This window comes from Ictidomys tridecemlineatus, chromosome 7 (genome assembly GCF_052094955.1).
Source record: "Ictidomys tridecemlineatus isolate mIctTri1 chromosome 7, mIctTri1.hap1, whole genome shotgun sequence".
NCBI lineage: Eukaryota > Metazoa > Chordata > Mammalia > Rodentia > Sciuridae > Ictidomys > Ictidomys tridecemlineatus.
Genome location: NC_135483.1, coordinates 88089307 through 88377664, shown reverse-complemented (window position 1 = coordinate 88377664; position 288358 = coordinate 88089307). Strand labels below are relative to the sequence as shown.

General features: G+C 37.3%; 1 pseudogene across 1 annotated transcript; it reads right to left on the bottom strand.

Annotated features, from left to right (window-relative positions):
• Positions 1-103910: 103910 nt before the first annotated feature.
• Positions 103911-273538, bottom strand: LOC144365714 (3',5'-cyclic-AMP phosphodiesterase 4D-like; annotated as a pseudogene). Its single transcript, XR_013424507.1, has 13 exons — positions 273411-273538; positions 271753-271944; positions 254733-254769; positions 246820-246893; positions 241540-241589; positions 151154-151266; positions 117886-117979; positions 116196-116368; positions 114990-115089; positions 107006-107159; positions 106037-106159; positions 105356-105538; positions 103911-104802 (listed from the first exon to the last, which is right to left on the bottom strand). The product of XR_013424507.1 is annotated as a 3',5'-cyclic-AMP phosphodiesterase 4D-like (transcript).
• Positions 273539-288358: the final 14820 nt, after the last annotated feature.

Here is a 288358-nt window from a genome sequence, read left to right as displayed (position 1 = left end):
TTCCTTTCTACACCTACAAGTCATAGTAAAGGGTCTCAAAGGACTCATTATGGTACAAGTCACTTTTTCTCTGCAAGACTTGAGACAAATTAAGAGTGACTTAGAAAGGTTCCCAGATGACCCTGATCAATATACAGAGATATTTCAGGGCCTTAACCAAATTTTGACCTAACCTGGAAAGACATAATGATGTTAATGAACCAAATTCTCTCTAGCACTGAATACTAGGATGCTTTTCAGGCAGCTGAAACCTCTGGGGATACAAGATATGTAGTGCAAGGCCCAGGAGACCTACTCCTTCCAACTGAAGTGGACTCAGAAGAAACAGCGAACAGAGAACAGGCAGTTCTCCAGGAGAACCAAAAATGGGATGCAGATGATCACATGGGGCACTGGAAGGGAAATTACTTTCAGAACTGTGTGGTACAGGGCTTTAGGAAAACCCATATTAAATCTCTAAATTATTCCAAACTCTCTGGTAACACAGGAGAATGAAGAAACTTCCACAACCATTTTATAAAGACTCAGGGAAGCACTAATTAAATATACCTCAATGTCCCCATGTTCCCCAGCATAAAAACCTAAAAAAAAACAAATTCATAATTCAGTTACTGACATTAGGAAAAAAATTACAAACAATAATTGCAAAAGGAGACAACAATTTAGATAGTCTCTAAAAAATGCCTCTTGGGTGTTTTATAATCAAAACCAAGAAGAGGAGGAGGAAGATGAGGAGAGAGAGAGAGAGAGAGAGAGAGAGAGAGAGAGAGAGAGAGAGAGAGAACACAAAAGTAAGGCAACTGCCCTTGTGACAGCTCTACAGATGAATAAATCTAGTAGACAATACCCCAGAGTGGTATTGCTCCCATCATAGCCTGCTAGAACCATGACCAAGAGGGACATTACAAGAAAAACTGCCCATGAAAGAAATGGATGCCATCAACACTCTAACCAGTCACTTAAGAGGATCACAGGTGGTTATACTACACTCACAGGCAAGGCCCAGTGGACAAATCCCTCACTTCAAACAGTCCAACAATAGGACTGATGGGTCCTGGGGAATCCATCTTAGGTTCCCAACTATTCAGACTCTTATTTCTGTACAGGAGCCCAGGATGATCTTAACTGTCAAGGGAAGGAAAATTTATTTCTTTCCTGACACTGGTGCCATTTTTTCTGTGCTTCTTTCAAACCTAGGCCTCCTCTCCTCTCACAGTTCAACCATAAGGGGAGTGTCAGGAAAGCCTGTGACTGGATATTGCTCCCAACCTCTTAGCTTCTCTTGGGATGATCTCTTCTCACATATCCTTTTGATAATGCCGGAAAGTCCCACTCACCCATGGAAAGAGATATTTTGACCCACCTATGCATCAGACTTCTCATATGACAACAGGACTAGTACTTTGTCTGCCCCTAGTAGAAACTGACATTAACCTATAAGTCTGGGCTACACAGTGAGAAAAAGGTCAGGAGCAATAGGACCTGCTCCTGTCCAGATTCATCTCAAAGATTCTGTACCCTTTTCCTATCAAAAACTGTATCCCCTAAAACCAGAGACTAAACAATGGTTACAAATTATAATAGGTAACTTCAAGGGACAGAGTCTCTTGAGACACTGTGACAGTCCATGTTATACACCCATAGAAGTCCAATAGTGAATGGAGACTAGTACAGGACCTCAGATCAACAAATGAGGTAGTGATTCCCATACATCCTTGGTCTCTGATTCTTACACCTTGTTATCCCAGATTCCATTTTAGACATAAAAGATGCATTTTTCTGTATACCTATGCATTAAGATCCTTAATATCTGCTTGTTTTGAGGGTCCCTCTAACAAGACCATCTAATTGACCTTGACTGTTCTACTCAAGCCTCAGGAAGATCTGAGGCTGGCAGGCCAGCACCAAGGTGAACTGAGGCAAGCCAATCTGTTATCCTGTAGCATCCAAGACTGCCCACAGTGGGGATGCCCACTGCAGAACTTTTCCAAAACCCAGGTAGCATAAACTTAGACCCATATTATTAGTGCTCCTTCCAATTAATAAAGACAATAAATATTTTTTATTTAGGAAAAAATGAAGTTGAACCAATGGAATTCCCAGATGCAAGACAATTTCTGACTGGTAACCCTGCAATTTTTAGAATATTTATTTTTTAGTTATAGGTGGACACAATATATTTTATTTTCATGTGGTACTGAGGATCAAATCCAGTGCCTCATGCATGCATACATGCCTCTGAGACAAGACCCCAACCCATAACCCTGCATTTCCATGAATACTAAAGAAAATGTGCAGTGTGAAAAAAAATGTTGCCAAGTGGTGCATTTCACATGGTGTATAAGGAAGTGACACATTAAAATATCATAAAACAGTGCATAAATACTTTTCTCTCTTTGCTGAATTCAAGAGGTTTAAAGTATGATGTTTTGAAGTGTTTTGGTGATGTCTTTTCATGATAGATAGTTGCTGGCTCAGGGTGCCAGGAACACAGTGGTAAGTGCTGCTAATGCTACAATCTGAGAGCTACTGGCAATACAACTTCAGAACTGCTAATACTAAGGGAGCTAGTTGTACTCTGCCTATTCGTGATTGCATCTAAATTAACACCCAAAAGCCTAAGATATATAAGTATCTCTTCTCTTTTGATGCTAATTCTGAATTACTTTCCTGCCCCATATATATCAGGACATGTAAGTTTTAATGCTTAGTGGGTGAGCAACATGCAGAAAGCTCACTAAGAGAACAACTTCCTCTGTAAGCAGCCCAAGTGTTCACATAGGTTTACTCATTTGAGAGTTTTTCAGTTCTTCCAAATAATGTTCCCTCTGCACATCAAAATATGAGCCTACATCTACCTGGAACAGGCCACACTTTCTTGCAGCTGTGCACTTTGTGCTTACTTCTGAATCTAGGCCTCAGGTCCCTCTTCTGCATATTGACAATTCTTCCTTATTCATTTTCCCTTGTCTCTTGAAAACAAAACTCTATTACATTGTGTGGTTCTCATTTACACTTTCAGAATTATCCGTACTTCACATATGCAACTATACATAAATATAAACATATATATGTATAGATTCATATATCTACTTATACACATAAATATGCTTTAATTCAAATTACAATAATGAATATTGTATACTGATTATATCATGAATGATATGCTCAATAGAATAGTGGCCTTCTGGGGTGGAGCTTATTTCTAGTTACCATGGGCATGCCATGGAAACAGGGAAAGTGATTAAGAAATAACTGTAGGAATTAAGAAAATTATTTGTGAGAAGATGTTTATTAAAGTAGCCCCCAGTCTTTGAGACTTAAAATAACCCTTGTATTCCCAACTATCTAGAAGCACGACTCTGGATGAGAAACATAATTACTCTAAGGAAGATAAGGGCATATTTTTCAATACCTACTTAAGAAAAGGCCAAGGAGCTGGGGTTGGAGCTCAGTGCCACAGTGTTGCCTAGCATGTGTGAGGACCTAGGTTTGAGCCTTAACAACACATCAAACAAACAAACAAACGAACAAACAAACAAATTCTGCCCAACTAAAACTGAAAAAAATTTTTAAAAAGACAAAGCCAAGATGACAACAGAAGGCTTTCTCAGAGAAAAGACCCAAGAACCCCACAAAAAGATAGAGATAAACCATAATGTGAAAGAACTATTGTCAAATTGAGTAATAAGCTCTACTCCTTAAAAGACAGCATTAAAATATCTGCCCTGCAACATCTAAGGAGTGTTGCAGAGCAGGTATTTTAATCGTTCGTTAATCTGCCTCACTACATTAGTCAGTTTTCTGTGTCTCTGAAAGAATATGTAAGGTAAACAAATTATAAGGAGGAAAACTTTGACTAAACATTTCAAATATTTCATTCTATGTATAATTGGTAACCTCCATGGTCTGCAGACTCCAGCAAGTCAGAACATCATGGCAGAGACCACATTCTGGAGTAATTCTGCTCATCTCATGGCAGCTGGAAAGTAGACAGTATAAAGCCCCAATATCCCCCTCAAGAGGATGTCTTATCGTGTCATGTCATGTCCACATCCATGCCACCTCCTTCCAGTAGGCCCCATTACCCACAGGTTTATCACCTCTCAATATTGCCACAGGCTGGTGAGGAAATATTTGCATTATAGACCTTTTGTGGATATTTAAGATCTAATCACAACACATACCTCATTCTATACTTCCTACATCAGACTACATATGCCTAACACTGTACACTTGTATTGTTAGAAAACTGGTATTTGGAATTCACAACTATGACTTACTTAAGCAAGGTCAAACTGGGTCTCACATGTGGACTGGTGTGAATCATACAGCGATATGGGATTCTGACTACATTCTGGCAGTGAATTAATGCTTTGGCTGTATCTCTTGGGGTTGGGTAAGCACATTTCATGAGAGGGTGGAAGAGAGAGGCAACTACAAGTGGTAGTAATTCAGCTTATCAGTTGGTTCTCTGCTTCTCAGGCACATATCATAACTGCCTTTCCTGAACTTCTCTGAAAATTGTTTCAGCCATACTTAATTTTCTACTTGTCCACCCTTGGACACACTGGATTCTATAAATAAGATTATTCAATGTTACTGTAATAGTTAATTTCATGTACTGATGGCTAGGCACAAGTACCCAGCAGTTTTGGTCAAACACCAGTTATATGTTACTGTGAAAGTTTTTGTTTTGGTGGGGGGGGGAGGGTGGAAATTCCTATTTCCAGGCAGTGGACTTTGATTAAAATAGATTACCCTCAACTGTGGGAGGGTCTCACCCAATCAGTTCAAAAGCTTAAGAGAACAGACTGACATCTCATGGGAAAGAATCTGCCAGAAAGAATCAAATTCAAATTTTATCTGCAACTCAATTCTTCCCTTGGTCTTCTGTTTTCATTTATTCCATACTCTACAATAAACAGTTCAAGTGCATCAATATCCTTGTTTTACTGGTCATACTAGAGCCCATTCTAAACTTCTGGGTCCTTTAACATCAGACAATGCTAACATGGATAAATTTTTTTTTGGTCCATGAACAAATGACTCCATATGACCATGCTCAAGCTTCTCATTCTTCACATCATCAGAGTGCTTCCAATCTGCACACACAAAAAAATATTATGCAACAGCAAGATCAGCAAATTGTTCACTCTTGCCTGCAGTGTGTGATTCACATTCCAACTTCACCCACTTGGGTAAATCCCCACAGTTTATACCCAAATCAACTATGGCAGATGGATGTAACTCATACCTCTCAACATTGGCAAACCATATTATATTCATGTTATTACTGATACTTGTTCTTGTTTCATTTTTGCCATTGCTCATATAAAGAAAATAATCATGTTATTTCTCATTGCTTATCTTCTTTGATAGTGTTCAGATTCTCTACAATTTAAGGCTAACGATGTTCCAACGTATAGCACCTATTCAACAATCTTACAAAAGCAAAAAGGGGAAGATAGTACCCCACAAATTTATTTTTCATGTTCTTCTTGTTTAAATATTACAATTTTCAAAAGCTTTAAAAGTCTTACTGCTGCCAGCCAGTTGTGGTTGTGCCCACCTGTAATTTCAGCAGCTCAGGGGGCTGAGGAAGGAGGAATGTGAGTTCAAACTAGCCTCAGCAACTCAGTGAGACCCTGTCTCTAAGTAAAGTACAAAACAGGGCTGGGGATGTGGCTCAGTGGTTGAATGTCCCTTAAATCAATCCCCAGGACCCCCCCAAAAAATTTTTTCACTGCTGCTGAGCAACACAGGGCTCCTACAACACTTTTTAGGTTTAGTTTTGTGGAAAGACATACAAACAGGTCAATGGATGAGACCATATTCAGTAATGATAGAGGGTACACCCTTTTTTCCAGAAAGCTCAGCATGTCATCATAGAGACAACAAAAAAGTTGATGTATAAGGCCAAGCAGATAATTGAACAACAGGGAGGCACTAAGTCTCCAAACACAATGTTTGTGGTTATGATGAATCCATTAAGCTTCCAGGTAAGTGGAGTTCATCGGGAAACTTTTAGGACCTATTTCTCAGATCCACCTTCAGTACACCCACCTGTGTGAATTGAAGAACTCATCCCAGAATGTACTAATGATACTCATATTATAGAAGGTTTTACAGACAAACATGTTACACTAATTCATTTCACTGGTTTAAATATACTAGCTATGGTGGAAATTTACTATATGTTGGTCCCATGATAAACATGCTGGCTGTTGAAAAGTAATCTTTGAGGAAAAGATGGCATATGAAGTTAATGATTAACCTAGACAGGTTAATAATCATAGCACTTACAGCAATAATCATTCTGCAATGGAACTTGGCAGCTTTCCTAAATGGAGGGAATGTGCAAATGTCTTCCCAGTGCAACATAAAGTCTCCAGAAATGGTGGATATACTGGTAAGAGACAGCTATGTAAAGATTCTATGATTCTTGGAGGATTTGGTGGTAATATCCTGACTTCCGGTGATGATGGCATACAAAAAGATCTGTGACATTTAATGGCTGACTTGGACTCTCTCCATTATATAAACAGCCCTATGCCTGACTTTATAGACAGTAACTACAAGAGGGCTCCAACTGTGGCTGTGGGCCAGTGCTCAATCTCCTTATGCTATAACTTCTGGAAATATAAGAGCAAGAAGAAAGACAGAAAAATATTATATAACATCCTGTATAGTTTCAACTGTGACACCTTCTTTATCCTTATCTCAAAACATTCTAAATGCTTATTTTCTTCATAATGTGGCTCAAAATACTTCAAATTCCCTAAGAATCAAATAAATATTGATGAAAAGATTGAGACTTAATTAAATTCTTTGAAAGCTACTGTTGTAATTAACTTTACACTCTCAAATTTAAGCAAAGACTTAGATGCCATGCTGGTCATAAGTATGTCTGTGTTACTGCAGCCAAATATAATTCTTCCCAATGGGATTGGATAAAGGTCAAAAATCATATGCTTGGCATTTTTCATAGCAATAACAACAGTTTGGACCTCATGGGGTTATATCATCACATCCAGAATATTCAGAAAAGCAGGATCAATCTCATGGATCCTGTATCTCTAGCTGAACAAATACTTCATGACTTAAATGGCTTTAATCCTGGGAATATGTAAAAACATTCTGCATGCTATAATTTTGTAATGATCTGTTTGCTACTACTTTTCTTCTGTATCATAACAATAGATTGCCATAATCTCAGAAAAATGATACAAGGACCTCATGTAACCACACACCACTTATATTTTAAAAATTGTGTAGGGGGAGATGCTGGAGGCTATAAATGAATTATGGGTTTGTTTGAGCCAAGTCAAGGGGGTTGCGTTTCTGGAAACAGTGAAATTCCATCAATTCAAGACTGCTCAGATTATGCTGACACCCTGCCCATTGGCTCAGGCAGTCCTAGGTTCAAACACAGGAGGTGGTCTTAACCTGCTAAGCCCCAACCAAGTTGTCTTTACCATTTTCTTCCTGTTTTCCCCAGGAAGTCCTTCACTCTGAATACCACTGGCATTCTCACTTGAATAAAGTGCATGGGCTCCATCAGAGCTGGATCATCCCACTGTGCCCCACTTTTCACTTATTCCTATGTCTTGTCCTTATTTCTGACATTACTCATATGTTCAGTATTTCTGACTCTCTGCCCTATTTCAAGGATATTGAGCAAATATCATAAGACTGACTACACAAATAGTTTAAATTAACTATATAAATCATGCTTAAAGAGCTAATGAGAACTTTTTAATGTTTTTTAAGTTGTCAATGGACCTTTATTTTATTTAGTAATATGTGGTACTCATAATTGAACTTAGTGCCTCACACATGCTAGGCAAGCACTCTGCCACTGAGCCCCAGCCCCACTAATGAAAACTTTGAACACAGTATAAGAGGAAACCCAGAGAATAGCTGTTCACCAAAGGAAGACTACTAATACAAAGATAGAAATTAGAAGAGAAACCAAATGTGAGTCTGGGCACTCAAAACCTTAGTACTGAAGTGAAGAAGACACTAAAATGATGAACAGTGGATCAGAACATGCAAAACAGTTTGCAAACTTAAGAAGAACAGACCAAGATTATCTGGACTGACATGCAGGTAAAGAGAGCATGGAAAAAATTAAGAGCAGAGTCACATTTTTGATATGAGCTGTCCTCCAAATAGTCATGTGTTATACATTTCAGAGGTAAAATGATGAGATTATGAGAGCTGAAAATCAATTAGTGGATTACTCCATTTGATAGACTGATAATTTGAATACATTCATGGGTGGTAACTTGAGGAAGATATGATATTGCTAGAGGAAGTGGGTGTCACCAGGGGCATAACCTTAGGAATTATAGTATCCCTGATGACTTGCACTCAAACTCTCTTTTCTTCCTGTTGGAAATATTTGGACTTGTTTTCCAACACAATGCCCTTCAGGCATGATGTATTTACTGCCACACCTTGGGCAGACAAAGTGAGCTCAACTCATCATGGACTGAACCTCTGAAACCAAGAAACAAAATATATTTTTCCTTCTCAAAGTTTTACTTGTCAGGTCTTCTGAAAAAAGTGATGAAAAGATGACTAACACAACCAACTATAAAATTTCTAGGAAACCATGAAGCATGCCAAAAAGTACTCAAGTGTAAACACCAGAGGGGGGAGAAAAAGGGTAAAGAGAATCAAAACATATATGAAAAATAGTGCATAAAACATACCAAATATGATGCTACACATGAACCCATATTTCCAGAAAACACACCCAGTAAGACCCACATCAAGACTCTATAGTCAAACTGTCCAAAACTGAAAAATAAAAGTGATTCTGAGAAGAGGGTACAAAGCAGATTAATTACACAGAAAAACTGTATATCACAAAATGAGCTTCCAAAAACTAGTAGGAGGGTGATGGCAGACTAGGATGCCCCAGGCCCTTGCTCTTCCATTAGAACACCAAATGACAACAACAGACTAGGGAATAAACTTTTGGCAAGTGTAGAAATCAATCCAAGTTCTGCAGCTGTCAAATGAATGATTACCCAATTTAGGGGAAAAAAACCCAAACAGAAAATTTCATGATATATTTGCTCAACTAGCCCCACTTGATGTGACATGGAATAGCAAACCTGAAAGCAACATACACACTGCTGCTAACTTGCTCTGACAAAAGAAACAAACACAAGTAATTTTCAACATTCTGGCATCTCAGAAGGTATGTCTGGGAAATTGGTCTCACTTGACTCAGTATTCAGTTCAGAAAGTAAGGGTAGCACATTTTAGTTCTAGGGCATATGGAAGCTTAAAGCCCTGTTGGATATGAGGTTCTGATCTGCATGAGGCCTGCACAACTAATGGCAACTGGGATCAAGGAACAAGAGCAGTAAGTGTAATAGAACATCGAAGGTCCCAGAGAATGGGTATGAGGACTGTCTGAGAAATAGACACTTAAAAAGGAAGGAATATAAGCATATTGGGAAATTGGTTGGAAACCACATATAAAGGTCCAGGAAAGATTGAGCCACAATGGAAGTGAGAAGACCTTGTAATTCCTGGATGATAACTGAATGGTTTCCCCTGTATGGACCTAGCGTATAAATTCTATAGGCATAGTGACTATCCTTCAAATGACCAGGAAAGAAAGAGAGAGAGAGAGAGAGAGAGAAGAAAAAAATGAAGGAAGGAAGGAAAGAAAGAGAGAGAGAGAGAGAGAAAGAAAATTTGACCTACTCAAAAGACCAAAATAAATCTTCCTAAAGCAACAGTGGAAATTAAAAAAAAAAAGGCTTAAGACATATTACAAAAAGACACCTGTCAGACTTAAACATGCTCAAGGGCTAATGGACAACACGGATAGAGAACTAAGGAAAACAGGAAAGAGGTGTCAACAATAAGATTATAAATAAAAGAACAAACTGTAAAGAAGAACCAAATTTTGCAATAATAGTAAAACTTTGAGTTTTTAAAAAATAGAAATATTCAACTGCAACTCAAATAGGAAGAAGAGTAAGTTCCAAGACAGATAATTTGAAATTATCAACTCTTAAGACAATAAAATTAATGAAGAAACACAAATAACTACTAAAGCACACAGCAACAAAGCAGACTTAAAAGTGAATTATGGCAATATTCAAATGAAAAGTCAGAGAGAAAGACATATTGGAAAAAAAATAATGGCTGAAAAAAATCTAGACTGATAGCTGGGGATTGTGTTCACACCATTATACCCAGCAAATTGGGAGCCTGAGGTAGGAGGATCACAAGTTAAGAGCCGGCCCCAGCAACTTAGCCAGGTCCTAAGACACTTATCCAAACTCTGTCTCAGCTGTGCACACTGGCACATGGGTAATTCCAGTGGCTAAGGAGCCTGAGGAAGGAGGATTATAAATTCAAAGCGAGTCTTAGCAAAAGTGAGGCACAAAGCAACCGAGAGAGACCCTGTCTCTAAAAAAAATAAAGAAAAGGGCTGGGGATGTGGCTCAGTGGTCAAGTGCCCCTGAGTTCAATTCTTGGTATGCCTCCTCCCTCCAAGGAAACCCTCTCCCAAATATTAAAAATAAAAATAAAAAGGGCTGGATACTTGGTGTATTCATCTCACTGCTTATGTGCCCCTAAATTTAATTCCTGGAGAAGGAAGGAAGGAAGGAAGGAAGGAAGGAAGGAGAGAGGGAGGGAGGGAGGGAAGGAGGGAGGGAGGGAGGAAGGGAGGGAGAGGGAGGGAGGAAGGGAGGGAGGGAAAGAGAGAGAGAGAGAGAGAGAGAGAGAGAGAGAGAGAGAGAGAGAGAAGGAAAGAAAGAAAAAAAGAGTGAAAGAAAGAGAAAGAAGGAAAGAAATAGAGAAAGAAAGAAAGAAGGAAAGAGAAATAAAGAAGGAAAGAAAGAAAGAAGGAAGGAAAGAAAGAAAGAAAGAAAAAAGAAATCTTAGTGTTAAAAGAGAAAAAATTGAAAGCAGCTTGATAAAAACAAAAAAAACCCACTAATACACTAGGAATTCTACTCAAGAATATCAGATTTCTCAGCAGAAACCTGGATCATCAATAGCATCTGGGATGATATATATAAGGGCTTAAAGAAAATAAACTGACAAACAAGAATACCAGGGCTAGCAAACTGTCCTTCACAATGAGAAAGGAATTAAGACATTTCTTGACCCTCCCCCCCCCCAAAAAAAAACTACATTGCCAGTACAGATGCTGTTTAAGAAATTTTAAAGGTAGTCCTTCTAATTGAAATTAACAAACCTTCAACAGGAATGCAAGATCTTAATATAAAGTTCTCTGATGTATGTAAATGTATGTGTATGGATGGAAAAATATAAAAGATTATTTTTTAAATTGGGACTTTTAACTTTTTATTTTCTTGAAGCAATCAAATAAAAAAACATGCAAATTGTACATCAATAATAATGAGTAGCCAACAGACGAATTTTTGTGACAATAAGACAAAAGGGAAGAGAAAAAGCTGCAAAGGAATCTTGGATGTGATTAAAGATATTGGCTTAAAATGTAGTGTGATAACTTTAGAATGTTACTTGCAATTCCCTTGGCATCTAAAGGAATTTGATGGTCTTTTCACCATCAAGGGTCGCTTTATTTGTAAATGGGGTTAAACTCCGAAATCAAAAGCCATATGTTGGTAAAATGGATTTAAAAACAGGATCTGAGAAGATTGAAAGTGGTGGATTTAAAAAGGAAGGTTGCTTTTGCAATTGCTCCATTTCCTTGGATTCCAGGGCTTGGGGGTACTGATTCTCAGCAATGTGAGTGAATTAAGAAATTCACTGAAATTCATTATCAGACAGGCAGAGACTCTTAGAGACCCAAAAATTCAAACCTACAGAACAAAGGAAAAGAGAATTTTGGAGCCAAGCCAGTGGCATCTGGGGCAGAGGCACTGGTTCACCACAAAGGGGAGGAATAACACAAACAGAAAGAAACACAAAGGACAAAGATGACATGAAAAAACCTGGAGAACAGAAAAGCAGTCTAAACTTGGCTGTATAGTCACCTGGTGTTTGAAAAGAACTCTGTGCTACTCAATATGCAAGCCAAAGACCTGAGATGATCCCCTCCAAAGAGGCTAAACAATAGCCTGTTAATGCACAAGCCCAGGAGATCACAGGAAATATTACTGTGATGTCCTGTCAAGCACCTTTCTAGGATATACCTGGAAATAGGTGATTTAAACAGGCACAGAGAAAATTGCACCCAGAGGGACTCAAGTCAGAAACATGCATGGGAGTACCACTCATTTTCCTGCTGTTATAAAAGACCTTGCCTCACAAAGGGATTGGGTGGGGAACTGAGACTGTTAAAGTTAGGGCAAAAGCTGTAATTCCTGAGTCACCTATAAAAGCCTAGGAAAAGTCAGAAAAGAAGACAATATGTCTCACCTTCTTCCGGCATATGCACTGAGGCTCTAGGAAGGAGTCATACAATAGAAGTTTTCAGGCAGGTATAGAGTGAAACTCTGCACACAGGCTTCCCTAATAAATCTGATTAGCAATGGGCAGAGGTGAAAACAATCCATGTGGAGTGTCTAAAATTCCAGAAAAATAGCCTCTAATTCCAAAGCCTCAGCAAGAAAACAAGCATACATACCAATTCTCAAAAATTTTCAGGGAGTAACCAGACAATAAGTCTTTAATCCTCTGCAGCCCAGGTTAAATCAGTAAGAGAAAAGCTGAGAGGGAGCCCTAAATCCTTTCACGGAAATATTCATTTCTTTAATAACTAGTAACTCAGCCTATTCATGAACATCACTCCCACTTTTCACTTTGATCAGGACCTTCTTGCCTGCAGTCATGCAGAGCCAGAGGAACAACGGAACAACTGCACTGCCGCCCCCCCCCCCATATACCAACACAGGGCTCCCTCATCCTAGGATACTGCAGACATCAATATAACCCTCCCCATGTAGTAGCCTCCACCTTGGGACAATAAAAAGGGCTTTAAGGCAGTTGCCCACCATAGCAATGCATAGAACAGTGCTACAATTCCAACAGACTGCCCATGCCAACACAAGGCCAACCCTTTCAACTCTATTCCTGAGAGCCTTCACCTCCATCTTAGAACCTCTTAACCACCATCTTAGGATACTTCTGCTGCCACCACCCCCATCTTTCATTGAATCAGCTTCCATCTTGGGACACTAGCTGGGGTCAGGAAACCCAACTACAGGATTGGTTACAACAGAGTTATCCCTGGTAGGTGTGCTAATAGCCACCATCTTGTTGCACAAGCCAGAGAGAGCCTTGCATGGGGTTGCCTCTTTTTCTCTTTTCTCCTGCTAACAGCCAACTTGTTTGGATTCCTCTTTCATTTTTCCTAAGATCTAATGTCTCTAAATTCTCATCCCCCACCTCATAAATATCACACCCTACACCCCTCACCTTCTCTCTTTGCCCACCATTAGTAAAGAAAAATCCAAACAGGAAATTTCCTTACAAGCTTGTTCATTCTGCCCTACTTGCTTGTAGCATGGAACAGTGCAACAGCAGTGATGAGCTCACTTCCACAGTGGATAATCACAGGTGTATGGAGGTGCATGTAACCCATTGGAGACAGCAGAAAATTTTTGCCCACTCTCTGCAAGCCACATACTGCCATTTACTCCCTTGTTACTGAATAAATAAAACACAATTAATTTTCAACATTCTGATATCACAGAAGGGACACCTAGGAGGTAGTTTTCAGTCTCACTGGACTCAGAACTCAGTTCAGAAAGGAAGTGTAGCATATTTTAGAGCTCTGGCATAAGAAAGTTTGAAGCCCTGTTGGATATGATGTGCTGATCTGCATGAGCACAACTAAAGGAAACTAGGGTCAAGTGGGGAGTAAATATAATAGAACATCAAAGATCCCAGAATATGGGTGAGACTTTCAGTGAAATAAAGATGCTTAAAAGGAAATGAATAAAAATATACTGGGAAATTGGTGGAAAAACACATCCAAAGACCAGGGAAGACTGAACCACAACAAAGATGTACTTGGCTGATAACTGAACATCTTCCCCTGTGTGGATGTAGTCTGCAAGTGCTAGGCCTAGTAGCTGTTCTTCAAATGATCAGTTTTCAAAAAAAATACAATGAATAAAAAATAAAAAACTGACCTACTCAAAAGAGCAGAATGAATTGCCAAAGCCAATGCTGAGAAAAAAAAAAGGCTGAATACATATTACACAAGGACACATGCCAGACTTAAATATGCCAAAAGGCTAATGGACAATATGGTTACAGAACTAAGAAAAACTGGAAAGAGATGTAAACAAAAAAAGATTATCAAGAGATACAAATTGTAAAGAAGAGGATTTGTAGCAAGAGAATAGACAGGAAGTAATTTAGAGTAGGTTAGTACATGGGAAAACAGTAGAGAACATAAAACAAACACACAATTGTATTTAGAAAAATACAGATGTTTAAAAAGTACAATTTGGAAGAGGAAAGAAAAATAAAAGGCGAAAAAGGAAACAAAAAATGGGGGGCATATACAACAACTCTATGTTATATAATTCAGATGACTCAGTCTTCAAAATCCTATTTCATGCAAAGTTCTTGGTTTTACATATGTTGGGGATGTGATGGCTGTCTGCTGGATATCCAATCTGGGAGTTACCTCCACCTAACATGGCGAAAAGGTTGTGCCAAGAGAGAGGCGGTCTGCTTTTGGTGCCAGGTATCTGCTGAGGTGGAATAGCAGGGCGATGGTGTTGTTCTGTAGGTGGGTATCAACTGAGTGACCTGCATGAGCGAAGTCAAGTCTTGGGAATCTGAAGATGTTTTGATAGGTGATTCTGCTAATGTGCTCTCCAAGCCTCACGTGGGCTAGAACTTCAGGCTTTGAGTCCTGATCCAACAGTGGGCATCCTACTCAAACACTATGGCCCAGAGCCCTGCACAAGTTCACAGTATTGGTGATTTCTGGAAAGATCAGCTGTATAGGGGTCTTCGAACACTTTTAGATATACAGTATTCTGAGTAGGTGACATCTGGATCACAGAGGGACACAGAATGCTGCCTCCCTCTGGCCCTCCATCTTTCTAACCTGTTTCATTACTAAACATCTTAATAACAACAAATTGTTCATAGGAGGAATATGAATGACATTGGATCTGCTAACATTGTTCTTCCCAACAAAGGAGAGGTCTTGGAATCCTAGAAGAGCACTACAAACCTATAGGATAAAAACAATAACACTCCAGACCCACAGAGCTGGGAAGGAAGACCATGAGCAACATAAAAAGACAAGGAAAGAAAAGGCCGAAAACAAATCAAGACACCAAGTCCTTAGAATCATTGGCAGCCACAGCAGAAGAAATGACAGAGAAAATGTTCAGGATGTATGTGGATAAAATGTTCGGTGAACTCAAGGAAGACATAAGAGAGCAAATACAGGCAGTGAAAGATCATTTTGACAAGGAGCTACATAAACAAATACAGGAAGAAAAGATCACCTCAACAGGAAGAGAGAAGTTCTAAAACACAAACAAACAAAACAAAACAAATAAAAAATAGAAATTTGAAATGAAAGAAACAAAAAACCAAATTAAAAGCTCAAATGAAAGCATCACCAACAGAGTAGATGACTAGGAAGATAGAACATCAGACAATGAAGATAAAATAAAAAGGTCTTGAAAAGAACAAAGATCACAAAGTGATAATGGTAAGAAGCCATGAGAAGAACATTCAAGAAATATAAGATAGCATAAAAAGACCAAATTTAAGAGTTATTGAGATAGAGGAAGACATAGAGGTCCAAATCAAAGGAATAAACAGACTATTCAATGTAATAGTATCAGAAAACTTTCCAAACTTGAAGAATAAATTGGAAATTCAAATTCAAAAAGCCTACAGGATGAGGAATATACAAAATCTCAACAGATCCACACCAAGGCACATTATAATGAAAAAGCCCAAAATACTAAATAAGGAAAGAATTTTAAAAACCACAAAAGAAAGAAATCAGATTACATGTAGGGGAAAAACAACTAAGAAAATAGCAGATTTTTCAACACAGACCCTGGAAGCTAAAAGATTCTGGAACAACATATATCAAGCTCTGAAAGAAAATGGGTGCCAATCAAGAATCTTGTATCCAGCAAAATTAAGCTTTAGGTTTGAAGATGAAATAAAAACCTTCCACAATAAACAAAAGTTAAAAGAATTTATAACTAGAAACCTGGTACTACAAGATATCCTTGGCAAAATATTCCATGAAGAGGAAACAACAACAACAACAACCAGAAAAAAATCAGCAGAGAGATGTAGTACCCTAAAGAAAAAAACTAATCAAAGAAGAAAATCAATAACAAAAATAAACAATTACGGTTAGAAATACAAACCATGCCTCAATAGTAACCCTGAATGTTAATTTAATGGCTTAAACTCACCAATCAAAAGATACAGACTAGCAGATTGGATAAAAAAAAAAAGATAAAATAATATGCTGCCTCCAGGAGACTCATCTGATAGGAAAAGACATGTACAGAGACTGAAGGTAAAAGGTTGGGAAAAATCATACCACTCAAATTAACTGTGGGAGCAAGCAGGGTTTCCCATCCTTGTATCAAATAAAGTAGACTTCAAGCCAAAGTTAATCAAAAGGGATAAAGATGGACATTAAATACTGCTCAAAGGAACCATACACCAACATGACATAGTAATCATACATATATATGCCCCAAACAATGGTGCAGCTATGTTCATCAAGCAAACTCTTCTGAAGTTCCAGAGTCAAATTCACTACAACTGAGTAATCTTGTGTGACTTTAACACACATCTCTCTCCACTGAATAGATCTTCCAAACAAAAGCTAAACAAAAAAACAATACAGCTAAATAATAAAATCAATAACTTACAGTTAATTGACATATATAGAATATTTCAACCTACATCAAGCAAATACACTTTCTTCTCAGCAGCACATAGATCCATCTCTAAAATAGACCATATCCTATGGCACAAAACAACTCTTAGCAAATACAAACAGTAGAGATACTACCATGCATTTTATCAGATCATAATGGAATGACATTGGAAATCAATGACAAAAAGTAAAAATTACTCCAACACGTGGAGATGAAACAATATGGTACTGAATAAACAATGGGTTGTAAAAGACATCAAGGAGGAGATTAAAAAAATTTGAGGTAAATGAGAACATAGACACAACATATCAAAATCCCTGGGACACTACAAAAGCAGTTCTAAGAGAAAAGTTCATTGCATGGAGTTCATTTCTTAAAAGAAGAAAAAGGCAACAAATAAATGACCTCACACTATATCTCAAAGCCCTAGAAAAAGAACAAATTAACAGCAAAAGCAATAGAAGGCAAGAAATAATTAAAATTAGAGCTGAAATCAATGAAATTGAAACAAAAATAAAACAATTGAAAAAATTGACAAAACAAAAAGTTGGTTCTTTAAAAAATTAAATAAAACAGACCCCTAGATACCCTAAAAAAAGAAGGAAAGAGAAAACTCAAATTACCAGCATATGTGATGAAAAAGATACTATCACAACAGACACTATAGAAATACAAAGGATAATTAGAAATTATTTTGAAAACTTATACTCCAATAAAATAGAAGATATTGAAAGCATCCTCAAATTTCTTACATCGTATGATTTTCCCAGATTAAATCAGGAAGATATACACAACTTAAATAGATCAATATCAAGTGATGAAATAGAAGACACCATCAGAAGACTACCAACCAAGAACAGACAAGGACAGGATGGATACACAACTGAGTTCTACAAGACCTTTAAAGAAGAAATAACACCAATACTCTTCAATTTATTTCAGAAAATAGAAAAAGAAGCAGCACTTCCAAACTCATACTGAGGCCAATATCACCCTGATTCCAAAATCAGGCAATGATACAGCAAAGAAAGAAAACTTCAGACCAATATCTCTAATGAATGTAGATGCAAAAATTCTCAATAAAATTCTGGCAAATCGAATACAAAAACATATCAAAAAGATCATGCACCACAAATACGTGGGATTTATCCCAGAGATGCAAGGTTGGTTCAACAGACAGAAATCAATAAATGTAATTCAACAGATCAATAGACTCTAAGATAAAAATCATATGATCATCTCAATAGATGCAGAAAAAGCATTTGACAAAATACAGCACCCTTTCATGTTCAAAACACTAGAAAAACTAGGGATAACAGGAACATATCTCAATATTGTAAAGGCTATCTACACTAAGCCTCAGTCCAACAACATTCTAAATGAAAAAAAAAATTAAAGGTGTTCCCTCCAGAAACAAGAACAAGACTGAGATGCCCTCTTTCACCACTTCTAAGCAACATAGTTCTTGAAACACAGGCTAAAGCGATTAGAGAGATGAAAGAAATTAAAGGGATATGTACAGGAAAAGAAAAACTTAAATTAGCAGTATTTGCTGATGACATGATTCTATACCTAGAAGACCCATAAAGCTCCACCACAAAACTTCTAGAACAAGTAAATGAATTCAGCAAAGTAGCAGGATATAAAATCAACACTCATAAATCAAAGGCATTTCTTTATATCAGTGACAAATCCTCAGAAAGAGAAATGAGGAAAACTACCCCATTTAAAATAGCCTCAAAAAATAAATAAACAAATGAAATACTTGTGTATCAACTTAATGAAGAGGTGAAAGATCTATACAATGAAAACTAAACAATGAAACCCTAAACAAAAAAAAATCAAAGAAAACCTAAAAATATGGAAAGGTCTATTTTGCTCTTATATAGGCAGAATTAATATTATCAAAATGACTATACTACCAAAAGCACTATAGAGATTTAATGCAATTCTAATCAAAATCCCAATGACATTCCTCATAGAAATAGAAAAAGCAATCATTAATCTTTTCTGAAAAACATAAGAGACCCAATATAGCTAAAGCAAGCCTTAGCAGGAAGAATGAAGCAGTTGGCATTGCAATACCAGATCTTAAACTATACTAAAGAGTAATAGTAACAAAAACAGCATGGTAATGGCACCAAAACAGACTGGTAGAACAATGGTACAGAATAGAGGACACAGAGACTATCCCACAAAATTAAAATTATATTAGATAAAGGTGCCAAAAACATGCATTGGAGAAAAGATACCATCTTCACCAAATTGTGCTAGGAAAACTGGAAATCCATATGCAAAAAAATGAAATTAAACCCCTGTCACTCACCATGCACAAAACTCAACTCAAAGTGGATCAAGAACCTAGGAATTAAACAAGAGACTCTGTGTCTAATAGAAGAAAAAGTAGGCCCTAAACTTTATCATGTGGGATTAGGCCTCAATTTCCTTAGTAAGACTACTATGGCACAATAATTAAAACCAATAAATAAATGGGATGAAATCAAACTAAAAAAGTTTCTTCTCAGAAAAAAAAAAACAATTTGTGAGATGAACAAAGAGTCTTCAACCTGGGAGCAAATTTTTACCCCTCACAGCAGAGAGAGCACTAATCTCTAGGGTATATAAAGAACTCAAAAAGCTAAACACACACACACACACACACACACACACACACTAAATAAATAAATAAATAAATAAATAAGAAATACAAATAACCCAATCAATAAATGGGCCAAGGACCTGAACAGACATTTCCCAGAAGAGGATATATAATAGACCAACAAATATATGAAAAAAATGTTCATCATCTCTAGCAACAGAGAAATGCAAAAGGTAGTATCATAACAGACAGTACAGAAATAGAAAGAATAATTAAAAATTATTTTGAAAATTTATACTACTCTAAGATATCATATCACTCCAGTCAGAATGGCAGCTATTATGAAGAAAAACAACAATAAGTGTTGGTGAAAATGTGGGGGGAAAGGCACACTCACAGATTGATGGTAGATCTGCAAATTGGTTCAGCCAATATGGAAAGCAGTATGGAGATTCCTTGGAAATCTGGGAACGGAACCACCATTTGAACCAGCCATCCTCTCCTCAGTCTATACTCAAAAGACTTAAAAACAGCATTCTACAGGGACATAGCCACATCAATGTTTATAGCAGCAAAATTCACAATATCTTAACTGTGGAGCCAACCTAGATGCCCTTCAGTGAATGAATGGATAAAAATGTGGAAAATATACACAATAGAATTTTACTCAGAAATAAAAGAGAATAAAATCATGGCATTTGCTGGTAAATGGATGGATCTGGAGAAGATAATGTTAATTAAAGTTAGTGAATCCCCCCCCCAAAAAAATGCGCAGTGTTTTTTCTGATATAAGGAGGTTGACTCACAGTGAAGTAGGGAGGGGGAGCATGGGAGGAATAGATGAATTCTAGATAGGGCAGAGGGGTGGGAGAGAAAAGGAGGGGGCAGCAGATTACCAAGTGCAGTGGAATGTGATAGACATCATTATCCAAAGTCCATGTATGAAGACACAAATTGGTGTCAATATACTTTATATACAACCAGAGATATGAACAGTTGTGCTGCATACGTGTAATAATAATTGTAATGCATTCCATTGTCATTTATTTTTTTAAAAAATCAAGAAAAAAAAGAATGGCAACCAAGAAAACAAATAATGTAAGCTAAGATTGTGTCTCAGCAGTAGTGCTTGCCTACCTCCTGGAAGGCACTGGGTTCAATCCTGAGCACCCATAAAATTACATAAATAAAATACAGGTATTGGGAGCAACTACAACAAAAAAAGAAGAAGAAGAAGACAAATAATGTTGCCAAGCATGGTGGCAAATGCCTGTTATCCCAGTGGCTCAGGAGGCTGATGCAGGAGGATCACAAGTAAAAAGCCAGCTTGAGCAAAAGCAAGGCACTCAACAATGCAGTGAGAACCTATCTCTAAAAAACACAAGATAGGGATGGGGATGTAGTCAAGTTAAATCCCCATTAGACCCCCTCCCACCCTAATGCAAATAAAATAATGTCTTAATAGGAACCTATGTGGGTGAAGAACCAAGAATACTCCTCTAGCCCTTTGTTATGTGAAAACAACAAATAGATTTTCCTGTGGCATTACAATGACAGGCAATAGATGCATACATGATTCCTTCCACTGGGGGAGACACGCTACAATGGGATTGTTCCGTCAGATGTTTATGGACTTTGGGACATCAAATGCCACCCACCAGCTCTCCTGCAACCACTCTCTCTACACCTCCATAACTCCAGAAAAGTGCTACCACCACCTATCTTAAAACCTGATCAACACTGGGGATTATACTCAGGGGGAGACTGGACACACTATTTTAACCATATTCCCTAGTACACAGGATACAATATCATAATAATCCTCATATATACATTTACAGGGTGGCTACAGACTTTTCTTTTAGTGAGAAAAGAAATAGGAGGTGGCAAAGGTATTCCTAAAGGAAATCATCCCCAGTTTGTCTTCCAAAGATCTCTACAAAGTGACAATGGTCAAGATTTCAGGGCACAATTTACCCAGCTAGTAGCAAAAGCACTGGAGATATAGTATTCTCTACATTCCAATAAGTACCATTTTCTTCCAGCAATATAAAAAGGGCCAATCATTCCCTTAAGAGGACTTCAGATAAGTTGTCAGGCAACATCCACAACTGAATAAATTTATAAACCATTGGCCTTAAGAGAGTTAGAAATACTCTGAAAGTTAATCTGATGTTACATCCATATGAGCTATCAGCAAATATAATCATAAACCCAAAAGTGAATCAGATTCTGCACTACCTGATTGATCTGGGATGAGTTCAGGCCACAGTCCAAGAATGAGGAAATGCCTGTTGGTCATGCTCAGTAAATCCCATAGAGATCCACAAGAAAGGAAAGTCAGGAGACCAAGTTGAGACCTGGAAGGATGTGAAGCCATCAAAACAGCTACAACCTAGATGGAAGGTACCTTACACCATATCTATGGCCATAAAGGTACTCAGCTTAACAAGTTGATCAATATCTCCTGGGAAAAAACCCTCCCTCAGGATCCTAAAGATATTCAAAGCTCACACACAGCTTCACAAAATTCATCCTATGCCCTGTGAACTTCCTGAAGACCTCTACTCATTGTTCTGGCATTATAACTCCTCAAAATTATGTAATTCATAATTATTAAGTGAAGTTTGCTTGCTCTCTTTGCTACTTCACTTCTGCCTTATTACAACTTCTCCAAGTATGAGCAGTGACTAAAGCCTTTGATCTCTCCTCTTCTTGGCTGTGCCCTTCTGAAACCAGACCAAAAGTAGTTTTTACTGAGTCTCTGAAAACAATGAGTTGAGAAACAACTCTTCAACTTCCTCTGAAGTTATTAAAGTTCCCAAATGAAGCTACAGAAAAAAAATTATATCAACATCCCTTGCTCTTATGGAGCAATATTCCATATCCCATCACTAACTTTAGCATCCCAGATATGGTGTGTGTGTGTGTGTGTGTGTGTGTGTGTTTCTCACAGTCATTTTCCCAGTCCCTTCCTTGCAATTATACATGAAGTGGAGATTCTTGGCTGCAAAACTTTTAAAATCCATCCTGAAATTAATGTGAAATACAAAATCTACCAACTACCAAAACAATTCTGAACAAGAACAACATTGGAGGTCTGACACTTCATAATTTATATATTCCCTGCTGAAAAGCTACAGTCATAACAAATGGGTAAAAATGAAAGAGAGAAATGTAGGTTTATAAAAAGGAATAGAAAATCCAGAAACAAACAAAACAACCCTCAGGTCTGGGGCTTTAGCTCAGTGGCAAAGCACTTGCCTAGGATATGTGAAGCACTGGGTTTTATCCTTAGCACCACATAAAAATAAACAATAAAATAAAGGCATGTTGTCCATCTACAACTATAAAAAATGTTTTTTTAAAAAAAAAACAACATAAGTTCTCAAGTGATATCTCACAACACCATTCCATGGAAATGAACAGTCTTCTCAACAAATGCTGTTAAGAAAACTGGATAGACCGCCACACACTAAACAAGGAAGTTGGACCCTTATCTGACACCATAGAAAAAAATTAACTCAACATAGATAGAAGACCTAAATGTAAGACCTTCAATTATAAAACGTATAAAACACAACAGAGACAATGGATTTTACAGTGATTTTTTGGACAGAACACCAAAAGCACAGGCAGTAAAAGAAAAGAACAAACTATATCAAGCCTGAAAACATGATTCATCAAGGGACACAAACATCAGTGAAAAGGCAATACCCTGAATGGAAGAAAACACTTGAAAATCACATTTCTGATAAGTTAAGATCTATGATATAAAAAGCCCTTATAGCTCAACAATAAGGAACAACAACCCAGTATTAAAACAGGCAAAGGTCTTCCACAGATGTTTCTCCAAAGAAGATATGCAAATAGATAAGGAGCATATGGGAAAATGTTCAACATCAATAATCTGTGGAGAAATCAAAATTAAAATGAGATCCAGCTTCACACACATCATGAGAGCTACCATCAAAGAAACAGAAAACACCAGTGCTCCTGAGAATGTGAAGGAACCAGAACTCTCATGCACTATGGGTTAGAATGCAAGTGGTGCAGACTCTATGGAAAACTGATTGGTAGTTCCTCAATTTATCAAAAGTAGATTTACATGATCCTTCAATTCTACTTCTCAGCAAACACTTGTAAAACATTACAAGAATGAGCTCCAATCACAATCACTCCAGTTTTGTTTATTATACTCAGGGTCCATTGAGGAAGAATTTTTAAAATTTTTTTAGCTGTGCATTATAGTTATACATATGCATGGAATATAGTTTGTTCCAATTCAGTCTCTAGAACTTGCCAATTCCCTCCCCTGATGCCTAGCTCTGTTTCCTTTCTTCTTGTTTTCTGGTCTTCCTTCCATGCATATATAGTTTTCTTAACTAGTGATTTACAAACATACATAAAGATAACATTCACTATGGTCTCTTCATATAAGTGCATTGGATAGTTTGGTCAAATTCATTCCACTACTTCAGCCCTTTCTTAACCCAAGGAAGAATATTTTACATGTAGCATATGATGGAATATTATTTGGTCTAAAAAACAAAGGGAATTATGGCCTATGCTAGAATAGAGATGAAATTTGAGAATGCTAACGAAAGGAATATATACTGTATGATACTACTTATATGAGGTACAGCACACAGAGAGATTGAAATAAAACAGAGAGGAGAATGGTTTTGTAGGGCATGAGGAAAATTGACAATTATAGTCTAATAAATAAGCTTCAGTTTGGCAAGATGAAAAAATTTATATGGCTGCATGCTGGTACCAGAAGAATAGCAAAATAAGTGAAATGAACACTACTGATGTGCCTTCTCAAGTAGTTAACTTGGTAAAAATTTTGCTGTATTTGATCACATATAAAAAATTAAATTCCTTTTATTTATTTCAACATAAATAAAAATCAAAGAAGTTCTCCACTAGTAGAACTGATCAGTAAGAAATGTGAAATAATTATTCAGGTTGAAAGGATGAATCACTGACTCAGTCCTGCCAAGAAATAATCAATAACAATGATGGTAGCTCCTCAGGAAAATTTAAAGCCAGTATCATTGTACATTTAGTTTTTTTCTTCTATTTTTTAATTTGTTTTAATTAGTTACAAATGACAGTACAATGATCTTGACATATTATACATTTGAATTCAGATGAGATATAATTTCTCATTTTTCTGAGTGTACAAGGTTGCAGAATTGCATTGGTATACCCACAGCAATAATAATGTCTATTTTATTCTGCTGTTCTTCCATTCCTCCCTTCCCCTCTCATTACTTCTCTCTACCCAATCTAATGTGACCCATTTTTTTCCCTCACGTTGTCATACCTGTATTCTATATAACAAAGGGGGTCTCCTTCCCTCTTCCATGCAATTCCCCTTCTCCCTCCCTTTCCCTCCCACCTCTCTTCCCTTTTAGAGGTAATTTTTTCTCATGCTCTTCATCCCTACCCCATTTTGAGTCACCTCCCTTATATCAGAGAAGACATTTGGCATTTTGTGTGTGTGTGTGTGTGTGTGTGTGTGTGTGTGTGTGTGTGCAGGGGGGGGAACTGGCTAACTTCACTTAGCATAATCTGCTCTAATGCCATCCATTTCCCTGCAAATGTCATGATCTTGTTATTTTTTAGTGCTGAGTAATATTCTATTGTTTATAAATGCCACTTTTTTTATCCATTCATCCATTAAAGGGCATCTAGATTGGCTCCACAGACTAGCTATTGTGAATTGTGCTGCTTTACATTGATGTGGCTATGTTCCTGTAGTATGCCATTTTTAGGTCTTTTACGTATAGTCCAATAAGAGGAATAGCTGGGTCAAATGGTGGTTCCATTCCCAGTTTTCCAAGGAACCTCCATACTGCTTTCCAAATTGGCTGCACCAATTTGCAGTCCCACCAGCAATGTATGAGTGTACCTTTTCCCCCGCATCCTCACTAGCACTTGTTGACTTCATAATGGCTGCCATTCTTACTGGAGTTAGATGGTATCTTAAGAGTAGTTTTAGTTTGCATTTCTCTGATTGCTAGTGATAGTGAGCATTTTTTCTTGTATTTGTTGATCGATTGTATATTCTTCTGAGAAGTGTCCGTTCAGGTCCTTGGCCCATTTGTTGATTGGGTTATTTGTTTTTTGTTGTTTAACTTTTTGAGTTCTTTGTATACCCTAGAGATTAGAGTTCTATCTGATGTGTGAGGGGTAAAAATTTGTTCCCAGGATGTAGGATCCCTATTAACTTCACATATTATTTCTCTTTCTGAGAAAAAACTTTTTAGTTTGAATTCATCCCATTTGTTGATTCTTGGTTTTAATTCTTGTGCTATAGGTGTCTTATTAAGGAACTTGGGCTTAATCTCACATGATGAAGATTATGGCCTATTTTTTCTTCTATTAAATGCAGAGTCTCTGGTTTTATTCCTAGATCCTTGATCCATTTTGAGTTAACTTTTGTGCATGGTGAGAGATAGGGATTTAATTTCATTTTGTTACATATGGATTTCCAGTTCTCCCAGCACCATTTGTTGAAGATGCTATCATTTCTCCATTGCATGTTTTAGCACCTTTGTCTAATATAAGGTAGTTGTAATTTTGTGGGTTAGTTTCTGTGTCCTCTATTCTGTACCATTGGTCTACCAGCCTGTTTTGGTGCAAGTAACATGCTGTTTTTGTTACTATTGCTCTGTAGTATAGTTTAAAATCTGGTATAGTGATATCACCTGTTTTACTCTTTCTGCTTAGAATTGCTTTAGCTACTCTGGGTCTCTTATTTTTCCAGATTAATTTCATAACTGCTTGTTCTATTTCTGTGAGGAATGCCATTAGGATTTTGATCAGAATCACATTGAATCTGTAGAGTACATTTAGTTTTTAACTCCTCTCCTAATGTGACTGAGGTGCAACTGTGTAATAATTATAGAGCTCATGGGTTTGCCAGTGAATGTACATCAAGAGCTCAGGCATGTGCACACATGGACCACCAACAGACCCATGCTGGGAGGGGACTGTGGAGACTTATACTTAGGGTCTTGGCCTTTGTCTTGGCAGAAGGAAAAACCCATGAGAGGAAACAACAGGTGGATACACATAAACAACTCTCTCAGCAATAGTCCCTGGATTTATAAATTTCCCAGTAACTTTCTTCCTGAGTCAGTACCTTTGAATCATCTGTAAGAGGAATGGCCATACCACACATCTTAGAGGAAAAGCTACCCCAACCACTCCAGAGGGATCATCCCTAATTGGCTTCCATCCACCAGCCCAGGATCCTGGAGGCTAGCACCACTCAAGCACAAGAGGCACATCCACCCACCAACAACTAATGTAGACAGATATCAGATAAGGATGAGAAAACAAAAATCACTTTTGGAGCTCCAGATCAACAGGAACAAGAGTCAGTGCACATGGAAAAGGTTTGCCATCATCATTAATGTGCTCCTGCCACCCCTTATAGCCACAGACACACACATGCCACTTAGCCACAGAGATCACCCAGGTACTGATGATCATGCAGCTACAATCTATATTTTTCCAAATGCAGGCTTATACATTCCCATATACTCTACACTCCCTAAAATATGTGCACAAGATATCACCAAACACTGAGTTTGCACACACAGACAGACACAAACACACACACACACACACACACACACACAAAAGAAAAACAAAAACCTACCTGTTAACAAAAGTCACACAAACAAAGTACTAAATTTTCTGGAAAAATCACACAGACTTGATTCTCAACAGAAATACACATTCAATAAACATAAGTAATATTGCTTCATCCCCAACATACACAAAAATCCCTTAAAACCTTCCCAAGATTGAATACAACCAGGTACAACTTAATTATAAAATGTAACATCCATAACCCTAAAGGACATAGGCACAACCACCAACATACACACATAAACATGACTCTACATCCCCAAAATCAGTTGATCTGCAAACACTTATTCCCAAACACAAATAAAGTTTCCTAGGCCTTCTCCAAGTGTACACATCAATGATGTCAACTACAATCTAGCTATAAGCATTTCCCAAATATAAATGTAACACATGTGTGGCCCGAATACATATATTTTACCACTGCACTCTCTAATCTCACATCTTCCCAATCAAACAAACAAACAAATAAAATACATATATTCACAAAAACACTCCATTCAAACACTCCTCTTAATAACTAACCACAAGTCCCACCATGCAATAATTACCATATATACTGTCAGTACCCAAGCCTCCTTACTCGTGGGAATATAGGAAACACCAGCTACCTCCAGCTCAAGAATAAATACATAGCCAACACATATCCTAAATGCATTCACAGCCCTAGATTACCCGAGCTTGAGAACACAGATGTCTGTCTGAATCTACATATCCACAGTACTATCACAGACCCAAAAGCACATGTAGCCACTCAGTCACTATGAACAGGTATGTACAGGACTGCTCATATCTCCTAATGTACACAGTCACAAGCACACAACACTGTGAACTCTGAAAATCTTCAATTGCATAAACTTCCTATCTGCCAGAATGCTTGACTGTATACCCAGAGTTTCTCATGCCCAAATCTAAAACAAATACACACCAAAACCCAATTACATCATGATCAATGATCTTTCTTACAAAGTCTCATAATTCCAGTCACCTCCAAGAAACACTTAAAATAGATATGAAGTAGGACAGAAGAGGGTGGACACCAGAGGAATTTTCAGGAAGCAGGTTTATTGGCTGCAGTCAACTTATCCAGAGTATGGTTCATGCCTAAAACATTCTCTGGAAAGATATTTTGGAAATATTTTTAACTTTATATCCCATGGAAGGTGGGGGCTTGAAGGTTCACTTGACAAGTGCTTTTCATTCTATCCACTAGTTCAGACACAGGTTTCACAAGTTTTTACCAAGAAAACAGAGACAGTATATTTTGTACAACAAGTTTACCGATTTTAAATTTACCACACCTTTTGTGTGTAAATCTGGCATTTACAAGAAGGAGGATGCTACCAAGCACAATAACCTCTTCAGACATGCTGTTGATCTGACAAGAGAGGCTTAATTATGGCAAGAGTCTTTTGGATGAGGGTATTTGGTATGTTTCAGATACACATAACCTCATACCCTAGAAAAGCACATACCAGTCACTATTACCCAAAATGCAATCACACAAACTCTCCCTCAATAACTGAGTAGACTCGAACCAAACAAATGTACTTATTAACATATGACATCAATTTCTATTCTCAAAGGAAAACATATACAATCACCTGTAGGTTGAAAATATGCACATACACAGAATGCCTCAGAATATGAAGTTCAACAAAAATCCCAGATATACACAGACACTGCTAACTCCTCCTACATACTCACAAAGGATACCCTTTCATTCCCAAGAATAACACGATCATATCAAAGCCCTACATAAGACATACACAGCAGTCCCTCTTAAGGCATTATCAACAGAAACTGTACACATCCAAGGGCCATGTACACATAACTCCTAACATCCCAACATCCTTAATCCCATTGTCTCCAAATCTCTGTACACCCAAGAGTATGTCTCAAAATTCTCACCTAGGCACCACGAACATACATATACACTCTAAGATCTGAAAATGCACAGATCCAACACTGAGTGGTAAAATAACATCCTAGCTCTTCTCAAATGCACACATGTTCACAATAGGCCACAATGCCAAAAACACCTACAGAACCAGCAATAACACCCAAACACACATTCTGCTGGAAAGGTACTGACCCAAGAAATCACTCAGACACAATCTTTACACATGACAATCAAACACTCACACATAAGATAATTCATGATGTCCTGTTTCATGTTCTTTCATACCTTACACATGAAACACATGAGAACACAAATTCCTAGTGCTAGAAGACCAAGTTCACAAACACATACACAAAGACACAAACACACAGGTTAGTTTACCCCATACACAGTCTGAACACAGACACATCCAATTAGCAATTTGTTCAATGCTATTGATTTTCTAACATTGCAGATAAAAGTGGAGGGATGAAAATGCATATTCCAGGCACATACCTTGGTGTTGAAAATATAAGAGAAGAGAAAAGTGCAAAGCAGAGAGCACATTCCCTCCTATAAAACAAAGTGTTCTTAACATTCACTCAATGAGTGCTCAATATGAAGAAAACATTTCAAGTAGAAAGAGAGCCTTCTCAGGTAAATATTATTCAGAGGAAGCTACTCTGGCATACTGAAGGGGTACCTAAAGGAGAGGATCATCCCAAATAGACCCTTTTGAGTACACACTGTCAGCCTAGACAGATGTCTCCTAGCTGGGAGGCCACACCATTGTGTGATGTGTGTTCCCATGCCAGGCCAGGCTTGTTCACCTGGGCTCCCTTAAAACACATCTGCTCCTATTTCTGAATGAGTTCTACAGTGCTCTCACACAAGAGGTCATGGGCATCCATATATGACTTAATTATAAACTGGGTACATTACTATCATGTTTGTTCCTCAAAAGTTGAGTGAAAGAAGTATCAGCTGTTTCCTGGTACTTAGAAACATTGGAGATGGGTTTGATTAGAGGATGTGGACAGAAGCTGTCCTAATCACTTTCCTACACTGTGAGAATTTACCTGAGCTCAACACCTTCAAAGAACCAGAGATTTATTTTGGCTCATGATTTCAGAGGTTACATTCTATGATTGCTTGGGCCTCTTAACTCTGGACCTGTGGCAAGGCAGAACATCTGGAAGAGACTACTTTCTGTTCACCTCATGAGAGCTGGGAAGCAAAGAGAAACAGAATAGAAAACAGAATAGAGACAAATGCACAGAGATCCCAGTACCCCTTTAGGCGCACATCCCCAGTGAATTAATTTCATCAACTGAGCCCCACTTTCTAAAAGCTTCCCACACCTCCCAATAGTGCCATCAGGTGGGAAACACAGGTATAATGGTGAATCTTTTGGGAAAACTAAAGATCAATACCAGAATATCTACCCCTTGTCCCCAAAAGCTCATATCTGTCTCACAGAAAAAAAAAAACATTCAGTCCATCTAAAAGAGTCCACCAATATCAACAGTGCCTGCCTTTCTCAATAGTCCTCATCCCAAGTCTTCTCTGAGACTCAAGGGAACACAGTGATGCTGAACCCTAAATTAAAAGGTGTTTTTCCCTTCACTCTCTTCTTTTGTATTTACAAACATAGTGTTCTTTCTCCCCACACCCTCACTCTATCATATTGACTAACCATAGAGTTAGTTAAAAGTACTAACCCTTGACCTGGGTACTTCTCCTTGATAGGTCATAGGAAATGTCCAAATAAAACGATATGGGCAGAAGTGTAGAGCAGATTCTGACTATAAGTGAAACCAGATACTCACATTTTCAGAATGCAAGCATCTAAACAATCATGTTATCTTAGATTCACAGATACAGATGACTCAATGTCCACTGGACCCAGATAAGACCCATACAACCCCAGATCCTCTAAAGAACACTCTGTCAACACTAGTGAACTGCCCTTGTGCACACATTCCCAAGACTGAGAGAACAATACTGAGAGAACAAATGTATAATACACTGTATACATTTCACTAAACAGCACTAAGCAAGATGAAACCAGGAGCTAGGTATTAATTTCTGACAAAAAGGATTCTTGAAAAATGAAGCCTTTCTTATCTTACCTCTCTGCCTCTTCATTACTGGCTGTCTCAGGCAGAGAAAAGCAGCACAAACATTTTATAGTTGTTCTGATGTGTCCTGATGCCTCACTCACAATGCATGTGCAATCTGTAAGATATGAACACATTGTTGCCTGAATATATTTACTTCACACAGATGCCTGTTCATAAAAAAAATGGTACACACACACATACACACACACACACACACACATACACACACAATAGAAGTATTCTGGTAAATAATCTAGAGGTAGGTAAGAAAGCCTTGACTTTTAGTGTACAAAATATATCTATCTCAAGACTAACTTCAACCTAACAACCCGATGCTTCTGAACACCAAACTGAAAGGGATGAGCAGCATCAGCTACCATAGCTGGTTATTGGCAACTCCAGCACACAAAGAATATGTGCTCAAAATGTACCTGCCTCAGGGTACTAACTTGAATTCCAATCCCAAATACACAAACAAAACTTCATTAACACCTCTAGACAAAAATACACCTCATGGCTTCTGAGAAGATGAACATCTGATATCTCCATCCCAAACGCACAGAAACACCACCTGTTACTACATGAATTTTTGGAGAAAAATACCCTATTCAAACTAAATGTTCAAGCACATTCCTACAAGTATCCATACAGGTACAACATCAGTTGGACACATACCTGTACAACAAATACACTGCTCATATATATCCAATGAATATCTTACAGGCAAAGACTCTGGAAAACCAAAAATATACAACCAGTCATCTCTTGAACTACACAACAGACCCACATGAAATCCCACAGTTCTAAAATACACACATTCCATAACATCCAAATATATTTCCAAGCACACAATGAACCTCTCACATCTGCCAGAGTACATATCACAAGAGCCCAATGAATTCAAAACACACTCAGCCACCAACAATTTATACTTCTCAAATGCATGAGACTAAAAATAATTATATATCAGGACCACACACTCTACGAACATCATCAAAATCATGAAGAATTATATGCCACAATAAACACAAAACACAATTCCTGAGAATACTGTATACAAAGATTCTAAATACACACATCCACAAATCCATGAACATACACCTAATCACTTGGGTGCCTACATTCACACAAAACACAAAAATGCTAGTCTTGCATGCAATCAGAGAGTTCAATACCACAAAACATAAAAAACATGCATACATTAATCTCTATCTATGGATTATATATATATATATATATATATATATATATATATATATAATTTCTGAACAGGAAAGGAAAGAGAGACACATAAATATATCCAAATCATGAATATAGAGTGTCTTTAAAACATTACACAGTATTCCACATCTCCAGAATGCAACCTGCCAACCTGACCAGCCAAACATTCCTATCCACACCTAGAAATGGCACAGTATTCTCCAAAGAAATACACTTTGAATACTCCTAGCAACCTCATTCCCAATGAAGAAATTTATAGAATTCAACCATCCATCTACAAATCCACAAACTAATTTGCATGCCTGAGACACAAAAAATATCTCAAGAATATCATCTAAAATACACATAAGCTCACTTACAAAATCCAAATTATCACGGGTGAGTAAAACAAATTTTGTTTTTACTCAAATGCCAACAAATAGCTGTATCATGTATCCCTAAAATATATAAACAAAATGCTCATAACCCCCATATATATGCACAATGTCACCTCTTCATCACATACCAGTTACAAATAACTTTCTGCTTGAGGAAGTTACAAATAACTCCCTCACCTCTCAGTTATAAATAACTTCCTAATTCATACATATATGGCCCCAGAAAGCAGACATCAACTGCCATGTCCCTTAAGCACACATATTAATTAACACCTAAATATTCTCCTTCTCACAACTATTACTGATACATGCAACACAAATACACCCACACACACCTGAGCTGTGGTAGTTAATACAAACTGAAGACACAAATAACTCTCCATAGGCATCTAATTTCCACACAGTTACCCATTACATAAAAATATGCAAATATACTAAATTATACACAAAACATTATACTATCTTCATATACAAGTTCACACACTCCCAAATATGAATAACTCCTTGTCTATAAAAATGCAGAACCCTAAGAACTCCACACCACACTTGAACATATTTATCCTACTACTTCACAAAATTAGTAACTGACCAGCCTTCAAGCATGCAAGTACACATATATAAATAAAGAAAATTTTTTTTATAAAACCCCACATAACCAAGTATATCCCATATCTCAAGTATACAAATACCACTCCTCCATTTTCCAACAATATCAATCACATGACAAACCCATAGATATATACCCAAACACATTCATTAACATAGCCCATACGCAAACACACATATTACACCCAAACATCCCAAGGTGCATTCATGAGCCTAAACAAATAAACAACAGCCCTCTAAATACTCTAAACCCTGCACAGTCTCACAAAACACATTATGACTTTCCCTTGTTCTCAAACAGCCATGCAGACACGCAGACACCATCACACACACTGGTGAATATATATATATATATATATATATATATATATATATATATATATATATATATCAGATTCTCATGGGTAATTTGAAAACAAAACAAACCCTAAACTTTGAATGCATATCAATATTTTAGAGAAACCAGCACCCCACAAAAAAAGAGTAAAAAACACTGACGCCCTCTGAATTCTTACTATCCTTCCAGGAAAAGCACAGCAATTCATTTTCTCATACAAATAACCATGATTTTCATGCCCATCAAAATGAAAGAAAACCTTCCTAGCATCCAGAAATACATACATATTTGTGGACAGCCCACCAATACCACATAAGAGCATATCACCAATTTAACTGCACAATATATGAGAACCACAAAAATTGATAAGAAAATATGTATCTTTTTATTGCAAAATGCCTTTTGGTCAAATGGCTCTCTTATAGTAATTATAATCAAAGAAACATCCTGAAAGAACATATAAGCTCTTCACTCAATGAAAATCCAATTCTCTTAGCTTATACCAGCCCTGTCTGTCACAGATTATCTGCACACTATAAACCCAGCTAGAAATGCACAAGACCCTCCCTTTTTGGAAACTCCTAGTCCGAAGTTATGGGAGAAGGTCAGACCTGAAAAGATGCTTGCCAGAAATTTTGACCATGACAGGCATGGTGGTGCACATCTGTAATCCCAGCACCTTCGGAGGGAGGCTGAGGCAGGAGGATCCAGAGTTCAAAGCCAGCCTCAGCAACAGCGAGGAACTAAGCAACTCAGGTTCCACAAAAGACCTCCCAAATCAAGAGAATCCCCTTCATATTCAACCCCTGCTTATAAATATTACTTCCCCTGAACATTATAAGCCACCAACCATCTGACTGGGAGGCTACTCGGCCTCTAAGTATGCCCACACTCAGCCTTTCAAGTGTGTACTTTTGCTTTGCAAACAAGCTCTTTCACTTTCCCTAAATCTGGGCCTTAAATTCTCTGCCAAGAAACCTGAAGGTTTGAGTAGAACATCCTACATTTTTGAAAACATTCTCAAACCCTTCACTGGTGACACACGTACCATCAACACATAGACAAATTACCAGTTTCTACCTAAAATAGAAAACCCTAGTTAGTACCCTGAATGTTCACGTCATTCCTATAACTATGCACACACATACTCATGCGCTAGATACAAACATACAACAAACATACTGTCCATATGCACACTGTGAAACTATGGACACAGACTTCAGAAAACCACTTAGCATACACAAGTTGTCTCACACACCACCCCAAGCCATGACTGAAGCAAAAGCCTAAAGCCCTAAAATTCCTACAATCTTCTATTCCCAAATGCACAGCCAGTCTACATGGCTTCTCTATTTCTAAACACACACAACGAACCTCCCAAAACCCCAGAATACTCACCAAAAATCCATGAATTAAAATACTCACATGACCATCAATAGCCTATAGATTTCAAACACATAAGACCAAACACAAACATTAGAACCACTCTTTTAAGCAACATCACCAATCTCTCTAAATGTTACATTCCAGAATAAACAGAAAGAGGATCCTTGAGCCCAAACATACCCAAACACTCTTATGCCTACATACAAAAACACTAATTACACAAGTGTGAGGCCCTGGGCTCAAATCACAGTACCCAAACAATACAGACAGAAGAGCAAACACATGTACAAAGGTACAATGACTAATACACATATAACTCCCACACACTAACACATATACACAAACATTACCAATACCTGAATATACAGACCTCTCTCAAACACTGCCACATTCCACATCTTCAGAACATAACATAAACCTTATCCCCAAATATTTCCACACATATGTAGACACCCCAGCATTCTCCAAACAAATACACTTTGATATAACAACCACATTTCTGAAAATAAACTTATATGATTCATCCACCCCATAGCTCAATATACATAAAATAGTACACATGCCAAAGACCCACAATATTCTCTAGGATGCCACTTAAAAATATACATCAAACCACTTATAAATTTTAAAAACTTTTAATTTTTAAAAATGGAAACCAGCTCCTACATCCCCCAAATACTAAGAAATACTTGTAGCGTATTACATACCTTTAATACGTACAAACATAATTCCCACTTTTTGGCATAAATGCACAAGCCCAGCATTCCATCAGATACAGACAGCCTTACTTCCCAGTTACATACTAGTAAGTCCTCACTTAAAATACATTTCCCCAAAAGATATTCACCAAAGCTGCCAGACCCCTGGAATACTTGTACCCATGTCCCCTACACAATCTTACTTCACACAACTCTGTTCCTAAAACACCCCACAGACACCCAAGGAATGCTAGTAACTACAAATTCAATACACATATAAATCTCCACAAGCATCAAATAGCTACATATAAATATGCAAATATCCTATTATCTCACACTACCTGCATATGCAAAGTCACACCTTTCCAGATATTCATAAAGATATAAATTATCCATCTCCCAAAATGGAGAATAACATACACTTCACAATCACACATATTCATTCTGCCACTCAAGATTAGTCATAGACCTGACCTCACACAAAGAAATACAAAAATCCATAAAACAACAACAAGCAAACCCACGATTATACATGATATCCTGAATAGCCAAACATTCCCACTGCATTTCCCAAAATTGACTGTATGCCCACCGAAAATACACCTAATGACGTTACTTAACATTGCTCATATGCACATGCACATACACATATCTCTTCCAAATAACCCAGGATACAAACAAAAATTGCAGCATTGCGGGGGCGGGGCGGGGGGGGGACTGCAGAGAACCACAGGTGAAATATTCTAAAGCCAAAATACAAACACCTATACCAAACTCCCTGAGTTTATATGTATTATTTCCCACACCCTCCAAATGTAACCAGTCCTACTCTCTCATTAGAGATAAAACTTTCTTTCAATAATCCATCCAGAAACATACAAATCTCATATTCTCACCAGCCAACTTGAAACATAACTAACCCAAAACTATAAATGCAAATAAAACATTAAGAACACCATCTTCAAAATGGACATGCAACCAAAAATTCATGGCCTCTATATTTCCACAATTCCCTAGAAGGAAAAAAGTCTGCAACATAGTCAGATGCAACCATGCACCCCACAATTCTTACACAGCAGGCAAAGGCAAAATCAAAACGTATTAGCATCCCCCAAACCAAACTCTGACACCCCAGTGGCCAATGAACATTTACAAAAAAGAACACATAACTTTACTCATGTAAAAGATGAGTACCACAAAATTTAATAATAATAAAACATGACTCTCTTTATTGCACACAACTTGTGGTCACAAGGTTCTCCTATCATCATTCAGGTTCTCTGTCCAGAGGCTCCCACCAACAGCCAACCTAAAACAGCACGTCAGTCACAGTGTGACCACATCTCACTCAGCAAACTCAGCTCAGTATGAGCTTGTGCAAAGTCGCTAAGATCAAGGGAAAAAGCGTCCTTCAGCTAACAACCCGGATGCCAGCTGACAATGTCCCCAACATTCACAGATTTCACAGAAAACAAGAAGATGACCATCACCACTTCGCCTGACATGGACAGGAGCCAAGTCGAGGACTTGCTGACTGGGACCCTGCTTCTCAAGCACTGCACAGGTGCCCAGGACCCCAGGTGCCACACGCAGCAAAGGACATGAGGTTGCATTGGACAACAAACCCCTCACTTCCGGGTCTGGTGCGGATCGCCCGCGTCCCAGGGGAGGCAAGGCAGGCGCCTGGGCTGCCCTGGGAGCACAGGATCAGGCAGGGACACACTGGGGACAGGAGAGATTCGCAGGGCCAGTACCTCGGGGCCTATGGGACTGAGTCTGGACGCCGCATGGGAGCCTGGCCGGCCATTGAGAACAAGCCATCAGCGCTCGCGCCTGCGCCTTGCCATGCTGGAGCCCCAACGGACGCCAGAGCCTCAACTGACACTGGAGCCCTTGGGTGGCGGATCGCGAGTGCCAAAGCACCTCTAGCCAAGGACATGCGCATGCGCGAAGGGTGCAGGGTGGACTGGAAGCCCGGAGCTGCCTGCAAGGAGGAGACCAAGAGAGTCTGAAGGCTTCTGGGTATCTTAGGTAAGGCGGATCTGGGCTGGCCCTCCATTCTGCAAGTGCATCTACAAACCTGCCATTTCTGCACTAGAGACCACCCTGCTGCAGTACTTGGATTCTCTCTACCCTGAAACACAGGCTCATCTTGGGCCCGGTGATTTTACCCCTTTTGCACTCAGTCCTTTTGATTCTTGTTCACTCATCCAAACATAAGCGTGTGCTTTCCTCCCAGTCCATCTGTAGGTTCCAGTAAGAAACAGTTCTGGCAGACAATTAAGGTCTGGGCAACCTCTGAAAACCCCATTCCTTGAATTTGCCTATAGTAAATTTCTTGATTTACTGTCCTCGGCATATTACTGCATAAGGAGAGCTCTCCCAATAGATACGGATGCTCAAATGTTCTCTCTAAAAGTTTTTCTTCTTCTACGTTTAATGAAGACTTGGCAATGTTGACCAATTTCAGCAGACAACAAATTGATCCTCTTCTTTTTCTCCTACATGGCATTCTTTTAGCTGAAAATTTTTCGAATGTGCACCATGATTCACATGACCCTGGAACATATTGAAAAAGAAAATCCACTCTCTTGATGCTCTCTCTGGGGATTTGGGTAATTAGTATCACTCTAAATATAATATAATGGCAAAGATATGTCACAGGTGACACTGCCAAACGCACAGATCTAAGGGCTCTACAGGAGGCAGACAGAGCCTTTAGCCATTGGGCCAATGTTCCTAATTAAGTAGACATCTCTGTTAAGAAATCTTTTTCTTTCATGGTAGGGCATAGGGACAATTCATGTCTTCATCTCATGGCCTCGTTTCACTAATTGGATTTGATCTAGTTGGATTATATGCATCTGGGGTCTAGCATTTTAAAACAGTTCAAAACTGATTGCATGGGGTATGGGGTGAATCTCAGTAGCAAAGCACTGATTAGAGAGTTTGCAAGGGCCATGAAATTTATCTCAGTCTACCAAATCAAACTTGCTTCAAAAATATACTCTACATCATTAGTTACAGTATACCATTACTTAAAAAAAGAAAAAAAAACAACCCTGTGGAATGAGGAGAAGACTTTTTTCCCATACTGCACTATTATTTCACTAATTAAAAAAAATTGCCTGCTATAATATCAATGACATGAATGTGGGCAATAATCAGAAGACTTGACAAGTGAAATAAGAATGAAAGAAGCTTGTTTTCAGTTCCTGAGTATCAAGGATTGCCCCTCTGTTCCTTTGAAAAGGCTTATAACAAGATGTTGAATATTTCATGAACACCAAAGTGTGCATTTTACAGACATGATGGGATTAAAAAACATTATATCCATAGAATGCAAGCCACAACCTAAAGCTTAGAGTATTGGCTGTTTATACCCATGATCTTGTGGCTGATGAGAGCCCTGCTCACTGGCCCTGCCCAGCAGGGGGAGAAAACAAAGGTTATAGGTGAGGCATTGGAATAGAGGGGCACCTGTCACACCAGTCTCCTGTGCATTTGAGAAACTATTTCAAAATGGCCCAGAGGCACACACCTCTTGTGTCACTAATGAACTACTTGATGTGAACTTGAAGTTCTTCCATACCTGCCAGAGGTCTTCATGGAATGTCTGCCCAACCCCCTACCCAGGCCTGCTGCCCTCAGCCCCCCCCCCTTTCAGAATGTCTGGATCCAACATTCCACTGGGGTTGACATCCAAATTTTGCCCAGCTTTGCTCAGTTGGACCCTGAGCATCTGCTATAGCCAGGTCACTCTCTGGGTCCTGTGTTGATGTTTCCCACTCTGGAGACTGCGAGACTCTGGGTCCAGTGTCCTAGCCTTTAGAAGGAGATGAGCCTGGAGGGACAAGGGTTTGTTTTTTGACTGCTGGTCACTCCTTAAATCCTTGGAAATTTGAATGGAGTGTTTCCTCCATGTGAGTAGAAGTAGAGGAAGGAAAGATCATAAGAGGACACACTTGACATGGCTGGGGAAACCCAGGGAAGACTGACGCTGCCCATGGGGTTGGGGGAGGGCTTCTAAGACATAGAACCAGACAACTCACGGGAAGTACATGGGGCCAGCAGAAAAGAGAGGGGCCAAGGGAATGTGTCCTTGTAGAATGGACACAGATCACTGCATGGATTTTAGGCAGTCAGAGACAGTATCATAGTGTTGGGCAGTTTGAGTTCCCTGAGCATTGGAGAGACTGAGACCTGTGTCCATTCTTCAGATACATGGAAGCTGCTTGGGATATCATTTTGAGGGGTTCAACTGAAGGGTCTCAGATCATAAGTGGGCAGTGATGACAAATGTTTTTAACTAGAAAACTGGCACAGTTGAGTTCTCAATGATCACAAATGCAGTGTGATATACTCTCTGTGGGTGAGGCTGCAGGGCACTCCAACTGCCACAGCCCAGGGTACCTTGCCAATTCCTGCCCGACTGTAGAAAAGTAAATCAGGTTTCAGGGCCCAGACCTGAGTGCTGGAGGATCATGGTTTGCACAGCAGGGTCTGGTAGGGCCTGTCAACTACCTATGCGTTGGTTATGAGGCATCGAGATCTCCAGATAGTGGCTCCTCTAGCTGGAGGCCTGGACATTCTCTCTACAACAATCCCAGAAACTATAGCCTCTATAGTCCTGATCCCAACTCTGCCTTGAGGATCAGGGTCAGAATGGGGAGGAGTAACCAGCTCAGGAAGAGGATCTCCTTCTGCTTTGTTGGCTCTGCAGAGGCAAAAAAGTTGTACTAGCCTCACACAGGCCACCTGCCTGGTAACTGGTACCTCTTTCCAGAGTGTGGTTAACTATAACTCATGAAAGTGGCCACTACTTCAATCTGATGTTCCAGAACAGGGTGAAAGTGGGGTGAAAATGGTCAGGGGCATCCAGCACCTCAGATGTCCCAAGAACAATTCTCTGGATTTTACTGGCCTTTCTCTTTATAATCCCTGCCATTCTGACAAGGGAAGAGAAGGAAAAGAAGCAGCCCTCATTGGAAGCAACCCAATGTTCTGCTTAGTTTCCATTTTCACATGACCTCTCCTGTCCTTTGGTCTCTCAGGTGATCTTTCCAGGGTTCATGATCCCAGCCTCAGTATGCCTGAATTGGATAAGGACCCCTTGTGTTCCCTGACATAAATCACATCTCTACCAGCTTCTGGCATTTACCTGGTCTGTGATTCCTGGCAAAAATAGGAGAGAGCCGGAATAAAGGTCACCTGGGGCCCTACCTGGGTCCCTCAATCTTGTCCCATCATCACATGGAAGTGGTGTACATGAGACCAGGCCTGAGCCAGCCCCAAGGTCACATGTTGCAGTGTCCTAAATGCCCATTGTCCCCCAGCACCTCTGCTTTCTCTCCTCACCTGCACTTATGGCCTCAGGGGATTCCCACAATTAGAGGAAGAGACTCAGGCCTGGTTTGCAGATGGCTCTGCACAATGTTTGGGCCCCATGGAGAGCAGTAGATCTGCAGCCCGCTGAACATCTCTGGGGGAGTGGGAAGGGAACCCTCCTGGGCGGGGCACATAAACAACCCCAAGCCAAGCTTCTGCTTGGCCACCCACATTATTTTCTTTGGGCTGGAGGCCTTTGTCCCAGAGGCAGGGCATCCCCAGGAGTCACAGCCATGGCTCCTCAAAGGGTGGTAGGACCGTGTCACTCTGGGCCCCTCATGCCCTGAGTCAACAGGCTAAGAAGAGCCATCATGAGGTCCAGCTGACTGTTGCAGATCACCAGGAAGAAGAATGGCCTCCCTCCCAGGTGGAGTCGAAGACATGTGCCTGGAAGATGAGGTACCTCAGGTCGTCTCTGGTGTCCTTTGCCCATGTGGAAGTGGAGGAAAAATGCCAATAGTGCTCCCTGCTCTCCTGGCCCATGTTCCCTCTAGTCCTGCTCCCTCAGGCCCTGCTCCCCTGGGCCCAGGTCCCACCTGGGCTCAGTTCTCCGTGGGCCCTGCTCCCCCTGGTCCTGCTTCCCTGGGTCCCGCTCCCTCTGGTCCTGCTCCCCCTGGCCCTGTTTCTCCTGGCCCTGCTCCCCTGGGCCCTGATACCTCTGGTCCTGCTTTCCTGGGTGCTGCTCCCCCCTGGGCATTGCTCCCCATGGGCCCTGCTTCCCCTGGACCTAATCCCCTGATCCTGCTCTCCTTGGGCCCTACTACATCTGGTCCTGCTTCCCATAATCCAGGTTCCCCATGGGCCCAGCTCCCCTGGGATCTGCTCCCTCTGGTCCTGTTTTCCTGGGCACTGCTCCCCCTGGCTCTGCACCCCTGGGCACTGCTACCCCTGTGTCCTGCTCACCCTGTCCCTGCTCCCCTGGAGCAAACTTCCCCCTGGCCCTACTCCCCTGGGATGTGCTTCCTCTTGTCCTGCTCCCCCTGGGCCCTGCTCCTCCTGGCTCTGCTCCCCCTGGCCCTGCTCCCCTGGGCCATGCTCCCCTGGGCCATGCTCCCCTGGGCCATGCTTCCGCTTCAACCTGCTCCCCTTGGCCATGCTCCCTCTGGTTCTGCTCCCCCTGGGCCCTGCTCCTCCTGGCCTGCTCCCTCTGGTCCTGTTCCTAGGCCCCACTCCCTCTGTCCCTGCTCACCCTGGTGCTATTTTCTGTGGCCCTGCTACCTTGGGCCCTGTTCCCCTGGGCCCTGCTCCCTCTGGTCCTGCTTTACTCAGCCCTGCCCCCCCTGGCCCTGCTCATATGGGCCCTGCTCTTCCTGGCCCTAATCCCCTGACCATGCTCCCCCTGGCCCTGCTCCCCTGGACCTAGCTCTCTTGGGCCCTTCTTCCCCAGGCCCTGCTCCCCTGGGCCCTGCTACTCCTGGGCCCTGCTCTTCTGTGCCCTGCTTCCCCTGGGCCCTTCTCCCCCTGGGCCCTGCTCCCCCGGTCTTGCTCCACAGGGGCCCTGATCTCCAAGGCATTTTCCCCTGTTCCCTGCTTCTCCGGGGCCCTGATCCCCCCCCCCCCCGGTACTGCTGTCCCTCAGCCCTTCTCCCTCTGGCCCTGCTCCCCCTGGCCCTTTTATGCCTGGCTCTGCTCCCCCTGGCTCTGCTCCTCTGGGACCTGCTCCCCCTGGTCCCTTCTCTCCCTGGGCCCTGCTCACGCAGGCCCTTAACCCCTTAGTCTGCTTCTCCAGGGCCCTGTTCCCCCTGGCCCTGCTCCCCCTTTCCCTGCTTCTCCTGGGCCTGCTTCCCCAGGCCCTGCTCCCCTTGGTACTGCTCTCCCTGGGCCCTTCTCTTCTGACCCTGCTCCCCCTGGCCCTTGTATCCCTGGCTCTACTCCCTCTGGTTCTGCTCCCCTGGACCCTGTTCTTCTGTGACCTGTTCTTCCTGTCCCTGTTACCCTGGGCCCTGCTCCCCCAGAGTATTTCTCCCCCTGGCCCTGCACCCCTCTGCCCAGCAACCCCTGTGTCCTGCTTCCCCTGGCCCTGCTCCCCATAGGCCCTCCTCTTCCTGGCCCTAATTCCCTGGCCCTGCTCTCCCTGGCCCTGCTCACCTGGGCCCTGCACTTCTGGGCCCTGATTCCCATGTTTCTGCTCCCCTGGGCCATGCTCCTCCTGGGCCCTGCTTCCCTGTACCCTACTCCCCCTCGACCCTTCTTCCCTTGGGCCCTGCTCCCCTGGTCTTGCTCCTTATGGGCCCTGCTCACCAGGCCCTGTTCCCCCTGGCTCTGTTCCCCCTGGCCCTGCTCCCCTGGGCCATGCTCCCTCTTGTCTTTCTTTCCTGGGCCCTGCTTCCCCTGGCCCTGCTCCCTGTGGGCCCTGCTCTTCCTGGCACTAATCCTCTGGCCATTCTCTTCTGGGCTTGCTCCCCTGGGCCCTAGGCTACTGATCCCTGCTTCCCCTGGGCCTGCTCTGCTAGGCCCTGATCCCCATCACCTCTGCTCTTCTGCACCATGCTCCCCCTGGGCCCTTATCCCCCTGGGCCCTGCTCCTGCTTGTCTTGCTCCCCATGGGCCCTGCTCCCGTAGGCCCTTCTCTCCATGTCCCCTGTTTCTCCTTCCCCTGCTCTCCCTTTCTCTGTTCCCCCTTGCCCTGAATCTCTGAGCCTGCTCCTCCAGACCTGCTCCCCCTGGACTGCTCCCCCTGGCCTTTTCCTCCCTGGCTCTGCTTCCCTGGGCACTGCTCCTCTGGGACTTGCTTTCCTTGGCCCTACTCCCTGTGGGCTATTCTACGCCTAGCCCACCTATCCTGGGCCCTGCTCTCCCTGGTTTTCCTTTCCCTGGGCCCTGCTCCACCCAGTCCTTCTCCTCCCCAACCATGCTCCCCCTGTCCCTGCTCCCCTGGGCCCTACTTCCCCCAGTCCTGCTCACCTGGGCCCTGCACGCCTGGCCCTGCTCTCCTGTGCTCTGCTCTCCTGGGCCCTGCTCTCCTGGGCCCTGCTCTCCTGGGCCCTGCTCCCCTGGCCCTTCTCCCCTGGGCTCTGGTCCCCCTGGCCGTGCTCCCCCTGGCCCTATTCTCCTGGCACTGCTACCCCTGGCTCTGCTGCCTTGGGCCCTGCTCCCCTGGGACCTGCTCCCATTGTGTCCTGCTCCCCCTGGCCCTGCTACCCTGGGTTGTTCTCCTTCTGGTCCTGCTCCCCATGAGCACTGCTCCTCCTGGCCCTGCTCCCCTTGGGTCCTGCTTCCACTGATCTTGCTCCCCATGGGCCCTGCTCCCCTGGCTCAGCTCCCTTTGGTCCTAATCCTATGAGCTCTGCTCCCCTTAGCCCTGCTTCCCTGGGCCCTGCTCCCACTGGTCCTCCCTTCCATGGGCCCTACCCTACCTGGTCCTGCTTCTCCTGGGCCCTGCTCCCCCTGGCCTTAGTCTTCTGGGCCCTACTCCCCCAAGTCCTGCTCCACTAAGCCCTGCTCCCCCTGTCTCTGCTCCCCTGGGCCGTGCTCTCCTGGGCCCTCTTTCCCCTGGCTCTGCTCCTCTTGGTCTGCTCCCTCTGTTCTTGCTCTCCTGGCATTTTTCTTCTGGCACTGCTCCCCCTGGCTCTGCTCCTCTGGGTCCTGCTTCCTGTGTATTGCTCCCCCTTGCCCTGCTCCCCTGGGCCCTGCTGTCCTGGTCACTGCTCTAGTCCTCCTCTCTCTCTGGGCCCTGCTCACCTTTCCTGCTCCTCCCAGGCCCTGCTACCCCTGGCCCTGCTCCCCTGGGCCCTTCTCCCCCAGTCCAGCTCCCCTGGGCCCTGCTCCCCCTGGCCCTGCTCCCCTGGGCCCTTCTCCCCAAGTCCAGCTCCCCTGGGCCCTGCTCCCCCTGGGCCTGCTCCCCTGGGCCCTGATCTCCTGGGCCCTGCTTCCCCTGGCCCATTTTTACTTAGGATTGTATTTTTCAAGCATTTTTTGGTCAACTCATGATAAATAAATATTTTATATTGTGTGAAATATAATATAAAATAAGTTTTGTAAGGAAAAGATTTTTAAGTGTTAAAGCACTTCTGATTTTCCATTATTAAATTTTTCTATTCTATTTCATAAAATTCTAGTTGAGGTTGGCTGGGTTACTAAATTAAATCATAATCATTAGTGGAATGAGACACAGACATTGGAAAATATACCACTTCAAGGAAAATACTTTCTACTATGGTTTCTGACCATACTCACTAGTTATCTATTGCTGCACAAAACTAACTATTCAGAAACTAAGTGGTTAAAACAACACCCATTTACAATCTCACAGTATCTTCAGACCAGGAATCCAGGTATTGGTTAGCTGACTGCATCTTCCTCAGGGTCTCTCACATGCTAAAAACAAATGGTTGGACAGAGCTGAGGTCTCCTCTGAAGGCCAGATTTGGGGAACAGGAGAAATCACTTCCAAGCTTATTTATAAACTTGTTGGACTCATATGGCAGGATTCAGTTCCTTCTGAATGTAATGACATATGGGCTAAGCCTTCTTCAGTTCTTTGCTTTCTGTGGTCTACAGTTCTCCCTCAGTTAATTTCCACGTTGACTTCTTCAAGGACAGCCACCAACATGACAGCTATCTTCCTCAGAGTAAGAGAGGGCAAGAGAAAATGAACAAGATGCACTCATAATTGTTGTTGTTGTTTCTTTATTTATTTATTTATTTATTTATTTATTTATTTATTTTTATTGGTTGTTCACAACATTACAAAGCTCTTGACATATCATATTTCATACATTAGATTGAAGTGGGTTATGAACTCCCAATTTTACCCCAAATGCAGATTGCAGAATCACATCGGTTATACATCCACATTTTTACATAATGCCCAATTAGTAATTGTTGTATTCTGCTACCTTTCCTATCCCGTACTATCCCCCCTCCCCTCCCCTCCCTTCTTCTCTCTCTACCCCATCTACTGTAATTCATTACTCTCCTTGTTTATTTTCCCATTCCCCTCACAACCTCTTATATGTAATTTTGTATAGCAATGAGGGTCTTATTTTATCCAATCACTTCATCTGCATTGTGATCCTTAGAAGAGAGCCATTATGTCCATTATAACCTTTCTGGGTTCTGACTTTCTTGTGACTCCACTATTCCAAGTTTCTGCTTTTCTTTGTGTTCTCCACACCCTTCCATACACTACTGATTCTCTACAGATTTTTATCCAAAAGGAGGGAAGATTATGCAATGTTAATGAAGAGCAGGGGTTAAAGATCACTGTGGACCATCTTCAAGGTCAACAGGGAAAAGTTAGTGGTTGGGCAGATTGAGTATAACCTGAGATCTAGCTTGCTCCTTTTGGCCATCCATCTTGTCAAGTATTGTTCAATACAGAAGGCCACTACTTTAAGGTAAACAAAGATGTGAGGCTGCTACCTTAATACGACATTTCAGGAAATGAGGTATGGTAATTGATTTGTTCTTGCTTGTATTGAAAGTAAGTGAGCATGCTATAGTTACATCCCTATTCTCCTGGACAGAGAGATTAGTAATGTGGCCAGGGTTTCCAGTTCTTCTGAGTTGATAATTTATAAACTTAACCATGGTCACAGAGGTGTGTGTTAACACAATACCATGCCATGTCTCATACCAAGAGAAAAGGAAGAGTAGAAAGAACTGGTTATCTACTTTGAATAAAATTAGCTGATTTAGGAATTTTTGCTTTCTCTTAGGCAAAGGGAGAGTATAACTCATAGAGAAACAAACCAGATCAGTTTTCAAAGGCTCTGTGCTCTTCTACTGAATCACAGTTCACTGTTTATTGCTCACAAGAAACTCTAATAGGCTTTAGAATTTTAATAATGTAAATAAGATTATTGATGTATCTGGAAAGCAGGATGCTATGTCACACATAATCTACGGTCTTGTTATTTTTTATTTATTTATGTTAGTGACTGAAAGATTGACATTAGGAAAAAATAATTTAAAATTCTTGGATTCCCCATGTTCCCTAAGGCTCTGATTTAGTCATATGTAGTGTTTTAGGAATACTATAAAAGTAGCTAAAGACTCACATATATGTTTTTTTTTCTATAGCTCTTCCCAGTGTGCAGAAGGTCATCTAAATATTAGAAGGAAGAAGGTAGCTTTCAACAGTAAGTTATGAGAGGCCTAACCGGATGCTGAAGATGATGTCTGAGAATTCAAGGCCTCTTCCCTAGCATCATTCCCAGGGAACAACAATGTCATGGTGATCACTAAGCTCACTGTGGCCAGAGACAATTGTGCTGAGACTCATTGAGGAAGCTTTCTCTCTGACAACCTGCTTGAGGGATTTCAAGTGATGGTGCTCATCAGTGATGTGAGCCACATTCTAAAGGATGGCATTGAGACTTCAAGCAGCAGGGCAAGCCATCATGAGAGGACTGAAATGAGAAGGAAATTTTGTAAAGGTTTATTTTTCTTCTTTTAACTAATAATGACCAAGGGGTCATTATTGCAATCATAACTTTAAGGAACAGAAAATAAATTGTTCAGAGTTCTCAGTTTGGGGATTGATTGTGTAGGAAGAAGGGTTGGGGCATAAAACAAATGAATATTTCTTTTTCTGTTTTTCAGAACATTCACAAGCTGTAAAAAATAGTGTCCTTTATTTATTGGTGGATCATAATTTTACATAATGATAGGATTTCATTTTTACATATCTTGACTTGGTCACAGGATAACAATATAATTTGGTCAGATTTTTTTCCTAGTACCTCCTCTTCCCATCCCCTTAATAGTATCTTTTATCTGAAAGACCCTTTGTGTTATGTGGGGGACAAGACATGGCAAAATAGAATAAAATCAAAACTGTGAGTTTAATAAAGAAGACTGAAATCTGAAGAAAAATTTCACATTATAATTAATAATAAAATTTACTAAAATAAAAGTTGACATTTTGAAATATTTTTTAAAAAATATGCTTACCTTTTTATTCTTTGTCTATAATTACTCCAGATCATTTTTAGTGAGAACCTCAAATTCACAGGTCTTGCCTGACAGAGATGTTGGTACAACATCTATCTACTCATGAATAAGTCTTGAAACTAGTAGAATTTTTCTTTTAGAATCTATATTCCTGTCTGTATTTCCTTTCCTCTATCTCTCCAGTCTTTTCTTCCATTCTTTCTATGTTTGTGTTTGTTAAGCATTTGGTTACTTTCATTAATATGGATTGAGGACAGTAAACTCAAGAATTGTCAGTGGAAATCTCAGCCTTTAGCTGGGTCTTTTTATTAAATTTATATATAATAGTGGAATGCATTACAATTCTTATTACATATATAGAGCACAACTTTTCGTGTCTTCATAAATGTACTTTGGAATAATAATGATCATTACATTCTTATGAAACCTCATGAAGAGTTGAATCAACAGCCTCCACCAAGAGGCAGGAGCTGGGTCTTGCAAAGCCTAGGAGTTAGTAAGGGTCCTTGGAATCTCACAGTACCTCCAAGAACCCCAGCAGAGAGACTTAACCTCTTTGGGTTCTGCCTTTCTTGTGGCTTCACTACTCCAAGTTTCTGCTTTTCTTTGTGTTCCCCACACCTTTCCATACACTACTGATTCTCCACAAATTTTTATCCAAACTCTTAAAGGAAGTTCTATTGATAATTATCTCTTTTCATATATCACTTTGTGTAGGGCCACTTTATGAGTCCAGAACAGTCTTGGGTTTGGTAGTATGTATGCTGGTGTAGGTTCCATGGGCTGAGTGTTGCTGGCCCCCTGAAATTACTTACTGCACAGGACCTGTTTCTTAACTGGGCATTTTCTCTCAAAGGGACTGAAGGTTTCATATAATCACTATTATTAAAAATACTGTTTTTATACACTGAGATTTCATCCCACTGCAATCAGAATGGCAATTATTAAGAGTGTAAATAATAAATTTTGGCAAGGATGTGGGGGAAAAGGTATATTCATATATTGTTGGTGGGACTAAAAATTAGTACAACCACTCTGGAAAGAGGTACAGAGGTTCCTCAAAAGACTAGGAATGGAACCACCACATGTGGTGGTACATGACCCAGATACTGTACTCTTTGCTATTTATACAAAAGAACTAAAATTAACGTATTATAGTGATACAGGCACATTTATGATAGCACAACTTATAATAGCCAAAATATGGAACCAGACCACATGCCCATCAATAGGTGAATAGATGAAATGAATTAAGAAAATGTGATAAATGAGATAAATTAAGAAAATGTTACACACACACACACACACACAATGTGTGTGAAACTCAATCATAAAGAAGAATCAAATTATGGCCTTTTCTGGTAAATGGATGGAACTGGAGAACATTATGCTGAGTTAAGTACGTCAGACTCAGAAAATCAAGGGTTGAATCTTCTCTTTCATATGTGGAAGCTGGAGTAAAGTAAAGGGGGGAAAGGTGGAGGGGAACAGATGTAATAAAGACAGAGGGAAGATCAGTGGAGTAGAAGATTGAAGGGGAGGGAGGAGAGATGGGAAAGAAGAAATGCAAAATGAATTTGACAAAATTATGCTATGTGCATGTGTAAATATACCACAGTGAATTCTACCTTTGTGTATATCTATAAAGTGTCATTTAAAAATACAGTAATGAGTGGAAGGTAGACTAGTAGAGTAGAAGAAGGAAAATAAAGGAGGGAGAGGTTACCATGTACTGAAATGGAATAAATTAAATTACATATACGCATGACTATGTTAAAATGAACCAAACTATTATGTACAACTATAATGCACCAATAAAAGCAAAAAGGTACTATTTTTATTTTTAATTTTAGAAAAATGTTTTTTGTTCTTGGTGGTTTTTATTTTTTGTTTGTCTTTGTTTTTGTAATGGGGATTGAATCCAGGAGCACTTAACCACTGAGCCACACCCCTAGCCCTTTAAAAAAATTTTTGAGACAGGATCTCCCATAGTTGCTAGAGTCTTGCTAAGTTGCTGAGGCTGGCTTTGAACTCACAATCCTCCTGCTCCAGTCTCCTGAGCTACTGGAATTATAGGCATATGCCACCAGCAAAAAAGTACTGTTTTCAACAAAAATGTCCCTGGTTCCACCAATGTCTTGTTCCATGTATCTTAGTATGATAATAAGAATGAGTGTTTATTTACTATATGATAATTTCTCTTTGTGATCCACTAAGTTTTCTTAAAGGAAATATTTATTTGGGATAGGCAAGATTTTTTACTCACAAAGGAACACCATTATAAGAAAGAGAGGCTAATGGGAATTTAGAAAGCCTAGGTAAAACCTCTCTAACCTCAGTCTAGATTGCCAATTGCACTTAGCTAATCTTTCTCTGGTATGTAAGTGGACATTGGATAGGAGACATGGACACTGTCACCATCTATTCAGTCCATTAAATCAGCCAAATAATCTATCTAAAATGCATAAAATTATAATGACCCTAAATATAGATTAATCTGTTTCTTGTGGATGCTTCCCATCCTGGGTCAGTTTTGCTCTTACCTGTGTGGCCCAGAGGCATTATAGGGGCAGGAACGAAACAAAGGTTGTGTATTGAAGAGGTAAGGTGTCCATGGCTGATTTGATTTTGCTCCTATGATTCTTTATGAATGACTGTTTTTGGAGTAAGAGAAAATACCATATGGAAATACATGCTTTCCTTTTGAAAATACCTAATCTGTAGCATTATACTTAAAATGTTCAAAACATCATTTATTTCAGGTAGTTTTCTAGAATTTCCTCCTTGACCCAGTTTGGAGTCCTCTGCTGTGTTTCTTGTTTCAGCCTTTAAGATTTAGGTTGCTACTAACTACCTTTTGTTTAACTTATTCCAGAGGTCAAAACCCCAGCATCTGGTCCTCAGTGAGTGTCAGAAACACCTAAATTGCTTGAGTTGTCCTTCGTGTAACCAACAACCCACTTCCTCACTAAGGCAAGCAGCTTTGAGCACTGCATTTTAAATGTGAGCTCATCCTTATACAGTGAGAGAATAGTGTTCTACACCTCTATTTATACATCCACATGTTTTCTGCTTCCCTTCGAAATAACAAAATTCTGTAGCTGAAACCACAAACTATTTAAATGACCTCATTTAATCTGTTTGCTTCTTTCTGTTCTTTAAGTTTGCATTTAAAGAGTAAAAAGAAATAAGGATATAGAGGAAAATGCAAGTGGAAACTTCAGATTTGAGGTTGAAAAATGAAAAAGAGAGAAAAAGTATCCGGGGAGAGAGTTGACTCAAGACTGAGGATATTTTATGTATCATTTTATTTTATTTCATTCCTAGTCAAATCTTTATTATTTTATTTATTTTTTCCACATTTTTATTGGTGCGTTACAGCTGTACATAATGCTGGGATTCATTGTTATGTATTTACACGTTACACAATATTAACAATATGATTTGGCCAATAGCACTTCCTAGTTGTATACCAGTTTATATAGACTTAACCAATTTGGGCTTAAAAGTAATAAAGTATCAGAGCAAATTTATTTTGAAAAGAGATTTATGAAGCCAACATTCTTTCTAAACTGCTATCCCTTGCTTTTCAGAGAATGGTCTCTGGACCAGCAGCCTCAGCCTAATGTGAGAGCTTGTTTTGAAGGCAGAGTCTGCATTTTGACAAGATGCACAGGTGACTCTGAATTTATCATTAGAGTCTGAAAAGCCGTGACCTGATGATTTTGTGCATTGTTGTCTGAATCTAATCTCTCCTTTCCAACTGAATTGTTTTCTTGTCTGGTCCAGTTACTCCCTGCAAACTGTGCCCACTTTCAGCTTGAACAAAAGGCAGGGCACACTTTCTCCAAAGTCTGTTCGTAGCCTGGCCTCCCATGACTCCTCATATGCATTCATTCTGCAGCCAGATTGGGGAGTTTCACTCATCACTTCAGTGTGTGCCAGACCACAGGATCACAAGTCACTTGCCTCTTCTTATGATTCTTATGATCTCTTTTCTGCCTGCATGCCCTCTTTTCCTCTGTGAATGCTGATATCCTGCCAAATACTACCAGAACCATATCAAGTGGTAAATTCTCTATGAAGCCTTCTCACAAATGGACAGGGTTCTGCTCTCTCCTTGAACTCCTATAATACTTGCTTTATAGCTCTTTTACGGTGTTGTCCTAATGATGGTTTGTTTTACTCATCTGAGCTTCTGCCCTCTCTCCCAAACTTACTCCATATTGTAAGACCTTAGAAACAATGGCTATGTTTAACTTATAATTGTTCTTCCTGATGTTACTGACTTAGTACCTTGCACATGATAGGCAGTTAATAATTAAATTCTCAGACATTATAATTTGGTGAATATAAAAAATCATATGCTAAGCTTCTCATTCAAGGAAGATAATGTTGATTATCGCCTCTATGCATTGTGAGGTGAACGTTTAATAGTTGAAGAACATACATACTCATGCTTGGTTCTCTTTTTGAGTATTTTTTTCAGTGGCAAAGGATGAGAATGGACCCTTTAGTTTTAGAACATCAGGAGGCTAATTGGCCCCAGTATGTTTTTAATTTATAGTTTATCTTCATTGATGTGGGATGCTGACCAGGATAACCAGGATCAGTGTGTTAATGTTGATTTTGCTGCTTCCTGGAATCCTCCCCTTAAGCAAGTAATTTAAACTTGCTAAGCCTCAGTTTTTTTATATAATCAAATAGGACATAGGAAGCATTTATTATGGTGCTTAGAATATGGAAAACATTTAACAATCAGGAACTATTTTGATGATATCAAAAATAATGATACTAATTGTAAGGGAATTTATATGACCATTTTCTTTATTATTCTAAAGCAATATTGCAGCCCTGTGTAATGCTATGTTAAATGCTCATCTTCTTTTCTGGACAATAGTGACATTTCTGATTCCCTGTGAGACATTTTTTCCACAGTTTGAGGATTGTGTTAATCAGCTTTCTGTCACTATAACAGATACCCAAGATTCTCCTTATAAAGAGAATAGGCTTACTCTGGCTAACAATCTTGGAGGTTCCCATCCATGATTGATTGATTCCATTCCTTTCGGGCCTGGAGCAAGGCAGTATACCAAGGTGGGGAGAACTTGGCAGAGCAAAAATGTTCACCTAAATTGCCAGGAACAAAAGAGAAAGAAAGAAGGAAATTTCTGTTCTAAATTTTCTTCAAGTGTACACCCCCATTACCTAAATACTTCCCATTAGGCTCTGCCTCTTAAAGCTCCACTACCTCCCAATAGCACCAAGGGCCAGAGACCAAGCCTTTAACACATAGGCATTCTTTAGGGGACACTTTCCCAAACCATAACAAGAAGGGAATTATTACAAAATGATACAGCACAATTAACTCAAGTGTGGAAAAGTAATTCTTTTATTTTCATTTTTTTCTCATACTATTTAAAATTTTTCTTGATGAGTTCATTATCTTGGAATCTAATACTACACAAAATAGCACCTATAATTTTCAACAACTCCAAAAGTAAGAAAAATCTATATGGAATAAAATAAGTAAAAATTTTATTCTCATCATCCTGAATATTGACAAATAATGAAGATGGAGGAGAAAAATAATTAGATTATAATATTATCAACATTACTGTCTCCTGATTATGATGTTGTCAAGGTAAGGGAGAAAACAGTTCATGTAAAAAAATGATTTTCTAGCTTTGCTTATTCTGTCACTTGTGATGCTGGACAAAGGAGCAAACCTTGTTAGTTTATCAATTTTAACAGAAAAATCTTGATTAAATTGATGGATTTGTACTTTCTGAAACCATCTATCATTGACTAGCTCTTCCTTCTCTGACATTTTAATTTTCAAAGTAATTTTTCTTTCCTTTCTGTGCTCCTACCTTGCTCACTCTCTTTGGCATCAGACCTTCAGTAAACTAAATAATCTCATATTTCATATTCATCATTTTCTTATTATATTTACAACTATTTAAGTACATTATTTAATATTTTCCATAAAATTGATGGCTTTACTTCCCCTCTGAATTTCTTCAATTTTTTCTTATGTTAAAGCACACAAAACTGAAAAGAGAAATAGATTTTCTTTCTTTCTTTCTTTCTTTCTTTCTTTCTTTCTTTCTTTCTTTCTTTTTTCTTTCTTTCTTTCTTTCTTTCTTCTGCTGGCAATTCTCATCAAATAGATTCTCAAATTCTCACTAATATTGGAAAGGCTCAGAAGTTTGTAAGGAAAAATGAAGCCAGGACAGTCTTACTGGTTCTTCATAGCAGAGAAAATTTTGTGAGTTCTGGAAACCTATTTCCCCTGCCTACCATCAGGTTCCTCTATTGTTAACAACATCCCTTTTTCATAGGAGAATGCCCTCTTTCCACTTGTAGATCATATGGTCATGTGACACTCACTTTGCCCCTTCTGGAGACATTGGCACAAGGCCCAGAACTGGCCACTGGAGTCTTTGCCTATGACTTTCTTTGGACCTAGCATGAGAGGTACTTTTCCAGCTGAGGTGACTACATAGCTATGACATATGTTAGAGCAGCTATCGTCTCTCCTTGTTGTCACTGCAAAGCTCACCTGCAGATGAAGTCACACAGAAGAAGCAAAGTTGAGGTAGAGTGAGAGTGACTAATGCCATGTAATTTATTGTGCTCAGAAACAGATTTTTAGTCATTCAGGTCATTTAAATTTCTGTCTTAAGCCACTTTGTGTTAATGTTTCTGCCACCGTGAACGGAACTACTTCTTTCTGATACAAGTAGCTTTTATTCATCATTGCTGTTTGTAGCATGAAGGTTAAGGAAGAAATTAAATGCTTCTGAATTCTGCTCATAGGTTTTATTATGTATGCACGGACTCTTATATACATAATAGACAGATGCTTTAGAGACAGGTGCTTTACTATTCTTTGAGGCAACACATATCTGATTTTTCTGGGTAACACAGACTTTGCAGTATCCAACTTCATTCTCTGGATATTGTAGAACATTGAATTCTCAACCATTTTCTACTCCAAATGCTAGAAAGCAGGGATGCAACATGGGAGATTATTCCTAGAAGCTCATCTATTAGTAAGTCTCCATGGCAGATGAAGTGGTCCTCTGATAAATGTTTAAAAAGAAGCTCTTTAGGCAGGGCACAGTGGTACACACCTGTAATCCCAGTGGCTTGGGAGGCTGAGGCAGGAGGATTGTGAGTTCAAAGTCAGCCTCAGCAAAAGTGAGGCACTAAGCAGCTCAGTGAGACCCTATCTCTAAATAAAATTCAAAATAGGGCTGGGGAATGTAGATCAATGGTCAAATGCCACTGAGTTCAATCCTTGGTACCAAAAACCAAGAAGTACTGCAGAGAAGAGTTAAGGACCCCTGGTTTAGAAAGGTTGTGGAGTTCCACGGTGCAAATATTTCCACCATATCTGATTTCAAACAACCAATGCATTGTTATTAAACATAAAGTTACAAATAGACACATACAATTTGTTCTTGTGAGTTGGTAGGAGCTGGCTTTAGCCCATCATCATTAGTGAGTGGGTACATTGGGATTACAAACTCTGGGGCAATATGTGTGGTGTGCAGTTGAAAACTCTCCAGATGACTTTGAGAATTTCCTTTGAGTGGATCTCTGCCCATATTTTCTACCACTGAGAATTACCTTGGTAGAAATTTAACAAATACATTGAGCAGCTGGGATTTGGAAGAAGGGCATAAGTACAAAGGTACTAAATTTTTCAAGAACCTATTCAGATACTTTGAGTCAGGAGATGGTAATGTAAGCCAGAATAGTAAGAGCAGCTTGGATGTTAGAGCTTGGATGTTCATTGATAATGCTCCTGATGATGCTGATTTCAATCTTTATAGTAACTATTCAACTCCCATTGGTGTAACTGAAAATTTCTTTCTCAGATGAGTTGTAAACAATTTCAATGTTAGATGGTTTCACATTTAAGCAGTATTTATTTATGAGGCATAAACTGAACTACCTGAAGTTATTTTGGTTACGTTCCAACAACCATAAGCATTGGTTCATTTAATCATTAGATCAAGTATGTGAGGCAGTTACTATGACTATCTCTTTTATAGATGGGGAAGTGGAAACAGAAAGAGGGAAAAACAAGTTGCTCAAGGGCATACAGAGGGTTGGTTGTAGAGATGGGATGTGAACCTAGAACTTGTGACTGATAGAGAGCTTTGAATAGCTCTACAAGGCTCTCATCCCAAGAAGCAGGTTGGGGCAGAGGTTGGGCATAAGAAGAATGGTAGGACAAGGTCACTTTGCTTTCTCCCATCTATCTTTATCTACTCCCATACAGGGTGCTATGCTTGTCATCAACTGTGATGTCTTCTAGGAGAGCATTGGTTATCAATTGACTCGGAATTCCACCAGGGAAGACACCCTTGATTGACCTCAAGACATTAGCAATCTTTCCCTGACAGCTGTTCCTGGGTCCTAGTCACAACATACCAAATTTGTCAGGGGGTGCTTGTTATCCTACAATGTCCATTCTTCCATTTTCACATAACTACAGCAGTTCTATCTGCATACATGACTCACAAAGGCCATATTTTCCAGATTCCCTTGCAGCTTGATATGGCCAGGCCACAGTGTTCTGGCCAACTGGATATGAGACATGAATTATGCAATTTCTAAGTGGTACTTCTAAAGAGAAGTTTGTATCTCTTCCCATTTTCTCTTTCTTGTTGGTGGAAGTTGGGAGTTGGGGGACATGCATTGAATCCTGGACTCCTGAAAACTTTGAGAAGCAGAGCTACAATATCAGATTAGATTTTATAGAAAAGAAATAGACATTTCACTGTTTAAACCATTTTTATTTTAGTGCTCTGTTATAATATCTAAGTATAACCAAGAAATTAAAGGATATTTAGATTTTGGTAAATCATCATACTAACCTCATCTTTCCTATAAATATTTTTTTCTCAGCTTAAAGTGGGTCTGATACTAGCTGTAAGCTGCTATCTTTTCTCTCTAGGCTAGCCAAGTGCACCCAGCCTTGGGTGCTCAACACTGATAATATCTTTCTTTTAATTCCCCATAAAACCCAAAATTTTTAGAATTCTACTCCTTTTGTCTCTACCCAAGGCTGAACACACATATATATTATGGAAATGAGGAGTAAGCTGAGATTCAGGCAAAATCTAGGGAGGATGCTGAGCAAATCAAATGTCAGGTAAAGCTGTCAATCAAATATTTGTTTTCAGGGAGGGGCCAGGGAACAGGAAGAAATGGAGGTCTGTACATAACTGAACTCAAAAACCAAGCAGATACATAAGATCAAAGACCAAAGGAGAATTGGGAGGTTAAAATACAGCAACCAACATGATCCTCAGCAGACTAACAGTAGGATGTTACTGAGCTGAGAGATTGCTTGAAAATGCAGTACATGAACATGTAGGTGGTCAAATCTACAAAGCAAACACAGCGGCATCTAGGGGTTTGTGGCCACAGGGGATCCTCACTCAAGCTAAGGATTAAGACATGATTCAGACATGACCTACTTGGAACAGGGGCTGTTCATTTTGCTATTATAGTCATTTTTTTTTTCCGGCTAATTGTGTGAAATAGCAATGGATCCACAGAGATGCTTATTCTTGCTGGGAGCAAAAACCTGATCAGAGATGAGGGTCAGTGAAGAATGGGAACCATGTGGTCACAGGGAGGCTGCAACCCATGCTCAGTTATCCTGGCATTTAACTGGTATTTACCAGATATATTATTGGATTTCCATGCCTGATAAAAGATAAATGAGAGACCAGAGACAGAGAAAGACAAAGAATGGGACATAGAATTACTCAAATAACATTGAAGACTTTTGAGTGGGGCAGGGGTGGCACTGGGGATCACTGGCATTCACTGGGACTTTGTGAATGCTAGGCAATTTTTATTTAATTTAATTTAAGATAAACTCTTAATAAGTTGCCTAGGCAGTCTCAAATTTGAGATCCTCCTGCCTCTGAGCTCTGAATAGCTGGGATAATAGAGGTGCATCTACATACCTTGGTTTTATTTCTTTCTAAGGAATATCTTAAAACAACCATATCAAAAACTTACCCACTATTACCACTTTTGTAAATAAAATCCATTTGAATACCCAAAGAGAAGAAAGCACATAATACCAGGAAAAAAAATCAGTCTTCATAAGCTCTGTTGGTTTAGTTTTAGGAAAAACTCATTACATTATGTTTACGTTTTCATTTTACTTCAGATCAGCACTGGAAGTTTTCTGAAAGTCACAATTTAAACCTGAGATCTTTTATGTTCTCTCCTGTTTATTCCATAGAGATAAAGATCAGGGCCCTTGGCATACCTTAAGTCAAAAGCAAGTTAAACATCTGTTGGAAATACAGGCTATCCAAACTTGTGAACTTTTAAAACAATATATTCCCAGTTTCATACTCTAGGTTCCTAGGGTATAAACAAAACAAAACAAAACAAAAAAACATTGATAGGACTGGTAGAGAAGACTTAGTAATCTATGAACTAACTAAATTTTAACCTGGCTGTAAAAATTGTTCTTGTGTTATTTAACACTTTAAAAAATAAATATGAAAGCAGTAATTTTTTTAAAATTTATTGAGTCTATGTCACACTTGATATGCATGTATTTCTCCAGTTTTTCAAATTAAATTGTTATTTACATATCATAAAATGTAGCCATTTTTTTCACTGCACAATTCTGGAAATGTTGGCAACACATAAGTTGTATGACCACCACCACCACAATTTATCATCTCATGTTTCTCTCACCTCCTTTGTACTTCAGTACTCTAACACCTGGAAATTGCTAATGTGTCTTCTGTCTTCTATCCCCATAGTCTTGTCTTTTCCAGAATATATATTTACAATTGCAATGATATTTGTAATTATTTACATAATAATTTCCCAGATTTCCACATCAGTGGAACCATATAGTAAGTGTCCGTTAGAGTTTGGCTTCCTTTCACTTAGCACAGGAGCACATTTGACTTTGTTCTTCTGTTTTTTGGATCAATAGTTCCTTCTTTCTTACCTTTGAGATATCACAGTTGGATCATCCATTCACTGGCAGAGGCACATTTGGGTTGTTTTTTCTTTAGGGAGTAGAGAGATTATAAACCAAGCTACTGTAAACATTCACGTGCAGGTTTTTGTGAGAATGCAAATGTCTAGGAGTACAAAAATCTCAGTCTCATGGTAAAGGCATGTTTAATCTTGAAAGAAATTGCCAAACTGCTTTCCAAAATGTCGGTATCATTTTGCATTTACAACAATAATGTATAGAAGTTATTGTTGATCTGTATCTCTGCCACTACTTGGTATTGTCAATTTGTTTGGAGTGTGTGTGTGTGTGTGTGTGTGTGTGTGTGTGTGTGAGAGAGAGAGAGAGAGAGAGAGAGAGAGAGAGAGAGATGGAAAGAGGGAGAGACTGGGAACTTTAGTAGGTATCTTAAGCAGCCATTCCTCTCAGTCCTCTAAACCCCTGCTAACCACTAATCTGCTTTCTGTTTCTACAGATGTGTCTATTCTATTTACTTTATATAAAGGGCACCGTTGGGGCAGGACACAAATGCCTATAGTTAGGCTCCCTTGCCAAGGCTTCTGATGGGCTGTTTTTAGTATGTATCCAAGGTCTTGAACAATGATTTAGTAAATGTACTCAAGGTCATAAACATTTGCTTGTGAGTATGTGCCCACCAGTGTAACCTGTTGGCAGTATGCGTTCTTTGTTTGGTTTGCATATAAAAAGGCCTGTATGGAAAGGACTCAAGGGGCTAAATGGGACTGGCTGCAGACTAACTGGAAATGGCTGGGGCTTGCTAGGTGATACTTCTACCCCTTAATAAAGCATATGTTTATCCCAACTGGGTTTTGAATCTTCTTTTAACTGCTTGATCCCTGAACCTTGCTTCCCAGGCTTCAGCCTCAGTCTGTCTGACAGGCATCATATTGTGATCTTTTCACTTAGTATAATGGTTTTGAGGTAGATATGTGTTATAGCATCTATTAGAACTTCATTTTTATGACAGAATACTATCTAATTGTATAAATATACCACATTTTATTTATAAATTCATCTGTTGGACATTTGGGGCATTCTCATCTTTTGATTATTGCAATAAACCTTCCAAATGCAAGATTTTGTCTGCATAACTGTGTTCAGTTATTTTGATTAGAAGTGGAATTGCTGACTAATATGGTAATTCTTTAACTTTTTGAGAAACTGCCAAGTTGTTTTTCACTAGATGGAAAACATTACACATTCCCTCCAGTAAGGCATGAATGTTCAAATCTCTTCATATCCTTGACAAGGATGTTATTTTCTGCTTTTTGAAAAAATATTATTATTATTATTATTATTATTATTATTATTATTGCCATACGAGTAGGTATGCAGTGGTAACTCATTGCTTTGATTTTTCATTTCCTGAGTGAATTGTGAAAGTATAATATCTTTTCATGCACTTATTGGCCATTTGTGTATCTTTATCAAACATTATAAGTCTTTTGCCTGAAAACACATTATCGATCCCTAAAAGCATAAATGGAAAAAATTCCAGATAAGAGAAATCTTTAAAAATTTGGAAAGCTTTATCCAGTGAATTTGGACAAAGTTGAGAGGGAAATCCAGAAAGAACCAGGTAAATTATTCAAAGAATTACCTGATGGATTAAAAGTTTTCAGGCCCTAGAGCATAGTCTGCACCTCAAAGGTGCATGGCAAGGAGTTAGTAGATTTAAGATTATAAAAGGAATCACTGAATAAATGGAAGGAGAGCCAAGAAGGACAAATGAGCTTTAGCCCAGGCCTGAGCTGTGTGCTGGACTAATGGGAAAATCTCTCTAGGAGAAGAAGGTGAGATCTGTTTAGACACAATGTATGTGTTTTAAGATTCAGAACTTGTTGACTGCATATTTTTTATTATGAATCTCCAAAAATATAAAATACAAAAGAGTATGACAAATGTATGAACCAGAAGAAAAAATATAATAGGAAAGTAGGCACTTAACCCAGCAAGTGGTATGAAGAAAGAAATGGGAAACATAGCAGGCTGTTAGAGATCAATTAGAAATTTCCCCCCAAATAAAGGGGAACGTCAGCTGTGAAAAAAGATAAAACACTAGAGGCATAGGCCAGGACTTCAACAAACAGATGAGAAATGCTACTCAAAATCTGGAATCTCCCAAAGAAGAGACTCTCTGGAGATGTACCCACCAGCTTGCTGATCTCTACGCTCCAAGGACTATTGATGTTTCAGAAGCATCAATAGTAGTTTGGTTTAGGAATCTGTTGAATAAGGCTCTCCAAATACAACAAACTGGAGGAAGAGGAGAAACTTTTCAGGAGGCAGGTATTCAGACCTGAGCAATTTCATTGCAAGATGCCATGGGAATTTGATAATGTATCCCATTCCATAGAATGGAATATATCTGCTGTAAAAGAAATATACAAGAAGGTTAAGAAATGAGAGACACATTCCCATCTTTTCTCAGCACAAGGCAGAAGAGGGAGAATCAGAAAGAGCAGGAACCACTGGCTCACTTGCTACATGGGAAAGAAAGGAAATCCCAAAATAGTGAATAAGTCTGTCTCCGTTGAAAACTTCTAATCTCTCAAGGAAAACGGCAATACCTCAAAAGACTTTCTAAGAGAAGAAATTCTATATAGATGGGTTTTATCTCTAACACAAAGCAATGTAGAGTGAAAAAAAAGTTCTCTCCATTAAATTTAAGATCCCAGGTCATGAACTCCAGATAACTAATATAACTGTCAGGCATCTAACAAGGCCAAAACCAAAATAGGATTTCTTTTTTATCTCTGCTGTATCACTCAGAAATCACTGGGCTTCTAACTAAAATTGAGCAGAACAAGAAACTTGTTAGCATGGTTTTTTGGACTTAAGATTTTTGGACACAGAATTTTTAACTCATTAAAAAGGAGGTTTGAGTTTGGATTTTCAGAACTCTTTATATTATATATTGCCTGTAATTTTTGGACTTTCACTTCTCCTCAAGGGCATGACATTCTGATGAGATTTATATTCAAAATACAGGTATGTCTGCAGGGTCAGCACTTTAGTGTTGAAGTTGTTTCATGTACTTTATAACAATGTTTTCACTTATTGTCCTGCCTGTCCCTCTGAGTCTAAGATGGATAAAGCAATCAGACATACAGATTGGGGAAGAGGGAGAAGGTGAGTTTTAATGCCAGTATAGTGTGGGCTTGGATTTGATTTATTAATGTACTGACTCATTTTAGGTCCATCTGAAAGACAAATTCCAAATTGCCTAAGAGCGAGTGGCTCCAGAACTTCTCAAGATTGGCTCCAGAACTCCTCAAGGTCACAGTGTTGGTAGCCCAGGACCAGCCCTGTCAAGGTGTGGGTTCGATTTTTTTGACATGCTCCTGATCTCCTACGCTGATAGAGAGCCACACTGGGTTAAGAAAAGCGGGGAAAGGAGACTTTTCCTCTCCTAATTCCTCTTTCCCACTGGAATAATATCTATTACATTATATTTCCCATGCTTGGTCTCTCCAACTATTTATTTCTTCTTCTTTCCTGAAAAGATGAACCAATTTATTTGAATAGCACACTTGAGAAGAGTTACAGGTCTCACATCTGCCTCACCAGGTTTCTTCTTGGAAGTGAGCTGAGCAAAGTTGTTTTCAGTCATCCAGATTGTGTCTTACACAGGGGAACCTGTGATTGATTTGTCTGGTCTCAATTTGTTCACAGTCTCTTTGGAAATGCCAGAGACCCCATGTAGAGTTGACAAAGAAGAAGTCATATTTCAATTTAATAAGGCTGTGGAAGAACAGCTTTCTAAGCCTTGAAACCTAGAGAATACAAATAAAGGGATTTATTCATTTACAACCTGATTGGCAGATAACAGAGGTAAAGTGTTTTTACTAAATGCCATTTCCATGTAGTCCTGGACTCTCAAATAGGCCATCCATTGCATGTCCTTCAACCTTGAAAATCATCCTTGCTGTTATTGAGGGGGGGAGATCGTTTTGCTGCTTTGTTCTTCTTACTTCAAGAAAGGAATCCAATTAAATGAGGTCATTTAAGTGCTCTGATTACACAGCATTCCTTTTTAATAGACTATAATACCTCAACATTTGCCATTCTTCCAAGTCAGAATTAGTTGCTCTATGGCTCAATAATGATGGGTTATAATATCTGAGCTTTCCACTGAAGAAAAACATAATAGGGTAATATTAGTCCCTTCCTGTTTTATTCATCAACAACCTGGTTGTTGGGGGCAAGGAAAGCAGCAACAGACTACATTTTATTTTGAACCATGCTCAAGTACATCTATTGAGGGCAGCAGCTAAAGGAGACATTTTGGGCAAAGCATTTCCTCCTTCTTTCTATCTTTTCTTGGTAAGCTCAACTAACTTTATGAAATTTTCATTTTCCAACTTGAATCCTCTGGCTAGAGTGACAATATAATTATTGACAAACTGAGATGTTGGATATGAAAGAGGGCAATGGGTATGAGCCAAGATTTCTAGAAAAACCTGATCACCATACTAAGACTTTTTTTAGTGACTTTGCTGTGTTTATAACTTCTTTGGTTAGCATCATGCATTGTTAATTATCCTCTCAAGTATAGGCTCTGAGTTGTATCTTTCTGATTGAAAATAACTGAAACAACTTGAAAAAGCTTAAGGTCAACACAAACAAATTAACAACAACAACAAAAAAGTTGGGGGTAGAAAGATTTAAAGTCAGGGGCAGAGGGAAATCTCATGAAATTTAAGAGCTGACAGCACAGCAAGGTATTATGAGACCTCTGTGGAGGCCCAGACACGAAAAGCATTAGAAACAAAAGACAGACACAATCTGTGAACTGTGAGTTTTCTTAATTTACCTGCTTGAGTCTTTTCTTTCTCTAAGGCCACGAATAAGGGAATTATGGGAAACTGTAGGTGCAAAATTACTGGGTTTCTAATAATGCCCCCCCACTTAGAAGATGCCTCATACCAATTGGCCATGTGGTGTCCTAATTCTTAAATTTTTCACAGACACCTAGGCCAGAGTCTGGCATTTTTATTACTCTCTGACTTGTCTTTTATATGGAGTTTCATTTGTTATTGTTGATGTTGTGCTGGGGAACGAAGGCATGTACTACCACCAATATATATCCCCTGCACATTGTAAAAATTCGTTCTATTTTGAAACAGGGTTTCACTAAATTGCCCAAGCTGGCCTTGAATTTGCCTTTCTCCTGCCTCAGCCTCCTGTGTCACTGGGATTACAAGTGTGTACCATGGTACCTGGCAACAAATGGAGTTTCTTGATGGCATTTCTCCTTTTCAAGAGGCTTCTAGAAATGTATTTGGTATAGGGATGCAGAGGTGCAAAATAATCCTCACTACAACAAAGGACAACCCTATACAATGAATTAACTAATCTCAATACTCCTTTCCATTCCAATCGGATTCTTGCTGAGAGGTGACTTCACACAGGTGTTCCCTGCAGGGGGCTGGATAGTTGAATGTGAAATATGTAGATGTCTGGATTGAGAAGAAGCCTTGTGCTCTGATGTGTTCAGATTCTTTCAGCAGTGTGACAATAGAGAAGTACCTTCCATGGTCCGAAGATAAACTAAAAACCATGTTGAAAGAGTAATTTCTGCTCTCGCATGCTTTTATCTAGAAGTTGTACCCAAAGGATCCAAAAAGTTTTCTACCAGAAAACTTCTAGAACTAATAAAAGAATTCAGCAAAGTATCAGGATATAAAAGTCAGCACCCATAAATCAAAAGCATTTCTGTACATCAGTGACAAATCCTCTGAAAGAGAAACTAGGAAAATTACCCTATTTATAATAGCTTATAGTTATATATAAGTAACTTGGGAATCAACTTAACAAAAGAGGAAAGAGGTAAAAGACCTCTACAATAAAAACTACATAGTGCTAAAGAAAGAAATTATGGAAGACCTTAGAAAATGAAAAGATCTTTCTTGTTCTTGGATAAGAATTAATATTGTCAAAATGACCAAACTACTCAAAATACTATACAGATTTAATATTTTCCTATAAAAATTCCAATGATATTCCTCCTAGAAATAGAAAAGCAATCATAAAATTCATCTGGAAAAAATAAGAGACCCAGAATAGCCAAAGCAAAGCAATCCTTAGCAAGAAGATTGAAGCAGCTGTCACTACTATATTAGACCTTAAACAATACTACAGAGAAATAGTAACAAACATGGCATGGTATTGGCACCAAAAATATTTTTTTTTGTAGACCAATGGTACAGGATAGAGGACAAGAGACAAACCCACATAAATACAGTTATCTCATACTAGACAAAAGCACAAGATAGCTTCTCCAACAAATGGTATTGGGAAAACTGGAAATCCATATGCAGCAAAATGAAACTAAGCCCCTAACTCTAACCATGTACAAAACTCAACTCAAAGTGGATCAAGGACCTAGGAATTAGACAGCGACCCTGCACCTAATAGAAAAAAAAGTAAACCCAAATCTCCATTATGTTGGATTAGGCCACAACTTCCTTAACAAAACTCCTATAACTCAAGGAATAAAATTAAGAATCAATAAATGGGATGGATTCAAGCTGAAAAGGAATAAAATCTAGGAATGGATTCAAGGAATAAAATCAAGAATCAATAAATGGGATGGATTCTTCTCAGAAAAAGAAACAATCAGTGAAGTGAAGGGAGAGCCTACAGAATGGGAGCAAATTTTTACCACATGCACACCAGATAGAATACTCATCTCTAAGATGTATAAAAAACTCAAAAAACTTAACACCAAAAAAACAAATAACCCCAATTATCAAATGGGCAAAATAACTGAACAGACACTTCTCAGAAGGTAATATACAATCAATCAATCAACAGATATATGAAAAAAATGTTCAACATCTTTAGCAATCAGAGAAATGCAAATCAAAACTACTCTAAGATTTCATCTCACTCCAATCAGAATGACAGCTATTAGGTATACAAACAACAATAAGTTTTGGCAAGGATGTGGGGAAAAAGGCACACTCATACATTGCTAGTGGGACTGCAAATCGATGCAACCAATATGGAAAGCAATATGGAAATTCCTTGGAAAACTTGGAATGAAACCACCATTTGACCCAGCTATACTACTCCTTGGTTTATACCCAAAGGACTTAAAAACAGCACACTACAGGGACTCAGCCTTATCAATGTTTATAGCAGCACAATTCACAATAGCTAAACTATGGAACCAACCCAGATGCCCTTCATTAGATGAATGGATAAAGAAACTGTGGATATATATACACAATGGAATATTACTCAGCATTGAAAGAGAATAAAATTATGCCATTTGCAGGTAAATGGTTGGAGTTGGAGAATATAATGCTAAGTGAAGTAAGCCAATCCCCCAAAACCAAAGGCAGAATGCTTTCTCTGATATGTAGATGCTGATCCATAATAGGGGTGGGGGGAGTGTGGGAGGAATGGAGGAACTTTAGATAGAGCAAAGAGGAGGGAGGGGAATGAAGGGTGCATGGGAGTAGGAAAGATGGTGGAATGAGATGGACATCATTACCCTTGGTACATGTATGAAAACATGAATGGTGTGACTCTACTTTGTGTACAACCAGACAAATGAGAAATTGTGCTCTATATGTGTACTATTAATTGAAATGCATTCTTCTGTCATGTATAACAAGTTAGAATAAATAAATAAATTTAAGATAAAAAGTTAAAAAAAAGAAACCATTTGTGCTGGGGACCGCTGTACAGTAGTGCACACCCATAATCCCAGTGACTGGGGAGGCTGAGGCAGGAGAATCCAAGTGCAAGATTAGCCTGGGTAACTTAACCAGACTTGAAGTAAAAAGGAGTGGGGATGTAGCTCAGTGGTAGAACACCCCTGAGTTCAATCCCCAGTACTGAAAAGAAAAACAAAAGGAAGGAATGAAGGAATGAAGGAAAAAAGGAAGGAAGGAAGGAAGGAAAGATCTGTGGTTCTAGCCACAGTAAATGTGGGCCGGTGTGACAAAACCTGGATGATAGCACTGAAATAGACATCAGTCATGTATCTTAGGACACTCTGTCCTTGTTCAGAAAGCAAATGTTAAAATTCCCCAGACAAAGGTGAGCATCCTGTGTATGCTGACAAGGCACTGAGTGTTAAAAATAGCCTATTTTGATCCCTGGGATATTTCAACCAATCTTATCAAAGCATTTTTCAAATGTCAGATCCTTCTGTCACCTGGTTTTCATTGACTTTCCAGTCTGCTAATTTTAAGGGATATTTCGTCCATAAACTGCAAGAATTTGAATTCCAAAATCTAAACTGAGCTTCACAGGCTTGGTGAGGGCAGTCTGCAAGTTGTTTCAAGATGGGATTTTTGGCTTTTTTGCTATAGATTCTTGACCTGGGAAACTCAGCTGGAGCCCAAATGGGAGCCTGATGCCTGGCTGCTGGCACCCCTCCTCACCTCCAGGCACACTGCCCACCCTCCTCTTCTGGAACTGTGACTCATCATGCAGTTCTGGGTGGATGAGTGGAAACTTGGCTCCTCGCCCTAAGCAGATGCTTTGGAGAATACTTCAAAGTGCTCCTATCTAGTATCAAGAGACAAGAAGGATGTTTACATCGGCATCCTCCGGTGTTATCTAATGGCTTTCCTAAATGACAGAGAAACAAGAAATCCTGAAGTGCAAAAATAAAACTTGTTAGTATCAGCAAACTTCACAGCAGAATAGCCTCTTTTTCCCTCTTCATTATTAATGAAGTCAAAAGAGAGACTGAAGTTTCGATCCAGGAAGCACCAAGGATAACGGTGGTAAACCATCTTGGCCTCTCAGCATCAGAGTGGAAACCTTCCGTGTCAGACAGGTCAGAGGCTGGCCTGTGATGATCTGGGCTTGCTGTGGGTGTGGGCAGGGGCCCAGGGTACCAGCCAGACATGGAAAGAAGGAAGGTCATGATGCATTTTCCTAGGCAGAACCCAGGATAAGTACCGCGGACAAGTGTTCAAAGTCAGAGAATTTTCTGGAACTTAATTGTTAATGTCTTCTTCTTCTTCAAAGACCGGTGAGCACTTTCGTTTTCCTGGAACACTGAATTAAGCATTTTTATCTTTATGTTGTAAACTCATGCCATTTGAACAACAATCTCAGTCACCGATATTACTCAGTTCAATGAACAATTGAGATCTGTTGGCAATTGAGATGTTTGAACATCCAGAGACATGAAAAATTGTGCTCTATAGTGTACAATAAATTGGAATATATTCTTCTGCAATGTATAACAAATTAGAATAAATAAATACATTTAAAATTAAAAAAATTTAAAAAGAGAGAACATTTGTGCCAGGGATCACTGTATAGTGGTGCACACTCACAATCCCAGCGACTGAGGCAAGAAGATCCAAGTGCAAGATCAGCCTGGGCAACTTAGCAAGCTTCAAATTCAGAAGAGTGGGGATGTAGCTCAGTGGTAGAGCACCCCTGGATTCAATCTGTGACAATTGAGAATAATTGGGTATTCACATTTATTTCAGCTGAAGTTGTGTTTTTAGTTTTTCCATTCTTTTTTTCTGAGTCAGACATCAAGCAAGATTTTTCCAAAGTTATTCTAGTTTAAAATATTTAATATCAAACAAATGGCATATGGTGTGTCAGGCCTATAAAAGGAAATGTGTGGTTCACACAACTGGCTCATTAGGTAATAGTTAGAGGTAGACTTGAAACCACAATGCCTGTATAAGGCATAAACACACAATTATGTGCCCAAGTCCCTTGTCCCAAACATGTTATTCCTATTAGAGATGACCCCCCGACACACACACACACAGGCACTCACACATGCACACACACACATACACACACACAAGTCCCTTCCCTATGCTGAGGTCCTGTTGGTTGAACCTCCCACACTTGGCTCTTCACATCTCCTCCTGACCATGAGGTGACTTGATGTTCGGCCATAATCTAGCCATATAAAAGAGATATTTTTCTTTGTAAAGTGGGACCATCCAAATTGAATTTTTATCCATAATCCTGGCAAAATCAACACTGGGAATATAATTTATGGAGAGTTTGAACTTGCTACTTCTGTGGATATTGCACCCTTACTTTTTGAGTCAATCATGGGAAGGTCATGTTTCTGTTTCTTTTATTCGAATCTATCTAAAATAGATCAATTAAATTGGGCTAAGGTAATACGATTTAGTGAGTTAAAATCTAAGTAATGTTGTCTGTGTTTTCATAAATCTTCTTTAAAAATAGTATTTATGTGTTTATAACAAGGTACCATTTCAGTAGTAGCATTGTTGATAAATAAATTCAGTATAAGAAAAGGGCTCCAAATGTTTCCAATCATACCCTTTTACTGTGTCCCTTCTAAGGCACTGGTCTTGTCATTATGGGTCTGATGGCATAAGCAGTGAGTGTTAGCTCTACACTAGCCAGCCTTGGTGATGGTGATCCAGCCATTGTACTCTGAGCAAAATGATAACGTGAGTGGACATTGAATATCCACCTGGAAGTCCAGCATCCAAGTAAGAGTAGCTCTGGGTGTGTGCCTGAAGGAAAACACAGGACAGCTTGACTATGGTCTCAGAACCTGGAAAGATCAGTGGCCATATCTGCTCTGCACTCTAGATACTTCTTGTCCAGCAGCCTTTTCTTGCTACCAGAGCATTTGGATGTAAAGGTCTTAGCCAGTCTCTGGCTAGCTCACCTCAGTATTAGCACCTTCTAGGAAGCCTTTCTTAAATACTGAACAGGTTAGAGGTTGTGGGTAGTAGTGTCAATCCACAAGTTAGAATAAAACTTTCCTTAGATATCTTGAAACTAAGGCACGAAGAGTAAGTATCACCAACTACAACGAATTAAGTTGATAGAAAAATTGCACAAAACGAAAATAATTGCTACCAACAAAAGAACCAGCAGCAGAACCACATGCTTTGAGTTAGCATGTGACTGTTTTCCCCAACCATACACTCTCCTAAGAGGGCTAAGCACCTGATCTTGCTAGTGTAGGAGCAGAAAAGGGGTGATCCCTTTCCTACTCTTCATAAGGGCTCATGGCCAGCACCTCTGTAACAAAAGACTGGTTATCAAGAGAAGAGAATAACAAATTTATTAATGCACACAACATGTACTCAGGAGTTATGCAGAATGTGAATCTCAAAGAAAAGTCTAGCTGGTTGAAGGCTAAGTACCTTCTTTGTAGCAGGGGAAGAAGTGGAGGGAACTGGAAAATTTTAGAGGAGTAGTAAATGATTTCAAGAGAACGTGAATGAGCATGGAGAATGCACAATGCCCTGGGATCAAGTTCCTCTGGGTTCCAGTTTTACTCTCTTCTTCTGTGGTGTGAGTTTAATCTTTCTTGTAAGAAGATCTGAAGGCAATTGTGTTCCTCTAGCAGAAGTGATTTGTGGGTAAAGAAGGGAACTGCAGAGAAGCTTCTCCCTGCACTTCAGGAAAGAAGATCAAAGAGAATGGACAGACAGGGGCAGAGGAAGGTCAGACAGAGATGACTTCTGAGATCAGTTCTCCAGCTGAGCATGTCAAAGCGCCACATTTCAGGGAAAGGTTTTCTTAGTGCTAATACCAGCCAAGCATGAACTCATCAGAGTGTTTCAGAGAAAACCTCTGTAGTGTGTAAGCTCTTTCAGTTTAGAACCTTCCACATGTTGAGGTGAGTTCTGGGGTTGGTGGCACTTTGTGCTCATGAAAACAGTGTTCCATTTTATCACCCTACCCACTCACTCCCCCATCTCCCTCACGTCCCCATTGTCTCAAAGCAGTAGCTTAAAACCATAGATCCACAGTCTCTTAAATAGTTTGAGAATTTACACTCTTAGTACAGGAGGTGTAGGAATGAAGCACTTGAACTCTGAGGTAAATTTGCCTTATGGAAGAACAAATTCACTTCAGGGAATTTGCCTTTTTGGGATTTGAATAAGGTGCTAAAAGCATGACTTCTCTGTGATTCAGTTCTGTTGCCTGCAGATGAAATTAAATACAATTAAAATGAGATATTCTGGGGATGTGATGATCTGTGTTTACAGCTTAGCCTACAAGCATCGTGCCTAGAGTTACAGCTAACATTAGATTGGATCTCCAAAGCTATAAAAACCAGCCTAAAGGTGGGATCTTTGAGTCACTCTGTGTCCTGGTGTGGGAGGGATTGGAGGTGGAGCCCTCAATGAGGACTCCAGTTGAGGGTTGGCAGGAGCGAGGAGCCATCAATAGGCACCGTGGCTGCCTTGGAAGGAGATGGTAAATCTCTTCTCTGCCACAATCTCCTCTTATTCGCTCTTCTTCATCCTGCCAACCCCATCTCTGGCTACAGCCTCCTCCTCCATGAATTATAGTACTAAAGGTTCACTTTTTAGTGTATTGAGGGATAAATAAATTTCAGGGTTTTTTTTTTTAGTGGGGGGATTGAACAGAAACCATAATCATCACCAATTTGGTGGTTAGTTATTCTCCCATCAGCCCACTGTAAGGACTCCTTTTCACATGGCTCTGCTGCCTTTTTTCTCATGAAAAAAAAAAAGATGAAGGATCCAGAAACAGCATCCTGAATGAGTCTAGAAGCTCTCTTTAGATATGAAAGAGTAAACCTAAAACACACAATATTACAAAGCTAGAATTTGGGGTGATAGGAGAGATCCTGAGGATTCAACCAGGAGACAATTCTTTAAGATCACTGGGTAGGCCATAACTTCCTCCATGGGCCCCCTAGCTCAAGAATCAATAAACCAATGGCATTAAACTCAAAAGCTTCTGCACAGTAAAGGAAACAAAAATACAAAGAGAGAGCCTACAAATGGGAGAAAATCTTTGCATGCTATTTATATAAAGAAATCAACTCAATGTTAAAAGAAAACACAATCAATAAGTGTACAAATGAACTAAACAGATATTTCTCAAAAGAAGTATAAATGACCAATTACATGCAAAAAAAGTTCAATGTCTCTATTCGTCTAGGAAATGCAATATCAAAACTGCACTGAGATTTCATTTAGCTCCATTAGAATGACAAAGCATCAAAATACAAATAACAAGAAATGCTGGAGAGGATGTAAAGGGAACAAGGAACTCTGATACAATGTTGGGGGGATGTGAATTATTACACTCACTATGGAAATCAGTACAAACAGTTTTCTCAAAAGACTAGGAATGGAACCACCATATGATCTAGCTATAGACTCTCAGTATTTATTCAGGAAAATTAAGGTTAGCACATGCTGTGTAGATATATGCATATTCAAGTTCATAGCAGCTCAATTCACAATAGCCAAACTATGGATTCAGCCTAGGTGTCTACCAACAGATGAATAAAGAATATATGGTATATACACACAATGGAGTTTTACTCAGCCATAAATAAGAATTAAACAATGTCATTTGCAGAAAAAATGAATGGAACAGGACACCATCGTATGAAGAGAAATAAGTCAGACTCAGAAAATTCAAGGTCATATATTTTCTCTTATGTGGAAACTAGAGAGAATAAAGAAAAAAAGGGGATTTTGTGAAAATAGCAGGGACAACTGTGGGCTGGAGAAGGGGGTCATGGAGGGAGGAGTGGGCAAGGGGAGGTACTAGGAATTGAAGTGGAACCAACTGTGTCATATGCATGTATGAATATACCACAATAAAACTCATTACTCTGCAATAATTATTAGGCACCTCTAAAATGTTCACAAAGAATAATAACAAGAAAAGAGACATTTCCAGATTTTAAAAAATCTAAGAAATTTAGTCATAAACAGATCTGCACTACCAAAATAAACAAACAAAACTGAACAGAAGATTTGGGATTAAAGTAAAATAATATCAGATAGAAACTTGAATCTTCAGAAAAGAAAGAAGACTCTCAAATGTTAAATAACTTGGGAAATGCAAAATACTGTATTTCCTTTTCCTCTTAGTTTCTTTATTAACCATACTACTTCAAAATTAAAGCCATAGCACTAATATATTATATGTAATATATTACAAAGAACAAATATAAAATAAAGATAGATATGAGCTCTCCCCCCTAAAAAGTGCAACTTTTAGATCTTTTGCAGGTTTTTGACAAAAACTTTTCTGTCACCCATTGTGCCACCTTATTTAAGATTGTAGGGAAGGGCTGTGGCTGTGGCTCAGTGGTAGAGCGCTTGCCTAGCATGTGTGAAGCACTGAGTTCCATTCTCAGCACTGCATATAAATAAATGAATAAAATAAAAGTTCATCAATGTCATATATATATATATATATATATATACACATACATATATATAACATTGTAGGAGAGACTATTTTTCAAGGCTTTTCTCTTCTGTATTGACAAAGATGCTAAAGATTTATTAAATAAAATTTATAACCAGTCAAAAGGGGTTCAATCTTCCTAAGCAGTATAAGGAGGTACTCCATTTTAACACTATAAGCAAAGTAATTTAGAAACAACCAGTCTGCTTTTTGTTTTTTCTCTCTCTCTCTCTACTTTCCAGAATCCTTTTCTGTCTGTGAAGTCAACCTGCTCTGCTCAACTCAGCAGAACACCCATTTCTTTTCATAAAATGAGACATTGCCTGATTCATAAATCACAAATAAAAGCCAATTGGATCCAAAACTAAATTTGTTATAATGTTGTCTTTTGTCAAGATGCATTTACTTTGATGGTGTCTACATCTTAGTCTAAACTGAGGGCCAGCCAAGTAAGAGCAAGGTTTGCTAAGATTGGCTGCAGCAGGAAATGGGCTGAATGTTCTAGGAGGCAGTGCTCAGTGAGGCACCTCTGACACGCTTTGCCTTCCATGGTTCTACCCCAGGCTACCCCAGATCTCCCTTTTGGCTTTTTCTGAGTGCCCTTGCTGTGTCAAAGGAGTACCAAGGCAGCTGCCACCAGGGAGTGGAGTAGCAGCAGCTGGGAACTGGGCGGAAGTCCAACTGTTCTCAGCTGCCAACACTCTGGCCCTGCCCAACCTCCAGGCCTCTATGAAGCCAAGAGCCGCCCCTCACCCCTGCCAATGTCCTAGTGATGCCCTTGTGGTCTGGTCCCCAGGCGGAAGTACATTGCCAACTTCTTCACTGAAGCCAATCTTGGGCCATAGGCTCCATGCTCCTCTTCTGTACTAAAAGGTGCGAACAGAGGAAATTTGGGTAGAGAAAGTTGGCACTTCATTGCAAATCTGGCTCTCTAAAGAGATTTCTAGCTAGGGAATTCACTGCCTCTGTAGTGCTTTTAGAAAATAGTTCCTAGCTTGTCAGAGAAAGAGAAACTTTTGTGGAAAATGCCTGTCATTCATGTTCCTGGCAGATCTGCAAGTATTTTTTGCAGCACAAATGTAGCTCTGATTGCTCACTCTACAAACGCAGATGGAACATTTGTCAGGACAGTGGCTGTTGTGTGTGCCAGACAAACATGACAAGGGGTTCAGACAAAGAGCCTTCTGAACAGCAGCGGGGATGGACACACACTCTCTACAAACTCCCCTGATCCTACCGCAGCAATGCACTCCCACCTTCAGGACTAAAGGCTCTCAGGATCTGAAGGGATCTGTGAGACATTAAGCTAACTTGATCCCAAACGTTATAGGTTAAATCACGTTGCCTCAAAGAGACATGTTGATGCCCTAACCCCTAGCATCTTACACTGTGGTATTATATTTGGAAATAAGTTTGTGGACATGTAATCAGGTAAGATGAGATCAATGCTAGAGTAAGATGGGCCATTGATTTGATGTTCCTGGTATCCTTAGAAGAGAAGAAAATGCTGTAGGAAGAGATAGACACCCAAAGGGAGAAGATGACCATGTATCAGGTGTAACCAGAGATTGGAGTGATGCAACTACAAACCAAAGAAGGCTCTGGAGTGACCCAATAGAAAGCTAGAAAGAGGCAAAGAAGGGTTATGATCTAGAACCTCAGGGAGAGCACACCTCAACCTCAATTTTCTGGATTACAAAACTCTGAGAGAATAAATGCTTGCTGTATGAAGCCACCCGAGTGTGTGGTACTTTGTTATGGCAGCTCTAGAAAACAAATATACTTACTAATGATGGCTTGATAATTGTCACTGTGAGCTACTGAAGAGTTCAGAGATAAACTAGAAGCAATCCCATCCAAACTCACTATTAGGAGTACCAAGTAGGGCATGAGCCACACAAAAATGTTTTTATTGCTTTTTAGCTGAGGCTGCTTCTCCTCCACTGGTTCTCAGGGGAGTTGTAACCTTCTTTCATATTCAACAAACCTTAAGTGCCATTGTTGGTCACCTTGTTCAAAAATAAATGTGCCAACTCTTTCAGTCTTTGCCCTGTCACCTAGACTAGGGGGCCAAGAAAATAATTCTTGGGAGGAAAGACTCGTAATCTCTATTTGACTTAAATAGAAAAAGTCCTAATCATTCCAGAAGGAAAAACCTAGTAAGACCTGGGAAATTTGTCACACCACTCTCAGGTTTGATTCACCCACTTCTCATTAGCAGTTGATGAGGTAGATAACTTTAGTTTTTAGCCACAGCGGTGAATGACTGGAAAGTTCTTGAGTTACCTTTAAAGATAGTTAATTTCACATCATTTTGGGAATGAAATGGAGGAGAAAATTGGCTGGAGAGGGTGGCAGGATGGAGACTGTGAATCCAGGTTTGATGACAACTCTGCTGGAGTCAGGGTGGGATGGCAAAGGTAAAAGAGAGAAAATAGAACTAACTTAACATAAGGAGGAGAAGAGAGGTTCTAAGGACTGTGGCAGAATTCTGGAAAGGGACCGGTAATAGCACTTGCCATGTTTCATCCACAGAAGAGAGCGTTTGTTCAGTTGAGAAACATTCCAGGTACATCACAAAACTACACGCTATTAAAGAGGACAATTAAAAGTTAAAGAACACAAAAGAGATTATATAAAGGAGACAGAGAGGCAGATGCTTCCAAGCTTCTGCATAAAGGAAACATGAATGATTAGAAGACAACACACTCACACAAACATACACACACACACACACACACACAATAATCTACTTCAGTTTTCATTATAGGCAAATACAAATTCATCTAAGGACAAACTTTTTCCTGGAAGTGAGCTAGACAACTTTTTATTTCATTAATCTATGAAATTTCTTCTTGTGATGAGAAAATGACTTGATATACATATATATCATCTTCTAGGTAACTGTGTATATTTTTATCTGAGCATATATACATACACATATACTTAGAATATAAAATTTCTCCAAATCTTGAGCTGGAATAAGACACAGTTCAAATCTGTGAATGGATTCCCTGATTTCTGTGACTACGCTCTTATCCTCAAGAAATTCAAGGTATGTGATAAAGAGTCAGATTAAAACATCTGCATGGATTTAGATGCAATATATTTGCCCTTCTCCACTGTTAAATCTTTGAGCCAGGGAAGCAGCTATGGGTGATAATTGAAAGACAATCAGTTGCTTGGTCTTACACAGCAAGAAACAGAGATGATACTTTTAATCCTCAGGGAATGTAATTATCCCATAAAGTTCCCAGCTAGTAGAGAAGTCTCCTTGCTATTATTAGCTTTCTTTCAGTTTAGGATGTAAGTATATGCTGAAAGTTATTCATTGAAAATTGCTGGCTTCTCTATTAGTGTGTTGCAAATCCGAGCACCATGGTGATTAATTTGGTCCTTGATGTAGGTGAAGCCTCACTGTGGCTCTCCCTAACTCAAAGCTCAATGCTGAATGAACTGCCATGTAGCCCCTAATTCTACTTTTGTGTGTGTTCCCAGGAAACAGCAGAACTGTTCTGTTGAGCTGCTGAGATTTGTAAGTTTAAGACTTTGTTCCATTGACTTTTATTCCTTCAAGAGATTTGAAGGTTCTTTGTGGCATTTAATTTTTTTTATAGTCTCAACCATTGATATGAGTATGGCCCAATTATTGGGTCAAAAGAAAGCTCCCTCATCAAGGTGCCTGATTTCACGTGTCCCCACTCCTCACCCCGACACTCTTCATGGAACATGTCATGTTTCCCAGAATCAACTATGGTTGAGCAATGGGCAACATGACTGACCTGTAGATCCAAAACAAAATCATGAATTAAGTAAAAGATAAGAATTTTATATGTAAATGAACTGTGCTCAGAAGTGTTAGGTCTCTTAATAGCTTTCTTTGCACACACACACACACACACACACACACACACACACACACACACTTGCTAGAAATATAGCAAATTCTGCATTAATCACATGATGAACTAAAAAGTAATGTGGGAAAAGACCTATTATAATATTCCGTGGATAATGTTAATACTGTTGGACACCTTTGTAGCCCAGGGATTAAGACATTTCAAACACGTTACCTATCATATCCTAAATACCTTTGCCAGACACCTATAGTTCCCTTCACTTACCAATGAGGAAAGGGAAGCTATTTTCTTATTCTTTTTCTATTCTACCAAGACTATTGACAGCACCTGACTACATACTCAATTCTGTAATGCATAAACCTTGACCAACAAATTAACAATATTCACTTGACTCACTTCAGAATTAACCATAGCATGATCATTATTAGTGCTTTGCTCTTTGCACAAGTCAAATGAGACTGGCTACACCACAAGCTAAGCCAGGGCTTTCCTGAAGAGTCTTCAGACTCTTGTGCCTGCTTCCTTCCCTTCTTCTTTTTATCCCCAGAGCATGGCAGCCTCAGCGTTTGCTCTACTACTCATCCCTCTGTTTTTTCTGGCATGTGTAAATGAGAATATGGACACCGCAGAATGCTCAGCTTTGGAAAACTCTTCCCTTTGATCTTCCCTGTAATTTGCTCTCGGTGTAATTGAAAAATTGAAATTTCTCAGTGGCTGATGTGGTGACCTGGAGGGAAACCAGTAGCCAAGTTGACCTACAGCATCAGAGGTAAACTCCGCTTCTTTTTTGGTGGCTTCTTAAGACTGTTGAGAGGACTGCCCTCGAGTCCTGGAATGTTAAGAAATTCACCTACATGAAATTATTACCCTCTCACAGTCACAAACACCTACTGCTCTCCTGAGAACTCTCATATCACCTTGCCATAATCTCTGTTTTCTCCCTCCTTCCTTCCTTCCTTCCTTCCTTCCTTCCTTCCTTCCTTCCTTCCTTCCTTCCTTCCTTCCTTCCTTCCTTCTTTCCTTCCTTTTTCTCTCCTCTCTCTTTCATTCCCTCCTGTTTTATCCTTCTCCTTCCTTCCTTATTCCTTTTTCTTTCTCCTTTTCTTTTTTAAACTAACCTCAGGTGCAGATAATTATTTTAATCATAAATCTCGGTTTATGATACGCTGGAATTATGAATTCACACAGTGACACCTTATCTTTTATACATGTAATTTATCCTGATCCCACTCTCACTCCTTCCTCCATAGAGGAAGGAGTGGTGGGCACTACTCCTGCTCTCCTTACACAGTAATCAAATTTATAGCTAAATACCAGGCATGACAACTTGGGAATATAAGCAAAATTAATGTGTGAAACTTCTAGATTCTACCTTTACAGGGCAGAAAAGTGTGAAAAGTGACCTTTGGGTTTTTTTTTCTTTTTTCCACTGGCTGGGTTTTGATCATGGTGGTGGAATATTAGGCAGTAATGATAAAACCCATGAGTTATATAGGTGTCAAAGGAAAATAATAAACGCAGCCTGGGTCCCTGATGATTTTGAAATACCATATTTTCATGGATTGCCTACCTGAATTTGTACAGGAGAAAAAAAATCCACTCTGTTCAATTTAATCCATTACTATTTTCAGTATTTCTTTTATCGCTTTTTTAGACTTGCAAAATATGTAGGGCATTTTTTATGTCTACATGTGTTCTAAATGGTATTATTCAGTTTCTTAGATTTTTCAGTCAGCATTATTTGAAAAAACAATCTGTCCTTGATGCAATGAGCTAGTTGTTACTTCTAAGTAGACTATTATACTCTTCTTAGACATTTATCTAGTGACAGACATATGTCTATTATAACTTCTCACTACCACAAATAACTCTGATGGTATCCTTAGTGATATGACTTATTTACCTTAAAATAGTTTCTTCTGGATATAGAATGAGAGAACAAAATTATTTATTATCGCCAGCTAGCTGGGCTGGGGACCTATGCTGGGGTCACAAAATCTGGCTACATCAATAACTGAGAAAATGGCAAAGAAAGCACACAAGCACACAGAAATTCCTTTCAAAATCTGGGACAGCTCTCGACCTTAGGGATCGATTGGAAAGAGAGAACTTGCACCTGGATTCTTTATTCTTATGGGGGGCACCCAAAGGGAGGCTGGATGGAATGTTCTTTCTAAATAAGGCCAGGGGTAATGTTTCAGGAAGTTGAGTCTAGCTTCCTGATGTCTTGTGGTAAGCAGATTGACTGACATCTTGGAAGACACACCCATCTCAGGTGCTATGTGGGATCCAAGGAAAGTGCCCACATGTGTCGCACGACCCAAAGAGCACAGAACACCAGGCCAGTCCTCCCAGATGCTCAAGTGCTCATAGCTCACACACACAGTCCGTGGCTGGCCCGTGACAGTTTATCAGAATATTCTCATGTTAAAGTCCAGTAAGTGTTGCCAAGCTGCTCTCCAGAATGACTGTACCAGTCTACACCCCCATTAGCATTGGAGGGTTCCTATTCCCCCACATCTCTGCCAATGCTCTCCATCAAGTAGTTTTCTAATTTTTGCCTCTCTCAAGAGACTTGTTTTCATCTGCTGTTTTGTGATAGTGTTTGTGTGACTGTTCAAATACTTGTGAGCCATTTGGGCTTTTCCTTCTGAAAATTGCTTCTTCCTACTCTTTTCCCATGTTCTGATATATTCTTGATATTAATTCATGTTCATTTTAATTTATTTCTCTTCCTGATCTTTCAAGGCAGAGCTCTTTTCCATTTTATTCATTGAGATGCAGTAGACATTTGCTATCATTTCTCACATTTTTCTGAAATCCACATCCAATTCCTACATGAGTATCCCACCTCAATCCAAGCCTACTCTTGTCCTTGATGTCCCCAGTATCACTGAACTGCCTAGTGTATTCAGCTTGCAGCCTCTGCACTGGTTGGTCAGTCAACAATCTTCTCTTCCACTTCTCTCCATATTTAAGTCCCCAAGTCTGAATGTGGTTATAAGTTTTCCTGTGAACTCCTTTGCTTCTTCTGCAACTGAGGAGCAGAAGTCAGCAAGATGGAAATTGAATTTTTCATCTGGAGGTTAACATTTCAAGGCTTCAACATTTGAAATTGAAAACTTCTGTGGGAATTTACATGAGAAATTTAAGATCTGATTCTAAAAAGTCTGACTCTTCAGAGTACCTGGAAATTTACAGAGATTTTATTTTTCTTTGTTAGCCACCAGGTTTCCATTAGTTATACCATTTATTTTTAGCTAAGATTTTCTTTAGAAAGAATCCTGGGACAGTGGCTTGGAAGGTTGAAGTAAGAGGATCACAGGTTCAAAGACAGCCTCAGCGACTTAGCAAGATCTTAAGCCACCTACAAGAACCTGTCTTAAAATAAAAAAAAATAAAAAATAAAAAAGATCTAGGGGATGTGGTTCAGTGGTTAGGCATCCTGGGTTCAATCCCTGGTGCCAAAAATACTACATAAGTAAATAAGAAAGAAAGAAAGGGTCCTGGGATAATCTCAATGCCTGAAAACTCGTGTAAGAATATTCATATAGCTAAACAGTAAAATCTTTAAGAGTTCTTGAAGCTAGGGAGGGAATAAAGATGGTTTAAGTCTTGGGGCAGGAAGAAGAAGATTATATCACTTCTGGGGTCCCTGGGTTGACTAAGCCTAGAAAGGAGGGGACTCTTCATGATGTCACAGTCATTCCTGATTCTAATCATGGTCCACTACTTAAGCCATTCTTTGTCTGTTTGACCTTTTATACTTTTATGAGTCCTACTTTGGAAACCCCAACCCTGGACTAATCCGACAATCCTCCTTCTCTGCTCCCATAAGGAAGGGTTCCTGCAAAGGTCAGAGCATGGTGCCGAATGAGGCCCTCGACAAATCCATGGCCACTGACCTCAGCTGGGCTTTCAACACTGTCTGGCAACCTTCCCATGGTCTGTAGATAGTGCCCAACCACCAGAGTCACTGTTTCAGACTTCCTCTCTCCCCCTTACGTGGTTTCTTCAAGTTCACATAATCCTTTACTCTTGAGTACATCGTAACTTTCTGGTTGACAAATAGTGAGGGATGGGATAACTCCCTCAACGGTGTCCCTTTGCTTCAACTGATTTGCAGCTCATCCGTCCTTCCTACATTCTCCATAGCAGTGTCTACTGTCTTCTGCTATTTGCTTCTATTCAAGGACTTTGTCTAAGTAATATTTTGTAACCCTTTTTTCTTTTACTGTTGAGACATGAATGTAACTTACTGCTATGGTTTGATGGTTTGAATGTTTCCCCCAAGGCTCCTGTGTTGGAAACTTGAAACTTAATATTCAGTGCACCAGTTGAGGGGTGGGGGTCCTTAAGCTGTGATTGTTAATATCATTATCCTAGGAATGGGTTAGTGACTGTGGGAGTGAATTCCTGATGAAGGATGAGTTCAGCAACCATCACCCCCGTCCCACCCACATATACAGTGTGTGCTTCCTTAGCCTTCCTGTATGGGACAACATGGCAAGAAGCCCTCTGCAGATGTTAAGTGCCTCCACTTTGGATTTCTATAACTGTAAGAAATAAGTTTATTCTATTCTTTAGAAATTAGTCCTTTTGTTTCTTATAAATATCCTTATGGTATTTTGTTAAAGCAACAAAAAAATAGACTAAGATATGTATCTAGACACATAATTATTTCTTAATTTAGTGATATAATTACACAATAAGTGGAAAAATTAAGTAAAGTAACCTATACTACAATATGTAAATTCTCAGGTACAACTACAACATAATAGGTAGACAAATAGGGGCACTTAACCTAGACTTGCTGTGTGATAGATATAAGTATGTAGGCTAGTACAGGTGCTCAGTATTAGAACTCAAACAGCAGGAGAAAAATGCCATCTGAAATTCTGAAATGCCCACAAAACACTGTACAATCTCTCCTTGATTTACACACTGGTTGTGCCTTTAGAAAATTGAGTCTGTATTAAAGCTGTATAAAAACTACTTTTGTTTATATGAGAAGCAGCTAGGTTTTAGGCTCTGGTAATTGTATGTAGGTGTTTCCCATCTCTACTCCTTGGTGGGTCACTTGAAAGATGATAGGGATATGGAGCCATTCCTCATTATGCCACCCACTACTCGGTAAAAAACATCCCAGGCAGCTGCCCACTCAGGGCCTTGATGTCCCTAAACCACTCTGAGAACTGTACCATACATTTCCATAATGCTTCCTGGGAGAGTCACACCCTTGAGTACAGAACTGCTTGTCTCTGTTCTGGAACTCTCTTCAGTGACTTGGTTTCTTCAGTTACCCGTTCATTTCAACCTTACCTTGCCTACTTGCTATTTGTCCTCAATTCTGTCACCCTTTTCCCTGACTCTAGATCCTCCTCTAGCTAATGCACCATCTTCCTCCCTCCTCTTTAGAGCTAAACAGCAGAGCAATCCCCCCTGGCTGTGTTTTCTTCTTGCCTTCTGTTCATTTCCTAATCTTTCTTTGGTTTCTACCATGCTAACGAAATCATTCATAACTAGATTACATGTGGCCTCATAGTTCCTGGTTTTTCTTCTTTTAGATTTGCTCTTTGGGGTTTTATATTCATACCTAGTTCTTTGTTTGTTCATCCTGTAAGTGAAGAGCTCCCTCAGGGTCACTTTTCTCAGCAGGTACCACCATCATCCACCCACTGTCTGGGCAGAAACCAGGGAGCCATCCTAACACTCATTCCCCAGCACTCGGCCAGATGCAAAGTTCTATTGCTTTTCCTTTCTTAGCATCTCTTCAATATCTTGTCTTTCTCCATCTCTGCTAGGCCTATATCTCTCACCTGGATTAGTATAAAAACTTCTTTTCTGCCCTCTCCATACTTACTATGTATTTATTCTTGCCCTTGCTTTTGAAAAAAAACTTTAAATAGCTATTGGAAAGTTAATGACAAAATCTAAACTTTCAAGGACACCAGAAAAAAAAAAACTTTTCCGAGATACTTGCTCAGTTTTGCTGTTCACCATGTACTTCCCTGTGAATTTGCTCAGCCATAATCAATTACTGATTGTCTCTCTGTTTCACCAGGCTTTAAAATGCTCCTTTGTATTTTCACATGCTGTTTTTCTTAGATTTCCACCTCATCTTGCTTCTGCTTCTTAATTCAAAAGTCAAGAAACAGTTTAAATAGACACCTCTTCTTCCAAAAAGAATTCTTTGAGCCACTTGGCCTAGGTCAGGTGACCCTTTTTTGGTTCTACCAGCCTCTGCCAGAGCACTTAGCACCCTGCATTGCAATTACTTATCTGATATCTCCTCTCTACCTGAGAGTGAATTTCTGATCTTTACAATTCCAGTGTCTAGCACAGTGACTAGCACTTAATAAAAGTCATGACATGAATACATAAATAAGTGAATAAATAAATAACAGGTTAAAAGTGTAGCTGGTACCAATGGGACTTGGTCAAGTGTATCTCAGTCACCTAAGCACTAGTCCAGTGATTTGCTGTCTTAAAGCAAAATCAACCACAAACCAATTCAAAATCTCTCTATTTCTCAGTCATGGACTCTGCCTTAAATTGTTTTTCAATCTTAAAAAGAAGTGGTAGGTGGTGAAAGATATAGTAGGAGTTCAACAGGAACAAATGTTTATACCACCCACATATGTAGACCTTTTCTACTTTAAAGAAAAATGCGTAATATATTGCATGATAAAGTAGGAAAAACCTTCTATAAAAACCCTCTATAAAGAAGTAACTTTGCAGGGCTGGGGATGTGGCTCAAGCAGTAGCGTGCTGGCCTGGCATGCATGCGGCCCGAGTTAGATCCTCAGCACCACATACAAACAAAGATGTTGTGTCCGCCGATAACTAAAAAAAAAATAAATATTAAAATTCTCTCTATATATTTCTTTCTCTCTCTCTCTCTCTTTCTCTCTCTTTCTTTCTCTCTCTCTCTCTCCCTCCCTCCCTCCCTCTCTCACTCTCTCTTAAAAAAATTCTCTCTCTCTCTCTCTCTCTCTCTCTCTCTCTCTCTCTCTCTCTCCTCTCTTTAAAAAAAAGAAGTAACTTTGCAAAGGAAGCACTACTAAAAATACAAGGACAGAATAGTTTGAAAGTGGGACCCTCTAAAAACCAAATTTATGATTTTCTCTTTGCAATATGATATGCTACTAAACTGTGTTAAAATATATTTTGTGAATATTGTAACCAATAAAACTACTGTAAAATGCAATATCACTTTTAGCATGAGGCAATCTTTTACTTTTTAATTGTTTAATCAATTAACAATTGCATGGAAAAAAAGATATGGAAAGAGTCAGCCAACACATGCTAGTAAACCCATTGGCAGAAGATAATGGGGGGGTGTCAAAAGGACAGTCAGTATAGGTAATGAATGATTAGTAGGATTGGGAAGATGGGGTCTGGTTCCAAAGGAAAGGAATTAAAATGTTAATACCTTCAGGACACTTCCCCCTTCTCCCCTGTTGCCAAGGTTACCTGTCTCTAGGGGATTATTCCTCCCAGCCAGGAGTTGATGAGTAGCTCCTGGTTGACTCCCTTCCTGCCTTTACCACTTGGTGGCTTCCCTCCACCTCTTGGGTCACATAAGCAGATGGGGGGAGGAAATAGCATTAAAACAAAAGAAATCCAAAATGTATAAAAGAGGCACAACACCTTCACTTCCTTGGACACCCAGTTGTGGGGCCCCTTCTCTTTGGATGAGTCTATCTCTGTTTTATCCTTTAAATAAAACTTGCTTTCTATGATTGCCTCAGTGTTTCTTTGTGTTCAATCTTCAACACTGGGGAAAGGGAACTTGCCCTTGATTCTCAGCACCAGTATCAACAGAATGTCAGGAAACACCTCCGACAGAGCTGACTTTTGCACTAGGTTGCAGCCCAGAGGTACAGGAGAAGGAAGATATTAGAGCCTAGAGAAGAGGGATTCACTGACCAAAGGGGACATATTTTCACAGGAGCAAGGACCTTGTTTTTTCATCTTAGTATTTTCAAAATGCCATCACAGTATTTTCAATAGGTAAAATAATGTCAGATATGTTGTTAAGCACTCAATAAACATTTGATTAATTACTAAATCAATCCTTCATTGATAGCACAAAATTTTACAGTGCTTAGCTCTGAGTGTGGTACTCTGTCTTTTTTCCCATGACTTTCTATGCTTTTTTTTTTTTTTTTTTTGGCTCGGGACAAACTTTCCACAAGGAGCATGTGTTCTTTTGCAATTCCTTTTTTAATCAGAAGAGTTTCCTGGAAACAAATGGGAGTGAGTGTGTAGTATGGTCAGATGGCAGTGTGGGTGGTAGGCATATGATATACTTTTCTGTAGGACAAAACTTCTACCCATTCATTGTTTCTTCATGCCTCCCTTTATGTAAAGGAGTGTATCTTATACAGAGCAGTTAGGAAAGGCCATCATAAAGCCCTAAGTGTTACCTGTTGTATCTCTTTCTTTCAGTTTCTCTCCTTTGCTCTCTGAATTACTCTGTCTCTCTGCTACATAAAACAAATAATCATGTTGGCTTCATACGAAGAGGTTCAGAGTCAGAAAAATGATAGGAGATTCCCATGCATTTGCAAAGCTGTGTGGGAATCATTTCTATTCAAGTCAAATGAAAAGTTACTTAAATTCAAACTCTATCATGAGTAGTGCATTGGGGTGGCATTTTTAGGACATTCCTAGTGTGTATAAATGAAATGCTCCCACGAGTCCCTGCACAGCCTAAGAAACCCCCAGTGCAGTAGCACAGAAGTAGGCTTAAAGGACACTGGTTCTGAGGATGACTCAGCTTTCCCTCCTCTCCCCTAAGCTCCAACATCATCAAACACTTCACACAATTGCCAATAAGGAAACAATCAAAGATAACTGATTCTAAATAAGAACAAATAGAGCTGCAAATGAAAGGGTATGGGTAAGAGAGGAAAATAGATGCTTTCAGCTAGTATTTGAGAGGAAACAGATGATGAGAAAGTGAGAGAGAGAGAAAGAGAGAGAGAGAGAGAGAGAAAGAGAGAGAGAGAGAGAGAGAGAGAGAGAGAGAGAGAGAGAGAGAGAGAGAGAATGAATATGAATCCTAAGGGAAAACTCTCAAAGATAAGTGGGGGATTGAATTCTGAACACTTAACCACAGAGCCACATCCCCAGCCCTTTTGTAATTTTTTCATTTTCTGAGACAAGTCTTGCTAAGTTAATGAGGCTGGTTGTGATCCTCCTGCCTCAGCCTCCCAAATCGGTGGGAATTAGAGACATGCGCCACCACACCTGGCTTCTATTAACTTTTGACATCTTCCCTTAGTTCCTTACTTTTTAAAAGTTTAATCAGTTCTAAATATTACAGAATTCATAGTTTTAATTATCTACTCTTTTAGGCAAATGACTAATTGTTTTATCTAGCCTTGGGTTTTTTATTTTTTTAGACTTTTAAGATGTGTTCTAATTAGTTATACATGACACTAAATGCATTTTGATACATCATACATAGAGGGAACATAATTTCTCATTCTACTGATTGTACATGATGTAGAATCCCACCAGTCTTATAGTTATATATGTACACAGGGTAATAATGTCTGATTCAGGAAGGAGAGACTTGGATTTTGATCTTCACACAGTCCCTTCAAAGCTCCAGGGGTGCTTTCACTCGGTGGGCTTTATAGAAAGTAAACTAAAATGCAAAAGCTTTCAGCAGCCCTCATTAGGCCCATCTCTCTTTCTGAGACAATATTACATGTCATTGAAACAAGAAACATGGGGTTATTGAACTGTTACAAATGCAGCAGAGTTTGTATGTGGCCCACAAAGCCTAAAATGGTACTGTCTGTCCTTTAAGGGAAAAAAAAAAGTTTCCTATCCCTGAGCTTCATCTTTCATGAAGTCACCTCCTTCACTTCTGATAATAGTAATGCATATTTTTTTCTTTTTTCCTGCTTAGTCTGGTTAGAGGTTTATCAGTTTTATTGATCTACTCAACTCACTATTGAGCTTTGGGCTTCACTGTATTTTTCTACTATTTTTTGATTTCTATTTAATTGATTTCTATACTGATCTTTACTTTTTCCTTTCTTTGACTTTTCTGTATTTCACTTCCTCTTCTGTTTATAATATTTTTTTAAAAAAGTTTATGTTTATTTTATTCATTCAACATGGAAATTAGTGCTTTAAAAATGTTTTGAACTAGGGGGTCAACAAAAAATTGCCAGGCTAAAGTATAACCACAAATTGGAGCCAAATGCTGAGCCCAGATCAAAATATAGAACATTCCTGAGACTAGATTTTTGCCCATCAGATGGGCACAGTAGTCTAGCAAAAGGAAGATCCTTCTGTATTCAGAAGTACTTCTCTCTCTGACTCTGGCTTAATTGATGAAGCACACAGATTGATGCGGTTAAGTCCCCATGGAACAGGCTGATAGGCCCGCTTACAGGCTGTGACTTATCCCTGAGTCTTTAAATACCTCTTAGGCTACTGCTATACATGTACACACATATAGACTATTTTTGAGTATACCCATTATATTTATATTTATTTTATTCATTCAACAAATATGTAAATTTATATGGAAATTTGTCATTATGTATGCTAAGTAAATTTTAAAGAAGAGAGTACACCACAAATATATATATGTATGTATATTTATATATATATAAATATATAAAATATATTTATATATATTATAAATATATATATATAATATATGCACATATGTATGTAATTCATATTTTTTATGATTTTCCACAAAACTACAGTAAAATAATTTTATTTAAAAGCATAAACCACAAGGCAAAGAAACTCAGAAAAGAGATGACACAAAGGCATTTTAGAAGCTGGAAGTAGACAGATGGTAATTAACTTGGGGGCAGACTGAGAAGAAATCTGAAATGAGGGTAAGGGAAGTCCATCAGTAAGGTAATTTATGCAGCAGGATCCCATAAAAGCTGAGAAACTGGAGGATCCAGGGCCCTATGGAAGTGGACACACTAATAGATTCCAAAAACAGAAAGATCAGTTGAAATATGTACACGAAGCAGTGAAAATCGTATCTCCCTCATGTAGCCAGATACCTACCTTTTATTCATGCTAGTTCTAAAACTTTACCCACTAATTTCATTTTTTCTTCTCAGGGAGGTGAGGGGGCAATCCCAGAGTGAGTGTATTTAAGGTGGGACAGATGCCAAATGCCATTTTTTTTCAGTCTAAAATCATTTGGGGACTTTAAAAATATATATATTTATTTTTTAGTTGTAGGTAGACACACAATATCTTTATTTCATTTTTACATGGTGCTGAGGATCAAACCCAGTGCCTCATGCATGCTAGGTGAGCACTCTACCACTGAGCCACAACCCCAGCCCACTTGGGAATTTTTTCTGTTTTTTGCAATACTGAAGAATTTTACAGATACACTTGTTTTTTCAATTTCAATTTTTTTTTTTTTTTTTTTTGGTACTGGGGATTGAACACTCAGGGCCACTTGATCACTGAGCTAGGGTCCCAGTCTTATTTTGTATTTTATTTAGAGACAGGGTCTCACTGCTGTGTTGCTTAGTGCCTCACTTTTGCTGAGGCTGGCCTTGAACTTGGGGTCCTCCTGCCTCAGCCTTCTGAGCCACTGGGATTACAGGCATGCATAACCCATGCTGGTTTTTCAATTATTTTTAAAAGAGATAATTTCTACTGATTTGCATCTCCATGGAGATGTAGATTTTGCTGGTTTTTTTGTGTTAACTCTGCATGAGTTTGCTAATAATGTATTGGTAAAGTTTCAAAATAAAATAAAATACAACTTTACGCTCTAGAGAGATTGATTCCAAAGGAATTCTGTACTCAGAGATGGTGGTCACTGCTGAAAAAAAGAGGTACAATATTAGAACTGGAGAACTGAAGTGAAAATATATATTTTAAACTGAGAAAACTCATCTCTTTCCCATATTCAGCTGATAGGAAAAATAGTAGTAGTAAAGACATTGGAGATAATCCCAAAGGCTGGAAGGCAGGAGGATCTCAAGTTCAAAGCCAGCCTCAGCAAAAGCAATGTGCTAAGCAACTCAGTGAGACCTTGTCTCTAAATAAAATACAAAATAGGGCTGGGGAGGTGGCTCAGTGGTCAAGTGCCCCTGAGTTCAATCCCTGGTACTGCTCCCTCCACAAAAAAAGACATTGGAGGAAAATCAACAATTCATAAAATCCACAATAGAAATACGTAAAAATAGCAACTGGTTTTAGATGTCCCCCAGTGAAATGGCCAAGAATGCCTCCAGCAACCCTAAGCAAGCCCTGTGCACATACACTGACCACTAAGGATCATCAGACAACATGGGCAAAACCTCTAACATAAAAAAGACCAACCAACCAACCAACAAACAAGAAATGAACAAAAAAATCAGGAACTATAAAGTGATCTAAAGGTGTGATATAAATTCTAATAAGTATCAGAAGATATCACATCTATAGCATAGATGATCATGAGCCATGTATGAATCTGACTTTTTAAACATGTGTCTGAATTACTTCTACAAAAAAATTAAAGATAATAAATAAAGCAATTATGTGAAATAGGTCTTGTAAGGAAAAAGTTGAAGAATAATCCCAACCAAGATGATATATCTGAAGCCCGGTGTGTCTCACTTCAGGCCAAAGATACCTGGTTTTCTCCCTGAGTCCAAGGGGCACCATGGACCCTGGATGCTTAGAGCAAGATCTTGGACTATTGTGAAAAAGTGTCTCTACATTACTGTTCCCTAGGTTACTGCTACTATTCATTCACAAACACAACAGATGGTTGGCAGAAGTGTTTCATGCTGGAGTTGTACTTTAAAGAAGTTCATCTCTATTGTAAGTGAGGGGGCAATCTCATGTGCATTCCTTTTAAATGTTACTGCTCAATTCAGAGGGAGACCTTGGAATGATTTTGGCAGGAACCCTAGGTCTTTATACCAAGAGACCTGTACCCACAAGTACTCTTGAGGTCTGTGTTGGTGGAAGAAACACTTTTATTTCTCTTCTTAAAAGAAAAACGGCTCACATGGGTCATGATGCTGACCTTCACAAAATGAGAGAAAGGGACGAAATTACAATATGCTGTTGGGCATTTTACCTTTCTCCCTTGTGCTGAATAACCCCAAGACTATAGAAGAGGAGAGAAGACACCACATCCTCAATAGGATACCTAGTCTTCTTGGCAAGGTCAGTCTGTTTTCAATGCAGCTGCTTGTTAGCACATGTATAAATTATAGAAAAATGGGAAATGCCACAGAAGGCTCGCACTCATTATAAGTTCTAGGGCTGGCAAACACCATGGTATATTCTAATAAGCCACACTTCATTTCTTGGTTAAAACAACAACATAGTGGTTATTTTAGAATCATTTCATGAGTGTTGAATTCATTTGATCTTCACCAACTTAATGAAAAGGGATGAATCTATCGGCTACAGAAAGGCGTCTGCCAAGCATTTGACAACAACCAGGACACATAGGGGGAAATGATGGGATTTTGTGTTCGCCCTTATTCAATCAGCCTCAGATATGGAGATCAAAATTATTCTCTCTCACACACACATATGTTTATGCTCGAGGTTCAATCTAATGTCAGCCAACATAAGTTGGAATCCTTGCTGTGCCTCTCACTAAGGCCACAGATGAGTTTGTTTGTTTTCAGTTTCTCTTCACTTGAGGTTTCCAATTCATTGAGGGAAAAGACCTATCAAGTAGGTTTGTAGTTACATCTAGTGATAATAAATGTAAAGTGTTTTGTCCAACATGTTAGGCACTCAAATAGTGATCATTAAAGCAGAGGGAGACCTGGGGGTGTAGCTCAGGGTGCACCATGTACTCAGCATGTGCAAGGCCCTAGGTTTGATCCCCAGTGCCCCAGAGAGATTTGATTTGATGTTTTGTTCTCTTGCAGTACTGACAACTGAACCCAGGGGTTGCTCTTCTCCTAAGCCCCATCCCCAGCCCTTTGTATATATATATTTTTTATTTTGAGACAGGGTCTCACTAAGTTTCCAAGGTTGGCTTTAAACTTGTGACCCTCCTTTCTCAGCCTCCTGAGTTCCCAGGAATACAGGTGTATTCCACCATGCCCAGTTGAGAGATTTAATTAAGAAGAAAAGGAAGGAAGAAAGGAAGGAAGGAAGGAAGGAAGGAAGGAAGGAAGGGAGGGAGGGAGGGAGGGAGGGAGGGAAGGAATGCATCCCCTAAATAATGTTTTGGACACTGATAAATGATATAAAATAAAGAGATTAAGCAACACTAGGTTTAAATATCTCCCTTTTTCCTAGAGGATGTAGGTTGCTTCAGAAATAAACTGGGTTATATACAAACATCAGAACTGACATTTTTAAAGGGCAAGGTTGAAATGAAGAAATGGAAGGTGTGAAGCAGCCTTAGTGCTCACACACTTTTTTCTGATACCCTCCCCTGTTGCATTTCCTATGAAATTGAAAGCTCTTGAAAAGCCAGAATCAAGTCTGACTCTTCTGGGACACCTGGTACCATGCTCAGAAGGATAGGCAGTTGCCTCTACTGAGGTGTTTTCTTCAGCCTCTCTGGGTGGTGAGCAGAATTACAAAATTCATTGTCCTTTTCTTTTACCTAAGTCCTTCTAGGATGCATGAAAGCAAGGCAACAAGGCAGTATGAAAACAAGGAATGATGCTGTGTTCATAAAATAGAAAAAACTGCTTGAAACAGCCAACTTTCCCATGGTGTGTTTGTGTTGGGAGGAAGCCTCCCACACCCTAGGGGCTCTGGGGTACTTCCCACTGTTCTCCTTCTCTTTCATTGCAACACTTAACATCACTATAATTCACCTGTGAACTACTCTGATGATCCAACATAGGATCCAAACCAGGGAAAGGAAGTCAATATTAGTTTGAAATTTTTGCAACAAATGGTTGCACAGAAATAAAAAGTTACACATTGTTTTAGTTCACTTTTTCATCACAGCGAACAAAAGACCTGACACAAACAATTTTAGAGAAAAAGTTTAATCTGGGGCTCATGATTTCAGAAGTCTCATTTCACAGACACTGGTTCATTCCTTAGGACTCGAGGTGAGGCAGAACATCATGAAAAGTGTGGTAGAGGAAGAGGCTCAGGATATGATTTTTAGGAAGTAGAAAGAGACTAAAATCTGATGCTGCTTTGTCAGGATAATGTGGTGGTAAGAAGCACTGAGGGGGACTCCAAGAGTCTATTATAATGGCCATGAATAAAATTTTCAGGAGGCGATGCCTCTTTTATTTCTCAACACTCACTCCCACATACCCTTCCTTTCCAGTTAAAAGGCCAGAGTCCCTTAACTTCTCCTCTCCCATGCTCTTTTCCAGCTACCTTTGATGTCTTAATGATCTCAAGTCATCCTAGGCCAACTCATACCCATTCTTTATCAATTTCTTTCATTCATTCATTCATTCATTCATTTTGGCAGTCACCCACTGTTGGTCTCCTGTTTGATGATAACCCATCATGTGGCAGGCACAAGTAAGCCCTGGGAAAACAGAGAAGAGGAGCAACCCTGTCTATAATACTCAAAGTCCAATTTTAAATACTTAGTGTGCAAATATATACATGCGGAAATTTTGCATCTGCCATTAAGCATCTACAGGATGGTATTAGCTCAGAATCTCTAAAAAACAGAAGCTGAGGAGGGCATCAAAGTGATGATAGTCTATATGAGAGGCAGAAACCTTTAAGCAGTGGTGGTGAAAAAAAGTCTCAGGCAAAATAAAGCAAGTGAGTACAAGGAAAGGAAACAGATGAATAAATGTGTCTTGATAAGTGTTTCCACATTGGCTGTTGTTTCACTGGGAGCTGCTGGGTTGCTTGGTAGGTCCTCTTGCTGGCATGGAAATGCAGAGATTATAGTGATGAACCTCAAAGGGAAGCCCATGTCTCAGAACAGTGTGTGGTGTGGAAAAAGGAGAAGAAAGCCTGGCTCCTTCCTGTGTCTGTATTCCCAATAGTCAAAGTTGATCTCAAGAGGAATAACTTCCCTTGAACTTCTGAATTATCATTTTACCCTTTTGGCCTCCCTTGTGATGCCAGATCCCAAGCACTGTGTTGCATGGTTTCACCAGTTATGAAAGCAGAAGGGCACCTGACTCTGATTGAAAAAAAAAAACCTAGCTAGGGCAGTTGAAGCCTATGAAGCTGCTCAGTTTCTGTTTAAGTCAGTTTTTTCATTGCTGTAACTAAAAGACTTGACATGAACAATTCTAGAGGAGGAAAAATTTATTTGGTGCTCACGAATTCAGAGGTCTCAGTCCACAGATGGCAGATTTCATTGCTCTGTACTGCAGAAAAGGCAGAACATCATGATTGAAGGGTGTGGAGAAGGAAGGAAGCTCATAACATGGCAATCAGGAGGAAAAGGAGAGAAGGCTCTGCTCACCAGAGACAAAATATAAACCACAAAGGCATGCTCCCAGTGATCTACCTAGAATTGCGTTCATTCCATTTAACACATATCCCTGGATTAACCCACTGATTAGGTTACAACTCATACTCATATGTTTGAATCTTTCTGCATTGTCTTACACATGAGCTTTTGGGGGACTCCTTGTTTACAAATCACTACATTATTTGTTTTTTTTTTAGAGCAAACAGGATGCAATTTCCTTCTAGTCTCATCCTTCCTTTTTAAGACATTTTAATCTTTATATCCTTTAGTCTATGCCAACTTGTGATGTCAACCATTGTCTAATGGTAACAGCCCAAACCAAGTTTTCACTACTGCTATGATAGCTAAGAGCTGGCTTCTCCATTCCTTTCCTTCTTGATAGAAATCGGCCAATCAGGTGATCCTGCTGTTCCTTAGTGTCCAGGTCACTTGCTACAATGCCTGTAGTAGCATGTATTTTCTTGATTAAATATAACATATGAGAGTATGTTATGGTTTGGATGTGAGGTATCCCCCCAAAACTCAAGAAGTTTCAGAGAAAGAAATAATCCTCTGATCAGGATTAGCTGAGTAGTAATTAAAGTCTGGAGGGTGTGGCTGGAGGAGGTGGGAATTGGGGCGTGGTCTTGGGTTATGTTTTGAATCTGGCAAGAGAAACCCCCCTCTCTCTCTGCTTTCTGATGTCATGTGAAACACTTCCTTCTGCCACATTCTTCTACTATGATGTTCTGCCTCACCTTGAGCTGTGAGGAATAAAGCTGGCCTTCTATGGACTAAGACCTCTGAAACTGTGAGCCCTTGAATAAATTTTCCCCTCTTCTACAGTTGTTCTGGTTGGTTCCTTTAATCACAGCAGTGAAAAAGCTGACTACAACAGATAATTACTTTTTTTCCCAAAAAAAAAAAACTGAAAGAGGAAAAACAATTTCATGAGGTCTTGAATAGTACTTCTCAAACTTTGTGGCACATAAAAATCACCTGGAACACTTGTTCAAACCTAGGTTCTAGGATACAACTGCACATTCTTATTTCAAGGTCTAGGCTGGTGTTTGATAATTTGTTTTCCAATGAGATTCTAGCTTATGATGATATCAGCTCAGAAGTACTGCTGTTAGAGGAAATGGAATAATCAAATTCCAATAACTTGACTTACTTCCTTACTAACCAGGCAAAAAGGAGTACACTGCCTACAAAAATCTTACAATCTAATGGGAGTAACAGAAAGTAAAAAAAAAAAAGAATTGCAACATGTCATAGTTTGCATTTTAAATGTCCTGCCCCCCAAAACTCCTGTCGTGTTGACTTGGTCCCCAGATTATGACACTGTTGGGAGGGGGTAGAAACTTTAAGGGAACAGCCTGGTTGGAGGATATATGTTATTGGGAGTGTGCCCTAAGTATTTAAAATTGGGCTTTAATACCCACATATGTTGGGAGTCCATCCCTTTCCTTTGTTTGCTCCCTGGGTGCCATGAGGTAAACAGCTTCCCTCCATCATGTGTTTGCACCATGATGTTTTTACCTCAGCACAGACCTAAGAGCAACCAAGTGAAGTGACCACAGATGGACACCTCTGAATTCATGAACCAAACTAAGCTTTTTCTCCCCTGTTAATTTTTCTCCAGCATTTTCTTATGATGAAAATGCCAGTACAGGACTATGTACAAAATACTAATGGGAACAACTTTGCAGAAAAAAAGTATATTTATACTAGATATAGAGGGTGAGCAGTTTTCCAAGTGGAGATGATCATATGTATGATGTAAAAGTGTCACTTAATAGAGGCATAGGGTTATCTACCCACAGCTGATAGGAGGAGTAAAAGATGATTTAGTTCAATTAGACCCTGTAGGGCCCTGTGCTGTGCCTTATCTTAAGGACTAAGAACTTGATCCTGCAGGGAACAGAAGTATCTTTACTGATCTTGGATCCTGGGCAGGAGAGGGCCCAGTTTCCTATACCCTCTTCCACTTCTTCTCGGGTTATTTTTCTCACCCTTGTTTGATTTTTCAACTTTCCTAGTCCAAACATGTATTTTTCACTGATTCCAGCAATTAGTTTTAGAACAATAGTTTTCAAAAATATTCTTTGACTAGTTTGTCACCACCATGTAACACCAAATATGTCCTTAAAAATCAAGGGTGGCTGTTCCTAAGTATTCTGTGGTGGATAGATGCCTGGCAAGTATTCTTGGCTTCCTCCCTCCCTCCTTGAACATGCCTTCTGCTGGGGGCGGGGAGGGGCCTTGCACCCATCCTCAGTCTGACATGCTGTGGCAGAGGTGGAGTGGCCTTGCTGTCTCTGTCTCTCACTGCCCAGGGGCTGTAAATGAGCAGCCAGAAACAAAAACTAGTGCCAGGGAGAAAATGAGCAAAGTGTTAAGAAGCTCCAGGGTGAGAGACTGCTTGTTTTTCCAATTAGTGTGGACTGGTGGTGAGAGCAGTGCTTTGCATTGGCCAGTACTGAGTATTTGTTACTCTACATTTAGTCTTGCTTTTGGGATCAAAATAAGGAACACAGGAAAAGCAACTCTCAGAACTTTTCAGACAACATGTTTGCATGATTCAGATCTTAAAGCCACATCTGTTGTCTCATAATTTTAAGTATCCAGCAGATGCCCTGCTGAGCAGGTGACAGGGAGAGAGGGCTCTTCAATCCCTTTGCTAATGCAGACACCCTGCACACTAAAATCTTCCTTGCTTCATATTGTGACCCTGCCAACCAGGCAGAAGCACATGCCTATCTCATCATTTAACTTTCTTATCAGCTTGTTTTTCTTGTCTCTGACCTCAATTCCTTTTACTAATGGGGAATTCTAACCATATACTAAGGCTATGCAGATGTGGAGTGGGTAAGTTAAAAGAATATGAGCTAGTCTCTGACATCTAGCTTTGGATCATGAGTACAATCTGTAACATCTGTAAGGAAGAATGGTTGAAGGAAATCAAAGGCATTCCAACAGTTTTACTCCTTGTTATGGGTCAACACAAATCGAATGCAGAGATGGCCATGTGAGTTCTGTCCAATTTGTAGTTCATAAAAGATCAGTCACAGCATTTAGCCTGTGAATAATCTGAGTGAAGTCAATCTTTCTGGTCCTCATTTTAGCTAGCTACAAGACAGAGTGAATCATGTTGCCACTTGTAGACCATAGCAGGGTACTGAGATGGGAGTGGCAGGGACTGTGGCAGGGATCGTATGTGAGTTTCATGCCATACAATTTTCAAGGCTATAACTTATTTGAAACAGGTAGGAGCTGAGAAAAGATGATTCTGAGGAGAATTGGAACAGAGAGATTTCAGGAGGGAGTGGCTTTCCCTCCGTCCCCATACAGGAAGTGCAGGAGGGCTTGATGACTTCCACCTGGATGTTAGTTTCTCAACTTCCCCCATCTCAGAATGAGGAGAATATTCAGTGAATATTCAGAGCATTCAGTGAACACTGCAGGATCTAAAGGTTGCCAAGAAAGGATGAAGGTTGATTGACTGAATTACTATTTTATACAACCTATTCCCATATCTTTTTCTTTTCTGTATGACAGAATTCTGCAGAGTGAAGAACAGAGGCAGATTGAAATCACAACTCCCCCATCCCACCCCCAGTCCAGTCCCATTGGGGAGCAAGGAAGGAGGGAAGGATGTCCCCAGGCTAGGAGAAGGAGAGTGCTACATGTCCCCTGTGGTGCCAGGATCAAACCCTCACACATGCTAGGCCAGTGCACTGGACCTCCTTTATGAGGATACTAATCCCATTCACAAGGGCTCTGCCCTTACACTCTAATCATGTTCTGAGTGTCTTCTACCTCCCCATCCCATCACTTTGGACATTGGAATTTCAACAAATGGATTTTGAGGAGGGCATAAACACACCACAGCAAGGCAGCAATAAGACATCTGAAGGGCAGGCTCTTTTTATGCACAAGTACTCTGGTGGACCTAAGGAACTAGGACCCCAAACCAGAGTTCCTGCCTCAGTGTATAGACCTGGTAAACCACATGGATAACAAGGAAGCCAAGAGCTGAGGGACTGTAAGGATCCAAAGCAGCTGGAGAAACACAAATGACATACGCTTTCTCCAATTAGACTAGAGATGAGAGCTTGGAGTAATTAGTTTTAGAACAATAGTTTTCAAAAATATGAATCAATGACAGAGGTGGGAATTCCAAACAGTCTGACAGGATGGGGACACAGAAACCAAACTGATTGATCTAAAAGAAATCAAGCAGTATTTTCTATACACCCAAATTCATGGACTAATATATCCCTTACAGTGAGTTTGACATGAAGCATTTGGAGATCTCAGAAGGGCTGTGGGGAAGACATTTCTGCAATCAGAAAGCAAGGAAAGCACAAGTTATAGGATTGGTACTCCACAGCCACAGGGTAAATGGGTTCTTTTTTTCGGGGGGAGTGGGGGCTTTCTGGGTTTGTTTAGAATGCTTTACTGTTGTGGGTTTAAAGCTGCATCCTGGGGAAAGGTTTCTAGGTAAGAGATCTGAACTTGGGTAGGCTAAACACACTCAAATTAACCATCTTTGAACTTGGACAGCCTCAACACACCTACATTAGCCTTGAACAGCAAAGAGAATGAGTAGGGAAAAGAAAGGAACTGGTTTGTTTTTTACATCTCTTTGTGTCACTTTATGGTGAAGGGCCATGAGGAATGGAACTTGAGTTTAAGTTAAAAAAAAGTTCCCTAGAAGACATAGTGGCCACCATTTGGCTTCAGTGACTGTCACCCTTTGCCATGGCAGGAGGAAATATTAAAGTGGTCATAGTAGATCATTCTGCTAAATTACCCTTATTCTGCTGGTGATGGTTTGAGCACTATCTGGGGAATAAATGTTTGTGATCTTCACTTACACTCATCATGAGAAATAAATTCTTTTGACATTCACAAAAAATACAGACTGTGAGAAATAGGCAAACAGTTTTTCATTAGCAATGAGATAGAAAACTATAAACTCCTTTCATTTAGGATCTAACAGGCTCCAAAACAACTTGAACATTTTTAAAATATTAAGTTAAAATCTCTAAGATCTCCAAATATCTTGATTATCAGGTTGCCTTGTAGCCTATATAGCTGTGGGCTCTGTATTCACAATTCAATTAACCCAGATAGAAAAAAAAAATTCATGTGTACAGAACATCTGTACTTTTTTTTTGGTCACTATTCCCTAAATAACATAGTATAAAAACTATTTACATAATTTGCATTATATTAGGTACTATACATAATCTACAGATTATTTAAAGCATACGGGATGATATGCATAGGTTAAAGGCAAGTACCACACTATTTTATAAGGGACTCAAGCATCCTTAGATTTTGATATCAGCAAAGGATCATGGATAATGAACAATGATGATACATCCATTACCAATTTGGTGGCTTTAGTCAACACATATTAAGAACCTACTGTGTCTTAGACATAGTTTAAGTGCTAGGAATATACTAATAAGCAAAGAACTTGCCTTATGAGTTGAGTTTTGGCAGGAGAGACAAACAGCTATGCATATCAATTTTGGATAAACATTATAAATAAAATAAAGCAGAGTTAAGGGGGTAAGGTGATAGAATAGGGGATGCTATTTTACATAAGATAATTAGGAATTGACCTTAGAACCTGTCAACCTCTCTGTTGCTATCCCTCAATTTCTCCTGATGTCCCAAGTTAATTTGTACCTCAGGGATTTTGCAAATAATCTTTCCACTGTCTTGATCTCTTCCTCTTCCTATTAACTCTTTTTTTCCAGTTACCTCCCATAGTCCCTCTTATGTTATCCCCAGAACCCTTCCTCCAGAAAGCCTTCTCTGGCTGTCAAAACAAGTCAATTTCAGGTTCCCTCTGAATCGTGGCACTGACCTTCATTATGTTGAGCACAATAATAAGGACATGTGCATTTAATCATTTAATGCCTTTGTCTCCTCCAGACTATAAGCTCCATTAAAGCAAACACTGCATTTCTGTTTATTGTTGAATACTTAGAAGCATGGAGTTTGCAGATAGGTATCCAACAAATAATTGTTGAATGTCCAAGAAATTTTCAACATGAAAGAATAATGTTAAGCATGGAAAGTGCCTTCTGGAGAGTGCCTTTTTAGAAAACACTGTGCTTGATCTTATAGGCCATATATATAATGTTGGGAAATATTTTGTGTAGCAAAGTAATCAACAAAATTTGGTTTCATTTGGTTATGAATATCAATACTAACTTACGATGTCCCTATCCTTTTATTTTAACAATGTTCAATACTTTTGGACATGTGTGCAGACTGAACTACAACCTAAAACCAATAATTATTATTTGTAAAAGATCAAGTCATAAATAGGCAGAGTCAACCCATGCTTTTATTTTCATTGCATATAAAAATTTCATATAAAGATATTGATGTACAGTACTATCCCCATGGGCTGTAAGAGAGGCTAAGAAAACCACTAAAAGAATCATCATTTGTAATGCTCACGCACAATTTACCACTCTGAAAACATATCCAAAGAAATAAAATTTAAAAAGAACTAAAATAAGTAAGGATGTAGTTTGTAATTATAGTGTTCCCTTTGTACTGTTTAAAACAAAAGTAATTAAATTCCTTTGGGCCAGGGATGCTAAAATCTACAGTTTGTGTCAAAAAATAAAATAAAATAAAATAATAGGAGGCTCATTTTTCCTAGAAAAACAATCTCTCCTTTCACTGATGAGTCACATGTTCCAAGGGCTGGGCAGCTGTGGGAGGTTTCCACATTATACACTGGGGAGTTTTCATAGCTTTCAGGAGATGGCCATTGTACAAAGTTAAATGTAATAATTCTAAGTGGATATAAGTTTTGCAGAAATAAATTTTAGATAACAGTGAATCTTTTATGCTATATGAATTAGCATCACAAAAATGGTGTTTAAATTGATGTGGGTTTACATACATATAAAAAAATTTGGTTGATTTTAATCAAAGAAAAATTTTAAGGTTAAAAAAAGGACTTTCTCTATATGATACAGTCTCTTAACATGACTGAAAGCTAATGAAACAGATAACTAACCAAGATGAGTGACACATGGCTCCAGTTTCAAATCAAGTTCATTTCCCTATGAATTTGTGGAAGCCAAAAGATTTTCAATAATCACTGGACAAGAATATATTTCCCCAGTAGTGTCTGAAAGTAAAAAAATCCATCAAATATAACTAGCTGAAGTAGCTCCTTATCTACATCTGGAATTAATTATCACACATGCAGTGTCACTCCTTGGCAAGAAGTACCTACAAGCTTCCATCTTGAAAGGGTTCCAAGATGTGTCAGAGGTGTTTTGACTTTATAAAATCCAGCTACTTCCAGAAATCCAATCAATTGAAAGCTTGGATATAAATGCTCTGCCCTAGCCCCACCATTACCTTATTTAGAAATGCAGCAAAACAGAAGAAAATATTGATTAAAGTTAAGGCACAGCCCTGGGACCAAAGACCTGCAGCTATGTTATTTAAATTTATATATCTTTATGTATTTTATAGTTTTCTTGAATCTTCCATAAACAAGCTCTAAGGTGACAAGACTATATTAAAGGAGAAAAGAAAAATGTACAAGGAGCATGTATACACACCATTCATTCTCTCACCAAGAGTTTCCAAATATATCAACACCATCCTATCACGGGATGATGTTTTAATAAAAACTGATAATTTACAATTAACATTACAGTATGTACATTGCAATAAATACATGGTTGTAAACAGACAAACAAGACTGTATTACAGGTAAGGTCATTTGGTGAGAAAAAATGCATGGCACAAAAAATAAATATGCATTCAAAAATTATCATAAAGCTTTCTGTAAAATCTATTTCATTCAAGTTTTTTCTTTCCTCATCTGTAATTTGTTCTATCTACATTATTTTCTTGTGAATTTTAACTGATGCAAAAGAAAACAAAGTTAAAACAGAATTATTGTGTTCAGTAACTTGCAAGCTGAAATGTACTCGTTTTATGCAAACTTGGACATAATTTTTTCCCCATACAGCACCCAGATATTGCATTTTCTTATGGTGTTTTAGGAAATGTAAAGCCACTTGTAAAACCTTCTTTTTAAAGCAGTGTGTATTTCTGAAGCACACTTTGGAGAGAAAGAATGGGGGGTGGGACATACAGGAGGGAGGGAGAGAGAGAGAAGGGAGAGGACAAACAGATTGTACAGTGCATTAGTCTCTAATTCTTGGATATTATGCCTTTGCTACAATTTGATTGTCCATTGGTGGGTATCTTTATAACATGGGACCATTAAAAAGCAGAAAACTGTTGGGGGAAAGCCTCTATTAGTGCAGTTAAAAACCCTTTCAGGTCTGGATTTTTTTTTACATATTGCTGTTTATTTTTTCCATTATTAATATTCTAGGCACTCTGAGAGGGAAATGCCAAGTGAAGGGAGAAAAAGGAATGAATTAGAGTGATTTGGAAAGAGGAATAAACTAGACATTTTGCTTTCCCTTTTAGGCCTCTAATAGGAAAAATAAAATTAAAACAGGATTAAGTTCTCAAATATTCTTGTGAAACTAATTGGTCAAACATAGACCTCTATGTGCAAGATACCGGTCTATCTTTACAAGGGCAAAAGGGTGGAAGTGCAATAATTAGTTGATTCCTCTTCTGTACTATCTAAAAGATCAGAGACATACTTTTTCTATCAAAGGCTGTAAGCATCACTTGGATCTCAGGAAATTAAAACAGGGACTATCTTCAGCCTGGATTAGTTTCCTGGCTGATAACTTTGTTCTGCAGTCCCCAGATGGCTCCATGAGAAGTTCCAAATGTTAATGTTTTTAGGGTTGTAATTTTTCCTAATGTTTCATGTATTTTCTGTTTAGTCAGATCTCTCTTTTAGTCTCTATCTTAATTTTTGGATATCAATGTGAAAGTGGATTATGTGAGCTCCAAACTCTTCACAGTAAAGGTAAACCCTTTTTTTAAGAACTGACGTGGGAAGAAAGGTCAAACTAAACAGATGCTTCACGAGTCTAGCTGCTATCAGAAGAAGATACTGGGAATTCATCTTTAATATTAAAATACAGTTCCAGGAGCTAAAATCAGCCAAGAGTGATCTCTATTTTTTTATTTAGGTAGAATCTTTTTACCAATCCAGTACTTTAAACTATATCATACCCTCTGGTGCTAGTACCATCATCAACTGCTTCTTCTTCAGCATGTTTAAGGAAAGTAGTTCCCTCCTTCAAGACATAATTATAGATCAATGAAAACTGGTAAAGCAGTGCCTACATGTTACATGGCTATCCATTAAGAATGAGTAGCTGCTACATCTTAAGACAACTGCTCAAGGATACTCCTCACATAGTTCTTAATTGCATGGCAAAATCATAAAAGCCAAAGAGAACTTAGTTGTACTGGTGTTTGATAATGTATTCAGTTACTATTCTTAAAATCTGTGTGGTTAGCTGTACACTTTTCTCTATAACCTCAGAGTGAAAGCTAGTCATGACATACAGCTCTCATGGTAGAAAATGAGTGCTAACCCTAACTTGACTACCTGTTTCTTTTCATCCATCAGAATGGAGATAATAGATTTGATAAGACCCCATCTAGTGAACATGGACAGAAGTTCAAACACACATTAAATAATAAAGCAGCACAAGGGGGAAAATTTTTTCTTAATATAACTGGCAATAATAATAAAAATGAGCACACAATGTGTGGGTTATTAGAAGGACATGCAGTTATGAAATGCATGTCTCTTGACAGAGCAAAAAGTCATCAGAAGACACTAAGTAGGAAAATATCTAAAAAAGACAGACCATTTTAGCTACTGGGTATTTATATATCTCCCATTTGCTTCAGACAACACCAACTGATGATTGAGTTTCTATGAGACTTAAGACACATTTGATATAACACACATCAAAGTATTACAGAACAAATATTCACTTTGCACACTGTGAAGAAAAACATTGGTGGAGAGCAACTCTGCTTATCTAGAAAGAGTGAGATAAAAAGCAAATGAAGACTTACAAAAGGGTTTCCAGCAACATAAAGTTGTATTTTTGTTTTAAAATATGGAAGTTGTTGGTATATAAAACAATGAATAACTACAAATCAGTTAATTTCTATGAACTATAAGGTGCAAGTAAAATTTGTAAATTAGATTTATCCAGTGTAGCACAGATTTGTACTGAAAACTTGCAAGTTACTCCTTAGAAAAAAATAATAACCAGTGGAAGATGAAGTTCTGAACATAGTTTTTAAAATATAATACCTCAATACATTTAATAATAAAAGTAAGCTCTACAAAAAATCTGTTTTACATATCATAAAAAATGTAGAGGTGAGTGCATCTCACTGAACCACACTATTCAGTCATGTATCAGGAAGAATTGAAATTAGAAAATTATGTAATTTCTGTGGCTCATCCTTCTCCTGGAAACAGACTCATGCTGTATCCTATTTGTGACATTTTTTGTTGCTCCATCTACTAAGTTCACTCCATCCATGTAATGCCTTCTTTCTTCCAAAAAAATATTGCAAACAAATAAAAGAAACCCCAAATCCAATCTACTACTGGGCTGCCTGATGAGCCACTCTCCCTTGAAAACATTTTGGAATTGATTTTATCTGCTTTGTCAGCTCTCCCAAGCTGAAATTCTGTTAAAACGTTGTTCTCGAAGATATCCCCCTTGCTCTGATGACATGGAGGTGAAGAAACTGGTTATGATATTCCTGAGCGCCAGACTGAGTAGTCAAGGTCAGTTTTGTTCAACAAACGTCCTGGCAGATGAGAGTGAGGTGTGACCATGGTTGTGGCATGTGACATGCACTTTGGAAACAATTTTCTACTTAAAAAAAAAAAGGCATGGCAGTCTCTGTACTGTTACGTGTCAGGAGAACAATCATTTATTACAGGAGCTTCCGGCTGGCTTTCCTCTTCTCCTACTGCCTCCTCTTCCACCTGTTCATCAAGGGGAATTTCAGTAGACTTCGAGTCTTGAGTACACAGAGTCTTGGAGTCACTGCAGCTAGTGTCTTCTTCGACTTGACTTCCACTGTCCTTTTCGGTGTCTGACTCACCATCTCCCTCTAAAGTTAGTTCAAACTGGAATTTCTCTGTTTGACCTGCCGGCCCTCTTCTTGGTCATCAGGTGCAGGAGAGGGGCTCTGAGGAATTGTGCTCTGCTACCATTCACGATTGTCCTCCAAAGTGTCCAAAATATCCTGGGCATCAAGATGTACAAGGTCTGCCCATGTCTCCCAGAGAGGATGAACAATATAGTCTATTAAGCCCACCTAGTTAAAAAAAAGAAATCCAATATGAGCAGTCCAATTGGACTAAGAGACCATTAAAAAGATTAAGTAGATCATGGCCCACAAATATAACAGCAATCAGAATACTACTAACCTTAGTTTGGTAAAATAGTCATTATTTGAGATAAGAGACCATATAAAAGTGTTGTTTCTAGCTGGTGAAAGTTTCTAGCCTCTAGAATGATTAGTAGTTCAAGAATATGTTCACAATGCAAAAACATTTTCAGTTATTTACATGGCAGGATATGGGGTCTGGAACTTATTTTAGAATAAAATGTGAATCTAGATAACTGAAATAAACAAATACTCTATGTACATGAACATGGTTATAATGAATAAACAGAATGCCACACCAGTAGAAGCATGGCTATGTAAATCTAAGTTCTACAATTGCAGGTTTTCTATATCATAAGTGGTAAGGTGAAACTGATTCTGTCAAAATCAAATAATTTTAAAAGCCCAAGAAAACACTATGAGTAAACAAATGCTAGCTGCATCTTTCTTCTCTTGGAAGGCTTTCTGTGTCATGCATTACCTGTGATTTTTCCGCAGATGCATTGTGCTTGTCACACATGGGACTTATCTCCATGCCACGCTCCCTCTCTCGGTCTCCTTGGCGGAAGAACTCCTCCAGTATCAGGTCTGTCCACTGGTGGTACAGTTGGAGAGGCTTTGTGGGGTTGCTCAGGTCTGTACAGTGCACCATGTTCTGAAGGACCTAAAGTAGACAGAGGAATTCTCTACTCAGCACTTGCTCCATTTTTTTTCAAACTAGAAATTCAAGTCGGATGACTGTGACACTTAAAAATACACGTAGTGTAAGATTTATTTCAAACAGCTCAACCAAGATGTGTCTGTGTGTGGTTCACACTTGTGTAAATAGTTCCAAATTATGCCACTTCTACTACATCTAAGTATCACAGGAGAAGCTGTTTATGAGTGTGGTTAATGAAATTCAGGCCTCCTTATGTGGATGGTTTTGGGGAGGTTTTAGATGTTTTTGTTTTTGTTTTTTAAATATATGGGCAACTAAAAAGAACAGTAAGTTTCTACCTGGTTAATTCTCAGGATGAGAGTATGGGTAAAAATCCTGCCTGTAGTTACTGAAAGTATAAGATGGGAGAAATGAATTTTATCAAAGCAGAATACACAGACACATGTGCATGTGTACACAAACACACACAAACACACAACACAAAATCAAATAATGATTTACCTGAATCCTGTCAAAATAGTTATCAAGAAGAAGAACCCCAGAACTTGTCACTTTCTTAGTTTCAACCATAGTTTTCAAATCAGCCAGTAGACTCATGTGTTTTGACATGTCTGTTGCAAGTACCTTAGAAGATAAAGAATATTTTATTAAGTCCAAAGGGAAAAGTCAGAATTTGCATATGAAAACTTTTTTTTTCCAGAATGTGAAAAGGAAGGAAAACTACTATGACTTCTAATGGCAGTTATGGAAATGAATCCTTCTAGGGGCACAATCTTTTCCCTTTGCCAACGACTCTTGGAAACCTAGCTAATTATGTACACTATGCAGAAACATCAGGCACTGACCACAACTTTCCTGGTGAAAACATGATGGTATCTCTGAGGATAAGATATCATCACACATTTTAAAGTTTTTTCATTCCCTGGATTAGAAAGTGGTTATTGGACTACAATGAGTGATTTAAGGTTGGTCACAGACCACTTCAGAAATAGTATTCTGGTTAATTTTCTGCTTATCCAAGATAAATAATTCCTTTCTCTATATGTACAAAGCAAGTAATTTTTTAGAAACAAGATATTTTTCTATGTCTCATAATCACTCTGAATAATACACATAGAGAAAATAGTAAAATCATGTATATCTCTAATTGGATGGAAAAAGACAGGGGATATTCAAGTGATAGCCCAAGCCCTCTATTTTTGCTTATTCATCTTTTTCTGTCTGCCATGTGGAGCTCAGAAAATAAAAGCTGAATAATGAGGTTCAACTATTATTATTCTTAAATCCAAACTGTTAAAAATAGACAACCTATTACAGAATAGCACTTCCAGCAACAGATGCAGCTTCTAGAACATAAAGAGCCATAGAAGTTTGGAAATACACATGCTTTTACCTAATATTCTCATTCTCACGTTTGAATTTTTTTAGACTACTTTCATCACATTTTTTTTGCTTTTGTTAACTACTTACAATGTCAATGACCATTTTCCTTAAAGATTGTCTTTGCTTTTTGGTCAAATTCTGAAAAATGTCACAGTTTTCTTCCTGTAGCAACTTAAAGCCCACGCCAAATGATGGTTCTCTAAGACAGAAGAGTCATTATACATCAAGGCAAGTTCAGAGTCTGAAAGGAAAAAAGCAGATGATCACCAGAGCTGTTTAATTAGAGCTTATTTTTAAAGTTTTATGATACTTTGGGTTTAGGATACAATTTCCCCTAAACTTCTCTGCCACCCTTACCATTACATGATAATAACAAGAAGAAAATACATTGAATAATGAAGGACCAGAAATAACACTGGAACCTTTAGGAGTGGACTCCAATGTTACTGACACGTGGAGGGGCATTTCACTCTGTGGGCCTCAGCTGCCTCCAGACCTGATAAACTCAGCGGAATATGGAATTATTCTTAACATAGCAACATGTCTACAGCATAAGGTCTTATATTCCTGATAATTATGGATTCTCTGCCCTACAACTTTTATGTGAGGATCATGCAATGCCAAGAAGTGTAGCAAAAAGTCTTGAGCCGTGAACTCTAGTAGTGAATCAGGAAATGATAAACATGATCCATTCAGTACCTGGCACACACTAATAACTATATAAAGCATTCTCTATTTTATTGAGGGACCATGCATTTCTTTACAAATCCAAAGCCACAATTTTATTACAGAGAGACTAATTATGCTCATTTGTAAGAACAAGAGTAAATTACAACATTCTCAATATAATGCTACTAATGAAGGCATAAAGACCATTTAATCTATTTCTCAGTCTTCACTGGCATGGGGGTAGAGGGTGGGAAGGTACTACCACTTAACTGAGGTCATGTACTTCATTTGGCAGACACAGACTAAGTGCATGTTCTCAATAATATAACAAAATACTGAATGATAGGAGTTGGCTCAGGCAATTATGCAAGCCAGTGAGGACATCATCTGCAAGCTGGAGAAGCAGAAAAAGCCAGTGGTATAATTCATTTCTAGTGTGACCACTGAGAACTGGAGCATGGGGAGACTGGTATAAATTCTCTCTGGTAACCAGAAGCACTGATGTCCAAAGGCAGGAGAATATGGATATCCTCGCTCAAACAGAAAGTGAGTTTGCCTTTCCTCCACCTTTTGGTTTCATTCAGGCCCTCAATGGACTGAGTGATGCCTATTGCACAGGTGAGGGGAATCTTCTTTACTCCACTTACTGATGTAAATGCTAATCCCTTCTGGACACACCCTCAAAGACACACGGGAAAGAATATTTACCAGCCATGTTGGCAACCCTTAGCCTAGTCGAGCCACACATAAAATTACCCATCACAAGGTTTACCCCTTGCCAAACTGGTACCTATATGCATTTCCTTAAGCTGTATTTAGTCTCCAAATAAAGACAATAATAAGGTCACAATTCCACCTAACATGGTACAATTATGAACACAGTACCCCTTCTCCATAAGAGGTAAAGCTCTAGAATGATGTTTACTCTTCTTGTGATATTCCACAACTTAAATACTACGATGCAAAACTAACAATACCTTAAAACTAATGTAAAGTCAAAACATCTTATATTGCATGATGAGGGAAAAGGAGGAAAAACAAAGAAAATTTCCCAATATAAGTATATTTACATACACAAAGGTGTACTCATGATGATTAGAGTCCTCATTTCTATAACTGGTCTTGTGCTCATAGCTGGTTAATTATAACCACATTCTCCTTTTACTCATTCTTTATCACTTTTGTCTTTAGAAAGTACCTAGTCATGTTTTTTTTCTACTGGGTTGACCCAAATCTTCACTCCTGTGAAGGGCCATTAGTATTTCCACCTGGATTGGGTTGTTGTAGTTTCCTATTGACCTAACTCACAATGGCATAGTAATGTAAGAGATACAATAAAAACTGTCCTGCATTCCACACACACATTCTTCCCTACCTACACTGTGGAGTAATAACCCAGTTTCCCCTTGACAGTCCACATCAGTCCTCACAGTTAACACTGTAACTCCTTTCTTGGTTTCTTCTTCATTTGGAGACATAAAAAATCTAAAGGGGAATTCCTTCTAGGTCAGTGAATTATTGTTATGCTTTCTAGTCATTACTCCCTATGGAATTAAGACCTATGGGCCACAGAGCATAATGTTGCCAGAAGAGAAAACAAAATTTTGCCTGTGGGGTAACTAGAGATAATAGTGAATAGTGCTACTTCCATGTCCATCTTTGATTTCCAGACTTGTGACTCTTGGTTATGGGAGAAGTAGCATTAGATACTGAACACTGGTTTTGATTACATATGGCCTTCTGGAACACTTTGTCCCAGGCCTGAAAGGTATTGTCACCTGGCTGGTGCTGCAACCGAGGCTTCAAAAGGCCATTCCACCATTCTAATCAAGCCATAATCTGCTGAATCATATGGCTCAAGTGGCAGAATAACCTGCACAGCAGCCTGCACTTCTGCAGAACCTTCTCTTATTCTGTGCCCCCACACAAAACCAGCAACTCTTTAGATCACTCGGCTGGAATAACACACCCAAACAAGTAAGTTTCCTCCGAAATCCTAACTGGTACTAGGCATTGTGCCTTCTTCATAGTTGTAGGAGGAGCCAGATGTAACAATTTATCCCTCTTCTTAGAAGAGATATCTTACCATGCCCCATACCACTGGATCCTTAGAAATTTCACTAAGGCAGAAGGCCCTTGAATTTTATTTGGATTTATTTCCTAATCAATGTCCTCAATTTTCCAGTAGACATCCTGGGAAGCTGGGAGCTCATTTTGCATTGTATTTAGCCAATAACAGGAGAAGGTTCTGCCTTTGATTTCCAGCAATTTCAGCCCTGCAGCTACAGAGGAGAGGGCTGGCACACCTAGAAGCACTTAGTCCACTGATGGTGGTGCTTGATCTGGGAATTCAAATCCTCAAGCTCATCCCTTTACTCCACCACTTGATTCACTGACATCAGGAGTAACCAATCAATGTTATTACATTCCTTGGTTTCCTAAAAATGTGTGAGAGTATCATATGCAGAATCACTTTGCTCCTTGCTTCAAATGTAAGTAGTTGATTGGGAGTACCCAAGGCAGATATTTAATGTATAAACAGTTCTCCCCACAGACTATCAGTGCTTTCTCTCCTACTTAATCAGATTAAAAAGCCAATTCCAGAAACCTCATAATTAATTCAGAAAAGTCATCCTTAAAACTTTCTTCCTTTACATTCTTAATTAAAAAATATCTATTATGGGTTATCCAGAGGAAAAGAACCAGTAGGATAAAGAGATATAGATATTTCAATGTGCTTATTAGGAACTGGCTCAGGTGATTATGGATGCCAATAAGTGTCAGGATCTGGAGAAGCAAGAGAGCTAGCTAGGGTTGCAATTCAGTCTGAAGATCTGAGTTAGGGAATGAATGGGGAGGGAATGGAAGGAGTGGAGAAAGTAATTGATGTAAGTCCCAGTTCACGTTTGAAGGCTCCAAAAGCCCTGGCATGGATATCTGAGAGCTGGAGAGAATGATATCCCAGCTCAAACTGAAAACAGGAATTTGCCTTTTTCCATATCTTCTACTCTGTTCAGTCCTCAGTGGCTTGGATGATGTCCACTCACAATGATGACAACAACCTTTACTTAATTTGCTGATTCAAATGCTTATGTCTTCTGAAAACATTCTCAAAGATTCACCCCAAATCATTTTTGGCCAGCTCCTGGGCATGCCTAAGCCTGGTTAAGTTGTAAATAAAATTTACTCTCCCATCCTCAGACCATAGGCCCCTGAAGGGCATTCTTGTGCTTTAGTACAACTGCAGATCCATTCCATATATACCTCTGCTTATATCTTCTTGATGAAAAACACTTTTAAGAGTAAATTAAGTGCATATTCATTTTATCAGGGTTTGAGGTTAAATGATCCTGAGCTTAGAAATCCAACAGACCTGGCTGTGAAATCAGCACCCCACCTCTCTTCCTTTGTTCTCATTTGTAAAGTAAGAACAACCCCTACCAAACTCCTGGGAGGATTATATGCCAGTAACTAACAGAAATGTGGGGGCTTCTAGTAATCCCCCAGGAGTTTCCTCCACAAACTGCAGAAACCTCATTTCATCAGCTTAGTCTAAGAAGGGAAACTGAAAACAATTTTTTCAACAGTAAGAGCCTGTTTAAAAGGCACAAGAGCAAGAGAAGATTGGGCCTTAATGTGAAGGTAAGAACATCCGTGTGGTGGATCCAAGCCTACAACAGGAGATTGGCCTGGCACGCTTAGGACTGGGGTGAAGACTGGGTATGGATACCACGAGTAAGAACTACCTCTCACTGTTACTACAGCTTCACTATGTTGAACCCAGAGCTTGAAAATAACAGCAGGCTACACTGTGACTCTAAGTTATGAAAGACAAGAGCAAAAGTCTTCAAAAGGACTTCTGAACATAACATTTGTCCTTGAAATAGGGAGAGGAAGTTGTGGTTTTAACTTAATATTGGTGCTGAAGTCCAAGGGTTAAAGCTGCTTGCTCACTCCCTCAACTCCTCTTTCTGTGCCACAAGCCTGCACTGTTTCCACTGCCCTGAACACCATCACATGCCACATGTTCACGTAAGCTGTCTTTTCCAGCAGAATGCAGGTTCCTAATAGCCAACGCTCAATTTTGGCCACCCTGAATTCATAGTGCCCAGAACCAAATTTAAATATATTGTTATTGGATAAAATAATCTCAATAGTTACAACTATACCACATTTGTTAAAAATTAATTTACCTTCTTTTAAATGTTAGTTAGGTTTATGCAGAAAAACAAAACTCTCTATATTATTCACTAATATGACTATGGGAACTGTATTTTAAAATTACATCAGAGAAATTAAAAAGTATATGCACTTGTTCTTATATATAACTTCACCTTAATATGATATGATGCTTCTCTGCTCTTAGAAGCCAAAATATATATGCTTTGATTATGTACCTAATGTAAATAAGTCTTTCTCCCCACAACTTGGCCATCTTTGATAGAAACAAAAAAGGATACTTTTCCAAGGAAAATGCAATGCTATGTATATTTTGTACTTTTGATAGTGCTTTATTTTTTTCCAGAAAATAAAGCTGTGAAGTTAAATAGATTTTTAATGACATTCTAGAATGTTCTATTCAAGACTTGATGATATAGTACACATTTTACAGGTTTAATTACCTATATTATCCTTAAAATAAAAGACTTAAGGAGCTTCCCATGTGGAACTTCAATTTCTCTATGTCACTTTTCTCTATATCCCCAAGTTTTCATTAAAGCTCAACCAATTCTACCAGGCAGAAAAGATGTCTCTGCTTTTAGAACCCCCAAGCTGCTTAGAGTGAGTACAAGCACAATTAGTGTCAAATCATTTGGCACCCCAAAGTAACACACATCAAATGATTCATGAGAACCAGGATCACAATTGAAAAGCAGGACCATAACTGCACTGTGAACCAGCCCAGTGAGCCCTAGTGCTCCTCTGAGATTAGCCACATAACCCAAGGTATCCCTTTACCTCGCTGAACTTAACAGTCTCCTTTATAGTATAGCAGATAACTTTACAACTCTGGGTTTATACATCTTATAATCAGGACTTTTTAGAGTTCCTTATTATAAAGAATGGATTCAATCTTTGGTTTTGGGCAGACTGGAGTTCCAGCTCTGAGCCAAGAGCAGAGCTAGTGATAGTCTGACTCACTGATGCTCAACTCATCCATAAATGTAGAAGAAAATACCAACTTAAGTCTGTAAAGGAAAAAAAAGACATTTATAGCAGATCAAAACCAAATTGTCACGAGAAGTGGCACATGCCTGGAAGACTGCAAATTTGAGGCCAGCCTCCACAACTTAGCAAGACCCTATCTCAAAATAAAAAAAAAATAAATAAAAAAGAGGCTGGAGATGTGGCTCAGTGGTTAAGCAATCCTAATTTTAATCACTGGTACTAAAAGTAAATAAATGTTTAATACTGTTAATTTCACAAAGCTATTTATTACTAGTTATGAGAGATTTCTTTATTGTATGTTATGAAGATAAAACTTTTTTTATTTTACCAGCTACTAAGCCCTTTCTGTGTTCTTCAAAGGAAAATAAAAGAACCTACCTCACATGATCCCTTGTCAAAAGCTTACTAGGGCAGTAATTCTGATCATGCCCTGTTACTATCATCAACCATGGGATACTTTCATACACCAAATGACAATGCTGATTCATTTGCTCAGGAATAACACAGTCCCATTACACTCTAACATCAAAAATATTAGCAATCCAACCTAAGCTGCTCTGTGGATTGTGAGCTTTCCTGTGTTCCTGTGGTCCGATAGAAAGAAGATCATCACAGCATCACAGGTACCAAGGAACTTTCAGGTTCAGGATTGTCATCTTTCCACCCCAAGTAGGTGACCAGAAAAATGAGCTTAAGTGAACATCTCTGGCTACTCTCTCAGTATTTATAATCATCCTCCAAATTTCTCCATCATCTGTTTCAGTACCTCTTAAACTTCAATGGGTATTAAATTTATCTGTAGATGGGCTATGCTAGCTTAAATGACCTAACCTGTATAAATAAGTTACTAAACCAAGCTTCTAACCACACATCTCTGGACACTTGTTATAATCATTTAAATATGTGGATCACTAAAGTGTACTTTAAGGTAGGACAGAGGTTGTTAAAAGAAAGATAAATAGATTTAAATAATCCTAAAGTATGAGTTAAGTGTCTCAAAGCAAGATTGCATTTAATTTTTTTCTTTAGATCTGAGTACAGCCAAGTATAAGAAATAAACAGTAAGCATCCTGAATTGTACATGGCTAGATGGTTATCACATATAGGAAGACTATTATCCACAAATTCAAGCAGAAGGGAAAAAAAGGCAGATTTTTTTTCCAAAATTTTTTTTTTGTCTATTTCCTTTTTATTCTAAGATTGTAAAAGCAACAAGGGGGTATCTATATTCAACTGGCCAATTAACTATGGCTTGGGCAGATATCCCTCTTGGTTATCTTCACTTCACAACTTAAATCTACTTAGTGTGTTTTTTTACTAGGGATAGCCATTGATCCTAGATAGTCCTATATCCTCATTTATCTTATCTTAAAATAAAAATCTTGATTTCCCTTTTAAGAAGGCAGATTATTAACATGAAAAAAACCATTTTCAACAACTTTGCATTTTTTCATATATAAAATTAAATTTATAATATTAATATATTTTAGTGGCAAGGAATTAAATCGCAGTAAATGTTTAAATAATTTACCTACTGACTTCAATGACCAAATAACTTCTGTAAACCTAAGCTCTTTCCAAAGAAAGAGGTGGAACATCACCTCAACATTTCCTACAGAGGTTTGCTGTGCAGCTCTCAGAGATGTCCACATTGAACAGTCCTACCATCCTTATATTTCCAAATTCAGCAATGACTTGTTATACAGATTTGAGAGGTTACCACTGAGGAGAAAAAGACTTAATGATTAAAATATCAAATTAAGAGAGAAGTTCCTGTCACCCTCATTACAAGATTTAAAAAGGAAAGAAGAGGGTTAGGCCTGCTGAGGGTGGGGAAAGGTGAGCTACAGCTTCTGAAGGGATGAAATGATGATCTACATAAAGTAAAGGTCTACTAGCACTCACTTTCACCTACCTTTGCTTTTTTTTAGCCTTTAAAGGCAGCATAGCTACCTAAATGTCTCTTCCCATTTTTACTTTTGATTCTCCTTATTATCCTTATTTAGTGAAATAGCAACATATTATTTTCAGAGAAGTCCTAAACACATATTTTCAAACATCATAATGCCTCTTGGGATGTAATGATAATTTTCAGAGATAAATTACATTAACATACACTATCATTAAAACACGTATTTACACATCTCCAAAGAACTTTATAGACCTGAAAAAAAAATTTACACAGATCCTCAGAAAAATTTGCTCTGAAAAAAAATCAGTGAACTTTACTTACTTGTATTGATCAGAAATTGATTTGACACACCAGGATGATCTACATCCTGTATTGCACTAGCAAAAATTGCTGCAAGAATCTCCAAATCTGTAAACACAGCCTGGAAAATCAGATAATATCAATATTACTATTCTATAAGGATATGAATAAAAAGTATAAAATGACAAATGACTTCCTAGAATTTAGATGGAAAACAAACCTTCAAATCACCATGTATTTTGAACAGACTTTTAGCTAATGAGGTACCTATAAACTTTTTAAGCATAATTCTGGAAGAAAATATTTCAACTTCATTATATCTGAGGATCATCATACTTTTCTAAAAAATAGGAAAAAAAGAGTGTCTTAATAAGACATGGGAAATTCTTTTCTTTGATCCAAATCAGGATTTCTCAACCTCAGCACTGTTCACATTTTGTGTCAGGTCACACTATGTGTGATGATGTCCTGTACTGGTACATTATAGATACTTAGAAGAATTCTTGGCTTGACCATGACATGCCAGTAACATATATAAACAAAAATGTGATACAACCAAAAATTTCTCCAGGCATTCCAAGTGTCACTAGAAGCTGAGGGGAGGGGGGAAAGGGGCAAGAAATCATCTACAGTTGAAAACCACTCATCTGAATGATGAGGTATTAACATAATTTCATACTGAGAACAATGCAAACTATATCCAAAAAGAGAATCTTTCCCAAAAATGATTAAGGAAATCAAATTGCTTTAGCAAACACTTAGCAGAATAACATCTTAGGATTTAAAAAAAATTAAAGTATTTTTTCCTAATAAATTCTATGGAAAATATCAATGCATTCACTGTTTACATTTTATAAATTAATCATTCTTTGAACTCTAACTTAAAAAGTCATCAAAATGAATTTCCAGAAAACAAACAAAAGTCCAGATGTGCATTATGACATATCCACTGGATCATTTCAAAAGAAGAAATATAAACAGATGAATCCCTAAATCTCTGATCCACTTTTACAGACAAATTCATCAAAGCTGCAACTGCTTTATTAACCACAACATTTATCCCCTATAAGTCAACATATTTCCAATAAAGCCAATTACTATATGCATCACCATTTTCAAAACAAACATAAATTAATGAACTTTTCCATCTATTTTAAAGAGAAGAAATCAAAATTTATGCAAAACATCACTGAATACTTATGATTACGCTCTCTGAAATTATCTTACCTTGGCCAGAACATCTTCTTGTTCTGTTTTAACTCCAAACCTTGGGATACTTGAATTAGTCAGACTAGAACTATACATCAATTTCTTGACTCTACTGATCTGAGACATTGGCCTTTTCTTTTTCTCTTTTTCCTTCTGAGTTGGAGAAGAAATTTCCACTTCATGTTGCTTATCTTAAGAAATTTAGAAATTATTCTACAATTATTATGAATTCTACTTTAAAAAACACAACATGCATAATTAGGCAGGATATAATTAATCACTGGGAAATATTTACAAGTTATACTTTTCTAATAGAGTTGAATATTCATAATTTGATGAAAACTTGATATCCTCACATACAAAATTAAGCAAATAAATTCCATAATAAACTAATTAATATCAAATGCCCAGTGGTTACTTCCTGATAGATCACCCAATGAAAAAAATCATGCAAGACTTAATCATTACAGCAGACTCACAGAAAGTACAATTCTTGATTATTTGCTCTGTTCACCAACTCCATTACTGTATGACAATAACCTAGAGGCTTGAAACTGCTCTTGCCAACTAAGGATTTCCATTTTCAACACATACTTTAAAATAATAAAAACTTCAAACACAAATATAATAAAAATAGCAGTGTACAAATCTAACAGCTAATTAAAACCGATCAGACTATGGGAATTGAAGCAGCATTTTTTGAAAGAAAATATAGGTTTCCCCTTTATTTCCTGTTATTATAGAAATAAGCTTTCTAAGGAAAAAAAATACAAAGGGAAGTAGTCCCTTTTGACATTTGACGAGGTAAATTAAAAAAAATTGAAAATGGAAACATGCATAGTCAATGACTTGAATAACTCAGGTCCTTTCTTTTTCTATACTACATTAGATAAGTTATGATGTAATCAAGTTTTATAGGAACCACAGAGAATTCCAATTATAAGTTATTAAGTGATTTTACACCAATACTCTTTATCTTTTTCTACAGTAAAATCAATATATCTTGGTACATTTATTCTTCCACTATTTCAAGCAGTCAGCAAACCTACCCATTCATGTCTGTTCAGTAATGTGCCAATCAGCCATCAAAACAGTTTTGTTTTGAAAGTAATTTTAAATCAAGGATTTGTTCAAATTACTGATTTTCACTTATTGCACTTCTTTCTCCTGATGAGGTAGAGGGGCTGCCCAAGAACATCATACTTTCAGCTATTATTAGCACACTGTTCTTTAGCAGTTGCACTGTACTTGCTCACCAGATTGCCAGGCATGGTACGCATTAGACAATCAAATCATCAAGGGAAGGACTATTTCTAATTTATCATTAAGTACCTAGTGTCCAGCCAGGGAAGCATTTAAGAAAAATTTGTCAAATGCATGCATAAATATCTTATAAAATACATTGTACTGTTCTGTATTGTGAAAAAAAAAACTGTCTAGGGATGTAGCTCAGTGGTAAAATGTGTGTAGGTGTGAAGACCTGAATTTAATCCCTGGCACCACTGAGTAAATAAAAAAAATTTACTTTGTCACCTTATATTCTAAGGCTTAGAAGTTTACAGTATCAAATTATTAAGATAATAAATACAAATGGAATTTTTGACACTTATTTGATTTCCAAAATGAGTTTGTGCTTCAATCCCTCTCCAAAAACCAGCAAGCAAACAATTCAAAAGAAAAATTTTAAGCTGCATGGAGTTATTCTCACCTAAGAATGTGTCTGATATGTACTCCGACACTTGGTTTCCAGACTGGCTCATTTCAGAGAGATGGGTGAGCTCCCGATTAAGCAACCTTTTAAACTGAAAAACCAAAAGGTAAAATGAAATAACAGAAGAGGAAATTTTAAGTGAAATAACTTAAGCGTATCCTGGGACACAGAAAGATACATCCCCCAAATTTTAAATTGCCTTGATAATTTAGAGGAGAACTCTTCAACGCAACCTTCTGCAATCATAGGAAAGAACCATAAGCTGTGTCACTTGTGACAGTGGCTGCCAGGCACAGGTGACTGCCACACACTTGAAATATGGTCAATGTGAACAAGACACAGAATTTTGAATTTCGTATAATTATTCTCAATTTAAATAGTCTGTGGCTGGTGGCTATGACATTGAATAGCACAGATTTTGACAATCAATGACAATTAATATTAAAGACAATTATACACTTTAAATGTATTATTGGTATTTAGATAAAAATATAATTTATAAGCACACAAAAGTGTTTTCATGTGACTAAGCATGGTATATTTTTATCATTTGGTTTATCATTACCAGAAATGAATATATAAATAATATTGGTATTATTTTACCCCAAAGTAAACTTTAATAGATTTGAGTACTTTTGGGGAACTGTGGAAAAATAAAACTTAAATAAACACTACATAATATATTCTTTAAATTTTTTTTTCAAGTAAAAAGTAGAAGGCTTATTGGTCCTCAACATTCATAGAATTTGCCAACCCAATTTCCAAGTAATGAAACAAACAAACAAACAAAAACCCCATCAACTTTCATTATTGTATTTTATTACTTTGCAACTTATTTTACTAAAGCTACAGTGCTTGTTTTATCCAAAGATACCACGCGGCATTGCCAACATTTTCAAAGATTTGATACTTCCTTGCACATCCACTGCTTTAAAAAAAAAATCTTCAATAAAATGATTTTATTCTTTTACACTTAAACACATTTAAATTTTGTCTAATCATGTATGCTCAACAGTCATACGTGGCTGGCTAGTGGCTAATGTACAACTTAGAGATTTCAAAATGCATCCTTGGTTTATCACAATCTAATATATATAATGCATTTACTATTTCCAAAAAAATGATAGAACCTTAAAAATTTATACCCTTCCTGTTTTTATGTTTTTATTGCAATTTATAAATACCATAACTATTATGCCCACTGTTTTTCAATTATATTTGGCCACATATTTGCCATTTAATTTTAGCTAATCATTTCTTCCTGCCTCAGTTTTTTTTCTTCTGTCAAATATTTGGTGCTTAAAGAACTATTTTTATATTTCTTTAAAGCAGGTGAATTGATGGCGAATTCTCTTATGTTTTCTCCTCTTCCTTGAAAGTATCTTTATTCATATTAGAAATTTTGAAGGCAAATATTTCTAGGTAAAAAATTCTAAGTTGACATCTATTTAACTTCAGCCTTTTTGAGTTGTTATTCTGCCTTTAACTTCCACTGTAACTATTTTGATTGCTTTTCCTTTAAGGGTATTGCTTGCTGTTGAATCTGGACATTCAGTCTATGGCCATACAACCTTGAACATGTCCAATCTCACCTGTATCTGAATGTTAAGATTTTCTTTTGCCATCATATATAAAAAGTTATTCTATTAGGATTGCAGATGTATTTATTCTTTCTTGAATACATCCTCTCTGGAGTTTTAGGATATTTTGTGTATCTTTGCCTTAATGTCTTGTGTCAACAGTGAAGATATTCAGCTAGCAGTTAACATGTCAGATATTTCTTCTAATATATTTTCTCCTTTCTTCTTCCCTCCAATCTGTGCCTCAAGTTTTATTATAGACACATTCTATATTATTTTTCCTTGTTGCTATTATTTTATATTTCTTTCATTCTGTGTGAATATATTCTACTTACTTAGTTTCCTGTATACAATACTGTGTCATTTCTACACAAACTCATTTAATCTTAATACCCATACATACATCAACTCAACTGTTGGAGTACTATACCCTTAAGCATTTTTAGACACTACTCTTGGCATTTTCATTCCCCTTAGGTCATCTCTTATTAAAGAATTGACAGTACTGACATAGTAGTTGCTTCTAAATATATCTTCCTTTGACTTTGAAAACAGCCCAAATAGGCTTTTAAATATGCTTTTAATATTTCTCTTAATATAGAGAATATTAATATATAGAGTATCTTAATATATAAGATACTTGACCAAAGCCAGATACATCATTCCTTATCTTTAGCAGCCTTTAAGTGGTTGAGCTTCACTAGAAATTCTCATTTAAGTCTGGAAAAGAGCAGTGAATTTATCTTTTAGAAATGTTTGAAATGCAATTATTTCTCAGTGTTAAATTAGCTTATTTAGAATGTTCTAAAAGTAATGCTTCTCTATATAATTGTTACAAATATGATCTAACTCAATGTAGTTAAATCTCTCCAAAAGTCAATCTTATTGATCATCTAAATTAGGCATAAGGATTGAACTCTCCCTACTAAGCACTGCAGAAGGTCATCACAACAACAAATCAATAAACTGCTGGACACAGTAATGCATACTAGCACTCCCTGGCTGTCAAAAACGAACTGGTCAAGATAAATACAAGTTATAGTTGTCAATTCACAGGTCTAGGAACCTTATTCTCAAACCCAGGAACACAATGGTTACCTTTTTACTCTACTTTCTTTTTGTAACCTCTTGTTAATTATAAAATGCACATGTGATAGAAAACCCAGAATGCTATACAGAAGAAAGCAAGAAACCATGCGAACCCATTACTTAGAAATAATCACAATCAGTTATATTTTCTTCTATGCCCCTTTTTAACCTCTGTGAGATTTTTCAATTAAAAATTGGCATCATATAACATATAAAACATAGTTGCTTCTTGTTTTCACTTAGCATTTTATAGTATCATCTACTAGAAAGGCCTTCTAAGAATATTCGTAAGATGTTTGCAATACTGTTCAAATTTTTTTCTGTCCATCTTATTAAATTATGTATCCTTGAGTAAATTATGGGTTACTGATTAATTAAGCTAATGGAAAGTGTCTTTTATTTAGTCTGGCACATAATAGTTGCTTAAATTATTTGAGTTCTTTTTCCTAGCCCTCTTTTTGATACTCAGTTCCTATTTTTGTGTGTTTTTTAAAAAATTGATATTAATTTTTATGATTGAAGAACATGCACTTGAAGGACTTGATTATAGTTATGACTAGCCCCCTCTTCATCTAATCCCATAAAAGAATTTAAGACATAGAGGAAACTATGTTCAAAAACATATTATATCATATATAATCTCACACAGGTTGGAGAGTGGACAACACATCTTGCTTTACAGATATAATCCACCTTTGAAAACATCCATTAAATAGAAACACACACACACACAAACACACACACACTTAAAAAGACAGTCTGCTATTAACATTTGAAGCATGTATTCAAGTAAGTATCTCTTTGACTAGACATTGTCCCTGTCATAAGCTATAAGTTTATATAATCACAAAGTCATTTTATATAAAAGGTGTGAAATAGGCAGTCCTTTTAGCCTCTGCCAGCCCCTCAGCAGTCAGTATAGGGAAGGTGTCCACCTGCACCCTGTAAATGTAACTAAACACTAAATCTTCTGGGGCAAGTGGAAAAATTAGATGAGGATCCAGGTATTCACAGACCCATCTTCTAACTTGTGCACAAGCTCTAACTTAGAAGGAATATATTGTCATATGTACAAATAGAAAAATATTTGTTAGCTGCAAATCTGGGACACAAATTACTGATGCATAATTTTTCTGGTGATTAAAATATATAATTCATCAAAATAGCCAGTTAGTACAGATAACTAAAGCAAAAATGCCAGAGAATCTATTGTGTAGACTGAATTAACAAGACTGCATATTCCATTGAATATTTCATATCATACACATTATGCCCAGACTATTCTTTTGTTTTTGTTCAAAACAGAAAAATCCTGGGTTGGAGAAATCCATTATCACACATCTATCTCTCTACCAAGGTTTGCAAGGTGCTCCAATAAAGTCAATATTTAATTTTATCATAATTATAACTGACAGTATTTGAAGCAACCTCTCTCTTCCCAAAGGAATGAATTATGAGGGATTTCCTATGGAGTACTGTCAAAGCATCCATTAGGTTAAAACATAAGGATATTTTCTAAAAGGAATAAAAATCATACTATTTGGCTATTACACAAAACTTTAAATCCAGGGAAACTAAACTAATAACCACAAAAATCACCACAATTGCTTTCTCAACTATTAGCTGATCTTAAAAATTGGTTTTGGAGTGTATAGCCTGATGTACTAAAGAACCATATACTAAAGTATTCAACAAAAATTTTAAAATCTAAGTAGAATTTTTCTTATTTTGAGATAACTCTGTAACATTTACTAAAATAATTACATAAAAATTACCATGACTGGGGAAAAATGATGATTTTAAAAGTTAATAAAATGTATTCTTATTGAAATATCATTATATTTCTTGAATAATAGATTTAAAAGACACAAAACTCTGAATTGATTTTCAATTAAAAATTGGTTGCGATTTAATTGAGCATTTAGTTATTTTTAAAGTAGCCTCTAAATATTTTCTGCTTGGGAATTTCTTGTTAGTTTTGGTTTAAGTAATTAGAAAATAAAACAGAATCATGGTTGCAATGAATAAAAACATGAGGAAAATTTCTAAATCCTTTGTTTTCATTAAGCATCAGAATATCTGTGAGTAGCATTTAAATTAAATTAAATTAAGTGTATTAATTCACTTCTTGAGATTAACAAAAGCATCATCATCATACAAACTTTTTTAAAATAATTTTACACTAAGATAATCAATTTTCATTTTGAGACAAATATCAGTTAAATATTCAATGTCAATTTTTAATGTAATCTAGAGTTCTATATCCAAAAAGGAAAAAATATCTTTGTCATATTAAAGTAGTACAGGCATTTAGCAAGAGCCATAAATTAACTGTATAACCTTTAAAGTGTTACATGTTAATTGGAATCCATAAATCAGAATAGGAAATTTGACTAAAAATTATTTGCAAATGAATTTACTTAATTACCTTGATATTTTAAAGCACAACACAAACTTACACCATATGACAAACAGAAGAATCACTGCACATCAAAAAGCTATTTTAACAAGCTACACATGATAAAAAGTTATCCAATCTTATCTTGAATACCGAAAACACATATTTCTTTTATAGTTTGTGTAAAAGGAAAAATATAGAATTGCTTAGAAGGCTTAAATACCATCATAATTTGTTAACACTATCAATTATGTAATCGGAGTAACCAGGAGTTTTCAAAGGAAAAATCAATCTTACCTTTATGTAGCTCCACGACACTGATACCAAATAGTTTGCTTCAGGCATTTTTGATTGCTTATCAAAAATGTTTATATATATGATAAATATGTTCAAAAATATGTGTATCTTCAAATCCTTTATACTTTCATAATCCCCATAAGGCAGTGTGGGATTTTAAAGATTTTGGTAATTAAGTATTCAAAAGAATGCCTCGTATTAGGTTCCATCCAGTCATCTTCCCATTAAATACATGCCATTTGTAAAACTCCAGAATGGAACAAAATTCAACAATTATTCTGAATAAAGAAAATCCATGTGATAAAAGAATAGCTAAAGATCTAAGGGTTTGCATCTTTCTCTCTCCCAGCTCCAGGGCTTAATGAATAATGTATATCAAGATGCTTAGCTGCAAGAAAGACTAGTTCTGTCAAAAGCTACCAAATAAGGAACTGCAGGGAAGCTGGGAAGAGTGAAAAGAAACCCCTCCCACAGAACCCCAACTATGCACCAATCGTACTCCATTCTCCAGAGTGTGAGGGCAGGGGGTGTGGACCTGGCGCAGGCTGCTTTGTGATTGGCTGGTGAGGGCGAGCCTCTGGGGAAGAGGTTTTCCACCTGACCCGGTGAACGCCATTTAATAACGGTCTCCCTACAGCTCGGAGGCTGCCGTGAGAAAGATGAATGGGGCTTCCCTCTTACAAAGATGCATAACGACCATTACACTATTCAAAATCCGCAGCTCTTTCTTAGACAAAGACTGACAGCCCTTCTGGAACCCTTTCTAAGAACTTTAATGTTCTTGGACTTTACTTACATCCACATAAATGCTGCTCTGAAAAGGATAAGCATGCATTTTAATTACTTCCCTTTCTCTTGGATTTCTCAAATCCCAAACAAGTGGCTTCCTTGGTGACCTAGATATAACCATGGTTCTTCCCCTGTTCATAATAAAAGCCAAGGGATTAGAAAATGTGACCTATGCCCAGAATTCACAAATTCAATGATGCAGCCTCTGACCTGTATGGTATGGCTGGTCTTAGGTCCCCCCCTTTTTTTTTGGTGGGGCTATGTGTGCCTGAGCTCTTTAATTTCCAAAATCTTAATGTAGAGATGATTTATTATAAATCTGACTTGGGAGAAAATGAATCCAAAAGCTAACAAGCTGTGTTTAGATAAAGAATGCAATGTATATAGATTTCAGGATCTATATTTTGATCAGAAGGGAACATTTTTATGGCTGTAAACTTAAAGTGGCTTTTAGGAATACAGAACTAAGTTGAAGAGTAATCACTACTATATAGAATGTGATTCTTTCAGGAAAAAACATTTTTATGTATGGTTTAGAGTAGTATTACTCTGTAATTTTTTATATTAAAGAGGTCTTTTGTATGAGAAAAGGGGGAAATCTTGCTTTTGTCCTATTTTAACATAAAATCCTGCCCATTCTCCCTCATCTCCATCTCAAAATTTTATTCTCAACTCTTTGGTGACTTAATGATATGATTACTGCACATTCTTCCTGTCATTGAAGTACTTCTCTTGTTCAGGTTTGTCTTAGATAGTATGCCCTCATCATAAATACAGCAGTTCTTCCTTGTCTGCAGTTTCACTTTCTACAGTTTGTTAATCAAAAAATATTAAGTGGAAAATTCTAGAAATAAACAGAATTTTTAATAACTTTAATTTTGGCATATTGTTAAAATTATTCTATTTTATCTTGGTGATCTCTTATTAGGCCTGATTTATAAATTTCATCATTATGTTTATACAAGAAAAAATACAGTATATGTAGGTTTTGGTATTCTTCACTGTTTTAGGCAGCCAGTGGGGGTCCTAGAACATATCCTCTGTAGGTAAGAGGGAGTCCACTGCATTTTCTTCATTTTGAAATTCTGTTGATTCCTTGATGCTGAAGTTCTTAGTTGCAATTTACACCCTTGTGTTTTATTCCCTAAATTTCTCTTAATCCTTTACAAAAGATAAAAAAAAGGCAAAACCGTTTTTTTTTTTAAATATGGTATTTCATCCTCCTTACCTCCTTTGAAGTGTTCAGCCTTGTTTGATCACTCTTAACACTTTCCCTGAACTCCCAGCGTCCTGAACTTCTTTTCTTTTCACTGCTCTGACCATCCCTTCTTTGCTTTCTTCTATTAATCCCCTAACTCAGGATCTCCACAGACTCTCGCCCAGGCCTACACTCTTCAATGACTACTTCTAAGTTGAACATTAGTACTGTATTTCCAAAAATATAGTACTCTTCCCTTTCAAATGTCCTGCCCGTCATGTCAAACTTTTTCAAAACTATGAAACATTTTTCTATATTTAAAGTAGTTCTTATCATAACTAACTCCCATTGCAGTCAGGGGGCCCAGGTTGTTTCCAGTGTCTCAGATGAAATCCGTGACTCCTATCATCCAATAGGTGTCTCATGTGAGTCACACACTGTCAGGTGTTTGATATAAATCATCTAATTGAATCCTCGAGTAACCCTGACATGTTCCCCTCTACCACATTACCTTTTCTCTTTCACCCATCATCCTGACCAAATCCTATCTTTCATAAAATACCATTACTTTCCTTTTGTTCCTTTCTATTCCCACTTCCGTCATATCAATCCAAATACTTAAAAGAGTAAAATAGAAAGTACCTCAATTTCATTCCCTCCAATCTCTCATTTCCACATAAACAAAACACTTTGAGAGAAAATATGAATTTCCCCAATTCACCCAGCACCTGGACTCTAATCTTAACTTCTAAATTGGTTAGTGCAGCAGCTAATCTGCAAAAGACTCCTAATGAGTCACACCACTCCACTACGCTGAATCTGAGCTGGCTGTGTACCCACATGATGATGCATGACTGCTGAGGCTAAGTCACAGAGGCCTTGAGCTTTCACCTTGATTTCTTTGAATTTGCTATTGGAATACCTGTGCTGATATGTAGGAAAGTATGGAGTGGGAGATATGGAGAGATTGTGCCTGCCTAAAAACAAGCACACACATCTGCGCAGTCACCAACCAGACCAAGATGAAGAAGCCATCCTGGTCATGCAGCTCAGTTTAGCTTTCAGATGACTCCAGCCCCATCCACTATCTGACTGCAACCACAAGGGACCCCAAATGAGAATGTCTAGCCATGCCCACAAAATCATGGAAACTAGTAAAAATAAATTGTATTTCAAGTTTGAAGTGATTTATTATACAGCAATCAATAGCCAGAACAGTTAGGAGGAGTAAATGAAATGTGTAACTCTACATCAGGTACAACTAGACAAATGAGAAGTTATACTCCATTTATGTATGATGTATCAAAATGCATTCTACCCTCACACATAACTAATTAGAATAAAATAATAAAATAATATATACAAAGCACTTATGATATTGATAACAATAATTCCATTATCATATCAACATTTTTTAAATATTGTCTTAGTTGAACACAGACACAGTATCTTTATATTATCTGTTTTTATTTGAACCCAGTGCCTCACACATGCAAGGCAAATGCTCTACCAACTGAGCTACCACCCCAACCCCATACCATCAATTTTTAACTCTTGGATTACTACTTCTTTTCTTAATATACCTTGTTTCCTTTCATCTGCATCATGTCACTCTGTGTCTCAGATCTGAAATTCTGTCATTGAATCTCCACTATTTTCTCGCTTCTGACCTTTCCCCCTCCAGGGCCATAGTGATTTCCATTGCCAGACCTCATTTCCTCAAATCCAGCCTCAGCCTGTAACTTCAAAGCTAGTAACCTACCACCTACTTCCTTCCATCTACATTCCTCTATGGGATTCAGATTGGTGCTCCTAATCCCTAAATGCAAAACTGTTTTCAGCTGCTCTTTGACATCTCCATTCTGTCCCTGGAAGGCTAGAATTCCAACTGTCTCTTGGACCAGCAGCCCCCATTTCCCTATCTTTACTAGCTCCCTCCTCCTTCCACTCTGCCTGCCTCAAACCAGCCCTTCAAAGTCAGATTTAAGTTATTCAAGTATGTCTCAAACATAACTATTCCTGTCCTTCTCCAAATTTTAATTATCATTTATTCACCCCTTCATACAAAATATATTTTCTACTAAGCTCCTACTATATGCCAACCACTGTCCCACATGCTGGGGGACACAGTATAATCAAAACACAGTTTCCTACCTGGAGCTTACATGCAACAACTTAGTTAGCAAGACAAAACACACCACAGGATGATAAGGCCAATGGAGGAAGAGAAAGGAGAGGAGGGCAATGAAGTGTTAGGACACAGAGGATCTGGGAAGCCTCTCTGAGATGATGGTCACCCAGAGATCTGGAGCGAGGCAATCACCCAGAGCCCTGGGAGGGGGATCCAGGCTAGGGGCACACCCAGAGCAAAGGCCTCCAGGCAGCAACACACCCAGTGGTGAGCTCCCAATGTGTGTCACCCCCTATTATTTAAATCCAAGTCATACTTCAAAGTGGTTCTCAGCAAGCTCAGGCTCACTGTCCTGACTCCTTGTTATCTATCCACCAGTCAATTTTATTCTTTGGCAAGTTAACATTTTCTTTTTACAACAAATATTTCTTGTATCCTGAATTGAAATTCTTAATGACAATTCCTGTAAATATACTTTGCTAAATATAGGCACACAGACTAAATACTCTCTACGTAGATAATTTTTCAAAAATAAGTAGAATGGTTTATATCAGTAACATAAGGAGAAGTAAAAGAATTTATATTGAATAATACAAAACATAAATATTGTATACAACCATATTAAAAAATCATTAGAAGGTTATATCTTACTATTCATGTCTAGCTATGACCTTGAGGGACTTATTTAAATGTTTCATGCTTCAATTTAGTCACCTGGGAAATGAGAATAGTGTCCACCTCATAGGGTTGCTGTAGGAATTAAATCAGTGCATATAATCGAAGCACTTGGAACAGTAAAAGCTACGTAAGTGTTCACTGTGATTTCTCTGATGTGGAAGATGGCCATGAAAGTTACAGCAGCATGAAAATGAACACACAGAAATTATATTAGAAAGACTGTGTTTTTCTACTGAAATGGTTAGGATTACTCTCGGAAGCCTTCAAATATAACCAAGTACAAACTTCCCGTAACATGATGCTGTTGCTGCATTACTGAAAAGCTAGTGTGGATAAAACTATGTAAAAATATTTCTTTTTTTTAAAGAGAGAGTGAGAGAGGAGAGAGAGAGATAGAGAGAATTTTTAATATTTATTTTTTAGTATTTGGCGGACACAACATCTTTGTTGGTATGTGGTGCTGAGGATCGAACCCGGGCCGCACGCATGCCAGGCGAGCGCGCTACCGCTTGAGCCATATCCCCAGCCCACCATGTAAAAATATTTCGTGTGTGCATGTAAAAAGGAGCTGGGTTCTAGGCTAAGATTATTATAAGGGCGTTTTTCATCTACATGAACAGCTGCTGGGACTTTCATCTACATGAACAGCTGGAAGTCCGGTGGGTGGGACAGAGCAATCCTTCATGGCAAAGGATTTTCCTATGGACTTCAGGGTGTCCAGTCTCCCTAGCCTCTGGCTCACCAGAGAAGCACCCCCACACTGTGTTCCCCCAATTTTCTGAATATTCCAGTGTTAAGAATCTCTGTTCTATTTGTTTCTATTGCCACGAGTTTAGCCTCTACAATCAGAAGGTAGAATCATTGAGAGAAAATATATATCTTACTCTTTTTCTATATTTCTTGAGGTAGTTAATGATCACAATCACGAAAAGGTTGTTCACTGATGCAAAAGCAAAAATTAGCAACATTTTTAACCACCTATAGGAGATAGGAAAGGATCAGAGGTGTTACCCTCAGCAATGTCACCAAAAACATATAAAACAAATTATATATGGCAAAACAACAGAATTTGTCTTAAAAAATGATCCAAAAACACATATGGTTTCCCCTGCTTCTGACTCTCCACTGCCCATTCTCTTGCTGAACACAATGGTGTCTCCATTCCACAGATTTCCATCAGCAACAACGTGCACTAATGCTCAGAGAGGTGTCGAATTTGAATTGATTCAACTGTAAATCCCTAATATGCTGCCAGAAGATTACTGCAAATGTTAAGTAAAAAGTACCAAGGAAGATTTCCATATTTCAAGGGAATAAGAAGTCTTTTTTAAGCTCCAAGCTAAATTAAAACTCATTTTATTTATTTCCCATTACACAAAACAGACTAGAAGCTTGTTCCTACTGCTATGGTAGAAAGAACTTGGGGAGGATTCTAGACAATCCAGAAGAGAAATTCAGATGGATCCAGAATGGTGCAACTCTTACTGTCAGACTTGACTTCTGTGGATTTTAAACTGTCTCAAGTTATTAGGCATCTATTATGCAATGAGAGTTTTATATACCTTGTTTCTTATCTTTGCAACATCTCAGTAAGATAGATACTCTGCCCATTTTAAAGTCAAAAGATGGACGTTCTTAAACACTTGATAACTTGTCCCATGGGTGACAGCTGAGGCAAACCCAGTCCTCTTTCTTCCTTTGCTCACCATGGTCTGTGATGGTTCATCATCTAAAAGGCTGATGCAAGCTTTATGATCATTTATAGGAATCCAGGAGCAAATTCTTTTACCCTCAATTCTTCTGCTGAATCTACAGCATCTTGAATGAAAGAACCATGGTTACTATCTCTGTAGTCCCATCTCCATGCAGGGTGGATCCTACCAGCTAATTTAGTTAGGAAGTGGTGCCCAGATACGCAGCCCCACCCGAGTGAGACATGCCTGTGTTTGGGAATGCACTATGAACCAGAAAAGGATGTGCTCTCATGCAGAGTGGGGGCAACACACTCAGAAAAGGAACCGAGGTCCAGAAAGTCCTGAGTACACAGTATGAGGGGCAGCACCACAGCTAGAATTCAGATTCCTAGTTGTAATCTGCCGCTCTTGAACATGCAAATGCTTATAAACATAGATGTTGAAACAGAAAAAAAAAAACTTCCCATCAGCATTCAGTTCCCTGTTCCTAATAATTCTCTTGAGAATCACTACATCCCACTATTCTTCTTCATTTTCTCAGTCCTTAATAGATACTCCGAGCAATCAGAAAGCTCTCTGGAGTATTTCAGGATACTTAAAATTCTATGGATGAAGTTGAATCCTTGACACATTAACATATGGCTGGCATCATTGACTTTAGAACACTGGTCAAGACAGAAAAGCCACAGTTTTTAATGGGGAAAAAGAAAAACCAAAACATGAGGTAATTGGGGTTCAGAGAAGTCAAGTTTCTTGCTCAATGTCACAAAGCCAGAAAGTAGTAATGCCAAAGTTTAAAATCAGGCTGTCTGGCTTCTGCCCAAAACAGTATTTCACAAGACAAACACAGAAAGTCAAGTACTGTATGTTCTCCCTTCTGTTTGGAAACTAAAAAAAGACCTGAAAGTAGAATAGTGATCACCAGGGACTAGTGAGGAGAGGATGGGGGGTGGTGAGAAATGGATGATTTGGTAAGTGCAGGATATATGTATGTATGTATGGAAATATCATACCAAACTTCATTGACATGTACAATTAATATATGTTAATAAAAAAACAGCATTTTGGACTTTGTTTTATGTTTATCCCAGAGTCTACACTAAAGGTCTATTAATATAATCAATTCTAAGCTAAATATTATATTATTGTACTTGAAATATTTAAGAAATATTAAGATAAACATATATTCTCTTAGATTTCTCCAACCAAAGGAATTGTCCTGGCAATAGCATTTTTTGTAGAACTTACACTATTGGAAAATATTTTATTCTATCTACTTCTATAATTTACCTACTTTTATTTTACACCTTTCAATTTAGAATCAAGTTCTGGTAATTATTATTAAGTAAGAACCAAATTCATATAAAGTAGGGTCTCATATATCTGGTACTGTTCAGTTTCACAAATGCAAATACAATTACTTAAATGCCCCTGGAAAAATTCTGAGGCAAAATTTAACTTTAGATATTAAACACAACAGCTTTAGCAGTCAGTGTCTCTAAAAACAGTCTACCTTCAAATGTCTTAGAACTATTTTTAGAGGTCGACAAACACACAATATAGACATATATACACATACACACATAAATGTATACATACATGCTTTACCATGGTGCTGTATCCCTAGTCCTTTTTAAAAGAATTAATTTTGAGACAGTCTAAGTTGTTGAGGGTCTCACCTACATTGCTGAGGCTGGCCTTGAACTTTGAACTCTCTGCTCTCAGCCTTTTGAGTTGCTAGTGTGTGACACCACATCCAGCTAACACCAATATTTTAAATCACGGGATTTTCAATCTATTTGCACATTAGAAAAACTGTATATAACTTTGATTATTGCTAAAACATGAAGAAACCTCAAATAAATGCACTACATCTGTTTGTGTTTACTGCCCTCTAGGGACAAAGGACCCACATTTGACTTATAAAGCAGCTCTGTTCCTGAGTTATATTTCAAAAAAATGAAAGCTCCCTCACAAGTTCTAAGGATGACTGAGATCAAGAGGAACAGCAAGTTGGATCTTAAAAATTGAATAATAATCTAGAAAACAAAAGAAAGTTCATTATCTAATTAATCCGGTCTGAAATCTTTCACCCAAAGGGCTTTATTGAAAAACAGGAAACACTTGCAACATTCATTAGAAAAGAAATTCCAATTAAAAAAAAATGTCCCTTCTTCACGATGGGGTGTGCTTTGTGAAATGATTTAAGCAGAGAAGGCCTGTCTTCTGAAGCAATAAGGATAAATGTAAACAGGTTTACTTCTAGACAGGCATAATTTTCACATGCACCCCTCTGATATGTGGATCTTAAAGTAATTTTAACTAACAAAATTTGAGTTATAATTTTAAAAAATGAAAGGATACTCCTTTCAACAAAAGATGCCTGAACAAAAAATCAGATACCAGCCACAAAACAACACAACCCAACCTTTACCTGGCGCTTAACATTTTCTACTTAATACTTCCCAAACTATTTCAAAAATTTGAAGAGGGGGAGATGTTTCCTAATTCATTCTGTAAGGCCAGCAAAACCTCAATATCAAAACCAGACAAGGATACAACAACAAAAAAGAAATCTACATGTTGATGTTCTTGATGTACTCAGATGCAAAAATTCTCATAAAAAAATGAGCAAACCAAATCCAACAGCATGGTAAAAATGATTATTCATCATAATCAAGTAGAAATTATCACAGGGAAGCAAAGTGGCTCACCATACACAAATCAATAAACTCTCCTGAGAAATATACCCCAAAACAGAATGAAGGACCCAAATCATGTAGGATTCACCTCAATAGAGACAGAAGATCATCTCAGAAAATTCAACATCACACACACACACACACACACAAAAAAAATTCCAACAAAAGCTTGAACCTACCACAATAAAGACCATATGTGACAAACTCAAGACCATATGTGACAACCTCATACAAAATGGGGAAAGTTGAAAACTTTTTCTCTAATATCTGGCACAGCATAAGGATGCCCACTTTCACCTCTTTTATTCAACATAGTACTGGAAGTCCTAGCCAGAGGCAATTAGGCAAGAGAACGAAAGAGAGGGCATCCAATTTTGAATGGAGGAGGTCAAACTGTCCTTTCTTGCAGACATGATCTTAAATACAGAAAAGCCTTAAAAGACCACATACAGGAAAAAAAATCTGTTAGAACTAATAAATGAATTTGGTGAAGTTGCAGAACAAAATCAACACACAAATGGTAACCCTGGTCCACTATTATTTGTTCATCATTGAAAAGGCAACAAATAATTAATGTGTACTCATTCTAGGTCAAATACTATGCCAACTATGAGGGATAGAAAAATCCATTAAAATGGGCACAACTTTTTGCAAAAAACTGAAGAGCCTCAATAGGAGTATTCCTTATGAATCTTTTTTCTTTTCTTTTATTTTTTTTCATAGTTTTCTATTTTTTTCCAGCCTGGTCTCTTTACAGTCAGTATAAATTTGCTTCCTTATAGTCAGTATATGATGCTTTTTCCCCTTTTAGGATGAGCTTTTGTCTAAGGCAGCATGTCCCAGAATGTGTAATGAAGGACAGCAATCCAAAGCAGCACTTTGTAAAGATGACTTCCACTGTCAAACAAAGCTTCAACGTGGCACTAACTTCTATGGAATCTGTACATTAGCATAGTCAAGGCTCTGCCAAGGACTTGACAGACAACCTTGCCTTGTTGGTTTGACATGGCATTTCCCAGATTTACTCTTCTATCGAACTGTTGATATTCTTAACAAGGAAACAAAACCATAGTACTTAGGTTTCATTAAAAGTTCCTATGAAAGCAATGGGCTCTAAAAATCAGACACTTAATATTTTTAGGATGGTTTTATTCACCTATTCACTCACTGATATTTATTGCACAGCTACTGTGTACCAGCCTCAGGGACACAGTAATGAACAAGACAGACTCTCTTTGACCATGTAAACTTCAGACTCCTGGAGCATAAAGACAAAGAAGGAGAAAAAAATTAATGAAAAAAAAATAGAGGCAATATGATACTGTGATGGGGACTGTAAGATTAAGTAGTGAGGAAAAACTGTACCAAGAAGATGGTATCTGAGAAGAGACCCAAATAACTAGGAAGTCAATTATTGCAGCAGTACTCACAATTACTAAGATATAGAAACACAATCTAAGTGTCCATCAAGTGATCACAGAGTAAAGAAAATGCGGTACACATCCACCGTGGAATATAATTCAGCAGAAAAAGAATAAAATATTGTCACAACGACATGGAAGGAACTGGGGAGAATTAATTGAAGTAAGTCAGGTACAAAAGATAAGTACCACATATATGATCTCACTCATATGTGAGGAAGTTTAGAGTGGAATGGTGGTTACAAGAGGCTGGAGAGTAGAAAGAAGGGGGGGAGCTGATCAATGGGCACTAAATTAGAGTCAGACAGGAGTCAGAAGTTAGGATGTGCTATTGCACAGTAGGGTACATAGATAATGCTACATTTCAAAAAGCTAGCAGAAAGGATTCTGAATGTTTTCACCATGAATGATAGGTGATTAAAGATAGATTATGCATAATCTGATTTAAATGTTATATAGATTGTCCTAATCAATCGATCAGTCAATCTATCTATCTATCTACATATACTGGTACTAAAATATTACAAGGTATCCTATTTATAGGTACAGTTTTAATGTTTTAAAACTACAATTGAATTTAAAAATAAAGATGACTCAGAACAGACCACTCACAGTAAGGCTGAAGGAACCAGGAGACAGGGGAGAATGATATCGGAGGCAAGTGAAAGCAAGATGATATGGGACCATGGAAGACTTCAAAGGGGTGGAAGGATACCCCTGGAAGGTTCTAGCACCAAGTAATGGAATATCATGTAGATTTTGAACATGATTCACATTTTTTAAAAGTTATTTCTACATTGGATGGCTTGTGAAGGGGTAAAGGCAGATGAATGAGATAAGGAAGAGAATTAACTCCTAACTTCTGTTCTGATGAACACCTGCTCTGAGATGGAGAAGACTGGGGTCACAGAGATATGGAGGAAGATGAAGAAGAAAAATGAGACCTAAGAGCCAAGCGCAGGAACATCTAAATAGATGAAGGTTCAGTTTTAACTGTTGAGAAACCTTCTGCACCTTTCACCAGGTTCATTAAAGAGGTGTGAACAAGGAAAGGTGCCAGAGAGCAAAAACCCCAAAGACTTTACATTAGGATAGACTACTTCCATCAAAATCTTTCAAAATGTTTTAGAATAATTTAGCAAAGGGGCAAGAATAGATAATTTGTTTTTAAAATCCTTTCACCATAGTAGATTAGGACTGCAAAAGCCCAAACAACTGCTCACACAATATAATCAAAATTATATGAAATTCTGATTATAGAAAAATTTGATGAAATCAAGATTATCTATGAGTTGAGCACTCAAGAGTGGACAAATTTTTATTGAAATCCCATGTCTTGGTTAAACATTTTATGAATGAAAACTTAACTGAAGGCCATAAGAAACAGGTAAAAGTAGTGTACCAATGGGATGTTCTGTTGTCTGATTTGCCACAGTGACTAAATTGCAGGGACTGACATTTATGAGATGCACCGTGGTATAGAACACAGGTTACTCTGGATGACTTAAAGTCCCACCTCCTGTGAGCCCTGAAACAGGCAGAATGTTATCTAAGGGCTCTGTGCTGTGTGGAGGAATTGGAGTTAATGTGATCTAGGATAATCTATAAAGCATGTGCCAGGAGCTCAGTGAGTTATATTATTGCCAGAAATTCTGAAACTTGTCACAAAGAAAACATTCTGATTAAAAAGGCTGCTTTATGGGCTGGGGTTATGGCTCAGTGGTAGAGTGCTTTCCCAGCATGTGTGAGGCACTGAGTTCGATTCTCAGCACCACAAATAAATAAATAATGAAAGTCCATTGACAACTAAAAAAATATTAAAAAAAACAAAGGTTGTGAGCTGCAGTTGTAGCTCAGTGACAGAGAGATTGCTTTGTAGATGTGAGGCACTGAGTTCAATCCTCAGCACCACATAAAAATAAATAAACAAAATGTAGATATAGATATATAGATACAAAGGTTGTTTTAAGATGGCTACCATTATACCTACCCAAAGGTTTATGTACCAGTGGTTTGTCTAGAAGTTATCAAAATCACCCAAGCCAGACAAGACTGCTCCTGGAGATCTCAAACACACCAAGATATTTTTTCTGACAAATACAAAGAAGGATATTTCACTCTGGGTAAATGCAGAATAATACACTGGGTTCATACCATTCTTCAAAAGAAGCTCTTTATAGACCCCTTAAGACTGATTTCACAATGGACCCAGCAAATAAACACAAAATCTAGTTCAGGGATTGCATTATGAAAGTGTCAATGAAGAGAAGAGTAGCCAAGATCCATAACTGTTCATGTAAAAGCACTACAGACCTGACTAACGGTGATCAACAGCTGGACATGATCAATTACAGCCTGGGCAGTCACTTCCCCCCACAGATAGGGAGGTAAGTATGTGGATCAGAACACACACTCTCCCATCTGGGGTAGTAAGAAAAGACTCCAAGTTGAGGGCTTCAAAATCCTCCAGAATACCAGTCCTAACAATACACAAAAGTGTCTTTTCCTAAAACAATAAAAGAATAATAAAAGCTCAAATTTATTGAGTGTTTACTATGTGCTGAGGATGGTGCTGGCTATACTACTGGCGTTACCTCATTTATTTCTAATAAAAACCTTATGAGTGAGCACTAGCATTATCCCCGTCTTACAAATGAGTCTGAAGGCTTCCAGCTATCAACTCTGTGGAGGCAAAACTCTAGTAGAATCTTGCCTTTTTCCTGGAAAACCAGGCCTGGCAATTGAAGGCCCAGAGTGCATTGAAACTTAGACATGGAGTCTCTCTTCTATCTCATGACTAAGTTTAACTAAGATATTGTCCAACAGCCCCCATCTCAATCTGGCTTCTCTTCCTGATCTACTGACTATTATCTTTCTCATTATTTGAGTTTAGAGTTTCATACTGTCCTCTGGCTGCAGTCCTGCAGTCCTGTAGGACCCGTCACCCTTCCTCATGCAATCTTTGTCCTGCCCATCTTTTCTTTTCATTCCCATCCTACTTCAGGCCCTTGTCACTCCAGTAGCTAATTCTCTAACAGACTCTTCCTGTTTTTAGAATGTCCCCTCAGTAGGATCCATCCTGTACACTTTTACCAGATTTACCCTCCCCAAATCACTTGGTTGTTCTATTTTCTTTCTAATATTATCTTTATAATCAAATGCAAGGCTCTGCAGGATTTGTAGGAGAGTTGCTCATGTTTTAGCTGGGCATTTAACGCAATCTGCTATGTGGCCCAATCTGCATTTCTCACCCCTGTTCTGGCCTTAAAACCAGATTGTTCAGCCAGGCTCACGCTTCCATGATACCCACTCATCCTCCACCCCACTAATATACAATAACACTAAACCTACAGGGTATTCTATCCTACCCAAATTTCTTCTAGCCCCTATAATATACCTCCTTCCTCATTAGCAGCTAATAGGAATCCTCAATGTTCACGATCCAGATGTTCAAGTAGCATGTTCCCTGGAATGCTTCTCATTCTAGTCCTGTGTGGGGAACTTCTCTACAGGACTGGACACCCTAAAGCATTCCATGACCCATTAAAATGCAACAGGCTGACTTAGAAGACTAGCTATATTTTCAGTGGTATGTCTGTATGCTTTGGTACTTGTGTACCTGCCTGTTTGCATAAAATACACCTATGTGAAGATCTAATTTCTTCTCTAAGAACCTTGAGCAGATAGATATCCTGCCATCTAAAACAAAAGGATAAAACAACAACTCAGTGAAAGCCTGAAACCTGAACTGTGGTTGACTTCAGTCAAAAGGTGCAAAACAAAACCAAACCCTCCTAATTGTTTATTTCCCACGTGAAAGTGGTATCTCATCTAGAGAATGGTCAAGGATCAAACAAAGTAACAGAGACATACAAAATTAAAAATGTCATTTGAAAGTGATGGTGCCCATATAACCCCAGATCAGGGCTATATGACCAACAAGACCAAGTCTGTATTCTCCATAAGATCAAAGCCCTGAAACACAGAACTGTGTTGTCCTTGGTTACTTTCACTTGGCTATTCCTTGTTATTTTGCTATATCTGTATAACAGGTAGACCTCATAAATCCCTAAGGAATTATGGAATTGAAGAGGAAAAAAAGAGATTATTAAGCAAACTGAAGTCTGATTTCTCCACAACGTGGCTGACATTAAGTGGAAAATGGAAAGGAACCAATTGCCTATGCAGTGACTCATGGTCAACCCTTATAACAACTGCACCACTAGGGAAGTTTTCTCTTGATGGCTATATCTAGTGTCAGACTCATGACTAAGACCTCATCATGGGGCTGGCACTGGATTCAAGGTCATCTCATCCACACTTGTGTTTCTCAGCTGGATTGTCATTTTTAATCTGCAAGGATTAAAGGGTCTACTTCTAGTTCGTTTCTACTTTCACCAGGAAAAAGCACTTGTTATCTTCACTTTGTCTGATAATGGACACATTTTTAAATCATTACTTCGCTTTTCACAGAATCAGAAAAATCATTTGAAGGGGCTTTGGAGGTCATCCAGGGAAGGGAAAAACAAAGCACAAGCAAAGGACCAATTTTTAGACAGATAAATGAAGATTTACGTACAGCTTTTATAACATTAGTAAGTCTTTTTTTGTGGCCGCCTTCATAGTATCCTTTTAGAGCCAACCTAATTAAGTGGTCAGCAAGAGTGTAAATAAAAATATGCTATCATTGGGTGCTAGGTAACCAAGATAACACTAAAGTAAACAAATCTGTGGGCATCACATATGCAAGCTGGTAAGGTCCCATAAATCACCATGACTGGGCATCAGGATTTAAAAGGCACACTCTGTAAGCCCTCTCCCAGTCTGTTGATTCAAGCCCCAATTGCATTTGGTTACCTATATGGCAGCATATAAAATTGACCTTTTAAGTTTAAAAATAGTCACAGTCATCATCCCTACTAAAGATAGGCCATAGCGCCTGCCATGTTTAAAAAATTTACATAAGTTTTTATTTAATTTTCACAACAGTCCAGTGAGGTAGCTTGTGTTGTCGTGATTATAGAGAAAACAGAGGCTCAGAGGGGTTAGAGTAAATTAATGGTCCAAGGTCTTAACTCTAGTGTGGAGCAGATTCATACCCAGAAAAGAAGTTGCTAAGTTCATCAGAATTTAGGAGGTGATTTAAAGGAGACTTGAGAATTTGCTCTTCTGTTCCATTTTACTCTCCTAGCATGTAAGTTAATAACAAGTCTATTACAGTGAATCAGCTGATATTTATATGGACATGGTCTCTTTTCACCCTATTGCAGCTTGCACCTTGCTGTCACGTACCCTTCAACTATTCCCTTTCCTCACTCCTGGGCACCAGAATCCTTGGGGATAGACCAGCCATTGGATTTAGCAATCCACCCATGCTGCTACTGGGATACTACTCAAGGAGGCAACAGGTGAAGGAGATGACACCAGGTCTTAGTGCTAACAGAGACCTGAGCCTCATGAAATACACTATCTGTAAATCTCCCATAGCAAGTCGGTCCTCCCCTCCTCCCCCAAAGCTGCTGCTGATCATCCTCCTTAGAACATTTGCACCCTCTTGTTGACCTGTCCGATTTTTTTTTTCTTCAAAGCTGTCCCCAAGGCTCATTACAACCAGATTTTACCATACAAACCCTGAGGCAGAAGGAGGTCAGGAACAGAAACCAGTTCCTTTGCCTTCAGCCAAGGAGAGCCCTGACCCCAGGCCAGCGGGATCAGATGTTCTGCCTTCTACCACTCCTCCTGCCCTCATTGCACGCTAATAGCTTCTCTGTATTTCTTGCAACCTTTTTTTCCCTCATTTTTCTTCCTTCCCACCATCCATTGGTGCACATTCCCTTTCCCATTTTGTCCCTAGAGGAAAACAGAATTTCAAAGACCCTCATAGTAACAGGCTATTTTTAAAACCCTAAACTTTCTTACACCTTCTCTGTTGTTGCCTTACTCACCACCAATATCCTTAGATTCTCTGCCAGCTTGGCATTATAGATCTGCTTTCGTCATTTGGTTTTCTCATCTCACCAACCTCATTATCCTTTCATTTATATCTGTGACCAGTTAACTATCTGCCTGCCAGGGTGGCTCCTGATCAGACACACTGTCTCAACATCATGTTCTTCTTAGGAGGAAGGGGCCAGGTCAGGTTTGTGCCCATTTGACATAACTGAGATAAGGAAGGCAGAACAAGATGTACTATAGGATTCCCCTTGAGGAATTATCTTTTGCTGAAATTGCTCTTGCTATTTTGAAATCCAGTACTCATTAAATACATATTTTAAAATGTTTTGAATATTCTGAACATGTAGTCTGAGAACAAACACTTATGTCTCTATATTCACCCAACACTTTATCTAAAAAATAATTACCTTTACACCTACTAAAATCCCTGCAGAGCACTTGCCAGCCTGCCTGCACAAGGCCCTGGGCTCCCCGAGTATTGCAAAACATGTGCTCCCTCCACATAGATCTAAGGTAAATTTAAATGAGCCTCAGGTTTTCATCTTTAGAAATGGGAGAAATTGTTTTCATATGTAGTATACTATTTCTAGGACTAAATTAGAAAGTTAAGGGTTGAGGTATGAGAAAATAAACAAAATCATGCCTTACATTAGAAGGTAAGGCACATATGAGAGTTTCCCAACCAGTGGTAGTCAAAGATTGTTTATGGACCAAATGGATAACACTATAATGTTTGTCATTGAGTCTTTTCTTTGTAATTCTGCGTAATTCAGTATATTTTATAATTCTTTTAAAAGGTACACAATCATTTTTATGTTTTTTCTCTAACTTCTCACTGTTCTTCCTTCTTCAGTGAGTTTGAATTAGAAGGATCAGGTAACATTTTAAAACAGAATAACAAAAGGAAACACTGATACAATGAGTAATTGATTCTTCCACTGAATTTGACTTTTCAGATAATAAATTCCTTTCATATAGGAATTAACTGTGTCATAACACAACTCTGTTCCCTTTAATCATTTTACTTCTCATTAGCACTAAAGCAAAATTAAGAGTTAGGCCCAAATATCTTTCAGGAAAAAGTAAACTAATCTTCTCCTGATGTATAGAAAAGAAATAGGCCTATTTCTAGTAAAAGATTCCTCATGAGTTACTGAAACCCAATTATCACTACTCTTATGAAGATCTAAGAGATCGTGCTGAAAATATAACATTAAGAAATCAAAGAAAGAAAATAAAAACCTAGGCTAAAAAGAATATTAATGTTTCATCTTTATCACAGCCTGCTGAAAATGACTTAAAATATTCAAAAAGATGGAAGAGGATAGGTGCTTAGTTTAAAAAAGGGAAGGGACTAGTCAATGAATATTCACTAAATACCACTTCTATGAAAGGCAGGGAGCAAAGCATAGTTTTGTTCACTCTATGCAACTTTTAGCCTCTTTTCGTGAAACAGGGCTTCCCTGAAAATAATGACATTTAAATCATGTATACATAATTAAAGCACCCACGACGAAAGAATTCTCTTAAACTGTGAAAGCCCTCCCCAAATTGAAATTCATTCTCTTCCTAAATTATTGTTTCAAAGCCCATCAATTGTAAAGGCAGTGTATTTTTTCCTGAATATAGAAAAATGAAACTAGCAAACATCAAATACAACCTATCTTGCTCAAGTACTCCTTTTCTAAAATGTAGAGTTGATTTATAGGCATAAAAAATACAATATCACCTTACTAAGAAAAAATATTTTCTTTGTAATTCTGAGTAATTCAGTATATTTTATAATTCTTTTAAAAGGTACATGATCATTTTTATATTTTTTTCTCTAACTTCTCACTGTTCTTCCTTCTTCATTGAGTTTGAATCAGAAGGATCAGGTAATATTTTAATACAGAATAAGAAAAGGAAACACAGACACATTTCATCAAAATATTTTGAAGAGTATTTCTGTAAGACAATTATGAATAATTAATATGAATAATGCTCATTCATATATGTCCAAAACAAAAACAAAGCAACCAGAACACTGCTATGTACAGAGAACACACATTAAAATCAAGCAGTTATTTTCTGAAGTGAAGAAGGCACCCATGGGTCTGAACTTACTCCAATATGGCAGCCGCATCTTTGCCTTGTTGCTATGGTTACATCCCCATCATGCCTGTGCTTTCTACTTTCCAGACCTGTTTATGACAGGCAGAGGTGTTTCCTACTATGGTGCCTATGTCTGCACAGCTAACTGCTTGCCAGGAATAAGAACCAGAGGCTGTGAAAGTAGGGATTACAGTGAAGCAGCCCGTAGATGCAGACGGACTCAAGCACATGCTAGGTAGAACCTGACAGAATAGACCCTAAAAGGTGAAAAAGATTCTCTCTCTCTCTCTCTCTCTCTCTCTCTCTCTCTCTCTCTCTCTCCACACACACACACACACACACACACACACACACACACACACACACACCTTTTCATCAAAACTGAAAGAGCATTCAGATAGTTCCAACTGAAAAGGATCTAATAAAAAAGAAGTTATTGCTAAAATAGATATGACAGAAAACAGTTTGCAGCTATGAATATGGTCCATCTGGCTTTTGCCTAAACACTATTAACTTTAAATTCAAATGAGATAAGGCTAATCCAGTATATCCTGCAATAACATTTCTGAGAGATGAGTTCTCTAGAAGCAAAACTCAGATTCTTAAGGGAGAAATACTAGAAACTCTTGTCAATGAATGAAAAACACTTTCTTAAAAGGCAGGAATGATAATGCTTTGACTCTTAGTCTACCAATCCCAGCTAGAAATGGCATTTACATTAACTACTATCATGAGCCCTATACTGACTTACCTGACTACCTAACAAAGAATGATATTGACACTCCCTGGCTTTAGACTAAAAGTAGTGTAGACAGCCTCATCAGAACAATAAAACAGAGGCAACATATTGTACTAACAGTGAAGAGAATCCCAGATAAAATCATGTGGAAAGTCAAAGAGGATAGATGGAATATCCAATGGGGGAGAGGGCTGTGGAGAAAGACTCAGGAGAAGACAGGACAAATCAGGCTTCAGAAGGAGGTCAGCATTCCAGACAGGCCTAGAGGATTCTGCCGAGTTTTTACATCACCTTTTTTGTTTTCAAATTTTTTGATTTACAGAAAACTTGTGAAGAAGTACAGAAAGTCCCCTATACTCTACAGTCAGGTTTTTTACATTAGTATGGCACATAGGTCACAATTACTGAGCTCATATTGATGCCTTCATTCCACACTTTTTTTCTGACTTCCTTAGCTTTCATTTAGTGTTCTTTCTCTGTTCCAGGATCTCACCTAGGATACCTTGTTATATTTACTTAGCATGTTTCCCTAGGCTCCTCTTGGCTTTGAGTTTCTTCTTAAAATTTTCTCATTTTTAATAATTCTCACAGTTTTTAGGAGTTCTGGTCAGGTATTTTGAGGAATATCCCTTGAGTGGAATTTGCCTGATATTTTTCTCACGATTAGACTGGGGTTAATTGCAGATGCCAAGGAAAATAATAGATGCAAAATACCTTTTTCATCAGATCATATCAAAGATACAGATTCTTAACATGACTGTATCATCATCAGTGTTGATCCTGACAACATGGGTGAGGTAGTATCTGTTGAGTTTCTCATTGTGGAGTTACTTTTTTCCCCTTTTCAAAGAGTACCTTTTGGAAGGAAGTCAATATGCAAAGCCCATACTTCAGGAGAGGGGAGCTATGTTCTTCCTCTTTGTGGGTGCAGAATTTATCTATATGTTATTTGGAATTCTCCTGCACAGGAGATTTGCCAATTTCTCCCATTTAATTATTTATTCAATCAACTATTTCTATCAACATGCACTCAGGGGTTTTTATATTATATTTTGAGTCATAATATAGTACTACTTTTTTTGCATGTACTGTTCCAGCTTTGACAATTAGAGCTCTTTCAGTTTGCTCTTGTATCCCACTTACAGGACCCAACCTTAGTTTATAATTTTGTTTGTTTGATCTCATCCTTACTTTCTGGCAGTGCAAGATGCTCCAGGCTCATATTGTATATGTCCTGCCTCAGTCCCTAGAATCTGACATTTCTCTAAGGAATCCTGCTGTCTTTTACAGGACAGTAGTGTTAGAAATTAAAATGGGGGTGCTGGGTGCACTCATACTACCAGGGTGTGGTTGCTTCTAGGTCCTCTCACCTGACAGAATGAGAAAATATTTGTGGTGTACAAGATGGTTCAGATGTTGAGAGGTAGAAACACGGGCTAGGTTCTCAATATACTTTTATTAACATTAAATATTAATAAGAGATTGTGAGCCTCTGTTAGTTCCAGTTTCATTCAGAGGAACTACAGAGATATATTCTTTTATGAAAAAGAAAACCCTCCACTGCTTTATGCAGGACTTTAAGAAGAACTAATAATATTCCTTTATAGCTGGAAATAAATGGCTTAACATACTCAGTATTTACCATGTTCCTGTCTCAATAATTCTCATCTTTCAATTTATCAAATCATCACAGCCACTATTTAACAGATGAAGAAGATGGGAAAGTGGGCCCATGTACTCTGAATATAAGGCAGAGAATGAGTCCAACCCAGGCAGCCTGGCTATAGAAGGGTGGTCAAGATCCACAGACTGTTCTACTTGAGGAATGAGTATCTAATGAATGAGAGATTTCTAATGAAGAAATTTTCCATTTCTTCTAGAAGGGAAATTCCATTAAAGGCAGAGAAAGAACATGGTAGGTTGTTTAAACCAAACAAATCATTCTAACTAAAAATGACTTTAAATAATGTTTTTGTTACAAATTCAGATGACTATGTCAAAAAATATGGCCACAGTCCATAAGTAGTAAGCTAAATGTCATAAGGTGGCCTTCAAATAAATGCTTTCTTGTTATATATTAATTTTAATATATATTAGAAAAAATAAGGTGTTCAGTTTAGTATTTATGTTTTTTAAATAAATTACTTTAAATTAAACCTTTAACATACAATTGCATATATGAATGTATACTGAAATGATGGTGTATACAGAAATGATGGTTTGAGAAACACTAATTAAGATTATAATTTAGACTATAATTCCTTACAGAATAGAAACAAGAAATATTACATTCTTACACTGCAAGGAGTATAAAACACAAGGTTTTATTGATCTTGTTTTTTGTGTGTATATTCCAGACAAGTGAGCACATATAATTTATGGAACATCCAGTGTGTGTTATCCACCAGAATGAACTTTACACACTTATAGCTATTATTCTTACAACATTTCAACTTATTTCCCCTTCTATTATCACTACTTTTAAATGAAGAAAATAGAACTTCAGAGAGGTGAGGCATTTGCCCAAACTATTAAGTAGGAAACAGCAAAGCTGAAATTTGAGACCAAATTCACCTGACAAAAAACATCTAAGTTCTTTCCATTCTGCAAAGTTGCCCTAAGTATTATTGGTGCATACTCCAGATCGGGAGGTAAATATCACTTGCCTTTATCACATACAAAGTAAGCAAAACAATAAAAAAACCTCAGAATATAAAAACAATAATAAATATAAATATTCTTTTAAAAATAAAGTATTCTTTAAAAGAATATAAACCCATCATTATTTTAGCTATTAATGTAATTTAACTAATTTTCTAATGAACACAGAACCATTTGTGGTTTAAGCAAATATCAAGATTCATCCCCTATTCCTGTTAGAGTGAATAAAATTAAATGTCTTCTTTCAAAACTCATGTGACTAACACAGCATGGTGTTGCTCACAGGCCTGTAATCCCAGTGGCTGGGAAGGCTGATGCAGGAGTATCACAAGTTCAGCAATTTAGTGAGGCTCTAAGTTCAGCCTCAGCAATTTAGTGAGGTTCTAAGCAACTTAGCAAGACTCTGACTCAACATAAAAAAATAAAAAAGAAAGGGCTGGGGATGTGGGTCAGTGGTTAGGCACCCCTAGGTTCTATCCCTGGGGCAAATAATAATAAACTCAACTCGTGTGACTATTAAAATGAAAGACTGTCTGTCCGTTTTCTAGAAAGATTTCAAACTATGCCAATTAAGCTATGATGACAAGTAACTAGGGTAGAACTATTGCCCTACTAGAGCCACAATAAACCCCAGCAATGAGCACCTTTTAAAAAGCTGATCTCCCTTACTAAACAAAAGAAAATCAAGCTCTACCGATTTTATGGAGCAACTAAAAATCACGACACTAAACACATTTCACATCTACTATCTATCTATCTATCTATCTATCTATCTATCTATCTATCTATCTATCTTTTAAAACAGTGACAATCCATGTGACACTGCAAAAATCTTAAATTGAACAAAAGCAATATCATCCTTGCTATTCAGAGAAAAGTTTATTTAATCTATCCATAATACTAGTAACAGTACTATTTTATCTTAGTTAAACCTTATGTTTTAAATATATATATATTTTTAAAAAGTGAAGAGTTCATAAAGTTCTCAGTTGGAGCTACCATTTCCCATGAATAAAATCAACATGTAATAAATTAAAGCAATTTTTCTAGCAATGATTAATTTCTTGAGTCATAAAAATGAAGAATTTTTGATAATTTGAGTGTTAGGGATATTTAAGCTTACTGACACTAGAACTGAGTGGATGGCAACAGAGACAACTTTTTTTCCCTCTTAACCTTAGTGTCTTGGTGAATTAAAGTCAACTAACTAAATATTCGATAAAACAAAAATACCCATTAAAAGTGCTTCCTTCTTTCTATTATTACTTTATAAAAAGAACATTTTTTATAAAGACAAGGATTTCTCAATCTTTTTTGTATTCACTTTAAGAAACTATATGTAAGTTACAAAAGTTTTTCCTAAAATCCACCTTTATTAAATGGATGAAGGAGCATATATCAAGTTCAAGAAAACAACAAAAAGTTGAGTTTCTATAGTTAAACATTACTTTTTTTTTAATCTAGAGTTTTTCTTTAGGTACCTCAATTAACTCTCAGCAATTCTTTTTTCAAAATTTAATATTTTAATGTAGAAAATAAGTGTTGCTATAATGTTCCATAAATTAAAAATGTCTTTTTCAATTAACTTAAGTTCCTTCTTAGCAAAAATTCAACACTGATTTCTATTCTGAGTTCTTTTACTTGTGCAGTGCAGAAATACCTTAAGATGAGCCACTTCTATGAACATATATTCCTTCCAGAAGACCTCCTGCCCATCAAATATATCAGCAGTCCCAGAAAGTGCTAGTCCATGCTATGTATTGACAATCAAAAAGCAGCAGGGGGAGAAACCAAGGAAAGCTCTAAGAAAAAGCACCCCAGAAAAGCAATTTAATTTATAGGCAACAGAAACATACTAGGGATAATTACTAAAAACCAAAGAGACAAATAAATTCTATAAAGAAGTCATATCCACATTTGCAAACTGGCCTAAGCACCTCTGGAATGAATTATAGGACAATCTGAAGTCCCTTAGAAGGACACTTGAATCCTAGTATCAAGACAGACTTTCAACTTGAAGACCATTAGTTTCCAGCAATGCCAAGCCTCGGAATTGCCCCCAAAATTAGAGAGGAGAAACAAAATGCATTTTTTTATCTGGGTATGTGGTGGAAAGAATCCATAATTATTTCATTTTCTCTTTTAAACATCACTGCACTTACACTGAAGGCCTGGTGAAATGTGCACTATTAGGTGACAAGAGAATTAAGTTACCAGGTTCCACTGCAGTCTTTGAAAGTCCTGAGGGCCAGATTCCTGCCCTCCTTGCCACTCCTTCTACCTTCAATACACTTTCCATGAGAGACAACTCAAAATACCATGAAACTATTTTACATTAAAGGATATTTTTTACCAGAAAGGCACTTTACTTTGCAAAATCTATAAAAGGATGGAAAAGTGCCCACCAACCTACATGACATTTACATGTTCTAAAGATTTATATGGATTTTGTTTTCAGTTTTACAGTAAAAAAGATAAAATAATTAGTTTTTCTGTCTGGAATTTCATAGCTGAATTATTTTTAAAAGACTAAACTTCTAATAAGGACTTCAAATCTTCTAATAGAATTTTACAGACCGTTACCTAAGAATTATAAAAATATCTATGAAACAAAGTGTCTAGCATAACTTATGGTTAAAATAGGCAATCCGTATGGTTAAATCAGTATGGTTAAATAGGTAATAAGTAAAGTTTGATCTGATCCCTAAATAATACCAGTAACAATAGATATAGTGCTTCTCTTGACAGACACTGAATTAGCTTGCTGTTAAAATATATATATTTTCCTTTAAACTCTTACATTGACCTTTAAAAGTATCTGTTATTATGCCTATATTATGCCAAGGAAACTGAAGCTAAAATGTTTAAGTTGCTAATGTAACTCATCTAGCAAGGAACAAAACCATGAACTTCCGGGTCCATTTGCCTCCAAAAGCTCTGATAACTCACTAAAATTTCCCTCAATTGTAACAATGAGGTTCCAAAGGAAATCTGTACAACTCTCAGGCAGATTAATGTGCTTATGAAGGTAAATGCTATAGATTTAATCACTCAAATTAAATGCCATCTGGAATCTCTTACCAAATTGGTACAAGCATCCTACAAGCCAACTGGACTTGGCCAAGAATTCAATAATGTTCCTACCTCAATAGCATCAATAAGCAGTATGTACAGTATAAAACCAATACAGAAAATATAGCTAGTTACTTCTAAAGCAATATTTTAAAATTACTATCAGGTTTCTTTTATTAAAATTTTAAATATATAAATTGTTAACCCAACTTGTTAAATGGATTTGAGCAATCAGTTTCCTTCTTCCCAGTACCAAAATCCATCTCATAATTAGTATTTACTATTATCACTTTAAAATCCTGGTTTCTTACTAGCGTTTTTATTGTGCTTTTTAATCTATTAGAGTATAATTTTAAATATCTCAAGAAAGGGGAAAACTTTTCCATGGCAAAAGATAAACCCTGACAGAATGGATAGCAATAAGACTAATAACCAAAAAGCAATGTTGAAGATTTATTCATTCATACTCAAGAGAGATGGTGTGAAACAAATTGTCTGCATTTCCAGTGCAGACTGAAGGTAGGGCATCACTCACAGGGACTTTCAGATCAGCTGCTCCAGCTCAGTTTATAGCTCTTGTGGTTTTGGTAACTTTACAAACTTTACCAAGAGCTTTAGTTTTAATTCTATTTCATTTATAAAAAAATTATGTGAGCATAATACAAATTTAAAAATGAATAAGTTGAAAAAGAAATGAACAGAATAGAAATTAAAAGTTGAAGCAAGAGCTTTGGTTGACCCAAGTGTCATGTCAATAATCTTTCAACCACAGGATATAAACATAGCTAAACGGCTGCACTTTGAAAAAGTATTCTCTTATTTATTTGATTATTTCAACCAAATAAACCTATCTTCCACACTAATCATGTAAATTAACTCAAGGTTGAGAGCCATCACAGAGAAGATTTAAAAGCAGAAAAAAATACCTCTTATTTGGTGCTTGTAAAAGAAAGCTGTCATTTTGAGCAATTGCTGTGACCCCAAATGTTTTTACCTTAAAGTATAGATAAATTATTTCACAGTTGAAATCACAATATATTGTTAGATTTCACATCAATTTTTAAACTTAAACCTAAGTTTCACCATTAAGAATATGAGTTTTAAGGAAAGTGAACTAGCTTTTCAGGTACATTTTGCTTAAAAAGTACTGTCAAATCATCTCAAAAACATAAATAAATGCATGTATCTCACTAGATACCCAAATTTTGTTCTGCCTTTTACTACATAGAATCAATCTAACAGATAAAGAATTAAGATCAGATCCAGTGCAGAATGCTCTCACTCAGCATTTAGGACACTGGAGATACTTGGCATACATCTCCTGTTATTATGAATCAAATTATGAAAAAGCAAAACAATCTCTATTTCTAGTTTATAAAGATAAGATTATTTTTAGCCAAATGAGAACAATGGCATCTAATGCTACTACAGGAATTAAGAGTCCCAATAAGAAAGCAATTCTAAGAGAAGCCATGCCAAATTTAGAAATGAGACCCAAATTTAAATAATAAAAACCTGATCTGATCATCAGTGTATACATGGGTAGGTCACTATGCATAAGGGTAGGTTACTAAATTCAAGCAGTGGCTGGGGACCCCTTTTATTTGCTTGAAGCCAACTTTTTACTTAAACAGCAATGCTATCTATATAAGAAATGTTAACAGATAAGACAAGTGTCTGTGATGCTACAGTTTTTGTAAAAACTGCATGAGGAAAAAACAGGTGGGATAAAAACTATAGTAAGCTAAAAAAAAAAGCATCCCTCATTGAAATACATGTACATATGAAGAGTAAAATGACCATCACCTTCCTGATCTTGCAAATAAATGGGTGGCTAAAACACATAAGTATCTTTAAGAAACAAGTATTATTAATTGAATACAATATTATCAGTCCTTACTAGCTGCATCCCTCAGATATCTGCATCCAACATGTACATGCCTCCTTTCCTGCCCCTTCAGTCAGTCAATCATTACACACATGATCCAATTTATTTCCTTGCATAACTATAGACAAAAAGAACAGGGCTTATTTTATTAAATGCAGCAAAACTGAAAATACTCTGCCTTAACTTCCAGGCTATTTTATGGTTGTTTCATACTGAAGATTACTTATCAGACCCCCAAATTCCATTAACTGCCAAGACCAGCACTTTTGTACATATGGCACAAATGTCCAGCTGAAACCTCCATGAAACTAAATGACCTCAGAAATCTGGTCTTCTTCAAGATCAAAAGAAAAAGCAATGATCATAATGAAGCTTCTAACTATGAATGTGTATGGCCAACAGAATATATAAAGGCAAAGGTCTAACAGGGTATCCTGATAACTAGATAAATGAGGGTTAAGGTTCTAAGTTCTGAGTTTGAGTGCAGTAGGTGGTGAGATACAAGTGATTTCATTGACATCCACCAACTCTTATTTCCAACCAGGAATCCCAAGAATACCTTTAAATATGCAAGGCCAACAGACCCTACTGGGTTTCTCCTTGCAAGGGCAAAATGTCACTTAGGAACCTTGTGTCCTGGATATTTGATCAAACTATGTCAAAGTTGATTTTGCAAAATGTTTAATTTATCTATAGTGAGTGAAAGAGATAAGGAAGGAATGGAAACAAGAACATCCCTTCTAAAGGGAGCATAATAGTTAACATGCAATGAGCATGACAAATATCTCCCTGTATTTCCCGGGGCCACAGGGACTGGTGCTTCACCAGCGTGGGAATCAGCAGTCTAGGGGCATCAATGATAGTAAAACAGGGACTTACCTTGTTGGAGGCCATCTCACTGACAGAGTGCCTGGTCTGCAGGGTCTCTAGTTGGTCCAGACACCAATCCAGTTCCTTCAGGGTCTCGCTGGCCAGTTTCTGGTAGGCCTCCTCTGCGAAGAGATAGGGATAGGGGGACTCAGTTCTCAAGCGCTTCACTGGGCCGCCAGCGAGTTCAAAGGGGGCCATCCTGCCATACCCCGCCATGCTCGGATGCCCGGTGCCTGCACATGAGGGCTGCTCCTTCATATTGCCAAACCTGGCAGCTCGATGGGGGCTGAGTCTCCACCCGCGGGGCCGTTCGCGACTGGAAGGCTTAGTTTCTCCAGCTTGACGTCGCGGGTAGGCCCTCAGGGAGGGCGTGCGAAGTGCGACAAGCCAATTTTTATTACGGGAACGGAGGTGGAATAACCACGATGCAACTTTTGGACAGCGCGGCGGGAATTCGTCCTAGTTCTGGAGGATGACGACTAGCAGCCATCCAGCAGAACGACGTCGGGTCCACTGCTGGGTCTCCTTGGTCCCTGGCCCCGCGCCTGCCCCGCCTGCCAAGCCTTATGCTCGGCACTTGAAGCGAATGAATCAGCCATGGCCAGGTGCGCGGCCACCACGTTTCCTATAGCAGTGTAGAGGCAGAGTGGAAGGCTGAGGTTTGGAGGTGTCCGTTTTAGAGGCTACGGTGATAGTGATAGAGCAATGGATAGAACTCAGGTTCACATGCTGACTCTGCAACTCAACAGGGATGTGGAGAACATGGGCAATTTAGCTACTTTACACCTCAGCTTTTTCATTTGCAAAATAGGATTAAACATTCATCCTCTAGAAGGTTGCCCATGTCATTTTTCACATATTATTTGAATATTAAGACTAACTTTAATCTAAAAATCATGTATCCGTTCCCAATTTTTTTTTGTTGGTTTCAATTTGCAAACATGATTTATTTTTTTTTTTTAAAAACTGTATTTATGAGCCTATTACCTGTTTTTTATTTGGGGAGGGCTACCAGGGTTTGAATTCAGGGGCACTTGACCACTGAACCACATCCCCAGCCCTATTTTGTATTTTATATAGTGACAGGGTCTCACTGAGTTGTTTAGCATCATCCTGTTGCTGAGGCTAGTCTTGAATTTGCAATCCTCCTGACTCAGGCTCCTGAGCCACTGGGGTTACAGGCATTTGCCACTGTACCTGGCAAGCCTATTGCCTGTAACACATGGGATGCTTTTTAAAATAGCAATCCATTTTCTCCCCATCTATTCCTAAAACACAATACCATCAGAACAGTCCTGCACATATTTTTGGTACTACTGGGACTCAATTCCTATACCTCTCTGAAAATTAACACAATTAACAGTATTAATTTTATTTGCTTCTTTGAAAAATCAAAATTGAAGTTTTCTTAATTAAGCAAAATGCATGAAGCATGTCATTTATATTTTATTCAACTTTAAGATTAGTTTTTAAAAATCATACTATTCCACAATTTTTATTATTCAATGCTAGGGAGTAAATTAAGGGTCTTGGCCTGCTAGGCGAATGCTCTACCATTGATCATTTATTTTTGATAATTTTTGATATGATTTGATCTTGTAAACTTAAAGTTTAAATACTGCTCCATTTCTATGCTTAAATGAGAGCTCTGTGGTAAGAGAAAAACAATTGTATAGCATTTTTTCTTCCCACTGTCTGAAAGAATATGGATGTAAATATACAATGTACATGTTGTATATGATGTATGTATAACATTCATACATATAGCATATATAACATGTGTGTACATATATATATGTATATATATGTATATATATATGTATATATATACATATATATATATATATATCTTCAGAGAATATTTGCTAGCTTAAGTAATTTCATGTAATGTATGCACATTTTGCATTGTGATAATTGAGACATTAGTATGAGTAAAAGGTTTTCAATTTAAAACAAGTGTAGGGTTTATTAAACTTAATTATTATGTATGACCTTCTTTTGACTTCATATTCTTCTTCAATAGCCTTTTATATCTCAATTCTTGAAGTAAACTTTGAAATTGTTGAATTTTTATGAATTTTTCAATTTTCTAACACTACTATATTCAGTGCATCTACTATTTTACTTAAAATTATTTACTTCATTTATATAAATTTTTGTTATAAACCTAACCCATGAAGAATATTCTGAACATTTAATTCTACCTTGTAATTTAAACCTGTATATCTAATTAATTTTCAGATTTGTCTTTGCTGCCTCAATAATTATACTTGTTCATCTTGAAAGTGTCTTGTCTTCATCTCCTTCAACACCCAACCATTGCTTTTTGATATTTTGAAAGATCTTCCAACGATGACCATGACAGGAACTTCAGCTCCTCTGAAGCCCTCCTTGTCTTGCGAGGTCCCAGGCTACTCATACATGTTTTTGGAGGTGAGGATTTAAATGACATTCAATAACTTACATTTTGTCAGTGAACCACAGTAAAAACTCTGTTTCATACTATGACACAGTAGACTTGTTTCAAGTGGGAAGTGCCATGAATATTGTTGTTGATTGTGCCCATTCTTGAAGATATGTGGGCATTGATTCCTAGTAGTATAAAAAATGTGTATAGGAATGGAGAAAGTTTTATTACCTGTATTTGTTTAAAAAGGGATGGTGGCACACTCCTACCATAAACAACATTTGTGTGTTGTAATGCTCGTGGCAAATTTTGTTTAGAGTCCTTGTTTAACACACTGCACTTTTTAGTTCAAGTGAAACTAACAGAAGAAACTCCATCTATACAATGTAAAGGAAATCTGAATACAACTGAAGCAGTATATGCAACACACACACACACACATACACACACACAGACACACGTATGTATTTGGTACTGTATGTAGAAACTCGGAACATAACTTAACATGAAGTAGTATTTACCCTTGCTATGTACCGTTTACTTTAATATTGTGTATTTGTATGGGTCTTAGTGACCAGTTTGCATCTCTGACAGCAATAGTGCTTAGTACTAGTGACGGAAACCTTCCTGAGAGTATTTTACAAAGAGCTCATATGGACAAGATAATTTCAAAGTAGAGAAATTGAAGTACTTTTACTGGGCAGAGTGGTGATGCGGAGACTCAGCCCTTAGGAGACTGTGGTGGGAGGATCACCTGAGCCCAGGAATTCCACAGCAGCCTGAGCTGCACAGCAAGACCCTGAGACCACAACTCAAAAAAATTTTTTTTCTTGAATCTGTAGTCATTTGAATGACTATTTGGTTTGGAATCAAAACACAGAAATTCCTTTTCTGACTCCAATAGTGACCCAAAAATGATCTTGGCCAAACGATCTCAGCTGTCCCTGGACCAACTGAACCCCGAAGAGATGCAATCTGAGGAATGCACTCTGACCAAAAATACTTGAACCTGTTGACCTAACAATGACCTAAGACCCAGCAGAACAAGGATCACTATTTCTCAAAGACTACCATACATTCTCACCCTTTCATTGATGAGTGAGTAGGAAATACACATCTTTCCATTTGACCCTCATTTTCCTTTCTAGCCCTTTAAATCTTATATTTTTGGTGAAACTACACATTTTCTACATTTCTGGTATTCTCCTCTTTTAAAACCTCCTACATGATCTTATATTCCCAAAGCACAATAATAATAATATTATTAAATTATTAATATTTTAACAGTAATAATATCTCTCAATAATAATAATTGTAATAATAATATTTCTTCTCATTGAAGACCATATTATAGGTTTTTAATGCCTAAAGTTTTCATCAAACTTCAGTTAATATTTTGAGCCACTCTAAAAGCCACCTCACTTCCAGCTTTGTCCCCTGTGCCTGATCCCACCTCCACCTCTGCACTTTGTCAGTAAATTTTCTCAGAGTCTCAACTCTGCATATTTGATCATGTTGAGTTACTTTTTAAGATTCAATTTATTTTTTGTCACTTGATCATCATTCAGTCTGAAAGATCAAGCTCCTGGCTTTCCTAGTCTGCTTCCTTTATGTGAAATTTCCTTCAAATCTCTACATAGACTCAGACGACCCAGATGACAAGCTACACCTGATAGGAGCAGGAGGGAGTCAGTCCTGACATCAGTGGGGGAGGGAAACATGAGTAGGTTCAGGGCAATGGCTCCCATGTTTGGAAGCCATTAATACCATACTTTATTGGTTTTGGTTTTAACTGGGATGAGTCCTTACCACTGACAAAGTTGAAAACTAAAGGTTGTTAAATGATTCATCCCTGTCTGCTTAAATGTTGGTTTGACTCATTACTTCTCAATAAATACTTGTTGAACCCTTTTAAAGACAGAAAAACTGGTATTCTATAAGAAACTCATAATAAGAAGCTTAGTTCAAAAGACCTTTGACTTAAAGGTGTCCATAGACCAGAGGTCCTGATAGCAAATGAATAATCACTGTGATTTCTAAATAAATTTCTGCAGGCTTCCCAGACATGTGACCGGGTCAGTAAACTCAGACTTCATGGGAAGGGTGTCCATGTTCCTCCCCACTTAGAAAATAGTGATCAGAATTTAAAAATATATTATACTTTGCACTCATAGGTGACTGGGGAAAATCCGGGATATCTCCCTAGAAGGAGTTCTCTATAGAGACTGGCAAATATGTTCAATGCATTGATAGTTAAAGCAGAAGTTAATTCTTTAAGTTACTAAATCTGTAAAAAATCTTTTGCAATGATTTGTTTAAGACTAGAATGAATTTCTCCAGGGTTGGGACCATATCAAATTCTGGTGCTAAATCCTTACTGTCACACACTAGGTATTCTATAAATGTTTGTTGAATTGAACTGAACAGAAAACATATGCAGCATTTCCCTTATGAAGACTACCTTTCTATAATGTTTCTGTATCTTCTCCTGCATCTGAGCATCAATGACTGGACTTTTCAATGGATATGAATATGACCAAGGGACTTTTAAATTTCATACTCAGGGATTTCATATGACCAGAGTAACTTTCATGCCAGGGGAGAAGAATCACTGGTAGGATAACTCTTATCACCTATTGTTCTCTCCTGATGATCCACTAATGCTTTGATTCCCCAGGCACATTTACTTGTTTTAATATCTACTGCCTCTGTACTTTATGGGTAGGGGATGCACACCTCCCAGTTGGCCTGGAGCTTACCAGGTTAAATCTGTTATTGTAGCATAGTTAGCAATACCATTGCATTTCACTCTAAAGTGTCCTGGTTTGGATGCTAAATCTTACGGATACCCTATTTATGGGAGAATTCATTGTCTATCATTTATCTGCCCAAGGCTACCCTGCTTGGAAGTCTACTACTACACCTTGCCAGGGCTTTCCTCCATGAGGGCAGCTTTCCTAGTCCCTGAATCAGGAAGTTAAGTCCCCTTCTGGAAAAAAAAAAAAAAAAACAGAGATGCCTGTCTATAGAGAGACTCTTGGTAGGAAATAAGTCAGATCTCTAAATTTAAATCTTGCCTTTAATCTTGGGTCTCCAATGCACACAAGAAACAAAGACTTCCTAATAATTACATTCCTAAATTTAGTGAAATCTAGAAGATATACCCTTTTGGAAACTCCAGAAATTAAACTTATGTGTCTCAGCTTAAACTGTACCTTAACAGCATGGCTTATTTTGTAAAAATCAGTTAAAGCCCTCTAATGTGCTTTGAATAAATGGACAGACAAAAATTAAAACATGCCTGGTCAAAGTAATCCAAAATCTCACTTCATTCACTCAATAACAATGGTCATTTAATGGGTTCTTTTTACTACTGGATGTAATTGCGCTGGGCTTTAATTTCTCATAATGACGGAAAAAATGAAATGACTTCAGACTTTTAGGAACATTTTGCTACATCATGTTTGGGTGCTCCTATAAACACTGTTGGAAATTAAGTCAGCTCTGTGATTGCTCACCCTCCCTAGTAAGGAGCATGCCTGCCTCATGTCAGCAAAAAGCTAACTACGTCTTAATCTAAGACACTGCAGTAGAGGCAAAAGAAATTACCACCCTGTCTCTCTCCTTTCAGATCTCCCTATTTGTAGCTATTAAATTTTGGCATGCTTGCAGCAGAACCATCTTATCAGAATAAGCACCATAATTCTCATGTGAGATGTTAGGACTTTCTCTTCAGTAAGGTCAAAATGTACCTATGATTCAAATTTAGATGAAGGTATGAGCTAATAAGAACATAAAGAGAATAAGTTTCAAGAACTCAGGCTACTATTATTTTGTGCTACTGGTTTTTCCTTTCCTAATTCCAGGTAAACATGCAAGCTTTGAGGTTGTCATGTGCCATTAAAATTAATCAGCCTCACACATTTCATCTTTAAACCTTTACCCAGGGTAGTAAAAAAAAAAAGAGTCTAACAGAAATGAACACCCTTCTTTAACACTACAGCTGCTAATCTCGTGTGGTAAAAGATCATCCTATAAATTATGTGCAAACAGAGTGCTAAAGATGGATATGAAATATTTAAAATACATGCAGCATTATTAATAACTATAGTATGACAAAGACTGTTAGCTGTCCTTTACTACTGGTGCTTTCTTCATTAGTTGTATTGGAATCTCAATTTTCTCCTAAGCATGAGTGTCCCAGATAGAGCAAACATTCAGACACCTTTATGGTCAAGTATTGCCATATAACTAAGTTCTAGTGAATGGGTTGATAGTAGAACCATTATGTGGGGATTCCATGAACTTTTTTTTTAAAAGATACTTGTCATATACCTTTATTTCTTTCTCTTTCCAACTGGTTTGAATATGTATTTGATGACTGGAGCTAGAGTAGCCACATTAGATTGTGATTATAATTTAGGTACAGAGTTCACATCTAAGAAATCAACAAAATGGAAAGAGTGTGTGTTCTTGAAGACTTTATGGAATAATGGGTCCACACTAGCTCTGGACTGCCTACTTTTCAATTTAACATGAAAGAGAAATATTATTAAAGCCATTTCTACTTAAATATTTGTATTCACAACTAAATGCAATTCCAGTAATAAAATTACGAATTATAAAACTCCAATTCCCTCATGGTTTAGGGCCATAGCTTAGTTTTAACAATAAATGTGTTCACATAGGCCAGGCTGAGATTTGGATATTGGATGACTGGATTTTTAGCTTACAGGATTAAAAAATATTGTGTAGTGATACATTTCTAGTTAACTTCTTGCTCCAGAATGATCAGAAAATCATTTTTAGAAAAATCTGCCAAACAAAATCCTACAAGAACCACCTTGGGATTTCCTGTAGGCTTCAGAGATTTGTCTTTCTGGCCTTACTTGGAACTTATTCCATCCTGGAAGCCATTTTGATGAACCAAATTCTCCTTGTCTTAAAGAAGAAAAACATTGTCTTCATTGCTAGGTAGTTCTCCTTCTCCAAAACCCCCTTTCTCACTCATTTATACATTTGAACATACGGAAGTTTAAAATTTTCTTTTTACTTAGATACTCAATCTTTTGAGTATACTGTTCTTTTTAAGTCTTTTAAAAAACTGAAGAGCTGGAGGGTTTGGTGTTTTTTTTTCCTTTCTGTTGTTTGTTTTGTGGTCTTGTCAGTGCTGGGGATTGAACCCAGGGCATTGGGCACAGCAAGCAAGTGCTGTACCACTGAGTCACATCCCCAGCTCTCAGAGGAGCTTTTCAAACTTATCATTTTCCATGTTTTGCCATCTAAAGCCACTGTTCTCTCCCCCTACAAATGTGACAACTTTCAGGATAAATTCTGATGGATTCAAGTTATGCCTGAAAGGTTTATTGAATGCCATATTGTGGTCATATTACCCGAGCAGAAATATTTCTCAAGGTACAATATTTTAAAGCAAAACTATTTATGTGTAAGCTCTCTGAGGTTATAGAACATGACTATCTTATTTATTGCCAAATCCCTAGCTCCTCAAAGAGTGATTCTCCATATAAATCTGTCCACTGGATAAATGAAGAGTTTACCTAGAGTAGTAAACTTGTTATTTGTATATACTTGACACGCTCTCTGTGTGGACAATGTCAATGAGTCAGCCAGGGAGGTGACTTTATAGGACTGTGTCTCTACGTTGTCCACAGCAGTAATCAGGGACACACTCAACTTTACAAATTGTTCCAACATTATACCTTCCTCCTACAAAGAATCTTTCTGCCCATTATGAATCCCTGAAGCACTGGCTGTCTCATTTGGATTCCCCACTGCACAGAAAGATGGTTACATATACTTGGGTGGAGAAGAATGTCATGCTCAAGCTCCCTTATGGGGGAAAAATGGCAACTGTCATAAATGCAAGCTGTCAAATTTAGTGACATATATTATGAAACATAAATTTCAATTCTATTTGTTCATAACAGTGAAAATCTGTATATTTGTTATCTAAGATATAACAAATCTATATAGCAAAGTTTTAAGTACTGGGGAGAGGGGCTCCACTATCTGCTCCAGGAAGGGGATGGCTGTTGTCTCATGTCAGAATCATTACCCACTGGACTGCTGCATTCTTTAAGACCCAATTCAGCATCACCAGTGTCCCCTCTACTTCTCTCCTGCTTACTGTTGATGGCATTGTCTAAGCAGAAACTACTGCAGTCTTTAAAACTGGAATTATATTATCACAAGAAGAAAAACAAGTTACAAAACACAAAGCATCCTAATAAATGCTAGCTAACTATAATGCCAGAGATAAGTGTATCATTAAAGAGAAATTTATTAAGGGGAATCTAAAAGTCTAAATATGGCTATGAAATGTCACTTGGTAAACCTTTCAGGCATGACATAGATTCCTAAAACCAGCATTTAGTTATTTCCCATATATTGGTATACCATGTACCTTTGCCAAATTTAAAATACTAGTAATATGACTTTTTCCCCCTAGACATTTGAGCTGTTCCTCAACTAATAGTTGACCTGTTCCTTCTATGATTCAATGTCTGTGTTAAAGCTTGAGGTAAAATGTTATAAATAATTCATGCTATAAAATTCAAAGACAATCAAATGTTTGAGACTATACTAGAGTTACATAGAAAAGTATCCTCCTTCTTGGGAGGTATACACTAAAGAGTTTGGGGATAAAAGGCCATGATATGCACAGTTTTCACTCAGGTACATCAGAGAAAAAAAATAATGTATGTATATATCTATGTGCATGTATACATGTGAGTGTGTGAGTGTATATGTGGGTGCCAAAAGAGAAAGAGGCAAAATGTTGGGTGAGGAATGTGTATGTGTTCTTCACACTATTCATGCAGTTTTCTAGTATATATTAAAGTATTTCCAGGGAAATGTTTTTTTAATAAAAAGGCATAATAAAAAACATGACAACATCTGATTCAATTATTTCCTATTGGGGAATTATTTTCCACCTCCCCCCCCCCCGCCCCCATAGACACATGCTACTTGCACACATAGGCTCACATGAGTGACACTGTACTTTTTGCCTATATGATGCACAGTGCCTGAGTAGGAAATTTAGTCTTCAAATCAAGCAATCAAGTCTTCTAATCATGCAATCAAGCCCGCAGTAATTCCAAAAGACTTTTTAGGCAATGATTTGACTTTTAAGACAACAATTTTGAAGAGTTAATATAATGTCATCCTTTATAAACAAGACTGACCTTTTGTCCTTTCAGATTTGGTTGAAACCATCCCACAGAGTACAACTACCTGAGAACACATCCTTGAGAAAGACAGCCAGGCACATTGCCCAAACCACAGGCTATTGAAAACTTGGCCAAAAGTGACTACTCTGGACAGTTGACCTCCAAAGTGCTGATGAATACAATTAACTGTGGAGGATGTATGATTTGAACACATTTACTATGATTGATGGTCTGGATTTGGCAAGTTAGTTCATTCCCAGTGGAGAGGAAGGTTTCACTGCCTCGCCTCTTTCAACATTCCTGTTGAGACAGGTTTCACTCTTATTGGCCAATGTACTCAGAAATCACATTTGCAGCATAATGAATTCATTAGCTACACTGGATCAATGCTGTGCATAAGATTCCTGAGTCAACATAAGCTCTTAATTGAATTTCCTTATTATTATGCCTTTGGAAATTTTCCTTCAGGCTACTAAATTTCAAGGCATGAGTCTATGTGTCAACCGGTAATTATGCTAGCAACTTTTTGAGACCAGTCAGGGCCAGGGCAAGAGTCAGGTTAGGAAGTGATCTATTATGAATGGCAGGTTATAAAACATACATGTGATCAAAACACCCACAAATGGACTCACACCATTCTATGCTTCCAGTTATTCTGACAGAGTATCAGCCTTCTGTGCAAGCCAATTTCAGTTACTGATTTTTTTAAAAATCATGAAATAAAAACTGAGATAATCAAGTTAATGTCAATAGTAATGATGTGGGGACTGAAAAAGAAGTTTAAAAAGAATGAGACTATGACAGCAGTGGTTCTTTAGTATGAAACTGAAATATTTATTTTTAAATTGGTGAATATGATGCAGAAATATAAAAAGAGCAGAGAGAATACAGGAACTTAATTCTAAGGTAACTGTAAGGAAAAGGCTGCTTTTCTGACCTAGATTTTGGCCAGAATCCAAGTTTGATTGTTTTTGTTGCCATTTTTGCTGCTGTCATTAAATAAAGAAACATGATCAAAAAATAAATATTTTTTTTCTTTTACTCAATAGGAAAAAAAGAGGGAGAGATGGGGGTGGGGTGACTAAGTCTAGAAAAAGATAAGATCCAGATTTAAGATCCCAGAGAATGTTATATTTCTGATCCTTTCAAAATATCAGATTTTGTTATTATAACACATTGGAACTATTTTAAATTATATTTTATTTTTTAATGATTTGGTAGGTCAATTAGTGAAGACGACATTTTCATCCTTGCTACTCTCTCAGAGCAGTGTGGATTGCCATCCCACTGCAAAGTCCTAACCAAGCCCTCACTGACCCACTTTGTACTAGGTCTCCCAAATAAAAGACAGCCCTCCAACTGTCGTAGCTAAAGGGCACTTTGCTCTCAGGTCCTATAGGTTTCTCTTGTCCCCATTAAAAAAATAACAATAAACCAAATGAGAAAGTGCCGCAACCCGGCTGGGTACAGAATCACGAGCCACTCAAGCAGGAACAAAACTTTATTTTTGAAAATGCCGCCAATACCCCGGTGGCCTCTGGCCAGCAAGCTGGCCTACCAGAACCGGAGCCCCAAACCTCCCCCGGAATTCCCTCCTACTATCCTTCCCCAACCAATGGGAACTCTCCAGGAGTCCCATACCATGAGTTCAGGCCAAGGTGAACAGCAGGAGTCCAATTTCCATATGAATGTAAATCTTAACATAATCATATCATCTCAATGGCTAGCTGGTGTCACTTCACAACCAAAAGTGCCATGCATCATTATTTGGTTGTGGCTCCTAGCAGTAAAGAAATATCTAGCTACCAGTTATAAATTTATCATCAGTGAATTTACTGTATTCTGTACACAATGGTGATTTTAAAATTCAGATTGGGATTCTTTTTAACTAAATTTGTTAGTCTCTGACATGTCAAATAAACTCTCTGCTTTGAGTGGTTAATCAAATAATTTTTTCAGAATGCATTGAGAATGTCAGTAACACTTGAATTAATGTAGCCATTAGTGACCATCCCTCTTTTAAACTTTTTCCTCCCCTGTGCTGGGGATTGACTGAACTTAGGGTCTCTTGATGCTAGGTAAGCACTCTACCACTGAGCCCTCTAACCTTATTTTTCTTTTTAGGCACTAGTTTTGTTTTTGTTGTTGTTTGTTTTTTTCTGTCCTTCCTATTTGAAAGTCAAATAGTCTGACTTCCAAGAATAAGAAGTACTTCAGTTGTAGAAATGTCCAGAAGGTACCCTACTTTCAAAACAAGAAATACATCAATCTAGCAATCTCACTTCTTGGTATATATCCAAAGAAACTGAAATCTGGATCTTGATGAGACATCTGTACTCTTATGTTCACTGAAGCATATTCACAGTAGCCAAGATATGGAGACATTCTAAATGTTCATCCACAGATGAATTGACAAGGAAAATACAGTATACACAATGGCATATTATTTAGCTTAAAAGAAAGGAAAATCCTATCACTTGCATTAATATGGACAGACATATTGTAGGATATTATGCTAAGTGAGGTAAGCCAGATACAAAAAGACAAACAGTACATGATCTTGCTTCAATGTATAATCTAAAATAGTCAATATCATAGAAGCAGAAAGTAGAATGGTGGATGCCAGGTCTAGGAGAAAGGGGCAATAGGGAGGTATTGTTCAAAGGAGAGAAAGTTTTACTCTTGCTAGATAAGCTCTTCAGAGCTACTGTATAACATATAGCATGTGGTTAAAAACACTGATTTGAATCCTTAACAAACTGTCTAAGAAAGTAGACATTATGTTAACTACTTTTTCAACAAAAGGAAAACTCAAGAAAACCAAAACAGACCAAGAGAACAAAATGAAACTTTTGGAGGTAATGATGAATCTATGACATCGTGATCTTGGCTGCATGGGTATATGCTTATCTCTAAACTTATAAAGTTGTATGCAATAAATATCTAAAGCATTTTATACCTCAACAAAGTATCTTAATTTTAAAATCAGAAAACAAATCTATTAAAGAAAAAAAAAGAAGATTCTACTCTTGCCTTACCCAGTGGCTTCGTGTCTACCAATGTCTAATTGTTGGATTTGAGGAGTTTTGCTGCCTTCTATACATAGAACTGCCTTTTATTCTTGGCCACAAATGATAAATAAGATCTAAACTTGTTATATTTGTATTAAAAATGAAATATCATAAACTTTTCTTTGCATAATAAACATTTTAAATCTATAGTTTCTTTTGGAAAGATCAGAAATAATTGTCAAAAGATAAACATAATATTTTTCAAGGAGCACCAAGTACACTGAAACTTAGAAGTCCTCTTCTTCTTTTTGACTCCTACTGTTTCAATCACATGATATCCTGCATATGGTATTTGGAAGGTATTAAGACATGTCAACATGATATTGCCCTTAGAATCTATGATTCAGGTCTATTATAAGAAAGTTCATTCTATAAAATAATAAGTACATAGAGTTTCAATGGTGGTTAGATTAAGTAAAGATGTCCCAATTTTTCCTATTTAGTTTTCAGATTCTGTTTTAAAATGTATCTTATTCAAACTACTAGTGGAAAACCCACTAATTCATTAAATCATGTTCTTTCTACTAAACCCTGAATAAGATTCTAGAAATGCAAAGAGGAATAAGATAAATCCCTACTCTTAGAAATCTTATTAACCTGGTGAGTGTGGTTGTGTAAGCCTGTGATTCCAGTAACTTGGGAGTCTGAGGTGGGAAGATCACAAGTTCAAGGCCAACCTCAGCAACCTTTAAGTCCCTGTTTCAAAATTTTTTAAAATATATATATAAATATATATATACACACATATATGTATATATAAAAATGTGTGTATATATGTGTGTGTGTGTGTGTTTGTGTTTGTGTGTATGGCTGAAGACATAGCTCAGTGGTAGAGCACTCCTGAGTTCAATCCCTAGTACTCTCCAAATAGAGGGGGTGGTGGGTGAGAAAGAAGAGAAAGTCATAGTATGATCCAGCTTAGTATAATCCAGAAGAGAGACAGGCTAATAAACAAAATAAACAATCCAATCTCAGTACCACTGTGATTAGGGCTCCAACAGCACATGTAGGAACATATAGCTTGGTCTTGGAGGGGTTTCCTCTAGGAGGAAATTCTTGATAGGCTACAAAGGAGGAAGTCTCATGAGGCAGACAACAAAAATGGAGCGAGGACAGGAGTGGATCCTAGAGGATGGATCTAGACAGAGAACAACATAGGCAACTGCAAAGTCATGGGAGCACAGTACATTTGGGAACCTGCCTATCATCTGTTACAGCAGAGAGTGCATGTGTGGAAGGAGATAAATCCAGAAAGTTGATCAGAAGATGATCCTGAGAGATTATAGTGACTAGTAAAGGGAGTTGGTTAAGTTCTCATGTAGTGGGTGAATAGGAAAAGATTTTTAAGATACGTTTTCTTCTTCTTTCTCATTGCATGGAGAATAGAAGATACTAGATCTAAATGTTTGTGTTCTCAAATTTATTTGTTGAAACTTCATCACCAAGGTGATGGTGTTAGGAGGTGGAGTCTTTGGAAGGTGCTTAGGTCATAAGACCAGAATCCTTATAGATGGGTTTAATATGCCCTTATAAAATAGACTGGAGAGAGTTGTTTTGTCCTTTCCATCATGTGAGGACACATCTATGACCCAGGAAATAGGACCATGCCAGATAGTGATGCTGCCAGTGCTTTGATCTTGAACAACCCAGGCTCCAGACCATGAGACATAACTTTCCATTGTGCATACATCACTCACTTTATGCTATATTCTTGTAACAGCCTAAACCAACTAAGAAAAACAAGAAAACATGCCTTTATGGACAGAAATTGAATGGTATAAAATAGTCAAGTGTTTCTGAAGAGAGGAAAAGATGTATGATCAACACCCTGTTTCAATCAGGATCTTTTAATTTTTATGTAATCACATACCCTACACATTTCTAGTTTATGTGATGACAGTAAAATACTGCCTAGGTTTATGATACATTTTCTGGAGTCTGAATGTCACTGAAAAGATGAATAATTCAAACAGATTGGATTCATGTGGGTTTGCCATGAGACACACTTTTTTTCCCCACATAAGATTAGAGGAAAAATTGACTGCACCCAATTTCCTACCTTATTTGGGTTAGAAGTAAAGTTGGTGCCATTATCCTTTTTCCTATTCTTTGTATTTAAAATCTGATGTGGAATTGTGCAGCTATGGATAAAAAAAATGTAATGCCTTCTCCTACCTCTTATTGTTCATGCATTTTCATGTAAAACGGGTAGGAGAAACAGGATGTGGACTTTTCCTTAGCAAGCAAAACCACATTATTTCAACTTTAAGAACTTTCAATCATGAAATACACATATTCCTGTAGTTTGATTTTAAGTAGCATCCAGAGGATCCTGTGTTAAAGGCTTCTTCCCTAGAGCATCACCATTGTTTTGTGGTGGAAACTCTTAAGATGTGGGGTTGGTGGGAGGTTTTAAGTCACTGGGATATGCCCTCTGTTTTAGTCAGCTTTTGCAATGCTTTCACCAAAATACCCGACAAAAACAAATTAGAAGAGGGAAAGTTTATTTGAGGCTCATGGTTTCAGAGGTTTCAGTGTATAAATGGCCAAATTCATTGCTTTGGGCCCAAGATAAGACAGCATACTATGGGGGAAGGGTGCCCTCTTGGCATTCAGGAAGTAGAGAAGGGAGGGAAGATCTAACAGAAAAATGCATCCTTCCAGGGCACATTGACCTACCTCCTCCAGTCATGCCCCACCTGCCTATAGTTACTATCCAGTCAGTCCATTCAAACTCAGAGGGACTAATTAGGTTAAAGCTCTCATAAGCTAATCATTTCACACATTGTCACATTAATAGGAGCTTTGGGGAACACCTCACATCAGAACCACAACACCCCAAGAAAGACTGTGAGACCTCAATCTATTTCTCTCTCTCTCTCTCTCTCTCTCTCTCTCTCTCTCTCTCTGTTCCTTGCCATGAAGTGAATGGATTTTGCTTCCTCATAGGCTCCTCACTGTGATGTGTTGTCTCACCAGAGGCCCAAAAGCAATGGGGCCAACCAACCATAGACTGGAACCTCTAAAAACTGTGAGCCAATATCAACCTTTTTTTTCCTTATGAGTTGATTGTCCCAGATTTTTGTTATAGTAATAAAAAATTGGATAACAGAAATATTTGTTAACTTATTCAATAAAAGATTACATTATTACATGGTGTTTGGTGGCTCTTATGTGCTCAATTTTTAATAACTAAAAATCCATGAAAACCTCACAAGTTCCTCAAAATGAAGTTAAATCATAGAACCTAGCATGACAAAACATAAACCACATTTGTCTTAAGGTTCAGAGCTTAAAAGTGTCATTTAAGATCTGGTTAAAAAACTGCCTGAATACATGTGCAGCTGAGAATTATAAAGATATAGGAACTGTAAGAAAGTAAAAGTTCCCTCTAACTCATACTGCTAGCATGGTGAGATTCCCATGTGGTGCAGATTTTATTTGATTTTACATGATTGTTGATATTGGCAGTATATTTAACATAAGACATTTTTAACCCATATAATACAGATGATCAAAGTTAAAAAAAAATATCATTTTGTGAGGAGCTAGATCTTTGCTAGGAATTCTGCTTCATTCATTGGCTCAGTCATTTGTTACTTCATTTATTCACTCAAACATAAATTCAGTAATTTCTGTATGGCCAACACTGTGACAGCTGGTGAATTCAATGATGAGCAAAGCATTACCCTCTGTATGCTCAAGAATTCTGCCCTGTGAAACATCAGGGAAGGAAGATCAACAGTAAATAAAAATTTATATCTGATTACTGTTATGTATAAAAACACAACCCCTCCAAAGAAGACAATTGATCTCCTATTAAGAAATGAAGACAACCCCATAAGGAAGCTCAACATGTAAACAAATAAAAATCAGAATTATCAACAGCTGATGTGGTTCTTAAAAAAATAAAATAAAAGGTATTTGAAGGTGTGAATCCTGGATTTGAATTTCCAATCTAGCTGTGTGCTCTTGAGTCAGTTACTCAATTCATCTAAGACTGGGTTTTCTCCTGGGTTATCTGATGGAGCAAGAATGTGGTGAAGGCCAGGTAGCTCATTAGAGTTGCTCTAATTTTAATTTAATTTTTTTAAGTAAAGGAAACTTCATACTAATCAGAACAATTTCAACCTTGGAAGATTAAGAAGGAGTTCATGTGTTAGGGTAGCACAGAGAGAAGGGACAAAATATGCAAATTTTAGTAGCCAGAATGAGAATGCTTTCTTAGAAATGACAAATAGATTTGTGAAGCCAGACCATAATATCATCTAAGTAATCTTTCAATCTATCTCTCAACTAATAAATGCAGGAAACGTTAAAAAATCTATTCAAATCATTTTGCTTCCTTATGCATCTCTATTCCCCATACCATGGAAATAAATCTCTACCTCTTATAACAACTCAGTGTTAAGAAACCTGGTTCATTAGGATCAGCAGATTCTACAGTATTGAACCAAAGCAGAAGAAAATGTTCATAGCAATCAAGTTCCACCTGAGAGCTTAGATGCTCTAGTAGATTCAAAAGATGCAACTAAAGAACTAAACATTGGTGTAGGTACATTTCAGTGGTCCTCCTAATAGCATCCTAAGCATTATTTTCTATCTGAATACAGCCTATCCCTTATTTACTTGTTGTACTTATGGACTCTGCTCCGAGACAGGAAGCTCATTTTATCCCACAGGAAGCCTTTGCCTTTTTCCTTGAGTGATTCCCCAAGAAATCATGAAAAAAGCAGTCATATGCCACACAGCTTGTACTTGCACAGAGCCTCTCTTTCATGGCACTAGGGCTGACTCACTTCCAGATGGCCTTCTTAGCTTTTCTCCATGCTTGGTGCTATTAACCTCATCTGGTGTGCTTGTGATAAATAACTTTCTCCATTATGAGGGTGGGAGTTTCTAAAAATTAAAAATGTTATTGTTATAATTTATGAATATAATATGAGGGGTTTTTTTGGTACTGGGGATTGAACTCAAGGGCACTTAACCACTGAGCCTCATTCCCACCCCTATTTTGTATTTTTATTTAGAGACAGGGTCTCACTGAATTGCTTAGTAATTCACTTTTGTTGAGGCTGGTTTGAATTCAAGATCCACCTACTTCAGCCTCCCGAGTTTCTGGGATTACAGACCTGCACCACCTTGCCTGGCAAGTCTGTTTTTATTATAGATTCTTTGAACAATGAAGATAAAAAAATAGAAAGAATCCATAATTTTGTTATCCATATTTTTACCATTCATAGGTAAATACTGAAAATTTACATTCTTTACTTTTTTTTTAAAGTTGTAGATGGACAATACCTTTATTTTATTTATTTATTTTTATGGGGTGCTGAGGATCAAACTCAGTGCCTCGCACATGCTAAGCAAGTGCTCTACCACTGAACTACAACCACAGCCCCTTATTTATGTTTTTAATGTAGTGCTGAGGATTAAACCCAGTTCCCCACATGTGCTACCACTGAGGCACAATTCCAGCCTCTTGTCTTTTTGTCTTAAGTAGATCCCTAAGAGAGATTTCCCAAAGGGAAAGCAGTAGGTAAAAGGGAATAAACATTTTTAAGTCTCTTCATGTGAAACTATCGGCTTACTGGAGAAATGTTATTCTAATTTCCACATTTAGAAGCAGTGTTTGAGAGTGATGTTATATGATATTCTCACCGATGCTTATTGGACAATGCTATATGTAAGAAATTGTTCCTGCAATAATTCTTGTTTAATTTGAGCTCCTTATTATAAATAAGAGTGATCAATTTTTAAGTTAAATTTTATTTTTAACAAAATTTAAATGAAGTTTAAAGAATTACTACATTCAGTATTGTAAAGATTAAGAAAATAAGAAATCTTTTGAACTGTCACTCCTATCCCAATGTATTAACACGTCTTCTGCTTCCCAAAGGTAACTACCTTCCAACTTTTAGCTGTTTTTATTATAGATTCTTTGCTATATTCCACTATATTTTTAAATGACACACCTTCATTGCTATGTCTTAATATGTCAGTTTTAGGCATTGATTTTTTATATTTCATGGTGGAAGATGAGGATTTAGCTCCTTATCCATTCATACTTTTCATCCCTCACCTTTCCAACATATATTCTGATTTTAGTTTAATGGGTAGTTCTGAACGTCTAGAGCGTTCGGGTCCCTGGGTAAGGATCATGAAACAACCAGGACACAGGGGATGCAGAGCAAAGGCAGCAGTTGCAACCGCATGCTGAGGTTTATTTGCAAGTTCCTTTTATATTTTTCTTCTAACAAAGCAAGCACTTCTTCAATAACACTTTACACGAACTGCCCAAACACCACGCCTCAGCGGGTACACAGAGCTAAACTCAGATCATTCCTGCTCATTTGATAAGCACCCCCCCAAAGTTCTTTGTAGACATTATCTAATCCCCTGAGGATGCATTTGTTTCTTTAGAATGTACTGTTCCCAGGACAAGTATGCAGGAAGCTTCTTCCTCTTGGCCAAACCATGCAGAACTTGTGACTTGCGATAAGGGGAAGAGAACTTTTCCTCCTCCTAACTGAGGTTTGCCTCAGCTGACATAAATCACAGCCACAGCTCTTGCAAAAAGCCAGGCCTGAGGGAGCTAAACTCTGCACACTCAAACCCCAACAGGTAGTTATTGTTTACACTTTAGTAGAACAAAGAGGAACCTATAAGCAGTTTATATACCATACTTTGATTGCTTTCTTTCTGCACAAGTTTTTGCTTTTCTTATTGAAAGTTCTTGCCTCTTTTTTTCTTTATGTGTTTATACATTTATCAGAAATTGGATTCCAAACAATCCCTGCTGCAAAAATCTAAGTATGGTTCAAAAACCTTAAGAATTTTATCAACTTCATCTTCTTGAAGTACTCTCTCAAGAAACCTCTATAATCTGTAATCTCTAGTTGTCGTCAGGAGTCACTTTGGGATATTCCTTCATTATTATCCGGAAGATGTCTTCACTCTCTTGTTTGGATGAGCATGTTTTCTAGCAGCTTCCTGGGTAAGTATGCACCAAAGGCAAGGCACTGTTCCATGCTCACTTCTGATCATTGGTTTAGTTGAGTATAGAATTGTTGGTTGAGAATCATATTCCTTCAAAATTCAAAAGGCACTGTTCCATTTGCTCCTAAGTTTTAGTAAGAGTCTTGCGAAGACTTGTGCCCTTTTGATTTTTGATCCTTTCTCTATGGCCTTATTTTTTATTGCCACTTATGCTCAAAAATATAAATTTTATGAATTTTAGAAGGTAGAGGAGTTAAAATAATATGCTAATTGCTCTAGCTTTAATCAGGATCTCAAATTTTTTAACATTCTAACTTGTTACATGCATCTTCTTTTGTGAATTGCCTGAATGTGTCTCTACTGATATATTATTGAATACTTAGTGTGTTTTTTTTCTTATTTGCAAGAGGTCTTTTTATTTTGTTCAGGGTACTAACTGTCGACTGCAACATCTTTTAGGATGACTTATTTCAACCAGTGCTAAGTTTTCTGTGATTTTTATCATATATGCAGGTTATGAAGTACGAAGATGGAACAGTTATAAAGAAATTCTGATTATTTCAACTATATATATATTATTATTATTTCAACTATATATATATATATATATATATATATATATATATATATATATATATATATTAAAACATATAAAAACAGTCTTCAACCATGAGGCTTTGAACTTGTAGCAGAAAATATTGACCTTTAACTATATGCATTATATACACAGTTGTTGAAGAGTTGACAGGTATAAAGAACCCTATCTTTGAGAATGCAAATATGAGGGGACCGAGTCTCTTTCCTACTGGAGTTTTAGGAGTAAAAAGATCAACAACTAGTTATAAAACAATAAGAACTGATTCAGATTAGAAGCACCAAGCTGAGGACATTGTTAGACCTGCTGAATTAGGGGAGGCTTCACAGTGAAAAGTGAGTCTTGAAATAGGAATGGCAGTTTTGTCAGCATGGAAAGGTGACAAAAATATTCCATCCTGTATAAAAGACAATGTGCTAATGCTGCAGACATTATAAATGTGTCTTTAGGGAATGGTGAAAAGTCTCTGGGGGTTACTGAAGCTATAGAACATAAACAGGGAAATCCCTGAAAATGGGGAGCAGAGGTAAGTGCAATTCAAATTTTGGAAATGTATCTAAGTGTTGCAAGTTGTAAAGATGCTGTTATTGTCAACCTGGGAGTTTTTCAGGTGTGAGATGTCAGTGCTTCAAGGAAAACCTGGCCCATCCTGGTGCCAGGATGAACCATGATTACTGCTACCACCAATTCTATGGCATTTCTCCTGCCAGAGGATGGTTTAAGCATATGATGAATTTCTTTCAAGTAAAGATCTGAGAAGGAAATCTGTTAGAGAGTTTCTGGGAAAGGTTTTGTATTTCTTACAGAAGGAGAAAAAAGAAGTTGTGTGAATATATAGTGCTTTGAGCTGTTGCAACAATAAGGTAAAAAAACCAAGATTGAGAACTGAAGTGCTTAGGCTGAGTGAGTTCAAAGAAGTAAAGAACCTGGACTCTTGAAGCATGTTCACACCTCTGGACTCATTCCATCACTAAGCTTCTTGTTATGCGATGCAGTAAATGTCCTATTTAAGATATTTTCAATGGAATCTTTAGTCCTTTGCAGCCTAATCATATGTCCTGATTCAACATCCTGGCACATTCTTTAACAAATAATTCAAAGAACACTTGTTAGCAACTTCATAGATGATTAATTTTTCAAGGAAACTTCATCTTTTCAAAAATTCTGGAAAGATGATAACACACTATGTATTTTTATGCATGTTACTACATCTACCTGTAACATGAACTACCTTGCAGTGGTAATAAAGAGCAGTAACTTGTGTAGAACTCTAGAAGAGAAAACATTAATAGCTATGAAATGGAGACTAAAGTGAGTTATGAGATATGGGAAAGAGAAAATATAAAATGTAAAAAGAAATCCAAAGTCATAGAAGATTAAACAGGAAAGGATTTTAGAAAGAGAGTCTATTCTAACCTTAATTTTACGTTTTGGAAATCAGTCCTAGAGAAGTTACAAGTTGTGCAAGGTTTCTCTGTTAGTGATGGAACCAGGACTTGCACACAATGTTCTGAATTCCTTCAGAGCATTCTTATTACATCATGCAGTTTTTTTTATTTCTTACTAAAAATGCCAATTATTTCCCTAAGAGTGAGTATGATAATAAATGATCAGAAAACTTGGAAGACACAGACTTCAGTTCTAACCTGATGCTAACAACTCTTCAAAGTTCTTTGTGGAGAAGAAGTCTGAGGGTTACAGAAAGAAGCACAATTTCTTAATTACATCTACCAGGGACATGATGGAAGACAATCCATATAATTGTTTTTCATGAGTGGGAACCAACTAATGGGGAATGAGAAGTATAAAATGAAATGAAAATAATATACCATATGTAATTTATGAATGGCCTTATTTTTTGCTTAGTTTATATTATGAGAATTATTCTTTAAAAAGTCATTCAATTTTGTACTGGTATAGCTGAAACCTCTCTCCTTTCTCAACTCTGATTTTTTTTGTTTAAATGAGCACTTTTGGATGGCAGATATGCTTCCTATTCAGTATTCAGGCTATGCAAAACTATTTAACTATGTTTAAGCATGAAATTCATTATTTAAATTCTTTCAAATAATTGGTATGAACATTTGTTGCAAAGAAGACTCAACTTGTGAAATTTTGCTCATTTTCTTACTCAAGCAAATAGACATTCGTTAATATACTGAATTTCCTTTAAATAAAATAAATCATAGATTTTTTTTCAAACATGCACTTATTTTGAATAAGCCACATAAAAGGAAAAGACTGTCTATATATGGAATTATTTCAATGAGGCCATTTACTTTTCCATTTTTCTATTTTTTGAAGTCCTCAATGTCATTGCAGATCCTTCTAGAAAGCACTTCTTAAGAATTGTGCCTTACTTTGGAGCATTAAGAATTCTTGGAATAAACCAGAAAAGAGACCAATGAGACAAAAGAATACTATAGTTTCTTTAATCTAACAGAATCCTCTGGCTCACTTTGGCAATCAGTGTAAACAATAGTGTCCATATCACATCAGTTATACACATTTTATACAATATATACTTTATATTGATATTTAAAAAGAAAAACAACACAATTTTTTAGCTATAAGGGGAGTCTCTTGGCAAATAAAAGAAAAACTTATTTCCATTAATGGAAAGTCTGGATGTACATCATGGATAAGCAACTAGGTTTGAGAATATTGCAGTGTAATCACAGAAAATACCAGCTGGACTATTTGCAGTTTTCAATAACAACAAGAAAAAGAAAATAATGAGCTAACTCCATCAACAATGAAAGTATTGAATCTAAAGAGCCCCTGTGGCCAGGGTGATACATCTTTGTGAGCCTATTTATATACAGTAAGTTTAGTAAGTTTGGTAAATATCATTGCTACTCTCAAGTTGAAACAACTGTTCCTAGCCAAGAGCAAAGAATTGTCATTGAGCATATGGTATTACTTTTTTGCTGATTTATGTTCATAAAATTCAATCAATGCCTTGCCTTAAAAATGTCAAATAATCTAGATTTCAGGATAATACATACCAACTAATCTGTTCTGCTTATCTCAACCCTATCACTTCCAATTATGAAAGTTCCAGCAAAATGGTATAAGTGACACAAATAAAAGTAAAATTATTTCTTCTTAGTTAAATGGTCTAATTTATAATTCGTCATTCAAGCATCTTACAAAAGATACCATAATTGAAAGCAGTAATATGTCCCACACTAATTGCCACCCATATGAAAACATTTGATTACCAGCATATAAATAAATTGGCTTACAATATGGTGTTAGGAGCTAGAATTTCAAATACATAAAAACCTGCGTTCAAATCCTAGCTCTGACACTATGAGCTGTATGATATTGGTCAAATTCTTTAAACTCTCTGATCTCATGTTTCTTATCTATAAAGCTGTGATAGCTTTTATAAACCTCTTTTGAAGAATAAAAAGTCATCTTACATATTAAACTCTTTGGATCATGTCTACATAGATTAAATCTTTATCAAAATTATAGCTAATTTTTTTTCAGTTACTGGACAACTGGAGTTCTAAATAAATTAAGGAGCTCCTAAATTTTCTAGGAAAAATTTTCCTCTCATTTTTCACTTATTTGTTTGCAGGCAGCTGACATAGTTATAGTGTACATCCACAGGACTGACAGTGGATTTCCAGGATTTGGAAAGAATTCCCAATATTTCCTTCTCCCATATCTGAGGTGACATCACCATGCACATTAGTTCAGTTAGCTTCTTTGGGAAACTGCTGCAGGGATGGGACAGGTGATTCAGAATATCACCATCTTAACATAAGCCTTAGAAGGCCATTCAGATTACAAGATGGTCTCTGATGCTCCAGCCATCATATAAACATTCCCAAGTCAGTATTACAAGAAGAGGAGCAAAGGTAAAAGTTAGGGTTCTGAGGTAGGAGCTCCTTCTGCTTACATTTCACTGTCTATACCCATTTCTAAGGGATTCTGACAAATGTAGTCTTTTGGTTAGGCAGATGCCACCCAATATAATTAATTATGCCACTTCATAATCTTAATTATTTTTTAATTACTAAATTAACAAATCTGTTAAGGATATTCAGTCAGCACCAGCAGTCCTTGGCACAGCACAAAATCATTAATTTCTCAATATTAGATGAAATTTGATCCAATGTGTTACTTACAGTTTCTCAGATGAAGAAACTGAGAGCTCTAAGATGAAGTGTTCCCCAAACTACAAAATTGTTTACTCAAAGATCTAAGTACAGCATTTAGACTTTTGATATAACATTAAAATCCAGTCCTAAAACAAGAAAACAAACTCCAATAAGTTTAGCCCAGGAAATTCAACTAATTAACATGAATAATAACACATCTGTGTACCTGGGTCAGACCCCATGACTCACTTCAGGCTTTACGGTCACAATGGTTCACAAGCTACGACAACCACCCTCTTTGGTTATAAAGTGAGAATCACCATATTCATCACAGGTCCTGTATGTGTTTATGTGGCCCCAAATTACTAACAAAACAGCAGAATGAGAGATGAACTGTCCAATGTAATAGGACGAGTTACTGTTAGTAGAACAGAATGTTCCATGCTCATGGGCAAAAACTGGTACTTGAATTTCATGAGTCACTCTAGGGCTTTTATAGTGATGGCTTTTAAAACACACAGAAACACATTACTGTGGTGTCTCGTGAAATTGACATTCTCAAAATAGCAACCACCATTACATAAAGGACATGTGAATGTTTGGTGGGGGGCTAGTGTTACCTTTTAAGGCATACCTCTTATCTATTCTTTGACTCTGGCCAACACTTCCCCAGACTTTCTTCCCAACTGCATTCACAACCAACTCCAGTCTGGGATCATGACTCACACTGCATGCTTTCTTCAGCCCTTGGAGCCTCATCATTAGGCTCCTGACCTCCTATGTTAGTTGTATTCTGTCTTGAGCTTCTGGAAGGTGGGGTCTCACTCCTGCTTTATTTTTCATAACACTCAGCATGCAGTGATGGCGTTCTGGTTGTCCTTCACAACATCCCAGCACCCTCTCAACCAGTAGCCTGCCTCCACTGGGTCCAGGATCATCTTATCTGACCCCTATTCACAACTGAGGTCATCTGAGTGAATTCTCAAAGTTACACAACACAGCAAGCCCCATTTATACTTCTTCGCAGGTGCCCCTCTGACTACAGATATTAACTTTCTTAGAAGGTGCCTTCATCTGCACTCAGACCTAGTCTTTTTCCTTAGTTCACTTTGAATCCCAGGTTCTGATGCACAGGAAGTACTCAACAGGGTGAAAAATAAATGAATGTCAATTTTCATAACTAGACTTGGATAATTTTCTTGAAATGCTTACAACTTGTCTTAATAGATCTGGTCTCAGTTGATTCTGTCTTCACAGAGGTAGGCATAAGACTTAGATATAAATATTGTCACATGACCTTTGTTTTTCCAGTTGTCTTTCTGGAGCCCAGAGCTACCCTGTCAGTAGGAAATTCAGTCTCTCTCTCCTTAAAAACTCCCCAGTCTTCAAATTTTCCAAGAACCTCAGGGGTTAGTCAGTCTAAAGCAGACACTTATTCTAAACTTCTGGTGGGAAGCTGGTCAATTATCATGAAGGTTATAAGCTTGTCACGTGGTATCTGAGTTGAACAATGGTCCTGCTCAATCCTGTATCTGTGAAGCCAGGTATCCCAAGCTTCCAAGGGTGGCCCCGTCCTGGACTGGAAAACTGTAGTTTTTTTATTTCACTCTCACTTGTTCAGTGAAAATCAGCCCAGTTTCTCCCCCAACCCTTTAATCCCTCCAGGGACTTTTGCAATGATATTCCTCCTAAGAATAGAACAGATAAACTGCTGGGATCCATTCTAATTGTTTCCCTTACCTCTAATTGCAGAGAGAAGGTTGGTGGAGGGTTTTAGCCTCTGCTGTCTGTAGACACCTGAATTTCTTGGGTAATTCTGTCCACTTTCAACTTAAATTATACAAATGATTGGGGCAACTTCTTGTCACACTCCTCTATCCAGGAAAAGAGATGACTATAGGTGTAACATTATATAACTATGGAACTATTGGAGTTACTTGTAGGTCTGACTGTCTTTCTCCTTTTTTATCGGCATCAGGGATTGAACTCCGGGGCACTCAACCACTGAGCTACATCCCCAGCCCTTTTTAGAGACAGGGTCTTACTGAGTTGCTTAGTGTCTAGCTGTTGCTGAGGCTGGCTTTGAACTCATGAACTTTTTACCTCCATCTCCTGAGTCACTGAGATTACAGGCCTGTGCCACAGCACCTGACTGGCCCTTCCTTCCTTCCTTCCTTCCTTCCTTCCTTCCTTCCTTCCTTCCTTCCTTCCTTCCTTCCTTCCTTCCTTCATTCCTTCTTTTCTCTCCTTCCTCTCCTTCCTATCCTTCCTCTCCTTCCCTCCCTCCCTCACTCCTGTACTTCCTTCTTTTTTCCCAGGGCCTTATGCATGCTAGCCAAGTACTCTACCACCAAGCTGTATCTCCAGCCCTTGCTTTTCTAGAAATGGATAAATATATGAACTGTCAGCAGGTTTTCTGATAATAGAAAACGGGACAATAGGTGGGGCATAGTGACACAGGCTTGTAATCCGGGGCCATTTGGGAGGCTGAAGCAGGAGGATCACAAATTCAAGGCCAGCCTAAGTAATTTAGCAAGACCCTATCTCAAAATAAAAAATGAAAAGAGCTCGGGATGTAGCTCTGTGGCAGACTGTTCCTGGGTTCAATCCCCAGTACCAGATGGGAAAAAAAATAGGGCATACAGATTTAGAATTTCTGCATCTTCAGTAACTCTCTCAACTGTTCATGAAATTACTCTTTAAAATTAATAGTGATTTTTCCAAATCCTTTTATTTTAGGAACAATAACTTATACCATAAAGGCAGGCAGAATTAGGGCAATTGAGCACCTTTTGTCCTAAAGGTCCTTTCCTGACCAGCCAAGGACACCATGAATCTAATAATTTACCATTTTTTAGAAAAGCACATGGCCTACCAATCCAATGAGACAAAAAGAGATTCATTCTGAGGTAAGGATTAGGCATTGCATGGTCACATTTGAGTTGGAGAGCATGACTATGATAACAATAAATTTCAATTAGATGACAAAGTTAGCCATAGGTCACAATACCAGCAGTGTCTTTCTCACTAAGAATTGGTAAAGGGAGACTTAAAATTCCCCTTCTGTTTGTTTAAAACAGCTCTCTGGAATCCTTCCTTCAAATGTATCCATCCAATTGAGTTTATATAATCCAGGGCATACCACCCCCAAATTGAGGCTTAATTTATTGTACTGCAGTGACTCTGAAAATGAAGATCTGCCCCACGTATTTTTTTCCTGGTGCTAAGGATTGAATCCAGGACCTCCTGTATACTGGGTAAGTACTCCACCATTCAGTTACACTCCTAGCCTCCTTCCCACTTTTTAAAAAATGTATAGTTTTAGTTGTAGTTGGACACAATACCTTTATTTTATTTATTTATTGTTATGTGGTGCTAAGGATTGAACCTAGTGCCTCATATTTGCTGGGTGAGTGCTCTATCACTGAGCCACAACCCCAGCCCCTCCTCTCCACTTTTTACTACCTCTGAAACCCAAGTGTGATTTACAAGTGTGCCTTGCAATCAATGGCATCTTGAATTTAATGCAATAAAGTAATTCAATGTCATAATTGAATCCAATGGAAATAATTAAATCAAATATTATAAAATGTAAATAGATAATCTAGAAATTGTCCAAGCACCCAGGTTCCAGCTCCAGGATCAGGATTTGATCCTATTACTGTGTAGGCAGAGTAAAGCAGAGACCCAGAGAGCAGTGATATTCTTCAAAGTGGGAAAAGCAGTTTGCTAAAGGTGAATAATGCAGTGCTATAGTTCTCAAATGTGGGTTCTTCCCCAGAGCCCAGCACTAGCAACAACGGCACTTGTAATTCTCAAGTCATAATGCAAAATTCTCAGGTCTCACCTCTGTGCATGAGTTGGAAAATCAACTCATAGTATAGCTAGCTTAATGAGACATTAAATCAGCATTTATTCAGCATATCTGGATATGGAGGAAACTAGTAACATACTAACATTTCAGCCCAGAGTTAAGATGGTCATAAAAGCTAGGCATGGTGGCCCCTCTTGTAATCACAGCAGCTTGGGAAGCTGAGGCAGAAGTATCACATGTTCAAAAGTAGCCTCAGCAACTTAGTGAGGCCCTCAGCAATTTAGCAATACCATGCCTCAAAATGAAAAAAATCAAAAAGGGGTGGGGATATGGCTCAGTGGTAGAGTATCCCTGGGTTCAATCCCCTAGTACCAGAGGGGGAAAAAAAACTAAAAGGAGGAAGATAATCCATAATCAGTGCAGGCAAGCATTTTAAATTCACTCAGTTCCTAGTTTCTGACTCCATTATGTCAACACAGTCTCTAACTCAAAAGTTTGTTTCCAAAGTGGCTGGAATACAAGAGAAGCATGAACCCATCAGACCAATATGGCATGCTGCCTACCTGTCAATACAGTTCTCACTCTAAGAGTATATATGTTCTTGCTCTCGTATTATGTGACTTCTGAGTGTTAGTAACAGCACTGAATCCAACTGGGTTCTAAGCAAATCCAATTGCTGGACCTGGAAAATTAAAAGTTTGTCTCTGCAATTTGGGAATATTATGAAGACACAGCTCAAAAGGGCCCACTACATACCCAAGGCATTTAAATGGACAATTTACCCTGTGAAGAGAAGTGGAGAGTTAAGGGCAATTAGGTCAAGATTGCAAACTGGCATTCCTCAGACCAGATCTGCCCCACAGATGTGGTTTGTTTGGCCCACACACATTGTTTGAAACTTGGGAAATTTCACATACAATTTTGGATTTCTTCCTCTCATAAGAAAGCTAAAGGTTTGACAGTAGGGAGCCCACAAGAAGATGCTTCAGGGCTAGCCTGCACCTAGCCCTGAAGACCAGGGTCCTAAGGTCCTTACTGTCATACTTGGCCAGTGTTTCCTTTGTCATGCCTGCCTAGTGCTGGAACATTTGAGTTTGAGGACCACTGTCCTATAAATCTATTTTTCATGAAAAAGATGATTATGCTAATTTGAATCAAATAAATTACTAAGAAAATTAACTATTTACTTCATATGTTTCTAGCTATTTGTGTGTACATGTGAACAGGGATATAGAGGCAAATTATCTTTCAAAATAGACACAGGTTTTGGATAAAACTTGCCAGTTAGAGTAGAAAGACTAACATAATTGGTCCCTAATCTGCCACCTACTAATGTAAAATTATTCTTGAGCCTCAGTGTTTTATGGGAATAATAATATCTAACACACACAGGACTTATTATGATGCAAAAATTGAATCAGATAATATATACTAAAGTTCCTGACCCCACAGAACCTCACAAATATTAGTTGAACTGAATTTTGATAGTTTTATTGACTACATTTTACTTTAGGAATTATTCTTAAGATACACTTGGGAAAAAATGGAACTTTTGATAGCCTTACATTGTGACGAGATAAAGGAATTGACATTGATTGACTATCAACTATGACTGAGGTATCATGCTTTATATACATTGTCTTATGGAAACCTCACAGCAATACCAAGAATTAGTGCTGACCCTCTTATACACATTAAAATCCCAGGGCTCAAAAACGTCCAGGTATCTTACCCAAAGACAACACAGCAAGTCTTGGCAACCAGGGTCCATCTTACTCCAAAGCTTTTACCTCACATGTAGTTACTTTAATGCTTTTCAAGGGCCTGATTATAAGAATTACTGTCAACTGGTTAAAAACACAAACGCTCTGACTCCTTCCCAACTTTACTCACTTGGAGGAATCTATGGGGAGTTACCTTGGAGTCTACATGTTTTATCAGAGCCCAGAAAATTCTTAATAATAGCATGCTTGAGAAAGCTAAGACATAGTGGAAGTAAACAAAAAAAACTGATTTGTATTATACTCAGTGGAAGAAAGAAGAAATGTATGAAGGAAGGGAGGATGCAAGAAGAGAGGAAGGAGGAGGAAGAATGGAAAAAAGGAAGGGAATGAGGGAGGGAGGAAAGAAGAAGAAAAAAATTGGGGAGGAAAGTAAGAAAAAAGATAGAAAAAGACCCTGGGATTAAAGTCTAGAGCATCTGCAGGACCAGGAAAACGCACTTAGTTAGATGGACACTTTTTCTAACTGCAACCAGCCTGTTTACTGCAAACCTACCAAGCCAACCAACAGGAAGCCTAGCTTGCCACTGCAGAGGAGTAAAGCACTTTGAACTACAGACATCTTGTACACCAAATTACATACTGTGATACACACTGTATTTGAGCTGTTCCACAATACAGAAGCCAATTATTCTTGGCACATACTTCTGTCATGCTATCCAAATCACCATCCCTCACATGTGGAACTGTGCAACATCAAACGCACCAAGTCATAAATTCCTTAAACTCTGAAATGAAAGTCCAAAACTAGGGAAAAAGATAGTTCACTCTGCACAACATATAGTAGAAAAGATGCATGCTTAACTTGGGGCTGCTGGATCTATTATGAAAAACTGCGACAGCAAAATTCTGCCTGAGCTTTTTTTCAGGGTGTAAACGGAATTCTTCCAAGGTAATTCAGTGTAATCATTGCATCAGCAAATCTTAGTAAAGATATTTTATTTTGGTATTCTTATTTTCTTTTAACAAATACAAGTTATTGTCAAAGGGAATAAATGGGTTTTTTTAACAAACATTTACAACATCACCCTTCCTTGGCCATAGTACTTAAGATGAATTATAGCATGTGTGTATGTTTACACACACATGTATTATGTGTTTGTGTGTGTGGCAGAGGTGAAAATTGGGCATGGGAAGATTATAAACAGGACTTAGGGCAGAAAGAATAGGTCAGTATCTGGACTTTATCTCCTGGTTTGAAGAGAACCTTGTATAGTGCTTCCCAAAATTCAACCTTAAAAAAAGTTAACAAATTAGGGATTCAGTAAAGTAGTTCCCCCTTATCCAAGGTTTTGACTTATGTAGTTTCAGTTACCCATAGTCAACTGTAGTCTGGAAACATTAAATGAAAAATTGTAGAAATAATTCATGTTTTAAGTAACTTTTATTATGGCATATTCTTTTAGTTGTTTCTAATTTATTATTACTTATTGTTCTTAGTCTCTTACTACATCTAATTTATAAACTAAACTTTATCCTAGGAGTGTATTTATAGTAAAAGAGCATTGGATATATAGGTCTTGGTACTCTCTGTAGTTCTAGGGTCCCACTGGGGGTCTTGGGACATATATTCCATGGCTAAAGGGAGATTACTGTGTGTGTGTGTGTGTGTGTTATGTAAGCATACCTATACTAAAACAAATTTATATAATATAATTTCCTGTGTGTGATAACACTTTTATTTTTCTACTCTATCCCATTTATTCTTTTCTAACAGCTGGTTGTGACCCATGAAGTTGATGCCATATGCATGAATAGGCTGTGACCCTCAGTTGAAAGGCACTGTCCTAAGAAACATTAATCATTCAAAAAAAATCTTTACTAAACCTTGTATATGCCATGGGTTATGCTAGTCCTTTGGGTACAGCAGTGAAGAAAGTAAACAAAGTTCCTCCCCTCATGGGTGAAACAGTCATTAAACAGCAGCAACAACAAAATGTGCTGCACCCTGAGAAGCTCTGGGAAGGAGACCTCACTAGATCGGAAGCATTAAATGGCCCTGCTCCTGGATGCTAAGACAGGGAAAGCCCCATGTAAGAGCAGTCAGGCAGCAGTAAGAGCACTGTGACCTACTCATGCTGAGCACCAGAGGATGCAGGAGCCAGGCAGCATTAACTGGGCTGAATGACCACTGTCCAATCACATGGCCAGATGTACGGGCTGGAACAAGGCTTCCCTCCCTCCCTTCCTTCCACCTTCCCTCCCTCTCTTCCTTCCACCTTCCCTCATTTCCTTCTTTCCTTCCTTCCATGCACACCTATGAATGCCCCACATCACACCTATGGATACAGCAGACAAGAGTCATCCTCACCAGCAAACAAAATATAAATGGAAAAATGGGGCAGTGGTGTGGAACTGATTGTAGGAAACTTCATACACTATATCACTTTTCTTTTATGAATTTAGATTCTGATATTAGCTGATTTGATTAAATCACCTTTTCATTGTTGTTTTAAAGTACTAGGGATAGAACCCAGGAATTTGCACATGTTGGGCATGTGTTAAGTGAGCTACATTCCCAGCTCTTTTATTTTGAGACAGGGTCTCACTAAGTCGCCCAGTTTGGCCTCAAACTTGGAATTCTCCTGCCTGACTCTGGAGTAGCTGGGGCTACAGGGGTTGAAAATATATCAGTAGACTTCTACATTAATTCTACTTCACAAATTTGTTAAAATTAAGGTTCCTTTATTCAATTGGAGGTATGCTATATTATCAGAATAAAACCAATCAACCAAAAAAAATCACTTATAAAAATAAAACCCTCATTATTATCTCATGGAGATGGTGTCCTCCCCCCCCCATCCATTAGCCATTGAAGCTCCCAACAACTCAGCTATTTTACCTGTATTATTTATTTGTTTAGTTCTAAGAACTACAAAGCTAAGAGGTACATTCTGTTAGAAAGGATGCCCCAGGATACAAAAAAAGCAGATTAACACTGTTAACGTAGAAGATTAATCCCTGAAACAGATGCCCCTGTTTGACTCCTGATTTTTATTATTTGTGTGACCCTGGGTTAGTGTTCAACCTTTCTGTGCCTCAGTTTCCATGAGTATAAAATAAGAACAATGATGTATCCAATCTCACAGATTTATGGTGAGATCACGAAAGTCCTTAAGATAATGTGGCACATGGTCATCACTCAGTAAATGGCATTACTTATCAAGATATTGAGCGTAATTAGGCTACTGTTAACTGTTACTACCATATATGAGGGAATTCTCTCCTCCTTTCCCAGGAAATTACTTTTATATTTGATTTTACATTTCATCTTTTATATTTGATATATCCTTCCCACCCCCACTTTCAATATTCATGTTTTAAGGAAAAAGCGTGGAAGGAAAGAAAGTTTCAAAGATGATATAAAGATTCAAGTCTATTGGTTAAATAAATGCTAGACAATAAAGGACTACAAAAAAAATTTTTCAAAGAAGTATATGTTGAGGCAGCAAAAGATTCATGACATTTTGTTAAGCAAAATATAAATGTATGCAAACATTTTGAAGTCTTGGCAGCACAATATCAAGCTGGTATGAATCATTACTAAAATATGGACATTCCTTTCTCAGATTAATGTGGTATATTATCTTTAGTGGGTGACCATTGTGAACATTTGGGGCATACAAAGACCTCATTTGATTCCTTCTTTATGTCAATCTATGTTCCAAATGAAAGGGTCACTGGGGGGTTGAGATCTGAGTTCCTGATAGCATGTATATTGTTGTTTACAATTAAGCTATGTGCTTGTTATGTTTTCCAAATGTAACATATATACTAAGGAAAGTCTGGTAATTAGGCTACTACATTAACTGTTACTACCATATATAAGTCTGGTGGAACTCCCTGACCTTACTTGTCATGGTTTACTCCTCAGGAAACCCACACATTTTGCTGAACATTTTTATCATAGCATTGTATAAAGCCACAACCTATGATTACATAAGTAATATTACAATATAGTGTTTTGAGGAAGAATGTTCAAGATATTGAAGTGGCTAAAGCTATGTACAATCTCTCATTGTACAGTCAGAGAAAACAAAAAGTAATGATGTTCCGAAAGCTCATCCTTCAGATTTGTACAATGCATATGCTGCATGCAATTTACATTGAATGATGAAGGTGATGAACATGTTTTTGCCTTCTAACCCTGATTTATCGAACTTGTGCCAGCTCAGACTTGCGCAGACAGATTTTTAAAATAACATCCACCAGGAACATGTGCAAACGTGCTCCATGAACATCTAGGTACATGCATTTTACTACCTTTCCTTTCTTTTTCACTCTTGAGTGCTTTTAAGAACCAGCATCATGGCAATAAAAGGAACCCACAACTGCCCAATTATTGAATTCTAAAGCAATGTGTGCAGGAAACACCCCTCCGAGTAAGTTTTAAGAGGGTCAAAAGGAAGATGCTCTGCACGTACCACAAGGGCACAGGAATTCTGTCGAAAGGAGATACCAACACACAGCTGCTCAGATGATGATTCTGCAGCCAGGCAGAGGTGGGAGAAAGAGAGAGCTGGTCTGACAGGCACAACAGCTGGCAGGGCTGGGGGTGGGGAGTGACAAAGTGTAAAGGCAGGAAAGATAACAGGAACAAAAAGGGTTTCACACATGCTGCTGAGATAGACCTATTCGAAGTTTCTATGTTTCAAACACGTTTTTTTGTTTGTTTGTTTGTTTTGGTTTTAGTTCAAAGAAAACAGCACTTTGCAAGATGAAAGGTTGCTTAAGGTACCTAGTTCTAAATAATTAACAGCTGTTGGTAATTATTCAATATAATAATTAGCAACAATAATGGTAAGACTAAATACCAAAAAAAAAAATACTTTACAGTACACAGTGGCTGTATGTGCCAACTCCTTCATCTGAACTTAATTTCCCTACATTTAGTCCCTATTATTTCTGTGGTTTCCTGGTACCTGTACCCAACATTCTGGGATTCCATTTCTCAACACCAGAGCTATAAAATTCCAAAACTGCTGCCGAGTTGAAATACTCTAACTTATACATGCCAGGTCTTATTTGCAAATTAGTCTACTTTGGAGTCTCAGTGCTACTCATTATTCAATTTATTAGTAGATTAATCTTCCTAGGAAAACTGCATTTGCCAAAATATCCTATGCCCATCTCTGTTCAAACACTGCCTATTGACTTAAAATTAATGTCCCAAATATCTCAGTTAGGCAAAGGCTTTGAGGTCTAAATTCCTCCTAAGGTCTCATTCAGATGGACCCTTTGCTACAGGACTGACCCACTTACACATGATTCAACATCTGTGCATCACATTTGGGGTGTCTGCTTCTATTTATCTATTTACATTTTCTATCTCTATGTCCTAGTTTAAACCTTACTTTTTCAACGAAGCATTTCCTGTCTAGGCTAATTCTCAAGATCTTTTTTTCTTCTTCCTCTTTTTTTTTTCTTTTTCTTTTTAGTGGTGGTGCTGGGGATTGAATACAGGGCCTCATACATTCTAGGCAACTGCTTTACCACTGAACTACATCCCAGCTCTTATCTTCCTCCTTGTAGTACCTACATGATTTATTGGTCCTATTATTTATTTGAGAATTACAGAATTGTTGCTGTAGTGGTTATGCCATCCAGATCTGTATCTTGTCAACTGGTAAATGTTCAAGATTTTTACAGAAGAATTCTTAAATCAGTAGTACCTTATAATTGGCCATGGTGGCAATATTTACACCAGAGGAATGGGAATGGGCAAACATTACAGATCAGGGATTTTGGAGTTTATTTTGGGGGTAGGTTTGTGGAAAGGAGCAAGGAGGAGAATTGGTGGGCTAATATACAACAAAATAAAATTCCTAATCCAACTACATTTCCTACCCTTAAAATACACTTTCAACTCCTTACCACACTCTACTGTATACTTTTATTTTTTTATTTTCCCACATTTTTTGGTGCTTTATAATTGTACATAATGGTGTGATTTGTTGTTACATATTCATACATGCACATAAGATAACAATGTAATTTGGCCAATATCATTTAGGAGTATAAGTGATATTGGCCAAATTGGCCCTTTACTTCCCTTTATCCCTACAGTAGAAGTTTAAATATTACCAGAACTAAATAATCCATGGCCTCTCAAGATATTAAATTCTAACAAGAACATGTGTCCACATACACAAAGCAAATTAGAGGCCCCGTAGCAGCTAGCTGTATGTCTTGATCTTTGCGTCCTTCATGGTATCCAGCATAGAGTACAACGAAAAGCATCCAGTTACCTTTACTGCTTTAGCTTCCAGGGTTTTGTGTCATCCTTTAATTTTCAGCCTTCTTTAACTTAATGGCTATTCCTCAATCATCTCACATATTTTTTACCTTTGAAACTTTTCTGAGACTACTTCTCTGCCTTGGCTGGCCCATGCTGATTGAAGCCCCCCATTCACTATTTAGCCTTTGTGGCTTTAGCAAGCCTCCCCTAATATGCATTGCATTTGAATTGTGTGTTGATTTATCTACCTCTGCACTATACAGCAGTGAAATAGAATTAAGGTGCTTCTATTTCACGTTCAATCTTTTTGCCAATTTTCCAGATATTCATTTCCCAAAACCAATAGATGTTGCCTTAGGTCCTATGGCAAAGGCATGATCATACTGATAGTATTATACTTAGTTTCTAAAGAATAATCAACAAAAGGAATTATTTGATTTATGTGTTTATTTAGGCCTTTCCCTATGTCTCAGGGTTCATCTCTAAATTGCACATAGTCTTCCCTCTGTCTTTAGCATTCTAAAATCATCCTAAAATTCTTTAGATTCTAAAATCATCTCTAATTCTTTCTTTGAGTTTAACATTCTGTCAGCAAATCATCTTGTGATATTTATTTTCTCTGTCAATTCAGGTAATTCATCGATTAAAAATAATCAACTGCTTTACCACCGAACTTCATCCCAGCTCTTCCTCTTTGTAGTACCTACATGATTTATTGGTCCTATTTGATTTTGTAGTACCTACATGATTTATTTGAGAATTAAAGAATTACTGCTGCAGTGGTTAAAATCTAAAACTCTTTTCAGGTTATCTTTAATTTCCTTCTGCAATCTGCTGTTTATACATACTCTTAATACTTTATTTTGTTAAAACCCCCAAATTCTTTATTCTTATACTATTGTTTTGCAATCAAACTATTGATTCCAAAATGTATGACCTTTCTAATTAATTTGAAACATCAGTTGCTAAGTTTCCTAAGATTTTAATATGGGAGTTCTTAACATTAGCATCAAACCAAACGTTTTTCCTTCATTTCTAAAGCTCTAGTCTATTCCAGACATTATGCCATATAATATTTACAGATAGGAAATATGCATGCCATTGCAAATCTGGAAACTACTGGATATGCAGGCTCATGTGTCAGATAGATTCGAAGTAACTCATTTTGGAAAAAGCCTGTAGCGAAGCAGTATGGCAAAGCCCCAAGGTTGCTTAAACATCAGAAGGCCTTGAGTCTAAATTTGGCATTACTGCTCATAAGCTACAAGATCTTAGATAAGTTACTTAAATTCTCTAAGCTTTCTCATCTGTACAATGGAAAAAGGCAGCACTGTTTAATGGACATGGTCTTGTCTTGAATGTACTCTGGTATTTCTAAAACAGTCAATTCATTAATGCATAACCTTTATAACTTTTGGAAAATATAATCAAGAAGGAACAACTTTTCCAGAACCCAGGCTCTGATTTTGCTCTGAAAAGGGTCTATATTTAACTAAACATTTCTTTCTAGGTCTCTGCTTCCTTATTTATATATTAATCGTGGTTGATTGATGAATCAAACTTCGCTATTTTTCCTTTCCACTTAATTCTGAGATGTTTGCCTGCTACAAGAACTAAGTTCAAACGCTGAGGCAGAGCCTATAGTACAAACATGTGTAACCAAAGCCACAGTGCTCTCAATGGTTCTAGTGTTGTGTTACAACAGTTATAGGAGGTTGAGCTGTTTTGTTTCCATGGCTCATTAAGCCAGGGTTAGACAGTGTCCATAATCAAATTCAATGCACTTATCCTTGCCTCTTCCTATAAAGTAAGGCCAGACCCTCAGGCAAAGACAGACTTGAAAAAAATGTCTCTTGCAACCCCTATGTCTGTGGTAATTCTGTCCATAAAGAAAATTAACACACCTGAAAAGGATTACATTCTTTTTTTCCTTTTCTCAATGATCCTCTTCCTAAAACTTCCTCTGTCAGCCAACTGCCAGCCCCATTTGATAATTCCCATCCTTCATCAATCTCAGTAGTTTCCTGATACAAATTAGTGTTCAGTGGACCTAAGCCTGATTACAGACATATCCAGACTCTGGGGACTTCTGGGCTTCCTGTTGGGGTGCCTGGAGCAAAGGGCACCTCAACATCACCAGGGCATCTCCACCAACTGTAGCCTGGGAGTGTTACAGGAATGAGAGGGGGAAATTGGGAGACAAAAAGAATGCCAGGGAGGAGGAAGGAGGGAAGGCATTTGTATTTTTGTATTTTGTGTTTTCCATCTGGATGGAAAATATTGAAAATCACAGGTAGGATGAGATTGGAGATGGCAGACATTGACAGGAACTCAGGGAGATGGTTCAGAACACTGGCATCAAGGCACAGGACAAAGTGGTGAAGGGAAAGAAAACAGTTGGTCCTTATTGTGGTGACAGCATTAAATTTAAGTCAGGGCGGTTTTTTTTGTTTGTTTGTTTGTTTGGTTTGGTTTGGTTCTTTTTAATCTTTGATGGGCCAAAGAGTCTTGCAGGAGGCTCTGTCCCTGCTTAATTGTCCTGACCTCATCAGCATAATAGAGCAACCCAAATATTCATGTATTGAGAGCCAGGGGCTCTGAGCCTGTGATGCACCATTCAGGACCCTATCAGATCCCAGGACGCACATTCAGAATCTTTTATTTTTATGACTATATAAGAAGGTGGGGGGAGAAGAAGAGGGAACAAGGAGGAAGGGAAGAAAGAAGTAAGGAAGAAGTTAAAGATTCCATTTATGAAATGGACAAAGCAAAATTTAAAAAAAAAAGCAAAGACAAAATAAAATGAACAACAAAGGAAAACAAAAATTAGCTAATGTGAGCCAAGTTAGAGATTTGCCTGTATCCTTTAAGCAAACACAACCAAAATTCCTACATGGATAATAACTCGTCTTTCACCATCACACTAACCAGGACAGGTTACACGAACATAGTAAATGTACCTTGCAAAACTCCTTCCCCTTTTATTTACTGCATCACAAGAAGCCCATTTAATGTAACCTTTGCTATTTTTCAAGATCAAATGGGATGAAGGAGTGGGTCATACCTTAATTGTGATTTATTGAAAATCACAGGTAGGATGAGATTGGAGATGGCAGACATTGACAGGAACTCAGGGAGATGGTTCAGAACACTGGCATCAAGGAGAAGGAGAAGTTGTTTAAAATTTTTGAAGGAGAAGTTGTTTAAAATTTCTTCCTTTTCAGAAACAGGTCTTGAAAAAGAGACTCAATGACTACATGTCTATCTCACGTGGCTGCTTCTCATACCAGTCCATTTGAAATAAGAGTTTTACATAATGCAATTTATTAAATCCACATTTCCTGCCAGACTTTGCTTTATATGCATATGTTCTTTTGTTTTTCTGCTAACATTTCCACAACTCAGAAATAATTCTTTCTGATATAACTGAAGGATAAGGATATGAAAATCACATCAGCAAAAGATTTTATGGGGTTGGGAAGATGCCAATCGATGCTGTAAAATAAAGTATGAAGCACAGCTGATATCATCAAGTCTATTCTGTGTGGTTTTAATATTGCTGGGGGGGAAGGTGGCAAGGAGTGAAGGCAGAGCCTCTGGAACAATTGGGAGAAGGAAAGAGAATGAAAAGATTAGATTAATTATGGAATTTGAAAGCCAGGGAAATTTACACTAAAGAATCGTTTTCAGACTTCTTAACCTCCAAGACATTTTACAGTCTAGGTAACCTTTTTGAATTACAGCTGGAGATGATGTTCTTGGAGCTGTCTCTCAAAGCTGAAATCATAACACAGGAGCAGTGTCCCTTCCCAAACCCACAACTTTGTCATTTTCTCAGACACACACATACACACACACATTCATATTCTCTCTCTCTCTCTCTCTCTCTCTCTCTCTCTCTCTCTCTCTCTCTCTCTCTCTTTCAAGACTCCTTAGTACTGTGCATTTGGGGCTGTGTTGCTTTGTAGCAGCTCCTTTGAAGTGTTTAATTTTCCTCTGGTACTCTATTCATCAACACACATTTAAAGCCTATCAGTTTTAGTTCAGCAATTTCATCCTCAGTGGCTTATATTTTCTCCTGTGGCTTAGGGCCTCTGTTCAGCACCTGGGTGGCACAGTTTATTTTATCTGAATTCAAAAAGGTTAGCAAAATTAAATATTATTTTTCTCCCTCCCCTTCCCTCTTACACCCACCACCCGCGATTTAGGCAAAAGAGCCACTGCAGCAAATTGTGAGTGCATGTTTTTTTTGTGTGTGTGTGTGTGTGTGTTTTAAGTTCAGAAAATACACAAAAGAAAGAAGAGTTCTGTTGGAACCATTGCTTCCCCTTTGCTTCTTTCCCTCCCCGCCCCCCACTCGCTACCACTGGCTTTTAATTTTCAAAAGCACTGCAATTGCTTGGTGTGGTTTTGAGAGCTGGGGTGCCATTCTCCCTGATGATGACTCTGCTGACATCAATGGCATTCTTATTGTGCCTAGTGTGACATCAAAAACCAGCCCTCAGAGGCTCCTCTTGTTCACAGTGCCTGAGCTCTCAGCAAAATGTGGACCGGATTTAGAAAACTCAAAAAACTGCTCTCTCCTAGCAAGCGCTGAATTCAGCAAGAGAGCCAGCTTCCTGGGCGGCTTGCGGGTTAAGACTTGGTTCCTTAGTGTCCTCTGCTGCAGGGAACCTCTGAAGGAGAAGGGACTGCTAAGTGGAGCAGGGAGCTTCCTCCTTGTCTGACCTTCAAAGATGTGTGTGTCCCTACACCAAGGATAGACACTTGTGGACCCCACTTTCAATCATTTTCTGAATTTAGCCAAAGCCTTTGGTACAAGGTGATTTTCCCTTATGGTGGCCAAGACCCAGTCCTTGAAGTGCTCCTAACTTATTTCCTGGGTCAGAACCAGAACCTAGGTCCAGAAATCAATCCCACATTTACTTTGGACTTCAGCAAGTACATCCTCCCCCTTTTAATAAAGAAAAAAAAATAGTTGGCAATGCAAAGGAAATCATTATAGCTGAATAATAATGCTAACAGCCAAATATGAAAACAGTATCACTGAGAAGTAAACATTTTACTCTAAACATCCATGACTTTAAGAGGCCCGATCTCCAAGGCTGAATTTACAAGAGAATCACAAGATATTTAATCCATTATTCACTTTCTACCCAGTGGTTTGGACACAGCTATTAGGGTGATGATGAAACTTTCTCTGCTTGCAGTGGAGATTAACATGGTCAAGATCTACCCGAAACATTTCAGAGATGTCTACAACTCAAATTGAGATGTTTAAGGAGTCAAGGTAATTTAGCATGATGACAGAATGGTACATATGTAGGTAGATTTCATTTGCCTGGTCTTCCACACAAAATTATCCTGGAATCTACTAACCATATTATGATCATCCCTCTAAGATTATTAAATCTCCTGTGGTCAACTTATTAGGAGAAACTGTTCCAGAGAAAGGTGATTTAACAGTATACAAAAAGGACTGTAATCAATTCCTTTTAAAAATTTTGGAATCAAACATTGAAGGGATACCAGCGTGCATCTTGTTCAACGCTTAACCTTCCTGTGGGAGACTGAGGCCCAGAGGATGTTTTTGTGAATTATCCAAAGTTACACAGCTCTTAAGTGGCAGGAGTGCTAAAACTTAAGCTTTCTCATTTTAACTGGAATGCTCTTTCCACTGTCACATTGCTCAGGATCATTTAAAACCCATGGACAGACCTAAATGTACTTGCCTAAGAAATTTCCATATTTATTTAAACAAAAACAATAGTTATAAATTTCTTGATTAAAGTGGATGTGGGTGAAAATTCAAGGATATTCCTTAACTTCTTTGAGCCTTATTTTCTATAGGTGTTAAATATGAATAATAACTCTGCTGGTTATTGAAAAAATTAAAGATGTTGTTTACTAAGTTATATCACAATACCTGGCACACAGGAGAAACCCCCATAAAGGATAATAATACTGATGAAGAGATAAAAAAATGAAAATCATAAAATTGTTAAGGCCTGATAAAGTAAAATAGAAAGAACAGATGGAGTTTGTTTTTTTTTTCCCCCTTGTAACTACAGTTAGATGCTCAGTGCCATTGAAATGATAAGGGCAATATTTCTTTAAGAATTTTTCTAGTTAGAAGTTAATTATCTAAAATGAATATATGAGCATGAATTTGCACTATGAATTTCCACAAAATATGGTGGAATTCATTTTATGCTGAGTATCTGATTACAGTTAGATGTCAAGTAGCTACAAAACCCAATTATGTTTATTATTATTATTATTTGTTATTTTTAGATATACATAACAGCAGAGTGTATTTTGACATATTGTACAAACCTGGAGTATAACTTATTCTAATTAGGATCCCATTCTTGTGGTTGTACATGATGTGGCCTTACCCTGGTTGTGTATTCATACGCAAGAATAGGAAAATTATGCCTGATTAATTCTACTGCCTTTCCTATTTCCCGGCTCCCTTCATTACCCTTTGTCTAATTTAATGGTCCTAATTATGTTCTCAAATGTTTATTAAGGATTATTTTGAAACTGGTCTGTGATAGCTACTTTAAAGGTAAATGATTAAGGGCTGAGCCAGTTGTTCTCTTTTCCCTGAGACAAACTGCCAATGTTCATCTAGGTGACAAGTAGCTTTGTATATAACAAGATAGGAAGCCAACTCAATTGCTTGAACTTAAAAGCAAACCCACATTAAAGACACAAGTGTTCTGGAAAAGCCTAGCTGTCCATTTGTGAGACATCACAGCATCCCATAAAGCATATTTTTGCTGTTTACCATATTATGGCAGGATTGAGCTCATTTCATTAATAGCAACATTTATTAATATAAAAATGATTTTCTCTTCACAGGTCAATATAAACTTAATATAAAATAACAATATTTTTTAAATGCAGAAACAAATGACTGTCACGTCTATTTAATGAGGTTCACCCAAATTTCATAAGGAAAACCAGAGAGGACTGAGCAAGTTCTAGATTGAATATAAAACAGGGGAACTCAAATGTTGAAAGAAGAGAAAATGAATCACAGAAAGGAATATTCATCTTGATAATTTAGTCCTGAACCAGTTTTGCCTGAGATGCTGAAGGAATAAAAGCTCCTATTTATAACAGTCTTTAGGTCTTATCTACCTAATAAAGATTTTCACCCAGTCAATATATTAATAAGTTTTAAATGTTTTATATATCTTTTGCTTCTTTCAAGCAAATGGATGAAAAGAGTTTAGTCCTATATAACACCTCTGAACTATTAAGTAAGGTTACAATGCAGATTCAATCCTGTTGTTTCCTTCCTCAAAATCCTCCTGTAGTCATGCTCCATGCACCTAACCAGCGCTCCAGTGGGCAAGGATGTTTCAATGTGAGAAGAGGTATCACTTTCTAGTTCATCCAGCCCAGTGAACAGCCCTTCAGCTTCTATCTGCCCAGAGATGGTGCCTCTTAAAGATAAACAAAAAGTGATTTAAACATAGGAAAAGCACAGGGCCATCCCATTAGGTTTCTGTTTAAGGCTGATTTCTAATTTGGTTTCATTCTCTTACAGAGCCTTGTATTTTGCCTTCATGGTGCCTAAGGCATTTCAGTCAAACATTTTGTTTAATGTTTCTTTCTTTACTAGAGTGTCAAGTAAGAATTGTGACCATGTTATTCACCTCTGTATTCCTGTCAAAGTGCCCGGTACACAAATAGTTGGTCAATAAAAAATTGTCACCCAAAGCTGTGTTATATCATGTTTAATAGCTGCTGTTTTGCACAGAAGTAATTTTTGAGAGGACATGAAATAACCCCATGTCCTTATGGAAGACACTGCCATGGTTATTTCCAAACAAAATGGGCATGTGGTATTTTAAAACAAAGTTTTACTGGCTCTTAGTGAAATTTAAAGTAACAATAATAAGGCCAAGGCAACACATTTGCCTGCATCAAAGATTTCTGCACATCCCTGTGGAGGATGATGGCTCTTTGGGTTCTTACTATTTTATTATATTAAATGTATGTAGTATGTAGGATCTACTACATGTAAGCATGGCTTTAGAATGTGGTAGTTGATCTGTTGAAAATAGCTTTATTTGGTAAAAAATCAAGAGGTGGTAATTTCATTTTGGGCTCTATAATTTTTTATTTTGAAATTCCAAAGTCTGGGAAGATTAGACTCAGTAGAATTTCCCATCAGAAATCAGACTTGAGGGCTTTTGGGTATATGTCTTAGAGGCTCCAATTTATAGTCCTTCTTTCTTCTACTTCCCTATCCTTCATTTTGCCTCTTTTCTTACTTTCCACAGTTAAAAAAAACTTTATTATTTTCAGTGTGCAATTCTTATAGTGCTTGTTTTCACTATAGGTCCAGTTTACTACCTTCCCCAGTAATACATAACTTATTTTACTTTAAGAGAAAATATTAATAATTAAGTCTTAAAATTGTTATTTGTAGCTTGGTACGGTGGTGCATGCCTGTAACCTCAGTGGCTCAGGAGGCTGAGCCAGCAAGACTGTAAGTAATCTAGTGAGACCCTGTGTCAAAATTTAAAAAAATAAAATAAAAAAGACTGGGGATGTGGCTCAGTGGTTGAGTGCCCCTGGGCTTAATCCCTTGTACAAAAAAAAAAAAAATAAATGAACAAGCAAAAACAAAATCATACAATTGTAATAAGGGGCCTGACACACTTAGAACTCACTCCAGTATTGAAGATAAAACCTTTAAAGATGAAAGTAACTAAGTTTATTAGCAGACATTAGACTTCCCAATAGTATTCCAAGGCATGGGAATCATTAGTGAACCAAAATACCAACTTTTCTCAGTCTTTGCTTCAAGTAGTGGGATGCTAGGTTAGTTGTTTAGTGGTTTCTGTGTCACTGTGGCTTGGTTCCCAGGGGGTGCTTTGGGAGCTGGTGGAACCTTTAGGATGTAAGATCTAGTGGGAGGTCCTTAGCCCTTAAGACAGATTGTGGGTCCCTGGTCCTTCTATCTTTCTTTTTTGTTTGCTGACTTATGGTGTAAACAGTTTTACTCCAAAAAATGTGCTCCTCACCATTGTTGCCTAGCATTCCTACCAAAGGCCTGAATCGGACAACTTGGTCCTGGATTGGAACCTCCAAAACCATAAGCTAAATAAACCTTTTTTTGAGTTAACTATCTCAGCATTAGATTAATGAAAAACTGACCAATACAAGGGAAGACTGAACACAAGCCACATCCTTTATTTATTATCCTTTTCATTAGAGATGTAATTATCAATGTGTGCCATTTTGGAAAGTACTGGCCTAAATAACCTTTGCAATGATTCAACACATCTATAAGTTGAAATTCAGAATATGACATCTCAAAACCATTCATAGAACCTTATTCAGTGGTACAATAACTTTTAAAATTTCACATTCCATTACAACACATTTTCAGGTGCAGTTTAAAAAATAGTTAATATAACAGAAACATGCAATTAATGAACACACAAAAATAACACCTGCTTCATCCTTCCTTTGCTATTCCTGTTGCATGTACAGATATGAACTCCATGGCATTGATGGCATATTGGTAATAAAAATATCCATCCACCTGATTGTGAGCAATGGGATTTAATTCCAGCTTGGCTGCAGAGAATTATTACCTGAGGTCAAAATGATATACTAGAAACAAAACCCATAAGAAGTAGACACAATCATCTTGTTAAACATGTTCAGCCTGCTTCAACAATGATAGCAAGTCGAGACTGTTCTGCTCAAAGGAGCTCTTCCATAGCACAAATAATTTTTTTTATTTTGCTGAAACTAATATTATAAACAGCGTATGTCAAAACTTATGTTGGCATCAAACATTCTGCTCCATCCAACTCTGTCATTCAATTCTGTCATTACTTGGAGAATTGAAAAATTCACCTCAAAAATTTTTGTCTGTCTGCCTGTACACACACACACATACAACTATTCACATAAATTTTTTAAAAGTCTGAAACTTTTGTCATGTACATGAAACACAAAAATAAAAAGTTGAGATTTTGCTGTAAGTGTGACACAGTAAAAGAGAACTCCCCTTATCAATATTATCTCTGGCAAGGATTCATGCTTTCTAGCAGGAATAATAAAAAGGATGCTGATTTTCCAGTGAGGAGACAAATGACTTTGGAAATAAAAAGACCTAGTTTCAAATTCTAGCTTTGCAAACACATGCAAATGCATCATCCTATTTGAGTCTCAGTTTTCTCATCTGTACCACAATGGAGACCAACAAGTTGTGAACATTCAAAAAGATGATATCCAACACCCACTACAAATAAGGTTCTTAAGCAACAGAAGACCCTGCATTAGTGTACAGCACTACATTAGAGATAATAGAAAAGTGTAATTTAACAATTCTATGGTCTGATCCATTCTGATTCTGTCAGTGAACCAGATGTGAGTACACAGTCCCTGTGTATGTCCTTCCCAGATCAGCTCTGCCCAACCCACCCCTTGGGCATAATCTACTTTCCCCAGTTTCCTGGTCAGGGAGCCTTAAAAAGCCTTAGTCATCCCTGCATTATTCTTGTCCTCTTTGCCTGTGCATCCTGGAGGTGAAGGGCCTGGTCTGGGCAACCATCTCTGACTCAACAGGAACCATCCAGAAACAAGTAGGATACATGCAGGCTCTGGTTCTGAAGGCACTTGTGGGTGGCTCCGGGAGTATGAGAGCCCTTGGAGCAAACTTTGACCAATGAGAGACATAAAACACATGGGCAGAAAAAGTGCTCCCTGTCTCTCCCCCATACGACATGTTCTAAGACACAGTGGTTTTATGTAGTTTCACAGGGTATGCCTCTTGTAAGTTAGCAAATAGTGAGTGGTGTTTTCTGTGAACATGTGACAAGCGTATAGTACACTGTCTTTATTTACTCTCTCATCTTCCCCACGGCTAGTCCTCTCACCTTCAATCCACTTTTGCTTTCTTGGGATTGTATCACTCCACCTCCCCCATAAAGTGTTAGCATAAAAGGTATGTCTAGGGAATTCAAGCTAAGAGTGTAAAGTACAGAAAAAATATGAGAGAGAGAGAGAGAGAGAGAGAGAGAGAGAGAGAGAGAGAGAGAGAGAGAGAGAGACAGAGAGAGACAGAGACAGAGACAGAGACAGAGAGAGATCCATAATACTTAACATCAATGCTACTGATCTATAATTCCTTGGATTCCTCCAGTAGTGGAAGCTCTTATAGTCACATTACCACCTTATTAACAAAGAATATCAGATAAAATCTGTTAGAACAAGGGACCTTTGAGGAAAAAACTACCATTCATTTCATTCCACAGGGTCTAATTTCAATTATAACCCAAGATAACATGTTTAGAGCTACTCAATGCTGTCATATAAAGAGGAGGAGAAGGGGGAAGAGGGAGAAGAGAGAGAGAGGAAAGGTAAAAAGGGTAGTATTTCTCTTTGAAAAGTTATGTTCCTTTAAATTTAACAAAAAGGTAACAAGATATTAAAATGCAACTCTGATAATCTTTCCTCCAGAAACATTTTCACATTTTATAAAAAAGACTGTATATTGAGGTTCTGAAAAAGAAAACGCAGTTTTCACATTAAGCATAGATTCTCCTGTCTGGCATTTCTCCTTGTGCTTGTATATAATTATTCATAACTACAATTTTTCCAAAAGGGGACCCACAGTAGTTTTTCTGACTCATTCCAAATTTTATGGCCCTCTCACACAGCGGTGGGCTTCAATACCAAGACCCCTTGCTACCATCGTCCTCCAACTTACATGTTATACTTTTCTTCTTGTGCCTCATGGCATCAAATGCATGACCTCTAGATTGCAATTCGGGCTTCTTTCATCCTCATTTTCTGTATTTTTATGACTGCTTTTTGCATAGGCACATTTGCTGAGTTGGTGCCTCACAGGTGGTTTGGTGTGTGGCATATTTTAATAGCTATGAAACCATGGGCTCAGATATTAGGTTGCAAGGAGTTACATAATGCATATGTGACCCAGTGCACCAACAAGAGGATTTTCCTAAGACCCCAAGTGACCCAAGAAACTGACATTCTGAAGGGGCTTCTCTTTCCTGAATGTCCCCTAAAAATGATGTGCTTGTCCTGAAAAGTGCATCCTTACCATGAAGGATGGTGGTCTGTGGAGAGTTGGTCTGGTAATCATTCAACTATACTAAGCACATTTATTTCTGTTGCTATTTGGCTGATTTTATTTTGATTTGGTTTGTTTTCTGTTCTTAGCAATCAGGCCATTTTATGAGCACTTTGGCAAGCAGTAATAATAGTTGTTTTCTCTAGGAAATTTTTAACATTTCAAACACAACAATATTATAAACATTATAAATTCAATTAAACATGGTTCCTGGTTCTAGATTAATGGTCATAATCATTCTTCTCTTCTTTTTAACACTCCTGTTTAATTTACTTGGAAACAAAAAAAAAAATAAATAGGAGGCTTCGGTGATACTGAGTTGAAATTCTGGGCCTAAAAAACCAGCTCTTTCTTGTCTAGGCTCATTTGTAGGTTACCACTTCTAGAAAAGTCTGCCCTTGGCCAGAAGGATAAACTTCAAATAATTTATTATTTATCTCATTATTCTCCACATATATCTCTTATATGCCAGTACTATGCTATGTGAGAGAGATACCATATTGCCAAACTGCAAAATTCCTACCCTAAGATAACTTGCCATAAAATTTTGTTAAAATATACATTTTGGCATTCATTTTCCAAATCCCCATTATAATATGAGGAGGAATAAAAAGAAGTAAATTATATCATTCACATATTTATGCATTCATTGTCTGTTAATTCAAAAAATATTTATTGAGAATCTACTTAGTGATACAAGATAAAAGATACCAAGGGGTGTCAAGATACCACCTGAACAACATCAATTTCATTTCAAAAATATTGTTTAAATAAAAGCACTACATTAAATAAAAGTAAAATTAGAACAAAATAAAACTTACCAAAAAGGGGCATTCATTTTCTTAATATACCCAGAACATTAACATATTAATACAATGTTGAAGCCTCAAAAGATAACTAATTTAATGAGCTTATCACTGGGGGTATGTTGGGGGGGGTGTTGAAAGTAGCCACCAAACAGATGAAAAAGTGATCAACTTTGTTTAAGATTAGATTTGCAAAATATATCATTTGCGAATGTTTGTCTAGGAATACAAGATTTGGGTTTTTTGTTTGTTTGTTTTGTTTTGTATTTTAGTGCTGGGAATTGAACCTAAGGCCTCACACATATTAGACAAGTACTCTACCATTGAGTTGCATCCCCAGTTCATATTCTAGAATTTCTTATGCTACTGATTAACTTGGAATGGATGTAGTGTTTTTTAGGAGACAGTTTGGCAATGAAAGTCTTAAATTCAGTTTCATAGCTAAGAATTCATTCAATGAATATACTCACAAAAAACACAAAGATGTTCAGGTACAGGGATACTTACAATGTTACTGGTAGTGGTAAAATGTCAGAAAAGATCCATGAGACTACCAACAGAGTTAAATACATTATTGCACACAACACACATCAGATAATAAGAATATGGTAGATCATCATCTCCACAGAAGGTCATAAAAAGAACCCTAAGATACTTTATTAAACTTAAATAAAAGCTTGGTGCAGATTAGTATTTGCAGTACTCTCTCACAGAATATGCAAGAAACTATGAACACGTCACTCTACACAGCCATGACCATGCAATTAGGGTTGGATATCACCTGTGCCAACCCTAATTGCTTGCTTCTCTCCACTTTCATCTAATAACATTTATTTTAAGTAGCCCTCTCTCTGAGAGATGTGCTGCTCCATATCTTTGAATATTTGGATACAGCTAGAATCAGGAAGAAGCGAGGATCAGTACATTCTCTCAAAGGAATGAGGATCTTAGAAGAGTAACAAGGAGAAGGTAGTGAGATTGATGTGCCACAACTTGCTCATGACTTACTCAGTTTCAGCAGTAAATGCCCCATAGTACAAGAAATCCCTCATTCCCAGGGATCAGCAGGTGACCCTGTCTGCCTGAGGTTTCTGCCAAGGCTTATGCAATGACTGTATCATGGAAGAAAGCAGGTGCTTATGTTCCTGCCCATGCCCCAGCTCCCAGTACCTCTGCCATACAGCCTGATGATTAGGATTTCTAATACTGGTCATTTTCTTGAGCTTGGGTATAGTTTTACAGGAAAAAAGAAACTATTGAGAAAAAACTGAGAGGCAATTTGAATATGGGGATAGGAAGTCATTTGTGGAGCTAGGAATAATAAATCAAAAACAGTTTTTGAGGCAAAAAATTCATGTTTACAGATGGGGAGAGATAAAGAAATGTTCCTTAGAAAAATTGAAATGGGGTTGGGGGTTGGGTTGTGGCTCTGCGGTACAGTGTTTGCCTAGCATGTGTGAGGTACTAGGTTTGATTCTCAGCACAAAATAAAATAAATAAATAAAAATAAAGGTATTTTGTCTATCTACAACTAAAAAATAGTTTTTTCATTCATTTTTTAAAACTTTAATTTGATATATGCCAACAGAATGCATTACAATTCATATTACACATATACCCAAAGTAGAGTCACATCCTTCATGTCTTCATACATGTACTTAGGGTAATGATGACCATCACATTCCACCATCTTTAATATATTTTTTAATTGAAATGTTATCTATAAATTAGTTACATTTTAAAAGGGAGTACTTTAAGAGGGTACTTTCACAGCAAAATAGATCAAGTGGATAAGAAGATATAAATCAATGCTCTGTCTGACACTTTACATATGACCTACAATATGCTCTGGTGGGAATAGCTGAGGAATGGCAGAAGAATTAAATTATTGCCACTTGCAGGTGTGTGCTGTGTTCTGTACATTTATCTATAATGAGGTTAAAAGAAACGTCCCAAGGAATGTCATTGTTTATAGTGTGCATGGAAGATGGAAGCCAAACACTGGAGTCACATTATTTCACCTTCGTCCCTGAAATTACATAATATTTCAGACTCAAGAAGAGCATTAGCTTAGCTGTTGAGCCTGTTTCTCATTGTGTTGGTATTCAAGCCACATCTATGCTACAGTAACCATTTACTGAAATAAAGCTGAACACATTTCAACCTGATCACATTTTTTTAAGACTTTATTATAGAAAGCAAGCCTTTTATTGTTTACCAGTTATTTAGTCTCTTACCTCTAACATTTATGCCCATTTAGGGGGTGGTGGTGATATTGCTGCCCAAAGCAGCAATATATCAGCAGCTACACCGGTTTCTAAAAACCATATTTGTCTTTCTCTGGCTCATTCCTTTGATCATTTAACCAACATTTTCTGGGGAAAAAGTGAGGTTCCAGGGCTTCAAATATGAATATGACAAGAGTCCTCTTGAGAGTTGAGGAGACAAATAAAATCAACTAATATAATGACACTGTAAAATGAAAAGGGTCTGTGAAAGATCATGGAAGTACAGAGGAGGAAATATTAAACTTTGGAGGAATCAAAAACTTGCTATCTCAAGGGGGAGTAGGTACTTACAGTTTCTGTAAAAGGTGGAAAAGAATTTCAAGGTGGCACAACAATATTAGAATGATATTTATAGAGGTGTGGGTGAGTTGGACTTGGCCAGGATATTGTGAACTGCAGACTGGAAAGAGGGCATGCATGAGAGAAAAGGGACACCCCGGTCAGGTGGGACCACATGAAGGGGAAAATGTGAGAATAAAAGTGCTTGGCCTTATTGAGCATTTATTTTGTGCCAGTTCTTTTATAGCTAACATCTCATACAATGACCCCCAATAACATTCTGACAATGTGGGTCCCTCCATCATGAAAATGAGGAAACTGGCCACTATTTAAGGCCAGGTATATCTAATACCAAAGGCCTGGGTCACTTTACAACAGGACACTTTTCTAGATGAAGAGTAAAGAAGTTGAAGCTTTACTCTGAAGACATTGCAGACTCTCTGATGGATATCAGTGGGAAAGATACGATAAAAACTGCATTTTAGAAAAAAAAACTCATTAGGCAATCATGTGAAGGAGGAGGAACTGGGGGTTTTCTCTAAGAGGACTGTAAGAGGACAGTTTTCTTCAAAAAAAAAAAAAACTTCAGTATCTACTGAGACACCCAAAAGTTTGAAAACCAAGATGATGAATCCTAGAAACTGATCCACCCTAAAGAGGGTAGAGAAGGGGGACTGGCATTGGGATGAACAAATATTACATTTCTAAAACTAAGAAACATTGACCAAAAATTCATGCAGGTGTAGCCCCATGTGTACAGCCAGGCTGGTGAGAAGACAGCCATTCTTAAGGGCAACACCTAGAGTTGCTGGGAGCCATGAAGCAGTTGTAACTTGCATGTGTGTGATTACTGCAGAGGGCTGCACTTCTGTCAAATGATCGTCTTGCTTTAAAAGCTTGAGAGGTTGACTGGGCTAAGCACTCTCTTGAGGTGTATGTCTCAATGTGTCTATAAATTTCAGTCAAGTCATATCCTGCAAATTGGGTCTAATTAACAAAGTTAGGAATTGAGGGTGAGGTGCTGTGAAATAGACACACAGAGATGAAAGAGTTAATGTATATCTTGCAAATTTAATGGTAATTATTATGCCTTTGTGGGTTGGAAATGTAGACCCTTATGTACACATTAAATTTTGCACAAATGAAAGTGGTAAAAGAAGAATCAGAGAATAAAAGTTCTTAAACTAAGAACTACTTTATTATAAGTTTGAGTAAAAACAAAAAGACTTAGGACTATTTTTAAGAAAATTAGGGGAAAATGTGTCAGAAAATTTTGCTGCTTGATCTTTTTCAAAATAGCAGTAAAATATTTGTATTCTGGTAGATACAAGCATTTGTATTACAAGATAAAGTAAACCTTTATCATAAAGACATGAGTACATAAAATGGATAGAAAGTAATGTTTCTTGATGTGACATTGTCATGAAAAGATAACCAACCCACTGTCCCTTGTCATCTTAGGGTCAAGGATGCTGTCATTCTTTTGATACTGGGGATTGAACCCAGGAGCACTTCACCATTGATCTACATTCCCTTTTTATTTTATTTTTTCTATTTTTGAGAGAGAGTCTCACTAAGTTGCTTAGGGGTTCACTAAATTGCTGAGATTGGCCTCAAACTTGCAATCCTCCTGCCTCAGCTTCCACAGCAGCTGGGATTACATGCGCCACTGTGCCAGTTAGAGATGCAGTCATTCTTTGAAGGCTGTCAAGGTCTCTCTTGATTCTGCAGAGTGTTCCACTGAAAGTTAAAATTATATGTGTGACCTAGTCCACTTGTAAAATCAGGAAGAATCCTGCATTTATTAGTAGTGGCCAAAGAAAGAGATAAAAGCTAAAAATGTGTATTTTACTTGCATGGCAAGAGGAAAGTTACAGAGGTTTTAGGACCCATACACAAAAAGAAAAAAACTGGCTGACTAAAAGTCAACGTGTTTAGTGATTTTTTTTTTTAAAAAAATTTAACAAAATATATTTCCTATAAGTTTTTTTAACCAAAGATTCTCAATTAGACATTAATTTCTTTGCATGTATAAAATAAAAAAAAAATATTCCAGGGAGTAATTTTTTTATATTACAGTCTAAATCTTTCAGTTCCTTTTTTTAAAAAAATCAATATCTTTGTAAAAATAAGTTTTGTTAGCAATTTTCAGGATGTTCAAAACTAGAATTATCTTAAAATGTAGTTTAGGCCACACCTGTGTTTCATGGATGAAGCCCAAAGAGGTGAAATAATTTTTCCACTGTCACATAGTCTGTAAATAGCAAAGTCAGCACTATAGACAGTTGCAGGACCTTGTTCCTTGGTGCTTTGGATGTTCTAAGGAAGTTCCTGAGAGCCCTATCATGGACAGCAGATGTAGGTAACATGATGGGGGCTTCAGACCATGCCTCCTCTCCTTGTCTGCTATGTTATGGGGAGTTACATTCTGTCCTTCTCTCTGAATAACATTTATTTAAAGAAAGACCTTTTCTGCTACTTGAAAGGTTTAAATGATGACACAGTAGATCATGCTGATGGACAGTATTTGGGCATGTGGAAGAGAACTCTCCTGGTCACTGGTGGGCAGTCTACATGCTCCAGAAGACTAGAAGCATGTCCCACCCATCTCAGTCTTTTCCCTCAGCATCTAACTAAGTGTCTTCTGGCAGGCACTTAAATGATTTTAAATTTAGGGCCCATAAATTCTTTTATCTCCAGGGCTCCCTTCTGCATTTTGAATTATCCCCATGCTGTCTTCCACTGATGCATGTGGTTGATGTATTTAGCCTATATCTCTTAAGGCCAGCCCTGACTTTTTCTGGACCCACCTATTTCCAAATAAAGGACACAGAATTCCCACTTGTTCCCTGTGTTTCTGCACCTACCTTTAAGTTCAGGTAAATAAGTGAATGAGTATTAGGTTGATAATGACTGCAGGGAAAGATAAAGAGGTTAAAAAAATAAAAATAGAGACATTACCAGCCAATGGAGGCCCTGATATCTAAGAAAGAAAAATAGGGCCATCCTCGCATTCCACTTATGCTCTGAGAAATTTTCAAGATTGCCTTCTCTCCTCTGTGTACTCTTTTTATCTCATGCTTTCCCACCTGCCAGGAGGCTACAAAACCAGTTTCCTATTTCCCCCATTCCCATTCCCTCCTCTTTTGATACTAATTGCTAATTAGGTCATAGATTTGCAACAGTCACAGATACTGTGAAATATTCTCATGTCAAAGAAAGCTTCAAATTGTAATCTTCAAAATCGAAGTTCTTTACCCAGTTTTGTCCTGAAAAACAACAACAACAAAACCACCTGAATTCAGGCAATTACTGATTAAATGACTAGAATTCTTGCTAAATTTTATCTGAACCTGGAATCACACACACAAAAGTAGTGGTTGTCAAACTGGGTGAGATCTGAGAAAAATATTTCCTATTCATACTTTCATAATTTTACATTTTCAATTCAATGATATCTTTTTTTCACATATCATATATCATACATTTGATTCAACTGGAGTATGAATTCTTATTTTTCCACGTGTACAAATTGCAGAATTACAATGGTTATACAGCCACGTTTATACATACTGCCATACTAGTCAATGATATCTTTACACGTTATGTTTTATCACTTACAAAGACCAAAAATCTCTTTGGTTATAATCATTGCAACAAAAAGATCTTTCACAGAAAGAGTTCATAAAGTTAGTTTCTCCACCAGAAGCTTCTCAGATTCTATCCTGCAAGCCATTTCTTGGGAAAACCAGGAGAAAAAATTTCCCCACTAAACAAGGGTTCATAATTATTTGATCAGATCAAAAAGAATGATCTAGCAGGTGTGGTGATGCACACCTATAATCCTAGTGACTTGGAAAGTAGAGGCAGGTTTCAAGTTCAAGGCCAACCTAGGTAACGTAGTGAGACCCTGGCTCAAAAGAAATATTTAAAAAGGCTGAGGATGTAGCCCATTGATAGAGACCACTGACTTCAGTGCCCAATACCACATATATACTCACAAAGGTGCACACACTCTGTAACTAATGGATTATTTGGGGATTAGGTAGGAATATAAAGGAAAATCTATTCCAAAATACCTATTCATGAAAGACTCTCATTAAAAGAGGTTCTATAGAGGCACTAAGTTATTTTCCTTTTTCTCTTTCTTTCTCCTTTCCTTTTGTTTCCTTCCCTTCCTCCTTCCTTCCCTTTCTTTCATAAATACTCAAATGCTTCAGTATCTTTAAATCTTTACTTAAATATAAACTTCAGTCCATTTGCCTGGCTTTTATAGGGCAAGTTATATTTTGAAGAAAACTGGAATGAAATGTCAACATCAATAAATCAATGAAAGGATCTAGCAGAGGTATGGCAGGAACAGAGAAATGGATTTGGCATAGGGATTAAGAGGTTATCCGGTGGGCCTGACCCAGGCTGGACCCCACTTGTACCACTCACCATGCATGTCTTTGAGCAGTTAATGAAGGCAAAACTTTCATCCTCCCATTAAAATGAGGTTATCCCTTTCTCTAAGCATAATTATGAAGATTAAGTGATAATATGCAGGTAAAAAGCTTAGACTATGCCTGGAACATGGCAAGTGCTCAATGAATATGGTAACTAATACATTGATGCAAAACATAATTTATATCTCATACTGCTCATATAATTACAAACTGATAAAGCAAAGGACATTCCAATATCCTACCTAATTAAGCAGAGGAGTATTCAAACAAGAATTTAATTCATGTGCTGCTAGTGTTGTTTGTAATTATCTTACTCAAATCACATTTTATAAAAATACCTGATGTTCTAACTGACTTGATTCTAGACCTAAATCTTGGAATTAATCATGAATTAGTGGACTTTGAACTTGGGAAAGTTGTGATAGAGTGGAAAGCTAGTAATTCCAAGGTTTGGAGTAGGTTCACTTCTTGTCAGGATGTACAACTCTACCTCTAAAGCTGGTTGTCAAAGCAGAAGAAGGCAGAGGTACTGCAACTCTTTCATGGCCACATTTTCACTTTAATCCAATTTCAGATGCTAGCCACATGCTCTAAAATTCATAGGTCCAAATAAAGGAAATGTCCCCAGGAATTACTTTATGGCTTATAAAAGAAAAACATCTCCTATGAATTTATTGGTCTAATTTTCTGTTGGGAGAGAGAGAGAGAGAGAGAGAGAGAGAGAGAGAGAGAGAGAGAGAGAGAGAGAGAGAGAGAGAATGAGAATTCTCTTTTTTTGTCCTAAAGCAGCCAGTTATATAGAAAACCAAGTGTGCTGTGAGTCAGGAGATGTGAGTTCTGGCCACTGACCATCCCTGACCTCTCTGACTATTGAGACTAGCTCCGGTTTCACTTTCTCTTTCTGTAAAAGGGATCTCTGCTTTGATGGTCAGTGAGATCCTTTCCACCCCCATAATGGATCATTTCATACCCAAGAACAAGAATTTTCGCCAAAGAACAAGAAGGCCATAAATGGTATGTTCAAAGAAAATAAAATGAGACAGTAAACAAGGGGTGTATGTGTGCTCCAGAAGGAAAAAAAAAATCAACCAATTCTAAATCACCAAATTATTCAACAGGACAAAAGATAAGTGATGTTTTGAATATTAATCTTCATATTTCAGCTATTAAAATAAGCTTCACAGTTAACTGGCTGCATATAATAGGGCTTTGAATATTTTAAGCAAGAATGGATGAGAACTGACAGTGTACAGAGGTTACATCCAAGTGCCATGGAGTTTTATAAAGTTTGGATTCAAACTTTATAAAGAGCATGGTGCTGATAACACCAAGATTGAGGGTTCCTTCCCCGTACGGGCCACCAAATGCTGCAGTCTGGCTGGGCACAATTCAGGAGCCACTAGTACAAAGAAATGAACTTTACTTCTAGAACACACACACCAAACCACACAGCTCCTCAGGAAAAACCTTCAGAGCCCAACTGCCACCAACTGCTTCCCACAAGCCTCTCAACCTCCCCCACTCCTCCTGCTCTTGAGGCTGATTGGCTGGGTCACATGGGCAGAGCAAAAAAAAGTCCCCCAATGAGCAGCTGCGTGGCCTGAAAGGGCAGGGAAACAGCCCAATGAGTATCACCGCAGAGGAGCCAATCAGTTGACAGCTAGAAGTTTGCTGGGGCCGATGTGAGCCAATCATCAGCTGGCAGCTGGAAGTTTGCTGGCAGCTGGAAGTTTGCTGGGGCCCTTTCGGCTGTGGCTCTCAACATCAAAGTCTATCTTGTTGCAAATTGAAATCGAGTACATGGATAAGAAAAATGCAAATTTCACGAAAATTGCTTAAAAAGTAACGGACCAATTACATCAAGACACATCAGGCTGGTTAAATGGACTACCCTAGATTATGACTTAAATAGTTTATATATTTAACACAGGTCTTTGGAATTCCCTTTGAGAGACCCTCTTTCCCTCAACAACTTAAAAACTTTTGTCTGGAGGATATCTTGGATTAGGGTTACTTTATAGATACCCTTGCCTTTAAAAAAAAATGTGAATCAAAGTGTTGTTTTTATTACAGAGGACTTATCCATTAATAATAAGTTTGAAAATACAGAAAATTAATTCTTTTGTTGTTGTTATTGTTAAAGAAAGTAAAGGATGGATTTAGCCAATAGCATTTTCAGATGCAAAGGTGTATTTGTCAAATGCTTTCTGTGTGCTAGGCACTCTTCTTAACATTCAACTTCATCTTTTTAGTCACCCCCAGTATTATCACATGTTCTGTGGTAATAATGGAAGTGAGGCTCCTGGAGAGCCAGGATTTCTCTGCATGTCTCATTTAGTAAGTGGGGGAGTGGAATTAAGCCCAGGTCTGGGAGCTACAGAGCTTGTGTCCTTTCTAGCCATTCATGCTTCTCATCCTCAATGCTTCCTGGAACTGTGTTAACAGAGAAGTGGGCAAGAAATTTTTACCTCTGATGTATAGATATCATGTGAAAATCATCTCACAAATTAATTTATCAGCTAGAATTATTTAAAATGTACATCTATCTTCCCTATCATTTTTTAAAGTTTTTTTTTTTGTGATTGTAGATAGACAGAATGTCTTTATTTTATTTGTTACGTGGTGCTGAGGATTGAACCCAGTGCTTCACATGTGCTAGGCAAGCACTCTGCCACTGAGCCACAAACTCAGCCCTCTATCATTTTTTAAGAAATCAAATGAACGGGATAGGAAAGGTAGCAGAATACAACAATTACTAATTGGGCATTATGTAAAATTGTGGATGTACAACCGACGTGATTCTGCAATCTGCATTTGGGGTAAAATTGGGAGTTCATAACCCACTTCAATCTAATGTATGAAATATGATATGTCAAGAGCTTTGTAATGTTGTGAACAACCAATAAAAAAAATTAAAAAAAAAGAAATCAAATGAATGAATTTTAAGTGGGAATATATACACCTGCAATGAATGTACAAGTCTTTTCTAGAGACATAAGAAATCTATTGAGCTAAAGTAGAAAGTTACTATTCCATATGCCTAACAAAGGGTATTCCTGAAAAGAGTGCTTGATAGCCATAAAATATATTTAATATATTAAATATGTTACTATATTACTGTTACTATTCTATTAAATATATTTCTATGTTACTATTACTATTATATTCAGTATATCTAACATGTTAAATATATTGAATATTATAAAGCTCTAATAAAAACTGTATGTTTCATTTGAGTGACCCCAAGTCTGGAAAATTATGTAGTTTTTCTAATTAACATAAATATATTTACTCACAGTTAAGACAAACAGGTTTAAAACATTTTTGAATAATAAGAATATATTATCTATGAAAAATATTTTAAATTGTAAAAAATGTTCTAGATATGAATGGTAGTTACTACAGAAAATGGATGGAAGGTAACACTTTCAAAGCCACCAAAGACAGCCATTTCTTTAAAGTCAGTAAATGGATTAGCTATTTCCTCAAGAAATGAAAGTGGTCTGACTGAACTTTCTTCCAAATCAAATAATGCAGTGCAGGGCAAACGGTTTAATGGTTTTTGGTAATTTTATTTCTAAATTGGATTTGGAATTTCTTCTTTTTAAGATTCAAGAATAGGATAGGATTCAGATTCATAGTATAATAGGATAAGATTAGCTACAGAAAAACTACAGAAAACAATTGCCTGCTGCTTTAAAAATTTACCTTAATAAAATAAACAGCAATGCTGAAAAGAGTGTATTCCAGTTAGAATTACACTTCCCCTGTCTCTCGCTCATATAACTCCAACAGCTAAGAGCATATGACAGTTTCCATGCAAATTTTAAAACTGAGGATCTTTGTAGCTTCAGTTATATATATTCTTTACAATACAACAACAACAAGGAAAAATCGTGAATTCTATTTGCTGCAGTTGAGGATAGTGGTCAAAAAGTATATTTGAAAAGTAAAAAAGAAATACTTACAAAAGTTTTTAGTTGAATTGGAGGAGGCTCTTTTAATAATTCAAGCACTGTCAAAACTCTCAAGTTATTTCTAAGATAGATTCAGGAGTTTATCAATTGATAAAGCCATTGCTTGTCAGAGCAACCTATGTTGTTCCTTGAACTGGACATGGGTATGACTGACTTGGCAGACTTGGAATCCAGGGTGAGTGCCTGACAAGCTCACCTTGAGTGTGACAACCTGATGATAAAGTTTTGACAATTTAACTCTCTACTCTTCATCACTTTTTGAATAAATGGTATTTAGAGTTTCTTATGGTCCTGTTTCTGTCACTACAATCTGTATTTAGTATTATAAAATAGAAAAAAAGCTCTAAGTAACCATGTTTCTTATACTTGGTTCTTATGTTCTTTCCAATGAAGTACAGTGAAATATCATATTGGATTAGTTTTATTTTCACATAAAATTCTATTATTTGAGTATGTTTTTCTTGACCTTCTAGTCCCCTAGTATCCATAATTTTTCAGGTAAGAGAACCAAGTATGATTATCTCCCCCAACAGTATTAGGCCATGGTATGGTTTAGATGTGAGGTGTCTCCCAAAAGCTCAAGTGTGACACAATGCAAGGAAGTTTAGAGGTGAAATGATTGGGTTGTGAGAGTCCTGACTTAATCAATACCTTAATCCACTTGACTGGTTGGTAACTGTAGGCAGGGAGGGTATGGCTGAAGTTGGTAGGCAAGGGGGGCATGTCTTTGGGGTATATATTTTGTCCCTGGTAATTAGAGCGCTCTCTCTCTCTCTCTCTCTCTCTCTCTCTCTCTCTCTCTCTCTATCTCTCTATCTCTCTATCTCTCTATCTCTCTATCTCTCCTTCCTGATTACCATGTCCTGAGCTGCTTTCCTCCTCCATACCCTTCCACCTTTATGTTCTGCCTCACCTGGGGCCCAGAGCAATGGAGTTGACCATTTATGGACTGAAACCTCTAAAACTGTGAATGCCAAATAAACTTTTCCTTCTCTACATTGTTCTTGTCAAGCCTTTAATTACAGTGAAGAAAAAGGTGACTAACAGGCCACCAATGTGTGATTTATTGGTTTGAGGGGATTTTTAAATGTCTTCCAAACCTAGGGCTACTCATATCATTTTATCTAAATTATGTCCTGTTTTTCTCAGTAGAGGAAAGTCTCTTTACTTGGTGATTTCATCATATCACTAGAGGAGGTAACCCATCTTCAACTATAAAATAATATGTGTTTCCCTAAATGCTGACTTTTACTTTGTTGGTATTTTGGTGACAGTGACTTTAAACTTCATGTTCTACAAATATATACACGACATATATGTTATATAATATATGATATAAATATATATATAATTTGTTTATATGTATGTATATATATTATATATATATATAATTTGTTTATATGTTTGTACAGATACATACACACACAATGCACATTTTTAAGAATCAGTTTTACATTAAATATTGGGAAAACAATCTTTTCATTACTTTAAAACTACATGTGATCCACATATGCCAAAGATAGGTCACTACTGATCAAAGGAAAAGGTGACCAGTGGTATGTGTGCTGAGCTTGGGCCTGGGTGTCAGGACATGAACAGGAGATGCCAGACCTGTTTGGTAGTAGTGGTAGTAATTGCAAAACTTGGCAATCATTGGCTCAGAGAAGCTGGTGCTCTAAAGTATTAATTATCCCCTCCCCAATTTTAGTACCATTTTCTCTCAAACTAACACACATACTCAGGCTTAACTAGGCGCAAACGGGAAGAATTAGGTGGGCAAAGACCAGTAAATCAAAGTGACCACTCTGAATTTGAGTGGAAAACCAATTCCAAACTCAGTCTGAATAAGAGAAAGACGTTTCTTCTTAGTTTTGTAGTGGTCTGTGGGAGTCTCCAGGCCCTCTTGTCCATAATGTTAAGCCCTTTCACTAGAGGACCAGGTTTTTTCAGGTGCTATCTTTTTTGGAATTTAATTTGTCCTAACATTCCTCCAAGAGCTCTTACAGCACACCACATCACTGTATCCTATTTAACTCAAACCACAGAGAAGTTGGCTGCAGCATCAAACAACACTATTAAAAATACCACAAGGGAACCTTGGAGTAGGAATTCCAGGCACAAGTAAATGCCTAGGGACAAACAGAGGTTGTAAGGAGTTTGGCTGATACTGGGATGACAATCTAGAAGAATTTGAGAGTCTGGAAAATAGTCCTTAAGATTTGCTTATTGATTCCTAGGCCTGGTTTTCTGTGGTTGTTCAAGTTAGTTAAAAGATGAGAGTTAAGTCTGTCTTTCTCACTCTGACTTGGAATTCTTGTCAATAGATTTGGGACTGTACCCAGAATAGTTGGCAAAATTGTGCAAGAAGAGTCCCTCTCACCCATTACTGGGCTTCACAAAGGAACAACAGACTCATTAACATAGATTTTTTAAAATCTAGATATCTTTATTGTGCTATTTAAGCAATTAGTTGGAAGTCTTCTGGCTCAAATCTTGACTCCAGAGGTTTACAAATGCAAGTGCAGAAATAAGCAGAGTTGTGGCTTCATAAGAGGCTTCAGGCATTTCAAGTGTGAATGAATGTTTTGGAAATCTAGCAGACTTGATGGTTTAATCCTTATTTAGAATTCTGTCATAGGAGAGGTTCTTCTAATTCAGAGCCATAGATCTGGGGCATGAGATTACACTTGTGGTGGTGGTGGCCTTGGAAGCAGTGGTGGTAATGGAGAAGAAGGATCCTCCTTTGGGTGGGAGAACAGGAAGAAGAGAAGCCAGTGCTTATCTTCCAAGCTCTACAGTAGAAGTATCAGAAACTAAACACATTAATGGAATAAATGGCCTTTAGAAACAACTTAACTTTTTCTCCTTGATGGTCCAACATGCCTCTGGAATATTCTCAGAAGATCCATTCTACTACATATAAGTATTTCTTTTTCCATGAGATTCTTGGATCATGGGTAAACTGGACTTCTTGTCTTCCACTGTCATAGAATTTTTGCTTCCTATAATATGTTTCATTTTGTAATTTTACATTCAGTACTATTACTATTTGATTCATAAATATCTCCACTCTCTTGTCCCTAAATTGTAGGGACAAAGACCAGGGATAATACTTTTTTATAGTCATCACTGACCCCAAGAGCCGTTCTTGGTGCCTGACATATAAAGGACTCTCAATCAATTATTTTTTTAAAAGAATGTTGTCCAAATGTCAAGTGATATGGGTCTAGATATATAATACAAAGACAGGAAATTTGTGGATTCACAAATAGCCAACAATTGGTAAAAAATAACCACAATGTAAAGTTGTTTAATTGTATTTGTGAATTTGTAGGTTCGAGTTGTGATTGTAAAGGGAAAATTATAACCAAGGTAATTGATGTCAGGAGAAAACCACAAAATCATCATCATCATCATCATCATCATCATCATCATCATTATCAGCATCATCATCACCATCATCTACAAATGGCCTGAAGTAAAACTGGAGCTAAATAAGCTATGAAAAACCATCTACATATTGGGAAAATGATAAAGTTGATACTACAAAGAGTTGAGAAAATGTTTCCAGAGAAAGGGAGCAGTCCATATATACAAACAGGGCAGAGTCCCAAGGAAGTCACTGTATTTCCTATAAGCAAAAGACAAAGTCTCAGGTATCTAGGACTGTGGTGACACTTCAAAATTACAAATTTACACTTTAGCCAACCTGAATCCATGTAAGAATGACATTTATTTGAATGTAATTATTTCTGATCCAAGGAGATGCTACTGTATGCTGAAGAGGGCCCTCTGTCACTTACTATGTTAAGATATGATGCTGAATTTTGCCAGTAGCTTAAGAATCTGGAATCATTTCCTGGAACTCTCAGGCTGTTTTCAGGAAATGTCCCCAAATAGCTTCAGGTTCAAGGAAATGAAACCCTTCTGGCCAATTCAAAACATGATCACTCTAGTAAAATACAATGTTGTTCAAGTACTACTGGGTGCCCCTCAACAGTTGCTTCAAGAGAATTATATATAAGAACAGTACTCGGCTCAGATCTCACAGTTCTACATTTGGCTTCTATCTGTTGCCTAAAACTTGCTTCCTGGTAATGACTATTTCTAGTCACTAGAGACCATCTGATGTGAAACAATAACTTGATTTCTGAGCTATCTGGCAGGAATGAAATTGCTCTTTATGGTCACTAACAATACTGTATATGGAAGCAGAATGACACAGGCTCTCCTCATTTATCCTCACCCTTTCTTGTGATTAAAGCTTGACACCACTTTAAACTTCTGGAGAGAGACTTTGAGAAGCATAGGTGAGGAATGACAGAGAAGACAGAATCTGTCCTTGACAAATGCTATGGTAAGGAATGAGGAGGCATCATGAAGGGAGACCATGTGGGTATTATAGGCAGTTTTCTGTCATTATAACAAAACCCCAAGATAATCAACTTATAAAGAGAAAAGGTTTATTGTGGCTCACAGTTTTGGAGGTTACATTTCATGATCAGTCAGCCCTGACATTGGGGCTTAAGGCGAGGCAACACATTATAGTGGAAGTTCATGGCAGAGCAAAAACACAAAGAAAAATAAAGTAAGAAAAAGACACTGGGGCCACACTATCCAATCCCCTTTGAGGGGATGCCCCCAATTTTCTAAAGACCTAGCAGTAGAATACACCTCTTAACATTTCCACCATCTCCCAATAATGCCACTCTGTGTATCAACCTTCATTCCAGATCATGGGGACATTTGAGGTCCAAATTATTGCTATGAGATTAGGAAGCTGGGAATAATAGGATGAAGAGGATAAAGGGATTTAGACAAGGAATGGGAGTTATAGAAAATAAGAGAAGGAATGAGAGAAGAGGACAGAAACACAAGATGCATAGGATATGAGGGAGAGGGGAAAGAATGTCCCTTGAGGGAGACTGTCACATATTGTTTTTAGGGCATGGATTCTGAAATATAACCATCAAGATTTTGCATCTTGGTTCTTTCCAGAGTAATTACCGTTGGAAATTTCCTTCACTTGTGAGCCTCAGTTTCTTCTATAAATTGGGAAATACCTTATCTACCCCTTAGAAGGTAGCTATGAGAATTAAATGTGATCATGTGGGCCCAATCCTAGCAGGCAGAGGAAATGTTTCCAGAGAAAGGGAGCAGTCCATATATACAAACTTAGCAATGGTTAGAGTTGTTGTTACTAAGGTTAAGAGAGGGAAGGGAAGGGCAAAGCCAAGAACAAAATAAGGGAATTAGGAAGGAGAGCTTCTCAGACTATGGAAGGGTGCAAAAGAAAGACACAACCTGCTAATTTTAACCTTTCTTTCCCATTACAATCCAGATCTCTGCCTCCTGTAGTATGTTTGAATGACATGTGGGGAAGATAAATATGTGTTGAATATGAACACATTGAAAAGGTCTCTTCGTATTAAATTTGCCTGAGACAGTTTGCAAGATAAATGTTCACATTTCCTTAAGAGTTGAAATTATTCCCTAGAAGTGATTGAGATCAAGGCTCCTTGAAGCTAAACCAGTCACCCCCAAAACCATTTGTTTACTTTCCCTTCCCCTTCAGTGTATTGACTAGCTGTTTGATGGAATTAACGAAATTGACTGGTTATTTTTAAATGTGTTAACCCAGCTGTAGGCACTGGGGAAAACAGAGCCCTTAGTGTTCTTGGTGGTGCTTCTTTCCAAGTTTCTCTCCACAACACAAACCACTTTCTTTTACTCGCAGTCATTTTGCTTCTTTCATTAGTTGCACAGTCCAGGGGCTGGTGTGGAGCGCTGAGGCTGCTCTCAGTCCAAGACCATGAAACAGCCAATCTGAGCATGCACAGCACCCAGTATTCCATCCCAATTTCTACATAAAGTAGAAGAATAGACCCAGGGGTTGTTCTGCCCCTCCCCCAGCAAAGGAAGAAGAAACGTGGAGGGAGGGCAGCTGAGGTGTGAAAAGCTCTTTGGGGTCTATTCTTACATTGGGTGGTGGGTGGGGAAAGAACAAAACCACAACCCAAGTCAGAAGGAAAAACTGGAAGGGACCAAAACAACTTCTCCTGACACTCATCACAGCAGTACTCAGTGCACCTGGCCAGGAGCTGCACCTTCATCAGATCACAGTCTGGCTTCCCACAAAGCTGAGTAAACAGTGTTCTCACTGGCTGGCCAGAAGGAGTTGGGTGAAGGCCCACCTTTACCCGCCACTCTCAGCCTAGTCCTAAATGCCTCTCAGAACACACCAGAAGGATTTTTTTCTTTTTGCAAAATCATGCCCCTTTGCTGGACCATGCAACTTATTTCAAATATTGGACAGTGATACACATATAGTAATGGCATTGGTTCTCATATTTCCTCATTCTAATTCTAAGAACTGACAGTATGGAGAAGACCAATTGTCATTCTTTTCTTCAATTCTTTCAAGTTATTCCCTCCTGTCAAAGGGCCTAAGAAACACATTTTCATACCAGTTCTTTTTCTCATGTAGGAGAAAAAGTTTTCCATATTTACTTTTTTTTTGATACCTGCAATTGAACCCAGGGGGTGCTTAACCACTGAGCCACATACCCAGCCCTTTTTGTATTTTATTTAGGGACAGAGACTTGCTTAATTGTTTAAGGCCTTGTAAGTTGTTGAGGCTAGCTTTGAATTCCTGATTCTCGTGCCTCAGCCTTGACCAGCTGCTGAAATCACAGGTATGTGCCACAGCATCCTGAATTCCATCCTAACTTCTACATCAAGTTAATGGTTCTACCTTTTGCTCTTATATGCTGCTTAATTAATCATTTCAAAGAGTCCAAATAATTGCAAAGAACTCAGCTGATCACTCCTGCTGTGAGTCTATTGAAGACCTGTAAATCAAGCATGATGGTGTCCCAGAACCATGCCCTAGCACCCTGAAGACAACAAAAGAACTGACATATTATGGGGCAGACTTCTTGAGAATAGAGAGGCATAGATCACAATGTTTAGAATAATTTTACTGGTGTATGCTAGAGATATGTTTGGAGGGCTGTGGTGGCACCCTGTCCCAGACTGGGAAACTGGGCACAGCTTAGATTTTAGATATCCTGTCACACAAAAAAATTGGATTAAGTAAACCAGAGGATCATGAGAGAAAGTGAGTTCTAGATGGGGAGAGAACAAGCCAAGGAAGACAACTGTGAATCATGCTGCATGGGATGGAAGAAGGTTGCTACTGACAGAGCCATGAGGCAACTGAAAAGGAGATTTATAACTGGGTGGAGCCTTTGGCTCCATTCCAAGGAGGCTGGATTCTGTTTTGTGCTACAGGGAGGTACAGAAGGTTTTAAGCTGGAGAGTTACCTGTTCAGAGCTAAGAAGTAAGGTGGATACAGGCCATTCAATGAATGTGGTTCTCAATTTTTTTTTCATTTATAGTAAGAAATACACTGTTCATGGCAAAAAGGTGTGCATGCACATTTGTGTATCAATAATTTTATAAAACAATACTTATCCTTGATATTATGGGTATGGTTTTATACTTTTATTATTTTTTATTCAATTCCATATCATTTAAAAAAAATAAAATGCTAAATAAAACTGACAATTTCAAAAAAATATTTCAGGCAACACTCCTGCAATTCAGGTGAAGTGGTGAGCACTTGAACTAGGGAAGTGCTGGTAGGAAGAGTAGAGATTTCAGAAATATTTTGAAAACAAAAATTTTGAAAGATGGATTCAATGGAGAGGTGCATGATTTTCAAGTTTCAGGGTGAGATATTAGTAACCTAGGTAGGAAAAACAGATTTACCACAGAGCATTTGAGTCTAGTTTTGGACATATCAGAATTGCAGGCTATCCAGGAGCATTGGGCTTTTTGCATGAGTGAATCTGAAAATCAGGGAAGAAGTCCAACTAGAGATGGAGTTTTAGGAATTGTCTGTGAAATACTGGGGAATGCAACTATTGAAGGACATCCAAGCATCTAGAGTGAGAAAAGTGTTGAATCCAAAAGAACCTTCTAGAATACTCATGTTTAAGGAGGGAAAGGGAGAAAAAGACAGGCTGTGAAGGATAGTGAGGAGTATTTAGAGCAGTAAGTGTCTGGAATCTCCTGGGACAGAACAAGTACCAACAAAACTTTGTTGAATAAAATTTACTGAGGATAGAGTTTAGGAGGAAGGCTTCTGATGAGGAGTGTGTGGCACACAGGAGCTCCTGGTGACTGTGGCCCGAACAGCTGAGGTTCTGGTGTGTATGAGAAAGTCCTACCACAGTGGGCTAAGGAGTGAGGTGGGCTGAGGAGGGTGGGACAAAGGACCGGCACCAGGATCAGTAAAGAGCCTGCACCTGGACTTGGCTGTCCTGCGCTATTTTTAAGACTTAGAGAGAGAGGAAGGAGCCAGAGTGAAAGGAGATTGCAGATGTGTTGTGTGGGTGTGGGGGAAGCAGCCAGGACCTGGAGGACCTGGAAGGAAGAAAATAAAGGGCACAGACGGGGAGTTAGCTCAGAGTAGCCAGGAGAAGGCACTAGACAGAGGGAAAGGGAGGCAATAGATGTCAGTAAGAGGACACAGGGACCAGGGAAGTCCATGCCTTGATGCTGACTTTCTTCACAGAGCAACAAGTAAAGTCATGTGTTGAGAAGCTACTCAGTTGGGAAGGAGGGTGGAGGGAGGAGGTTTGGAATAAGCACCAAGGGGACTTGAGAGGGGCAGAGTGAGGACAAAGGGTCATGTGCACCACCGAGGGTCTTCTTGAAATCCCAGCTTGAGATGATGAAAGATCCCACCCCCCTCCCCAGGAGTTTAGATGAGTAAGTGGAGAAGGCAGAGTGCAGAACTAAAAGAGAGTAGAGTTTCTGAGATGAATAATAAGAACAGCTTGGCAAGGAATCAGAGACAGACAGGGCAGGCAAGAAAAGTAGATTAGGAAATGGCTTGTTTGCTCAAAGAAATAGAGATCCCCATACTAGGGCATTGCTTGCAAAAAAATGCCTCCATTTCCCACTTTCTTCTGGCTCACTTAGGGCAGTCAATGAGGTATAAGCAGGTTATTGTGGGATTTTGGGAAACTATTCCAGAAGGAGGGGTGTGCTCTTTCTCCCTTTCTCTGCCTTGCTCCTGGCAACATAGATGTGAAGGCTATGACTATTGCAGCCATTTTTGTCCACAGGGAAAGAACCCATTATCTAGAGATGGTGAAGAGTTATCTGGAAGAAGCTTAGGTCCCTGGTGGTCTTAGAACAGCCATACCAGCCCTGGATTGCTGATTCTGAGTTTCTTTTATAAGAAAGGGAATTAAAATTCTGCCCTGATTAAAGCATATTTTTTTAAGAATTAAAATTTTTAAAAAGTATTTTTCTTGTGTATATTTAAGGTATACAACTGATTTTTAAAAAAACATATATTTTTAGTTGTTGATAGACTTTTATTTTATTTATTTATACGTGGTTTTGAGAATCGAACCCAGTGCCTCACACATGCCAGGCAAGTGTGCTACTGCTGAGCCACAGCCACAGCCCTACAACTGAATATTTTTATATGCATATATAGTGAAATTTTAAGGTATCTTTCACTCTAGCTTAACCAAATTCTAGCTAAAATAGAATATAGAACAATTGGAACACTTATGGATTCTTCTTGGAAGAGAATGTTAACCTTCCACCATAGAATGCTTAAGCAGGAAACATATTTTATAGTAAGTGAAAAAGCTTTGATCTCTGTAGGAAATTGTAGACTGTTTTTGATTTGTGTGAGGGGGGGAAAAAGTCAAACTTATATTTCTTCATTAATTTTTCAAAAATAAATCCACATGTATGTTTTGTTTTTGCCCCTATAACATCAAGCAAAGTCTTCTTTTCACTTTTTGTAAAGAAATGTTTTAAAATTAATGACAACATTAATATCCAAAATGACATATTTCCATTGTCTAACAAGTCTGCATTTTCCCCTGAAGGGTCAAACTTCCCATCAGTTAGCATAAAATGTTTAAAACCCAAGCCTAGTAAATCACTTGTATTGCATTATTTGCAAAGTGACCAAACAGCTGTAGTTTTCAAGGTCAGTCAAATCATCTGTCAGGGTCACATGTGTTTCACATGTCAAGTAACGTATATGGGTTCAATTCCATTTAGGATCATATGGAAAAAGACATTTGCAAACAAGTGATCTGAAGCCATGTTTCCAAACAGCTGCCATGGTCACTCCGATAAGAGTTACTGTTGTAAAACACTTGGGTTTAGGACTATGTTTCCAATCACTCTTAAAGACTATTTTTTTCAAATCACAGTGTTTAAACAAAAAAGGACCAGTTGCCAATTATAGTGACATTCAATAAGTATTCACCAAAGATTAAAAAAATGTAGTAGTATTATATAATTGTTATTGCTATCATAACAACACTGTTTGTGGGCAAGTGAAAAGAATGTGTACTGGGTATAAAAACACCACCAAACACATAATTAAGATGGAAATCTAGTTAAACAGCTAAAGAGAGAGGATTTCAAGAAACAAGACTTGGCTAATACTTCTTCCTCCAATTCTTGCTCCAGGCAACATGAATAGAAGCAGAAGACTGGACTCTGGGATGCTAATAACTTCCTTAACAAGCTGTAGTAATTGGGATCATGGAGCCAGGCTGATGGAAGAGAGAGGGGAAGATCTCAGGATTTAAGAAGTTTAGCAAGAGGAAAACTTTTTTTAAAAAATCCACATTTTAATTCCAATCATAGTTAGAGATGTCTGGCACCAACAGCAAGAAGGAAAGGAGTATTGATTTTTTTTTGTGAGTTGTTCCTCTACTTGGTTCTCCTAACTCAAAAGAGATAATTGACTTTGAATAGTAGCTCTTGTGTTGAATTTTTATCAAGTTTTCACTATGTTCTTGGTATGTGTTCTTGAAAGTCCACAGCTCTCTTATTTTGTTTATAGTTACTGGCCTAATGATCTTCCATCTTCGAGACACGCTAGAGGAAGAAGACTGCTTTCTAATTATTTAACCCTTCTCTGTATGTTTTGAGGTTGGCTTCCGTATCTTAGCAAGGAAAATAATAGAGAGCTCCAAGTGAAAGGAGAAGTGCAAACAGGCATCAACAAATACTCACTCCAGCTAAGTATGGGCTTCAGTTGAGCTGGAAAAGGTCTCCCAGCTCTGAATCACTTGCGAAGTTGAGTCCTTGAATGTGTTTCTGTCCCTAATATTTTGTTGCTCTGGGCAACCATCAAGTCCACATGAAGACTTCTGCCAACTGGAGAGGATGACTAGCCAGGGGAGTCAGAATTTCCTTTTAACTCTTTGTTGAACAAACTCAAAATAACAAATGGTGTCAAGGATACCCCCTGAAGATCCATACTGGGAAAGGTGGAATTCATTGACTTGGCATATCTTTCATTCACTTCTTAAGGGAATATAAACAAAGACAATTAATTAGAAGCATGCATTTAAAAAATAAGGAAATATTATGAGATAGCTAGTTAGATCCTCATTTAATCTAACATCCCCTTTTTACAGATGAATAATCAAGTTAAATTACTGACCAGAAGTTACAGAAGGTGATAGTGGCAGAGTTGGGATTATAGCTCTGGTCTCTAAAACCTGAGGTCATTGCTCTTGCTATGACTTCCAGAAACCTGGTGGTAGATGCAAAATGAAAAAAATTGTTAACAATCACAAGTGATTGCCTCACTTTTGTAATAGTAAATGATCATGGCTGGAAAGGACCAGTTTGCTAGAATATAAGAAGCCACTAAAGAGATCTGCAGCTGAGTCTCCAACCATCAGGGCTCCATTACAGTCTGGCCAGGGGTCTGAAGAGTGCTTAAGGTCCTTCAGAAATACCAGGATTTCTGGGACTTGCATTGCTTATTATACAAGTTTGATCTCCATCTCAGAATTCTAACGACATTTCTTCTCTTGGCCCAGTCTGGGACTAACTAATATATTTTATTTCCTTTTCATATGTACAATTATATCAAGTTCTTGGGGGTGGGCCTACAACTTATTTATTTTTATTTTCCTGGCACCCAGAACACAAGACTAAACATGTTTTTATGGATTGGTTGATGACAAATCAATATTAATTTTATTAGCTCTAAAAGTGTACAATCAGCTTATCTAGAGATTTAATTATCCAAGGATTTATACTTCTGAAAACCAGTAAGAAGATGAAGAGAATTCAGAGAGCCAAGCAAGTGCATTTAAAATGTATTCACTATGTGCCTTCAGGATCCTATGGCTCTATTTCAGAGATGGATTGACCACAAATTCTGCTTTTATTTTGAATTAATTAGCTTTCATTTGATGCTCACAGCAATGGTTTGGAAATATAGTTGTCTAAGAAGAAAACAGCATTAAGTCAGAAAAGACAACAATAAGGCTGGGCCAAGTGACCTCTGGACAATATTGATTAAATGTTCCCACCAAATCCATGCCTTACCAAGATGATGCTAGTAAGAGGTGGGCTTTAAAAGGTGTCTAAGCCATAGTGTCCTTGGGAATGGAATGAGGCACCTCTCACAAAGCTTACAGAGGGAGTTTTTCTCTCTCCCTTTTCCTTGCTGCTATGTGAGAATGTAGAAAGAAGCCCTCATGTAATCAAGATTATGTTCCTTGATTTTGGACTTCCCAGCCTTCAGAATTTTGGGAAAATAACTTTCTGTTCTTTATAAATTACCCAGTATGTGGTATTGTATTATGGTCAGACAAAAGAGAACAAGACAATATGGGAGGGTCAGATGAGAATTTAAAGTAGAACAAGATTTAGGGAACTTACAAAATTTTTCTTTTTTTTTAAAGTTCTACAGTGATGGAGATCAAACCTAGGGCCTTGCCCATCATAGGCAAGTGTTCTACTACTGAAAACCAGTAAGTAGGTGGAGACAATCCAGAAGAGCCAAGCCTGATGCTGTTTACTATTGGGACAAAAAGATCCTTCATAGATCATTATTAGTTCCTAAGCACATCTGTACATGACAGAAAAGTAGAGAAGCAGATTTTCATAATGATGACCAGAGCAACCAAAAATAATTTTTATTCCACTTGATGTGCTCTTTCAAGAGGTTAATAATGAGCCTTTCAAACATTTTCTTCCCAAATGGTTAAAATGATGATAAGTCTTAGTTTTCCAGAATATTCAATATATGAGAAAGTTTTCCTAAGAGAAATGTAGGTAATCTAGGTACTGAGAAAAAACAGTTTAAAATTTGACATTGAGATCTATTTATCCATTTACACACATACATACACACACACACACACACACACACACACACACACACACACTATTATAAGGTATCATATATTGTCAGAAGCACTTTACATCCATTCAGCAAAGTCAGACAACAGTTAGTAAAGCCTACACATTTGTTCTTTTATCTTTTGAAGCCATCTCTTTCTTGTATCCCTACTATTTAGATGTTTTGCTAGTGTAGCGCCTCTATTACACCATGCTTAGACATTGCTATTATCCTTACTAGTCTCTGACCCTCTAATATTTTTTTTCCTTTCACTATCTGGAATTTTTAAAAGTCCCCAGGTGATTCTAATGAACAGACAAGTTTCTGAATCACTATCCTAAGTGCTTAGCGCACCATTCATTTGACCCTTAATTATACCCTAGCATAGAACTTTAATAGCAGACATCCTGGGTCTGTGATTCTGAGCTTAGCTGCTCCTAAAAAAGTAGTTGCTTTTTAATAAGATATTCACTGTTAGTGAAAAGTACAGTCCCCTTCATTTCTATTTCCCTCCCATTGACTTAACAACTACTTTGGAGCCCTTAACGCACAATCTTCCAGAATACCTTCTGTGTGGGCTTTGGCTCTCCAGCAGACATGTGCTTTTCTCAGGTGCCAACTTATGCTTACACACAAACAGAGATGGTGGGTGGGGGTGGCTTTCTTCATTTTCCTTTTTTTTTTTTTGGGTACCACCTAAGGGGATGTGTCACATGTCTACCTTTCTTTGAAGGTCTGACTTGAAAGCAGATTGGGCTATATTTTGTACAAAGGCATTTTAAACATGCAGGTGTGACTGCCCAAAATAACAACAATACTTTGAACTTTAACAGAACCTTTCATCCAATGATATCAAAACATTGCAGCTTATTAAAGCCTTAGGAAGCTGGTGGACAAAATATCCAATTGATATATTAGTGAAGATTTTCTGCATTAACTGGGTTGGTGAGGTTTTTTTTTTTTTCAAGTGCCTAAACAATGAGAAATGTAAGCAGACAAAAAATCCATGATTTGTGTGGACCCTATCACCAACTCATGATATTTAATTTTAAAAACCTCCAAGAAAAACTAATTCTCATCTTTTTAAATTTTTGCTGAGTTTTAGAGTTACCAGTTCCTACATACTTATTTGTGTCCTTCACCTGGTAATTCTTCTCCCTCCTTAGTCTGAGGAAGCATTGGCTCTACGTCATGTTATAAAGTTCATTGGACTTTACCTGTTCACAAAGAACTCTCATCTAATTGACTTTTAAATGAACAATACATCATACAAAAATGTTGAATTCTTCTGAGGTTATGAGAGTTCAAACCTCTAGCTTTGTACTATATTTATTGGGAAAAAATTACTAATTTAATCACTTTATGTTTTCCTACTTTTGGCTTCTTTGACTCTTTCTCTTTATGAATAATTGCTGGGAGCTCAAGATAACCAAGATTCAAAGTAAGAAATGGGATGCATTTATGTTTCCTCTTATTTAAAATTTGTTGTAAAGTAAATAGTTATGGGCAAAATGTGTGAGGAATGTTTATAAGACTATGTTTTTTTTCTTTGTCCTAGTATATTAGCTTTTTGAAAAAATCTTGCTTCATTTCCATGGTTTCTTTGATGTCTTGTTTTGACCAGCTGTGGAGTTTTCTGTGGCTATCCATTTACATCATTTTAAAAAATGGTACATAAATGAAACTCAAACAAAGTGAACAATACTTTCACATTGTTTCAAAATCAAACATGTTCCTAAGGAATCTGATTTGTGGCAGATGGAGAACAAAACCTTCCAGAGGGAGGGCTGTTAAATGAGTCTTAATTGCTTGCACATGAAAATATAATGACTAAGATTGTGTGCACAATTAGGAATTTAAACATGTAGGAAAGAACTGGCCACAGAAACAGGCAGACATTTTGTGCACACATAGATAGCTAGTTTCTTATGAACACAGAGAGTAAGGAACAAGTTAATAAAGTAAAATGACTTTGAGAGAAATGCAGCTGTTTACACCATTGTTACTTATATTGAGCTTCTTGTTCTAAAGGTAATCCATTTCCCTCTAAAATTCACTAGAGGAAATGTCATAGTGTATTCAAGAATACATTTATTCAAGAATTGTTTTTTTTTAATTCCTACCATGTGCCAGATGCTAGGCTTGTTGCTTATCCTTCTCATTTAATCCTTACACAGCTTTCCAAGATAGGTCTGCTATTATCTTCAGTATGTAGGTAAGAAATAAAGGCTCAGAGAAAATTTCCCCAGTGTCAAATGGCTAATAATGGCACAGCTAGGATTCTCTGTATTGATTTAATGAAGCCAAAACCTATCCTCTTACAATGTCTACCTTCTTTCCTGGGAAAAGACATATACTTAAAAAAAATGAATCCCAAGGATGGCCATACTTTCAGTTTTGCATGAATAATGTCTTCTTTGTGTTGGGTGATATGGTGTAATGAGGTTGGTGGAGAGGCCAGATTTAACCAGGACAGGGAACAGCTCTGACACTGTTGAAGATATGCTAAGGAAGGCATGGTTGGTCCCTGGTGAGGCAAATTGCTAGGCTTAGGGTATATGATATCTGAACTGGAATAGGGGCTGAAATGATGGACTTAGGCCAGTACCTGCTACAGGCTCAGCGGCTTCCAAGGTTTGGACAGAATGTGGGGTGGTGAGTATGTTGGTTGGGAAGAAGCATACAGCAGATCTGCACCAGAGTGGCTCTACAGGAATTAGCTGTGGGATCCATGAAGTTCAACCTGACCGATTCTGCCAGGATGTGTGACACTCAGCCTAGCTCCTCAGAACCTGGTTTTGGGCTCTCCTGATCACAATGACACTAACTTTACAAGTGAGTAAGTTGTGCAGTATTCTACAGTGAGCTTGCATTGATCTTGGAGGATTTAATTTCATCTCCTCCCACAGAATAAGATGTGTTTTCGAGGTGACCTCAAATTCTCTCTCTGATAATTCTCCTTGCTGGGATGGAGGTGGAACTGGTGCTAAGGTACTTTTAATAAATGCCAGTGTGTGCATATTTGTGTCTAAAAGTTCATATAATGGGCCTTCAATGGAATTTAGAAATCCAACTCATACTAGAGTCCACTCACACATTATTCTCAGAAAACTGAGAGGACTGAAAATACTCTAATTCCAAATTATTCTGTATCCCTAAAAGTAAACCAATTAATGAGTGACTCAATAAATGATAGTCCATCTAGATTACTATTAAGCAAAGATAATAAGAATGCAAATTATTCCTTGTTTTGGTTCCTACACTTGAGAGTAAGCCAGAAGTCACAGATCATGGTCCCCTGTAGAGAACTAAAGCATAAAGAAGACATCAATAAATTTTTGAAAAAAGTTAGTCAAATAACTTTTGTACTGGGCTCCCAGGGATACATTAATAAATAGGTGACATTCCATATCCCTAAGAAATTGAGTATAATAAAAAACAGTTTACTGAGAAATAAATAACCAAAATAAATTGTGCATTCAAGCCAAGCCTCTTTTCTCACTATTATTAATATGCATTTTTTGGAAAATCAACATATCTTTCCCCTAAGAGTATTATGATTTCTTTTAGAAGTTACTTAATGTCTTCATTGGATAATCTTAACAACTGCAGAGCTAACAATGACCAAGTGCTTATTATGTGTCATGCTTCTCGCTTCATCTTTCATAAATGTTATCTCTACATCAGTAATTATTGTTATGTCCACTTAAAAACTGAGGACCTTGAGGCTCCAGAAGGTCAAATGAATTGTTGAGGAGAAATATCTATAAGCAGCAGAACTAGAATATGAATCCACAAATATGACCCCAAAACTCAGGCTCTTATTACCACATTATTCTATAGTATGGTGGAAGTGAAGCCAGATGCCCTGTTAATCTTTTAGCCAAGGATCAAGACCAAACTAGATCAATTTGATCCCTTCTTTGCAGTTTCATTATTAAAGAACAACAGAGAATCTAAGAACAGTTGCAGGGACCTCACTATCTTGCATTTGCCACAGGATTTTCCCCCATGATTTTTGGCTTTTTAGCACTGTCAAAATATATCAATTCCTTCAAATTTTACCCTTCAGTTCCCCACAAATTTCAGGAAATAAGGAATTCTTCTAAGGTATTTTTTCACTAATTTTTTTTTGTGTGTAAGTTAGTAGAGCTGCTTCTTGTCTTACAACCAAGGGCTCATTGTTGATACACAATTCTCTAAAGGGAGGTTATAAGCCAGCCCACAGGATAATTGTATAGATTCCTCAAAGAATAAAATGCTAAAGCCTTGGTCCAAAAATAATTCAATAGATTCACTGAGAAATAATGGCATAACAAGATGCCAGGTAAATTTCCACTGTTGTCCTCTCTCTGGAAACCTTGAGGACTCTTAGGCCCTCCTAAGCCAGTGACCTCAGTCACCATGGCCTTCTCCTTTAAATCCATCCACCACTGTGAAGGGGTTCCACTAAATGGCACCTGGTGGAAAGAGATCTCCCAGAGATGATCACACTGATCAGAATACAGACAAAGCCAACTGCATCAAAGTGACCCTTGGGACAACTTATGGATATGCTTTTTCCATATGTTTCCATGACTAAAGTATTTAGGACTTCCTATCTTGGAATTATCTTCAGAGTCCAAGTTCTACTTTCAACACTTCAAACTTTTCTTACCCAGTGGGAGTGGCTTCAATTCTAGACTTAGCCTCATCTAGGTTAGGTTGGTGATATGTCTGGTGAACAGGGATAATAATCATATTGGAAATACTATTTCTAGATAAAAGTAAAATTTAAAAAAATAGTTGTTTATGGACTTTATTTTATTCATTTATTTATATGCATTGCTTAGAATTGAACACACAAGTGAGGCAAGCACTCTTCCACTGAGTCACAATGTCTGCCTGCTAAAGTAAAGTTTATAAGTAAACCAGATATATTTTTCTTTTTCTTGGAGAGCTTGTAAAATGTCACTAAAGCAATTCCCAAATGTGTTCAGCAATGGCAGCAAAACTCAAACAAAGTGGATAGTTTCCAAAGATGACTACTTTGAGGATCAACAATAACTAAGTAACATAATCCTACTAATAGTTTATGATGATTTCCCACATACCTTTTGGTAAGCCCTAACATCTACCATTTATCAGACCTTGCCAAATTTGTCAACATGAATTAGCTGATGTAATCCCTTAAAATTAGTAAAATATTATTCACTCCACTTCAACAAAAAAGATTCAAGATGTGCGAGTAACTTGTCCAAGGTTACACACAAAGTGGGTGAGTGACAGTCAGCCAGGAAACAATGTCTGTCCAGATTTTCAGAATTCTGATACCTACCTCTCCTCTTCTGCTTAGGTTTTGACCGATAGAAGGAACAAACATAGCATAACTATCAAGACTTGGAATTTTTTTTTCAAAATAGAATGAATAAAGGAAGAAAGGAAACCAAGCCTAGCACAGTCAAAGCATGGTCAGTGACATCAGAGGTACCTTATAGACCTTACCTGTTCCTCAGGTCTGAAGTCTAAGTTCCATGACCAGTCCTTTTTTCCTCCTTGACTAGTTGGGAAACATTTCTTCTTTTACTGTTCTTGCTTTTCCTTCTAATGCTGCTAAAGTTCTCCTAAGACCTTTTAGTGGTTCCCCAGGTCCCTTCTTCTCTCTAAGCTAAATAACATTGTGAGTACCTTCTTGTATCTCTAGAAAAAGAGAATTCACCCTGTCTCAATTTGTCCTCCCTCTCTTCCTTCCTCCCCTCCTTACTTTATTCATGTAATCATTCACTTATAAACTCCCTATTCTTTAGTTAAAGCTCTTTGTCATTCATTTGAGCACATTTTACCATTTTAAGTTTCAGAAATCTCAAGGGTAATGGTACTTTCTAATGCTCAGAAGTGTTTTATACCTGATTGTGTCTTCTGACCCTAAGTACAATCCTTCATCCATGAGGGGTGAATGAATAAAAGAGCAAACCCAGGAGGACACATAGAAATGGAGATTTCCATGTGGATGAAATTTGGTGTGTAATATGCAAACATCCAAAATATGTTCAGAAAACCACTGCCATACTCCTCATCTGTTTTGCCAGGCATGTTAGAAATACTTCCACAAGGCCAACAGTACTGCAGTAAGAATCATAAAAGAGAAGGTGGCATACTAAAAAGTACTGGATACTTAGACATCAGAAATATCTGTAGAAAGAGCATTTGAGGGATAGAGAGTTGGGAATTCTATGCCTGGAAATGGTAGCCAAGAAGGCAGTGGATGGCAAGACTCTGAGCATGCCTTCCCACAAGGAGAACATGAGATCCCCATTGGACAGAGCCATGTGCAAACAAAGGCTGGTACTAATGAGTGGTCCTGGAGCTAGGTGAGCAGCAAAGCTCAAACTTGGCTTCTCCCTAGTCCTGAAATTCTCCATCTGCCTCACTTTTCACACAGACCTGGGACCCTGGCTGGTTGATACTCTGGCCCTGAGCACTCAGGTCACAACATGAAAACAAGAGCAAAGACTGATGAGTGTCTGAAGGACTCTATGCCCTAGGCCAGAGTTCTTCACTTCACTAATAGAACTGATTTCTTAGGGGTTCCCAAAGGGATTCTCTGCATCAGTATATCTTTTCCCTCTCTGAGTCCTACCCTCCATCCATATATGTTCAGCAATAGATGGCATAGATTTATTCTACTCTCAAAACAAAAAAAGAAAATAAAGAAAGGGAAAAGGAAAGAAGCAGGGTTGCTGGGGTGGGGGTGGGGGGGAAGGCCCAACATCCCCATGGAATAACTTTTTTATGGGGCAGTAGATACAACAGCTTGCAAAGATTTGGGTGTCTATGTCAATAAATTTAGGGGGAGAAATTACTTAACATCCTGTGAGCTAAGCTTAATCTACACTTAGTATTTCATTAGCTATATTTCTTTGATCAAGTTATTTTACTTCTCTAACCTATTTTCTCATCTATAAAGCAGAAATAGTAACAGTGTCTATCTCTTCTGATTTCTGTATTTTTTTAAAAAAGATGACATGTCTACAGTGTTTAGTTCATATCAAATGTCAGTAAATGTTAGTTTTTGTTAGTATTAGTAATATATTCAACTGATTTTAAAAGCATTTTTGAGATAGTAAAAGAAAGCATACCATGAGTGAACTCTATTTCTTTGCAGAGATAAAATAATTCAGTGTAACATTTAAACAGTAAAATTTGGGAAATTAGCCCCAAAGGAATTTTTAGTTGGCCCACCACAGTCATTGTATTTCTGACTATGCCTAGAATAGTTTCTAGGCTCACATGGGTAGGAATCACTTAATGGATAAAGGGAGTGACTGAAGAATTCTGCTTTTGTTGTTTATTTTCTTATTTGCTTTTTTTTTTAGGCGACTTGGTACTGTGTTTACAAAGACAAAAAAGAATACAGTTACCAAACATAACATTTCCCTAAATCACTCCTACCCCCATTCACAAACGTGGACACGAGGCTCCATTTTCTTCTAGGAGTGGAGCAGTGCTCTAATTAAAATCTTGTATACATTTTGAGCGATAATAGAGATGATGACCCTGATGATGACGACCGTGATGACGAGGGTGCCAGATAATAAGATCACCTTGTATTTCTTTCTACCAGTTGCTGGAGCACTTGTTACCCATTATCTCATGTATCCTAGACTGTGCCGTTTGTTAGGTGAGGGTGTGGGTGTCACTATATGTGGTTTTCAGAGAGGCAGAAATTTTCCAACAAATTACTGGCAACTCAATGACAACACTGTGCACAGACAGCATTCTCACCTGCTGCACTCAATATCTTTTATTCTCCCAAATTTGGCCCATCCCATTTTCCACCTGGCATCACTGGTTAATAATCCAGATTCTGAATCTTATCTCAAGAATTCTGTTCTGCAATGTTTGGGAACAAGTCTTTCTGTGTTGGTTTTTAAATATCCCTTGGGGATTCCTTGGGTCAGGCAGGTTTGAGAAGTTTTGCCCTTTCTAAAACTCAGGGAAATAAGGAAGGGATACTGGGCAGAGTGGACTTTGGTGGTGACATTTAGATTCTCTGAAAACATGGTAGCTTTTCTGACCAGTTGGAGAATAACAGAAGGGTCCTGCCATAGATTCAATAATCAGTAGAGTGTTGCTCTATCCAAGAAATATTATTTGGAAATATAGTTCATGCTCAATTCTGGCACCTTAATATTGAAATATGATTAGACAATTTCTCAGCAGAACCTCTTTTAGGTCATAAGAGGTTGATAACTGAATCCTGAGAAATACTTAAATATCATTCACCAGATTCTGTGCAAAAGGGTATTATCTGCCCTTGCCAATCACTAATCAACATCTAAACCTGTCTTAAATTGAATCCAATGTCCATAATATATTTCTTAAAATGAAAACCTTTTTCTATATTATTAAATATTTTTCATAAATAAATCAGTTTTGGAATGATATTTTTTAATACCTAAATAGAATTCTGATATTATTTAACATTTGGGTTGTTTTAAATATTTTATATATATTCATGATACTGTGATTGACATCTGTATATATGATCTCACTATTTACTTCTTCCTCATTCTCCAATCTAATCAACTCCTAAATATTTTTAATTGTTTCTCAGAAAAGAGTTATGAATCTACACCCACACCTCTCTTCTGACGCTACCACCCCAGTTTAGAGCCATAGTACAATGCCTATGCTGTTTCCAGATGTGGTCACTCTAAAAGGCCTATTTCTTTCCCTGCTTAAAATTGATTGATGGGGCTAGATGTATACTCCCTTAGTAAAGTGCTTGCCTAACCTGTATAAGGCCTTGGATTTGAACCCCAGGTTCATACAAATAAATATATAAATAAATAGTATTGATAGATGATTTTCCATTGCCCATAAAAGGAAGTCCACTATTCTTGGTATAGGACTCCAATGAGATTGCTTTAATCTAATTTTGGAGGCTTATCTTTAGTTGCTTCTATACACTTTAAACTCCATTTGTCCTTTTTTGTTCCCAATAGGCTGATCATGATTCCACATCTCACTCTTATTGGTTCTGCTTCGAGGTAATCTTCACCTTACCACATGAAGAATACCATATTCTTAGAAGTTTAGCAGAGAGCTCTTCCTAGGTAGAACCATTCACCTTGCCTTCAAATACATATTATTTGAAGAACCTTCAATGATGATATTAGCAAGTATTAATTATTTATAATTTCTTCTCCCCTAGATTGTGAATTCTTTAAAGCCAGAGTCACTTTTACTCCAACACACCTAATTTGTTACATAACTTATATAAGGTGCTTATCATACATCTTTTGATCAGATGGATAATGTCACTAATAATATAGTTACATTAATAATGATAACTAATATTTTATGAATATATCCTGGGTACCAAGCATTATGTTGAGCACTGACTTAGAATTTACTGGTGATAAAAACAAAACTTAGTGAATTTAAGTAAATCAACCAAAATTACACATGTGGTCATAGGCAAGCTGAATTCAACTTAAATGACTGGACTAAATGTTTTTGCTGTGATAACAAAACAAACATTTAGTACCATTCATTTATTTCAACTAAAGTTATAAGAAAGTATCCCAACCAGATATTTGAGCAATTGAGATAGACTTATTTTCCCCATAATTATGCTATATCAATTGTTTTCACTGCTCTTAACACCATATAAAACTTTCATCAATTCCCAGTCAAAAAGTCACTTGTCAGATCTGGTCTTTTTCTATACTAATGGGGAAAACTTTACTTATCAAAATAAAAGCAGAGAAAGGCAAAACAAGTTATAAAATAAGTTGTATTAGTAAGGAAAAAAATAGACCTTTACTGATCCAACAGATAATAGGTTTAACTAATAAATAGTCACACATCATGCATTTAAGCAACTATGCATTTTTTTCTCCAGAAAAGTCTTTTTCATGTGGAATTTTTATAAAAGTAAACTTTATTCTAAAATTTTAGAATACTTAATACATTAGTTGTATTAAGTATGAAAGTAAAACAAGTAAGACTCCAAAGAAGTCAATTTATAATCATACACAGCTACAATCTTGATTTTTTAAAATTAAAGTTATTAAACATGATGTATCATCAGCATTTTTCAAGTCATCCTAACAAATCTTACTGAGCACTCATCCTTCACATTTTTTAAAGCATTGTCACAATCTTTGCTCTTACTAAAGCAGAAATAAAAAGGACTACAGGAAGGGAGTGGGAGTTCATGGGGATGGGAGTAGGAAAGACAGTAGAATGAGTTGACAAAACTTTTCTATGTTCCTATATGAATACATGATCAGTATTCATAACTCCACATCATATACAAGAATGGGAAGTTAGACTACATGTTTGCATGATATGTTAAAATACATTCTGTTGTCAGTATAACTAAAAAGAATAAAAAAATTAAAAAAGGACTACAGGAGGAATCCAGTGAGTGTGAATGGCTGAAAAGGAGATGGGCTATGTGGACTTCTGTCCTTACATACTGACTTAACATGGTTAGTGTTTTCTCAAGACTTGTGCATTTCTCTCACATAGGTCCCATCTTCCTTCTTTATGTGGCTTTTGCTCCAAATTATAATCTCAGATAAAGGTATACATATATATTTTTATTTTGTATATGATGTATTATGTTATATATAGTGTTTGTTACAGATACAAAGACTTACAGGCAGATCTAAATAAGTGTTGGCATCATTACTGTCACCATTACATACTTAGTTTATTTTCCTTAAGCTCAGTATTAAATGATTAGTTCAGATAATAAGAAAATAACTATTCCTGTTGAATGTCTGTGTTATGTTTTTCACCTCTTATTCAATCTTAGAAATTATTTGTTTTTTAGATCAATAACAAACACATTTACATTTCTTCTCATGTTTTAACTGACTAGTATTTGGATAGTTTTCTTTTTAATACTCTGCTTTACAGATTGACAAAATTCTATTGTAATAAACTCAGTTTTTTAATAGAGCCATTAGTTTTCAGGGTTAAAAATTATGAAGTGAAACAGAGACTTAAATGCATATTCTTTTCCTGACTGAAACTACTTTTGTGGTATTTTATGCTCCTCATGGCATTGTGTGTCGCCCTCTACAGTAGAGGGAAGGCAATTGCACTAATTGTATTGCCTGGGTATAAGAACTTGTATTTCTCCAAAATCCTAAGTCCAAAGCCTTAGGCTACCCATTTTTCTGCCTCTAGGATAATCAGTGAATATAATTAAAATAACTCTAACCATAAACACATATCCAAGAGAAATTGGGACAATATTTTTTTTCTAATTTTCAAGTCCATGTACAAAAAATGAATGCTACATCTATTACTCAGAAATTAATATTTTTTAATATTTCTGTTACTTTCCTGAAAAACAGAATTCTAAGAGTCTGAAGACTATCTTATTCTGGTGGGTTATTTTATTTTATAAGGGTGTAAGAAGGGGAAATGGAACCATATATTTATTTTCAGAGCAACCACCAAGTAGATTTTTGACTCACTAGATTTCAGTCTTCACATCTTCCAAAGAAAGAAATTTAAATATCTTTTCTCTGAGTTACATTCATGCATGAAAATCCCCAAATTAAAGATGATTAAATAAAGAGGATTAAAATATGGAAATTCAGAAACATACTGAAAGTAATACTGTGAAGACATGACAAGGTTTTATGAGATAGTTGTAGAATTCATTTCTTACTGTTATTTAAAAATGAAATGCTTGCTGCTGGACATGGTGGCTAATGTCCGTAATTCCAGTGACTCTGAAGGCTGAGGCAGGAAGATCTAAAGCTCAAAACTAGACTCAGCAATTTTGCACCCTATCTCAAATTTATTAAATTAATTAATTAATTAATTAAAAAGGACTGGGGCTATAGCTTAGTGGTAAAGTACTAAAATGTCCCTAGGTTCAGTTTCCAGTTCCACCCTCCAAAACAAAACCCCAAATAAATGATCAAAAGGACGGACCCTGCGCCTCTTAACAAGACCTTACTCCAAAAACAGGGTGTCATCCCCATACAGGCGTAGCTGGGGCATCTCTGACTCTCTGCTGCCCTCTCATGTTTCAACAGTCTTTATCTCTGGCAAGTACTGCCTGCTGAAGACCAATGCAGGTGAGGCTTTCTCTAAGTAACTGAGGGATTACTGCAAAGGTCCAGTCATTACTGTGCAAAAGTAAAGTCATTAATAGAATATGCCAGAAAAGCCAATGAACTTTAATTAGCCTCTGTTACTTCCACTCTTCCTGTTTTTGAATTACCTTAAAGAACAAAAAGTATCAAACATGGGGCAGGATTGTAAAAAGAAAGGCTTATACTACCCACCACCTGGTGAACTTTCTAAAACTTATCTCCTTGAACTCTTGCAACCACCCTGAGAACTAAGTACATACAACTCCATTCTTCAAATTGGAAAATAAAGTGAAAGAGAGAGACAGGTTTCATATCAGGATCTGAATGCCACACATCAGCTTTTTGTTACATCACACTTAAGAATAAAATAGCTCATGGACTGGGGTTGTGGCTCAGTGGTAGAGTGCTTGCCTAGCATGTGTGAGGCACTGGGTTCAATTCTCAGCACTGCATATAAATAAACAAATAAAATAAAGATCCATCAACAACTAATAATTTTTTTTAAAAAACAAATCTTCAGTAGTAAATTTTTTTATAAAAAAATACTATTTTAGAAGCCCTATTTTAAAGAATTATTAGGTCACTTTAGATCTATGTAATTACCTCTCATAAGTAAAAATAAAAACTGGCAGGTATCTGACATGTTTTAACTCTAATGGTATGAAGTAGAAATTCTCTGTGTTTAATATTTATCAAAGTAACAACAACAACAACAACAAAAAGCCTGGCCCTGGCATGATGGCACACACCTGAAATTCCAGCGATTTGAAAAGATGAGGCAGGTGGATCACAAGTTGGAGTCCAACCTCAGCAATTTAGTGGGGCCCTAAGCAACTTAGCAAGATATTTTCTCAAATTAAAAAATAAAAATAAAAAGGACTGGGGATGACATTCAGTTGTGAAGTGCTCCTGGGTTCAATCCCCAGTACCAATAAATAATCAAACTTGAAGTGGGTAGAAAGGTATTATATGTTCTATGGGACTAATTTTCAGGAAATATTATATGACATAGAAGTTCTTAATTATTTTTTACAGTTAAATAATTGGTTTATGGAAGAGTTATAGTGAATTATTTTTTCCTTCAAAAAACTGGCTCTCAAAAGTAAGTTTTTAGACTCTGAAGAATAATCTTATCATCTCAATAAAAAATGCACTAACATCTATGACAGTGATGAGGGGAAAGGACACAAAATTACGACAATAGGAGGTGTCATTTGGACAGGTCCAAAGCAAGTGTGTCCCTGTGGGCCATTTTGGGGGATCCACACACATTACTCTTATGATTCTGCATCCTTGTCTTTCTCTCATTCTTCCCTTTTCTTTTTAATTTCTTTCCTGTTCCTTTCACTGTCCCTCATGATGGGCTGAATGAGTATAGGCACCTCAAATTCACATTGACATCCTAATCCCCAACATGGTAATAGTTGAAGGTAGGGCTTTGGGGAGATAATCAGGTCATGAGCGTGAAATTAGCATCCTTTTAAAGGAATCTACCCGCTTGCCCCCTTTCGACCCTGTGAGGATATAATAAGAAAAACAGGTCTGCAACCTGTCCTTCCCCAGAACTCAAACACATTGACAAGTTGATCTCAGCCTCTAACACCATAAGAAATAAATTTATGTAATTTATAAATTTATGAGGATAATCTCTGGTACTTTTTATAGAGTCTGAACTGACACCCCTAGTTTTATGAACAGAGTAGGTCAGAGAAACCAAAACAACAAAACAAAATTTATCAAAATGTATTGAGTGCTGACACTGCTGGGCACCATGCTAAGGTAAAAGTGAACACATTAATTCACGGCACCTACCAACGGTGATCTTACTGCATAAAGTGGGATCACTATTTTATAGATGAAGAAACCAAGGCAGAGAAAGGTATGCAACCTACTCAGGGCCATACAGCTGTCATGATAGAGAAGAATTTGAGTTCTGGACAGGCAGCCCACAATTTTAATCACATCTCTGTAGATCTATGAAGGACTCCTGCAGGGGAGCCTTGAGCTTGTTCAATATAGCCCTTTGGGCTAGTGAGGAAATGAATTTAGACAACCCTGTTCCTCCAGATTTTCAGCAAAATTTCAAATATGGCTGCCTTGATCTAATAGGTTGCCTTGCTGACTTAAAAATACAACAACAACAAAACATCCACTTTTCTCATCTCCTCAGTACTACTACAGAGATATAGTGAGCTTCTAACAGGAGGAAATAAGCCTGGAGGGAAGAAACACATAAGTAATACCTTTTCTTATCTGAAGTCTAACTAGTGTCAAAGACTCAACCACCATTACTTTATTGTTTAGGTTTTAAGGACTCACTTTTTCAGAATGGGATGACAGACAGGAACTTTTCACTGCTCTTGCCATCATCCCCTCACACTCCAGACCCTCTTCCCACCTTGGTTTGCAATATTTGGACAAGAAAAAAGACTTCCATTCACTAGCCAGGCAATTTCCTGTTGGGCTTTGTGAGGAGTCCAGCTGCAAAGCAGTTAATGACAGATAATTTCTCTCCCTTCCTACATGGGATGTTTCTGTAGTCCTCAGGTCAGGAGTTATTGGGTACAAATGAGGCCCCATTAGCCTTAATTGCCAAATTCCATTGTCTCTTAGTTCCCTCTCCAGGGCTTCATTCAATATTATGTAAAAGTTTCTGGGAGCTTCTATGGGGTTTCTCACCTATGTGTAAGATCATGTCTCTGAATGCAGCTGGTCATCTGCCAAGGTGGTTTGCAGCTGCTCTGTCCACTGAACACCCAAACATCTTATGCAGGACACAAAGGAGTTTTACTAGTGCCTAAAGCTGTTCTTCTGGAAAGATGCTGCCCCATCTGTGAGGCAAGTTCATATGCAACCTCAAACTAAAACAAAACAAACAAACAAATGCCAAGAGACCAAAATAGCACACATTGTACTCAAACCAAAATGTCAGTCTTGCTTATTGCAAAAGTGGGTGCGAGAAAGGTAGCTCCTGTTCACAGGGGTATCTGTAATTCCTGGAATAGGGCTGGAGACCAGGTTCAATGTGGTTTTTGTTCCTAAAATAACTTATTCTGGTACTTAGAAATTCTTTATGGTTTGTCTCTTGGTCAATGTCAAGAACAAAATTGGTAAACCATATGTATACTATGAAATGAATATATATATATATACACACTATGAAATGACAATGGAAAGTCATTACCAACAAGATTTGTAAAGTGAAAGATGGAAAAAAAAAACAAAAAATGTAATAGTCATTGAAATACAAGTGCTATTTGGTATACTTTCAGATAAGAAGATAACATTAACTACTGTTTCAGAATCAACTCTGATGTGGTGACTACAAAGGCAACCAGTTGACTGGACATGACAAAGTTAAACTTCAAGCAATTTGTATTCACTAAAAATTTAATAAGAAGCTTCTTATTAAGGGTTGGGGTTCTAAGAAGACACTTGAGTCAAGATGAAGTATTGGTCTAGTTTGGAGAGTATGTTAATTTTCTTTTGGTAATAATTTTAGAAATCATAGATTTTCTTTTGCAGGCAATTATTTCAATGAATCAATTGGGGTTTTGAGAAATGATTAAATGAGGTTCAATTTGGTTTCAGGTTCAGCAAAATGAGATCATTCATTCTATTTTTAATTCAGTTCAGGTCAAGTCTCCTGGTTAAATCAGACCAATAGGCATTGGGATAATATATTTTTATGACTTTTCTTTCCCTCATCCTTTCTTCTACTTTTCTTTCTCAAACATTTGTGGACCTGAGAACAAATGTGACTCCATTTTTTAAAAATAAATAAATAACACAGCTTCTACCTCAAGGCCTGTCCTAAGGAAGGGGGCCTGACCCTTGTCCTTGGATAAACCCACAGAGCACTCCTAAGCACATACCCACCCTGCTGAGTTGTTTGTAAATAACAGGAGAGGTCTGACTCAGTTGGGCTAGGTGAGGACCCATGGCAACCCTCCTAGAAACCCCCAATCAGCATGGGACAGTGAAAATACTTGGACTGCCAGATGACCCCCAAGTAGTTTATGGTGCTTGATAACATGTTGGGAAACCATGTAGTTTAGCACGTATACCTCTCATCGCTTAAACCAATCAGTTCAAAGGAATGCCCCTCTTGTACTAGCCAATCACCCTTACGCAACTTGCTCCCGCCAGTGAATGTGCTAATCAATGCTAAGATTTGTTGTCTGATTTTCCCGAGATATGGAATGATTTGCTGTGTGATGTTGTGACACATAGAGTATCCCCCCCAAAACCTATAAAATCTCACTGAATAAAGGACAGGGACTCACTCCCTGGGACTGCTGCGTGGGGATCGGTTGTGAATCCAGGCTCCAGCTTGCAATAGAGACTCTTGTGTGATTGCAACAGATTTGGTTCCTGGAGGTCTACTGGGGTCTCACGAATCTGGCATAACAGACCCTTTTCTCATCACACTGAACTTTTTTGTATTGTGTAATAACATGTTCTCTCCCCTCACAAGTTGTATTTATACTCAGCAACCCAAGTTCCCATAAGAACTACTGGAATAGTAATATGTTCCTTCCAGCACAAAACACATATTTCTCTTATTTATACTTTTACTTTCATTAAATTAGACTACCATATATGAAGATGAAGCAGATAACCAAGCCTGGAACAAAAATAGTAGATATTCTGAGGGTAACTCTGTCTCCCACAACAAAAATGCCTAGAGCAAAGCTGAACTGAGTTCCAATATAAAGTCAAGTGGTTAAGAATGGGGTACATTAGAACAGGTTTTCCAAGGAACAGCTTAAATGGAAAAATTGTAAGACCAATGATAGTGAGGATAACATAAAGAAGAAAAAAATTCTTTCTTTGACATTTTAGAATTGGAGTATAGAATCAGCATTACTATGATGTTGAATATTGAAAGATACATATTCTTCCTGGACACAAGAAGAATAAGTCCAAAGATCTCTCTTACCTGTTATGGTGGCTTTGTTGATGGATGGTTGGTTTCACATTGGTGATCTTCTGACAAAGAGAGAAAAATACAAAGCAGTAAGTATGTGGTCCTTGTTGATTTGAGTAGGTGCTGAGTCGTTTTAGATATGAAATTTTAATTTTAAGGATTTTTTTAAGTTAGGAGATGCAGATTTCCTTCATGGGGATCCTTTTACTATATCTCAGATCATACGTATCAAATGTTTAAGAAAGTTAAGTCTCACGGTGATAGACGTTGGGGAAGATTATGATGTTCATGTCACAGGAACATGATAAAAGTGGAAATTCTTATTAATTGACTATATTCAATTAAGCTAGGGTTTACAGAGCTAACACAGACTTTCTGAATTTAGAAAAGTAGTCAAATTATCACTGTTTTCCTTAAAAAAGTGCTAAGAATCTTTGATTTTGACATAAAGCCTCATGGTTGCTTATACATTATCAGAAGTTCATGATTTTTTCTAAAGTATCTTAGAGAAGGTATTTAAATTTTTTTCCTATTTTCTTACATTGAGAAACATTTCTGATACAAGTGTTAGAGAGGTATATTGACAAGGTGTATAAACATATGCTATAGAGATTTTAGAACTATTGTAAACCTAAGGTATTTAAATAGATTCCATCTAGTATTCTTTCCTATTTTTTTTAACAGATGTTTGCCAGGTTCCACCAGATGATTATAAACACCCTTAGGTTAAAAACAAAGCAAAACAAAAAAACAAATATATATATATATATATATATATATATATATATATATATATATAATGATTAACTCATATTCCCTTCAAAGCCCAGCATGAGCACTCACATACACACATACACACAACCTCAACTATTTTACAGATATCCCTAAATGTACCTATTTTTAAAGTGTTTTTAAAATGGCAACAAGTTAAAAGCTATCAATTATGTATATCAACAAGTTAAAAGCTATCAATCTATCTGGTATTAAATCAGTGCTCAATAAATTATGTTGAAAAGAACATCATTTATGGATTGTCCAAAATTTTTTGGAATAGAATTTTATAAAATAGTTACTTATAATTAATAGCTTTTAACTTGTTGCCGTCTTTAAAAACACTTTAAAACACATTAAGGGATATCTGTAAAATAGTTGAGGGTGTGTGTTGTGTGTGTGTGTGTGTGTTTCTTCTAGTGGCTACACTTACTTAATAAGCATTAAGTGTCTGTCACAGGCTATACTAAATGAGCACTTTAAATGAATTATCTCACTTAGCCCTGAAAAAAAGCCTCAAGGCTGGTGGAATCATTGTTCTCATTTTACCAGTGAGAAAAACAAATCTTTGGGAAGTTGAAAATCTGTTCCAAGCCAGCAGAGATTTGAATCAAGGTAATGTGACTCTAGGCTGCACTCTACTCTTTGTCTTAGCTTGGGATGCTTTTGTGGAAGCCAAATGGATAACCACACAGATGTGCAGTTGGCAGCAGACTCTCTAATGCTGAAGATGACGACTATCCTAGCAGGTCTGGGGGAAGCTTACAGAAAGCCCTTTGGTGTTTTGTAATTTCTCGCTCATTCTATTCAGTGTCTGGCTCTGAGTAATTGCTCTTAAGTTTATTGGTGTCAGCTTGGGATTGAATTTTTGTGTTTGATTGAAAATACACCATGATTCACTTCTGACTTATTTTAGTTTTTTTAAATTATGAAAATAAAAGTCGGGGCTGAGATATAGCTCAGTGGTAGAACAATTGCTTAGCATGTGTAAGGCTCTGGGATGATCCCCAGCACCATATAGAAGTGAGAGAAAGAGAAGAAATTAAAAATATAAATTTGAACTTGATAAATGTTTTATTTAAAAAGGTCAATGTTTTAAACTGCTGCTTTGAAATAGCTCTGTTTTCTATACTAGTAGTTACCTTCTTGCTGAGAGTTTGTTATTCAAATGAGTTCGGGGATATTCAGGATGATATAGTTATAGACTAGAGTTTATTCAAATGACTTAAACATTGATTTCTGAGAATGTTTTTTAGTTCTTGTTCTGTGAAAATTTTGAAAACATTGAATTTTTGTCTGGGAAAATATAAATAAACATTTATCCTTTTCTATAGTTTTGGAAAACCAAATGGTTGACTTGCTACTAATTCTCATTTTATCAATCTTACTACTGACACTTGGGAACTTGACATCTTGATTAGTAACAAGCAGAAAATATTAATCACTGGATTCATGGTAACTTGATAGATTATTTTTAAAAAGAATGAGTCACAATTTATTCTTGGAATAAAAAAGTCTAAAGGGCACAAAAGAGCAAGAAGATCACAAGAAACCATTAGTGGGCTAACACTAGAGCTCTTGGATGAGTTCTTCCTAGACACCAACCCTAAAGCAAATAAAAAAAAAACAACAACAAAAACAAAAAACAAGTTCTTAGATGAGTTCTTCCTAGACTCCTTTCCTAAAGCAAATAAAAAGGTAGTCTGTGAAAGGCAGCACAGGTCTTCTTCAAATTCCAACAGTGAGCTTGGAAACATTCTAATGGCACAGGGAGTGCAGGGCAATTGAATCCTGATTCTTTCAGAGTCATCATGCTATGTACCAGTGGCATCCTCTTTGCTAATACCAAGCACAACAGAGTACAGCTGTGTGGAGATTGAATTCTACTATTCCGACACCCCAGGAACCTGACTTGGTTTGAATTAATAAAGGAGGTACAAATCTGCATTGACTAAAAAGGAGACCATACACTGGCTTTCACTTAGAGTCTACCAGATGATATTGTAATTCAATGTCTCCATGGGCATTGCATAGTTAGTCAAAGCAGGTGTAAGTTCAGGTGTTACCTATGATTTTTCACTCCCTCCTTTCCATTTTAATATATTCTGTGCCTGTAAATCAGTTGAGAACCTCTGTCTTGTATAGAATAGGCCTGAGGACATTTCTTTGGAGATAGAAGGGCCAGTGTGATACCTTCACACCTGTTTGATTAAGTGTCTATTATATTAAATGCTTGCACTCAGGTGACCACATCCAAAGGAAATTTACAGGGCATTAATTTCTTGTTTGCCTTTTAGAGACAAGACCTCGATTTCTTACTGAAATTTGAGACTGCAAGTTTTAGTGGCAACCAATAATTTCATTTTTCCTTCAGAGTTAAAAATTTTTAGAAGGTTAAGTTTGTACCCATAACGTACTGAATAGCAAAGGTCTCAGGGCTATTGAGGTCAGCCTGATGTTTTACAACTTATGACCATGTTGTATAGACAACACAACTGGAGATAAATGATTTCTTCATGGCACACCCTCAGGCTTTAAATGCTGAATGGCCACTTTACACTTTCAGTAAACAAGCATTTGCAGAGATTTAGAAATGAAGTGTCCCCCAAAAGTTCATGTGTGAGAAAATGAAAATGAGGTTAAATGAGAGCTGTAACCCTATTAGTAACTTAAACCACTGAAATGGATTAACTGGGTGGTAACTGAAGGCAGGTAGGATGTGGCTAGCGAAGACTGGTCACTGGGAGTGTGCCTTTGGGGTTTATATTTTGTCTCTGGTAAATGGAGCTCTTTGGCTCTCTCTGCTTCCTGTTGGCCATGTTCTGAGCTGCTTTCTTCCTCCACATCCTTCTACCATGATGTTCTGCCTCATCTTGGTCCCAGAGCTCTGTGGTCAGCCATCTGTGGACTGAGACCTCTAAGACCATCAGTGAGCCCCAAATAAATTTCCCCTCTTCCATAGTTTGTGTCAGGTATTTTGGTCACAGCAATGAAAAATCTGACTAAAACAGAGGAATTATTCTGTGTTCTGATAGGTACTGGGAATACGAATGTGAACCAACCACACCCCTGCTCTTGGGGAACTGACATTGCTGAGGATTAACCAGGTGATCAGGCAAGTAGGGCACAGGGAAAAATGTGCTTGAATAACAGGATGCAACCAGGCAGAGTTGGAAAGACATGCCAGCCAGCTAGGGCTGGTCACTGTGGGTCTATATCTGGCAGTGTGAAGGACAGTGGCCCCAAAGCGATTATAGATTATATTTAAACTGTGATGAGAAGAATGAACCAGTTAGTCAAGTGGAAAAGAAGAAAGAGAAGGTAAATGTTCAAGCTGAGGGAAAGACAATCGGCCCAACGTTCTAGGTTCCATGTCAATTATTTGTGTTGTGGAACTTCCACTAATTTTTTTTTTTTTTTTTTTTTTTTTTAGAAAACCTTTCTCTATCACAGGAAGTACTTGCCTAATGGCCATAGCTTCTTGTTAATCAGGAAAATGTGGATTGTAGAGGTAAACTATGTTATTATGGAGTGGAAAAGTTCAGTTTTTTCATGTTTTTTAAGAAGTAGTTATCGAGTATAAAATAATATAGACTCAGATATACCATAATCCCTAATAAGTTTCTACTCACTGTTCTCTTAATATTGATTTGATTTTTTTGTTTTGTTTTGGAAAATTCTTCCAGGCTGATAATCTTAACTTAACTTTATTATAAATAATACTTTAAAAATAATAGGTATTAGAATAATAGTTTATCAGTTTCTCATTTAATTTTGCAAAATTTACTTTCTTCTTTTTGATTTTTTAGATTTATCAGGATCCTCCAATGGAAAAAAATTGTAGTTGTAGATAGACAGAACATCTTTATTTTATTTTTTTTTTATTTTTATGTGGTGCTGAGGATCGAACCCAGTGCTTCATGCAAGCTAGGCAAGCGCTCTGTCACTGAGCTATAGCCCCAGTTCCAAAATCCCCCAATTTTAAATCATTTTCCATTTCAAGTTTCCCTCTCCCAAACACTTCTATTGTTATTACATCAATCTCAATTTTATTAATTGCTTCATGAATGCTGCTGCTCAGAGAGTCAATGACAGCAGGAGAACCAAAGATCTTTGTTGAGATCTGGTGTTTTTCCAGTTAATTGTTGTCTTAGAATTAACAGTATGACTTTGAGATATCATTAAGGTGTGATGAGATTATTTGCCTGTGGCTAATTTATGAAATAAACCAAAACTATAAAGTTACTTTGAGTATAAATAACTGGCTTGAAGACAAATCACGCCAGGTAATTTCTGACAGAATCACCATGTTGATTTGTCATACTGTTTCATTCCTGATTTTAGAATCACCACTATACTGTATTTATAGTGAATTAGCAGGGTATCATCTGATGTCTTGTTAATGTCCATGGCTAGATAGCTTGGCAGTGAGAAATTTAATATTTTCTCTTGAGTTCAATTCAAATTGAGATGACATTCTTTAAAAGCTCAGCAAAAAAGAGGGAATAAAGAATAACTTACTTGCTAGGCGCTCGGTCTTGCAAATTAGTTAATGCAGCAAAATTGTTTCGTACAGTTCGCAGGCTGGCTAAGACCTACAACAAAAAGAAATTCTTGAGATGTCTTTATCTGAGGTCATCTTAAATCCAATTAAGAATGGTTTGTTAAGAGTAAATCTGATAATGCTTAAAACTTAATTTCATATACCACTAAAGAATCTACTAGCACTTAGCAAGGCTTGTATGCATCCATATGAAATCCACAGAGATCACACTGTCAAAATTTTCCAGAAATCCCTTTTCATTATCTACAAATGTGGTCATAGCAGCAGCAGTCTCTGTAGCATTCCTGTATTCCCAAGTCACTAACACAATATCCCAAGCAAACATGTATGTTGCATCTTATGCATATATGAAATAGTGTAGTATAAAATACTAATGAAGCTTACTTTAAGGATAAAAATAAAAATTATTCCAAAACTCTTTTTAAGAATTTACCAACAGGGCTGGGGTTGTGGCTCTGTGGTAGAGTGCTTGCCTAGAATGTATGAGGCACTGGTTTCGATCCTCAACACTACATAAAAGTAAATAAATTAAATAAAGGCATTGTGTCCATCTACAACTGAAAAGAAAAAAAGAAAGAAAGAAAGAAAAAAGAATTCACCAAGAGTTCCATAATTTGCAGTCAGTAAACTAAGTAAAACTTAGATCGCTTTTCAGCTTTACCATGTGTCTGTACCAGCTAGTGCACAGATGGTCTTTTCCTTGGTTAAGACTGTGAATGAAAAGAAGTCCCCAAGAAGGTATTTTCTCACATAAAATGCAACTGCTCTCTCTCTCTCTCTCTCTCTCTCTCTCTCTATATATATATATATATATATATATATATATATATATATACACACACACACACACACACACACACACACACACACACACACACACTTCCTGAAACACAGAAAATAATAAAGTGGCATCGTATGAAGAATACCTAGATGAAATATATCTACACATATGACAAGGCAGGAAAACGATGCCACCACCTCTGATAGCCCCCTTTCCTAATTACAATCAGACTAGAAGGTGGCCAAGGAATGGAAGTGAGCCTAGGAGAGAAAAGTTGCATGAATCTACTGCCCCTGGCTTTTTCCTAGAATGGGCTCATTTCCTCAGGGTGGATCCTCAATTAGGTGGAATTATAGGTGTTCTGGATGTGAACCAGAATGCTAAATTTTTCTAAAATGTGTTTTGCTAAGTACTAGGGTATTGCACAACAAACCAGGCTGCCTGAATCTGTTCAGTATTAATGTGTGAACCTGAACAAGGTATGTAAGCCTCTCCTTACCTCAGTTTTCTTAAATACAAACTGTAACTGATATTTACCTCACAGGATTGGAGTGTGAATTAGAAGAAATGACAGGTTAGGTGTCAAGAAAAAGCATTCAGTGTGGGTGAGTTTATTGGGGTAGCATTTCACTTGATTAATGATTTGGCACACACACAGGGAATTTATTTAGTGACTTAGGAATGGTACTACAAGGGGCCCCCCAAATTCTATTGCTCTAAGGGCTCCAGAATTGTCTCCAGAGTTTTTTTTTTCATCTGGCATGGATCTAGAGTCAGTTTATATTTTTTTCCAAGACTAAAACATTTCAGACTTCAAAAAACAAAAACTTGACATTAATTTGTGTTGGTCAAAGAAAGTTTGTGCATTGGAATAGTGACCTAGCATTTTCCCTGAAGAAATCTGTGGTGCTTCCTAAGGAGCCAACCATGATTAAGTCAGTCACTGGAAAATCCTGGCTCATTACCACACATAAACAACCCACAGCTCTGAAAGGTCACACTGCCTATGACAGAATATTCAAATAGCTAACTGCTGACATCAGACTAAGATGTCTTTCAACAGGCATGGAATCTTGACTGATGCAGAAATAAATTGGATAAATGATCCACTGTCATTAAAACATGCAGACTTGATTTATATTTTAAGAAGTGAATACTGAACACATTTGAAAAGCATTTTAAATAATATTATTGCACCAGCTAATCTATCCCTTTTCTAGGCAAAAATTTTAATTTTAGAATTCTGATGATTTTATCATAATATTCTGTAAATGTTGTAAATTCACTGCATTTGACAGCTGGTAAATAGAAATAATATTGTAGGTAAATCATATTCCATGCTCATTTGAGAGGAAAGTAATTCATGAAAGGAAACATTAGTTCGTAAAAGAAATATTTTCTGTAGAGAAATTTTGCCTGTGTTATAATAATAAATATATTAAACTGGATTATTTTTTTGGATTTTAAGTTTTTTATGTATTTATTTTGAATAAATCATACATTTGCTTGCTGTAGACTTTAAGTAGAAACATAACTATCCTGCAAAAAGTCTCATCTCAATAATTAAGCCAAAATCAAAATTATTGTTATTTATGTGATAGATGAACATGGAAAGGGATACTTCAGTGGCATTAAAATATTCATATCCTTCTATTTCTTAAACTGTTCATTATTATTATGATGATCATTTATGCTCTATATAATCACTAGATATATTGTTTCATATGTATGAACTATCTCAAAACAAACAAAAAATAAAAATGGAAGAAAGAGTTCCCCTATCCCAGTCCCTCCTTCAGGCATCCAGTTGCCAGTCCCTGAGACTGACTTTGAGGTTGTGTCTTACGGTTTGCTTTTACAAACACTGCTGTAGTAAATAGCCCTGAGGATACATCATTCCCTTAAGTCATTGTGGCTTTCTCTCTCTCTCTCTCTCTCTCTCTCTCTCTCTCTCTCTCTCTCTCTCTCTCTCTCTGTCTCTGGTAGGACAAGCAGTATTTTATAAATTTTTAGATTAAGTGTTAATTATTATCCTTAGCCAAAGTATAAATAAAAGTTTCATACAGATCTTTTAAGGGGTGCTTCCTGGGGAATCTTTATCCTAAATATCACTGGGTTTGTCTTTGCAGAACACAAAGAGGTAGGTAACTGTTGCTGGGGAGAAGAAATGGAAATAGTTTTACTGGAGCCCCTGAGTTAAGGTTCCGTTATTTTTTGCTTTTGTTCCAGGGCTGCTCTCACTCCCCATTATTTCAGCTTTGTAAGAGATGTAGTCAGAGCTTTATTGCCCCTATAATTTTCTTCCCTTCTTAATGTTGTTAACCAAAGAAATCCCTGAGGTTTCTTCCACGTGGCTCAGTTGCAGAAAATTAAGGTCACTGCTTTCTCTTCTTCTCCTACAAGTACAATGTAATAGAACAAGATCAAAAATACCTCCAGAATGATGAGAAACATACACACCTTAGGAAAGAAATACTGATAGTACTATAGAAAAATTGTGGACAGAGATGATCTGTACACTGGCCTGTGGGGTGGGATGTTATTTATATAGAGTTCTCAAACTTATTTATGTGCTCTTAAACATCTATTGATCAGTACCTAAATTGACAGAAAAAATGTGGACTTCATTGAATCAGTAATGAACAGCCTCAAGGAGAGTTTTGAGGATTGTTTTTCAATTCATGTACACTTTATGCCACTAGGTGGCGGTAAAACACAGACTGAGATTCTTGTGGGCTGGGTGTATCCTGAGTGAAATGAAAATATTCCTGATCCAGGTTTTAACTTCAGAAGAAATGCTGAAGTCAACCTAGAATTACGTACAAGATAAAAAGTTTATTTTGATAGAAAAGAAAATCTCTTTCGACTTATGTTTTTGTTGAACCATATGAAATTGTTTTGGTTATGTCAAAAAGTTTTTGACAATTTCCTATGAATGACTGTAAGAGTTCAGATATCTAGAAAGATGCTAGTTACCATTTATATTAATGAAGTCCAAGGAAATGCTGGGTGAAAAAAAGCACCTGAAAAGAGACCACACTTTTCTTCCATTGCTTCACAGAGAGGGCCTGGTGGGTCCAGCAAACTTGGGGACTGTGATGAGATCATAAAACTCTCTTAGGGGTGAAATATTTTTAAAAATATTGGTAATGTCCTACTACTATTATTAATGTTCTACAGTATTAATAACTACTATATTGTTTCCTAAAAGTATTATTGGTGCTGTATTTTGGTTAGAGAAGGCAAAAAATGTGGGTATTCCTGCCTAGTCTTCATGGGTTGGGCATGTCTCTCTAGACTGACTGATGTGAGGCACTCCACAGGGAGTCAGGTTAATGTTTGGGTGGGGGTTTTCTGTCATTTGCTTCATCAAAGATTCTACTTCTTTCAATACTACAGACTTTCAGATGAGAATTCCAAGAGACTTAGAGTTTTACAAGGTTGTCATAATTGCAAACAGTGGAATTAGAGGGCCAGAGACCACTGACTCCAGTATTCAGCAGTGTTGTGCCTCCTTGGTGCTCTTGGGTCTCCAGGAACTCTGGCCAAGTTGTTATCCTTGTGGGAGGAAAAGGGCAGTAGGGTCATTCTCAACACTCAAGTCTCTGTGCCAAATGAAATACTCATACCAAAACAGAATTTCAGTTTTGAAATTGAAGTATACAAACTAATTAAATTTGAAACTTTTTCTGGGGCTCAAAGAGATTCTGAAATTATATGGAAAAGTCTAAGCCACCAGAGGTAGAAGACAGTTCAGGTTGACCCCTAGCCAAAACTTTACTCTAACAGTGTTCTTCACATTAGAATAAAACATAGAGGGATTTGTAAGATCCTTCCTGAAAATTAGGCCTAACCAAGATGTTCTAGGTTCAGCTCCATCCAACAAAATGGGATATATCTTTTTGTGACTTTCTAAACTATCTTGTAATTTAGTATTTAATTCTTTTCAAAACCCAAAAGGCCATAATTTAGAAATAATAGGGCAGGATCCTTTTATGTTTCGGGGCTGCACTCAGGCCTAAAGAAATGGGTTTTCAAGAAGATGAAGATGAGATGAATTGGAGGAAGGTCCTTGACCATTTTGGACAATAGTGGCCTGTTTTTAAGATCATAAGGAAAGTCGTAACACCCAGAAAAAACAAACCTAAATGGATAGAAAGTAAGAAAAAAAAAATGTGAGCAGTAGTTGTTTGGGGATTGTGCATTGTGGGAAATTTTCTTCCTTTTGCTTATATTAATTTTTCTAAAGTTTGTATGCAGAAACATTTTGAGAGCAATGTGGCTCTCCCTGCAAATTTTATTGTATTTTTAATAGTCTTTAGTTATAGATGGACACAATACCTTTATTTATTTATCTTTATGTGGTTCTGAGGATCAAACCCAGTGCCTCACCCATGTTAGGCGAGTGCTCTACTTTGGAGCCACAACCTCAGGCCTCCCTGCAAATTTTCACCAAAATTTAGTGTGAAATTATGAATCCAAAATATAGTAGGAAGAGGGTATGATTCTTTGGCCTACTTGATGAGACATTTTCCTGAGCAAGTTGGCTAAAATCAGTTATGGTATAGCAGAACAAATAATGTTGGCATAACTTCAAGCAATATAAATATATTCCATTTTTGGAATTATAATATTTAACATTAAGTGGTAAGTGCTCTGCCCTGTATTACACACTCTTTTTCTGAGGAGATGGCAATTAAGTCAACAATATATGCCAGTTGGGCCCAACATAGCTTAAGAAAAGGCCAGGCACTAACTGGGCTTTTAGTCTTACCTGATTCTGCAACAATACCCCGTCAGTGCTAAAACTGCTCAGTATTAAAAAGCCTTTTCTTACTTATATTTTAGTACAGCTTCCAAGATTTAATACTCCAGGAAAAATCCATTTATGAAAACTGTGGTGAAGCCACTTAAAAAGAATTCACAGCCCCTGGGGCAACGACCACCTTGTGCAAGGTGAATGAGTCCCTCAGTTGATGATAAGTAAAATCTCCTTAAGTATATTTAAGATTATTTTTAGGCATCAGATATATATGAATATTACAAAGAGTTAGTTTATATTCAAAGTTCCAGTATCAAGGGTATTAATCATTGTAAAATAACATTTATGGCTAAATGATGTTTTGTATATAAAATATGTATAAACGTCCCAATATAGAGAAATTTGAGTAGTTGTTTTGGAGATTATAAGTACACTATAGATGTCTAATCATGTAAAAGGCTAGACTTCTTTAGAATTTAACTGAAGGCAGTAGCCAAGTTAAATTTATTAATCTGTTAGAGATTAGTAAATATTACTTGAAATAAGAAGCCAAGATATTACATACAGATTTTTTTTCCATATTTTACAACATACTTAGATTTATTTTTCTTACAATAATATCTAGAGATTTTAGTTTTAGCTAGCTACCTGAGTAAACTCATGATGGGATGACTGGTTCTACATTTAGTGATGGTTGTTTATATTGTTTTACCTGATTTTGCCTGTTCATCTAGCTCTCAGTTCTTAGTTATACAATTATAAATTCTCAATAGGAATGAATTACAAACTGTTTCATTAAAAGTTTGCTATCACAAATATGATTAAAATGTAACAGTGTAAATTTTGTTGACACTGAAATACAAGCACTAGAAAGATTTCATGATCTCCAACAAAAGGACTTGAGCATATGGAATGGATGATGATCATCATCTGTTCTTAATTGCCTGCATTATTATTTTTTAGTTTTCAATGGACCTTTATTGTATTTATTTATGTGTGGTGCTGAGAATTGAACCCAGTGCCTCACATATGCCAGGCAAGTGCTCTACCACTGAGATATGACCCCAGCCCACCTACATTAATTTTTAAAATCACCATTAGACATTTTATTTATAAATTAATTACAATTGTGGTCTAAATTATTTTAGAAATTAAAAAAAATTAAAACTGCAAAATCATATTGTTCTAACATTATTATTATTCATTTTAAAAATTATACCTAAGATTACATTTAGAAAGAAAAGAGCAATTTCATCTCTATACAATTAAACCAGTTTTAATTAAAATTTAATAAACATTAAAATTTTTAGAATTCTTATGAATATTTAGCATGACCAGTATTATTTTAATCTTTTAACATCTTATGAGGTGGGTACTCCTGCAATTATAATTTAACAGAGGAGGAAGTAAGACTTGGAAAAGTTCACTGCCTTCCTCAAAGTCATTCAGAAAAGTTAAATGAGTTGCTCAAGGTGCTACATCTATTTCTGACCTACCTCTAGTTATAATCTGTATAACTTCTTAGCACTGCTTGTATTTCAACATTTAAACATTTTTTTCAGTCAGTATTGATTTTAAATCTGCTTCATGACCCAGTTTAAATAAGTTTCATCCTATTTGTCCCTAGTTATCTACATCAGGGGCTGTCAACTTCTCTTACACACAGTAAAAATACTGTGGTCTTTGAGAAATAAAACTTCTTAGATTTCCAGATTATTTAAAATCCATAGGCATGCAAGCCTGGGCATCGGGATGAGTGCTCTAGGTGAGTCTAGCTTGCATCTAGGGTTGAGAATCACTACAGTACACTTCAAATCATCTCATCACCTTCTTGCATCTATGTCATGTGATCAAAGTATTTTCATGATTTGTATGATGTAAAACAAACACAGATCACTGGGCTAAATCTTTGTGCCAATGAAACATGTATAAAGGAGTAAATAAGGTATCAGGTTGAACTGTATGATTGAATTTCAAGCAATGATCATGTACCTCATTTTATTAAACGTAATTTAATCCACAATATAGCCTTCTGCTTCTAATGCCTACATCAGTTAAGAAATATGGGCCTATTTATGTTCTCTATCTCTAGGGTAATTTGTTATTTGAAGCAAAGACAATCTTTGGGTCTACCACAGTTTAAAGAAAACAGATCTCTAGGGCCAAAGTCACATTTTCTAGCATTGCCTATGAATTACTTGGATGAACCACACTATTTGTATTTATAATTTCATTTACTTTAAAACTAAATCGAGCAACAGATCAAATCCTCCCAAACCAATTTCCAAATCTGTGAGAAGTTGGCCTGCTCACCGAAGTATGCTTACCTGAGCAAAAGGAGTCACAATCAAGTCATCTCCATGTCTGAAAAATAAACCAAATCCCATGTTAGAAGTCATCGACAACTCTATGACTAGTTTTAATCAATATTCCATGTTAAGTTCCAATGTTAAGTTTCATGAATCCCCATAGAGAATTACAATAATTCCATCCTTATTCTTCAGCACATGTTCCTTTCAGACACTGGGTTGAAAATGCATCTTCTTGGATTTTGAACCATTATCCAGCTACTTAGGTGAAAAGAGGGACTCTGTCATCCATCAGTGTCACTGTTGCCTTTTAGGGCTAACAGGGTACACCATGGTAGAAACAGTTCCAGTGCTGGGGCCTGGGATTTACTCTTGCCTCTTAGTATAATTATTAGTCAGGGAAGCTGTGGAAGGAACCAGCAGCCTCAGTAGCTTTTGTGAGAGGACCCTGGCCTATGTATTTGAAGATGATTAGCGTTGCATGTTCTGCATCATCCTCTGGAAGTGTTAGACAAGCCAGGAACTATAGATGACATGGGACTGCATCATATACTAATAAAAACCCCATGAAACTTTTCAACTGACTCATGTCTCAGCCACCATAGTTACAGGGGAATGTTACCCCATGTGTGCTGTTGCTATAGCAACCTCAGCCACACCAGGCCTTCGATATAAAAGCAAGGTGTCAGCATGATGTGGCTTGGAGGGATAGAGACACTGGGTTGAAAATGCATCTTCTTGTCAAGAAAAGTTATGCAATGTTCTACTTAGAAGAAAGTGAGAAACTCGGGCCTGCAATTCTTTCTTGGTATTTCCTAGCATAAATAGTTCAACAGCAGCATGTGCCTATCTTCATGGGTTATTGCTTGATCTAGACAGCCAAAGCTCTTGAATCAAGTATAAGCAGTTATTCTGCACAGAAAGCTTCCTGAACATTACTTTCACTGAAAATAATGCAACTGACCTGTATGTTTGCTCATGCGCAATCTGAAAAGAACCAGAGTGACCTAAAACAACACTTATGAAATGTGGTACAGCATAAAGAGCACAGGGAGAATCTTCGCCATGGATCATCCATGGCAAAGAGACTAATTGCTGTGGTCACCGTCAAATTATACAGAGCTCTTGAAAGTCAAAATGTGGAAAATAGAAGAAAAAAACGGAAAAACACTTCAAAAGAGGGATGTGTCATTTTCCTTTCCATTGGCTCCAGAATCACATTTTCAAGGGACATCTGTTATTTTTTTTATTCATAAAATCCTACGTGCTATGAAGTTTGGACATCAAGTTTTACTATCATTTTATAGAGTAAGCAACAGAGGTTCAAAGGGATCAGAAGGTCTAGAAGCAAATAAATGGTAGCTCCAGGATGTCAGTCCAAAAATGTCTTCTGAGGGCAAACCCAGAAAGGCTCTGTCCTAGAAGAATGGCCCAGAGTGAAGTAGGCTGGTGTACTGAATCGGTAAGAAAGCCAGTATCTCAGAGGCAGCTGGCAAGGGGAGACAAAGCCAAAGAGGCAGAGGAATCATCTGAGTGAGGAAGAATATGACACATTCGAGGAGCTACAATGCATAGCTGAGCGATTCTAGAAAATGCATTGCAGGGTAGGAAATGCCAGAAGAGTGGCAGGTGGTGAGCCAGGCTGCAGATCACTGAGCCCTTGTACATGTAAGAAAAGCCTCGAATTTTACTTTCTGATGGGAGTGAGAGTTGGGAATTCTGACCCCGCCATGTTCTAAGTATATATACTTGTGCAAGTTATTAAACTTCTCTTTCTCTTGGTCTCTTCATCTGTAAAATGGAGATGATAGTCCATACATAATGTTATTTGAGGATTAAGTGACTGATGTTCAGGTATTCAGAATGTGCTTAGCCTAAAATTCGATAAATTTAGTAGTCTATATATAATTAGTAATAGTAAATATTATTTATATTCCAATGGCTTTTGCTTTCTTATGCAGTTAGGAAATTTAAAAGACTCAGAAAACTGATACTTAGTTAAGAACTTTTAAGCCATTATGACAGATTTATAAGGGACTTAGAGTTTTGAAGGAGCAAAACTGAAAGCAGAGTAGGCAGTGTCAAGAGTGGAGGAGATGAGGACCTGAGTCAAATCAGTGGTAACTGAAAAAGGAAAAGTGACAACATTATGGGCTTTGTAAAAGAACTTTAAGGAAAATTTGAGACATACAAAACTAAGGGGGATGCTATTATGGTAGGTACATTTTATGTACAATGTCACCAACTATCACACAATGATTCGGGTAAGTGGTATATTCCCATCTTACAGATGAAAAAAACTGAGGCTCAACCTGGTTAAAAGACTAAATCCAAAGTCACACAGGTAAGAATACTCAGCCACACTTGCTGCTTATGATTTCACTAGTTCACTCCTATAGGACAGATTAAAAATAAGGATCTACAAAAGGTAAAAAAAAAAAATAGGAAAATAGTACAGTAATCTAGTAAAATAAAAAAAAAAAAAGTGAAAACTACAAGGCAAAACTCAAAACGATGTCCAGGTTTGGACAACTGCATTTCTTCATTGGTCCATCATTCTGACCTTGCTCTCTGAGGGTTGATGACAGGCACAATTTAGGGTTGCAATTCCGCCTATGTACTCACTTTGAAATAGTAACCTAACTCTTACAGAGCAACTGAGAAATACTTGCAGATGCTCCAAATTTTTCTGAAAGCATGAGTACGAGATCCAGAGCTAAGCATTTTACCATTTGACATACACAAATACACAAACACACACACACAAACACACACACACACACACACACAGATATCCATTCAAAGCCAATTGTTTTTATAAGTAGTGAACAAAATAATAAATTTAGTGTGTATAAGTTTTTCTTTGTTAGCAAAAGGCAAAGACTATTTCAACAAATTTACATACATTCAAGACACTTCAGTAGTTTCTATAAGAAAAAGTGTTATTTAAAAAGCATGATTCTGGGCTGGGGTTTTGGCTCAGCAGTAGAGCACTCGCCTTGCACATGGGAGGCCTTGAGTTCAATCCTCAACAACACATAAAAATAAATACACCACATAAAAATAAATAAATAAAGGTATAAAAAATAAAAAGCATGATACCATGACAGGAAATATATTACACAATGAGAAAATTACATGTGAGGTGTCTCCTTGATTTGGCAATTGAAGAGCTTTCAATTTGCTTCAACACGTGGCCATACTGAAGGCAGTTCAGATACCCAGAACAAAAATAATATAAAATTCAGATATTGTCCCAAGCTACAATCTTTTCTTTTATTTTATTCTTTATAATTTCCTGACCATAAAGTTAATTTTCTAAGAGCTAAGTCATATGGATCAAGGCACATAATCATTCTTAAATTAATCCATGTTAATAAGTCCTTTAGTTTGGAAGTGCATCACAGTGGATTTGAAGTAGTCAAAAGGATTGCATGTTTGTTAAAACACTTAATTTTTTCTTTCAATCAATTTCATTATGAAACATTGTAAAAGGTATATTTAGAATATACAATATCTAACATAATTTATTCAACTTCCTTTCTTTTCCTGTCAAAGTATAAAGAAAGACAGTTGTAATTTTAGTGGAGATATATCATTTTTTAAAAATTGCCCAGAAATTCTTTCTGCCGAATATTTCAAGTTTGTCTCATTTCAGTAATAATAAATGAGATTCCCAGCATTTCAGTGGCAGACATCTTCTATAAAGATATTTTATCCATTTCTTTTCAAAAGTATATAAGGCTTAATTTGTCTTTGGATATATACCTAATATATAATTTAAAAATCTTTGTCTGTCTTCAACTCAACATGAAAATAACCTTTTTCAGACTATTTTCAAATATAATGATGTAGGTAATATATGTTTTTATTTGTGGATAGAAGAAAATAAATATAATATGAAATGTATCTTTTAATTGTGTACTGAATTTTGCATATATAATTAAAAGAGATTTGGGACTTAAGATTAACAAAAGATTAATTTTGTTACATATAATTGGCTTAAAGTAAATGTGGGTTTATGTTTTTGTTTGTTTGTTTGTTTTGTCTTTTTGTTTTGAGACATCTATGTTATCCAGGCTGGTCTCAAATTCCTGGGATCAAGCAACCCTCCTGAGCAGCTGTGACTACAGTGTGCACCACCAGACACAAAACAAAACAAAATGAACAAAGAGCCCTTGAAAGAAAGTGATTCTGCACTTGGCACTTGAACAACTTTCTCAACAAGGAAGTTTTTTAAAATACTGAAAAGAGTTAGGAGGGTGTATAATATCATGCAATCAATTGGGGTTTTCTGAGATGGGAAAAGACAGAGTCTCTAACAAATTAAGAAGTTTAACTCATAGTTAGTAGTGCCTGGAGACTTGAAATTGTAACTACTGGTGTCATAAATTTGAGGGAGAATTATTCAATATCACCTTTAAGTAAAAAAAAAACTTCAACAAACTTAAATCATCTGAGATCTATTTTAAAGGGAAGCTAATCTTAGCTTTCAGATAAATGTCTTTTCAGAACTGCATGGGACACAGGTGGGAAGAGATTGGGGGCTGATAGTACTCAGGAGAAAGCTACTTTTTGACATTTTATATATATACATATATATGTATACACACACACACACATACACACACACACACACACACACACACACACACACGCATATGGAGACCAAGAAGATTGGGACCCAGGTAATAGTCACAGCGAAGGTCAAGTGCAGAGACTTCCAGAACAGATATGATAAGTCACTGGAAGTCACTGTGGAGTCAGTGTCACAATGGCATTGAGTGTTGTGATGTGGAAGGAGGTGCCACATGCTCAGTCACTGAGCTGGCTGCGATGGGTAGGCTTGCCTACACCTGCCCCACCTCTGCTCTCAAAGAGAGGCCTTGCTAGGTCCTGAGTCAGGGCTACCTGAGGCAGAGGCTCAATTGTTGACTCTTGTTTTCAAAACAGGAATGACAAGAGTTAAAAACTCCCATTCTTTATGCCTTTGCCATCCTTTCCCTATTTCTTGTTCTTTCCATAACAAGAAGTTGGAAACACAGACAAGAAGCTGAAACAGATAGAAAGAGAAAAGCCAGGTGGGAGGTGACAGCCTGTAATTCCAGTGACTTGGGAAGCTGAGGCAGGAGGGCTGAAAGTTTGAGGCCAGCCTCAACAAATTAGAAAGGTCCTAAGCAATGTAATATAAACCTTATCTCGGAAATAAAAAAGGACTGGGAATCTGCTCAGTAGTTAAACCAATGGGTTCAATTCAGAGAGAGAGAGAGAGAGAGAGAGAGAGAGAGAGAGAGAGAGAGAAAGAGAGAGAGATAAAAGCAAACCTTCTTATGGAAGTCTTGTTGGGATCCATATACCATTCAAGTATAATATTAAATTTGGAAAAGTACACTGCCATCATAAGAGAATAAGTTTAACCAAAACCAGAACCTAGAATTATATATATATATACATATATATATATATATATATATATATATATATAATTTTAAATAGATTTATATATAAATAAATCTTTGAAATAGATTTTTATGTATATAAATCTATTTCAAATTGTGAAACTCAGGGACACCTTTCTTCTTGTTGGCTTCAGCACTAGGATCCTTTATAATATCTTATTATTTTTTATTTCTTAAAACAATTTCACTATACTGCTTTTAAGAATTCAGAGTATAAACATTCAATGAAAGTATAAATAGTAGTGGTAATAATTACAAAAATTAGTTATCATAAACAACAGTGATAGCTAATATCTATTGAGTTATTACTATATGCAAAACATGTTACAATAATAATCTATTCTTTTTTTCATAGATGAGAAGAAAGACAGAGTCCTAAGAAAGACACAAAAAAAGACATGTCCATGAAGTGATAGGGCCAGGATCCAAATCTGTGTCATGTGACTTTGGGGCCAGGATCCAAATTTTTGTCATGTGCTATGTAATTCTCCAGCTAGAACACATTTATCAATGCCTAAACATCATCCAAAACAATGCTTAATCTTTAATATATTTTTTGTGTATCATGAGACAATATCAAAAAGACAACAAATAGAAGAATTATACATGAATGCAAAAAATAATGTCAAAACAACAAAATCAAGCTAATCAAACAACATATTATCAATGACTAATAAAGCAAAACAAACTTAGTCTATCTAATGATTTTCATATCCTACAACCCTAAAATAAAATAATAATTTTTTTTCCATCCAGGTGTAAAGTTTTGGCTGACAATTCAATAACATATGTGCATAATCAGGGTGTGATAAGAACATGTTAGTCATATGTAACAAAGACCTCTGAGGATAGTGTACAGATAACAAAACATTCTAATGTAAATATCTACAAGTAAATTTATGTATGCATATTTTGTATATATGTGTATATGTTCCCTAAGGAAATTTTCTTTAAAAGAAAATTATTTTTTAAAATTTTAATTCTTTGCTTTCTGTAATTAAAATGAAAGTGGAAAAGTACCATTGGGAGGAAAAAAAATTTATAACCACTATGGAAAGCAGTAAGAGATTCCTCAAAAAAACTTAGAATAAAACCACCATTTGACCCAGCTATCTCATTCCTCAGTTTATACCCAAAAGACTTAAAATCAGCATAGTACAGTAATGCAGCCACGTCAATGTTTATAGCAGCTCAATTCACAATATCTAAACTATGGAACCAAACTAGGTGTACTTCAATAGATGAATGGGAAAATAAAATGGGATATATCTATATCTATCTATCTATCTATCTATCTATCTATCTATCTATATATATATATATATATATATATATATATATATATCCAGGATCAGAAAGTCAAATAAAGTATTATTGTATATATGTATATATTTTTTCAATGCAATATTACTCAGCTTTAAAAAAAGAATGAAATTATGGCATTTGCCAGTAAATAGATAAAGTTGGAGAATACGCTAAGCGAAATAAGCCAATCCCTCCAAAACAAAACACATATTCTCTAATATGTGGATGCTAATTGACAATAAGGGGGCAGGGAACTAGAGAATAGAGTTACCTTAGATTAGTAGACGAAAGTGAAAGGGGGGAAGGGAGGGGAGATGGGGAAAGAAAGATAGTAGAACGAAACAGAAATTATTAATTTATGCATATATGTGACTACATGACTAATGTGATTCTACCCATGTACATTCAGAAAAATGAGAAATTATATCCCATCTATATATATCATATCAAAGTGGACAAATGCATTCTACTGTCATGTATAACTAATTTTAAAAAATAAAAAAAATTAAAAACAAAACAAAACAAAAAACACTTTCATCTTTACTAGCCTTAAGAGAATTTACTATATCATTTTGCCTATTCTAATCAATGAGAAAATCCTTCAGAGAACACTTGTAAACATTACATTCTAATTGGTATTTTACTGGATTAAAAAATATCAGTTTAGGGGGCTGGGGATGTGGCTCAAGCGGTAGCACGCTCGCCTGGCATGCTTGCGGCCAGGGTTCATTAGATCCTCAGCACCACATACAAACAAAGATGTTGTGCCCGCCTAAAACTAAAAAATAAATATTAAAAATTCTCTCTCTCTCTCTCTCTCTCTCTCTCTCTCTCTCTCTCTCTCTCTCTCTCTCTTTTTAAAAAAATATCAGTTTAGGGGCTGGCGCTTGCCTAGAATGTGTGAGGCACTGGGTTCGATCCTCAGCATCACATAAAAATAAACAAATAAAATAAAGGCATTCTGTCCATCTACAACTATATTTTTTTTAAATCACTTTAGAAAATACTATAATCTTAGATGTTTAGAATTCTAAATTTCTTATTTTTTCCTTTTGGTACCAGGAATTGAACCTAAAGGAACTTAAACACTGAACCACATCCCCATATCCCCAACCCTTTTTATTTTGAAGCAAGTTCTTGCTAAATTGCTTAGGGCCTTGCTAAATTGCTGACAAGGGCTTTCAACTCATGATCCTCCTTCCTCAGCCTCCCAAGCCACTGGGATTATAGGTATGTGCCACTGTGCCCAGCTAATCTTGTTACCACCTGCTTAACACTTATTAACATTTTAATAATTAACAAATCACTTAATAGCAAGAAAGCAAAAAACCCATTAAAAATGAACACAAGAACGGAGTAAACATTTCTTAGAATAAGACATACCAATGGCCAATAAATATATGAAAAGGTGCTTAACATAAGTAATCACTAGGGAAATTCAAATTTAAATCAAAATGAGCAATCATGTCTCACCCCAAAAAATAGCTTTAATCAAAAAAGCCAAGGATAAAAAATGTTGACAAAGATGTGGAACAAAACACTGCACACAGTTGGTGGGAATGTGAATTCGTGTGGCAGTTCTGGAAGGTACTATGGAGGTTCACCAAAATTAAAAATAGGACTATCGTATGATCCATTTCTGGGTTTATAAGCCAAGAAAATGAAATCAATGTGTCAAAATGTATCTGGACTACTGTTTTATTAGAGCACTATTCACAATAGCCAACACAGAATCAGCCTAAGTGTCAACCAACAGATGAGTGGATAAAGAAAATGTGGTCTCTATACACAATGAAATAGCACTCTCCCTTAAGAAGGAAAGAAATTGTGCCAGTTTGAAAACAATGATGCATAAATGAGCCTAAAGTACATTATGCTTAAATAGGCCAGGAACAGAAAGTCAAATAAGGTGTTATTGCACATATGAATGTAGATCTATTTAAAAAAAAAAGAAATCTTGGAGAGAGTAGAATGTTGGTTACCAGAAGCTGGAAAATGGGGTTGGGAGATGTTGGTTGAAGGGTACAGATATACAGTTAGGAAGAATACATTTAAGAGACTTATAAGGTAGGCTATAATTAAGAATAATGCCAAGCATATTTGTAAATTGCTGAGAATAGATTTTAGATGTTCTCATCACAGAAAGTATAAGTGAATTGATGGACATATTATGAGTTTGATTTAATAATTCCATAATGTATACAAATATTATAACATTATATTCTACATCACACATACACACACACACACACACACACACTACACAGACACATATTATTTGTCAATTAAAAAGTAAATAAAACAACAACAGATTAAAACCTAGAACTGATCATTGATCAAAAAAGTTCTTAAAACAAAGATCCATAATTTTTGACTCACTCCTGCTCATCACTGTTAATATTATGCACTGATGATATAGCAAATGAAATTAGAGGTATTATGCATCATAAGCAAAAAATTCTCTCATCTGCAATGGAATCTCTTTATGTGCTACAAGAAAAAAAAAAACTTAGAAAATACATGAGGCCAATAAATGACTTTCAATTTGTTAAGTCATGTGACAGTACAAAAGATAATCTATGTTTAAAATTATGTATCAAAAATTTTTTTCTGATTTGAGTAATTTAAAAAGTGCTTAACACATGCTTGTAAACATGTTCACTAAGTACATTGAATTATTTTCTTTGATAAAAACTAGTGAAATAGGGCCTGGGGTTGTGGCTTAGTGGTGGAGCACTTGCCTAACCTGTGTAAGGCACTGGGCTGGATTCTCAGCACCATATATAAACAAACAAACAAAACAGTGTAATAGGGAGATTTTCCAGGAGTGCTGATGTCACAAATGACCATCAGCTGTTTTCAGTACTAGGCTGAGTCTTATTTCCACAGAGGGGAAGAAGGAAGGTGGAAAGGGTTGAGTTCACAGAGAAGGACTTTCACCTCACTTTGTGTTCTAGGAACAGGCTCTTCTTTCACTGTTGATCTTATTTGACAGGCCTGTTTCTAATATCAGAGGCCCTGCCCTCTTGATTCTTGTCCAGCATGGGTTCCTAGGAGGAAGATTTATGGGAGTGCATGCAACTGTTTTAAAGGACAGTATGTGCTAGATTTTAGCAGATTAAAAGGAACGGTCTGATCAAATAGAGAGGAGAGCATTATGTTTGATACGAACCTACTATGTATCAGGCATAGATCTCCACCAATGGGCAATATCTAATTTCAAGGATTTTGCATTACAAGGTACTCATATTCCCATGCCAAGGCAAGGAACCAGGTTCTGAGAACTTAGGCAACTAATCACAGTCATGCCATTGGCAAGTGGCAGGGATCAGTAGTTTCCAAATGCCATTCTGAGATCTGGGACTTACCTAACAAAATGTTTATTGGTTCTTGTCAAAGTGAGATTAAATATGGGCCATGAAGTGAAATGTTTAAAAAGCCAAACACACTTCTTAGGAAAATAATTTTATTATGAGATTATGCATTTTCTTTTAAAAAATGATGATGTGTATCAGTGGGAATTTTCTTGTTAGTATCCTTTGTCTGACAAAGTACAAATTTAGCAACCCTAAGTCGGTCTTCCAGGTGTTTTTTTTTTTTTTTTTTTACATTTTAGTAGATCATGAACTCTCAAGGCATGGAAATATGCAGTATAACTACATTTAACTCAGGCTTTAAAATACTGTTTTGTTTTGACCATGATACCTTCTGGATGCTCATGTGGATTTAGACTATTCTGAAGCCCCACAGATATTTCTAGACTCCAAGAAAGTGCTGCCAATACTTTATGGGCCACTGTTTTCTTCTTCAACAAATCTATGCTTTGTCAAAAAAAAATCGACACTTTAATTTTACCCCGTGGCACTTAAAACCCATCCATTCAAAATGTCAAAACATTCAGATCTCCTTTTTGTGATGTTTTTAAAACACAAAAATAAAAATTTAAAATATGTATTCAGGTTTTTTTTCTTAATTTTTATATTTTTGGTACTGAGAACTGACCTCAAGCCTACTCTACCATTGAGCTATATGCCCAATCCTTTTTATTTTTTATTTTCAGACAGGGTCTTGCTAAGTTGCTGACACTGGCCTCAAACTTCTGATTCTCCTGCCTCAGCCCCCTAAGTAGTTTGGTTGATAATTCTGTGTCCCTATGCTTAGCTGGTATTTTTATTTTATTAGTTCAAAATTTTTTTTTAAATGTTTAAATTGTATTTTACTATTCATGGAACTCCTGCAGTGTTTGATTCTCTACTGGGGATAGAAACTAGGGCCTGGGCAAGCGAGGCAAGCACTCTACCACTAAGCTCAGTCCACTTCTATTTTTCATTTCTTGATTCACAATAAAATGACTTAGTGACTGAATGAAGAATAGCTTTGCAGAATAATAGTATTTTTTAAAAAAGACTAAGAGGAAAAAAGATATTAAGCAGGTACTCTGGTAGCCAATGATCTTAGAATACTGTGTCAGTAGACTTCTTGAGATCTAGGAGCTGGTGGTAGCCTGCACATTAGCACTCCATAATGAGGATGACAATGGTGGCCACTTGGCAGGAATGAAGAAAAAGAGCAGGCTACTTTGATTATTATCAAATAATAAAAGATTTTGGCTACCTGGGATCCTAACAGAATTAGGAACAGTATATACTCTTTACTCTAGAACTTGTCAAAAAATTCATGAGTTTTAAAATGTTTTTTTTTCTTTTTAAACAAAATTTCTCTTCACACAGAGATTTTGTTTAGTTCCAGTCCTAAGGACATGAAACAACAACCTGATGCAGCGATTCTCCAACTTTCTTAGTCCTTAACAACTCAGTAATTTTTTATAACACTCCATTGGCCCAAACAAATAACAGTCAGGATTATTAAGTAGTTCAGACCAAACAATTAAATGAGGTGTTATCTCAACAATGTAGCACCTATTGAGCACTATGCATCTTATCACTTTGAAATAAGATTGGGCTCTGCCTTTCTCATATCTGGTTCCACATCAATTTTTGCTCAGTACCTGCTTTTCATCTAGCAATCACTGAAAATCCAGTTTTGCAAACATATGAGGTAACAGATAGGAATGTCATGTTCTAAACTGCCATTATTTGCTTTCCAGGTGATTGACGGATGTTTCTGTTTCCCTTGAATATTTCAAATATCTCTTTTGCCTCTGTGAGTTCCCTCTGGTTACCCCAGAGGATATTTAGGGAACCCTGGCCCTCGTCCCTTTATTCCTACCCACCTTAGTTGGGAAGACTCAGGAACTGGGGAAAGATGATTTACCCCTGATACCATTTTGTATTTAGTTAGTGGACGATGGCTTTCAAGTGGCAAATCGGTTTGCTTTTGAAATGTTTATTCATATAATAAGATAAAAAACTAGCTAGGACTGTTAGAAACTTTTTACATACATCTAGTAAGACTAACCATGTCTTATTATTTTTAGTTTTGGAGATATCCTAATAGGATCAAGGAAAAGTCATGTAAACTGTCAATATGAATTGACAACAGGCTGTCCTTCTGCCTTTGCAAGTTCAAGACTAGCAGCACCCTTCTTTTCAGTAGCCCAGGTAGTGGGAATGAAGGACTGGAACCTAAAACCTGAACTTGAAATCTGGGATGGAGGGGCGCTTGTTAACTGCTAAGGACAGGGTGGCATTCTGAGATATGGCAGGGGATAGTGCCCATTAGGTAAGAGCATGCCCACATGGGGCAGTGCGCAGCCTGATCAGTGAGGTCTAGAGAATTATAGATATATGGGAACAAGTTAGCTAGACTACCAAGTGTGCCCAGCTTTTTTGGTATACTAAGTCCACTCATCTCTTTCTTAGCACCCTTTTCACATTCACCTCCTCCCCATATTATGTGTGTAGGTAAAGCACGAAAGCATGAGTAAAGGGCTCTCTGGGTCAACTTTGCATTCTGTATGTTAGTGTTTATTCAGCAGGTGATTGGGAATAAGAATCAATTATTCAGGTGAATTGATTTTTTTTTACTTATTTGACAAGCAGCTGATAGTCAATAAAGTAATAGCTTTATGAATAAATGCTATTTGTCTTATCACTGTTAATTATCCTTTAATCCTCACAATCTATCATATCTTCACATGTTTTCACATATAGAAACACTATATTATTGGATTATGGGTAACAATAGAGGTAACTGTTATTTGAAAGATAATTTTAAACATATTTTGAAGAAATTTATGAGAAAAAACATAATTATCTGTTTACTCTAAAATTTCCATCATGTTTCTTCATGACATCACTGAGGCAAGTTTTTTTAAATCTATTTTCTACTGTTATAAAATCTTTTTGAACTACTAAGAGTAGTTCAAATTTGCTTTTTATGTATTTTTTTTTACTCAGGTTAATACTTAAGATTTTCTCCTTATTTTTATTAAAAATTAAGTTGCTACTGTGTCATCTGCATTCAACAAACTGTGTGGTAGTCTGAGAGTAGAAGCTCCCAGGAACTTCTCTTCCACTTTAAACAAGTGATTCCTTAAGATCCATGTGTTTGCTGAGTGGGTTGCATTTTTGTCTTATAACCTCTCTGACTATTTTGAGCTTGACCAAATTTCACAACACTAAGTGGTTCATTTGGCCTAATTAATTTGGTTTTGCTATAGTAGTTCACAGCACTTTATTCCCAATGGTAGTATCAAAATATATTCTTTTAGAATTGATAATAATTTTTATTGTGTTCTTAAGCAAGATTAAAATCACTGGACTTTGGATCTCTTGTCTGCAAGTGGCATAATAATGTCCCCATTGAAAGAACTGTGAGAACCTCATATGAAACAGCTGGTATGAAAATATCTGGGAAAGCTAAGGGTAGAACATGCAATGTGAGTTATGATTATCATTACTAATATTATTGGCCTTTTCTCTCCACATGCCTCAACTGTTTTCTAGAATGGTTTATAGAAGACAAAGTCACAAAATCCAGTCTACTAGGAAGTGATTATTTTCCTTTTTCAATAAATTAAACAATTACATTCCAAATTACTAAACATTTAAAGGTTTCCTAAAGCATTTCATTCATATAGATAATCACAAACTTCCACTGGTACTGTTTGTGCCTGAAATTTCTCAGGAATTTTCTCAGTAGAAAACTCAACTAGGCCAATAAATATAAACTCATCAAGCACAGTTGAATTATGGTTGTTGGACAATCTTCACAGAATTCCGAATGAGATAAGGTAAGGAAACAAGCTTACATATAGCTACAGGAGAGTCCAGTAAAGAGAAGGCATATCCTTTATGTGTAGATGGCCTGGGATGATTCAGATTTATACTGAATTGGTAATTATTTATTCTCCTTCTCTTTCTTCACACAGAAACTCCATCTCCTTGGTAGAAAGAATGTGCTCTGTGTGTCAGTGAGTGTAAAAGGAAAATCTTATATGTAAATATACCAAGGGAATGGGAAAACTGAGCACATTCTACATGTTATTTTTCTGTAATACAGAATTGCATCATGGCCTGATTAAACCAGTCACTCCTACAATGAGGCTAAGCTAATAAAGAAACTCTTGTATTGGTCTAGCATAAGACCAGGTCATCCCTTTCAGTGGGCTTTGAAAATAAAGGTCCTATTTAAATATGAAATGTTATAGTCCTTTTATAAAATGTGTGTATATACTTAATCCTTATTAACTTGGGTAAAGGGTGTGAAGGAATTATCTACACAAGCTGGTATTAAAAGATCAATTTTCTCCAATTTTAAAAAACAGAACACATAACTACATAAAGTCCACTAATTCATTGTGAGTTTTTTTTTTCCAAAATTGTCTTGCCTTTGATAAAGTTAGATTAGATGGTTTCCATTCAAAATCATTATTGTGATCTATGGGAATGTTCAGTGTTCCTCTGGTCATCTTCATTCTGTTACTATTTTTGATCTTCACAGTGATTTTCTTACATGTTTCTTATCCCTCTCTTCTTGGGTTTTTAATGGTTATACCTTCTATGATTGCAAAAGTAGAGATCATTAGCAATTAACTGTATAAACATTCATTCATCTCTAGATTTATGTTTTCCCCTTTCACTTGATTCTTTTTTTGTTCATCTTAAAGAATACAGTATTACTTTTCCAGAGATAATCTGTTTACTTGAACTGAGAATCATATTTTTTCAGCAATGACAACTCCACTTTTTAACCTCTTTTTCCTTAAATTTTAATCTCTATTTTCATTTATCTCGTGTCCCAAATTAAAAAAAAAAAAAAAAGAAACGGTTCCCCTTAAAATCAATTATTCCTCAAGCAATCTTATTCTCTCCCTCATTAACCTTCTCAAAAGATACATGTACTTGCTCAGATCTCAACTTTCAATTCACTCCTCAACATAGTGGGTTTTTAATTCCATTACCTGACTAAGAATGCTTCACTCAACTGTCATCCAAAGACCTAGTAATCAGAGGTAGTAACTGGTTCTTCTAAGTTCTCTTGGTCCTGTGGACTACCATTTCTGCTCTTTGTCCTTGGGCCTAATGGTTGTCTTGTTCCCCTATGCTCATCCAATAAAGGCCAAATCTATTACTTATTACCTGCCATCATGTTGTCTACTCTCTATTCTTTGTTCCTCACATCAACATCACCATTTTACTCATTCAGGGTAAAAACTTTAGCAATCCCTTTGATTCTTATTCCCCAGGTGGCTACTCCCCAACACACATGGATGCACACACTTCTGTAAACCTTTTCCCTCTTGCATCTGGACCAATCTCTTTTCTCCACTGCCATTTCCTTTATCTAGGTCTTCATCAAATTTACTCTGCTTTGTTCTGTGAATGGTGACAGAAATCACTTCCCTGTGTCTACTTCCCTGTGCCAAGATTCCACAATAGAGTGATTGGAATGCATGGAAACAAGAATATAATCAGGGCAAACTTGAGCTAAGAACCTCCATGGCTCTTGGCTCCCATATACTGCATTTGAATCTTTCTATCTTTCCACATTTTGCTCCCTACACCAAGCAGACTGTCACTCCTTAATTGAGTCATTTTCCATGCCTCATATTTTGCAAATATTATTCCTTGTCTGTTGTTTTCTGCACTGTTCCCTTGGGCAGAAAACCCCCCTTCTCTTTTTCGTGCTTTTGTAGTGATCTGTAAATACCTCAAGGATGCTATGCTCCAAATTTTATAACAATGAACTAAAATTCCAGATCTCCACTCCCCACTCCAGAATAGGAACTTTAAATATATCAGAAGTCTCAAGAAGTGTTTTCATTATTGGTGAATTAATAGACAATTATCCTGAATTTCAAACCTATGAAAGTGGGATAAGAATAGCACAGAGATAGGGCCAATGAGAAACGAAAGTTGTTTGGAAATAAAGAGTGGACAATAATAATACAAATGCTAAAAACTAATAACTAAAAGTAAACACCTAATAATAACTAGAGGTTATAATGAAGAGTAGAACACAACTTCATTTCTAGAATTCCACTTAGACCACCTGCAATACTTGGATGATCTATTAGGATACCGAGAATAACACAGGCCCTTAGGGGCCTCATAGAGTCTAATTCTTATAAGATGAATTATAACCCATTATGAGTTTTTGAGATGATGTTTTGAGAAGATGGTGAGTGTACCTGGACGGTTGTCTAGATCCAGAAGAGGAAAGTGGAGATCAGTTCTGTACATAGAGAAAGTTACCAAATATGACAATGCAGAACATACATAGCACATAAATAGTACATAAAAACAAGAATGGAATGTGCTACGAAAAATGAGCTGAAAATAGTATAAGATGTGCAGTTTAAAGTATTTTCCATTGTGTGCCATGTCTTCAGTGATATTCAAGTCTGTCTAATGTTTTATGGGCTTGCCTCTAGTGATTAACCTTTAAAAATTGGCTTAATTTAAGCCATATCTCCAAAACATCTCTAACGTAATCTGACAAACCAGTGTTAGCCTCTCTATATATACATCACTTGAGATTCATTCACAGGGATTTTCTGACTTTAAAGTCTTTCAAAATATTAGAAAGTACTCATTGTGGCAGGGCATCAAAAAAACAGTAAAATGCAAGTGTCTATTAAAAATGCAATTCTCACTTTTCCCAGTGTTTTTCTGGGAAAATAAATGTGTCAAGAGTGACAGAGTACTCATCTTGTATCTACCATTCATTTTCAGTTTGCATGATTTTACTCATTCTTCCTGTTTTAGAGAAGAGTGATGCAGTTGAACAAACACTTTGGTATTATTACATCATCAACTGTGGAAATAAATTGGGTTGATTTCTTCATTTCTGCCCCTTCCTGTACTCACATATCACTGGCAATGGAAGAGTTCCAGGACATAGACTTTGGAGAGAGGTCATAATCGCTGTCAGATCGATACAGGAAGGACTTCCGGCGTTGACTGTGGACAAAATTTGCTTGGAGAATTAGCCCAGACCCTGGGCTGGTCATGAGATCCAAGGGACTCCGCCCCGCAGATGTGCCATTGTCCACATCAAAACTGTGAATGAAAGAAAAGGAATTATGTTGTGGTAAACACTAACATATTGATATTTTATCAAAACATTTAGCTTCAATTAAGGAATTTAGCATGGGAAAATTTATAGTTGCTTCCTGCTTGTGAAAAATGATAATATTAAAATAAATAAAAGTAAACATAAATAAGAAACATGCACGAACACACAAACATACCCCCACACACCCCCACTGGCTTCACATTCTGATTTTCTAACTTCTGATCAGACACAAAAGACGGATCATTCTAAACTCAATTTCAGCTAAAAAGAAACAATTATTTAAAAACAGCTCTTCTAATGCAGAATCAGAATTATTTGTTGAAAACAGCAAATACATAAAAATTCACTAAACCTTTGAGTTCAACTCAACAAGTGCCTGTTATATGCCTATTATTATTACTCCTCCAAACCCGAGCTTCTTTCTCTACTCAATAAACATATCCAGCCACTAATTTCCATTATATCCCCTATCCTTCCATTCCCGATTTATTACAGGCATTTTAAATCCAGTTTTCAACTCCCACCTACATTATTATAAGAGCATTTCTCTTGGTCTCCTGAACCCATCTTCCAATCTGTACCAAGAGTGACTCTTCTTAAAATGCAAATCTGACCACACCCTTCTTCTGTTTAAATAATTTAATAATTCAATAATTCACTATTACCTTTAAGTTGAAGCCCAAACATTTTTACTAGACTACAAGTCTTCACTGTCTGCGGTCAGTTGCAATTACTTATCTTCACAACCTCAACTGGCAACTCTCTGCCTCAAGTGTATTCTGCACTCATTGGAGCAGCACATCCTAGGCCAGGCTAGCCCTGCCTGGCTTTTGCTTTTTCCTGCCTAAGGGTTGCTCATCCTTAAGGACTCAGACTTTAACCTCAGCTTGATACCTCAGAAATTCATGAGAGGCTGTTCTCTATGATCTCAAGACACTTCTCCATTCGTAATGACAGAATTTGCAATGAACTGAGTATGTTTACCATCTGATCTCCATTCCTAGTCAGTGAGCTTTCTGAAGATGGAGACTCAGAATATTCTTAGAGCTTCACAGGGCACTGTTAGGTAAAGGTGAGTAGGGTGAAATGACAATGAAGTGTAACTAAAAAGTCCAGGGAGCATTTTCTGACAGGATAGGAACCTGGCCATAGAGACCTGGTATGTCAAAACCTCCCCCTGCCTTAACAAATGAAACCCTTTTAAGAAAAAACAAGAGCTTCTGGACCATGTCATCATTATCTCTTGTAACCAGGTCTACAGTCCCCTCTCTTATCACCGAAACTATGTCACAACCTCCACTCACCCTGATAGCCAAAGCAGCAAGGCACTCAAAGTAAACTTAGTGGGGACTTTTCAAAAGGTAGTATGACCAATTAAGGGGGCAGAAAACAGAGACAAATACCTATGGTCAATATTTCCTTAAAAACTCTAACTCTGTGAGTACCATACCATCCTCTCTGCAGGAGTTCCTGTACAGTGTCCTCACTTCTCAGTCTCTTTGGTAAACTTTGCTGGCTACTCTGTGTTTTACTGGTATTATTTCTAGCAACATTAAAAGGACTGTAGTGGCTGTCCATCTTCACATGGCAGTCCCCAGGCCTGTAACAGCACTTCAAAAATTGCCCTTTCATGGGCTGAGAGTGTAGCTCAGTGGTGGAGCTCAGCCTAGTTTGTATGAGGCCCCACGTTCAAAACTCAGCACCACAAAACAGAAGAATGAAACAACAGCTAAGTGGTTTGAATGAATGATTGGTGCTATGTTTAATAATATTGATTTTTAGAGTTGGAGGGAAAAAAGAACCATACATACACATATTTTTTAAAATTATAAAACTCATAAGCTGTATGCACTTTCCACAAAGAGCTTTTCTAAATGAAATATCAAGAAGTGTCAAAATAAAGTCAACTCTTGTGTGTTCATAAGATAGCTAGAAATAATCCAGGAGACGTGTGATTTAAAAAAAAAAACTGTTAATGAATAAGTGAAGTTTATTATATGATAAATAAACACATGCATTTAGGTTTAGATATCATCAACATTTCTCCCAAGAGTGTTATCCAAACTAGTAAGCAGTGAATTTTAAAATGTTCTTTGTTTTCTTCATTGGAGTTATTAATAGTGTTATGACCCAAAGACTGGAATCCAAACCTGAAGAATGAAGTAGGGCTTAGATGACAAAAGAATCCTGCTTCCAAATCAACCCATCAAGTAGAAGACGTGGAAAAAAATTCACAGTGTAGCTTAACCAATCAAAAATATGTTTTCCAACTTAAAATTTTCTTATGAATGTGTCTCCTTATAAATGGATTATTTATTTGGTCCCTCAGACAATAAGAATTATTATCTAGTTGAACAGAGTCATTTTATAGACAAGGATACCAGGTCCTAAAATAGTTATTTTCAAGTTACTGAGCTAACCAAATTTAATCATCTATCATTCCTGACATTCCTTCAGCTCCATTGTATAATTACATACACCACAACTATGTGTCAGTAACTGTGATATCAAAAAAGGTACATCTGATTCACTTGGATAGGCTAGGCACTGGTATATGTGGTATGGCAACCCCAAGGAAAGCCAGAGTTGAACAGGTTCTCTAATCCTTGAATTCAAGCCATATTAGGAGATCTCAGGCAAGCTCTTCCCCAATGTGTGTAATTAAATAAGCAGTCAGTGAACATCAACCATGAGCACTTGGAGACACAGAAATAAAGGTAGGAAGGTTAATTCACTGGGATATCTGAGATATCTCCAAAAATGAGCCATATATAAAGAGGGCTTTTGAAGGCATGCAATATATAGTTGGAAGATGTTAAAGACTTTTGAACAGGGAGAGGAGAAGAGTGCTCTTCCCTCCTATAAAGATGCATAGGTAGTTCATGCTGAAACCTGAGGACCTAAGAATGAGCGCTCAAATGAAAGCTGTGTGCGCTGATTTCTCATTAGCATTAAGATGATCCTTCTGCTATAAAAACTAAAAGGAAACACACTCTCTTCATTCTGCATGAATGGAAGTATAGGAGACATAGGAGGATAATTTTGGTTAAGTTTTTCTCAATTCAATTGAGTAAATACCAAGTAGCCCCCAAATTCTGTAATTTTAAAAATTTTAATATTTTTTTCAATTCAATTAAGAAACTGAATTACAAGGACACCCTACTTACATTTGGGCAAAATATTGCTAAATACATTAAAACATTTAACATTTTTGCAATAAAATTACCATTTGCCAATTAAAACCAAAATATTTATTAGTAGGGCAGAAAAATGTCTGTGATAGGAGATATTCTAGGGCATCAGATATTTTTTTGGTAGGTTGTAATATAATAATTTGTCCACTAGATGGAGATAATATTCTTTCTGTTTTTTTTTTGGAGGGGGTGTGGTTGGGGCAGATTCAGGACATTGAGATGATTTTCTTGATTAAGGAAATCCATCTTAAATAAACTAAATTTCATCTTACTAAAAGATTCATAAAAAAACCTATTAAATATCATCCCAAAATAAAATCTCACAATCTACAGAAATCATATTTATCTGAGAAATATTAGTATTAGCTTAACATTGAGAATGATCTAAAATGGTCACAGGTATTATTATATTCTTACTTTTAAAACTCAAACAGATGTAACTGATTTTTTCTAACAAATCACTAAAAATTTATTATCTTGGGACAAAGTAACATAAGTACCATGAATGCTTTGGATAATCACTCTATGATAACACAAATTTTCTCAGAATAATTTTTTTTTAGGTGGTAGGACCAGAGTCTGATGTTATTATCATGGTAAATTTCCATTTAATTAAAGGATCCTATGATTAAAATAAATAATCAAGAAAAAGGAATATTACTGAGAATCCCTAGTATGAAGCATTATTGAATGTTAGTATTGGTATAAGGACATTTTTAAAAATACTTTTTGAGATGTTGATAGACCTTTATTTTATTCATTTATTTGCATTTGGTGCTGAGAATTGAACCCAGTGCCTCACACATGCTAGGCAAGTGCTCTACCACTGAGCCACAACCCCAGCCCTATTGTAAGGACGTTTGTATTACAAAAAATGCATCAACTTTTGCAGTTTGTCCTATGTCCTTAGACTAACAATGGAATAAATACAGATATACAAAACACAACATTTCTCAGCTAGACAATAAAGTCAAGTGAGCTCAAAAGACATGAAGCAATTAGAGAAAAAATCCTCAAACATATGGCATCTGTATTAAATAGTATATAAATCACAAAATACTACCAGGCATAAATTAGGCAATCAAAGTGTGATTTAGACAATTAACATAAAGGGAGTTTGATAAGTTAAAGGGTGTGCATTTTTCAAGAGCAGGTAGAATTGGGGTGGTGGTGGAGAATATCCAGTCGAAGTGAAGTAGCTAAAGCAAACCAAAAAGGGATGGCTGAGGCATGTGTGTAAAACAGAAAACAGAATGTCTGGCTCCATTTGTGGGTTGGTGTTAAAGAATGGTGGGGACCTATAAAAAAATTGCCATGTTTTGGTTCAATATAATAGGGACAGCTGGGTGTGTTTATGGAAAGTTAGGCTAGGGAGTGTCAGAAGCTTATATAAAGAAATACACACGCTAGCTTCTAACACTGATATCTCATAGGAGTGAGATGGAGAAGGCTATTTACTTTTCAGCTACAAATTTTATATTGTTTAATTTGTTAAGATAAACCTTATTATTTTTGCAACTAAAGGGAGAGTATAAAAGAACAGAGTAGAATATCACAAAATAGAAAATAAATAAATAGACCAAAGGGGGAATCCCTTGCTTCCCCTAGAAGAAAACACTCCTTTGTTAAATCTTTCAAATATTAGAACTAGCAAGCTTGCTTTGGGAGAGGTTATTTTGGATTAAAAAAAAAAGATAGGACTTTTTCACTCAGTAGATAGTCAATTAATTGAGCATTACACTACTTATTATTTGCTTAACTTTTGGAAAGAGAGTCTAATTTAACTGAGAGTTAATTTCATGCCCCAAATATAGAAGCCTTTAAATAAGCTACTTATTTTTGTAACATAACTTTATAAACAGTTCACATGATGGTAATATTAATAAAACAAGAAGTAAATGAGAGGTAAGGTAGCCCTAACTCTAGTTGCTATTACCAAAGAGATCAAGAAGTTATGAATTTCCCAGGAATTCTTTAGCAATCACTTGGTATAGAAAATTCTCTTTTGACTCACTGCCAGTTAAAAGAGCCCAAGCATAGACTCTGAGATGTTTGGGAAAGGAAAGAATTGAAGAGAGTAAAAATATGCGATTATAATAGTGATGATAATAATAATAACAATAATAATAAAAACTTGGAGCAGTTTTCATGTGCAAAATACTATGCTTTGTCTGTATTATCTCACTGAGTCCTTATGATATAACACTCTGAAGTACAGGCACTATATTTTTTGTATGGTCAATGAAGAATCTGAGGCCTAGAGACTTGGCTCAAGGTTAAGTAATGTGTTCAGGACCATCAATCTCCTAGATGGGTTTTAAACTCGACTGTAGGATTCCAGGGCCTGGGAAAATGGGCATTGTATTTATGTCTTTATTACAGTATCCTATTAACTGTTAAAAAACACAAGCTTCCTTATCTGGATAGGACTTCCAGTCTTTATTCTTTAAACTTAACATTTTGATTAACTTAAAGGGCATGCATACCAAGGCCAATTCTGGTACTACATGTCCACATTAGCCAACACCATGGACTTGCTACATCTCTAATTCTTCCAATTTTGAACACAATAGTAGTATGCAAAAACAGTCTCTGTCATAACCTATTTGATAGGTTCCTTTACAGAGTTTGAGATTTAATCTGGAATTGAGGATCAGTGGATCCTTGAAAAGTCTTAGCAAATGGAACTAAGTAAGATGCTCTACTGTCGTTCATGTTTGTGTCTTTCAATGTGATGAAGATCCTTAAAAGAGCTGACTTTTACCAGGAGGTGGTTTTAGAGAGGCAATGATGAAACTGCATTGGTCCCCTATGAGGACAAATCTGTTGTACTTGGAGCTCTTGAAGGCTGTGGGTGCTTTGCATTCTTCTTCTATGAAACCACCTTCCCACAAGAAATAAGCAGAAATCAGAAAAACTGACCAATAAAACCCCTCTCAGCTCTTCTTGCTGTTCCATTTCAGTGGACTAACTGGATGTTAATACCGTTTCAATGTACTTTCTAGCCAGCTTCTTTGCTCCCATATTTCATGTCTACTGACCTTGTTATAATTTCTCTGTTCAGGGTTATTTTTCATCTTTTTGGCCTGATGCTAGCCCTTGAATTGCTGGTCTAAACATTTTACATCTCTTCTTAACCATAATTTAGTCTCTTTCTGAGAGTCAGGGTCCTGCTACTATCCTGTGTAAATCACTCGCCTCATCTACTATAGCTTTCAGGACCTTGTACTAACACTGATGGCCAGTTTGGAACCTGGGATGAGATACACTGAGAATCCCAGTGGAGTAGTTGCTAGGATCTGCTATCAACAGAAGTTCCTATGAGGAAAAAAATCTATGAAGGATTCCCACAAGAAAGACCAGGGTGAATGTTGCTGGGAACCTGGAAGCTTCCACTAATGCCAGTAGCATATGACAGCTGCTTTTGCTGGTTGGTGTTAAGAACAAGGGTATGTTAACAATTTAGATCCTATTGCTCCCTGTTAGAAGGTGGGGAGATATCACAATGTTCCTGTTCAAACATTCACTTGAGAGTTAGAAAAGCAGAGTTAAATTTCAAATCTTGGTCTACTATTTTTTAATTGCATATTCTTGGGCAAATGACTATACCTTTCTAAGCTTCCATTTTTCTGATAAAGATAATTACACACTTAGCTCTGGGGCCATTATATGGGTTAGAAGAGAAAATGTTTGGAAAGCATTTACGACATTGCCTGGTAGCCAGCACATTCCAAATATTTAGCAGCTATATTTTAGTTTTATTACTCTTTATATTTCTGAGTGATCTCCTGTCTAGGTCATTTTCCTTACCCGATTATTTTTACCTAGACACTTGGCTTTGGGAGGAATCTAAATGGAGAGGTGAGAGAGGAAAGGAACTGAGGTCAAAATTATGTGGATCAACCCCAGCAATCAATGAGGTGACAGATGCTGGAGCCAGATTGCACTTAGAACTTCAACTGCTTTGACATCTCCACCCTATTCCATACTTCCAATGTGATAACATCTGAGGAGAGGGTGGAGACTGTTGATTTTTCTCTAGATATTCCTCACTGAGGAGAAAGAACAATTTCCTGGTAGGAAATGTAGAAGGCTTGGAGGTCCCAAAGACTCGGGTGGGGCAGTAGCTGAACATAATGGGCAGAAAGAGCACTTTAAACCTCAGTCTCCAGATACAGGATGTACTTGGAGGACCTGGGACCACAAATGAAGTGCTGTTTATTTTTCTAGACCAGGTCTCCCATGTGAATGTTAGCCCATGCTGTTGGCCATACAATATGGTAACTCATGCTGTTGGCCATACAATGGACTCCATGTTGGCGCTTTGCCATTCAGGGAGGAAAAAGCTTTGTCCCCAAGCTTAATGAAAGTATACCTAAAAATGAATGACTATTTTAAAGTATTTTCTCTGCATAATAGTAATTATTTTACCAATTGTTATCAATATCACAAGGTTATGACTGTGACATTAATTTCTAATTAATGTCAATCACATTTGCTCATTTAAAATTTCTCTGTAGGTCAAATAGCTTCTCTGAAGTAAAATTAAGTATAGTTTCTCAAAATTCACTCTTTTGATATGTACTTTTCTGTGATATAGGTATAAAACTGTAGAAAATAGCATTTTACTATGATTGTCACAGAAAACAATCTTTCTCAAAAACTTCACACAAATTTTAATAGTATATCCTGAGATGGTATTTAGTTACTCAGCCAGATTATGCAGTTAAATGATACTATGCATGTTAGTTTGCATAATATTTATATTTGCATGGAGGACAGACATTTAAGAGCAGGAACTAGATTTTCCCCATTTTTCACAGGATTTTATAAATGAAAACCTAGCACAAATAATATGAGCTTACTTATGAGAAAAAGGATACATGCTTATTTGTAAGTAAAAATTTCAGGTACTCTCCATAAATAAACATTTGTCTCTAGCTTGTGAATGCCCGCTCAAGTAACACAGACAGTAAAGAGATTCTAGTTGAAAATGATAGCCTGAGTATGATGTCTGAGATATTGCCTCACACTTATTAGAATGGGCATTATTCAAAATAGTAAAGTATCAGCAATATTGTGAAGAATTTACAACCCTTGTCCACTATTAGTAGAACTACAGAAGGATACACTTATTATGGAAAACAGTATGGAGATTCCTCAAAAACTTAAAAATAGGAAAATCATATGACCTCTTAACCCAATTTCTGGGTATTTATCAAAAAGAGCTGATAACATGTCAGAGAGATAACTGCAGTCCTGTGTTCACTGAAGCATTATTTACAATAACCAAGATAAGAAAAAAAATCTAAATGCCCATTGATGGATAAATGTGTAAAGAAAATGTGATATATACATAAAGATAAATATTCTTTAGCCTTAAATAAGAAGGGGATCTTTTCACATGCTACCAGATGGATGAAATTTGAGGATATTATAAGTCAGTCACAGAAGGACAAATACTGCATGATTCCACTTATAGGAAATGTTTAAACTGATTTATAGAAGTAGAAAGCAAAATGGTAGTTTCTGGGGTCTGAAGGCGGTAGAAAATAGGAATTGCTACTCAATGGCTATCAAGCGCTAGTTATGCAGATAAAGAAGGTATAGAGATCTGTTATGCAATACTGTGCTTAGTAACAATAATCTCAGTAGTAGAACATTTGCCTGGCACTGGGTTTGATTCTCAGCATCACATATAAATAAATGAATAAAATCAAGGTCCATCAACAACTTAAATTTTTTTAAAAAAGATATCACAGCTGAAAGAGAAATCAGGAAAAATATCCCATTTTCAATAGCCTAAAATTAAAAAAAAAACACTTTGGGACTCAAACTAACAAAAGAGGTGAAAGACTTCTCAAATGAAAACTACAGAACACTAAAGAAAGAAATTGAAGATCTTAGAAGATGGAAAGATCTTGCATGTTCTTGGATAAACAGAATTAATTTTGTCAAAATTGCCATATTACCAAGAACACTATAAAAATTTAATGCAATTCCTATTAAAATTCCAATGTCATTCTTCATAGAAACAGAAATGCAATCATAAAATCGCTTGAAAAAATAAGGGGCCCAGAATTGCCAAAATAAAATCCTAGTGAGAAAGTGAAGCAGGAAGCATCACAATACCAGACCTTAAATTATTCTACAGTATGATATTGACACAAAAACAGACATGGAGACCAATGCAACTGAATAGAAGACACAGAGACAAACACACACACACACACACACACACACACACACACACACACACACACACATATATATATATATATATATATATATATATAAATTATGTTATATTAGAGAAAGTTGTCATGAACATACATTGGAGAAAAGAAAGCCTAATTAACAAATGGTGCAGGGAAAACTGAAAATCCATATGTAGTAGCATAAAAATTTAACCCCTCTCATACTGCACAAAACTCAACTCAAAGTGGATCAAAAACCTAGGCATTAGGCAAGAGACCATACACCTATTATCCCTACTAGAAGAAAATGTAGGCCTAACTCTCCATCTTGTTGGCTTAGGAATCAACTTCCTTAACAAGACTCCTAAAGTGCAAGAAGTAAAATCAAGAATCAATAAATGGGATAGTATCAAACTAAAAGCTTCTTTACAGCAAAGAACAATAAGAATGTAAAGAGAGACCTTATAGAATGGGAGAAAAGCTTTGCCATCTGCACCTCAGATAGATCATTAATCTCCAGGATATACAAAGAACTCAAAAACCTAACACTTCCAAAAAACAAATAACCAATCAATAAATGGGCAAAGAAACTTAATAGGCACTTCACAGAAGAATAAATATGAATAATCAACAAATACATGAAAAAATACTCAACATCACTAGCAATTAGAGAAATACAAATTAAAACTACACTGAGAAATATTCAGTTGTGTATAAATGCCACATAATTTTTATCCATTCATCTATTGAAGGACATCTAGGTTGGTTCCATAGTCTAGCTATTGTGAATTGTGCTACTATAAACATTGGTGTGGCTGTGTCCCTGTAGTATGTTCTTTTTAGGTCTTTTGGGTATAGTCCGAGAAGGGAAATAGCTGGGTCAAATGGTGGTTCCATTCCCAGCTTTCCAAGGAATCTCCATACTGCTTTCCAAATTGGCTGCACCAATTTGCAGTCTCACCAGCAATGTATGAGTGTACATTTTTCCCGGCATCCTCGCCAGCATTTATTGTTTTTTGACTTCATAATGGCTGCCATTCTTATTGGAGTGAGATGGTATCTTAGAGTAGTTTTAATTTGCGTTTCTCTGATTGCTAGAGATGGTGAGCATTTTTTAGTGTATTTGTTGATTGATAGTATGTCCTCTTCTGAGAAGTGTCTGTTCAGGTTCTTGTTCCATTTGTTGATTGGGTTGTTATTTTTTTGTTGTTTAACTTTTTGAGTTCTTTGTATACTCTATAGATTAGAGCTATATGTGATGTGTGAGGGGTAAAAAATTGGCATTTGCAGGGAAGTGGATGGCATTAGAGCAGATTATGCTAAATGAAGTGAGCCAATCCCTAAAAAACAAATGCCAAATGTCTTCTCTGATATAAAGGAGGTGACTCAAAATGGGATAGGGAGGAAGAGCATGAGAAGAAGATTACCACTAAATAGTGAAGAGAGGTGGGAGGGAAAAGGAGGGAGAAGGATATTTGCATGGAAGATGGAAGGAGACCCTCATCATTATACAGAATACATGTATGATGTTGTGAGGAGAGAAAAAAAGAAGTGTGTCACATTAGATTGGGTAGAGAGATGTGATGGGAGGGGAGGGGAGGGGAAGGGGAGATAGGAAGGGCAGCAGAATAAAATAGACATTATTATTGCTGTATGTATACAGGTGACTGTATAACCAATGTGATTCTGCAACCTGTACAATCAGAAAAATGAGAAATTATACCCCATTTGATTCAAATGTATGAATTGTCAAGATCATTGTACTGTCATGTGTAACTAATTTTAAAAAAAATTTAAAAAAGAATAAATGAGGACAGTAAAAAAAAAAACTACACTGAGATTCCATCTCACTCCAATGAGAACTCCAATTATCAAGAATACAAGTAACAATAAATGTTGTTATTTATTGATGTAAATCAATAAATTGTGAAGATGTAGGGAAAGTTTCACTTATACATTGCTGGTTGGACTGCAAATTGGTGCAACCAGTCTATAAAGCAGGTGGGAAAATACTCAAAAAATTTGAATTGGAACCATCATTTGACCTGGTTATCCCACTCCTCAGCATATACCCAAAGGATTTAAAATCAGCATACTATACTGACACAGCCACATCAATGTTTACATCTGCTAGATTCACAGTAGCCATGGTATGGAAGCAACCAACCTGCCTTTCGACAGATGAATAGACAAAGAAAATGTGGTGTATATACACAATGTAATATTACATAGCCATAAAGAAGATTGAAATTATGGCATTTTCTACTAAATGTATGGAACTGGAGACTGTTATGATAAGTGAAATAAGCTAATTGCAATAAACCCAAAAGCCAAATATTTTCACTTTTATGTGGATGCTAACACACAGTGGGGGGTGGGGAGTAGAGAAGAACAGAAGTTCACTGGATTGGATAAAGGGGAATGAAGGGAAGGGAGAAGAAATGGGAACAGGAAGGACAATAGAATGAGTTGGACATAATTTTTCTATGTTCTTATATGAATACACGACTGGTGAAACTCTACACCATGTACAACCACAAGATGGGATCCTAATTAGGACAAGTTATACTCCATATTATATGTATCAAAATACATTCTATTGTCATGTACATGTAAGAAGAACAAATTTATTTTTTTAAAATAAAAATATTATTTATAAAAAACAATTAGATCAGATGGGCCTAACCCAGACTAATGAGGGCATATGGCATTGAAATTCTAAAAGCAAAACCTGCATTGACAAGGTGAGTTCCAAATTTGTAGCAATTATCTAGAAATAATGAAGCATTCAAGTCATACATATGTGTGTATAAATATATATATATATATATATATATACATATATACATACATACATATATACATACATACATATATATACTTCACATGTTCTTGTTGGAAAAAAAAATATATGTTTTTTTTTCCAACAAGAACATGTGGAGTGCTGACAGTGAAAAGTTGGAACTGTCTATCTCTGTCATTGATAGGCCTTGACTTAGCTGATAAGTTCATTCAGGCTTCACTGTGATAGGGGATGAAACAAGCAAGCATGTGCTTCTTTTCTTTCATCCTGATATCATTTGTTGTTCTCAGCTAAGAGTACAGAGGTCACAGCATAAGGGCACAGCTCTCCAGGCTGGACTGGCCCTCGGAGTCAGATGCAGTCCCTCAAGGACTAATCTATTGTACTTTCCTTGTGCTGCTTGCAACAGCTTACTGCCAATCTTTTCCTTTCCAGCCACTTCTAAGGGGTTGTATTTCCAAATGCAGTTTTCCTCTAACTTACTCCATCAAGCTAAAGCTTAAAGAGGAAAGGTATACAGTTAACAAAGTGGGGCAGAAAATGTTTCTGTATTTATTTATACTTCCTGAGCAACTAAATTTGCTTTAATAAGTCCACATTGGAATACCAATATTTTAATAGAGCGCTTCCCATTTCTTCCCAGCATCGTCCCCTCCACCATAGTTATTCACTATACTGCAGAGTGGTCCTTCGAAATGAAAATGAGATCTCTGCAAGTCCCTGCTCACCATCTACCTATGGCATCCTATTTTATTCAGAGTAAACACTGTGTCCTCAGAAATGAAGGCCCTCATTGATGTGGACTCCTAGATTGTCTCTGATCTCATCTTGCACCTGTACCTCTTCCTCTTGCTCACTCTTCTTCAGACTCTGTATCTTTCTAGTCTTTGAACAGGTGTACAAGGGGCTTTCTCAGGGCCTTTGCCCCTGCACTTTTCTCTGGCTGGAATATTCTTTTTCCCAAATATTAGCTCAATGTCACCTTCATAATGAGACATTCCCACACTGTCCTATATACAGTTGTTATCCCTAGTCCCTGAGCCTTATACAACCTTCCTTCCTTTTTATTTTTTCCCATAATGTTTATTAGGCATTGATAAACTTTATCTTATTTACCTATTTTATTAGCTTAATCTCCCCATTAGAATATAAGCTCCATCAGAAATGTTTATCTACTTTCTTCATTAAGTTTTTCCTAGCACCTATAATAATGTCTCTCGTGTAGTAATTGCTCAATAAATATTTGTCTAATGAATGCACAAATATCTTTAGATGCAGCACCACCTAATAGCTTCTGGTTATCATTTACCATGGTTATATGTATGGCTTTACTTCAAATGAACCTCATTATTATTATTATTTTTTTTTTTTTGCAGTTTGGTCAGGAATTGCTCATTTATTTAAAGAAAGAGTTCTAACCACTAATGACCTTGATCAGTCTGGATAGACACTTAGAAGTCTGGAATCTTAAGAAGGCATGTTAATAGGGATTATTTTAAATATCTTCCTGTTTGTCCAACAATCATCCCACATTCAGAGGTGAGATGCAGTCAGAGGTTGGATCCACGTTTTGTGATACATGAAAGTGCACAGATTTGGGAGTCTGTTTTGAGAAAAATAATACAAAAATTTTTTACCTTTTCAGGTTTTACAAAAAACCTATGTGTAGCTGCTAGTATCCTTCAATTATATTCTCAATTGCATTCCTCGCTATTATGTATTTGAACTTAGAAGAAATTAATTTTTAAAAGGTTTAATTAAATATGAATTATTAAGTTATAAATCCTTTGTGAAAATCCTTATCACTAAATATTATAGATTAAGTAAGTCCTGTAAGATGACAGTTAAAGTCTAAAATATAATAGTTTTACAAGAATTGACTTTAAAAATAAAATCTAAATCTGATTCTTTTCCACTAATGGATATAAAAACTTATACACCATATTTTTCTCTGTGTCTGGACTCTCCCTCGAACAGGTCAGGAAACCATTCCCTAGCCGCCCTACTATTAAATCTATTTTGGAGAAGTGATATTACTCAGTTTCCAACCTCAATGATCCAAACACATGGGTTTTTCAGTTTAAAGGGAGTAAAAGAGAATAGAAAGGGGATCCAGAGAGTTGTAAGTCCTGAATTACCATTTCTTCACTCTTACCAAGGTAAAAAATTATACAAATATTATCCTATAATTGTCACCATCACTCTCTTATGCCATCATTTTAAAAATACATTACAGGGAATAAAAAAGGAGGTGTATATGCTCGTGCTAGAGTGCCTATACCTCCTTGTCTTGTGGGAACACTGATATTAGCTTTCCCTTGTAATTTATTATATTTGGTGAATTATACATAAACTTATATTGTAAAGATATAAAGACATTGAAAGATGGCCTACCAAAAAGGTTCTGTGATCTATTACAACAATGATTTTGAAGAATTAAAAAATATTTTCATGTTTTCTTGAAATTGTTTTGTATACAGTTCTTACTCAAGACAAAATGATCTTGGAAAAGCAAAGCATCAATAATCAGAACCATGAATGTGGTAAATTTTGCATGCTGTCTGCCAAATTCCATTCTCTGCTTATTCCCAGGCATAAGGGAAGTCTTTGTTTCTATGCCGTCCTTGCAATTAGATTTGGTCACGTGACTGGATATGAGCAGAAATACTGCGGGCTACTTTTGGCATTGCCCCATAACTCCTCCCACATGGTTGTCTCTGTGCTCCTTCTCTTGATAGCTAGATGATATAGATGCTGAGGTATGAAGAATGGTGGAAACATGAGAATTCTTTGTCCCTATCTGAGACCAAGGAAGGGACCTGCCTTATTCTCCAAAACACCACAGTAGAAAATTACTTGATGAAGAATGAATATATTTTTAAGTCATTTGAAGTTTATACTTTAGCACAATCACATTCAATGACTTCTACCAAAACAAATTAAGCTGGCAGCACTGAAGGTAGATTTAACTTTCAGTAATTGCACATTCAATCACCCTCTGGTCTGAATGAAACCAACTCTCTCTTCATGTCTACCATTTTCACACTTGGTTATTTTTCATATTTTCTTTATTTTCCTTGTTTATATCTATTTTTATTAAGACATTTCTCATTATCTAAGAACTGCATAAGAATGGTGAGAATATAAGTTTGAAAACATTACATAGAGTTGTGGTTGTTCTGTAGAGCAAAAGCCTGTCCAGTTTTATTCTCCCTTGATGATAATATAACATGAAAGTGATGGATAAATCTGTCTCTGTATTTTAGAAGAGGACCAGAATTATCAACACAGGATTTGGATTCATGATTCACTTGAGCCAAAGAGGTTTCAGAAGTACCTGATTTAATAGGCTTGCCATATTTATAATGCAATTCCAGAAAGACGAAAAAAAAAGACATCTTGAATGTGCATATTTCTTGGTGAAAATCCATAGAAAAATTATAGAAGTATTTCATAGTTTGCCCAAATCTAGAATAGAACTACTCTTTATTGTTGCATCACTCATTTGCAATGAAAGCAGAGTTGATTTGGTTTTTTTACTGGGAATACTGCTGTTGAATCAGATGCCTATGGCCCTTCTTGGACTTAATGCATAAACTAATTGTCCTTATATAGCTAAATGAGCCTCTCTAGAGAAAAAGGTACAAGTTACTTGGGGCATTCTTTTGGCTATCAGTCTCCTGAAATAATGGAGGGACATTGAATTTGAGCTCTCTCTTTCTAAGCTTCAGTGCATGTCTGGTAAAAGAAACATTTTATAGCTACCTTAGAGATCAAAGATAAATATTCAATGTATCCTGAAGGTGATGAATCACATCACAAAAAGAGCGATTTACCCATTCTGCAAATGTTCATCAACTACACACCATTGCCAGACTTGAAATAGGAATGACGTTTATTGAGAAGACATAGGAGCGCAGCAGTTTTACTGAGCTTTTGCTCTTAAGCTAACATTGGATTTCTTTTCCCCTCTTGGGATGACTGAATTTATGCAGAATTTATTCATAAATCCTATTGAGTTTCCAAGTTCATAGCCAAGATAAATGCACAGCTGTTTTCTAAAAACATCTTCCCTCTAATCATCTCAAGTTGAGAGCAATGTCCACAATGACCCTCATGGCTTTGACATTAACTATGTTTTCAGAGGAAATCAAATTAGGTTTTACTTCCTCAGCCATTAAAGTTCCTCTCATTTTTATGCAAT